General features: G+C 44.3%; 1 pseudogene; it reads left to right on the top strand.

Annotated features, from left to right (window-relative positions):
- The first annotated feature begins 21,572 nt into the window (after positions 1–21,572).
- Positions 21,573–168,786, top strand: LOC148513904 (alpha-2,8-sialyltransferase 8E-like; annotated as a pseudogene).
- The last annotated feature ends 56,450 nt before the right edge of the window (positions 168,787–225,236 follow it).

Here is a 225,236-nt window from a genome sequence, read left to right as displayed (position 1 = left end):
CCACGCAGTCTTACCGCCAGTATGTATGGTAGCCGTACCCTCTGCTCCAAACTTCAGGAGCTAAGATCCAGGGAAACTGACAGCACTGTGAGCCAATCCCTTGTTGGGGACTCTTGCAGGTCTTATCCTGCTTCCTCCCGGGGGTCGTGGATGTGTCTCGGCTGGCCTTGAAGCCTCAGTGGCATCCTCTTCTAACGATGCTGCAGGAGCTCACTAAAACACATCCCCCCTGGAGGAATGCCCACCGGATCTCTTATCCATTATATATATATTTAATTATTCTCACTGAGGTGATCACTGATGGTAAACACACTTCTCTCTATAATAGTACTGAGTATAATAGTGATAATACTGATGTGAACACTCTGTATAATAGTACAGATATTGCACAGTGTATAGTGAAAACACTGAGGTGACCACACTGCTCTGTATAATAGTACTGAGTATACACAGTGTATATGATAACACTGAGGTGAGCACTCTGTATATAGTACAGATTATACACAGTGTACACGCTGCTCTGTATAATAGTACTGATTATGCACAGTGTATATGATAACACTGAGGTGAGCACTCTGTATATAGTACAGATTATACACAGTGTACACGCTGCTCTGTATAATAGTACTGATTATGCACAGTGTATATGATAACACTGAGGTGAGCACACCGCTCTGTATAATAGTACTGAGTATACACAGTGTATATGATAACACTGAGGTGAGCACACCGCTCTGTATAATAGTACTGATTATGCACAGTGTATATGATAACACTGAGGTGAGCACACCGCTCTGTATAATAGTACTGAGTATACACAGTGTATATGATAACACTGAGGTGAGCACTCTGTATATAGTACAGATTATACACAGTGTATATGATAACACTGAGGTGAGCACTCTGTATATAGTACAGATTATACACAGTGTACACGCTGCTCTGTATAATAGTACTGATTATGCACAGTGTATATGATAACACTGAGGTGAGCACTCTGTATATAGTACAGATTATACACAGTGTACACGCTGCTCTGTATAATAGTACTGATTATGCACAGTGTATATGATAACACTGAGGTGAGCACACCGCTCTGTATAATAGTACTGAGTATACACAGTGTATATGATAACACTGAGGTGAGCACACCGCTCTGTATAATAGTACTGAGTATACACAGTGTATATGATAACACTGAGGTGAGCACACCGCTCTGTATAATAGTACTGATTATGCACAGTGTATATGATAACACTGAGGTGAGCACACCGCTCTGTATAATAGTACTGAGTATACACAGTGTATATGATAACACTGAGGTGGGCACACCGCTCTGTATAATAGTACTGAGTATACACAGTGTATATGATAACACTGAGGTGAGCACACCGCTCTGTATAATAGTACTGAGTATACACAGTGTATATGATAACACTGAGGTGAGCACACCGCTCTGTATAATAGTACTGAGTATACACAGTGTATATGATAACACTGAGGTGAGCACACCGCTCTGTATAATAGTACTGAGTATGCACAGTGTATATGATAACACTGAGGTGAGCACACCGCTCTGTATAATAGTACTGAGTATACACAGTGTATATGATAACACTGAGGTGAGCACACCGCTCTGTATAATAGTACTGAGTATACACAGTGTATATGATAACACTGAGGTGAGCACACCGCTCTGTATAATAGTACTGAGTATACACAGTGTATATGATAACACTGAGGTGAGCACACCGCTCTGTATAATAGTACTGAGTATACACAGTGTATATGATAACACTGAGGTGAGCACACCGCTCTGTATAATAGTACTGAGTATACACAGTGTATATGATAACACTGAGGTGAGCACACCGCTCTGTATAATAGCACTGAGTATACACAGTGTATATGATAACACTGAGGTGAGCACACCGCTCTGTATAATAGCACTGAGTATACACAGTGTATATGATAACACTGAGGTGAGCACACCGCTCTGTATAATAGTACTGAGTATACACAGTGTATATGATAACACTGAGGTGAGCACACCGCTCTGTATAATAGTACTGAGTATACACAGTGTATATGATAACACTGAGGTGAGCACACCGCTCTGTATAATAGTACTGAGTATACACAGTGTATATGATAACACTGAGGTGAGCACACCGCTCTGTATAATAGCACTGAGTATACACAGTGTATATGATAACACTGAGGTGAGCACACCGCTCTGTATAATAGCACTGAGTATACACAGTGTATATGATAACACTGAGGTGAGCACACCGCTCTGTATAATAGTACTGAGTATACACAGTGTATATGATAACACTGAGGTGAGCACACCGCTCTGTATAATAGTACTGAGTATACACAGTGTATATGATAACACTGAGGTGAGCACACCGCTCTGTATAATAGTACTGAGTATACACAGTGTATATGATAACACTGAGGTGAGCACACCGCTCTGTATAATAGCACTGAGTATACACAGTGTATATGATAACACTGAGGTGAGCACACCGCTCTGTATAATAGCACTGAGTATACACAGTGTATATGATAACACTGAGGTGAGCACACCGCTCTGTATAATAGTACTGAGTATACACAGTGTATATGATAACACTGAGGTGAGCACACCGCTCTGTATAATAGTACTGAGTATACACAGTGTATATGATAACACTGAGGTGAGCACACCGCTCTGTATAATAGTACTGAGTATACACAGTGTATATGATAACACTGAGGTGAGCACACCGCTCTGTATAATAGTACTGAGTATACACAGTGTATATGATAACACTGAGGTGAGCACACCGCTCTGTATAATAGTACTGAGTATACACAGTGTATATGATAACACTGAGGTGAGCACACCGCTCTGTATAATAGTACTGAGTATACACAGTGTATATGATAACACTGAGGTGAGCACACCGCTCTGTATAATAGTACTGAGTATACACAGTGTATATGATAACACTGAGGTGAGCACACCGCTCTGTATAATAGTACTGAGTATACACAGTGTATATGATAACACTGAGGTGAGCACACTGCTCTGTATATACCACACTGTGTAATAATACTCAGTATGCACAGTTTATAGTTATAACACAGAGGTGAACACTGATGGTGAGCACACCACTCTGTTTAGTAATAATGAGTATACATGGATAATGGTCATACCCAGGGCTATTTATTATTATTATTATTATTATTATTATTATTATTATTATTATTATTATTATTATAATTATTATCCTTTAATTATATGGTGCCACAAGTGTTCCGCAGCACCTTACATAGTACATAGAACTAATAGGTGAAGAAGAAACAAGTAACTTACAGTACATTACAGCGCAGGATAAGGACACGACTTATATACATTGCTGCAATAGCGATTATTACACTCACAATAAGCAGCAGGGAGTTGGCAGTCACGTGTTAGGTGCCCTAATGGGGAGTAAGGAGTAGAAAAAAATGTAAAGAGAAGCACATGAGGGAAGAGGTCCCTGCTCGTGAGAGCTTACATTCTAAGGGGAGGGGCAGACAGACAGGCGTGACACAGAAGGGGAGGGGCAGACAGACAGGTGTGACACAGAAGGGGAGGGGCAGACAGACAGGGGTGACACAGAAGGGGAGGGGCAGACAGACAGGTGTGACACAGAAGGGGAGGGGCAGACAGACAGGGGTGACACAGAAGGGGAGGGGCAGACAGACAGGGGTGACACAGAAGGGGAAGATAGGGAGGAAAGAGCATGAGGTGGGTTAGGATGAGAGCTGGAAGGCCTTGATGAAGTAGTGGGTCTTGAGAGCCAGTTTGAAGATTTGTAGAGAGGTGGAGAGTCTGATAGGGAGAGGGAGAGAGTTCCAAAGGCCAGGAGCAGCATGGGCAAAATCTTGGATGCGGGAGTGGGAGGAAGTAATCAGTTGCAAAGAGAGTTGGCAGGAACAAGCAGAAACTCAGACCCTCATTCAGAGCCGTACGCTCTGAGCAGAGCGCACGCTCTGAATGAGGGCCGCCCTCCATAATTATGGAGCGTCCTCCTGGATGCTCGTATAGCTGTGGGTCACCACCCACAGCCTATACGAGTGTGCAGTTTGATGGCCGCGAAGGTCGTGACCATCGCGACCATCGAAACTGCTAGCCGGAGCCTGCGGTTGAGGTTTTCAACCTCAAGGCCCGGAGTGATTTTGGCTCTATCAGAGCCAAAATCACTCCCACTGACATCACTAGTGATGTCAGTGGGTCGGCTTCTGACGGTAGGCGTTCCCTTGGGAACGCCCCCATCAGGGAGGCACGCCCCCGGCACGCCCACCAAAGGGGGCGTGCTGTCAATCAACATCGACAGCATGCCCCCTTTGATCAGACACAACGAGCGAAGGAAAGTCCTTCGCTCATCGCGTCTGGCGCATGCGCACGATGGAGATCTCTCCATCGTGCGCATGCTCAGTGCAGACCATCGACTCACTTGCGAGCAGACAGCTGCTCGCGAGTGGGTCTGAATCAGGCCCTCAGTTCCTGAACCTCTCATTAACTATAATGTACAAGATAATAAAGTCACTTTTGAGTGCCTTCTCTTCTAGATACTGTTTGTGTATATGGTATGTATGTGGATATGTGTGTATATATATATATATATATATATTGTGATAGAAGCACTGGAGAAGTGTGGAATGGCTGCTATATATGTCCCAGATTCCTGTCTTATGTCTTTTAAAACCCTTATAAATGTAGGGAAGGGAAAGGAGGGAAAGTATCTGCACACTAGTGATTGGAATGTTGAGCCCCTTTATCATCAAAGTTAAACACTTCATAAATAGCGGGGGTGCAGCCCTAGTCAGCCAGATTAGATCATACAATTGGGGGGAAAGAGGAAGGAGCTGTTTTGGTGGGTGCACAAAAAAGAAAGAATAGTCGATAAAATAAAATATAACTTTGATTAATTATTGAGTTAAAATATATCCCAATTTGTGGGAGATATACAGTGAAATATAAGGAATTAAAAATTGTTATTAGACAGAACAAACATAAATTATAAAATGGTAGGTCGACTAATGAATTGTTAGTAATGTAGGGTAATTCTGTACCTATTGGAAGTAGGAGTATATTTGTTTATAGATGCTGAAAATATTCAGGCAACAGACACGATAGTGTTACATTCTATTGGTGTCAGAAAGTTGACTGTTACTGGCTAGTGCTGCCTGGTTATCTCAGTAGTATACTTTTACCTCCAATCCACTGTAAATATTGTATATAAATGGTGGCCAGAAATTAAATCTGTGTCAATGGGGTACCAATTATTGTAGGAGGTGTTATTCACATACCTTAAATAAAAGTATATTCAAAAGCTGTATCTGAGTATTACTACTTTGTAGTTCACACACTTTAGATGTAGATATAAATCTATTATATATAAATATCACTCCATCAACATAGTAATATACATGGATCGTGGCCGAAGAAGGCAAAGACAGGGTAGTGGAGGATAGTGGGCATTTGGAGAGAGGTCCTTCTGTATCCAAAAGTGATGCTGTCATTGCTGAATCATTTATAGAGGATGCTGGTGGCCAGGAGTCAGATGATATACCTGTTTTGCAACCTGCTCAAACAAAATCAGGGATAAATTTTAATTTTAGTTATGCACAAAATTATGCATTACTGGATGCTTTGCTTCCAAATTATCATTTATTATTAGGTAGGAGTGCCATAAAAACTTCTGCATGGAAGCGTGCCATGTGGCAAATTACAGTTGATGCAGTTGGTCCTATCAAACACACAAAAGTACATTGTCTAAAAAGATTCTCAGACATTCTGTGCTTAGTAAATCCAAAAATGGAAGATGAAAGAAAAAGTGCCATTGCCACTGGTGGGGGCTCATCTCAAGATATCTCCTTTAATGAGTATGTGAAAAAGTTAACAGCATAATCCCTCAGGAACTTGTTGCAGGGGTGAATGTGCATGACACAGATGCCTCACCACTTCAGCATGGGCCTGGTGAGTATCTATATATCAAATATGTGGTGTTTTTGTTTTGTTTTTTGTGTTTGCACCAATTTTTTGGGGGGGAGGGGTTTTTTGGTCGAAAAGCAATTAATTTCAATTAGAGCGGATCCGCGATACTTTTCCACCTCCCGGACTTTTCACCTACATCACGGCTTTTGTAGGTGGAAAAGTATCGCGTCCGTGTACCCCATCTTCAATATGGAAGTACGTGAAAACGGGACCCGGCGAAACTTGAACAATCAGAAAGTACTGTCAGATTTGGGGAAATCAGCCTGACACCCCCCAAAAGATGCTCTGACATGGGGGTTAGGTATGGTACCCCCCAATTTGCCTTGCTGAAGGTATTTGGTGTTTTTAAACGGCCTGAATAGCTGCTAAATAGCGTTTTTGTATAAGTGATGCAGAATAGTATTCAAGAGGTTTTTTTGCAGAAAATAAGTTATCCCAGCAAATTTGGGGTACTTAAAAATGGGGACCAGCATATTTAAAAGTTGCTAAAGTTCATTTGAAAAAATCTGGAAAAAAACACCTTCCGCAAGCACCTGCACTGAAAAAAACACTTGGGGCAAACTTGGGGACCCCCCCAGAGTCAAGTTCGCTAGATTTTTCCTTTATCCCCCAAATTTTTTTTTTTGCCCCCAAATTCAAAGTGTTTTTTTTCGGTTGTCCTTAAGTGTTTTTTTATTTTTTTGGACAGTTTACCTTTGGGGGACTGTCTGAAGGCTGCATGGGGGTTCCCGCAATATTGCACCCCAAAACCCCAATTCTGTACTTTTTTCCTAGGCGAAACTTTTTCGCCTATTACATTGCATTGACTTTCCGCCAAGGCGGAAAGTCTTCCAAATTGAATACGGAGTCAAATCAAAACAGGTGAAAATGATGTAATCGGCGAAATGTTTTTCGCCAAAAACACGCAAAACCGGCATTTTGCTTCTAATTGAATATGGGCCCTGGTATGTATTAATGTTTTTTTTAACAGTTAAAAAGTTAAATGTTACTGTTTTAATGCAGCACAAAGGAAATCTGCACCTGAACATTCCCAAGATCCTCAACTAGATGATGATTTGGCAGGTAATTGTGTTTCCCAAAATTTAAGTACTAATAACAAATCAAATAACTGTCCTTTGTTCTGAAGTTTAATTATAACCAATGTTTTAATTTACTATTATTAATTAAAGAAACAGTGTATGTAATTGTATAGCATTAACCATGTTTATTGTTTTATTTTGGTACCACACTTGATTTTGACAAGTGTAAATGTTTTTGTATCTACAAAACTAGTGTTTTGAAATTAAAGTAACAAATTGTTTTCAAAATCAATTAAGGGCCATCATCACAATGGACTCAGCTGGACTCGCAAATGATCCAGCTGATGTTGATCAGAGTCCCACACCTCTTTTGGAAACATCTTCGGATCCTGTCCTTGATGGATGGTTCTTTAAAACTAAAAATGAACAAAATTAAAAAAGATTTTGTCCTGGTTCTTAGTTACTCCCTGTTTTTGTGGTAATTACATTTTAACGTGGCATTTTCACCAGTGTGTGGTTGTTTTCTAATTTTTATTTAATTACTCTAGATTTGGGAACCACACTTTTGCAACAAACCAGGGACCAGCCAAGTGACGAAGATCCGAATTTGGCAATGTTTACTCTTGATTTGCAGGCAATATCACCCACTACACCACTTGTGGAATCTCTAAACTCACAACCTGAACAACCAACACCACCCCTGGAAAATCAAATGGGCAGAGATTTCCTATCAGCCATTTCTGCTTTTGAAGAAACCCAAGTTGAATTTATGTCCACTCAAATGAGGCAAAATGCTGTAAATAATATGCTCCTGCGAAAAGTAACAAATGCATTAACCAATATTAATGAAACACTACAGAAAAGTAATTCTAATATGCACATTATGGCCTCATCCCTTGAAAATATAACTAAAACAAACATAACACAACAGCAAGCATTATTGAGTGGTTTTCACACCACACAACAAAACATGATTACAAATATCACTACCATACAACAGACACACACAAATGCTATTGTTGATTTCAGTAACAATATAAGTTCAGTAGCTGCGAGACTGGTAGAGGGATTTGCGGATTCATTACCTGCCACATCCAGTAGCTTTATCCCAAAGACCAGCCAAGAAACAATAACACAAACTCGATCAGGCAGCAGAACCAGAGGAGGGTTAACTGGCAGGAATGAGGATATTCCACCAGCTGGAAAAAATACTAAAATAAAGCGTTAAATGAGAATTATTTTTGGGTTGTATGACTGTGTGTTCATTTGTGCTTTGTGGCAGGGTACAATATTCGTGCATAATGTTTTTTTTTTTTTTAGGTATACATTTTATTGTTTCCTGAACCGTGAAAAAAATATATTTGCAGTTCTAATTTTGGCACCAAAAGTTGCAAAGCGTTAATTTCTTATTAAAAAAACATATTATTATGTAAGTAAGTTGTTTGTTTTGTGTATTTTTAAAAAAGTTAAAAGACATTTGATGGTCTGTTTTTATTCCTAAAAGTATCGCTAATGAATTTCTTCATTTAATTTGTTTGGATTAGTCTACAAATGGTATTGTGTTTAATGTTCTAATGTTAATTGGCAAAAAATATTAATGTGCTGATACTTTCCATCTGTGTGGGCGAAAAAGTTTTGCGTGGTTACACTTTTCGGCTAGGTGGAAAGTAAACGTGTACTTGCAAGGGAGGCGAAAAAGTTTTGCCTGGTTAAACTTTTTGCCTAGGCGGAAAAAGAAAAGACAGTAAGTGGATACAATGTTTAATGTTACAATGTCTTGTGTGTTTCCTATTTGCAACAGAAACGGTATCCACAACATGTCTGCAGGTTCCAAACACATTTTGGCCAAGCAAAAACAAGATAGTTTTCTTGGTTTGTAATGTACAAATTTTTAATAAAAAAACTACTCTAAGCTTGTTAAAAATAACCACAATAAAACTTGGTTAGTTAAGGCAAAACATGTGGTCAGGTTAAATGTGGATAAGTGTTTACAAAGTAAGGATTTTTAACAAAAACACTTATATTAATGATTCTAGCCTATGGTTCATTATCTAAAATTGATGCAAAAAATACTTACACCTGAAATAGCTTGAAATTAGGGAAGCCCTAATCTGCCTTTTACTTTCTGAACTCAGAGTCATTCGAGGGTAACAACGCACCTGCTTGCTCACTGTCTATTGCATAATCAGGGGGTAGTGGCTGATTTAAAGCCAAATTATGCAACAGGCAGCAGCTGAGCACAATATCTGACACTTTAACTGGATTATATAATAAAATGCCTCCCGATTTATCAACACACCTGAACCTAGTTTTTAATAGTCAAAAGGTGCGATCTATCATGGATGGAGTGGATATATGTGCCTCATTATACTTATGCTCAGCTGGAGTATGCGGATACGACAGTGGAGTCAGAAGCTATGAAGTACAGGGATAGCCTAAATCACCTGAAAAAATGTTTTTAAGAGTGTATAAATGAAAAAAAAAGGCATTTGACCATTCTCAAATTTGGCATAGAGGGATGACATTCTGAGAATGTAGGCATCATGACAGGAACCAGGGTAGCCAGATACAACACTCATGATTTTAAGTTTTGCATCACAGACCACCCTCACATTCATAGAATAGTTATGATGGCGATTTATGTACAGGTGTGCAGTATTCCTGGGTGGTCTCAGCCCAATGTGTGTGCAATCTATAGCTCCAAGGACATTAGGCATGCTAACCAAACTATAGAAGGCTGCTTCATAGCTAGGAAAACAGATGTACAGTAGGTGGAACAGAGGGGGTCATTGCAGCCATGACTCGGCCAAGGTGCCTACTAAATGTAGGCTGCAAAATTCCAAGAACTCGGCAAGACACTGGCTGAAAGGAGCCATTAGCAAAAAAATACAGAGCACACAGCAGCTTGTGCAGGCCTGATACGGCACGAGACCGTGCAGTGTCTGGCTCAAGCTGAGTCTTGACGAGGTCATACAGCATCATAATGTTTGAACGTGTCAGGTAAAACATCTGTATAACCTCGCCAGCAGATAATGCACTTCAGGCTCCTGGGTCCTCTGAGTCAGGTGGTGATTGGCATACCGCAGGTAAGCTCCCAACATTGCATAGCCAGTATTCACCATTATAAGACAGGTCACAGTGCAGCTGATGCTTGTGTACACTTTTATAATGAGACCAATTTAGAAACAACCAATAAAATGAGTTTTCCAACATCAAATCGACATGATGGAGTAAGTCTATTATTTGGGTGGTTTGTAATGCGATTTTATATTCGATTTGGTGTGTGATTTGAAATCGAATCATAGTAAATAAGGTTGCTCTGTGTTGTTCAATGAGAAAGTACCAATGTTTTGACGATGTTCGAATTAGAGTCGGTTTGTTGTGAAATTCGGTTTGGTGTGCGAATCAGCAGTCAATTTATGATTTAGTAAATACTCAAACAAAATTGCAGGCAAATCGCACCTCAAATCACTCAAAGTGCCTAATCAACCTTTAGTAAATTTACCCCCCATGTATCCCTCTCAGGAATTCTCTATGGAAAAATCTTTTTTATTCGATTCAGCCTTAATATAAGCTTCAAGCATTGGAAGTTAAGTAAAATGCATGTGTCTAAATATTTCAACCATGGATTTTAAGCCTATAGTGAACTATATATTAGGGATGTGTGCCAACCCCCGTGTTTTGGATTTGGTTTTGGATCTATATCTCCTTTCGTGTATTGGATCTGGATTTGGTTTTGCCAAAACCACCCTTGAGTGTTTTGGTTTTGGATCTGTATATTTTTTTAAAAATATATAAAAACTGCTAACATCACAATTTAGGCTGTTTTTGTTCCTACAGTATTAACCTCAATAACATCAATTTCCACAAATATTCAGTAAATTTTGACCACCTCACAGCTCACCATGTTATTTTCATCCAGTTTAGGCAAGAGATGTGCACCAGCCCCCGTGTTTTTTTTTTGGTTTTGGATCTGTATCGCCTTGTGTTTTGAATCTGGATCTAGTTTTGACACTTTTTCCATTGTGTTTTGTTTTTAGGTTTTGAATCTGTATTTTTTCAAAAAAATTATATAAACAGCTAAAACCACATAATTTGGGCCTGTTTTGTTCCTACAGTATTAACCTTAACAGCAATTATTTTCAGGCATTTCCAACCACCTCACAGCTCACAATATTGATTTAACTACTTTTTAGCAATATAGGCCAAAGGCTGCAGCGAGCTGGCTAAAGTAAGCAACAGACCAGCGGCACAAACGCACGGCAGTATAAAAAAATATAGGACATCTATGAAACATTGCCACACAGCCATGGCAGACAGGATGGCAGTTTAATAAACTATAATAATGTCAGTTGGCAATGCCCCAAATTGTGCCAAATGTAAAGGAAAGAGGCGCAAGATGGAATTGTCCCTCCCACCCACTCTTATGTGGGATATTAAAAAGGACATGCACAGTTTAACAAACCGAGCACTTAAGCCACTAGGACTGACACTTTCATGGCTGAACTCCTTGGTTTGTATGGGCCCCCACAAAACATTTTTTGGGAAGGACTACCTTCAATTATTAAGGAGGAGGTTGATGATGAGGGTGTTGGTGGTGGAGATTGCATGTTATGGTCCAAACTGCTGGTAGCTGATACTGGACTGTTGTTATTAATTTACACATTATTATAATTTTGTTAAACAAATTGCATGAACTCACTGCAAATGATGTAACAGGGAGGAGGTGCCTAGATGCTTAAACTACCATCCTCTGCTAACTTTGGCTTTACAAATGGAACAGATGCCTTCACAACTTTTGTAAGAATTTAGATTAAAATAATTCCACACCCAAGACGTGGCTTATCTGGTTTTCTTTTTATCATGAGCAAGAACTGCTGCCACTGGTGGCTGATTTATGCACACAACATCCTTATCCACGTCAGATAGGATACAAATGTCCCCTTATCCTCCTTTTGCACTTCCTCCACACTATCATCATCATTTTCTATTATTTCACCATCTAATACTAGCACAGCCATCATGGCGTCAGTGATCCGCTGTGAAACTGGGTGATAGCTGTAATACTTCCTTCCTCTATCAAACAACTGTTTAATAGTCAATTGTTTTTTTAAATTACTACAAGTAGTAGTATTCTTGGTCCCATTCTAGGATGACGATCCACCCCCAGCAGCAGCAACAGCACTCAAGGATCCTTCTGAGGAATCACAGATAGGAGAGGAGTTAGCCATGCTTATGAAATTGGATGCAGGACTACTTCTGATCATGAATGAGGATGTTGATGATGATGCAGGTGTTGGTAGTGGAGATTGCAGGTGCTTTGATCCAGATAGAAGGGAGCAGCTAGGTGACACTGGACTGATTGTTGTACGTTTTTTTATCCCCAAAGTTTCAGAATTTGAAATACCCTTTACAATTTTTATGAATGCGCTGCAAGGGATGTAACAGGGACGAGGTTCCTAGATGGTTAAGGTCTTTACCTCTACTCACTGTTACATGGCAATGGTTACAAATGGCTTGGCATTTGAATTTGGGTGGAAACAATTCCACACATGAGATTTGGATTTTTTGGTCCTTTGCCCAGGGATGGCAACAATTGGATTTTTCACACCATAGGCAACAACTGTTGCCTGATTTACAGTTTTTACACAAACATCCTTGTCATCAACATCCTCATCATCCTTGTTGTTATTGCCAACTACGTAAATATCCTCCTCATCCTCCTGGTGCAATTCCACAGAAGCATCCTTGATTTCTACTTATGCATGTTGACTTGTGCTGCTCATCCCCACATTTGCAGAGGGAACATAAATGGTGGAAGGAGGATCCTCTTCAAGTACAGTATTAGAAAAATGTACAATAACTGCCAATGAATCTAAAATATGTTGGTAGATAATGGTGCAAGTGTTACTGAAGTCAATAATTATTGATTGAATGACAGTAGGTGCAAACCAAATGAAATAAAAATATGAAAATGGAATTTAAAAAAAATATATATATATTTTTTTTTTCTAAATGAAAAAAAATAAAAAAAATCCCCTTTTAAATGAAAAAAAAAGAAAAAAAGAAAAATTGAAAATAAAATGAAAGTTCAGCAATAAATGATTAATAAAAACAATGAGAAAAGAAAGAAGGAAAGGAAGAAGGAGTCAAGAATAGAGATTGGCATACAATTTTTAAAATAATGTTAAAATAATGTTTATAGTCTTAATAGACTATTTGGAGGTGTGCCAGTTCTGTAAGTAGCCCAGTTGGATCCGCTATGATGCAATCCTAGTGCCACCTAACTCACCCTGACTACCTTTGTGTTATAGTAGACTTCAGCTGCGGACTACTGTCTGAACCGCGACCACGTGACACGCCGGGTTGGTGTTGCTTGATGATGTAGCGTGCCGGTGGATGTTCTGTGGACTGGTAGCGGTGGCTGCAGTGTTGTTCTCTGGGCACTTCCTCAGACTCTCCAACATGTTTCAGACCTCCTAGTATCCTTGACAAAGGATAGGCAGTTATTGTACATTCTTACACCAGCGCTCATATACCCACCCAATTTCAATTTTTACCAATTTTGAGCTGTGGAAATTCAAGCGCAACTGAGAACCACTATATCTCTATCACAGTATTAGAAAGGTCAGGCTCACACTTGGCAACTGCGGACACACTTGGACTCTCCTCAGGGACTTGTGTTTTTTCGGAGCACACAGTTGGTTCCGATGTCTTACTCGTCTTAACAATTTACATTTTTTTTGTCCCTCTCCTACAAACAGAAGGGAATAAATCATCAATAGAACCATCAGTCATAAATAAAGACCAAGGCCTTATCCTTTCCATGCCACTTCGTGTATTGAATGGCATATTGCACATTTTTTGTTTCTCTAAAGCTAACTTTGCTTTATAGTTTATCTTCTTTAACAGGGTAAAAGTTGATTATTTTTTTACATGCCCTGACTTAAGCCCTGGTGCATCGGTCTTCATAGATGATGTTGATGGCCTTGCATCATCATCATGACTGCTGCCGGCAGCTACAAGACTGGTATGTGGATCCTGCTCTCCTGTCATGTGACTGTCTTCCATACTCACTGCGGTCTTACAGCAGTGTCACTAAGCAATTAATGTGCAGCTAAGTTGTGGGTAACGCACACAACCACACACAGAAAAAAATATATATTTTTTCACACTGGGGGTGAAGAGCACCCCTGAAAGAGGCAGCAGCCCCTTGATAAATGAGACACAGGCAGCACAGCACACCTGCACATGCACACCTACGTTGCTGATAAGTGTGGCTAACATGCACACACAAATAATTGTTTTTATTTTTTTCACACTGGGGGTGTGGCTAACACACACACAACAAAATTGTTTTTATTTTTTTCACACTGGGGGAAAGCACCCCTAAACGAGGCAGCAGCCCCTTGATAAAATAGGCACATGTAGAACAGCACCCCTGTGCACCTACGTTGTTGATAAGTGTGGCTAACACAAACACACATACAGAAAAAAAAAATTCACACTGGGGGTGAAGAGAACCCCAGATGGACAGAGCACCCCCTGTACAACACTGCAGCACAGCTAGACAGCCCACATGGACAACAGCCAGCCAGCCCATATGGACAGGACAACAACCAGCCAGCCCATATATGGACAACAGCCAGCACCTATGGAAAACAGACAGCCAGCACCTATGGATTGGACAGGACAACAGCCAGCCCATATATATGAACAACATCCAGCTATGGACATAAGCAGCCAGCCCCTGAGTGACAATGACAACAGTAGCCAGCCCCTATGCACAGTGTCAGCAACAGCACATTCACAATTTCACAGTCCCCTCTTCCTTCACTCTCCACAGCCGGAATGAAAAATGGTGGGGATAGCGGGACCTTTTATACAATCCAAAACCCACGAGAATCCAACAGCAGGATGATGACATTTTGCCTCGTTTTGAGATCTGAGTCAGGTGGTAAAAACCCAAGCCAGCTCGGATCTGACTCGGATCCCCTAAGTTTGGGTGGATTCTGATCTCTGGAATCCAAACCCAGTCATCTCTAGTTTAGGCCCAAAACTGTACCAAGCTAGCTGGCTGACTAAGCTAACCGGCAGCAGTGGGCAGCACAAACACGTGGCAGTTAATCTTCCAACATGGCACATAAGGAAACATGTTTTCATTAATAAAGAGGCCAGAGGGAGATGGAGTATGTATGTATGTATAAACTAGTATCACAGATATCTCCTGCTTACCTTTCTCTCGCGTAATGTCCCGCTGTCCCCATACACTAGTATCACAGATATCTCCTGCTTACCTTTCTCTCCCAGAATGGCTCACTTTCCCTTTTCACATATCTCCTGCTTACCTTTCTCTCCCGGAATGGCTCGCTGTCCCCATACACATATCTCCTGTTTATCTTTCTCTCCCGGAATTGCCCCCTGTCCCCATACACTTGTATCACAGATATCTCCTGCTTACCTTTCTCTTGCAGAATGGCCCACTGTCCCCATACACGAGTATAACAGATATCTCCTACTTACTTTTCTCTCCTGGAATGGCCCACAATCCCCATACACTAGTATCACAGATATCTCCGGCTTACCATGATCTGCCGGAATGGCCCGCTGTCCCCATACACTAGTATCAGAGATATCTCCTATTTACCTTCCTCTCCCGGAATGGCCTGCTGTCCCCATACACTAGTATCACAGATATCTCCTGCTTACCTTTCTCTACCGGAATGGCCCGCTGTCCCCATACACTAGTATCACAGATATCTCCTGCTTACCTTTCTCTCCTGCAACGGCCTGTTGTCTCCATACTCTAGTATCACAGATATCTCCTGCATACCTTTCTCTTGCGTACTGTCCCGCTGTCCCCATACACTAGTATCACAGATATCTCCTGCTTACCTTTCTCTCTCAGAATAGCCGCTGTGCTGATACAAAAGTATCAGAGTTATATACTGCTTATCTTTCTCTCCTGGAATGGCCCGTTGTCCCCATACAATAGAGATAAAGATATCTCCTGCACTCCTTTCTCTCCTGGAATGTCCTGCTGTTCCTATACACTAGTATAACTGAAAATTCCTGCTTACATTTTATTTGCAGGATGGGTCCACTGTCCCTGTACACTAGTATCACAGATATCTCCTGCTTAACTTTCTCTCCCAGAATGTCCCGCTGTCCCCATACACTAGTATCACAGATATCTCCTGCTTACCTTCCTCTCCCGGAATGTCCCGCTGTCCCCATACATGAGTATCACAGATATCTCCTGCTTACCTTTCTCTCCGGGAATGTCCCGCTGTCCCCATACACTAGTATCACAGATATCTCCTGCTTACCTTCCTCTCCCGGAATGTCCCGCTGTCCCCATACACTATCACAAATATCTCCTGCTTACCTTTCTCTCCCAGAATGTCCCACTGTCCCCATAAACTACTCTCACAGATATCTCCTGCTTACCTTTCTCTCCCAGAATGTCCCGCTGTCCCCATACACTAGTATCACAGATATCTCCTGCTTACCTTTCTCTCCCGGAATGGCTCGCTGACCCCATACACTAGTATCACAAACATCTCCTGCTTATCTTTCTCTCCCGGAATTGCCCCCTGTCCCCATACACTTGTATCACAGATATCTCCTGCTTACCTTTCTCTCCCAGAATGGCCCACTGTCCCCATACACTAGAATAACAGATATCTCCTACTTACTTTTCTCTCCTTGAATGGCCCACAATCCCCACACACTAGTATCACAGATATCTCCGGCTTACCTTCCTCGGCCGGAATGGCCCGCTGTCCCCATACACTAGTATCAGAGATATCTCCTATTTACATTCCTCTCCCGGAATGGCCTGCTGTCCCCATAAACTAGTATCACAGATATCTCCTGCTTACCTTTCTCTCCCGGAATGGCCCGCTGTCCCCATACACTAGAATCACAGATATCTCCTACTTACCTTTCTCTCCAGGAATGGCCTTTTGTCTCCATACACTAGTATCACAGATATCTCCTGCATACCTTTCTCTTGCGTACTGTCCCGCTGTCCCCATACACTAGTATCACAGATATCTCCTGGTTACCTTTCTCTCTCAGAATGGCCGCTGTGCTGATACAAAAGTATCAGAGTAATATACTGCTTATCTTTCTCTCCCAGAATGGCCCGCTGTCCCCATACACTAGTATCACAGATATTCCCTGCTTACCTTTCTCTCCCGGAATGGCCTGCTGTTCCCATACACTAGTATCACAGATATCTCCTGCTTACCTTCCTCTCCCAGAATGTCTCGCTGTCCCCAAACACTAGTATCACAGATATCTCCTGCTTACCTTCCTCTCCAAGAATGTCCCGCTGTCCCCATAAACTAGTATCACAGATATCTCCTGCTTACTTTTCTCTCCTGGAATGGCCGCTGTCCCCATACACTAGTATCACAGATATCTCCTGCTTACCTTTCTCTCCAGGAATGGCTCACTTTCCCTATTCAGATATCTCCTGCTTACCTTTCTCTCGCGTAATGTCCCGCTGTCCCCATAAACTAGTATCACAGATATCTCCTGCATACCTTTCTCTCGCGTAATGTCCCGCTGTCCCCATACACTAGTATCACAGATATCTCCTGCTTACCTTTCTCTACCAGAATGGCTCACTTTCCCTTTTCACATATCTCCTGCTTACCTTTCTCTCCCGGAATGGCTCGCTGTCCCCATACACATAACTCCTGTTTATCTTTCTCTCCCGGAATTGCCCCCTGTCCCCATACACTTGTATCACAGATATCTCCTGCTTACCTTTCTCTTGCAGAATGGCCCACTGTCCCCATACACTAGTATAACAGATATCTCCTACTTACTTTTCTCTCCTGGAATGGCCCACAATCCCCATACACTAGTATCACAGATATCTCCGGCTTACCATGATCTGCCGGAATGGCCCGCTGTCCCCATATACTAGTATCAGAGATATCTCCTATTTACCTTCCTCTCCCGGAATGGCCTGCTGTCCCCATACACTAGTATCACAGATATCTCCTGCTTACCTTTCTCTACCTGAATGGTACGCTGTCCCCATACACTAGTATCACAGATAAGTCCTGCTTACCTTTCTCTCCTGCAACGGCCTGTTGTCTCCATACACTAGTATCACAGATATCTCCTGCATACCTTTCTCTTGCGTACTGTCCCGCTGTCCCCATACACTAGTATCACAGATATCTCCGGCATACCTTTCTCTCTCAGAATAGCCGCTGTGCTGATACAAAAGTATCAGAGTTATATACTGCTTATCTTTCTCTCCTGGAATGGCCCGTTGTCCCCATACACTAGTATCACAGATATTACCTGCTTACCTTTCTCTCCCGGAATGGCCTGCTGTCCCCATACACTAGTATCACAGATATCTCCTGCTTACCTTCCTCTCCCAGAATGTCCCGCTGTCCCCATACACTAGTATCACAGATATCTTCTGCTTACCTTCCTCTCCCAGAATGTCCCGCTGTCCCCAAAAACTAGTATTAGAGATATCTCCTGCTTACTTTTCTCTCCTGGAATGGCCGCTGTCCCCATACACTAGTATCACAGATATCTCCTGCTTACCTTTCTCTCCTGGAATGTCCCACTGTCCCCATACACTAGTATTACTGATATCTCCTACTTACCTTTCTCTCCCAGAATGGCTAACTTTCCCTATTCACATATCTCCTGCTTACCATTCTCTCCCGGAATGGCTCCCTGTCCCCATACAGATATCTCCTGCTTATCTTTCTCTCCCAGAATTGCCCTCTGTCCCCATACACTTGTATCACAGATATCTCCTGCTTACCTTTCTCTTTCAGAATGGCCCACTGTCCCCATACACTAGTATAACAGATATCTCCTACTTACTTTTCTCTCCTGGAATGGCCCACAATCCCCATACACTAGTATCACAGATATCTCCTCCTTACCTTCCTCTCCCAGAATGGCCGCTGTCCTCATACACTAGTATAACAGATATCATCTACTTACATTTCTCTCCTGGAATGGCTTGTTGTCTCCATACACTAGTATCACAGATATCTCCTGCTTAACTTTCTCTCGTGTAATGTCCCGCTGTCCCCATTCACTAGTATCACAGATATCTCCTGCTTATCTTTCTCTCCTGGAATGGCCCGCTGTCCCCATACACTAGTATCACAGATATTCCCTGCTTACCTTTCTCTACCAGAATGGCCCGCTGTCCCCATTCACTAGTATCACAGATATCTCCTGCTTACCTTTCTCTTGCAGAATGGCCTGCTGTCCCCATACACTAGTATCACAGATATCTCCTGCTTACCTTTCTCTCCCAGAATGGCCCGCTGTCCCCATACACTAGTATCACAGATATCTCCAGCTTACCTTTCTCTCCCAGAATGTCCCTCTATCCCCATACACTAGTATCACAGATATCTCCTACTTACCTTCCTCTCCCGGAATGGCTCACATTCCCCATACAGATATTCCCTGCTTACCTTTCTCTCCCGGAATGGCCCGCTGTCCCATTACACTAGTATCACAGATATCTCCTGCTTACCTTTCTCTCCCGGAATGGCCCGCTGTCCCCATACACTAGTATCACATATCTCCTGCTTACCTTCCTCTCCCGGAATGGCCCGCTGTCCCCATACACTAGTATCACGGATATCTCCTGCTTACCTTCCTCTCCAGGAATGACCGCTGTCCCCTTACACATATCTCCTGCTTATCTTTCTCTCCCAGAATTGCCCCCTGTCTCCATACACTTGTATCACAGATATCTCCTGCTTACCTTTCTCTTGCAGAATGGCCCACTGTCCCCATACACTAGTATAACAGATATCTCCTACTTACTTTTCTCTCCTGGAATGGCACACAATCCCCATACACTAGTAGCACAGATATCTCCTGCTTACCTTCCTCTGCAGGAATGGCTCGCTGTACCCATACACTAGTATCACAGATTTCTCCTGCTTACATTCCTCTCCGAGAATGGCCTGCTGTCCCCATACACTAGTATCAGAGATATCTCCTATTTACCTTCCTCTCCCAGAATGGCCGCTGTCCTCATACACTAATATCACAGATATCTTCTACTTACCTTTCTCTCGCGTAATGTCCCGCTGCCCCATACACTAGTATCACAGATATCTCCTGCTTATCTTTCTCTCGCGTAATGTCCCGCTGCCCCCATACACTAGTATCACAGATATCTCCTGCTTATCTTTCTCTCCTGGAATGTCTCGCTGTCCCCATACACTAGTATCACAGATATCTCCAGCTTACCTTTCTCTTGCAGAATGGCACGCTGTCCCCATACACTAGTATCACAGATATCTCCTGCTTACCTTCCTCTTGCAGAATGGCACGCTGTCCCCATACACTAGTATCACAGATATCTCCTGCTTACCTTACTCTCCCGGAATGGCCGGCTGTCCCCATACACTAGTATCACAGATATCTCCTGCTTACCTTTCTCTTGCAGAATGGCCTGCTGTCCCCATACACTAGTATCACAGATATCTCCTGCTTACCTTTCTCTCCCAGAATGTCCCTCTATCCCCTTACACTAGTATCACAGATATCTCCTACTTACCTTCCTCTCCCGGAATGGCTCACTTTCCCCATACAGATATCCCCTGCTTACCTTTCTCTCCCGGAATGGTCCGCTGTCCCCATACACTAGTATTTTAGATATCTCCTGCTTTCCTTTCTCTTGCAGAATGGCCCGCTGTCCCCATACACTAGTATCACGGATATCTCCTGCTTACCTTCCTCTCCAGGAATGGCCGCTGTCCCCTTACACTAGTATCATAGATTTCTCCTGCTTACCTTTCTCTCCTGGAATGGCCCACTATCCCCATACACTAGTATGAGGACAGAATTAATCCAGCTTCGAAAATTGTGGGAGCATTTGCCATCTTCATATGGCATTTGCTTATGCAGTCGCTGCTTATTTTTCTCCTTCCCCTGGTTGCGAAGAGGGATCCTTCAGGATCCCTCTGCCCCTGTCCAGCTCCTTTTGATGGACGTCGGGGCTTTTTGTGTGCATGCGTGAACTGCAGGTGACGCAGCTGCACTAGTGTCAATGCTCCGAAAGCGGATCGGGAGACAGCTGATTTTTGGATCAGCTGTCTCCACATTGGAGCAATGTTGAACTGCTCTGTGTCTCACATGGAGTAAGTATGTTAATTATCGGACCCAGATAATTAACATAATGAATAAGGAAAACACTGAATATTTGTATTAAATTGATTTTAAATGGCAATTTTCATTTATATTTGTGTCTGTGTTTAGCTGTATTTTTGTGGCAAATGCACCTTCATTACTGTACTGTATTGTGTGCTAATTGAAACAGAATAGGAGATAAGCAGTACTAATTAGTTACTGAGGTCACAGTCAGAGTGTGTCACCTGGACAGATGGGACACACCTTCATCAGCTATGTCAGGGGCATAAACAAAATGTAATCAGTTACTCAGACCTGGAGATACAGGACACAGCTACACACAGGGAGGTGTCATGTAATATTATGTAATGTTGCGCTGCATGAAGTTCATCCTGACCCTGATCACTGTGCTGGCATGCTATGGGATTTACCACAGTCTACAGGTCCACAGAAAGGAGCATCACAGGTACATTCTACGATTTCAGAGGTAGAGAAATTATAATAGAGAGTGGAGGAGAGACAGGGTGAGATGGAGAGACAGTGGAACCAATACTTAGGAAGGAACGAAGGAACAGAGAGAGAGACAGAGAGATAGATGGGAAGATGTAAGGTGGGATGGAGAGAGATGATGGCACTTAGGGGGAGATGTACTAAGCTCTGAAAAGTGATAAACTGGAGAGTGATAAACCAACAGCCACTCAGATCCCAACTGTCATGTTACAGGCTCAATTTGAAACATGACAATTAGCAGCTGATTGGCTAGTTGTTTATCACTCTCCAGTTTATCATTATTCAGAGCTTAGTAAATCTGGCCCTAAGTAAGAAAGAGAGAGGAGTGATAGAGAGACAGAGAAATATTGTTTTTTATTTATCAATATTATTTTTTGTAAAAGAAATGTGGATGTTTTCACAAACTCTTAACATTATTTTAGTATCACATACATTTATTAAAAGGCATTTGGAGCAGTTTTCATGAAAAACTAATCCAAGCCCTTCAATTGGCATATTTTTAGTAATAAGATCGTATTTCCCATATGTGTAATGGGAAATGTGATCTGCTCAGATTTACTAAAGATGTATTGTGAAAAAATACCGGGGAAAACCCTGTGATAATAACGCCATCTTCAGATGGCGTTACCAGGGCTTTCTCCCCAAGTCCCCTGACAGGCAGAATGGAGTCGGGAGCCGGCTCCTGTGATCCGCTGTGTGGTCTAGATAAACAACAAGCTGATCGCTGTAAAAGAATACAAGGAAAGGATAGATGGAAGGAAAGTAGCCCATAGGCTTCTATTGGGTAACGCCACCTCAAGATGGCATTACCCACTGCGACGAAGCACATCGCATTCCTGTGCCTTGTATATATGGGGTATGCAGTAAAACCCCCTGAAAACTGAGTTTTTGGGTGTTTTACCACATTTCCTCATTTAGTACATCCCACCCACTGTGAGATGAAGAGAAAGTAGAAACATTACTTAGAAAGGAACACAGAAGAGGAATGACAGAGAGTAGAAGGGAGAGACAGAGGTATACACTGTATACTAATGTGCTGGTTTTGAGAAGTGGAGATGTTGCCCATAGCAACCAATCAGATTCTAGAGAGATTCTGTAGAGAGATAGGACACAGAGAAACAAAGCCATGTTCCTTCTACACAAACTTATATTATATATTATATAAGGTCCTTCTCTGTTTACTGTTAAAGGACGAGGAAACCACAGATCACCACGTCAGAGCCTGAATGTATGAACCTGAAATCTTCTATATTAAGTTCTACAATGAAAATGTGAGTTATATCTCTTATTTACTCAGTATATGGCTGGGATTGAAATACTAAATAATAACATACTGCAGCCTTCATTATTGTTACACAGTAGTCTTATTATTATCAGTGTATACAGAGTATTATACAGAGAAGTGTGACCATTATTAGTGTATACTCAGTATTATTATACAGAGCGGTGTGACCATTATCAGTGTATACTCAGTATTATTATACAGAGCGGTGTGAACATTATCAGTGTATACTCAGTATTATTATACAGAGCAGTGTGACCATTATCAGTGTATACTCGGTATTATTATACAGAGCGGTGTGACCATTATCAGTATATACTCAGTATTATTATACAGAGCGGTTTGACCATTATCAGTTTATACTCAGTATTATTATACAGAGCGGTGTGACTATTATCAGCGTATACTCAGTATTATTATACAGAGCGGTGTGACCATTATCAGTGTATACTCAGTATTATTATACAGAGCAGTGTGACCATTTTCAGTGTATACTCAGTATTATTATACAGAGCGGTGTGACCATTTTCAGTGTATACTCAGTATTATTATACAGAGCGGTGTGACCATTATCAGTGTATACTCAGTATTATTATACAGAGCGGTGTGACCATTATCAGTGTATACTCAGTATTATTATACAGAGCGGTGTGACCATTATCAGCGTATACTCAGTATTATTATACAGAGCGGTGTGACCATTATCAGTGTATAGTCAGTATTATTATACAGAGCGGAGTGACCATTATCAGTATATACTCAGTATTATTATACAGAGCGGTGTGACCATTATCAGCGTATACTCAGTATTATTATACAGAGCAGTGTGACCATTATCAGCGTATACTCAGTATTATTATACAGAGCGGTGTGACCATTATCAGCGTATATTCAGTATTATTATACAGAGCGGTGTGACCATTATCAGTGTATACTCAGTATTATTATACAGACCAGTGTGACCATTATCAGTGTATACTCAGTATTATTATACAGAGTGGTGTGACCATTATCAGTTTATAGTCAGTATTATTATACAGAGTGGTGTGAGCATTATCAGCGTATAGTCAGTATTATTATACAGAGCGGTGTGACCATTATCAGTTTATAGTCAGTATTATTATACAGAGTGGTGTGAGCATTATCAGCGTATAGTCAGTATTATTATACAGAGCAGTGTGATCATTATCAGTGTATACTCAGTATTATTATACAGAGCGGTGTGATCATTATCAGCATATACTCAGTATTATTATACAGTGTAATGTGACCATTATCAGCGTATACTCAGTATTATTATACAGAGCGGTGTGACCATTATCAGTGTATACTCAGTATTATTATACAGTGTAATGTGACCATTATCCGTGTATACTCAGTACATAGTTGCCTACCATTTTTTTTCTCTTTCTGGGAGAAGCACGGGTAAGAGAAGCAGGAGGGTGGCGATGGGGGGCGTGGCCTGATTATTCACATCATTAAGCCCCACCCACTGGTGGTAAATTGCTGCGATTTGCTCGAATTTAAGTAGGGGCAGGACCAATTGATGCGATTCATGAAGAATCGGATCACTAAACCCCACCCCCTACATGGAGACCCACGATCGCCACAGAAATTCACCCCAATCTGTCCACTTCACTAGGAAGTGGACAGTACAGCGGGAGAAATGCCTACCCTTCTGGGGGTGCGGGGGGTTACCCAAAAATGTGGGAGGGTAGACATGTATGATTTCCACCCAACACCGGAAGAGGAGGAGGATTGTTACCCGCATGCACCTGGGAATTGCAGTTTGGTGTAGGCTTAGGAGATTATTGCTACATTGCACTGAATCTTTCTCTAAGACTACAGAGACCATCATGCAACGCAAGTCCGCAGTGAGAACGAGTCGCAGGACCCTACAAGCACCTAATAGGATGGACAGTGTTATAAAAGAAAATGATCACTTCAACCAGCGCTACAGAAATATTTCACAATACGGTAGATTACTCTGGAGGATAGATCTTATTCTGATAGAACAGTGTTTGCAATTGAATACAGAGATAAATTTTTCGCAGATTCCGACTTTCCACGGCTAATTGAAAACGGGCATTAGTTGGTATCACAGAGATCCGCTGACATACATTCAATCAATTAATGAGATAACATACCGGTAGATCTTCAAAACCACCCTGTCCTTGGCTCGATGACTCCCAAGTGTCAACAAAAAATTTCAATGCCTTAGCAAAATATGAACTGTTTTAGCTTTTACTTGTGTGAGAAGATGAATGCGGGAGGCTGGGGATCCATATCGCTTATCCAACAGTCTCCCACACATTTACTTGAAAAAATAATACATTATTTCAAATGATTGTAAAAGTTTATGAGGAGGCAATTCATTCCAGTAAAAGGACCTTTGGCTTGGTTACCCATTAGTGTCAAATGTTCTAAAAATATTGAAATCTTTAAATCACCATCAATTTTTTTTATATGCTGTAACTTCACATTAAGAAAAAAAGTAAAAAATATACAGTGGTTAATTAGGTATTTCAGAATGGCTGCTCTTTTTTTCATTTCTAGAATTGGAGGAGAGTTTTTTAAGATGATTACTGCACTTCAGGGATGTCCTTGGACAGAAAACAGGACGGAGCACAACCTGCTACGGTGAGTATAAAAGCATTAGCGCACATATATTTATTTCCGAGTAGTACACAGTGTTGATGCCGCACGCTGTTGGCTGATGTATTAGTCATGTGTCCCAGTCGCACATTGTGTGTGTCCCGATTGTTAGCGTTCAGACGGCCTGATTCCGAGATGCACATTAATGCTGTCGCTGCCGCATCTTTGTTTGAAACTGCTGTGCGCAAATATGCAAATCTCACAGCAGCTGGGATATGTATTGAGATGCCCACTGGTGGCTTCGTAAATCCAAAGGCCTGTGTACAAAAATGCAGTATTGGTTGCAGATCCTTTAATAATTGAGCATCAGAGTAACCCTATGGTCATGCAGAATGACGGCGTATTCTGAGACGCTTCAGTCTTGTTATCTGTATAGTGAATAGCAGATGCAGTTAGCATCATGCTCCTAAAACAGTTGCAACATGCCTGTGTTTATGCCACCCGTCCCCGTTACCTCCAACAAATGCTCCCAGACTGGTAATCACAGTGCTGCGAGCGACTACAATAATCTAACTTAATGGATGCTAAATAGATATAGGCTACTATTATATACATTGTTGGCATATTATCCATATAAGTCCATTAGGTTGTGAGATATAATATTTTTACGGAAAACCTCAATTTTCTAGTAGGGCAGGGTAGAATTGTCTGGTTATCACAGGTGATCACTAGACAATAGCTACTAGTGTGACACATTAGGGCCATAAATAGGGGTGTGAAAGCAGTGCGGCCACGCAGACCCCTGTGGACGGCATCAACGCTTACCCACGGCTCCTGTAACTGGCTAGCAGGGTGCTAGAATGGTACCTTGCAGCCAGAATCTATACAGCAGTACTGCCTGGAGTGTTCCTAAGATGCTCCAGGCGTGTACATCACTTCTCTAACAGCCTCATTGCTGTAATACCCGTTGTTTGTAACCCCACCCCTTCCACGTGACATCACATGGAGGTGGCGTGGCCTGCAGAGCGAGCCGTAGTTACAGCTCTGGGCCACATCATTTGAAAGAGTGAATGATGAGTTTTAAGGTATATGTGGAGGATCAGCCCACTCATTCTCCAGAGCGGAACAGGTAAAAGATAATAATACATTTTTTGAGGAAACATAGATAAGCAAACTCAAGTAGGCAGCTAAACAATACCCCAAACGTAGTGACGATACAAACAATATACTATATGTACTGCACCAGACAACCAGTGAACCTAAACAAAACTGAAGAAAGAGGGTGAGAACTGAATCAGAAAAGATTTGTCACCAAATAAGTCTTTCTTAAGTCATCTAAAAATTATCTTTCTAACCAATCAACTTGTTGGCTGGTTGGAACGAAAATCCAGTAATGTGTAAAAGGAAATGACAAGTGGACATTTGCTCCCAAATGTCGAAAAACAGACAAATAAGATCATTCTGACAAGTTGGTTAAATCCGATTGATTTATTGAATTTGTCTGAGTGATTTTTTTGTCAACCATTTTCCAGCATTTGGGAGAAATGGCTGATAGTCATTTGCTCCCTTACTTTACCAGATTTTCCTTCCAGCCAGCAACTACAGATGTGCCCAGCTACACTGAGGTTGATCACGCCACTAACGTGCGCACGCATCGTGCCATGCTATTCCCCGCGCCCACATTTGCACTGCAATCGCACCATGCTTTCCGATGGAGATGCATCGTGTATGCAGTGCGGGCATCCGCTCGCGGGTGTGTATCTCACGCTATGCGTGGTGCGATTCACCGTACCAACAGCAGCAGCATTGCTGGGCATATCTCTAGTTGCCTGGTTGGAAAGATAATCTTTAGATGTGTGGCCAGATTTATATAAACAATTAACTCCCACCCCTCCCAGATATCGCCAATCAGACATCGGTCCCCTATACACTGTCAATCACAAAATTACTCAACTAACTTTATACACTATGGGACCTATTCAAGATGTTAATTATCAGGGTCCAAATGGACCCCAATAATTAACATTCTAACTCGCTGCTGCTGTTGGAGCAATTCATCATTGCACCGGCGCGGTGACAGCTGATGCGAAATCAGCTGCCCCCGCGAGCGGCTAAACTGCTCCTTTTCAGAGCAGTGACGGGACTGCATATGCATGACCTACAGGTCTCACATGCACACACAAGCTCCACGACGTCTGGCGGAAAGAGCCAGACAGGGGCGGAGGGATCCTAAAGGATCCCTCTTCACAACCCGGACCTCCTTCCCATAAAGGAGACGTGGGTTGCGAGTCTGGAGCAGGAGCATTCGTCCACAGTCAAGCTCCGAAAATATTATATTTTCAGAGCTTGATGAATACTGTCCCCATACTAGTGTATGGGGACAGTGGGCCATACTGCAAGATGAAGGTAAGTAGGAGATATCTGTGATACTAGTGTATGGGGACAGCGGGCCATTCCACAAGGGGATGGTAAGCAGGAGATATATGTGGTACTAGTGTATGGGGACAGCAGGCCATTCCGCAAGAGGAAGGTAAGCAGGAGATATCTGTGATACTAGTTTATGGGGACAGCAGGCCATTCCAGAAGGAGAAAGGTAAGCAGGAGATATCTGCGATACTAGTGTATGGGGACAGCGGGCCATTCCACAAGGGGATGGTAAGCAGGAGATATAAGTGATACTAGTGTATGGGGACAGCGGGCCATTCCGGGAGAGAAAGGTAAGTAGGAGATATCTGTGATACTAGTGTATGGGGACAGCGGGCCATTCTGGGAGAAAAAGGTAAGTAGGAGATATATGTGATACTAGTGTATGGGGACAGCGGGCCATTCCGCAAGTGGAACGTAAGTAGGAGATATCTGTGATACTAGTGTATGGGGACAGCAGGCCATTCTGCAAGAGGAAGGTGAGTAGGAGATATCTGTGATACTAGTGTATGGGGACAGCGGGCCATTCCGGGAGAGGAAGGTAAGTAGGAGATATCTGTGATACTAGTGTATGGGGACAGCAGGCCATTCCGGGAGAGGAAGGTTAAGGAGGAGATATCTGTGATACTACTGTATGGGGACAGTGGGCCATTCCGGGAGAGGAAGGTAAGCCGGAGATATCTGTGTTATCACCTACTTTACCTTCTTGATGAATGGCCTGAAAACTTTAAGTGATGATGAATAGGCCCTTATGACACAGAGTTATCCTGACTCAAAATGGCCACAATTTACCGTGTCCTCTGGTTTTTAACTTTCAGGCTTAATTTCGACCTCCAGTTATAGCTCACATCTAAAAGTGTCCAAAGTGGTATTCTGCTGTAATGTCTGTGGGATCAAACAACAAATATATGTGCTCACATCAGACCCAAATCTAACATATCTGCATGTGCACCAATGACAGATTTCCGTTATTGATTAAGACTATGTGAACTTACAGTACTTATATTTAAAGTATATGCAGAGTATTAATATTACAGTGTGAATGTGCTGTGAATGTGAAAGGGATTTCAATATAGTAACATATTTACATTAGAGTAATTAAATATAAAGACATCTATTTGGGATATAATTTACAGTGATTTAGTAAGTTATAAGTATTTAATATATACTGTAAGTGCCTTAGGAGTGATTTGGAATGTTGAGAGGTTATGACTTAGATAAATGATTTCAGGACTTACCCATACAAAGATATTATCAGCTGGAAAAGGGAATCTCAAGTGTTATTCCTTAGTGATTAAATGTTTGTTTTATGAGTACATTTTCTAAAGGTCAATTTTAATCTATTTAAAATTGATGAAAATAGATCAGCATCGATGTTGTGTTTCTGGGGCTAAATCACACATTTAGTAATACTTATAAAAATAAATCAACAATTGTCTGTTAGTAAATGTGTGATTTTGCCTCAGAAACACAACATCAATGTTTTTGGCCTTTAGTAAATATATACACCTGGGTATAGATATTTCTAGAGGAAGTGGTACAATCATTTAGGAGAGTGTGAGTTTGTTTCTCTATATTATCTTTGTTATACAGAGATTGGAGTGTTATGCCAGAGTTGGTTAAAAATTAGAGATGTGCGCCGTCCTCCTTGTTTTGGTTTTGGTTTGCAAAACCTTTGAATCTAGATCTCCCCTGGTTTTGGATCTGGATTGGTTTTGCCAAAACCTCACCTCCGTGTTTTGTTTTTGTGTTTTGGTTTTAGATCTGGATTTTAATTAAAAAAATAAAAAAAAACAGCTAAAATCACATAAAATGGGATTTTTTTCCCTACAGTATTAATAACCTCAATAACATTTATTTCCACTCATTTCTTAGTCAATTTTGACCACCTCACAGCTCACAATATTGATTTTTTCATCTGGTTAAAGGGCCAAAAGGTTGCATCCAGCTTGCTGGCTCAAAATTAATTGATATAATTATTTATAGAGTTGGGGACTCTGCAAAGATGATGGTTGGGATACCCTTGAGGATTGAAGAATTGATAGTTGATAGTTGGTGCAGATAATAACTTAATTAAAAAACAATTCATTTGTGCAGCCCGGGCAGAATAATTAATAATAATTTAATTCAAAAAGTAAAAAACAATTCATTGGGTGCAGCCCCTGGCTGTATAATTAATAAAAATAAATTCATAGGTGCAGCCCCTGTCTGTAAAATTGATAATACATTAATTAAAAAACAATTCATTGGTGCAGCCCTGGGCTGAATAATTAGTAATAATTTAATTAAAAAAGTAAAAAATAATTCATTGGGTGCAGTCCCTGGCTGTATAATTAATAAAAATAAATTCATAGGTGCGGCCCCTGTCTGTAAAATTGATAATAAATTAATTAAAAAACAATTCATTGGTGCAGCCCCAGGCTGAATAATTAATAATAATTTAATTTAAAAAGTAATAAACAATTAATTGGGTGCAGCCCCAGGCTAAATAATTAATAAAAAAATTAATTAGTGAATCCCCTGGCTGTAAAATTGATAATGAATTATTTTAAAACAAATCATTGGTTCCTAAACCAACCATAACATTAATTTAAAATGTCAGGCAGCAATGCCCCAACCAGCATATAATGGAAAGGAAAAAGATGCAAGATGGAATAGTCCTTGGGCCCTCCCACCCACCCTTATGTTGAATATGAAATAGGACATTCGTAGTTTAACAATCCAATCATTTCAGCAACAAGGACTGCCAACTGTGGCTGAAATTATTGGTTTGGTTTGTTTGGACCCCCATAAAATAAACTGCCAATGTGCATTGGACATGGAAATGAAAATGATCCTATACACAAACTGGCTTTACATTTCAAGTTGTCATCGTCTGCGTCCTCCACATCAGTGTGTACATCCTCTTCTTCACACAATATTAATTCATCCCTGCTGGAATCCACCATAGGCACCTCTGTAATTTTTTGATGTCATTGTTGGTAGAGGTCTTCCTCGTGGAATTTGTAATTCATTTTAATGAACATCATCTTTTCCACATTTTGAGGAAGTAACCTCCTACGCCAATCACAGACAAGGTTGCCAGCTGCACTGAAAACTCTTTCGGTGTACACACTGTAGGGTGGGCAACTTAGGTATTGCAAAGCCAGTTTGTGTATGGGACTCCAAATTGCCTCTTTTTCCTGCAAGTACTGAAAGGGACTGTCTGACATGCCTATTAGGATGTTATCTCTGAAATAGTCCTCCACCATTCTGTGAATGGAGATGATATCACACATAGTCATGGTAGAAGACATGTCACTAGTAGGCAGTACTCTCAGGCCGAACCAGATGTCATTTTGTGGTGAATGATCTGCATGACCAGCAGGCATTCTGTAAGGAAAATTTTGTTTTTTCATGGCAGCTACAGAAACTGAAGGAGGAGATGATGGTGTTTCACGTGCGGCTACAGCTGACAATTTTTTACCAACAACTCTTTCCATAGTTTTAGATTGTTGGAAAAAGCTCACAAGGTAGGACCTAAACCTAGGCTCTAGAATGGTCGCCAAAATATATTTTTCAGATTTCAATAGATTGACGACTCTTGGATCCTGGTGAAGTGAATCAAGGGATCAGTCTGACAAACTTTGTGCAATCGCTCCGTTTCAGTTCCTCCTTCAGTTTCTCCAGTTGTTTTGCAAAATTCTGATGAGGGGAATGACCCGACTCAAGCTGGCAGTGTCTGAACTAACTTCATGTGTGGCAAGTTCAAATGGTTTGAGAACCTTGCACAACACATAAATTATTCTCCACTGCGCTTGAGTAAGGTGCCTTTCCCCTCCACGGCCTATGTCATAGGCCGCTGTATAGCCCTGGATGGCCTTTTGCTGTTCCTCCATCTCCTGAAGCATATAGAGGATAGAATTCCACTGAGTTACTACCTCTTCAGCTGATGTCAGGGCAAATTTAACAGTACCTGCTGGTCATGCAATCTTCGACAAGCGTTTGCCGAATGTCTAAAATGTCCAGATATTTTGCGGCCATGGAGAGCATCTCCTGCACGCCCCTGTCATTTAAAAAAAAAATGTTGTACCACCAATGTGTTGGAATTCGCCAACATGTAATGCTCAAAATTGGTGGCATTGTCCGAAATCACAAATCCTGAGGAGAGTCCAAGTGGGATAAGCCATTTAGCAATGATTTCCCTGAGTTTTTCTAAGAGGTTCTCAGCGGTATGACTCTTAATGAATCCAGTTATACAAAGAGTAGCCTGCCTCTGTATCAGCTGTCTTATGGTAGATGTTGCTGCTGATGTTGCTGTTGTATGTAATACACCTACCCAGTGGGCTGACACAGTCATGTAATCATTAGTTTGCCTTGTCCCACTTGTCCACATATCAGTGGTCAAGTGGACAGTGGGTACAATGGCATTTCTGAGGACATTAATAAAGTTTTTTTTAATGTCCTTGTACTTATGGTAGATGTTGCTGCTGATGTTGCTGTTGTATGTAATACACCTACCCAGTGGGCTGACACAGTCATGTAATCATTAGTTTGCCTTGTCCCACTTGTCCACATATCAGTGGTCAAGTGGACAGTGGGTACAATGGCATTTCTGAGGACATTAATAAAGTTTTTTTTAATGTCCTTGTACAGACTTGGAATTGCTGTTCTAGCAAAGCGGAATCTAGAAGGGACCTGGTAGCGAGGGCACAGGACCTTAATTAACTGTTGAAAACCCACTGCAGTAATGGTGGATACTGGATGCACATCTAATACCAGCATAGTTGTTATGGCATCAGTAATCTGCTGTGAAAATGGGTGATTGCTGTCATACTTGTTTGCCCTTGCAAACGATTGTTTGACAGTTAATTGTTTTTTAGAGGATACATTACAAGTAGTCTTCCTCTTGGTCCCCTTCTGGGATGAAGATCCACTCACAGCAACAGCAGCAGCAACAGGCGTAGTCATCAAGGATCCTTCTGAGGAATCACGGATAGGAGAGGAGTCAATAATGCTTCGAACAACATTGGATGATGCAGGACTATTCCCGCTGATGAATGAGGATGTTGATGATGCAGGTGTTGGTGTTGGAGATCGAAGGCACTTTGATCCCACAGAGAGGGAGCAGGTAGGTGACACTGGACTTGTTACGTTTTGAGTTTTGGAACTTGGTGACATACACTTTGATATTTTGATGAATGTGCTCCAAGTGATGTAACAAGGAGGAAGTTCCTAGGTGGTTTAGGTCCCTCCCTCTACTCACTCTTGTATGGCAAAGGGCACATATGGCTTGACAACTGTTGTCCGGATTGGTGTGGAAATAATTCCACACATGAGAAGTGGATTTTTTTATCTTTTACCCTGGCATGACAACAATGGGCTTTGGCTTTTTCAATCCATGGGCAACAGCTGTTTCCTTACTTACACAAATTACATCCTCAGCATCAACATCCTCATCACCAACATCTTCATCATCAACATCCTCATCATCCTTAGCGCCTTCAACTACCAAAATATCCTCCTCCATGTGCAGTTCCACAGAAGCTGTGAGGATCTGCGGTTTAGGAGATCTTAGTGTTTGCAGTTCCTGCCTGAGGCTTTGCATTAATCACTGCCTGTCTGTGTGCAATGCCAGGTGCATGCTAATTAATTCTCCTGTTTGTGTTCAGCACAGCTGCATCTTTAAGGGATGATTTCTGCTTGGGGCCTGTTCTTGATAAAACCCAGCCAGCCCTGCATTCCATGCCGATGATAGTAGTTTTTTAGTACTTCCGGTTCCCAGTCTCCTGCGTGTCAGTTGAGCTCCTGAGTCAGTCTAGCTGTGTTTCGTGTGTGATGTCTATTCCATCCAGGCAGCTGCACTTACATCCCTTCCACACATGCTGTTTGTACCTTCTGGGCAGCACTGAGCACTTCCTACCCCAGAAGTGTCTGTCACCATCCGGTGCCAGTGTCATCCCGGCGACACTGGTAGCAACGCTGCATTCTAGGGGTGCAAATCAGCACACCGTCTCCAGTGTCATCCCGGCGGTGCTGGTAGCAGCTCTGCATTCCAGGTGTGCGATCAAGCACACCGTCGCCAGTGTCATCCCAACAGCACTGGTAGCAACTCTGCGTTCCAGGTGTGCTATTAGGCACACCGTCACCAGTGTCATCTTGGCGTCTCATCAGCCCAAAGGCTGCAATGGTCCTGGGGCCCCTGGTCACAATCAACCCTCAAGGTTACTTCCATACCCAAAGGCTGCTACACACCATTAGTCCCTTGGCCATGACTATAAAGGCCACAATCAGCCCTTATGCTGCTCCAAAGGCTGCTTCACATCACCAGTCCCTAGACCACGACTATAAAGGCCACAATCAGCCCTTATGCTGCTCCAAAGGCTGCTTCACATCACCAGTCCCTAGACCACGACTATAAAGGCCACAAACAGACCTCAAACCTGCTTCACTAGTCCAAAGGCTGCATCTAAAACTTACCCCACTGGCCACCACTAGTCCAGGCGAATCAGCCCTCAAGGCCATCACGAGACTCTGTTCAGACTTAATTACCCTCATATTCCTAACAGAAGCATCCTCACTGACTATGTCTGCAAGATGTTGACTGCCCTTCCTCACATTTATAGAGGGCACACAAATGTTGGAACTTGGAGGATCCTCCAGTACACTAATATTAAGGTCTGGCTCACACATGGCAACCACGGACACACTTGCACTCTACTCAGGGATTTGTAATTTCGATTTCTCAGGGCACACAGTTCTTGTTTCCGGAGCTGTCTTACTCATCTTAACAACTTATTATTATTATTATTATTATTATTATTATTATTATTATTATTATATATTTATATGGCGCCACAAAGGTTCCACAGCACCTCACAAAGTACATTAACAAATGAGCAAACTCGTAAAACAGCGACTTACAGTACAAGACAATACAGAATAAGAACATGGTTTATAAACATTGCTGCAGCAATAATAACACGCAAAAAAGCAGTAAGGCATCAGCTACCAAGTGTTAAGTGCTGTTGTGGAGAGTTTTGAGTAGATAATCGTATGAATGAGTGAAGGAAAAGCACATAAGGGAAGAGGGAACAACTTAAAAATGTTTTATGGTACAACCACCACTATTACAAAGGGGGCGAGTTGTCAATGTTGAGTGACAGCTTGCCCCCTTTGGTGGGCAGGCCAGGAGAGTGGCTGCCCAAACGTAGGCATTCCCATGTGAATGCCTCCATTTGGGGGTGTCCCCACTGACATCACGAGTGATGTCAGTGGGAGAGATTTCGGCACTGTTAGAGCTGAAATCTCTCTGGGGCTTGCGGCAACGAGACCCTCCCACAAGGGAGGGTCTCATAGCAAGCCCGATGGTCGTGATGGTCTTGACCATCGCGACCATCTTCCTGGCCGCTCGCTATATCTGTGGGTGGTCACCCACAGCTATGCGAGCGGCCAGGAGGCCGTTCACAAAAAAAGTTGCCCGGCCCTAAATCAGAGCGAGCGTTCTATCAGAGCGTCCTGTTCTGAATCAGGGCCTGTGTTCCCTTCCTCACCCAATAGCATAACACAAAGACACATTTTAAAAACAATATACATAACCCAATGTAAATGTAGGATTTTTGTTTACAATAATAAATGTAAATAGGGACTGAGGACCTGATTCAGAGACGGACACTCTGACAGAGCGCTTGCTCTGAATCAGGGCCGTCCCTGCTCCTTTTTGGAGCGGCCTCCTGGCCACTCGCATAGCTGTGGGTGACCACCCACAGCTATAGCGAGCGCCAAAATGATGGTCGCGATGGTCAAGACCATCACAACCATCTGGCTTGCGACAAGACCCTGTGGTAGGGTCTCGCTTCCACAAACCCAGGAGTGCTTTTGGCTCTATCAGAGCCCAAAGCACTCCCACTGACATCACTAGTGATGTCAGTGGGGCCGGACCCAGACTGTAGGTGTTCCCATGGGAATGCCTCCATCTGGGCAGCCACGTCCCCGGCACGCCCACCAAAGGGGGCGTGCTGTCAATCACCATCGACAGCACGCCCCCTTTGGTGCAAGACCCTTTGGCCGTCGTTATTCGGGTCTCGTGCATGCGCACGACAGAGGCGCCTCCGTCGTGCGCATGCTCACTTGGGCAACATCGACCCGCTTGCGAGCGCTCAGAGCTCGCAAACGGGTCTGAATCAGGCCCTGAATCAATATAAGGGCTACAAATAAATAGCTACCAGCATACCAGTTTTCACTTAGATGTGTATTTTTAATAGGGGTGTGCACCGGCCACGTATTTTGTGTTTTGGTTTTGGATCTTTCTTCGTGTTTTGGATCTGGATTGGTTTTGCCAAAACCACCCTTCCATGTTTTGGGTTCTGGCTTTTGTGTTTTTGATCTGTATTTTTTTTAAAAAAAGCATAAAAACAGCTGAAATCACAGAATGTGTTGGTTTTTCTGCTCCTATGCTATTATTAACCTCAATAACCTTAATTTCCACTCATTTCCAGTCTATTCTGAACACCTCACACCTCACAATAGTGTTTTTATGTCCAAAAGGTTGCACCGAGGTAGCTGGATGACTATGCTAAGAGATACGAGTGGGCGGCACAAACACTTGGCCCATCTAGGAGTGGCACTGCAGTGGCAGACAGGATGGCAGTTTGAAAAACTAGGCCCCAAACAGTACATAATGCAAAGAAAAAAAAGAGGTGCAAGATGGAATTGTCCTTGGGCCCTCCCACCCACCCTGATGTTGTATAAACAGGACATACACACTTTAACAACCAATCATTTCAGCGCCAGAGTCTGCCACACGACTGTGGCTGAAATGATTAGTTCGTTTGGGCCCCCACAAAACAAGCTGGCAATTAATCTGTTGCTGCACAAACTGGCTCTACGGAGCGAAGATGTCGTCCTCATCCTCCTCATCCACCGATTCCTCACCCTCTTCAGTGTTGTGTACATCCTCATAGAGTATTAATTCGTCCCCGCTGGAATCCACCACCATAGGTCCCTCTGTACGTTCTGGAGGCTGGTCTCCCTGGAAGAGTTGATAATTTATTTTTCTGAACATCATCTTCTCCATGGAAGCAACGTCCTACGCCTTTAGCTGACAAGGTTCCCGGCTGCACTAAACACTCTTTCGGAGTCCACACTGGATGGGGGGCAACTCAGGTAAAATAGAGCCAGTTTGTACAGGGACCTCCAAATTGCCTCTTTTTCCTGCCAGTACAGGTATGGACTGTCTGACATGTCTACTTGGATGCTGTCACCGATGCAATCCTCCACCATTCTGTCAATGGTGACAGTATCATATGCAGTGACAGTAGACATGTCAGAAATTGTTGGCAGGTCCTTCAGTCCGGACCAGATGCCAAAACTTGGTCCTGCCTGCCCTGCATCACTGCCAGCGGGTTGCTTAGGTTACCTAAGTTTTTTCCTGGCAGCCCCAGTTGCGGGAGAAAATGAAAAAGGAGCTGTTGACGTGTCACGTTCCGCTTCAGCTGACAGTGTTTTCACCAGCAGGTCTTTGCACCTCTGCAGGCTTGTGTCGGCCGGAAAGATATATAGGCTGTAAACCTAGGATCGAGCACGGTGGCCAAAATGTAGTGGTCTGATTTCAACAGATTGACCACCCTGGAATCCTGGCAAAGCAAATGAAGGGCTTCATCCACAAGTCCCACATACCGAGCAGAATCACTCTGTCTTAGCTCCTCCTTCACTTTTTCCAGCTGCTTCTGCAAAAGCCTGATGAGGGGAATGACCTGACTCAAGCTGGCAGTGTCTGAACTGACTTCACTTTCGGCAAGTTCGAAGGGCTGGAGAACCTTGCACAACATGGAAATCATTCTCCACTGCGCTTGAGTCAGGTGCATACCCCCTCCTTTGCCTATGTCATAGGTGGATGTATAGGCTTGAATGGCCTTTTGCTGCTCCTCCATCCTCTGAAGCATATAGAGGGTTGAGTTCCACCATGTCACCACCTCTTGCTTCAGGTGATGGCAGGGCAGGTTCAAGAGTGTTTGCTGGCACTCAAGTCTTCGGCACGCAGTCGCTAAATGGCGAAAGTGGGCAGAAATTTTTCGGGCCACCCAAAGCGTCTCCTGCACGCCCCTGTCGCTTTTCAGAAAATTCTGCACCACCAAGTTTATTGTGTGAGCAAGACATGGGACGTGCTGGAATTTGCCCAGATGTAATGCCTGCACAATATTGATGGCGTTGTCAGATATTACAAATCCCAAGGAGAGTCTAAGTGGGGTAAGCCACAAGGCGATGATTTCCCTCAGTTTCTCTAAGAGGTTGTCGGCGGTATGCCTCTTACTGAAACCGGTGATACACAGAGTAGTCTGCCTTGGAACGAGCTGGCATTTCTGAGATGCTGCTACTGGTGATGCTGCTGTTGTTTCTGAGTAAGGTGATACATCTACTCAGTGGGCTGTCACAGTCATAAAGTCCTTAGTCTGCCCTGTTCCACTTGTCCACATGTCAGTGGTTAAGTGGACATTGGGTACAACCGCATTTTTCAGGACACTGAGGACACTTTTTCTGACGTTTCTCTACAGTCTCGGTATCTCCTGCCTAGTGAAGTGGAATCTAGACGGGATTTGGAACCGGGGACACACTACCTCCATCAATTGTCTAAATCCCACTACACTAATGGCAGATACCGGACGCATGTCTAACACCAACATAGCAGTCAAGGCCTCAGTTATACGTTTTGCTTCAGGATGACTGCTGTCATACTTCATCCTCCTCGCTAAGGACTGTTGGAGGGTCAATTGTTTAGTAAAAGTAGTGGTGTTCCTACTTCCTCTCTGGGATGATGAATGACTCCCAGCAGCAACAGCAGCAGCGGCAGCAGTAGGCATAGCAATGCACGATCCTCCTGAGGAATTCCGGATAGGAGAGTCAGTCATGCCAGTGACATGGCCTGCAGGACTACTTCCGATCCTGACTAAGGAGGAAATTGACGAGGAGGGAGTTGACAGTGTGGTTTGCAGGCGCTTGGATACAACAGGACAACGGGATTTAGGTGTCCCTGGACTGCTTATGGTCTTAGCCAAAGTTTCTGAACTTGACAGTAACTTTTTAAGAACGCGCTGCAGGTGCCGTATAAGGGAGGATGTTCCTAGGTGGTTAACATCCCTACCCCTACTTATTTCACCTTAAATATGGTACATATGGCAAGACAGTTGTTGTCCGGATTTGGATAGAAATATTGCCAGACCAAAGAGGTGGAATGTTTGGTCTTCTGCACAGGCATGACGGTGATGGGCTTTTTCATCCCACAGACAACAACTGTCTCCCCCAGAGCCTGATTTAAACAAACCACATCACCATCAGAATCCTCATCGCCAACTTCCTCCTCAGTGCCAGCTATACCAGTATCCTCATCCTGTTGTACTTCAACAGTGACATCTTCAATTTGCATATCAGCAAGTGGACTGTGGGTGCTCCTTTCAGCACTTGTAGGGGCGTGCAAATGGTGGAAAGAGCCACCTCTTCCCGTCCAGTGCTGGGAAGGTCAGGCATTGCAACCGCCACCACACTTGGACTCTCCTTGGGGATTTGTGATATCATCTTAGAACGCACAGTTCTTCGCAGTGCTTTTGCCAGCTTAACTCGATTGATTTTTTTAGCGGGAGGAGGGCTTCCATTGTCATGTGAAGCTGAACAACTAGTCATGAACATAGGGAAAGACCTTAGCCGTTCCTTGCCACTCCGTGTCATAAATGGCATATTGGCAAGTTTATGTTTCTCCTCAGATGATTTAAATGTATTTTTTAAGGTAATTTTCCTGAACTTTGTCATTTGGGATTGTATGTGCCCTCTACTATGACATTGGGCATCGGCCTTGGCTGACAACGTTGATGGCATGTTATCGTCTATATCATGACTAGTGGCAGCAGCTTCAGCACTAGGAAGAAGTGGTTCTTGATCTTTCCCTATTTTATTTTTATCGGAGAAAGTTTGGTCCTCCATTTATGTTATATTGATATATAAGTGCAGCTAAGGCGCACACAAACACAGAAAATTATTTCTTATTTTTGTTGGAGACTAGTGCACTTTGTGGGTTACACCACCCTTTAAGAAATGAGCCAGCCGGCTCTTTTCTTTATGGGACACAGGTGCACACTTGGCGCTGCTCCTTTGTTGATGCACGTGCAGCTACAGTGCACACAATTCACAAAGACAGAAAAAAAAGAAGAATTTTTTATTTTTTGTGGAGCGCACTTTGAGGGTTACACCACCCTATAACAGACAGGCACATGCTTGGCGCTGCTGCTTTGAGGATGCACGTACAGTGCAGACAATTCACAAACACAGAAGAAAATATTTTATTTTTGTTGGAGTGCACTTTGGGGGTTACACCACCCTTTAACAGACAGACGTACGCTTGTCGCTGCTGCTTTGAGGATGCATGTACAGTGCACACAATTCACAAACACAGAAGAAAATGTTTTATTTTTGTTGGAGTGCACTTTGGGGGTTACACCACCCTTTAACAGACAGACACACTTTTGGCGCTGCTGCTTTGAGGATGCAGGTGCGGCTACTGCGCATACATTTAACACACAAACACAGAAAAATAGAAGATTATTTTATTTTGGTTGGAGCGCACGTTGGGGGTTACACCACCCTTTAAAAGACAGACGCACGCTTGTAGCTGCTGCTTTGAGGACACAGGTGCGGCTACAGCCCACACAATTCACAAAGACAGAAAAAAAAGGAGAATTTTTTATTTTTTGTGGAGCGCACTTTGAGGGTTACACCTCCCTTTAACGGACAAGCCAGCCGGCCCTTTACTTATGACACAGGTGTACGCTTGGTGCTACTTTGTTGATGCACGTGTTGCTTCTGCGCACACAATTCACAAACACAGAAAAAATATTTATTTTTTTTGCACTTGGGGGGAGCACCCCTGATGGACAGAGCACCCCAGATGGACAGAGCACCCCCTGGACAACACTACAGCACCCCTTTTGGACTGGGACACTGCACAGGACTTTGGAGAGGACACAGCCCCTATGGACAACTGACTGCACAACACAGTCCAGCCAGCACCTTTGGACTTTGGAGGAGTGGACACAGCCCCTATGGACAACAGCAGCACAGTGCAGCACAGCACAGCACAACACTACACTGCACTACACTACACTACACAGCCCAGCCAGCCCTAACTCCCACCCTCTCTCTTCACTTGCCACAGCCGAGTGAGAAAATGGCGCCGACGCGGGTATTTTATATAGAATCCAAAACCCGCGAGACCCGGAAGGCGGGATGATGAAGTTTTGCCTCGATTTCATATCCGAGTCAGGCGGGAAAAGTCGAGCCTGACTCGGATCGGCGTCAGATCGGTGGGGCTCGGGGGGGTTCGGATTTCAGAAATCCGAACCCGCTCAACCCTTATTTTTAATAGAGATGAGCGGGTTTGGATCTCAGAGATCTGAACCTACCCGAATTTTGAGATCTGGGGCAACAACCGAACGTGTGTTTGGTTCCCCCGCCGGCCCTGGATCTCAAACCGAGGCAGAACCATAGAGACAAAACATTGTGGCTCACGAGCTTTCGTCTCTATGATATATGTTGTATATAAGGGACCATGCGGCGGACGCCATTTCACTCTGGCTGTGGAGACTGAACAGGGAGGGAGGGTAATGTAGGGCTGGGAGAGGTGCTGGTGCTGTGCTGTCTTCTGTGTCCAGGGCTGGTACTGATCTATTCTGGGTTGGTACTGTGCTGTCTGCTGTGTCCATCTGGGCTGTTGCAGATCCATCTTGGCTGGTCCTGTGCTATCTGCTGTGTCCATCTGGGCTGGTGCTGATCCATCTGGGCTGGTGCTGTGCTGTCTGTTGTGTCCTGGGCTGGTGCTGATACATTCTGGGATGGTGCTGATCCATCTGGGCTGCTGCTGTGCTGTCTGCTGCATCCATCTGGGCTGGTGCTGATCCATCTGGGCTGGTGCTGTGCTGTCTGTTGTGTCCTGGGCTGGTGCTGATCCATCTGGGCTGGTGCTGAGCTGTCTGCTGCGTCCATCTGGGCTGGTGCTGATCCATCTGGGCTGGTGCTGTGCTGTCTGCTGCATCCATCTGGGCTGGTGCTGATCCATCTGGGCAGGTTCTGTGCTCTCTGCTGCATCCATCTGGGCCCAAGTTCTGGAGCCCCCCCAAAAATATATATATATTGTCAATTTATTTTCTGTGAGTGTGTGCATGTTAGGCTTAGCTGCACAAGATACAGCAAGTTTCAACCTAGTGCTGCCCAACTCCGGTCGTCATCAATCGGTGCACGTTCGGTTCTCACCCTGGATCTCAACATTCGGGTGGGTTCGGATCTCTGAGATCCGAACCCGCTCATCTCTCTTAAAAATACACATCTAAGGGACAACTGGTATGGTGGTATTTATTTATTTGTAGCCCTTATATTGATTCAGTCCCTATTTACATTTATTATTGTAAACGAAAATCCTACATTTACATTGGGTTATGTATATTGTTTTTAAAAAGTGTCTTTGTGTTATGCTATTAGGTGAGGGAGGGAACACAGTCCACCACAACTACACATTAGGCCAGTGGTCTTCAACATTAATTGAGGTGTGAGCTACTTTAGAAAAATGAAACCTCCTGAAGAGCTACTAAAATCGTAGAAAAATAAATCTGGCTAATAACCAAACAATGTGGAAATAGGGGTCCTAGACTGCACACCCTGAAAATATATATAATGGGGAGGTGCTACCTGTGGAGACTATTGTTGCAAAAATACAAAAAAGAATTACAGATGCACAACTCCAACATTATTCGTTATATATTAATAATACAGTTTGCAATAGAATTTTGCAAATTATAAAAGAGGTTTTGGCATAATCATGGCCATGGTTATGGGCCTAACCACGCCCCAAAAATAAACCTGGGCACGGTGGGTAGGCCCATAACCATGGCCATGATTATGCCAAAACCTCTTATTATTTGCAAAATTCTATTGCAAAATGTATTATTAATATATAATGAATAATGTTGGAGTTGTGCATCTGTAATTCTTTTTTGTATTTTTGCAACAATAGTCTCCATAGGTAGCACCTCCCCATTATATATATTTTCAGGGTGTGCAGTCTAGGGCCCTATTTCCACATATTCTAATCAATGTGTTCTTATGCACACCTGAAGGTATGAGACACCTTCAATCTACGCTAGCATCCCTTCCCACCTGTCCCTAATTGGTTTTAAGCAGGGATCTGGCATTTTGACTGCACTTTAACAAGAAGCACAGTCTACGTAAGTCCTAAAAATGTTTATACTGTAGTGCAGCTATGGGTTGATTTTTGGGGCGTGGGTCCCCTGGATTGATTTGGTTGGGCTGCTTCAGGGCATCACATTATATACACATTTTCCTTTCTTGCACTTTTAGCACTTTAATTGTTTAATATATATGTATTATTTTCACATCTTTATTTCTCACCTCCCTACATGCAGCAGCTGCTGCTCTTATCTATCCTACACCTTTTTACACTTCACCTTTCCTTATTGGAGTGATGCCCTGGGGTGACTCAGCTGGGCTGGTTTGGGGGTGTCCTGCACTCTGGATTTCAACCCCAGTGTGTTAGGGACCTACCCTCAGAAGTTACCTGGGCATGGTGGGTAGGCCCATAACCATGGCCATCATTATGCAACAACCTCTTTTATTATTTGCAAAATTATATTGTAAAATGTATTATTAATATATAATGAATAATGTACGAGTTGTGCATATGTAATTCTTTTTTGTATGGTAATAACCGAACAATTGCAGGTAATTTAATAAAAATTAAAAAAAATGTTTAATAGAAAATAAAAATGTATTTAATGATTACAGTGATATTGTTGTAGTTTGTATATAAAATGTAAGCACAGTCACATTTTACTGTTAATTACCAGCTCCAAAGAGGTATGTGCAGTAGAGGAGCAAAAGATATAGGCAGGGCTGCCGTGTGATTTTCCGACATGGCTGGGTGGGAGTCACTTGCTCCACCGTAGCGTAGACACCGTGGGTGGAAGCACGGGGAAGAATGTCAGTTGATTGCTGTAGAGGCTGCAATAAATCACCTGATGTGCTTCCCTGTGGCTCCACCCATGGCATTGATGCCAAGGGGGAGCACATTTCAGAGTTCACTTCCTCCTAGTTGACTCGGCAGTACTGCAGCTAGGTGAGCTACCGAAATTGAGACCATGAGCTTACCAATAGCTCGCAAGCTACAGGTTGGAGATAACTGCATCAGGACATTAGGGCTTCCTGATCCTTCAGTGGAGGCCCCAACAAAAATGATCACTCCTCTACCCTCCTCCCACTCACTTTTTACCTCTGTCTCTCTCTTGCCCCCACTCTCACCCCACATCTCTCTCTTTGTCTCTCCTCATCTTCCCCTGATATCCCTTCCTTCTTCCTATATCTCACCCTCTCCTTCTCCCCATCTCTTTCCCTACTTCAATGCTCCCCATCTATCATCTTTTCCTTATTCTCCCCATTTCTCTCCCTCCCCCTCTTATCCCCATCTCTCTCCCCCTCTTCTTCCGATCCAACAACCTCTATTTCTCCCATCTCTCTCCCTCCCCCTCTTCTCCCCATCTCTCTTCCTCCCCCTTTACTTCCCATCCGTCAACCTCTACTTCTTCTCCCCAACTCTCTCACTACCCCTTTTCTCACCATCTCTCACCCTCTACTTCTTCTCCCCATCTCGCTCCCTTCCCTTCTTCTCCCCATCTCTAGCTCTCTCCCCCTCTTCTCCCCATCTCTCTCCCTCCTCCTCTTTTACCCATCTCTCTCTCTTCCCCTCTTCTCCCCATCTCTCTCCTCCCCCTCTTTTCCCCATCTCTCTCCCTTCCCCTCTTATCCCCATCTCTCTCCCTCCCCCTTTTTTCCCCATCTATCTCCCTCCCCCTCTTATCCCCATCTCTCTACCTTCCCCTCTTTTTCCCATCTCTCTCCCTCCCCCTCTTTTCCCCATCTCTCTCCCTCCCCCTCTTTTCCCCATCTCTCTCCCTCCCCTCTTTTCCCAATCTCTCTCCCTTCCCCTCTTATCACCATCTCTCTCTCTCCCTCCCCCTATTTTCCCCATCTCTATCCCTCCCCCTCTTCTCCCCATCTCTATCCCTCCCCCTCTTCTCCCCATCTATCTCCCTCCCCCTCTTCTCCCCATCTCTCTCCCTCCCCCTCTTCACCCCATATCTCAAACTATGCTCCTTCTCCCCATCTCTCCCCCTCCCACTCTGTTCCCCATCTCTATCTCTCCCCCTTTCCCATCTCTATCTCTCCTAACCATCTATCTCATCCCTTTCATCTCTCTGTGTATCCTCTATTGATTCCTACCTATCTATACACTCTAAATGTCGCCATTTTAGTGTAACCTGTCACACAATAAATAATTGCTTTCCAGACTTTGATTGTGGTTCCAAAGCACAAAAAGATATTATTCATCAAAAAGCAGATAGTTACACACCTTGATCTAAAATACAATTGGTGCAAAAGATTATACATAAACAGGGTACAATCAATACATTACGCAGGCGCTCTGGATCCAGATTTCTGGCACCAAAGGTGAAGCCTCCGTCAACAGAAATAATATGATGACCAACTAACAGGCCCAGGGTGCTTGCATATAAACCTTTACAGAGATTAGGCAATACAATAGAAATGAGTTGTCATAATCCTATTGGTCCTTCTTGGTTCTTCTGTCATAGGTCAGTTGGTACAATGGTAGTTCAGCCCTCCAATGGCTCTTTGTGTGTGTTTTAACCAATCAATAGACACTACATACAAAGTACATTCTGACACATAATTCTCTATAATCCATAACTTGCAGATGCATGTTACGATCTCCTTGCCGATGGAACCAGAGATCTGCAAATAAAATGTGGTTTAGAATAGCACCAAACATGATATGGCTACTACATACTAAACCTTATATATCAAATACATGCATTTTATAACATTATACAATAACGAATAAACCTTATAATATTAGCCTTTATACTAAGGAACCTTTTAGGAAATTTGTGTATGTGTAAGTGTAAGAGAATCTTGCATAATGTTGCTAATATGCGTGGTGCGTTTATGTGTAGAGTGCTTATGATAAAGTCTATGTGTGTGTGTTATGCAATTCAGTGTATTTATGATGGATTAATATTTATTTTTTATCCCTTTCTAACATATTTTAAAACTACAGTGAAAGGTGTTACAAGCAGCTAGGTTCACTTTCAAGCAGAGTAGAGACCCCCAGCTGACTGCCGTTGCCTCTTAATATGATAGCTAATTCAAAGGTTTTCCTCTGCCTATTTAGAATACACTTGTCAGTACTTCTTAAGCAAACCCCCGACCATTGTTTCTAACTTCTCATTCAGACAAATTCAATTGTGCATATCAGTGTCTGGATTATATTTCAATTGCCACAGCCATACTTGTCTGTATGCAGGGCTTCTCAATTTATCCTGGTATATATATTTTTTAATTACTTTTCTCAGACATGTATACAGAAGCTATTTCTCATTACTAACTAAACCCTGCATGAATATTGTGTTTGTCAGTGTGAAAGTGTTGTATATAATGCGCTATTTAGTGTTGTGCGAATGTGTGGATACGTGCGCACACTGGGTGCTTGCACACGCAATGGTGCATCATGGATTGTACCAAGATAAATCGGAGAGCGGATGACCAAATCGTCTGATAACAGTTGAATTGCGGTTGCATGCAATTATTCGACTTCAACACATCTATCAGTGTGTACACCCAATGTCTATCATATATATCTATCAATGTGTACACTCAATGTCTATCATAGATATCTATCAGTGTGTACACCCAATGTCTATCATATATATCTATCAGTGTGTACACCCAATGTCTATCATACTTATCTATCAGTGTGTACACCCAATGTCTATCATAGATATCTATCAGTGTGTATACCCAATGTCTATAAAAGATACCTATCAGTGTGTACACCCAATATCTATCATAGATATCTATCAGTGTGTACACCCAATGTCTATTATAGATATCTATCAGTGTGTACACCCAATGTCTATCATATATATCTGTCAGTGTGTACACGCAATGTCTATCATAGATATATATATCAGTATGTACACCCAATGTCTATCATATATATCTGTCAGTGTGTTCACTTGCACCTACAATCCCCAAAACACCTGTCTCATCCATACAGCCCCCCAAAATACTTATCCCAGTACTGTACACCAAATTTCCCATACTTTTTACATTTTTACCCCAAAAATGACATCACTATTAGCCAAATGAAGCAAATTAAAATAAATATTTTTGCCTAATTAGTCATTAAGGGGGTTGTGCATGGGGTTCTCAACCAAGTCCCGACATTTTTACCCACATACAGGGATTTTGCACAACTTATCACCTGCCCTGAGATGGTGAAAATATTTTGAAGACTTTTTTTTCGAGGATTTCACACCTCCGAAAATCTGCAGCTAATAGGATTGCACGAAATGCACGATAAGCCACTTTTGTGTGCAAAGTTATCACACTAACGCGCCTTATCGCGGATAATTGAATCCAGCCCTGTGTCTATTATGAAATATCTGAACTACACTATAATGGGGTTAAATGACAGTAAGTCTATGTACTGTACAGTGTGCCAAGTTAAAGCACCTGCAATTTTCCATACATAACAAAATAGATAAAGCAGATTCGTGATCAGCATATATCACACTGTATCCTCACAATACTCCATGTCCCTAACTTTATCACCCTGCTCCACCCTCTGCATAACCACATGCAACAAAGGACCTCATGTACATAGTCCTATAGTATCTATAGTATCTGGGGATCCAAAGTTTTCTGACCTCTGCTGCAGGGTTATGGCCGTTTGTAAATTATTCATGAAATCATTTACGGAAACAAACAGTACAATAAATTGATTTGGCTGGGACTTGTAGTTCTACAACAGCAAGAGAACCACAGGTTGCCCTTGATTCTGATAATGGAATACAACATGTATATTTTTCATGAGGAATTACTAATAATCATGATGCGAGATAATGCACTTTTTTACATATACAGTACTTAAAAAAAGTCAGAATGACTACCACAATTATAAGGGACGTACTTAAAACACCGGCGGACGAGATTCTGGTCGACAATATACCGACGCTGGAATCCTGGTGGGGGGGGAATTAGGATTAGGCACCTCGCGGGGATTTAGTGTTAGGCAACCCCCAGGGAGGGTTAGGGTTAGGGTGTGGGCATGGGGGATTAGGTTTAGGCACCATCGATGGGAGGCTAGGGTAAGGCACCCTCCAGGGAGATTAGGGTTAGGCACCACTAAGGGAGGGTTAGGGTAGGGATAGGGGGATGGTTAGTGTACTTACCTCTCCTGTCAGGATCTTCACAGTCCGGGCTTCCTGCAACGGTATATCATACCCATTCCCAATTATAATACAGGTTGAGTCTCCCATATCCAAATGTTCCGAAATACGGAATATTTTTGGCATGACAGAGATAATGAAACCTTTGATTTTTGATGGTTGAATGTGCACAAACTTTGTCTAAGGCACAAATTATTGAAAATGTTGTATAAAATGACCTGCAGGCTGTGTATAAGGTGTATATAACACATAAATGCATTCTGTGTGTATATTTGGGTCCCATTCCCAAGATATCTCATTATGATATGCAATTATTCCAAAATACAGAATATTCCGTTATCCAAAATATCCCTGATCCCAAGCATTATGGATATGGGAGACTTAACCTGTAGTAATATTATAGCAAAACTGTATGAGGCTGGGAAAATAATATTTTAAGGTAAAAGATTTTACAACACCTATGACTTACATCTCAGAAAACATTAAGGCCCGTATTCAATTTGAGCCGAGCTGCGTTAACTTTACGCGGCCCGGACTTAATGCTGCCTTTGCCTGTTTTCCAGGCATTAAAGTATCACGCGCGTGCCCGCTTATCCCCGTATTCAATTTGAAACTAGGCATAAACGGGACCTGGCGATACTTGGATTGGCGGTAAAAACAGGAATTTTCTGGAAATATTCCAGGGACCCCCCTAAAGATGTGTAGACATGGGGGAATAACTATGGGTACCCCCATTTTTAACTACTGAAGGAAGTCAGGGTTTCTAATAGCCGCGGCCGGTGCATAAATGCGGCTTTGAATAAGGTGATGCAGAAGAGCATTTAGACGTTTTATTAGGGCAAAACAACTATGGCCATCAAATTTTGGGTACTTGAAAATGGGGTTCAGCATATTTTAAAGTTGCTAAAGTGACTTGGGGACCCCCCCCAGAGTCAAGTTCGCTATTTTTTAAGTTTGTACCCCAACTTTTTTTTCACCCCCTTTTTCAAAGTAAATTTTTGGGGTGCCCTTAATTTTTTTTACTTTTTTTGACACAGATTACCTTTGGGAGACTGTCTGAAGGCTGCACGGGGGTTCCTGAAATGTTGCACCCCAAACCCCAATTCTGCACTTTTTAACGCCTGCCATTCATAGGCGGTACTTTACCGCCTATTACATTGCATTGACTTAACGCCTAGGCGGAAAGTCTTTCAAATTGAATACGGGGTAAAACTAAAACAGGCGATAATGACGTCATCAGCGGTAAATCACCGCGAATCCGGACTTAACGCCTCAAATTGAATACGGCCCTAAATTGTTTGCAAGGAAATTGTCAGCTAGAAGTTATTGCACAGAAATGGAAGACAACTTGGTGGTTGTAGCATGCATTTCAGAGAAATGAATGACACTAAATATAGCTACATAGCCATATATTAGATATAACAAATAAATACTCTCTGAAGGCGCTGTGAGTTTTCATTACTGAGGAAAAATCTTCATACTACAAAATACATGAAAGACGTCCTATAGCTATACACAGATCAATGCAACTCAGCTCCCTATATTACACTTATTTATACTGATTTCAGCTCTGTTGGCTTCCACACCAGTGCTTAAAGTGGTCCTAGAGAAGTGGTGCACCCCCCACCCCCCTCGGTGCTTTTTCAATAAATGGACAAAAAAGGGGCGTGGTCTCAAAATAAAAGGTGCATGGTCACGCAATAGTATTCCCAATTCAGATCACGCAGCACAGTTGCACAATCTTATCCACATTACACCGCACAAAGGGGGCGATTCAGACCCGCTTGCTAGACTGCGTTCGCTCGCAGCTGGCTGATTTTTGCAAACTGCACATGCGTATAAATTGCAGTGCGCATGCACAAGCCAGTCACTGAGATCGGGAAGCAATTGCACGCCAGCCTTATTCTGGACGTTAGGTTGAGTGACAGATAGCGCCGTCTGTGGGTGGTGACAGGGGCTAGTCTTTGAAAATGGGGGAGTGGATGTGCGTTCTAACATGCGTTTTATGGGCGTACATAATTAGCATGGAAGCGTCATTGTACAAGTCACCCGGTTGTATTTCAGCCAGCAGTGATCGCAGTGCTTACGGCATAGTAGGGTCTACCTCAAGCATTGCGTGCAGCTCCGATGGCTCTTGATGTTACTGATTAATCACACACTTCCTGGAGATGGCGTGTGCTAAAAAAGAAAGGTGGGCATCATTACACCGGCTCAGAGGTTAGAAGAAAATAAAGGACGACGGGGGAGCTGCTGACCATAAGTCTTTGCGGAGCTGGGGCCGTCATTCACCACTGATGGCGGCTCCGCCTCCAGCCCCCTGCCTCCAGCCTCCGACCTACAGAGATATCATCACACTACACACAGACAGTGCGCAGACTGCCCTACTACCACACCCCACCTCTCCTTCCCCAGAGACCTAAACTACCTGCCTTACTACCATACCCCACCTCTCCCTGGCCCCAGGGACATACACTACCTGCCCTACTACCACACCCCACCTCTCCCTGACCCCAGAGACATATACTACCTGCCCTACTACCACACCCCAACTCTCCCTGGCCCAAGAGACATACACTACCTGCCCTACTACCACACCCCACCTCTCCTTCCCCAGAGACATACATTACCTGCCCTACTACCACACCCCACCTCTCCTTCCCCAGAGACTTACACTACCTGCCCTACTACCACACCCCACCTCTCCCTGGCCCCAGAGACATACACTACCTGCCCTACTACCACACCCCACCTCTCCTTCCCCAGGGACATACACTACCTGCCCTACTACCACACCCCACCTCTCCTTCCCCAGGGACATACACTACCTGCCCTACTACCACACCCCACCTCTCCTTCCCAGGGACATACACTACCCCCCTGCCCTCTAGACACTGTTCCCCCCAACCCAGTTTACATACAATAGTACTGCTGCCAGCCTGTGCACCACAGTGATCACAATAAACTCCAGCGCCCAACAGCTCTTGTACAAAGGACCCAGCGAGGTCTGAAACGCGTTGGAGCAGGACCCAGCGTTGACAAGGAACCCAGCGAGGTCCGAAACGCATTGGAGCAGGAGAGTCTGGAGTCACGTGGAACAGTCCTCACCGCTAGAGCCTGCTAGATACCCGGAGTCGTGATCCGGAGTGAGAAGGCACCCCGTGCAAGGGAGAAGATCGCCGCTATCATCCGGACACTCTGAGGTATAGTAAGAGACAGTTAGGAGAGGAACGGGCATACGGACTACCACTCACAGCAACGCTGATACGACACCAGCAAGCTGCAACTCTCATTAGTCACAAAAGAGTATAAACATATATGTGTTATTTGTACATTTGTTTTGTTTGTCCGCTCAAATCACCACAAGCGCTTAAACATTTTTTCACAAATTCTTAATATATCTGAATTATAATATTCAATTATTATTGGGGGTGCTGCCTGATGACATTAGAAAGCACTAAGAGATATACAGAAAAAAGAATGTCTTGTTTCAAGCGCACAAAATTTAAAACATAACTTTTAATTCATCTACAATAAATATATATAACATGAAATAAAACAGCAAAATATTAAAAAGAAACAGAGTGTTTCAGGACTATGAACAAACATATATAGTGTAGACTATACCATAGAAAAAGTGATAATAAAAACTCTATGTCCCGCTGTGTGATTGATATAGAAATAATAGAGTGATTCGGAATAGATAATATGAGAGACTGAGAATGAGATTCTATGTACTTATCAATAATTGCAACATTATAATCATATATCAACCTCCCAAATGGTAAATGTTACAAAGTGAATGCCTCAATGTAATAGTCTGAATTGGCTATAGCCAAAATATTGTTCAAGAAATGGTTGTGTTATTTAATCTGTATAGTTCCATTAAACTCAAATCCACTATAAAGACTATAAAGTGGATTAGCACTGTCGAAGCTGGTTTAGTGGCTGAGACAGAATTAGTGTAAAATTAACTTTGAGCAATGCCATCTTGCGAATGGCAACCAGACCCCATCTTAAAAATAAGTATCTGCAAGACGCCATTTTGCGAAAGGCCATCCAGCTCCATTTTAGAGAAACTCACACTTAAGTACATACGGCGATGCTATTATTAGCATCATGCGATCGCATATTATTAGCATTATGCGAACGCATATCTCCCCATATCCCATATGTACATTAAATACACACTAGGGGTGCGCACCGGCCACTTTTCGTGTTTTGTGTTTTGGTTTTGGATCTGGATCTTTCTTCGTGTTTTGGATCTGGATTGGTTTTGCCAAAACCACCCTTCCGTGTTTTGGGTTCTGGGTTTTGTGTTTTGGATCTGTATTTTTTTTAAAAAAACAGCATAAAAACAGCTAAAATCACAGAATTTGTGTGTTTTTCTGCTCCTATGCTATTATTATCCTCAATAACCTTAATTTCCACTCATTTCCAGTCTATTCTGAACACCTCACACCTCACAATAGTGTTTTTATATCCAAAAGGTTGCACTGAGGTAGCTGGATGACTATGCTAAGAGATACGAGTGGGCGGCACAAACACGTGGTCCATCTACGAGTGACACTGCAGTGGCAGACAGGATGGCAGTTTGAAAAACTAGGCCCCAAACAGTACATAATTCAATGAAAAAAAGAGCTGCAAGATGGAATTGTCCTTGGGCCCTCCCACCCACCCTTATGTTGTATAAACAGGACATGCACACTTTAACAAACCAAACATTTCAGCGCCAGGGTCTGCCACACGACTGTGGCTGAAATGATTGGTTCGTTTGGGCCCCCACAAAACAAGCTGGCAATTAATCTGTCCCTGCACAAACTGGCTCTACGGAGGCAAGATGTCGTCCTCATCCTCCTCATCCACCGATTCCTCACCCTCTTCAGTGTTGTGTACATCCTCATCCTCACAGAGTATTAATTCGTCCCCACTTGAATCCACAACCACAGGTCCCTCTGTACGTTCAGGAGGCTGGTCTCCCTGGAAGAGTTGGTAATTCATTTTATGAACATCATCTTCTCCACATTTTGTGGAAGCAACCTCCTACGCCTTTCGCTGACAAGGTACCCGGCTGCACTAAACACTCTTTCGGAGTACACACTGGAGGGGGGGCAACTCAGGTAAAATAGAGCCAGTTTGTACAGGGACCTCCAAATTGCTTCTTTTTCCTGCCAGTACAGGTACGGACTGTCTGACATGCCTACTTGGATGTTGTCACCAATGTAATCATTTAACAGATAGACGCACGCTTGTCGCTGCTGCTTTAAGGATGCAGGTGCGGCTACAGCCCACACATTTCACAAAGACAGAAAAAAAAAGAAGAATATTTTATTTTTTGTGGAGCGCACTTTGAGGGTTACACCACCCTTTAACAGACAGACGCACGCTTGTCGCTCCTGCTTTGAGGACAGTATCATATGCAGTGACAGTAGACTTGTCAGAAATTGTTGGCACGTCCTTCAGTCCGGACCAGATGTCCAAACCGGCCCTTGACTTATGACACAGGCACACGCTTGATGCTGCTACTGTGTTGATGCACGTGCGGCTACATCGCACACAAGTCACAAACACATAAAAAAAATAGTTTTTTATTTTTGGGAGCACTTTGAGGGTTACACCACCCTTTAACAGACAGACACACGCTTGTCGCTGCTGCTTTGAGGACAGTATCATATGCAGTGACAGTAGACTTGTCAGAAATTGTTGGCACGTCCTTCAGTCCGGACCAGATGTCCAAACCGGCCCTTGACTTATGACACAGGCGCACGCTTGACGCTGCTACTGTGTTGATGCACGTGCGGCTACATCGCACACAAGTCACAAACACATAAAAAAAAATGTTTTTTATTTTTGGGAGCACTTTGAGGGTTACACCACCCTTTAACAGACAGATGCACGCTTGTCGCTGCTGCTTTGAGGAAGCAAGTGCGGCTACAGCTGACACAATTCACAAAGACAGAAAAAAAAGAAGAATATTTTTATTGTTTGTGGAGCGCACTTTGAGGGTTACACCACCCTTTAACAGACAGAAGCACGCTTGTCGCTGCTGCTTTAAGGATGCAGATGCGGCTATAGCCAACACATTTCACAAAGACAGAAAAAAAAAGAAGAATATTTTTATTGTTTGTGGAGTGCACTTTGAGGGTTACACCACCCTTTAACAGACAGACGCACGCTTGTCGCTGCTGCTTTGAGGATGCAAGTGCGGCTACAGCCCACACAATTCACAAAGAAAGAAAAAAAAGAAGAATATTTTTATTGTTTGTGGAGCGCACTTTGAGGGTTATGCCACCCTTTAACAGACAGAAGCACGCTTGTCGCTGCTACTTTAAGGATGCAGATGCGGCTGCAGCCCACACATTTCACAAAGACAGAAAAAAAAGAAGAATATTTTTATTGTTTGTGGAGTGCATTTGAGGGTTATGCCACCCTTTAACAGACAGAAGCACGCTTGTCGCTGCTGCTTTGAGGATGCAAGTGCGGCTACAGCCCACACAATTCACAAAGACAGAAAAAAAAAGAATTTTTTTATTGTTTGTGGAGCGCACTTTGAGGGTTACACCACCCTTTAACAGACAGACGCATGCTTGTCACTGCTGCTTTGAGGATGCAAGTGCGGCTACAGCCCACACAATTCACAAAGAGAGAAAAAAAAGAAGAATTTTTTTATTGTTTGTGGAGCGCACTTTGAGGGTTACACCACCCTTTAACAGACAGACGCACGCTTGTCGCTGCTGCTTTGAGGATGCAGGTGGAATCTAGACGGGATTTGGAACACTCACACTACCGACACACTACCTCCATCAATTGTCTAAATCCCACTGCAATAATGGTGGATACCGGACGCACGTCTACCAACAACATAGCAGTCAAGGCCTCAGTTATACATTTTGCTTCAGAATGACTGCTGTCGTACTTCATCCTCATTGCTAGGGACTCTTGGAGGGTCAATTGTTTAGTAAAAGTAGTGGTGTTCCTACTTCCTCTCTGGGATGATGAACAACTCCCAGCAGCAGCAACAGCACTAGGAGGAAGTGGTTCTTGATCTTTCCCTATTTTATTTTTATCGGAGAAAGTTTGGTCCTCCATTTATGTTATATTGATATATACGTGCGGCTAAGGCACACAGAAACACAGAAAACATTTTTTTATTTGGTTTGGAGTGTACTTTGGGGTTTACAGCACCCATTAACGGTCAAGCCTGCCGGCCCTTTACTTATGACACAGGCGCACGCTTGGCACTACTTTGTTGATGCACGTGCGGCTACTGCGCACACAATTCACAAACACAGAAAAAATATTTTGTTTTTTGGTTTGGAGTGTACTTTGGGGGTTACAGCGCCCTTTAATGGTCAAGCCAGCCGGCCCTTTACTTATGACACAGGCGCACGCTTGGCACTACTTTGTTGATGCACGTGCGGCTACTGCGCACACAATTCACAAACACAGAAAAAAATATTTTGTTATTTGGTTTGGAGTGTACTTTGGGGGTTACAGCACCCTTTAACGGTCAAGCCAGCTGGCCCTTTACTTATGACACAGGCGCACGCTTGGCACTACTTTGTTGATGCACGTGCGGCTACTGTGCACACAATTCACAAACACAGAAAATATTTTTTTTCTGGTTTGGACTGGAGTGTACTTTGGGGATTACAGAACCCTTTAAAGGTCAAGCCAGCCGGCCCTTTACTTATGACACAGGCGCACACTTGGCACAACTTTGTTGATGCACGTGCGGCTACTGCGCACACAATTCACAAACACAGAAAAAATATTATTTTTTTAGCACTTGGGGGGAGCACCCCTGATGGACAGAGCACCCCCTGGACAACACTACAGCACCCCTTTAGGACTGGGACACTGCACAGGACTTTGGAGTGGACATAGCCCCTATGGAGAACTGACTGCACAACACAGTCCAGCCAGCCCCTATGGTCTTTGAAGTAGTGGACACAGCCCCTATGGACAACAGCAACACAGCACAACACAGCCAGCCCCTATGGACTTTGAAGTAGTGGACACAGCCCCTATTAACAACAGCAGCACAGCACAACACAGCCAGCCCAAATAGACTTTGAAGTAGTGGACACAGCCCCTATGAACAACTGCAGCACAGCGCAGCACAGCACAGCACAACACTACTCTGCACTACACTACACTACACTACACAGCCCAGCCAGCCCTAACTCCCACCCTCCCTCTTCACTGTCCACAGCCGAGTGAGAAAATGGCGCCGATGCGGGTACCTTATATAGGATCCAAAACCCGCGAGACACGGAAGGCGGGATGATGACGTTTTGCCTCGATTTCAGATCTGAGTCAGGCGGGAAAAGTCGAGCCTGACTCGAATCTGCCTCGGATCGGGGGGGCTCGGGGGGGTTCAGATTTCAGAAATCCGAACCCGCTCACCCCTAATACACACATTAGCAAATGGATAATATCCTGCATGCGAACGCTGTTTATTAGCTGCATGCATACACATCTGCGCAAGTTAAAAGTCCTCACTACATAAATCTAACTAGCGTCTTTTCCCAAACCCCTAATACTTACACACTGCACACTCACATAAAAGGTTCCATAGCTTCGAAGTGAAATATTCAAGGTTTATTCAGTTATTACTAATGTTGTGAAATAAAGATTATTTGATATCTAAGGTTTAGTACATGATAAGCCAACCATGTTTGGTGTTGTACTGATCTACTCTGTCTCAACAGCTTTCAGGTGTCATCGGTGAGAAGATCGCAACATGCATTCTCAATTTATGGACTCTAGAGAGTTAAAGCACTAAAATGTACTTTGTAAATGTTAGCAGCTTAGATGTGCATGCAGCAGGAAAAAGGAGACAATAGGCCGTTGGGGGCTGACCTGTGTCCATTTGAATCAACCTGTTAAATGTCCTGTAACAGAAGCACCGTGACGGAGAACCAATGGAATCATGTCAAAATTACCTATTATGTTGCTTATCCCTGTAAGGGTATAAATGTGCGTGCAGAATCTAATCTGGAGTCTTCATGCTGATGCTGTTGATGGAGGCTTCTTATGGATGCCGGTAACTGGTCCCAGTGCGTGTGCGTATGTATAACTGTACCTTGGGTCTGTATAATTTCTTTGCGCTAAATTGTCTTTAGATCACAGCGTGTAACCTACTGTTTTTATGTTGAACAATATACTTTGTGCATTGGAAACACATTTTCAAGGTCTGAAGGCTTTTATTTTACTGTATGGCTGCGTACACAAATAGCGTCAATTTTAGAAGGTATAAGCAGGACTTAGAAGGTATAGGAAGGATTGTACGAAGGTCAAATTATGTTATAACAGATGGGGACTCATAGTGAGGTCACTTACCAATTCACACGATAAACATACAGTTATCGATCTCTCATCAAAGGGTGGAGTGGCCACATGCAGTTTACCTGCAACCACTTGATGCTGAGAGATCACTAGCCGTTATCGTGTGAGTCAAGGTACGCTGACTAGAATCCAGGGACAAGAAAGGAAAAAGTTTGTTTTCCTTTGTTGATAGAATTGCATGCTAAAAGGGGTGCCACAGTATTGCGTACACGGCTGGGTCACTTTTTTTGCGTACGCTGCAGAGATGCATTTTTGCATATCCAGCTAAGGGTAATACGGTTGTGTAGTAGTTGCATTATTGTGTATGCGACTAGTCGCACAATAGTGTATACATATTTCCGGTCTTGCTGCCACATGTTTTAAAACAAAGCCGTTGAGATTACTTTATCAATTGTTGCCAATAACTTGATTAACATGTATTATAAGAGTGTGTAACTGAGTATTTGTTGGTTTAGGGTGTAACACGGTTCCTAAAATGTTAAGGGTATTGTATGATCCTTAATCCTAGGTGCAGGAGTTAGCCTAGCTGCTCGGTAGTAGCTAACGTTCTATACACATCAGCAGGTGTACATGTTGTCTTTGTTGCATGGACCGGCTCTCAGTGTGATTGCAGTGTTTAGTATTTAGGTTGGGTTATTTGAGCATTGTAATTGAGCCGTACAGGAAACTTGTGATTGTGAACTGAGAGATAATAGGTGAGTGGAGGCAAATAGAAATAACTTTCATAGGTGAGTGGAAGCAACTAGAAATTTCTTCCATAAGTGAGTGTAAGCATCTAGAAATAACTTTCCTAGGTGACTGGAGGCATCTAGAAATTTCTTCCATAGGTAAGTGAGAGTATCTAGAGTGTCTTTCACCAGTTTAAATCTTTATTGAAAATGTAACAAGTAATTTGTACCCTCTCTTAAGTAACCATAAGGAAAATGTTTATGATGTGGATGATGAGCCTATTGTAATGTCTGCCATTTCCCATGCTGTACACATGTTAGATGCTCCACCACGACAATCACAAGTGATGCCGCCATCTCCATCAGTGATAGTACAAGAAGTGATAACATCCACCGCACCTGTAGAGGAAGTTGTTAACCCTATACGTAGCAGTAACAGACTAAACCTCCAGCCAGGAAATAAGGTCAAAAGTTGCAGTGCGGCCGGTCTGCATCCCATCCGGACAATAACTGTTCCGAATGGGAATGCGGATGCGAACGGATTAGTGCACACAAGGGAAGTAGTAATGCATTGTCCTTGGACAAGAGAGGAGCTAAATTCCATAATGAATGATTTCCCTGATCCCAAAAAGGAATTAGCCAAATGTCAAAGATTTTTGAGAAATTTAGGTAGTTCTCACAAGCCAACCAACAAAGATTGGCGAGTTGAGTTAAGGGCCTGTCTACCATGCAATACCGACGGGACAAAATTTATCACGGATTGTGTATCGGATGGAGATGTTCCCTTAACAGATGAAATTAATCAAGGTAACATTTCCCGCATTGTAACTCAATTAGGGGTATATTTTCCAGTAGTAGTTAACTGGAACAAAATTTTCCCCATAAAACAAAAAGAGAGTGAATCTGCAGAAGATTATTGTGACTGGGCTCTGCAGGCTATCACCCAGTACACTGGGTTAGAAGATATTAAAGATAGCACTCACCACAGGGGAATGATTGTCACTATACTTATGGATGGTCTTAAAGAAAACTTAAAGACCCGGGTTCAGACCTCACAGCCTGGCTGGAGGGGAGTCACAATAGACACCCTCATAGAATCCGCAATTGAACATGACAAGAACATCTCTAAAAAGAGAGAGACCCAGAGCGAGAAACTAATGGCTGTGGGTGTGGCCTTGCGGAAAGGGGTGTAGCTGCATTTTAAATGCTTTGCCTGCAAGCTACTCCCCTTATTTTCATCATGTTGGGGCATGCCCACTGCCCCGGGAGCTGATGGATATGCCCCCAATCCCACTGCACAATGAATAATCACAGAATGTGAATAAATAATTTCTTACCTATATGATTTCTTTGCAAAAGGGAACCTGGACAGGCAGCGTCTTGAGTCAGGATTCACTATTCATGCTGGAGATCACATGATCCGGAAGCCACCTGTTAGCGTAAGAATAAAGTAAAAGTCATCAACATGCAACAGAGGTTCTCATCAGTACCATCCCCCTGTATCTCACCAGCACCATCCCCCTGTCACTCTCCAATACCATCCACCTGGGTCTCTCAAATACATCCCACTGTCCAGCTCCAGCTCCTTTTTGCCCCAGCTCCATCTCCTCTGTGCCCCCAACAAAACCCTCTGCCCTCACAGAACTCAACACAGCCCCCTTCAGCACAGTCTCCCTCATATGACAGCCCCCTTAACATCACAGTGCCTCACAGCACAGATTCCCTCAACACAGTCCCTTGCAACACAGCCCTCCTCAGCACAATCTCCCTCATATGACAGCCCCTTCACTGCTCAGCTCCTCACAGCACAGCTCTCTCGAGACTCCATCTCCCTATGATCAGCCCAGCCCGACCTGTCATTTCATGTCACCTGACAGCATGCATGCAGTGCATGGTCTCCCAGTCCTCCAAGCAGCCAGCCCTGCCCCATTGGCAATGGCTAATGCCATTGTTCTTCCCCAGCCAAATAAACCCCTGACCTCTGGTGGCTAGCCCCTTCCACAGTGTCCCCAAGTAGCAGCCACCTTACACAGTGTCCCAAGGTAGCAGCCCCCTTCCACAGTGTCACCAAGTAGCAGCCCCCTTACACAGTGTTCCCAGGTAGCAGCCCCCTTCCACAGTGTCCCCAGGTAGCAGCCCCCTTACACGGTGTCCCCAGGATGCAGCCCCCTTCCACAGTGTCCCCAAGTAGCAGCCCCCTTATACAGTGTCCCCAGGTAGAAGCCCCCTTACACAGTGTCCCCAGGTAGCAGCCCCCTTACATAGTGTCCCCAAGTAGCAGCCCTCTTATACAGTGTCCCCAGGTAGAAGCCCCCTTACACAGTGTACCCAAGTAGCAGCCCCCTTATACAGTGTCCCCAGGTAGCAGCCCCCATATACAGAGTCCCCATGGAGCAGCCCCCTTACACAGTGTCCCCAGGTAGCAGCCCCATTACAGAATATCCCCAAGTAGCAGCCCCCTTATACAGTGTCCCCAGGTAGCAGACCCCTTACACAGTGTCCCCAGGTAGCAGCCCCCTTACACAGTGTCCCCAGGTAGCAGCCACCTTACACAGTGTCCCCAGGTAGCAGCCCCATTACACAGTGTCCCCAAGTAGCAGCCCCCTTACACAGTGTCCCCTGGTAGCAGCTCCCTTACACAGTGTCCCCAGGTAGCAGCCCCCTTATACAGTGTCCCCAGGTAGAAGCCCCCTTCCACAGTGTCCCCAAGTAGCAGCCCCCTTATACAGTGTCCCCAGGTAGAAGCCCCCTTACACAGTGTCCCCAGGTAGCAGCCCCTTATACAGTGTCCCCAGGGAGCAGCCTCCTTACACAGTGTCCCCTGGTAGCAGCCCCCTTACACACTGTCCCCAGGTAGTAGCCCCCTTACACAGTGTCCCCTGGTAGCAGCCCCCTTACACAGTGTCCCCAAGTCGAAGCCCCCTTACACAGTGTCCCCAAGTAGCAGCCCCCTTACACAGTGTTCCCTGGTAGCAGCCCCCTTACACAGTGTCCCCTGGTAGCAGACCCCTTACACAGGGTCCCCTGGTAGCAGCCCCTTACATAGTGTCCCCAAGTAGCAGCCCTCTTATACAGTGTCCCCAGGTAGAAGCCCCCTTACACAGTGTACCCAAGTAGCAGCCCCCTTATACAGTGTCCCCAGGTAGCAGCCCCCATATACAGAGTCCCCATGGAGCAGCCCCCTTACACAGTGTCCCCAGGTAGCAGCCCCATTACAGAATATCCCCAAGTAGCAGCCCCCTTATACAGTGTCCCCAGGTAGCAGACCCCTTAAACAGTGTCCCCAGGTAGCAGCCACCTTACACAGTGTCCCCAGGTAGCAGCCACCTTACACAGTGTACCCAGGTAGCAGCCCCCTTACACAGTGTCCCCAAGTAGCACCCCCTTACACAGTGTCCCCTGGTAGCAGCTCCCTTATACAGTGTCCCCAGGAAGCAGCCCCCTTATACAGTGTCCCCAGGTAGCAGCCCCCTTCCAGAGTGTCCCCAAGTAGCAGCCCCCTTATACAGTGTCCCCAGGTAGAAGGCCCCTTACACAGTGTCCCCAGGTAGCAGCCCCTTATACAGTGTCCCCAGGGAGCAGCCTCCTTACACAGTGTCCCCTGGTACCAGCCCCCTTACACAGTGTCCCCAGGTAGCATCCCCCTTACACAGTGTCCCCTGGTAGCAGCCCCCTTACACAGTGTCCCCAAGTCGAAGCCCCCTTACACAGTGTCCCCAAGTAGCAGCCCCCTTTCACAGTGTTCCCTGGTAGCAGCCCCCTTACACAGTGTCCCCTGGTAGCAGACCCCTTACACAGGGTCCCCTGGTAGCAGCCCCCTTACACAGTGTCCCCTGGTAGCAGCCCCCTTACACAGAGTCCCCAGGTAGCAGCCCCTTATACAGTGTCCCCAGGTAGCAGCCCCTTATACAGTGTCCCCAGGGAGAAGCCTCCTAACACAGTGTCCCCAGGTAGCTGCCCCTTATACAGTGTCCCAAGGTAGAAGTCCCCTTTCACAGTGTCCCCTGGTAGCAGCCCCCTTACACAGTGTCCCCAAGTAGCAGCCCCCTTATACAGAGTCCCCAGGTTGCAGCCCCTTATACAGTGTCCCCAGGTAGAAGTCCCCTTAAACAGTGTCCCCAGTTAGCAGCCCCCTTACACAGTGTCCCCAAGTAGCAGCCCCCTTACACAGTGTCCCCAAGTAACAACCCCGTGTTAAATTGTCAGTAAACCTTTTAATACATTCCTTCCTATAAACCTGTAAGATTCACCTGCCTAGAACCTCTAAGACAAAACCCTGCCTAAAACCTCTAAACAGAACTCTAAATGCATACGCAGTTTAACCGCAAATAAAGACAGGAGTGGAATCTGTGTTTCCAACGTACAACTATTATTCAATTAAAAGTACAGTCAGTTACACGCAATCTATACATACATAATTTAGGTGTAAAAAGGAAATAATACAGACCAAGTACGGTTATACATATGCTGCACCTCCAGACCCAGAGATAGACTTCTGACTAGATATCCTCAGTTCACCCAAAATTCAGCATGAACTGGCAAACCAGTGTTTGGACACATGTATTTATTCCCCCCCAGACTGAAACAGGACAAAGGGGAAACTTCCTGCTGATCTCATTGGTTCCCAGAGGAGCAGCATATGTAACGACACATTTAACACATTGTTTCAAATAGACTTTCCCTGCCTCTAACAGCCGGGGTCTTTCTGGTAACGCCTCCTGTAACATTCCATCAACTAAAACATTTTGTTGCTTATAAGTTCTGCGATCCGTAACTTGAGTTTGCATGATGCGATCTCTCCACCGATAACACCGGGATTCTGTAAAAAGCGTAAGCATCAGAACGAGACCAAACATACCTTTCTTATCATGTATAATACATTTGATATCAAAAACCTCTATTTCTTAGCATTTAAACTAACAACCAACTTGAATCATACATTTTGATGCTTATGGAACCTTATGTGCGAATATGTACTTTGTGGGTATTCGGGGTTGATATAAGGACGCTAGTTATTAATGGGTAAGATTTAAGTGCATAATCTCTCATACACAAAGTGAACATCCAGCAGTGTGGATGGCTGAGGGTTGTAATTCTACATGCCCTCTGTCAGCAGGCCCCCACCTGCTGTGTTCAAAGGAAAACAAAACCTCTTTTGTTCTCACAGACTCTTGTGTGAAGTGCAAATGTATTATCACCTCAAATTGTGAGATTTGGAGGCATCTTGTCTAGGATTCAGGCAAATCCAATTGTGTAGATATTATATTACAATTGCCACAACTATACTTTATCTGCATCCAGGGATTCACAATTTGTATGTAAAAATACCCATTGTCTCTTCTTATTTACTTCTACTTAGAAAGCTGGTTTTTCCCGTTGCCCTTTGTAGGTTAACAAAAACATTGCCATCTGTTCTTAGCTCCTGGGTTATAACTTGAATTAATGCTGACCACACAAAATGGTGCCTTGCGATCTCATTTCCAAAATGGAGTCTTGCGGCCATTCGCAAGATGGCGTCGCTGCGATTAAATTTTAAACTGAACTTGTCTCACTCAATTATTCAACTTCGACAGTCCACCCTTTGATAGCAAACAACATGCTATCACAATCTGCTATTTGAATCTGTTTAGCCATGCATGGGAATATACCGTTCAATGTTATTATGGTATGACACAGTATGGTCATTTGAACCATTCAGATAATGCGTCTCCGGGAGGGACATAAAACTGCCCTTATACGCACACCGCGGATCCTTAAGGGATCATGGGAAAGATTTTCGGATGCACCTATCCTATAAGGAGAGCCTTGGAAGGGGTTGGGACTGCATTACCTAAGATGACTTAAAACAACATAAATGTTATATCCATGCACGACCACTCAAACTCAGGCTACATTGTTATACACTACGTCATAACTCAGGATTGAAATACAGTTCTTCATTATTATTATTATTCACATTTTCACAACAATTTACTGTACTGAAATTGGACCGGCACTCCCCTGATTTGGTATAGCACTCCTCCTCCTGACTCCACTCCATCAGCTCCGCCATCAGCTCACATCTCCTTTATTGGTCCCCCATCACAGACACCGAGCATCCCCAAACAGATCATCATGACAAAAATAAATAAAACTCTGGAAAAAAAAAAAAATAGGATGACCACATCAGACCACTCCATTGCTTGAAGCACTGATCTACACATTTCTTTAGCTCAGATATCTCACCATCACCTTTTTAATCCTTCCGGCACAAGCTCGCAATCGACAGGTCCACGTTATTGGCTTTGTCTCTGCCTTGTATCTCCACCGGTTGGTTAACCTCCCTATAGTGAGCGGAATGGATCCACGTATCTTCCCTGGCCACCCTTTGAGGATGCTGTATCATCAGATACGGACCTTTCCACCGATCAGTCAAACAACCAGAGCTAAAAAAAATTTGGATCATAACAAATTCTTCCAGATTTGACATCATGACAGGTTGCATTAGACATGTTAGTTAATAACACTTCCAATTTTGGTTATTCTCATTCATCTTCGTGAGACCCTGCACAGTAACCTCATTATCAATTTTTCACATGAGGCTGTCTGTTTGGACAGTATCTCAAAGGGGGGCAAATAAAGGAAAAGACAGTCTGCGATAATCTTAGTGTTGTTACCCATTATCTTACGCATGTTCTTGAAAACGTCACCTGTAAAATAAGTCCCCCTATCACTTTTAATAACTCTAGGGATATAGTATCTGCATACAGGTTCTTGCAATTAAATCTTGTTATTAATAGCTACTGCTCTAAATAATGCCTGTGCCGCTGGGTTGTATAGTTTTCCGAGTAGTTGACCTCAGCCTGGCATGGCTGCCGTTTATCCTTAGCAACCTTGTGTCCTATGAGTGGGAGATAAAGCACAACAGTTTAATATCATTTAAACATGACCCAAAATACAACAATAAATCATCCACATTTTACATTAGAACAGATCCATTGATAGGTTGAAAAAAATTATAAACAGTTATATAAGGCCTGGGAGAAGATACTGGGGTTACCTATGAACTCATGGGAAACTCGTGTTCCTGTGTGGTGTTCATCACTTTGCAGTACTTACTTACGTGTCCCACTTGGTGACAGTTAAAACATAATTTTGAACGGGGTGGATGAAAAGATTGTCGTGGGATTTGAGCAAGAGGGAAAGGTGGTGGGTATGGGTAAGGATAGGGAGGGTAAGGATATTGCGGGGGATATGAGTATGGGACCTGTGGTTGTATATGATATGTGGGGTAAGGATGTGTTTGCTGTGGTGTGGGATTGGTGAGGATGTGTAATTGTTCAGGTGCAGGTGTGTGTGTGGGTGCAGGTGTGTTGGTTGGCTGTGATGTTATTGTCATTCCTTCCAGAGCTTGTATACTGACAGCCATTAGTTTTTCGCTCTGGGTCTCTCTCTTTTTGGAGATGTTTATATCATTTTCTATGGCAGACTCTATGAGGTTATCTATTGTAAGTCCCCTCCAGCCAGGTTGTGAGGTCTGAACCCGAATCTTTAAATCGTCTTTCAGACCATCCATGAGTACCGTGACTATCATTCCCCTGTGGTGAGTGCTATCTTTAATATCTTCTATCCCAGTGTACTGGTTGATAGCCTGCAGAGCCCGGTCGCAATAGTCTTCTGCAGTTTCACTCTCCTTTTGCTTAATTGTGAAGATTTTGTTCCAGTTAACTACTACTGGAAAATATACACCCAATTGAGTCACAATGCGGGAAATGTTACCTTGGTTTACTTGGTCTGTTAATGGAACGTCTCCATCCAATACACAGTCCGTGATAAATTTTGTCACGTCGGTATTGTGCGGCAGGCAGGCCCTTAACACTACACGCCAATCTTTATTAGTGGGCTCATGAGAACTACCCAAATTTCTCAAAAATCTTTGACATTTGGCTAGTTCCTTTTTGGGATTGGGGAAATCATTTATGATGGAATTCAGTTCTGCTCTTGTCCATGGACAATGCATTACTACTTCCCTCGTGGGCACTACACCGTTGGCATCTGCATTTCCATAAGGAACAGTTATTGTCCGAATGGGATGCAGACCAGCAGCGTTGCTACCTCTGACCTGGTTACCTGGCTGGGGGTTTAATCTGCTGCTGCTACATATGGTATTAACAACTTCCTCTATGGGTGCAGAGTGTGTTAACACTTCCCTTGCTGTTACCGATGGAGATGGCGGCACCACCCGTGATTGTGGTGATGCAGCATCTATCATTTGCACAGCATGGGAAATGGCAGACATTACAATAGGCTAATCATCCATATCATAAACACTTTCTTTATGGTTGCTTAAGAGAGGGTACAAGTTGCTTGTTACATTTTTATTGGTATTTTTGGTAACCGTACTTGCACCTCCATCCACATAAGGTGGGGGAGGTGAGCGTGAACTGCTGGAAATACTCTCCACGACACTACTTTGCCGCACGTGCGCACCAATTTGCGGCTCGCCCGTATTGCATCTCAGCGTCGTGGATGTATTTTCTGGCAATGCGTTCGCAACGCTAGTTTGCGTCGTTTGCACATTTTTAAGCCAAGCATCCCCTTCATGCTGCCATATTTTTAAACATTCAAAATACTTAATCTTTTTCTCTCGGGATCGTACCATACTGATGTGATCCTGGACATTGTCTAACACATTTTTATCAAAACTACCAAGTCTGGGAAACGGTCTAACACTCTTTCTCGTCATATTAAACCATATATCACAATACCTTATTGCATAAGTACCGTACTTAGTATGCATAATACGACAGGCTGATCCAATTGGAGTCTCCATTAGCAGCACATCATTGCTTAACATTTCTACCGTTTGCGTGGCTCCCATTTTGAGACAACTCCTACGCTTTTCAATAAAAATTTAAACTGGTGAAAGACAATCAAAATACTTTCACATACCTACGGACGAAATTTCTAGATGCGCCATGCTCACCTACGGACAAAATTTCTAGATGCGCCACGCTCACCTATTATCTCTCAGCTCACAATCACACCTAGTACGGCTCAACTACAATGCTCAAATATTATTGAACACTGCAGTCACACTGAGAGCCGGTCCCTAACAAAAATAACAAACCATACACCTGCTCTGTGTACTGAACGGTAAGCTGCTTACCGAGCGGCTAGGCTAACCCTTGCACCTAGCCCTTAAGGATCATACGATACCCTTAACTGTCCAACACATACTCACTGTTACACACTTTTTCTCTGCGCAGAAAATAAACGTTTAACCCAGATATTGGTAGATAGAAAAAAATTTAAACCTTAATGGCTTTGTTCAAACACGTGGCAGCAGAACCGGAAGTGCGTATAGGCTTATTGTGCGACCGGCCGCATACACAATTATGCGATTACCACACAAGCGTATAATGACTTTTTTACTGCGTACGCAAAAATGCATCTCAGCCGCATACTCAATACTGCGGCACCCCTCTAAACGCAAGGTTCTATCAACAGAGGAAAACAAACTTTTTCCTCTCTTGTCCCTGGATTCTAATCAGCGCTTCCTCTACACAATAACCGGCAGTACGCTCTCAGGAACACTGTGGTAATGAAAGACTAATGCGTCTTTCAAAAGGCGCCTCCACCATTTTGCTGACAGAGGACTGACGGAGAGTTATCGTGTATCAGATAGTGTGATAAACCGATGAGCCCCCACTGTTAAATTGTCAGTAAACCTTTTAATACAATCCTTCCTATAAACCTCTAAGATTCACCTGCCTAGAACCTCTAAGACAAAACCCTGCCTAAAACCTCTAAACAGAACGCTAATTGCATATGCAGTTTAACCGCAGATAAAGACAGGAGTGGAATCTGTGTTTCCAATGCACAAGTATTATTCAGGTAAAAGTACATTCAGTTACACGCAATCTATACATACATAATTTAGGCGTAAAAAGGAAATAATACAGACCAAGTACGGTTATACATACGCTGCGCCTCCGGACCCAGAGATAGACTTCTGACTAGATATCCTCAGTTCACCCAAAATTCAGCATGAACTGGCAAACCAGTGTTTGGACACATGTATTTATTCCCCCCCCAGATTGAAACAGGACAAAGGGGAAACTTCCTGCTGATCTCATTGGTTCCCAGAGGAGGAGCATATGTAACGACACATTTAACAGGTTGTTTCAAATAGACTTTCCCTGCCTCTAACAGCCGGGGTCTTTCTGGTAACGCCTCCTGTAACATTCCATCAACTAAAACATTTTGTTGCTTATAAGTTCTGCGATCCGTAACTTGAGTTTGCATGATGCGATCTCTCCACCGATAACACCGGGATTCTGTAAAAATCGTACGCATCAGAACGAGACCAAACATACCTTTCTTATCATGTATAATACCTTAGATATCAAAAACCTCTATTTCTTAGCACTTAAACTAACTTAACCAACTTGAATCATACATTTTGATGCTTATGGAACCTTATGTGCGAATATGTAGTTTGTGGGTATTCGGGGTTTGCTATAAGGACGTTTGTTATTAATGGGTGAGATTTAAGTGCATAATCTCTCATACACGAAGTGAACATCCAGCAGTGTGGATGGCTGATGGTTGTAATTCTACATGCCCTCTGTCAGCAGGCCCCCACCTGCTGTGTTCAAAGGAAAACAAAACCTCTTTTGTTCTCACAGACTCTTGTGTGAAGTGCAAATGTATTATCACCTCAAATTGTGAGATTTGGAGCCATCTTGTCTAGGATTCAGGCAAATCCAATTGTGTAGATATTATATTACAATTGCCACAACTATACTTTATCTGCATCCAGGGATTCACAATTTGTATGTAAAAATACCCATTGTCTCTTCTTATTTACTTCTACTTAGAAAGCTGGTTTTTCCCGTTGCCCTTTGTAGGTTAACAAAAACATTGCCATCTGTTCTTAGCTCCTGGGTTATAACTTGAATTAATGCTGACCACACAAAATGGTGCCTTGCGATCTCATTTCCAAAATGGAGTCTTGCGGCCATTCGCAAGATGGCGTCGCTGCGATTAAATTTTAAACTGAACTTGTCTCACTCAATTATTCAACTTCGACAGTCCACCCATTGATAGCAAACAACATGCTATCACAATCTGCTATTTGAATCTGTTTAGCCATGCATGGGAATATACCGTTCAATGTTATTATGGTATGACACAGTATGGTCATTTGAACCATTCAGATAATGCGTCTCCGGGAGGGACATAAAACTGCCCTTATACGCACACCGCGGATCCTTAAGGGATCATGGGAAAGATTTTCGGATGCACCTATCCTATAAGGAGAGCCTTGGAAGGGGTTGGGACTGCATTACCTAAGATGACTTAAAACAACATAAATGTTATATCCATGCACGACCACTCAAACTCAGGCTACATTGTTATACACTACGTCATAACTCAGGATTGAAATACAGTTCTTCATTATTATTATTATTCACATTTTCACAACAATTTACTGTACTGAAATTGGACCGGCACTCCCCTGATTTGGTATAGCACTCCTCCTCCTGACTCCACTCCATCAGCTCCGCCATCAGCTCACATCTCCTTTATTGGTCCCCCATCACAGACACCGAGCATCCCCAAACAGATCATCATGACAAAAATAAATAAAACTCTGGAAAAAAAAAGAACTAGGATGACCATATCAGACCACTCCATTGCTTGAAGCACTGATCTACACATTTCTTTAGCTCAGATATCTCACCATCACCTTTTTAATCCTTCCGGCACAAGCTCGCAATCGACAGGTCCACGTTATTGGCTTTGTCTCTGCCTTGTATCTCCACCGGTTGGTTAACCTCCCTATAGTGAGCGGAATGGATCCACGTATCTTCCCTGGCCACCCTTTGAGGATGCTGTATCATCAGATACGGACCTTTCCACCGATCAGTCAAACAACCAGAGCTAAAAAAAATTTGGATCATAACAAATTCTTCCAGATTTGACATCATGACAGGTTGCATTAGACATGTTAGTTAATAACACTTCCAATTTTGGTTATTCTCATTCATCTTCGTGAGACCCTGCACAGTAACCTCATTATCAATTTTTCACATGAGGCTGTCTGTTTGGACAGTATCTCAAAGGGGGGCAAATAAAGGAAAAGACAGTCTGCGATAATCTTAGTGTTATTACCCATCATCTTACGCATGTTCTTGAAAACGTCACCTGTAAAATAAGTCCCCCTATCACTTTTAATAACTCTAGGGATATAGTATCTGCATACAGGTTCTTGCAATTAAATCTTGTTATTAATAGCTACTGCTCTAAATAATGCCTGTGCCGATGGGTTGTATAGTTTTCCAAGTAGTTGACCTCAGCCTGGCATGGCTGCCGTTTATCCTTAGCAACCTTGTGTCCTATGAGTGGGAGATAAAGCACAACAGTTTAATATCATTTAAACATGACCCAAAATACAACAATAAATCATCCACATTTTACATTAGAACAGATCCATTGATAGGTTGAAAAAAATTATAAACAGTTATATAAGGCCTGGGAGAAGATACTGGGGTTACCTATGAACTCATGGGAAACTCGTGTTCCTGTGTGGTGTTCATCGCTTTGCAGTACTTACTTACGTGTCCCACTTGGTGACAGTTAAAACATAATTTTGAACGGGGTGGATGAAAAGATTGTCGTGGGATTTGAGCAAGAGGGAAAGGTGGTGGGTATGGGTAAGGATAGGGAGGGTAAGGATATTGCGGGGGATATGAGTATGGGACCTGTGGTTGTATATGATATGTGGGGTAAGGATGTGTTTGCTGTGGTGTGGGATTGGTGAGGATGTGTAATTGTTCAGGTGCAGGTGTGTGTGTGGGTGCAGGTGTGTTGGTTGGCTGTGATGTTATTGTCATTCCTTCCAGAGCTTGTATACTGACAGCCATTAGTTTTTCGCTCTGGGTCTCTCTCTTTTTGGAGATGTTTATATCATTTTCTATGGCAGACTCTATGAGGTTATCTATTGTAAGTCCCCTCCAGCCAGGTTGTGAGGTCTGAACCCAAATCTTTAAATCGTCTTTCAGACCGTCCATGAGTACCGTGACTATCATTCCCCTGTGGTGAGTGCTATCTTTAATATCTTCTATCCCAGTGTACTGGTTGATAGCCTGCAGAGCCCGGTCGCAATAGTCTTCTGCAGTTTCACTCTCCTTTTGCTTAATTGTGAAGATTTTGTTCCAGTTAACTACTACTGGAAAATATACACCCAATTGAGTCACAATGCGGGAAATGTTACCTTGGTTTACTTGGTCTGTTAATGGAACGTCTCCATCCAATACACAGTCCGTGATAAATTTTGTCACGTCGGTATTGTGCGGCAGGCAGGCCCTTAACACTACACGCCAATCTTTATTAGTGGGCTCATGAGAACTACCCAAATTTCTCAAAAATCTTTGACATTTGGCTAGTTCCTTTTTGGGATTGGGGAAATCATTTATGATGGAATTCAGTTCTGCTCTTGTCCATGGACAATGCATTACTACTTCCCTCGTGGGCACTATACCGTTGGCATCTGCATTTCCATTCGGAACAGTTATTGTCCGAATGGGATGCAGACCAGCAGCGTTGCTACCTCTGACCTGGTTACCTGGCTGGGGGTTTAATCTGCTGCTGCTACATATGGTATTAACAACTTCCTCTATGGGTGCAGAGTGTGTTAACACTTCCCTTGCTGTTACCGATGGAGATGGCGGCACCACCCGTGATTGTGGTGATGCAGCATCTATCATTTGCACAGCATGGGAAATGGCAGACATTACAATAGGCTAATCATCCATATCATAAACACTTTCTTTATGGTTGCTTAAGAGAGGGTACAAGTTGCTTGTTACATTTTTATTGGTATTTTTGGTAACCGTACTTGCACCTCCATCCACATAAGGTGGGGGAGGTGAGCGTGAACTGCTGGAAATACTCTCCACGACACTACTTTGCCGCACGTGCGCACCAATTTGCGGCTCGCCCGTATTGCATCTCAGCGTCGTGGATGTATTTTCTGGCAATGCTTTCGCAACGCTAGTTTGCGTCGTTTGCACATTTTTAAGCCAAGCATCCCCTTCATGCTGCCATATTTTTAAACATTCAAAATACTTAATCTTTTTCTCTCGGGATCGTACCATACTGATGTGATCCTGGACATTGTCTAACACATTTTTATCAAAACTACCAAGTCTGGGAAACGGTCTAACACTCTTTCTCGTCATATTAAACCATATATCACAATACCTTATTGCATAAGTACCGTACTTAGTATGCATAATACGACAGGCTGATCCAATTGGAGTCTCCATTAGCAGCACATCATTGCTTAACATTTCTACCGTTTGCGTGGCTCCCATTTTGAGACAACTCCTACGCTTTTCAATAAAAATTTAAACTGGTGAAAGACAATCAAGATACTTTCACATACCTACGGACGAAATTTCTAGATGCGCCACGCTCACCTACGGACGAAATTTCTAGATGCGCCACGCTCACCTATTATCTCTCAGCTCACAATCACACCTAGTACGGCTCAACTACAATGCTCAAATATTATTGAACACTGCAGTCACACTGAGAGCCGGTCCCTAACAAAAATAACAAACCATACACCTGCTCTGTGTACTGAACGGTAAGCTGCTTACCGAGCGGCTAGGCTAACCCTTGCACCTAGCCCTTAAGGATCATACGATACCCTTAACTGTCCAACACATACTCACTGTTACACACTTTTTCTCTGCGCAGAAAATAAACGTTTAACCCAGATATTGGTAGATAGAAAAAAATTTAAACCTTAATGGCTTTGTTCAAACACGTGGCAGCAGAACCGGAAGTGCGTATAGGCTTATTGTGCGACCAGCCGCATACACAATTATGCGATTACCACACAAGCGTATAATGACTTTTTTACTGCGTACGCAAAAATGCATCTCAGCCACATACTCAATACTGCGGCACCCCTCTAAACGCAAGGTTCTATCAACAGAGGAAAACAAACTTTTTCCTCTCTTGTCCCTGGATTCTAATCAGCGCTTCCTCTACACAATAACCGGCAGTACGCTCTCAGGAACACTGTGGTAATGAAAGACTAATGCGTCTTTCAAAAGGCGCCTCCACCATTTTGCTGACAGAGGACTGACGGAGAGTTATCGTGTATCAGATAGTGTGATAAACCGATGAGCCCCCACTGTTAAATTGTCAGTAAACCTTTTAATACAATCCTTCCTATAAACCTCTAAGATTCACCTGCCTAGAACCTCTAAGACAAAACCCTGCCTAAAACCTCTAAACAGAACGCTAATTGCATATGCAGTTTAACCGCAAATAAAGACAGGAGTGGAATCTGTGTTTCCAATGCACAAGTATTATTCAGGTAAAAGTACAGTCAGTTACACGCAATCTATACATACATAATTTAGGCGTAAAAAGGAAATAATACAGACCAAGTACGGTTATACATACGCTGCGGCTCCTGACCCAGAGATAGACTTCTGACTAGATATCCTCAGTTCACCCAAAATTCAGCATGAACTGGCAAACCAGTGTTTGGACACATGTATTTATTCCCCCCCCAGACTGAAACAGGACAAAGGGGAAACTTCCTGCTGATCTCATTGGTTCCCAGAGGAGGAGCATATGTAACGACACATTTAACAGGTTGTTTCAAATAGACTTTCCCTGCCTCTAACAGCCGGGGTCTTTCTGGTAACGCCTCCTGTAACATTCCATCAACTAAAACATTTTGTTGCTTATAAGTTCTGCGATCCGTAACTTGAGTTTGCATGATGCGATCTCTCCACCGATAACACCGGGATTCTGTAAAAATCGTACGCATCAGAACGAGACCAAACATACCTTTCTTATCATGTATAATACCTTAGGTATCAAAAACCTCTATTTCTTAGCACTTAAACTAACTTAACCAACTTGAATCATACATTTTGATGCTTATGGAACCTTATGTGCGAATATGTAGTTTGTGGGTATTCGGGGTTTGATATAAGGACGTTTGTTATTAATGGGTGAGATTTAAGTGCATAATCTCTCATACACGAAGTGAACATCCAGCAGTGTGGATGGCTGAGGGTTGTAATTCTACATGCCCTCTGTCCGCAGGCCCCCACCTGCTGTGTTCAAAGGAAAACAAAACCTCTTTTGTTCTCACAGACTCTTGTGTGAAGTGCAAATGTATTATCTCCTCAAATTGTGAGATTTGGAGCCATCTTGTCTAGGATTCAGGCAAATCCAATTGTGTAGATATTATATTACAATTGCCACAACTATACTTTATCTGCATCCAGGGATTCACAATTTGTATGTAAAAATACCCATTGTCTCTTCTTATTTACTTCTACTTAGAAAGCTGGTTTTTCCCGTTGCCCTTTGTAGGTTAACAAAAACATTGCCATCTGTTCTTAGCTCCTGGGTTATAACTTGAATTAATGCTGACCACACAAAATGGTGCCTTGCGATCTCATTTCCAAAATGGAGTCTTGCGGCCATTCGCAAGATGGCGTCGCTGCGATTAAATTTTAAACTGAACTTGTCTCACTCAATTATTCAACTTCGACAGTCCACCCTTTGATAGCAAACAACATGCTATCACAATCTGCTATTTGAATCTGTTTAGCCATGCATGGGAATATACCGTTCAATGTTATTATGGTATGACACAGTATGGTCATTTGAACCATTCAGATAATGCGTCTCCGGGAGGGACATAAAACTGCCCTTATACGCACACCGCGGATCCTTAAGGGATCATGGGAAAGATTTTCGGATGCACCTATCCTATAAGGAGAGCCTTGGAAGGGGTTGGGACTGCATTACCTAAGATGACTTAAAACAACATAAATGTTATATCCATGCACGACCACTCAAACTCAGGCTACATTGTTATACACTACGTCATAACTCAGGATTGAAATACAGTTCTTCATTATTATTATTATTCACATTTTCACAACAATTTACTGTACTGAAATTGGACCGGCACTCCCCTGATTTGGTATAGCACTCCTCCTCCTGACTCCACTCCATCAGCTCCGCCATCAGCTCACATCTCCTTTATTGGTCCCCCATCACAGACACCGAGCATCCCCAAACAGATCATCATGACAAAAATAAATAAAACTCTGGAAAAAAAAAGAACTAGGATGACCATATCAGACCACTCCATTGCTTGAAGCACTGATCTACACATTTCTTTAGCTCAGATATCTCACCATCACCTTTTTAATCCTTCCGGCACAAGCTCGCAATCGACAGGTCCACGTTATTGGCTTTGTCTCTGCCTTGTATCTCCACCGGTTGGTTAACCTCCCTATAGTGAGCGGAATGGATCCACGTATCTTCCCTGGCCACCCTTTGAGGATGCTGTATCATCAGATACGGACCTTTCCACCGATCAGTCAAACAACCAGAGCTAAAAAAAATTTGGATCATAACAAATTCTTCCAGATTTGACATCATGACAGGTTGCATTAGACATGTTAGTTAATAACACTTCCAATTTTGGTTATTCTCATTCATCTTCGTGAGACCCTTCACAGTAACCTCATTATCAATTTTTCACATGAGGCTGTCTGTTTGGACAGTATCTCAAAGGGGGGCAAATAAAGGAAAAGACAGTCTGCGATAATCTTAGTGTTATTACCCATCATCTTACGCATGTTCTTGAAAACGTCACCTGTAAAATAAGTCCCCCTATCACTTTTAATAACTCTAGGGATATAGTATCTGCATACAGGTTCTTGCAATTAAATCTTGTTATTAATAGCTACTGCTCTAAATAATGCCTGTGCCGATGGGTTGTATAGTTTTCCGAGTAGTTGACCTCAGCCTGGCATGGCTGCCGTTTATCCTTAGCAACCTTGTGTCCTATGAGTGGGAGATAAAGCACAACAGTTTAATATCATTTAAACATGACCCAAAATACAACAATAAATCATCCACATTTTACATTAGAACAGATCCATTGATAGGTTGAAAAAAATTATAAACAGTTATATAAGGCCTGGGAGAAGATACTGGGGTTACCTATGAACTCATGGGAAACTCGTGTTCCTGTGTGGTGTTCATCGCTTTGCAGTACTTACTTACGTGTCCCACTTGGTGACAGTTAAAACATAATTTTGAACGGGGTGGATGAAAAGATTGTCGTGGGATTTGAGCAAGAGGGAAAGGTGGTGGGTATGGGTAAGGATAGGGAGGGTAAGGATATTGCGGGGGATATGAGTATGGGACCTGTGGTTGTATATGATATGTGGGGTAAGGATGTGTTTGCTGTGGTGTGGGATTGGTGAGGATGTGTAATTGTTCAGGTGCAGGCGTGTGTGTGGGTGCAGGTGTGTTGGTTGGCTGTGATGTTATTGTCATTCCTTCCAGAGCTTGTATACTGACAGCCATTAGTTTTTCGCTCTGGGTCTCTCTCTTTTTGGAGATGTTTATATCATTTTCTATGGCAGACTCTATGAGGTTATCTATTGTAAGTCCCCTCCAGCCAGGTTGTGAGGTCTGAACCCGAATCTTTAAATCATCTTTCAGACCGTCCATGAGTACCGTGACTATCATTCCCCTGTGGTGAGTGCTATCTTTAATATCTTCTATCCCAGTGTACTGGTTGATAGCCTGCAGAGCCCGGTCGCAATAGTCTTCTGCAGTTTCACTCTCCTTTTGCTTAATTGTGAAGATTTTGTTCCAGTTAACTACTACTGGAAAATATACACCCAATTGAGTCACAATGCGGGAAATGTTACCTTGGTTTACTTGGTCTGTTAATGGAACGTCTCCATCCAATACACAGTCCGTGATAAATTTTGTCACGTCGGTATTGTGCGGCAGGCAGGCCCTTAACACTACACGCCAATCTTTATTAGTGGGCTCATGAGAACTACCCAAATTTCTCAAAAATCTTTGACATTTGGCTAGTTCCTTTTTGGGATTGGGGAAATCATTTATGATGGAATTCAGTTCTGCTCTTGTCCATGGACAATGCATTACTACTTCCATCGTGGGCACTACACCGTTGGCATCTGCATTTCCATTCGGAACAGTTATTGTCCGAATGGGATGCAGACCAGCAGCGTTGCTACCTCTGACCTGGTTACCTGGCTGGGGGTTTAATCTGCTGCTGCTACATATGGTATTAACAACTTCCTCTATGGGTGCAGAGTGTGTTAACACTTCCCTTGCTGTTACCGATGGAGATGGCGGCACCACCCGTGATTGTGGTGATGCAGCATCTATCATTTGCACAGCATGGGAAATGGCAGACATTACAATAGGCTAATCATCCATATCATAAACACTTTCTTTATGGTTGCTTAAGAGAGGGTACAAGTTGCTTGTTACATTTTTATTGGTATTTTTGGTAACCGTACTTGCACCTCCATCCACATAAGGTGGGGGAGGTGAGCGTGAACTGCTGGAAATACTCTCCACGACACTACTTTGCCGCACGTGCGCACCAATTTGCGGCTCGCCCGTATTGCATCTCAGCGTCGTGGATGTATTTTCTGGCAATGCGTTCGCAACGCTAGTTTGCGTTGTTTGCACATTTTTAAGCCAAGCATCCACTTCATGCTGCCATATTTTTAAACATTCAAAATACTTAATCTTTTTCTCTCGGGATCGTACCATACTGATGTGATCCTGGACATTGTCTAACACATTTTTATCAAAACTACCAAGTCTGGGAAACGGTCTAACACTCTTTCTCGTCATATTAAACCATATATCACAATACCTTATTGCATAAGTACCGTACTTAGTATGCATAATACGACAGGCTGATCCAATTGGAGTCTCCATTAGCAGCACATCATTGCTTAACATTTCTACCGTTTGCGTGGCTCCCATTTTGAGACAACTCCTACGCTTTTCAATAAAAATTTAAACTGGTGAAAGACAATCAAGATACTTTCACATACCTACGGACAAAATTTCTAGATGCGCCACGCTCACCTACGGACGAAATTTCTAGATGCGCCACGCTCACCTATTATCTCTCAGCTCACAATCACACCTAGTACGGCTCAACTACAATGCTCAAATATTATTGAACACTGCAGTCACACTGAGAGCCGGTCCCTAACAAAAATAACAAACCATACACCTGCTCTGTGTACTGAACGGTAAGCTGCTTACCGAGCGGCTAGGCTAACCCTTGCACCTAGCCCTTAAGGATCATACGATACCCTTAACTGTCCAACACATACTCACTGTTACACACTTTTTCTCTGCGCAGAAAATAAACGTTTAACCCAGATATTGGTAGATAGAAAAAAATTTAAACCTTAATGGCTTTGTTCAAACATGTGGCAGCAGAACCGGAAGTGCGTATAGGCTTATTGTGCGACCGGCCGCATACACAATTATGCGATTACCACACAAGCGTATAATGACTTTTTTACTGCGTACGCAAAAATGCATCTCAGCCGCATACTCAATACTGCGGCACCCCTCTAAACGCAAGGTTCTATCAACAGAGGAAAACAAACTTTTTCCTCTCTTGTCCCTGGATTCTAATCAGCGCTTCCTCTACACAATAACCGGCAGTACGCTCTCAGCAACACTGTGGTAATGAAAGACTAATGCGTCTTTCAAAAGGCGCCTCCACCATTTTGCTGACAGAGGACTGACGGAGAGTTATCGTGTATCAGATAGTGTGATAAACCGATGAGCCCCCACTGTTAAATTGTCAGTAAACCTTTTAATACAATCCTTCCTATAAACCTCTAAGATTCACCTGCCTAGAACCTCTAAGACAAAACCCTGCCTAAAACCTCTAAACAGAACGCTAATTGCATATGCAGTTTAACCGCAAATAAAGACAGGAGTGGAATCTGTGTTTCCAATGCACAAGTATTATTCAGGTAAAAGTACAGTCAGTTACACGCAATCTATACATACATAATTTAGGCGTAAAAAGGAAATAATACAGACCAAGTACGGTTATACATACGCTGCGCCTCCGGACCCAGAGATAGACTTCTGACTAGATATCCTCAGTTCACCCAAAATTCAGCATGAACTGGCAAACCAGTGTTTGGACACATGTATTTATTCCCCCCCAGACTGAAACAGGACAAAGGGGAAACTTCCTGCTGATCTCATTGGTTCCCAGAGGAGGAGCATATGTAATGACACATTTAACAGGTTGTTTCAAATAGACTTTCCCTGCCTCTAACAGCCGGGGTCTTTCTGGTAACGCCTCCTGTAACATTCCATCAACTAAAACATTTTGTTGCTTATAAGTTCTGCTCTCCGTAACTTGAGTTTGCATGATGCGATCTCTCCACCGATAACACCGGGATTCTGTAAAAAGCGTACGCATCAGAACGAGACCAAACATACCTTTCTTATCATGTATAATACCTTAGATATCAAAAACCTCTATTTCTTAGCATTTAAACTAACTTAACCAACTTGAATCATACATTTTGATGCTTATGGAACCTTATGTGCGAATATGTAGTGTGTGGGTATTCGGGGTTTGATATAAGGACGCTAGTTATTAATGGGTGAGATTTAAGTGCATAATCTCTCATACACGAAGTGAACATCCAGCAGTGTGGATGGCTGAGGGTTGTAATTCTACATGCCCTCTGTCAGCAGGCCCCCACCTGCTGTGTTCAAAGGAAAACAAAACCTCTTTTGTTCTCACAGACTCTTGTGTGAAGTGCAAATGTATTATCACCTCAAATTGTGGGATTTGGAGCCATCTTGTCTAGGATTCAGGCAAATCCAATTGTGTAGATATTATATTACAATTGCCACAACTATACTTTATCTACATCCAGGGATTCCCAATTTGAATGTAAAAATACCCATTGTCTCTTCTTATTTACTTCTACTTAGAAAGCTGGTTTTTCCTATTGCCCTTGGTAGGTTAACAAAAACATTGCCATCTGTTCTTAGCTCCTGGGTTATAACTTGAATTAATGCTGACCACACAAAATGGTGCCTTGCGATCTCATTTCCAAAATGGAGTCTTGCTGCCATTCGCAAGATGGCGTCGCTGCGATTAAATTTTAAACTGAACTTGTCTCACTCAATTATTCAACTTCGCTACCCGTTATACAGTGTCCCCAGGTAGCAGCCCCCATATACAGTTCCCCCACGTAGAAGCCCCCTTACACAGTGTCCCCAAGTAGTAGCCCCTTATACAGTGTCCCCAGGGAGCAGGCTCCTTACACAGTGTCCCCAGGTAGCAGCCCCCTTACACAGTGTTCCTAAGTAGCAGCCCCCTTACACAGTGTCCCCAAGTAGCAGACCCCTTACACAGTGTCCCCAAGTAACTGCCCCATTATACAGTGTCCCCAGGTAGCAGCCACCATACACAGTGTCCCTAAGTAGCAGCCCCCTTACACAGTGTCCCCAGGTAGCAGCCCCCTTACTCAGTGTCCCCAAGTAGCAGCACCCTTATACAGTGTCCCCAGGTAGCAGCCCCCTTACACAGTGTCCCTAAGTAGCAGCCCCCTTACACAGTGTCCCTTGGTAGCAGCCCCCTTACTCAGTGTCCCCAAGTAGCAGCACCCTTATACAGTGTCCCCAGGTAGAAGCCCCCTTACACAGTGTAGCCAGGTAGCAGCCCCCTTACACAGTGTCCCCAGGTAGCAGCCCCCTTACACAGTGTAGCCAGGTAGCAGCCCCCTTACACAGAGTAGCCAGGTAGCAGCCCTCTTACACAGTGTCCCCAGGTAGAAGCCCCTTTACTCAGTGTCTCCAAGTAGCAGCCCCCTTACACAGTGTCCCCAGGTAGCAGACCCCTTACACAGTGTCCCCAAGTAGCAGCCCCCTTATACAGTGTCCACAGATAGAAGCCCCCTTACACAGTGTCCCCAAGTAGCAGCCCCCTTACACAGTGTCCCCTGGTAGCAGCCCCATTACACAGTGTCCCCAGGTAGCAGCCACCTTATACAGTGTCCCCAGGTAGCAGCCCCTTATACAGTGTCCCCAGGGAGAAGCCTCCTTACACAGTGTCCCCAGGTAGCAGCCCCTTATACAGTGTCCCAAGGTAGAAGTTCCCTTACACAGTGTCCCCTGGTAGCAGCCCCCTTACACAGTGTCCCCAAGTAGCAGCCCCATTATACAGAGTCCCCAGGTAGCAGCCACTTTTACAGTGTTCCCAGGTAGAAGTCCCCTTACACAGTGTCCCCAGGTAGCAGCCCCCTTACACAGTGTCCCCAAGTAGCAGCCCCCTTACACAGTGTCCCCAAGTAACAACCCCGTGTTAAATTGTCAGTAAACCTTTTAATAAATTCCTTCCTATAAATCTCTAAGATTCACCTGCCTAGAACCTCTAAGACAAAACCCTGCCTAAAACCTCTAAACAGAACGCTAATTGCGTACGCAAATTAACTGCAAATAAAGACAGGAGTGGAATCTGTGTTTCCAATGCGCAAGTATTATTCAGGTAAAAGTACAGTCAGTTACATGCAATCTATACATACATAATTTAGTTGTAAAAAGGAAATAATACAGACCAAGTACGGTTATACATACGCTGCGCCTTCGGACCCAGAGATAGACTTCTGACTAGATATCCTCAGTTCACCCAAAATTCAGCATGACCTGGCAAACCAATGTTGGACACATGTATTTATTCCCCCCGAGACTGAAACAGGACAAAGGGGAAACTTCCTGCTGATCTCATTGGTTCCCAGAGGAGGAGCATATGTAACGACACATTTAACAGGTTGTTTCAAATAGACTTTCCCTGCCTCTAACAGCCGGGGTCTTTCTGGTAACGCCTCCTGTAACATTCCATCAACTAAAACATTTTGTTGCTTATAAGTTCTGCGATCCATAACTTGAGTTTGCATGATGCGATCTCTCCACCGATAACACCGGAATTCTGTAAAAAGCGTATGCATCAGAACGAGACCAAACATACCTTGCTTATCATGTATAATACCTTAGATATCAAAAACCTCTATTTCTTAGCATTTAAACTAACTTAACCAACTTGAATCATACATTTTGATGCTTATGGAACCTTATGTGCGAATATGTAGTGTGTGGGTATTCGGGGTTTGATATAAGGACGCTAGTTATTAATGGGTGAGATTTAAGTGCATAATCTCTCATACACGAAGTGAACATCCAGCAGTGTGGATGGCTGAGGGCTGTAATTCTACATGCCCTCTGTCAGCAGGCCCCCACCTGCTGTGTTCAAAGGAAAACAAAACCTCTTTTGTTCTCACAGACTCTTGTGTGAAGTGCAAATGTATTAACACCTCAAATTGTGGGATTTGGAGCCATCTTGTCTAGGATTCAGGCAAATCCAATTGTGTAGATATTATATTACAATTGCCACAACTATACTTTATCTGCATCCAGGGATTCCCAATTTGAATATAAAAATACCCATTGTCTCTTCTTATTTACTTCTACTTAGAAAGCTGGTTTTTCCTATTGCCCTTGGTAGGTTAACAAAAACATTGCCATCTGTTCTTAGCTCCTGGGTTATAACTTGAATTAATGCTGACCACACAAAATGGTGCCTTGCGATCTCATTTCCAAAATGGAGTCTTGCGGCCATTCGCAAGATGGCGTCGCTGCGATTAAATTTTAAACTGAACTTGTCTCACTCAATTATTCAACTTCGCTACCCGTTATACAGTGTCCCCAGGTAGCAGCCCCCATATACAGTTCCCCCACGTAGAAGCCCCCTTACACAGTGTCCCCAAGTAGTAGCCCCCTTATACAGTGTCCCCAGGGAGCAGCCTCCTTACACAGTGTCCCCAGGTAGCAGCCCCCTTACACAGTGTTCCTAAGTAGCAGCCCCCTTACACAGTGTCCCCAAGTAGCAGACCCCTTACACAGTGTCCCCAAGTAACTGCCCCATTATACAGTGTCCCCAGGTAGCAGCCCCCATATACAGTGCCCACAGGTAGCAGCCCCCTTTATACAGTGTCCCCAGGTAGCAGCCCCCTTATACAGTGATCCCAAGTAGCAGCCCCCTTACACAGTGTCCCCAAGTAGCAGCCCCCTTATACAGTGTCCCCATGTAGCAGCCCCTTTATACAGTGCCCCCAGGTAGCTGCACACAATAAGTGGGCGGGGACTTTTGGCAATTGGGCCTGTGCATACAGGGGCCGGGGCGGCGATCGCCCTTATTGCCCCCCCCTTGGATCCGCCGGTGCTGACGCCGCTGTCACCCACAGCCCCAATTTCCGCCCCTGGCCACTGCTGCAGCTAGCCAGACTGTCTCCTCTCCTCTCTGCCCTCTCCCCAGGCTGTGAAATTAAACTTTACACTTCACAGCCTGGGGAATGAAGAGTGGAGAGGAGACGATCAGGCTAACAGACTGCCTGAGAAGCCCCCAACTCCGCCGCAGCTTACCTCCCTTGATGTCCTGCCACTGGCCGCAGGTCCACGCCACCTTCCTCTTGAATCCTCCGTGGCGTGTGACACCAACAGCATGTTGGGCGGGGTTTAAATAGACTGCCGCTGGCTTCTCTTCTCGCAAGAGACAGAGAGAGACTAAGGCAGGGGACAGACAAAGCTGACAGGCAGCCGGGTGCCTATGAAAGTCTGTGAAAGCCTGGCGGGTGACATAAATAAGGGGGCAGTGCCATACAGAAAAGCGGCCCCATGACCATTCGGCCCACCGGGATTCTTCCCGCAAAAAATACCTTCCTATCCGCCCCTGACAACGTCTCACTAAATATAATTAATCCTGATTAATCCAGTGCAGCATATGATTAATGTATGAAATTTAGAACTATGTACTATATGTGATAGCTGTGTAGTGTCAGGACGTATATATAGGAGTATCCTATGAGACAACGCTAGCAGCACACTCATACTGACTGAATCTCTGGTGCAATCTATTCTGTGGTGCATGTGAAACACATTACTGAGAATTTTGTGGTATGAGGAAGTATAATATTAACAGTACTGAAAGTATATAGCTGCTTGTTATCTTTATAATATTGACCCTCATGATAGAGGTAATACACGATTGCAGTGCACGCATGCTGTGAAACGCTGAGACAGGGATAGCATATCACTAAGTATAACTAATCCTGAACAACTCACTACAGCAATGTATGAAAATTAGAACTACACACTGCATATGATAATCGTGTAGTGTCAGGATGCGCTTATAATAGTATTATGTGAAATAACACTAGCAGCATACTCATATTGATTATAATTCCGATGCGATCTATTGTATGGTGCATGTCAAGCACACTATTGGCTGTCTGCTTATTAAATCCTGAGAACATTGATGTCAAACATTAAGAGAGGGACAGCGTTCAGGGGCGGATTGGGAATTGAAAGTGGCCCTGGAAAAAATCCGGAAAGTGGCCCTATGCACGCGCCAAAGGCGCATGCCTGAAAAAGTGGGTGTGGCCTTGCGGAAAGGAGTGTAGCTGCATGTTAAATGCTATACCTGCAAGCTACTCCCCTTATTTTCATCATGCTGTGGGCATGCCCACTGCCCCGGGAGCTGATGGATATGCCCCCAATCCCACTGCCAATGAATAATCACAGCATGTGAATAAATATTGTCTTACCTATACGATTTCTCTGCAACAGGGATCCTGGACAGGCAGCGTCTTGAGTCAGTATTCACTATTCATGCTGGAGATCACATGATCCGGAAGCCGCCTGTTAGCGTAAGAATAAAGCCAATGTCATCAACATGCAACAGAGGTTCTCATCAGTACCATCCCCCTGTATCTCACCAGTACCATCCCCTTGTATCTCACCAGCACCATTCCCCTGTCACTCTCTAATACCATCCACCTGGGTCTCACCAATACATCCCACTGTCCAGCTCCAGCTCCTTTTTGCCACAGCACCATCTCCTCTGTGCCCCCAGCAAAACCCTCTGCCCTCACAGCACTCCACACAGCCCCCTTCAGCACAGTCTCCCTCATATCACAGCCCCCTTAACATCACAGTGCCTCACAGCACAGCTTCCCACTACACAGCTCCTTGCAACACAGCCCTCCTCAGCACAATCTCCCTCATATGACAGCCACCTTCACTGCTCAGCTCCTCACAGCACAGCTCTCTCAAGACTCCATCTCCTTATGATCAGCCCAGCCCGACCTGTCATGTTATGTCACCTGACAGCATGCATGCAGTGCATGGTCTCCCAGTCCTCCCAGCAGCCAGCCCAGTAGACATTGTTCTTCCCCAGCCAAATAAACCCCTGACCTCTGGTGGATAGCCCCCTTACACGGTGTCCCCAGGTAGCAGCCCCCTTCCACAGTGTCCCCAGGTAGCAGCCCCCTTACACAGTGTCCCCAGGTTGCAGCCCCCTTCCACAGTGTCCCCAAGTAGCAGCCCCCTTATACAGTGTCCCCAGATAGAAGCCCCCTTACACAGTGTCCCCAGGTAGCAGCACCCTTACATAGTGTCCCCAAGTAACAGCCCTCTTATACAGTGTCCCCAGGTAGAAGCCCCCTTACACAGTGTACCCAAGAAGCAGCCCCCTTATACAGTGTCCCCAGGTAGCAGCCCCCATATACAGAGTCCCCATGGAGCAGCCCCCTTACACAGTGTCCCCAGGTAGCAGCCCCATTACAGAATATCACCAAGTAGCAGCACCCTTATACAGTGTCCCCAGGTAGCAGACCCCTTACACAGTGTCCCCAGGTAGCAGCCCCCTTACACAGTGTCCCCAGGTAGCAGCCACCTTACACAGTGTCCCCAGGTAGCAGCCCCCTTACACAGTGTCCCCAAGTAGCAGCCCACTTACACAGTGTCCCCTGGTAGCAGCTCCCTTACACAGTGTCCCCAGGTAGCAGCCCCCTTATACAGTGTCCCCAGGTAGCAGCCCCCTTCCACAGTGTCCCCAAGTAGCAGCCCCCTTATACAGTGTCCCCAGGTAGAAGCCCCCTTACACAGTGTCCCCAGGTAGCAGCCCCCTTATACAGTGTCCCTAGGGAGCAGCCTCCTAACACAGTGTCCCCTGGTAGCAGCCCCCTTACACAGTGTCCCCAGGTAGCAGCCCCCTTACACAGTGTCCCCTGGTAGCAGCCCCCTTACACAGTGTCCCCAGGTAGCAGCCACCTTACACAGTGTCCCCAGGTAGCAGCCCCCTTTCACAGTGTCCCCAAGTAGCAGCCCCCTTACACAGTGTCCCCTGGTAGCAGCCCCCTTACACAGTGTCCCCAGGTAGCAGCCCCCTTATACAGTGTCCCCAGGTAGCAGCCAATTATACAGTGTCCCCAGGGAGAAGCCTCCTAACACAGTGTCCGCAGGTATCTGCCCCTTATACAGTGTCCCAAGGTAGAAGTCCCCTTACACAGTGTCCCCTGATAGCAGCCCCTTTACACAGTGTCCCCAAGTAGCAGCCCCCTTATACAGAGTCCCCAGGTAGCAGCCCCTTATACAGTGTCCCCAGGTAGAAGTCCCCTTACACAGTGTCCCCAGGTAGCAGCCCTCTTACACAGTGTCCCCAAGTAGCAGCCCCCTTACACAGTGTCCCCAAGTAACAACCCCATGTTAAATTGTCAGTAAACCTTTTAATACATTCCTTCCTATAAACCTCTAAGATTCACCTGCCTAGAACCTCTAAGACAAAACCCTGCCTAAAACCTCTAAACAGAACGCTAATTGCATACGCAGTTTAACCGCAAATAAAGACAGGAGTGGAATCTGTGTTTCCAACGTACAACTATTATTCAATTAAAAGTACAGTCAGTTACACGCAATCTATACATACATAATTTAGGTTTAAAAAGGAAATAATACAGACCAAGTACGGTTATACATATGCTGCACCTCCGGACCCAGAGATAGACTTCTGACTAGATATCCTCAGTACACCCAAAATTCAGCATGAACTGGCAAACCAGTGTTTGGACACATGTATTTATTCCCCCCCAGACTGAAACAGGACAAAGGGGAAACTTCCTGCTGATCTCATTGGTTCCCAGAGGAGCAGCATATGTAACGACACATTTAACAGGTTGTTTCAAATAGACTTTCCCTGCCTCTAACAGCCGGGGTCTTTCTGGTAACGCCTCCTGTAACATTCCATCAACTAAAACATTTTGTTGCTTATAAGTTCTGCGATCCGTAACTTGAGTTTGCATGATGCGATCTCTCCACCGATAACACCGGGATTCTGTAAAAATCGTAAGCATCAGAATGAGACCAAACATACATTTCTTATCATGTATAATACCTTAGATATCAAAAACCTCTATTTCTTAGCATTTAAACTAACTTAACCAACTTGAATCATACATTTTGATGCTTATGGAACCTTATGTGCGAATATGTACTTTGTGGCTATTCGGGGTTTGATATAAGGACGCTAGTTATTAATGGGTGAGATTTAAGTGCATAATCTCTCATACACGAAATGAACATCCAGCAGTGTGGATGGCTGAGGGTTGTAATTCTACATGCCCTCTGTCAGCAGGCCCCCACCTGCTGTGTTCAAAGGAAAACAAACCCTCTTTTGTTCTCACAGACTCTTGTGTGAAGTGCAAATGTATTATCACCTCAAATTGTGAGATTTGGAGCCATCTTGTCTAGGATTCAGGCAAATCCAATTGTGTAGATATTATATTACAATTGCCACAACTATACTTTATCTGCATCCAGGGATTCACAATTTGTATGTAAAAATACCCATTGTCTCTTCTTATTTACTTCTACTTAGAAAGCTGGTTTTTCCCGTTGCCCTTGGTAGGTTAACAAAAACATTGCCATCTGTTCTTAGCTCCTGGGTTATAACTTGAATTAATGCTGACCACACAAAATGGTGCCTTGCGATCTCATTTCCAAAATGGAGTATTGCGGCCATTCGCAAGATGGCGTCGCTGCGTTTAAATTTTAAACTGAACTTGTCTCACTCAATTATTCAACTTCGACAGTCCACCCTTTGATAGCAAACAACATGCTATCACAATCTGCTATTTGAATCTGTTTAGCCATGCATGGGAATATACCGTTCAATGTTATTATGGTATGACACAGTATGGTCATTTGAACCATTCAGATAATGCGTCTCCGGGAGGGACATAAAACTGCCCTTATACGCACACCGCGGATCCTTAAGGGATCATGGGAAAGATTTTTGGATGCACCTATCCTATAAGGAGAGCCTTGGAAGGGGTTGGGACTGCATTACCTAAGATGACTTAAAACAACATAAATGTTATATCCATGCACGACCACTCAAACTCAGGCTACATTGTTATACACTACGTCATAACTCAGGATTGAAATACAGTTCTTCATTATTATTATTATTCACATTTTCACAACAATTTACTGTACTGAAATTGGACCGGCACTCCCCTGATTTGGTATAGCACTCCTCCTCCTGACTCCACTCCATCAGCTCTGCCATCAGCTCACATCTCCTTTATTGGTCCCCCATCACAGACACCGAGCATCCCCAAACAGATCATCATGACAAAAATAAATAAAACTCTGGAAAAAAAAAGAACTAGGATGACCACAGCAGACCACTCCATTGCTTGAAGCACTGATCTACACATTTCATTAGCTCAGATATCTCACCATCACCTTTTTAATCCTTCCGGCACAAGCTCGCAATCGACAGGTCCACGTTATTGGCTTTGTCTCTGCCTTGTATCTCCACCGGTTGGTTAACCTCCCTATAGTGAGCGGAATGGATCCACGTATCTTCCCTGGCCACCCTTTGAGGATGCTGTATCATCAGATACGGACCTTTCCACCGATCAGTCAAACAACCAGAGCTAAAAAAAATTTGGATCATAACAAATTCTTCCAGATTTGACATCATGACAGGTTGCATTAGACATGTTAGTTAATAACACTTCCAATTTCGGTTATTCTCATTCATCTTCGTGAGACCCTGCACAGTAACCTCATTATCAATTTTTCACATGAGACTGCCTGTTTGGACAGTATCTCAAAGGGGGGCAAATAAAGGAAAAGACAGTCTGCGATAATCTTAGTGTTGTTACCCATCATCTTACGCATGTTCTTGAAAACGTCACCTGTAAAATAAGTCCCCCTATCACTTTTAATAATTCTAGGGATATAGTATCTGCATACAGGTTCTTGCAATTAAATCTTGTTATTAATAGCTACTGCTCTAAATAATGCCTGTGCCGCTGGGTTGTATAGTTTTCCGAGTAGTTGACCTCAGCCTGGCATGGCTGCCGTTTATCCTTAGCAACCTTGTGTCCTATGAGTGGGAGATAAAGCACAACAGTTTAATATCATTTAAACATGACCCAAAATACAACAATAAATCATCCACATTTTACATTAGAACAGATCCATTGATAGGTTGAAAAAAATTATAAACAGTTATATAAGGCCTGGGAGAAGATACTGGGGTTACCTATGAACTCATGGGAAACTCGTGTTCCTGTGTGGTGTTCATCGCTTTGCAGTACTTACTTACGTGTCCCACTTGGTGACAGTTAAAACATAATTTTGAACGGGGTGGATGAAAAGATTGTTGTGGGATTTGAGCAAGAGGGAAAGGTGGTGGGTATGGGTAAGGATAGGGAGGGTAAGGATATTGCGGGGGATATGAGTATGGGACCTGTGGTTGTATATGATATGTGGGGTAAGGATGTGTTTGCTGTGGTGTGGGATTGGTGAGGATGTGTAATTGTTCAGGTGCAGGTGTGTGTGTGGGTGCAGGTGTGTTGGTTGGCTGTGATGTTATTGTCATTCCTTCCAGAGCTTGTATACTGACAGCCATTAGTTTTTCGCTCTGGGTCTCTCTCTTTTTGGAGATGTTTATATCATTTTCTATGGCAGACTCTATGAGGTTATCTATTGTAAGTCCCCTCCAGCCAGGTTGTGAGGTCTGAACCCGAATCTTTAAATCGTCTTTCAGACCGTCCATGAGTACCGTAACTATCATTCCCCTGTGGTGAGTGCTATCTTTAATATCTTCTATCCCAGTGTACTGGGTGATAGCCTGCAGAGCCCGGTCGCAATAGTCTTCTGCAGTTTCACTCTCCTTTTGCTTAATTGTGAAGATTTTGTTCCAGTTAACTACTACTGGAAAATATACACCCAATTGAGTCACAATGCGGGAAATGTTACCTTGGTTTACTTGGTCTGTTAATGGAACGTCTCCATCCAATACACAATCCGTGATAAATTTTGTCACGTCGGTATTGTGCGGCAGGCAGGCCCTTAACACTAAATGCCAATCTTTATTAGTGGGCTCATGAGAACTACCCAAATTTCTCAAAAATCTTTGACATTTGGCTAGTTCCTTTTTGGGATTGGGGAAATCATTTATGATGGAATTCAGTTCTGCTCTTGTCCATGGACAATGCATTACTACTTCCCTCGTGGGCACTACACCGTTTGCATCTGCATTTCCATTCGGAACAGTTATTGTCCGAATGGGATGCAGACCAGCAGCGTTGCTACCTCTGACCTGGTTACCTGGCTGGGGGTTTAATCTGCTGCTGCTACATATGGTATTAACAACTTCCTCTATGGGTGCAGAGTGTGTTAACACTTCCCTTGCTGTTACCGATGGAGATGGCGGCACCACCCGTGATTGTGGTGATGCAGCATCTATCATTTGCACAGCATGGGAAATGGCAGACATTACAATAGGCTAATCATCCATATCATAAACACTTTCTTTATGGTTGCTTAAGAGAGGGTACAAGTTGCTTGTTACATTTTTATTGGTATTTTTGGTAACCGTACTTGCACCTCCATCCACATAAGGTGGGGGAGGTGAGCGTGAACTGCTGGAAATACTCTCCACGACACTACTTTGCCGCACGTGCGCGCCAATTTGCGGCTCGCCCGTATTGCATCTCAGCGTCGTGGATGTATTTTCTGGCAATGCGTTCGCAACGCTAGTTTGCGTCGTTTGCACATTTTTAAGCCAAGCATCCCCTTCATGCTGCCATATTTTTAAACATTCAAAATACTTAATCTTTTTCTCTCGGGATCGCACCATACTGATGTGATCCTGGACATTGTCTAACACATTTTTATCAAAACTACCAAGTCTGGGAAACGGTCTAACACTCTTTCTCGTCATATTAAACCATATATCACAATACCTTATTGCATAAGTACCGTACTTAGTATGCATAATACGACAGGCTGATCCAATTGGAGTCTCCATTAGCAGCACATCATTGCTTAACATTTCTACCGTTTGCGTGGCTCCCATTTTGAGACAACTCCTACGCTTTTCAATAAAAATTTAAACTGGTGAAAGACAATCAAGATACTTTCACATACCTACGGACAAAATTTCTAGATGCGCCACGCTCACCTACGGATGAAATTTCTAGATGCGCCACGCTCACCTATTATCTCTCAGCTCACAATCACACCTAGTACGGCTCAACTACAATGCTCAAATTTTATTGAACACTGCAGTCACACTGAGAGCCGGTCCCTAACAAAAATAACAAACCATACACCTGCTCTGTGTACTGAATGGTAAGCTGCTTACCGAGCAGCTAGGCTAACCCTTGCACCTAGCCCTTAAGGATCATACGATACCCTTAACTGTCCAACACATACTCACTGTTACACACTTTTTCTCTGCGCAGAAAATAAACGTTTAACCCAGATATTGGTAGATAGAAAAAAATTTAAACCTTAATGGCTTTGTTCAAACACGTGGCAGCAGAACCGGAAGTGCGTATACGCTTATTGTGCGACCGGCCGCATACACAATTAGGCGATTACCACACAAGCGTATAATGACATTTTTACTGCGTACGCAAAAATGCATCTCAGCCGCATACTCAATACAGCGGCACCCCTCTAAACGCAAGGTTCTATCAACAGAGGAAAACAAACTTTTTCCTCTCTTGTCCCTGGATTCTAATCAGCGCTTCCTCTACACAATAACCGGCAGTACGCTCTCAGCAACACTGTGGTAATGAAAGACTAATGCGTCTTTCAAAAGGCGCCTCCACCATTTTGCTGACAGAGGACTGACGGAGTGTTATCGTGTATCAGATAGTGTGATAAACCGATGAGCCCCCACTGTTAAATTGTCAGTAAACCTTTTAATACAATCCTTCCTATAAACCTCTAAGATTCACCTGCCTAGAACCTCTAAGACAAAACCCTGCATAAAACCTCTAAACAGAACGCTAATTGCATATGCAGTTTAACCGCAAATAAAGACAGGAGTGGAATCTGTGTTTCCAACGCACAAGTATTATTCAGGTAAAAGTACAGTCAGTTACACGCAATCTATACATACATAATTTAGGCGTAAAAAGGAAATAATACAGACAAAGTACGGTTATACATACGCTGCGCCTCCGGACCCTGAGATAGACTTCTGACTAGATATCCTCAGTTCACCCAAAATTCAGCATGACCTGGCAAACCAGTGTTTGGACACATGTATTTATTCCCCCCCTGACTGAAACAGGACAAAGGGGAAACTTCCTGCTGATCTCATTGGTTCCCAGAGGAGGAGCATATGTAACGACACATTTAACAGGTTGTTTCAAATACACTTTCCCTGCCTCTCACAGCCGGGGTCTTTCTGGTAACGCCTCCTGTAACATTCCATCAACTAAACCATTTTGTTGTTTATAAGTTCTGCGATCCGTAACTTGAGTTTGCATGATGCGATCTCTCCACCGATAACACCGGGATTCTGTAAAAATCGTACGCATCAGAACGAGACCAAACATACCTTTCTTATCATGTATATTACCTTAGATATCAAAAACCTCTATTTCTTAGCACTTAAACTAACTTAACCAACTTGAATCATACATTTTGATGCTTATGGAACCTTATGTGCGAATATGTAGTTTGTGGGTATTCGGGGTTTGATATAAGGACGTTTGTTATTAATGGGTGAGATTTAAGTGCATAATCTCTCATACACGAAGTGAACATCCAGCAGTGTGGATGGCTGAGGGTTGTAATTCTACATGCCCTCTGTCAGCAGGCCCCCACCTGCTGTGTTCAAAGGAAAACAAAACCTCTTTTGTTCTCACAGACTCTTGTGTGAAGTGCAAATGTATTATCACCTCAAATTGTGGGATTTGGAGCCATCTTGTCTAGGATTCAGGCAAATCCAATTGTGTAGATATTATATTACAATTGCCACAACTATACTTTATCTGCATCCAAGGATTCCCAATTTGTATGTAAAAATACCCATTGTCTCTTCTTATTTACTTCTACTTAGAAAGCTGGTTTTTCCCGTTGCCCTTGGTAGGTTAACAAAAACATTGCCATCTGTTCTTAGCTCCTGGGTTATAACTTGAATTAATGCTGACCACACAAAATGGTGCCTTGCGATCTCATTTCCAAAATGGAGTCTTGCGGCCATTCGCAAGATGGCGTCGCTGCGATTAAATTTTAAACTGAACTTGTCTCACTCAATTATTCAACTTCGCTACCCGTTATACAGTGTCCCCAGGTAGCAGCCCCCATATACAGTTCCCCCAGGTAGAAGCCCCCTTACACAGTGTCCCCAAGTAGTAGCCCCCTTATACAGTGTCCCCAGGGAGCAGCCTCCTTACACAGTGTCCCCAGGTAGCAGCCCCCTTACACAGTGTTCCTAAGTAGCAGCCCCCTTACACAGTGTCCCCAAGTAGCAGACCCCTTACACAGTGTCCCCAAGTAACTGCCCCCTTATACAGTGTCCACAGGTAGCAGCACCCATATACAGTTCCCCCAGGTAGAAGCCCCCTTACACAGTGTCCCCAAGTAGTAGCCCCCTTATACAGTGTCCCCAGGGAGCAGCCTCCTTACACAGTGTCCCCAGGTAGCAGCCCCCTTACACAGTGTTCCTAAGTAGCAGCCCCCTTACACAGTGTCCCCAAGTAGCAGACCCCTTACACAGTGTCTCCAAGAAACTGCCCCCTTATACAGTGTCCCCAGGTAGCAGCACCCATATACAGTGCCCCCAGGTAGAAGCCCCCTTACACAGTGTCCCCAAGTAGCAGCCCCCTTATACAGTGTCCCCAGGGAGAAGCCTCCTTACACAGTGTCCCCATGTAGCAGCCCCCATACACACTGTCCCCTGGTAGCATCCCCCTTACTCAGTGTCCCCAAGTAGCAGCCCCCGTACACAGTGTCCCTAGGTAGAAGCCCCCTTACTCAGTGTCTCCAAGTAGCAGCCCCCTTACACAGTGTCCCCAGGTAGCAGCCCCCTTACACAGTGTCCCCAAGTAGCAGCCCCCTTACACAGTGTCTGCAGGTAGAAGCCCCCTTACACAGTGTCCCCAAGTAGCAGCCCCCTTACACAGTGTCCCCTGGTAGCAGCCCCCTTACGCAGTGTCCCGAAGTAGCAGCCCCCTTACGCAGTGTCCCCAGGTAGCAGCCCCCTTACGCAGTGTCCCCAGGTATCAGCCCCCTTATACAGTGTCCCCAGGTAGCAGCCCCTTATACAGTGTCCCCAAGTAGCAGCCCCCTTATACAGTGTCCCCAAGTAGCAGCCCCTTTTACAGTGTCCCCAAGTAGCAGCCCCTCTATACAGTGACCCCAGGTAGCAGCCCCCATACACAGTGTCCCCGGGTAGCAGCCCCCATATACAGTGTCCCCAAGTAGCAGCCCCCTTATACAGTGTCCACAAGTAGCAGCCCCCTTACTCAGTGTCTCCAAGTAGCAGCCCCCTTACACAGTGTCCCCAGGTAGCAGCCCCCTTACACAGTGTCCCCAAGTAGCAGCCCCCTTACACAGTGTCCGCAGGTAGAAGCCCCCTTACACAGTGTCCCCAAGTAGCAGCCCCCTTACACAGTGTCCCCAGGTAGAAGCCCCCTTACACAGTGTCCCCAAGTAGCAGCCCCCTTACACAGTGTCCCCAAGTAGCAGCCCCCTTACGCAGTGTCCCCAAGTAGCAGCCCCCTTACGCAGTGTCCCCAGGTATCAGCCCCCTTATAAAGTGTCCCCAGGTAGCAGCCCCTTATACAGTGTCCCCAAGTAGTAGCCCCCTTATACAGTGTCCCCAAGTAGCAGCCCCTTATACAGTGTCCCCAAGTAGCAGCCCCTCTATACAGTGACCCCAGGTAGCAGCCCCCATACACAGTGTCCCCGGGTAGCAGCCCCCATATACAGTGTCCCCAAGTAGCAGCCCCCTTATACAGTGTCCACAAGTAGCAGCCCCCTTATACTGTGTCCCCAAGTAGCAGCCCCCTTATACAGTGTCCCCAGGTAGCAGCTGACAGGCAGCAGCACACAATAAGTGGGCAGGACTTTTGGCAATTGGGCTTGTATGTACATGGGCCGGGGCGGCGATCGCCCTCATTGCCGCCCCCTTGGATCCGCCGGTGCTGATGCTGCTATCACCCACAGCCCCATTGCCCGCCCCTGGCCACTGCTGTATCTAGCCTGATTGTCTCCTCTCCACTCTGCCCTCTCCCCAGGCAGTGAAATTAAACTTTACACTTCACAGCCTGGGGAGGGAAGAGTGGAGAGGAGACGATCAGGCTAACAGACTGCCTTAGAAGCCCCCTACTCCGCCACAGCTTACCTCCCTTGATGTCCTGCTGCTGGCCGCGGGTCCATGCCACCTTCCTCTTGAATCCTCCATGGCGTGTGACACCGACAGCATGTTGGGCGGGGTTTAAATAGGCTGCCGCTGGCCTCTCTTCTCGCAAGAGAGAGAGAGAGGCTAAGGCAGGGGCCAGACAAAGCTGACAGGCAGCCAGGTGCCTGTGAAAGTCTGTGAAAGCCTGGCGGGTGACATAAATAAGGGGGCAGGGCCATACAGAAAAGCGGCCCCACGACCATTGAACCCACCGGTTTAGTCTCTCTAAATATAATTAATCCTGATTAATCCACTGCAACATATGATTAATGTATGAAATTTAGAACTATGGCCCTGATTCAGAGCCGGACGCTCTGACCAGAGCGCTCGCCCTGAATCAGGGCCCACCTCCATTAAATTGGAGCATCCTCCTGGATGCTCGTATAGCTGTGGGTCACCACCCACAGCATATACGAGCGTGCAAAATGATGGTCGCCATGGTCTTGACCATCGCGACCATCGGAACTGCGAGTACAAGCCTGCGGTTGGGTTTTTCAACCACATGGCCAGGAGTGATTTTGGCTCTATCAGAGCCAAAATCACTCCCACTGACATCACTAGTGATGTCAGTGGGGCCGGCTTCAGACGGTAGGCGTTCCCTTGGGAACGCCTCCGTCTGGCAGGCACACCCCCGGCACGCCCACCAAAGGGGGCGTGCTGTCAGTCACCATCGAAAGCACGCCCCCTTTGAAGAGACACTCCGAGCGAAGGAAAGTCCTTCGCTCGTCGGGTCTCGCGCATGCGCACGACGGAGCTCCCTCCGTCGTGCGCATGCGCAGTGGGGACCTTCGACCCACTTGCGAGCGGACAGCCGCTCGCGAGTGGGTCTGAATGAGGGCCAATGTACTATATGTGATAACTGTGTAGTGTCAGGACGTACCAATAGGAAAATCCTATGAGACAACACTATCAGCACACTCATACTGATTAAAACTCCAATGCAATCTAATCTGTGGTGCATGTGAAACACATTACTGAGAATTTTGTGGTATGAGGAAGTATAATATTAACAGTACTGAAAGTATATAGCTGCTTGTTATCTTTATAATATTGACCCTCATGATAGAGGTAATACACGATTGCAGCGCACGCATGTTGTAAAACGTCGAGACAGGGATAGCATATCACTAAGTATAACTAATCCTGAACAACTAGCTAGCAGCATACTCTTATTAATTATAACTCTGATGTAATCTATTTTATGGTGCATGTCAAAAGATACATAATGGATATACTGAATATTGGGCGGCTTAGTTCTTAGATAATATTGTATTCAATACTATTCATTCCAATTTCAATGATTAAAGAGCCGTCTTATCTCAGGGGTTCTGAGATTAAAGGAGCAAAATTATTTCTAATCATAACTCCTTATTAGGATAATTTCATTGAACCTAGCAATTTCCGTGCTCCACTATATTATTTATACCATTATATGATATTGTGCTAATCCACTTCATAGACTTTATAGTGGATTTGAGTTTAATGGAATTATACTGATTAAATAACACAACCATTTCTTGCACAATATTTTGGCTATAGGCAATGCAGACTATTACATTGAGACATTCACTTTGTAACATTTACCATTTGGGAGGTTGATATATGATTATAATGTTGCAATTATTGATAAGTACATAGAATCTCATTCACAGTCTCTCATATTATCTATTCCGAATCACTCTATTATTTCTATATCAATTACACAGCGGGACGAGTTTTTATTATCACTGTTTCTATGGTCTAGTCTACACTATATATGTTTGTTCATAGTCCTGAAACACTCTGTTTCTTTTTAATATTTCGCTGTTTTATTTTATGTTATATATATATTGTAGATGAATTAAAAGTTATGTTTTAAATTTTGTGCACTTTTCTGTATATCTCTTTGTGTTTTTTTTATGTTGGCGGCCAATGTGTTTTATTTTTTTGTTGTGGGTGCCAGTGTGTTTTTTTTTTCCTGTGAGTGCCAATGTGATTGCTTTTGCCAATGCAACAGCGGCAAAGACGTAAGGAAGGCCACTACTGTGTCCAACTCAGAATCAGGCACTTGAGGGATCCCACCCCCCTCAACAGACCACACCCCCTCAACAGACTCCACCCCACTCAGGGCTGCTTCAATTAAATTTCCTGGGCTGGTTTTCCATCCCAATCCGCCCCTGCCATAGACTCAGTGTGCACACTGTCTAATTTTCTAGATAAGTACTTGTTTATACAGCCACATATATGCACTGTTTTAATGATGTATATTGTTACCCTGTATTATATTAATTAGGTTAATTAAACATTTATTATGCCGCATATAAAGAATTTTTAGAGTATATCCATTTCATTATACCTACTAAGCGCTGTTTTCTTTATTATATTTATCACATACACTGCCATGTCTATTTGCAGTTCTATCATGGGGTTGGGTATGGGAGACCAGCAATCAGGATGCTGGCCATCAAAGACCGACAGCGGCATCCCAATGCTCAGAATCCCAACAGGGGCTACATAAGTTTTCTAACCCTCCCCCCTTGACCTCCTAACCCTCCCTTCCTACATTCTAACCCCAACCCTCCCTGTTAGTGCCTAAACCTAACCCTCCCCCCTTGGTGCTTATTCCTAACACCCCCAGTGGTGCCTAAACCTGAACCCCCTGTCCACAGCCTAACTCTAACCTCCCCCTTCATGCAGCCTAACCCTAACCCCACATGGTGCCTAAACCTAACCCCCCCAATGGCTAACAGCTAACCCAGATGGCTATACTTACAGTCAGGTGCATAAATATTGGGACATTGACAGAATTTTCATATTTTGGCCACTATTCACCACCACAATGGCTTTGAAATGAAAAAAACAAGATATGCTTTAACTGCAGACTTTCAGATTTAATTTGAGGGTAATTACATCCAAATCAGGTGAACCATGTAGGAATTACAATGGTTTCTATATGTGCCTCCCACTTTTTAAGGGTACCAAAAGTAAAGGGACTATCAACTCAAAAGCTATTTCATGGACAGGTGTGGGCTTTTCCCTCATTATTTCATTATCAATTAAGCAGGTAAAAGGTCTGGAGTTGATTCTAGGTGTGACATTTGCATTTGGAATCAGTTGCTGTCGACTCTCAATATGAGATCCTAAGAGCTGTCACTATCAGTGAAGCAAGCCATCATTAGGCTGAAAAATCAAAACAAACCCATCAGAGAGATAGCAAAAACATTAGGTGTGGCCAAATCAACTGTTTGGAACATTCTTAAAAAGAAAGAATGCACCAGAGAGCTCAGCAACACCACAAGACCTGGAAGACCACGGAAAACTACTGTGGTGGATGACACAAGAATTATTTCCCTGGTGAAGAAACACCCCTTCACAACAGTTGGCCAAATCAAGAACACTCTCCAGGAGGTAGATGTATATGTGTCAAAGTCAACAATCAAGAGAAGATTTCACAAGAGTGAATATAGAGGGTTCACCACAAAATGTAAACCATTGGTGAGCCACAAAAACAGGAAGACCAGATTAGAGTTTGCCAAATAACATCTAAAAAAGCCATTACAGTTCTTGAACAACATCCTATGGACAGATGAGACAAAGATCAACTTGTACCAGAGTGATGGGAAGAGAAGAGTATGGAGAAGGAAAGGAACTGCTCATGATCCAAAACATACCACCTCATCAGTGAAGCATGGTGGTGGTAGTGTCATGGCGTAGGCAGGTATGGCTGCCAATGGAACTGGTTCCCTTGTATTTATTGATGATGTGACAAGCTGACAAAAGCAGCAGAATGAATTCTGAAGTGTTTCGGGCAATATTATATGCTCATATTCAGTCAAATGCTTCAGAAGTCATTGGACGGCGCTTCACAGTGCAGATGGACAATGACCCGAAGCATACTGCAAAAGCAACCAAAGAGATTTTTTAAGGCTAAAAAGTGGAATGTTATGCAATGGCCAAGTCAATCCCCTGACCTGAATCCGATTGAGCATGCATTTTACTTGATGAAGACAAACCTGAAGGGAAAATGCCCCAAGAACAAGCAGGAACTGAAGACATTTGCAGTAGAAGCCTGGCAGAGCATCACCAGGGATGAAACCCAGCGTCTGGTGATGTCTATGCGTTCCAGACTTCAGGCTGTAATTGCCTGCAAAGGATTTGCATCAAAGTATTAAAAAGTGAAAGTTTGATTTAGGATTGTTTAGTTTGTCCCTTTACTTTTGGCCCCTTAAAAAGTGGGAGGCACATATAGAAACCGTTGTAATTCCTACACTGTTCACCCGATTTGGATGTAATTACCCTCAAATTAAATCTGAAAGTCTGCAGGTAAATCACATCTTGTTTGTTTAATTTCAAAGCCATTGTGGTGGTGAATTGAGGCCAAAATATGAAAATTCTGTCAATGTCCCAATATTTATGCACCTGACTGTACGTTTGAGGTGCTGGCTGTCAGGATTCCGGTGTCGACATCTCAACTGATGTTGGGATTACGGCACCAGTGTTCCCATGCGGAGGTTAATTAACTACATCCCCTCTCCTAGTCAGTCACTATTACTTATTAATCATTTGTTCAGCACTTGTCTGAGCTGTCGGCACAAGAGTGAATTCAAATTTTCTTGTCTTTTCTCTTTTTTTCACACAAAGTAGAAATTATTATAATTCTTACTCATCACAATTTATTTTTCGATCTTGGGGTGGCAATATACTGTATATTTTTTTGTTTTATTTTTCTAGTATTATTTATGTTTATTAAATTACTGTAGAGACTATTACATTATAGTAAATTTCACTTATTTTTCACATTAATAGGATATTTCATTTTAGGTGGTTCACTTAATTAATAATCCTTTATTTACACCATATTACACACTCAAGAATATGTTTTCACTTTTTATACTTTTCCATATTGCACCAAGGGGACACACTACAGTATATAAGAGGGATCTTACATCTTATATCTCAAATTAAAACATTATTTGGTGAATCAGACTAAAAGAGGATAATAAAATCAGTGAATCTATTTTATTGAATTACAAAGTTTATTCATATACCGTACAATCATTCCTTTTCCCCACACCCTCCTCTCCTTCCACCCAATAGATTAAAATTACCCTGAGATTAAAAAAAATATTAGACTAAAAGGCGGCATATTTTTCAGATATAACCAATTTCTAATAAAGTCCACTCCTACGGGAGTAATATAAGAGATATAGACATTTACTTTTCATTTACAAATAAACATTAAATAAGCAATCAAATATCAGAAAATAAATACAAAAATATGGATGAAAGTTACATAGAAAATAAATAAAACAAGTAATCAAAATGTGGGAAAGCCCTTTAAGGAAACCCTCCAATGACAAATAATAGATGACAAAAAAGTAGCTAGTTACAGCTACAGGGTGCTCTTTGTATTGCATCAATGTGCACTGTAAGCTTGGTGAATTCTTTCATTTGTCACAGCTATTTAAGATTACATTTAAATATCAGAAAATAAATATAAAAATAAAAATTAAAAAATATGCTAATGTAAAAAAGACAGGGAGGGGGTAAAAAAGGATGGGGGGATTTCAGATAACAAAGAGAAATAAACGACAGAGCACTAACCATCCATGTAGACATACAGCAAGTGATTACTTTGATAAATTCACTTCTGACTTTGTATCTTACCAGATAATATTGTGACATCATCACTCATAACATTCTTCTACTTTTCCATTTCCCTATATACACTAAATTACTAGAACATCTGCTTTATATCCTGATATGGCTACGTTCATGTATTTACCTCACTTGACATGATTCCCTTTAGAATAGCGAAAATTGTTCATATGCGACTATATTTAAAGTGTAGTTATTTACGTAGGTTTAAAAATTGTTTTTTATTTCATTTTTGTTTATTTCTAAACATGCTATTGCTAAGCAACATGTACTCAAAGGGTTAAATTGGACATAAATTGGATTACTCAGTATTACACAAATATAGGAGCGTAACATTGAAAAGAGCAGAGGATAATGGTTTTCAACCACTGTAAAGTGTGAATACTGAGCACATAAATTTAATTGCAGCTACATTTTATTACAAACATGATACATATGGACATTTTGGATTTAGTATATTGATACATTGAAGCTCATTGAACATGCTGCAACATTGATACTTATAGACTGTGCAGCTCTGACAATAGGATTGGAAGCACTGTCCATCAAAGATACGAAGACGTGATTGGCTTAATACGGGAACTAGTAGATGCCTGGAATGGGGAGTGCATAGGATAGAGCTTATTTTGCCTACGCGCTAGGGACCTGGAAGTGATGTGAGTGAGGGCAGAAGTGCATTTCCATGCCTATAAAGGCCACCTAAAGAACAAAGTTGTCCCCTCGCGGGCTCGCTATGCTCGCCATAAGATTATATTCCCCCTCTGTGCCCACATGGATGGTAGGGAATGATGTTGGACAGTAACTGATTACATCAGGGTCCTGTCTGCGAAGGGAATCTAGACACTACTGAATACATAGGCTGCTCTGTGACCAAAAGGAGATAGAGGGTGGGTGCTTCAATAATGTTACGATGACATGGAGCTAAGACCAGCTCACCGGGAAGGGGTGGCTGACCCCTGTAGAGACTAGTGCAAAAAAACAAAGAGAACTGGGAGCTGTGACCAAGCTTGTTAGTGAAATGTACGTCAGACCCACCTATTGGGTTACATGGGGAGCACACATGATCCTCTTCAGTCATCTTCCTATCCTTCACAACAGGAACTGACCAGCTGGTACAAATATGTCTGACTCCCTGCTCCATGAAACAATTGAGAAGACTGCGGCAACATATTACATGTCTCTCTCCTTGTCCATCAGGTTGAATCACCTTACGCGTCAGCAGTTTGACCCCTCTGCACTGCTGTCAGCAACAGAGCAGATGGTTCACTGCCGGGTTCCTCCTCTCTCTCATCCCCTGTCCGATACATTTAGACATGACAGGTGACAGCAGAAGAGGTGTGAATTCTAGGAGGTGAGTTCTCTGCACCTTTCTTATAATTTTTTTGGATTCAAAGAATTCTATCGAAACAAACAATTATCATCTACTGTATGTGACTACTGTACTGTAATGAAAGAAGGGGAGTTTATGCTATATTATTATTATTATTATTATTATTATTATCCTTAATTTATATGGCACCACAAAGGTTCCACAGCGCTTTACACAGTACATAAATGAGCACACAAGAAAAACAGTTATTAGCCGTACAATACAATGCAGGACAAGGTCACGGTTTATTCACATAGCTGCATAACACAAGCAGCGGGGCCTCAGCAACCAAGTGTTAGGTGCCAATTGGGGAGTTAGGAGTAAATTATAGTATAAGTAGGGTAAGGGGAAGCACATGAGGGATGAGGGCCCTGATTGTGAGATCTTACATTCTAAAAGGGAGGCGCAGACAGACAGGGGCGACACAGATGGGGTAGATAGTGAGGAAGAAGCATGGAGCAGTGGGTTAGGATAGATGTTGGGGAATGTGTTAAACTTTAGTTCTTCATTCATCTATCTCTGTAAAAAAAAGATTTTATGTATGTGTTATTTACATAAGAAATGTACAAAATAAAGTTGTTGCACTTTCATTTTAGTCTGGTTCATTATAGAATCTAAATACATCCAGCTTAAGATGCAGCTATTATGGGACTGTCCTGCCATCCTAATAGTGAATATTTGTGTCCCAGCTGCTGGGTGTTATGCCATGCTCCTGTGAGTGGGTACTTCTAACATGCTAGAACCACCCACAAAGAGGTGCAGCCATGCAGGATGTTGCTGTACACGGGCCCAGGATTTCTATTGGAAGCCCTGGAGGTGACAGGGAAAGACAGGGGGCAATGGGGCTTAGTGGTGGGGTAACAAGGTCATGGAGGGAGGAAGGTGGTTGAGAGTGGAGGAACAGGGAAGAGATGTAGAGGGTTGAAAAGCAGACTGAGGAGAAAAGAAATGGGGAACTGCAAGTGGAGGAGACTAGAGGGGGAGGATAGAGTTGGAAAAAGTAGGTAAAGTAGAAGATTACGTGGGCACTGAATAAGGGGGGAGGTTGAATATTACCTGACATTGGTTATAAAGTACCACTCGATCACGAACTTTCCAACAAGGAGCTGGTTTAGAAGTCGACAATGTACATTTGCAGAGATAAAAAACCTCTGAGTACTAATATTGTATTATACGCAGTGCTGCATTTATTCACAATAGGGGAATACAGGGAGGATATACTGTATATCATTATTGAGATCTCTGCCAGGTGTTCTGTTTATTTATGCCTAACTGTGTAAACAGTATATACTCAGAATAATAATGTTTCCTGCATTGATGAACATTTGATATGGTATCTTTATTGCTTGATGATGGATACAAAGTATGGCTGGATACTGATTACATTAAGCTTCTGTTAATTATTGAAATGAGTCGTTATATATTCACTTTAGTTAAAAGATTTTTTTGCTGAATGACACATGCCTATTGAGTTATTAATATTGCACCATTAAACCTAAGCTCTGGGACTATAAAAGCATATATTTGCCAGAGGTCGCTTATCCATTTTGTCTGTATGATTATATGAGATCTTACATGCTCAGATTTGGAATTTGAATTGAAGGAACATTAATTTGTTATAACCTGCTTTCTCTATTTAGATGTATCTAAGCATACATGAGGGTATATTTTCATTTGTTCTATATCACTGATTCTATACTGAATTGTCCCAAAAGAAAAGTGCTTACTGCAGCTAATGGGAGGATTTTAAACCTTTTTCACACTATAATTACGTTGGAAGACTTTCCCCGCAATCTATTGAAGCCATGTCTATCTTAGGAACCTTAATAAAGTGTGCACTTGGGCAGCTAGAAGTAATGCTGCATGATCGGTTATAAACTTTATGGTTCTTTCATGATATATGCAGGTATAACTGGCATTGCCCACTGCATAGACGTGGGTGTAGAACATGAGACAAGAATAGTTTGAGCAGGGTACAGTATGTTTGTCTTTTTAACCAATATACAGCACTATGATTTAAAACTCTATAAAGGTTTTTATATACACTCAATAAAATCTAAATATAAATATTTTTTAGGTTTCCCTTTAATTATATTTAATAAAGGTTAAGTATTAATTTATTGCCAATACATATTGGAATGGATTTATCCTATATGTTTCTCTCTAAGTGTGCCCCATTTTTTTTCTAGGTTATCCTATATCTCCTTCACCATGTCCCTGCTCTACTTCTCACAGTCAAAGCTCTCCTTCACCATGTCCCTATTCTACTTCTCACATTCATTGGTGTCCTTTTGTCTGTCCCTATACTACTTCTCACAGTCATAGCTCTCCTTCACCATCTCCCTACTCTGCTTCGCACAGTCATCGCTCTCCTTCACCATCTCCCAACTCTGCTTCTCACAGTCATAGATCTCCTTCACCATCTCCCTACTCTGCTTCTCACAGTCATAGCTCTCCTTCACCATCTCCCTACTCTGCTTCTCACAGTCATAGCTCTCCTTCACCATCTCCCTACTCTGCTTCTCACAGTCATAGCTCTCCTTCACCATCTCCCTACTCTGCTTCTCACAGTCATAGCTCTCCTTCACCATCTCCTTACTCTGCTTCTCACAGTCATAGCTCTCCTTCACCATCTCCCTACTCTGTTTCTCACAGTCATAGCTCTCCTTCACCATCTCCCTACTCTGCTTCTCACAGTCATAGCTCTCCTTCACCATCTCCCTACTCTGCTTCTCACAGTCATTGCTCATCTTCACTATGTCCCTACTCTGCTTCTCACAGTCAAAGCTCTCCTTCACCATCTCCCTACTCTGCTTCTCACAGTCATAGCTCTCCTTCACCATGCCCCTACTCTACTTCTCACAGTCATTGCTCATCTTCACTATGTCCCTACACTAATTCTCACAGTCATTGCTCTCATTCTCCCAGCCCCAACTCTACTTCTCAGTCATTGCTTTCCTTCTGCCTACTAAGTCCCTACTCTACTTCTCAAAGTCATTGATCATCTTCATTATGTCCCTACTCTACTTCTCATAGTCATTGATCATCTTCACTATGTCCCTACTCTACTTCTCACACTCATTGTTCTCCTTCACCATTTCCCTACTCTACTTCTCACAGTCATTGCTCTCCTTCTCTCTATTCCTTCTGTCCTCCTTTACCCCCATCTCCAACTTAATTACCATGGGCACTGTTTGGGTTGATTTTGCATATAAAATGTGATAGCCCAAACACCCTGTTGGGTACCTACATTGACTTGCTTGTCTATCTCTTTGAGAAATCTCATCCTTGACACATCTGTTTACTAGATTCACAAAATTGGCTTTTACCATGGGCAGACATCCATGTGACTCAGAGTCAGTCCTTTATTCACAATAGAACTGCAGTTTGGCTCATTGTAACAGGTTTCTAAAAGCTTTTCTCCAATAATGTCTGCCATCTTCATAATGTGTTAGTGTGTTATTTCCAATGAATAGATCTATAGGGGTATGAAGAGAGTTCATTGTTATGGATACATTATTCTGATCATTGTCAACCTACCTCAAAATCAGGCTAGTTGCTTCATAAGTTGGAAGCTAGTGTAAAGTACAGTATTTACAGTAGATCACAGGTTCTCAAACTCTGGACCTCATTCAGTCCCGGCTCTTCCACTGCACTATTGGAGAGACATCAGCGTCATGATGTCTCTCTCATCATCACACGCTGTGGGGGGAGCCAGAAGGCGGAGCTCATGAGTGAGCTCCAACCGGCTCCCTCCGTTGGTGCAGCAGCCTATGAGAGTCTGTCTGACTCTCATCAGCTGCTTTAACAAACACACAGCTGCCGCCGCCGGCTGTGTGTTTGTCACTGTGTAGTGTGGACCGCGCTCACTGCGGTCTACACTACACTAGCGGAGGGGACACTAGCGGCGGGTGCAGGCTGCACCGCTGCTAGTGGGGGCCCCTCCATGTATGGGGGCCCAGGGATGACCGCCCCTGTCGCCACCCCCTTAATCCATCCCTGTTGTGCTGCCTTAATTATAGTCTTTGGCAAATCTGCAGTAGCTTTCTTGCTGCTTCAGGTTTAAATGATCTGCCTTTCCTTGAAGGTGCAAAAAGAGATCTTTGGGTCTGACTCAGCATGGATTGGAACTGCTAAATCATATGTAGATGGCCGATTGTTGTAGTTGCGTACTCAGAATTAACTTTATTGACAAACTATACAGCAGTATACAAGGAATTTAGCTCCGGTTTACTGCACGCCAAGAACTCACATAAATAACAACTCACATTCCAGTCATAAAACATAAAACAATACATAGATAATAACAGACAATAAAATTAAAAAAAATCCTATTCTTAAATCACTGCTACAAGTCTAAGCAGACCCTACCATCAATTGTTCAACAGGCGAATGGCCTACGGGAATAAATTATTTTGATGTCTGGAAGTTTTTGCATGCAGTGCTCTTTAGCGCCTGCCTGATGGAAGCAGTTGAAACAGAGAACAACCAGGATCCGACTGATCCCTAACAATATTAATTGCCTGCTTCCTCACCCTGGACAAGTAAAACTCCTGAACTGGAAGGAGACCTACCCCAAAAATCCTTTCCACTGTTCTCACAACCCTTTGAAGCCTAAGCTTATCTCTCTTGCTTGCTGAGCCAAACCAAACTATAACTGAAGAACATAAGTGTCTAAATTATGGCAGAGTAAAAAAGAATCAGCAACTCTTGTGGAATATTAAACTTTTTAAGGTTCTGTTCTTGTACCTCTCCTATTTTCCCTTTATATATCTTCTTTAGGTGAACTCATCAGCTCTTTTGGCCTCCAATATAATCTCTATGCTGATGATACTCAGATCCAACTGCCTCTCTGCTATCTCTTCCTGGATGTCCCAGCGCTTTCTTAAACTTAACATGTCTAAGACTGAGCTGATCTTCTTCCCACCCTCCTGCATCACCCCACTTCCCACAATTTAATTATCTATTAACAGCACAACTATCTCCTCTAGCCCCCAAGTGTCCTCTCTTGGAGTTATCCTTGACTCTTCTCTCTCCTTCAAACCATCATTCAGTACCTCTCACAGTCCTGCCGCTTCCATCTCAGATATATTCCCAGGATCAGACCCTTTCTCACCCTGGAGGCAACTAAGGCCCTCATACACTCACTGGTCATCTCCAGATTGGACTACTGTAACCTCCTCTTATCTGGCCTCCCTGACTCCCACCTCTCTCCACTCCAATCTGTCCTCAATGCTGCTTCTCGGCTCATCTTCCTCTCCAAACGTTCTACATCTGCCTCCCCTCTCCTACAAGCGCTACACTAGCTCCCCTTCCCCTTCACAACCCAATTCAAGGTTCTTACACTCACCTACAAAGCCCTAACCCCATCCTCTCCCATTTACATCTCTGATCTCATCTCACTTCACACTCCTGCCCACCCACTTTGCTTTACAAATGCATGCCACCTATCTTGTCAACTGATTACTTCCTCCCACTCTCGCCTCCAATATTTTGCCCATGCTGCTCCCTACCTCTGGAACTCTCTCCCTCTCCCACTCTCCACCTCTCTACAAATCTTCAAATGGGCTCTCTCAAGACCCACTACTTCATCAAAGCCTTCCAGTTCTCAACCTAACCTGCTGCTCCATGCTTCTTCCTGTGTACCCCATCTTTGTCACCCCTGCCTGTCTGCCCTGCCCCTTTAGAATGTAAGCTCACATGAGCAGGGCCCTCTTCCCTCATATGCTTCTCTTTCCCTCATTCATACGATCATCTACTCCACACTCCCCACAAGGGCACCTAACACTTGGTAGCTGACACCCTGCTGCTGTTTTTGTGTGTGTTATGACTGCTATTGCAGAAATGTGTATAAACTATGTCCTTGTCCTGCATTGTTTTGTACTGTAAGTTGCTGTTTTTGTGTTTGCTCATTTTTTTATGTACATTGTGAGGCACTACAGAACCCTTGTAGTGCCATATAAATAAAGGATAATAATAATAATAAAAATAATAATAATAATAATAATAATAATAATAATAATAAACTGCAGCAAAAAATATAATCTTTGCTTGGCTTTATTGACAATAGCATCAATATGGGCCCTCACTTAAGGTCTCGCAAAATTGTATCCCCCCAAAATTTAAAGGAGTCTACTATGAATACAACATTGCCATCTATATTGTTCCTGCAGCACCACCGGGCCAACTGGTCCACCCGTTTTCTGTATGCGGACTTGTCCCCATCCTTAATCAAACCAATAAAAGTAGAGTCATCCACAAATTTCAAGAATTTCATGGATTGCTCACCAGCATAAGTTATTGGCAGTGCGCGTGCACATAGGCATCACTGCGATCACACTGCAATCATGCAGACCACGGAGGCCATCGCAATTTGATTGACTTGCAGTGAGCATTTGGGGGTGGTCGGCAAAACGCAGACGTGCCTACCTGTTTGAATGCCGTTCCATGGGCGTGCATACATTTTTCACTGAGACGGCATACACAGCTTGAGTACTCACTGCGTACAACGAGGTTAGTAATTTCTAAATAAGGTCAGACCTGCTGTAATTCTGCGTCAGGGGGGCAATGTTACTCGATGTTACCAATGTATACGCAGGACTGCAAGGTATTACGGACGTGAGATAGTGGTAGTGGGTATCTCTATGTTGGCTGTGCGACTGAATTGCAATAGCATTCATTAGCATATTTTCACAGCGGGGCCACGTTATCGCAGCTGTGATCGCTATAGCGATCCGTAGTGAATCAGGCCCTTTGTTAATTAATTTAAAACTGTTATGAAATGGACACTGGGCCTGATTCAGCAAGGAACGCAGATACTAATACGCACGCAATCGGTCGATGTTTGTGCTCTGCGCATGCGCAAAATGCGATGGGAACTGTAATTTCTGAGGCTGCGCAGACCCAGAGCAGAGTGATTGACAGGAAGTGCCGTTTGTGGGTGGTGACGGGGGGGTGGTCGGGTGAACGCATAGCGCTGATACCGTGCGTGGCTGGTAACAATTTATGAATAAGATCAGGGCTTGTGCAAGTGTGCAAATGGGTCCGATGTCACCGATGGTTTCGCTATGTTCCCCTGGTATACGGGTGTGAGTGAGGGGAAGTGGGTGTCCTTATGTCAGGCTGCGATCGCAATGTGAATTCAAACATTTAAGTAGCACCGCTGATATTAGCAACTGCGCTGCGTGCGTATAAGCAGAATAGCGATCCGTACTGAATCTGGCCCACTGTGGGTAATATCTCATTTATGCAGAGTTAGTACCCCTATTAAATTATGCTTTTATATCCATGTAAGGAAAAGTAGCTTTTTATATTGTGTAGCCATAGGGGGGGTATCCAATTAGCTCTGAAAAATTTTTGGACGTAAAAAAAAAGTTTGGTTTTTTTACGATGTTCGGTTCTTTTTCGCTTAATTTTTTTTTTTGTGCTATGCAATTAAACCCCGTTTATAACACCCGGAAATTTTCTGTTTTTCTCACTGAGAATACATAGGATCTGCGAAAAGTAGCGGATCTATGTATTTTCTCTGCCGCAACCGGGAGAAAAACAGCTTCTGATCAGGGATTTGGTTTCGCCTACCGGCTTCAGGGCTAATTGGATAGCTTCAGACGAAGTCATTTACCGCGGCTGATTGGATACCCCCTTAATTGTAGTCTTTTCAAAATCTGCAGTAGCTTTCTTGTTGCTGCAAGTTTGAATGATCTGCCTTTCCTTAACCACATAACTGATGATTTTTCCAGCAAAACCGATCAGAAATTGCCTGGACGTCCATTGTGCACATGTGTGGAACAAATTTCCTCTTCAAACACACAGCGGGGTGGTGCGGTGGCACCTTGTCAGCTGAAGCACAGCTGGCTCCGTTTGCATCCTATACAATCATGTCAGTTAAGTGGTTAAAGGTGTAAAAATATATCTTTATTCATTTAAAAAAAAATATATATAAAAAAAAGATAGAGACACCGTTCACTTCTAAAGATTCATGTTGCAAAGTGCTGTCTTTTGTACTTGGCTTATCGGTGTATGGAAGCATAAGGTACCTTGTGCAAAATCTGGTCAAACAGTAGACTCCAGGTTTGGGCTCAGGGCCTGATTCAGACCCGCTCGCGAGTGCTATGCGCTCGCAAGCGGATTGATGGTGGCCCACTGCGCATGCGCACGATGGAGCCGGTTCCATCGTGCACATGTGCGAGAACCGGATAGCGACGGGCACTCCGTCGCTCCGGGTCTCGTACCAAAGGGGGCGTGCTGTCGATGTTGAGTGACATCATGCCCCCTTTGGTGGGCAGGCCGGGGGCGTGGCAGCCCAGATGGAGGCGTTCCCATGGTAACGCCTACCATCTGGGGCCAGCCCCACTGACATCACCAGTGATGTCAGTGGGATTGCTTTCGGCTCAGTTACAGCCGAAAGCACTCTGGGGCTTGTGGCAACGAGACCCTACCACAAGGGTCTCATTGCAAGTCAGATGGTCGCGATGGTCTTGACCATCGGGACCATCTTCCTGGCCACTCGCTATAGCTGTGGGTGGTCACCCACAGCTATGCGAGCGGCCAGGAGGCCGCTCACAAAAAAAAAGGAGGGCACTGATTCAGAGCGAGAGCTCTGTCAGAGCGTCCGGCTCTGAATCAGGCCCTCAGCTTGGTGATCCATGGTGCTCCATGACCAGCTGTCTGTGCTTCCTCTCTTTCCTTTCTTTAGCCGGGCGCCATCGGTGAGGTGGGATGCGGAGGTGTGCTGCAGCTGCTGGCGACTACCGGATTGCACTTCTTCTGTGTTCCAGCCTGTGTGTGCTTCTCTGACCAACTGGTTTCTCCCCTTCAAAGGGCTGCCTCAGGGTCATACCTGCAGAGTTATCCCCTTATGTGGACCATACACGGTGCAATAAAGCAGCCGATCCAATGGATTGGTATGATATGGCTGCTATTTCACCGTGTATGGGCTGATGTCGGACCGAGCACACCCATGGGGTTGTACATCACACCCCCTGATCTTACTGCAGGATCAGTTGATCAGGGGAAGCGTTGTGTGCTCTTATGCAGCACTATGCAGCTAGGGGAGGTGGGAGCCAGCATATAGGGCATAACAAAGGAGACCATACATTCAACCAGCAAGACTTAAGCTCTTTCCACAAAAGATTCTTCTCTAAAGTGAATCTTGTCATAAGTCTTTGTGAAACAGCTTTGAATCATGTCGAAGCCAGATAATTGGCTGAGACAGAATCTGTTAAAAGTAAAATCTGCACGGAGCTATTTTGCGAATGGCCGCAAGACGCCATTTTGCGAATGGCCGCTCAGCGCCATTTTAGCGAATCTCACACATTATAAGTACATACGGCGATGCTATTATTTAACGTTGTGCGATTCCCACGCAATAGAAAGATGTTAAATGTCCTCAGTATATAAATACAGACAGTTACTAAAACATTATATGACCAAATCCAGCAAACACGTACCATGGTGTACTCCACAAACACGTAGTCGCACAACGCTAACTAGCATTAAGGTTAATATTTAAGGTTTTGTTCATTATCAGTTATGTTGTGAAATACATGTTATTTGATATCTAAGGTTTAGTGCATGATAAGCAGACCGTGTGTGGTGTCATTCTAAACCACTGTGTCTTTGCAGATTTCCGGTTCCATCGGTGAAGAAATCGCAACATGTGTCTGCAAATTATGGATCATAGAGAGCTAGGCATTAAAATGTACTCTGTAATGCATCCAGTTTAGATTTGTTATGCAGTGGGAAAATGGGCACAAAGAGCTGTTGTAGGCTGGACTGTGACCATACGAACTGACCTATGAACTGTACTGTAACAGAAGAACCAGGAAGAAGAACCAATGGAATCATGCCAACCTGTTCTATTGTATTGCCTATCTCTGTAAGAGTATATATGCAGGCTCTCTGAAACTAGATGCTAGTCATCTTTCTTTGCTGTTAACGGAGGTTTCATCTTTGCTGCCCGGGATCTGATTCCAGAGCACGTGCGTATGTAACGACTGTACCTTGTGACTGTATAATTTGTTTGCACTAATTGTATTTAGATCAGCATGTAACCATCTGCTTTTTGGTGAATAATATCTTTTTGTGCTTTGGAACCACAATCAAAGTCTGAAAGCAATTATTTCTTGTGCTACTCATAACGCTAAATAGCGACATTATTAGAGTGTATAGGTAGGTAGGAATCGATAATCAGTATGGGGTTTAAAAAAGTTATGACAAATTCATCTTGTTCATAGAGAGAAAGTCTCCGTGTGCCTTTTTGGAAGAGGCTGCATTTCTGGGAGGAGAACAATAACTGTCCTGAGCAGTATATCACATGGTGGGAAAAGAGCTTTGCCACAATTTTCCTAATAGAATTGAGAAGAACAAAATGGCACCTATAGTATTTTCAGTTCTAGTTGTAATATAGAGCACTAAAAAAGATACTGAATTCATTTTACAGAGGTTCACAATGTCAACTATTTAGAAAAATGTAAGCTGGTCCTGGTGTTTCATTGTAGACAAACTATATATTGCCATCAACAGTAGATCTCATTGTTATCCTGTCAACCAGACCATCAAGATAAAAATCTTAGCTATTGGTACTGGGGTATTCATAACAAAGTTATTTATCTTGATTCCAGTTTTGAACCTCTCAATACATTAATTTTAATGTGAGGGAATCCTTCTTTATAATATAATAACACCCCAAATTTATTTTGATTTGATTTTCATACTTCAGATTTCTACAACTCTAGAAGGGAACTGGAGAGAGGTCAGTTGCATAATCCCTCTCTAGAACTGTATAAGTATTTGGTTATCTCCACCTGCAGACCCTTTGCCATAGATATTTCTCAATGATGTTTCTTCATATGATACAGTGGTCTGATTCTGACTTAGAAGTAGGGATGAGCAGGTTCGGATTTATGAAATCTGAGCCCCCCCGATCCAAGCCGGGAACCGAGTCCGGCTCGGGTTTTCCAGCCTGACTCTGATCTGAAATCGAGGCAAAACATCATCATCCCGCTGTCGGATCTCGCGGGTTTTGGATTCTATAAAAGATCCCCGCGTCGGTGCCATTTTTCACTCCGGCTGTAGACAGTGAAGAGGGAGGGTGGGAGTTAGGGCTGGTTGGCTGTGTTGTGCTACTGTTGTCCATAGGGGCTGTGCCCACTCCTCCAAAGTCCATAGGGGCTGGCTGTGCTGTGCTGCTGTTGTCCATAAGAGCTGGCTGGGCTGTGTTGTGCTGCTGTTGTCCATAGGGGCTGTGTCCACTCCAAAGTTCATAGGGGCTGGCTGGGCTGTGTTGTGCAGTGTCCCATAAAGGCTGTAGTCCTAAAGGGGTGCTGTATTGTTGTCCAGGGGGTGATCTCTCTATCAGGGGTGCTCCCCCTAAGTGCAAAAAAAATATATTTTTTTCTGTGTTTGTGAATTGTGTGCACAGTAGCCGCACATGCATCAACAAAGAAGCAGCACCAAGCGTTCGCCTGTGTCATAAGTAAAGGGCCGGCTGGCTCGTCTGTTGAAGGGTAGTGTAACCCCCAAAGTGCGCTCCAAAAAAAAAATATTTTTTTTTCTGTGTTTGTGAATTGTGTGCACAGTAGCCGCACATGCATCAACAAAGTAGCAGCACCAAGCGTGCGCCTGTGTCATAAATCAAGGGCCAGCTGGCTCATCTGTTGAAGGGTGGTGTAACCCCCATAGTGTGCTCCATCCCCCAAAAAATAAAAAAATATTTTTCTGTGTTTGTGTTCGCCTTAGCCACACCTATATATCAATATCACATAAATGGAGAACAAATATTTGTCCAATAAAAATAAAATAGGGAAAGCTCAAGAACCACTTCCTCCAAGTGCTGAAGCTGCTGCCACTAGTCATGACATAGATGATAAAATGCCATGAACGTTGTCTGCCAAGGCCGATGCCCAATGTCATAATAGAGGGCATATAAAATCCCAAATGACAAAGTTCAGGAAAATGACCTTAAAAATACATTTAAATCATCTGAGGAGAAAAGTAAACTTGCCAATATGCCATTTACGACACAGAGTGGCAAGGAATGACAAAGGTCTTTCCCTATGTTCATGACTAGTGGTTCAGCTTCACATGACGATGGAAGCCCTCCTCCCGCTACAAAAATCAAACGAGTTAAGCTGGCAAAAGCACAGCAAAGAACTGTGAATTCTAAGAAGATATCACAAATCCCCAAGGAGAGTCCAAGTGTGGTGGCGGTTCCAATGCCTGACCTTCCCAACACTGGATGGGAAGAGGTGGCTCTTTCCACCATTTGCACGCCCTCTGCAAGTGCTGGAAGGAGCACCCACAGTTCAGTTGCTGATATTCAAATTGAAGATGTCACTGTTGAAGTACAACAGGATGAGGATATTGGTGTAGCTGGCGCTGAGGATTAAGTTAATGAGAAGGATTCTGATGGTGAGGTGGTTTGTTTAAATCAGGCACCAGGGGAGACAGTTGTTGTCCATGGGATGAAAAAGCCCATCACGGTCATGCCTGAGCAGAAGACCAAACATTCCACCTCTTTGGTCTGGAAATATTTCTATCCAAATCCGGACAAATACTGTCTTGCCATATGTACCATATGTAAAGGCGGAATAAGTAGGGGTAGGGACGTTAACCACCTAGGAACATCCTCCCTTATACGTCACCTGCAACGCATTCATAAGTTACTGTCAAGTTCAGAAACTTTGGCTAAGACCGTAAGCAGTCCTGGGACACCTAAATCCCTTTGTCCTGTTGTATCCAAGCGCCTGGAATCCACACCGTCAACTCCCTCCTCGTCAATTTCTTCCTCAGTCAGGATCGGAAGTAGTCCTGCAGGCCATGTCACTGGCATGACTGACTCCTCTCCTATCCAGGATTCCTCCGGAGAATCCTGCATTGCTACGCCTACTGCTGACGCTGCTGCTGTTGCTGCTGGGAGTCGTTCATCATCCCAGAGAGGAAGTAGGAACACCACTACTTCTTTTACTAAGCAATTGACCCTCCAACAGTCCATAGCGAGGAGAATGAAGTACGTCATCGGTCATCCTGAAGCAAAGCGGATAACTGTGGCCTTGACAGCTATGTTGGTATTAGACGTGCATCCAGTATCCGCCATTTGTGCAGTGGGATTTAGACAATTGATGGAGGTAGTGTGTCCCTGGTTCCAAATCCCATCTAGATTCCACTTCACTAGGCAGGCGATACCGAGACTGTACAGAAACGTCAGAAAAAGTGTCCTAAAACATGCGGTTGTACCCAATGTCCAATTAACCACGGACATGTGTACAAGTGGAACAGGGCAGACTAAGGACTATATGACTGTGACAGCCCACTGGGTAGATGTATCACCTTATGCAGCAACAGCAGCAGCATCACCAGTAGAAGCAGCTCTGAAATGCCAGCTCATTCCAAGGCAGGCTATGCTGTGTATTAACATTTTCAGTAAGAGGCACACCGCCGACAACCTCTTAGAGAAACTGAGGGATATCATCACCCAATGCCTTAACCCACATAGACTCTCCTGGGGATTTTTGATATCTGAAAACGCCACCAATATTGTGCGGGCATTACATCTGGACAAATTCCAGCATATCCCATGTTTTGCTCACACAATAAATTTGGTGGTGCAGAATTTTCTGAAACACAACAAGGACATGCAGGAGACGCTTTGGGTTGCCCGAAAAATTTCTGCCCACTTTTGCCATTCAGCGACTGCATGCCAAAGACTGGAGTGCAAGCAAATAATCTTGAACCTGCCTTGCCATCAACCGGACGCAAGAGGTTGTGACGCGGTGGAACTCAACCCTCTATATGCTTCAGAGGATGGAGGAGCAGCAAAGGGCGTTCAAGCCTATACATCCACCTATGACATAAGCAAATAAGGGGGTATGCACCTGCCTCAAGCACAGTGGAGAATGATTTCCAGCCCTTCAAACTTGCCACACGAGAAGTCAGTTCAGACACAGCCAGCTTGAGTCAGGTCATTCCCCTCATCAGGCTTTTGCAAAAGCAGCTGGAGAAAGTGAAGGAGGAGCTAAGACAGAGCAATTCCGCTCAGCATGTGGGACTTGTGGATGAAGCCCTTCATTCATTTTGCCAGGATTCAAGGGTGGTCAATCTGTTGATCAGACCACTACATTTTGGCCACCGTGCTCGATCCTAGGTTTAAAACCTATGTGGTCTCTCTTTCCGGCCGACACAAGCCTGCAGAAGTACAAAGACCTGCTGGTGAAAACACTGTCAGCTGAAGCAAAACGTGACACTTCAACAGTTCCTTCTTCATTTTCTCCAGCAACTGGACTGCCAGGAAACAACTTAGGTATCCTAGGCAAACCGCTGGCGATGATGCAGGGAAGGCAGGACCAAGTTTGGACATCTAGTCCGGGCTGAAGGACCTGCCAACAATTTCTGACATGTCTACTGCCTCTGCATATGATACTGTCACCATTGATAGAATGGTGGAGAATTACATTTAATGACAGCATCCATGTAGGCATGTCAGACAGTCCATACCTGTACTGGCAGAAAAAAGAGCAATTTGGAGGCCCCTGTACAAACTGGCTCTATTTTATCTAAGTTGCCCCCCTCCAGTGTGTACTCCGAAAGAGTGTTTAGTGCAGCCGGGTACCTTGTCAGTGAAAGGCGTAGGAGGTTGCTTCCACAAAATGTGGAGAAGATGATGTTCATCAAAATGAATTATCAATTCTTCCAGGGAGACCAGACTCCAGAACGTACAGAGGGACCTATGGTCTCCCTACAGCGGGGACGAATTAATATTCTGTGAAGATGAGGATGTACACAACACTGAAGAGGGTGAGGAATCGGTGGATGAGGAGGATGAGGACAACATCTTGCCTCCGTAGAGCCAGTTTGTGCAGGGACAGATTAATTACCAGCAAACTCAATATAAAAAATATAAAAAATACACTGCGCTCTGGTAATTATGTTGGAACATATGAGTAACACATTTGTATATTAAAACACAATTTAATATCTATAAAGGAATTATATGAAATATAATATGACACACATAGAATATACATATAAAAAACACACAGTAATAACATTTATTCAGCTAGTTAAGCCATAAAAGAAGTGGACAATAAAGGAAACATAAAAAATTAGTACAAATATAAGGAGATGATCAGGCTCCGATATTAGTATCTCAAACCCCTATTGTGCAAAAATATATAATATAAAAAATCTGTGCCAAAAGCGGTCCCGGATGATGCAGCTGAGGAACCTAGTTTGGGTGTACTTAGTGATGAATATATAAACGGGGCACAATGGCACAATAGCTAAATGGTAGCTCTCCCCATCAATGAACATGAATGTTAGGATCTATTAGGTTATTAAGTCCAGCATGTGTAGCAAAGGCCCGGCAATAAAACGATAATGTAAAGTGCTGAGCATAAAAACCACAGGTGAATCTGTATCAAAGTATAATTGTTGATTCGTGTAATATGTTGCAGGACACAAAATAAATATTTGGGAACTTTCATAGTGGTAAGAGCCAGAGGTATACCTGTGGATGATTCTGCACAGTCCCTGAATAATCAGAACACAGGACCTGGTATGGCTCAGCGTGGTTCAGCAAAGCCGGTCAGGGAATTGGTGTCCAGCAGAGGTGGATGCGCTGCAGCGCACCATGACTTTAGGTTGTTGTCAGTCTCCGTCTGTATGCTGACGTCCACCGGGACCTCCAACTAGCGGTGATGGTGTTTCGGCACCCATACTCTATTGGCATGGTGTGAAATGTGGACAGAAATCCGGTGTACACCCGCACTCTCGCAGGTGTTAACTCCCGCCTCTGGTTCAACCGCGGGTTAGCAGTGAATGCAGGTCTCGTGGGAGGAGGATGTAAAACAGCTCTCAAACAATCAGCCACAGGAATCTTGATAGGGGAGCAGCTCCAGTAGCTATTAAAGAGAACAGCAACGCATTTTGGCTACTGCTGTAGCCTTTTTCAAGCTGAAATGCTCTCTTTAAGTTATGAGTTCGTATATATAGTATCCAAGTAGAGACCAGTGGATAATTGAATAATTGTTTTTATCTCTTTACCATCTGTTTCAACAAAAATATATAAATATATTTCTCTCTCTGTGTCATTTTTCTTTAACTTTCTGGAGTATCAACTCTACTCATGGTATAAACGAAAAATAGCAATTTATACATAAACATATAATAAATAAAATGTTCAAAATATAATAAAAATATTAAAAATAAAAATTAGTAAATTATTAAATTTTATGTTTTTACATTTAAATTTAAATAAAAATCAAAATAACTTGCATTAATATATATAACAGCATATAGGACAATTGATAATGCACATATGCGCAAATACATAAATACACATACATATGTGCACATATATACACAAATGCACGTTCAAGTGTTTATACATGTACAAACATGCGCGCGCACGCACCCATAAATAATACTTAAAAACACAATGTCCCAGCAAAAAACATGACGGTGCAGTATGGATCAATAATAATAAAAAGTATATCATACATTTCATTATAATAAATGGATTCATTAAGCAATATAGGATATTTAGAACACTGCCTTATCCAATATCAACCGTAATAGCATTAATTAAATATATAGCTACAGATGCTATAAGGAGATTAGAGGTATAAAAGAACTTATTAATGTGAATAAATAATTGATAAAAAATAATAAATAATAAATAAATGAAAATACAAGAAATAAAGCCCTAGTGAAATAAAGATACTAATAAATATATTATAAACCATGATGGTCATACTAGTGGAATAGTGATATTACTATCAATAGTGACATCATTAAATATATAAATGTGTAGACTAAATACCATATTCTAATTGTGAAAATCATAGGAGATACACCTATCAAATAAAAATCATGTTTAAAAGGACCTAAAGAAAAAAGGGAGGGGGAGGGGGAAGGGAAGTACTAACTTTAAATAATCCAAATGAATCCTAGACTAGAAAGGGAAAGAGAAGTATTGTATTATGTACTAATATAAATGGCCCAAACTAACTCAGGCAAATGACAAAATAACCCCAGCAAGGTGAATAATATTACCATAATTAAAAAGGTTATAACATGCAGCCCATACAAGATGATGAGCATATGTATGTAAATTAGAGTACAAACCCACAGTACTGCCTAGTAATATACATAGGGACATGTCACAATATAATATCACAAATTCAATTATTGAGTCATATTTAATCATATCTGAGAAAAAAAACACACAACTGCAGATGGATGATGTATAGAAGCCAGGATAAAAAATTGACAAAGAATACCCCAGGAAGCCAGAGTGAACCCAATGCCAAACCAACTAAGTGGAGGAGGGGTTGGCAGTGACCGGTCCATTGACCGCACAGTACATACGGACCGGTAGCAGCCCACTCCTCATCCCTATACAGGTATCTAATCACAAAACTCCAGTGCCTCATTGAGGCCATCTGGAGATAGTTATTGAAGCCTAAAAATCCATTTGGATCAGCTTCACATAACTGTTTGTACTGTACCTATCACCTCCTCTAATAGTTTTCTTAATAATCTCTACCCCCATGACTCTAAGACAGTCAGGATTATTTTGATGCACCTCGGACAAGTGTCTAGGGACACTATGTGTCTCCTTGCCTTTTAGGATATTTTGTTTATGCTTATGAAACTGTTCCTTCAGAGTGCGTGTACTACGGCCCACATATTGAAAAGAACAATTGCAATTAAGTACATATATGACATAAGTTGACTCGCAACTAATGAAAGAATTGATTTCAAATGTAACACCTGTTTTAGCAGATGATATTTGTTTACTTTTATTAGCAATGTATCTAAATGTCAAACACCTTGTATGGTTACAGGTATAACAACCTAATGGTTTCTTGGGTATCCAAGTATCAGTCTGCCCAGATGTAATCTTATTGCTACTAACGGTGCTTGGTGCAAGAAAACTTTTGAGGTTTCTATTTTTCTTGAGAACTATACTCGGTTTAGGTGCAATAAATGTGGAAAGTATTGGATCAAAATGTAGGATCTTACAATTTCTGTTAATTATGGAACTAATTCGTCTGGATTCATTATTGAATTGATAGATAAATAATAAAGAAGTGTCTTTCTTAGTAGTATTTTTATTTATTTTTTTAATATTTTTATTTTCCCTGGGTCAATTAATGAGTTCAGCTGATTTTTCTTGTAATATCTCACTAGATTCAACCATAATATTCCCTCTATATAAATCAGTACTCTGTGTAAGTTTATTTTTATAAATTGTTTCAGCATGGGTTTTAGCACTCTCTATCAACCCCAGAGGGTAAACCCTATCTAGAAAGTTTTCCTTCAATTTATTTGCATGTAATTCAAAATCAGCATCTCTAGTGCAACTGCGTCTGATTCTACCCATTTGGAATATTTTGAACCCAGGGGCGGTGATGGCTACTGGTAAAATACAGATATGAGCTACAGTCCACATTTTTCGTATACAAAGTCGAAATTATTTTATCATCAGCAACTGAAAGCATGACGTCCAAAAAATCAATAGAAAGGTGACTAAAATGTGAAGTGAATTTTAAATTCATTGTGTTAGTGTTCAAATAATTAGTGAAGTGAAGATCCGAATCAGCATCCCCATCCCAAATAAAGAAAAGGTCATCTATGTAACAGCCATAGAACACCAGACTCGCTCCGGCTGGTCCATCCCATACATATAGATCTTCAAACTCGCCCATATATGTTGGCAAAGCTCGGAGCGAATCTGGTGCCCATGGCCGTACCGTGAATTTGTAAGTAGTGGGTGGAGTCAAAAATGAAATTATTACATGTCAAAATATATCGAATACAATTCACCAAAAATTCACGCTCAGAGGTATCCACATCAGTGTCCAATGTCTTCCTAACTGCAGAAATACCTGCTTCATGTGGAATATTGGTATAAAGCGCATGGACATCAAGAGTCAAAAAACCATAACTAGGATGCCAGGTGATAGTCTTAAGTTTTTCTAACAAATCAGTTGTATCCCAAATATGTGACCTCTGAGAAACAGTGTGACCCTGTAAAAAGTGATCAACGTAAAAAGACAAATTAGAAGTGAGTGAATCAATGCCAGAAATAATCGGACTCCCCGATGGTGCAACTAAAGATTTGTGGATTTTGGATAAATAATAAAAAATATTGCCATCCTGTCTGCCACCGCAGTGTCACTACTAGATGGGCCACGTGTTTGTGACCCTCAATTGTGTCACTTAGCATAGTCATCCAGCTACCTCGGTGCAACCTTTTGGACATAAAAACACTATTGTGAGGTGTGAGGTGTTCAGAATAGACTGGAAATGAGTGGAAATTAATGTTATTGAGGTTAATAATAGCATAGGAGCAGAAAAACCCACAAATTCTGTAATTTTAGCAGTTTTTATGCTTTTTTCCAAAAAAATACAGATCCTAAACCCAAAACCCAGAACCCAAAACACGGAAGGGTGGTTTTGGCAAAACCAATCCAGATCCAAAACTCGAAGAAAGATTCAGATCCAAAACCAAAACACGAAAAGTGGCCGGTGCACACTCCTACTTAGAAGTAAGATTAAAAAAAAGGTGAAACCTTGTAGCATGGCTGGTAGGGTAGATTTAAAATGTGCAGAGAGATTTAGATTTGAGAAGGGTATTTTAAGATCCAGTGTAAAAACAATGCTGTCCAGCATTTCTGAGCTTCCTACAAAAGGAGCCAGTATTTTCCAAGCATGCAAAAAAATTAAAGCATTTGCACTCTTTGCATTACAACATGGTTTATTCCAGGAGCAAATTGCTCCAATACCCAATTTTCTCCTAACAGTAATACATACCCTGCTGTTTTCTTTTTCTTTTCAGATCTGTTACACTTTTTATCAATATTCATCACATCAATTTACTGTTGTAATACATTTTTCTGGAATACCTGTAACCAGTTAATAGGACATATGTTGTAGTCTGGGCTATAACTAGGCTTGTGCTATCAGTGCCACTGCCAAGGGGTCAACACTCTCACTTTTCCAGGTCACCTGCATTTGACTTGGAATTTGAAATTTATCCTAGAACAGAAGTTTATAGAGTCACTGGAATGTCCATAAAATAATCCAAGCACTCACCTTGCAGCTTGTAAAGCCACCTGAAGAGCATCCTTTGGATGCTTCGGCAATAGTCTTCTTGCTGGTCTTTGTCCACCTTAACATGATGTAAGTATGTCACATGTTCAGAGGGCAAGGCACATGGTGTGAGTACCTTGTATGAAGTTCTAAATATGAATTTTAATATGCATTTTAACGTATTGAGTGGCACTATGTACACTATTAAAACTTCATTATCATACTGCAACTGGCTCCAATACCTCTCTGTATTCTGTTTTATAGTTAAAATAGCAAAAAAATCTAATTTAGGATAAATAAGGATTTAACCATGGTTAAGAGACTTTTTCTACCTAACCTCATCATAAATGCTAATCAATTAAGTCTCTGTCCCTCCACTAAAGTATCATATATCATGCATCTGTCAATCTTTAACTCTTTAAATCTTATTACTGTTTTTTTTTTTTAACTTTTAAAATTTGGACTGGAATTACCGTATTCATGTTTCAGTTCAAAAGTCAAATTTGCCATTTGCATTTAACACCATGAAAAAAATACAATGTAATCCTTTAAACTTAAACAAGTAAAACATGTTCAAATCACCTTCACATGCTCAAACCTATTTACCTAGGTTGAGTCTTCAATATCCAAATATTCCAAAATACAGAATATTTTTAGCATGACTGAGATAATGAAACCATTGATTTCTGATGGTTCAATGTACAAAAACTTTGTTTAAAGCACAAAATTATAAAAAATAAAGTATAAAATTACCTATATATGAAACCTAAATAAATTTCATGTATGTACACAAACTTTGTTTGAGCCACACAATTATTGAAAATATTGTACAAAATTACCTTCAGGCTGAGTGTATAAGGTGTATATGACTCATAAATGCATTCTGTGCTTAGATTTGGGCCCTATTCCTAAAACATTTCAATATGGTGTACAAATATTCCAAACTACGGAAGATTCCGATATCCAAAATACCCATGGTCCCAAGCATTTTGGATATGGGAGACTCAACCTGTATCAGAATTAACACTAGTAAATTAATCTAATGGGCTAACGCTCAAAAACCTGTCACAACTACAGTATAAAACTGGATCAACTAACCAGTTGAAGAATTACTTTGAAAGAGCCTGACAACCTGGGGCATTATAGGTTCTTCACAATTATCTTCCTTGCTATTTAATCATTTTTATTCTTTTATAAATCTAATTCATCACTCTTTTTAATTTTTTTTACAAAAAAATAAATTTTTGTAATTGATTTCACAACTTTCGATTTTATTTTTACAAGTTGATTCTAAAATTACATAAAAGTTGGAATGGAGGTCAGGGTTCAGTATATAAAAGGAAATATAAAAGGAAACATTTGATGTATCTTTATATAATACAGTGGACGAGATATATCAAACTAATCTACAAGTAAAATGTCAGAAAACTTTACAAGGTTTTACAATATAACTCTATAATACCAATATGTATATTAGAGCCTACAGCAGAAATCAGATATATCTCCTGCGGTCCTACAGCAGTATTCATCAGTTTCTAAGAGGCTGCAATCTGGCGCATGTATCAAGCTCCAGAAAATGTTACTTTCCGGATATTTAGATCTTTAGATGGCATTAGCTATTGTAGCCTTTTGGTTACAATATTGCAAAGTGGATCAGAGAGGGATCACAAGGATCACTCCCTCAGGGGCATATCCAATTGACTGTGAGGTTTTCTCTGCAAAAATTAATGCTGGGATCGCAGCCAATTTTTTATTACTGCAGGTATGCACACTCCTGATACCTGTAGAATCCAATAGAAAAATATCTGTTGCAAAATGGTATAAATAAAAAAAAATATTGGGTAACAGAAAAAAATGGTTATGACTGCCCCAAAGAAAAATTTATTATTTTTAACAATGCCATAAATTGCTGATTTGTTAAACTAAAAACAAAATTATAAAAACCAATTTATTTTTGTTTTATTACAAACAATGAAAAATGTGGAAAAAAGGATAGAAAACAAATTGATATTGGGGTCATTTGAGGCCAAATCAAAAATGTACTATTTTTCATTTAAATAAAATGATTACATTTTGGGTGCAAAAATTTACACAAATTTTTAATTTGACATAGTTTGAGGCCATTTTTGTTTTAACAACCAATAATGACATGTAATTATTGGACTAATTAGGCTACTTAAATTTTTTCAATTATCTAATTAGTAATTTGAAGGTTGTCCAAGGGGTTCCGAAGGGGTCCCAAACATCTTTCGCTTAAAATAGGTATTTTTATTTTTTTTGGCCTGCTTTGGGGCTGCATGAAAATAGCTGCGGTAATTCCTATAGAAATTACCTTGACTGATTTTCTACCTGGCAGTTGAATAGGAAAAACCTTGCGTGCTGTGGGTTTTTTTTTAAATTTTGTCTGCATTTGGAAATGCCCCTGAAAGTGGCCACTAGAGCATTTCTAGGACGATGGCTGAGCATGCACAAAAAAATATCAACTGGACCAAAACCAGTAGTGATGACATCATCAAAACAGCTGGATGTCATGGAGCTGTCCCACCATGTTTTTGATGAAGTTTTCTCAGAGATCTAAGAACATGTAAATAGCTGATGATGTACATTAATGGTTGAATTATAAATGTAATCATTAATAATTATATCACACAATGTGAGCAGAAAAAAATAAAAAGTACTTAAAAATACTGTAATTACTTCTTTTTTAATAATATACTTCAAACTTGAATAAATTACTTCTACATATGAGTGAATCTCTTGTGATGCAGTTCACCAAATGATTTGTGTTAATGGACCAGAAATTTTATTTTAACTAATCTAGTCGCAATTCATTTTTGTTGCTTCCAAACAAAAAGATGTCAGCTTCCCGACTGTCAAATCCCGGCAAGGTACTAGTGACAGGTGTCGAAATCCCGATGCCTGTCATTAGACCTACATTGGGAGTCCGAATGAAGGTAAGCTGGGTGCAGGGTGCGGACAGTCTGGGGGGGGGGGTTAAGTATTAAGGATCCTGGGGGACTTAGGGTTTTGCTCTCCCTTCCTGAAGGGTTAGGTTTAGGCTAGGGGAAGGGGGTTAGGCTTAGGCACCCTCAGGGGGGGGGTTGGGGTTAGGCACCCCCCCTCTGGGAGACTTATGTTTAGGCTGCAGGGAAGGGGGGGTTAGGTTTAGGCACCAGGGGGGAAGTTAGGGTTAGGCACCCCTAAAGGAGGGTTATGGTTAGGGGTGGAATAGGGTTTGTAAATACCTTCTGAAGCTGTTGGGATCTTCACTGCTGCCGGTCTTCCGGCATCGGGATTTGAATGGCCAGACATAGGTCCAGCGGTATTTCATACCGATCCTGTTTCATATAAAACATATCTTTACTCTGCATTTGGCTAATTTTAAATGACAATTTTGTTCAGAATTTGTTTCTTTATGTGAAAGAGATATTACAGACTGAATTGTCTGCCGTAAAAAAGATTTAATTCATCATTAGAGAAACTTGACAAAAAGTTTAACTGATTTCCATATAAAAGCTTGTCACAATTTCCTGCTTTTTATTTAAAATCTCTAATGCTTTGTTCACACATCAAATACACAAATATTCACCCATGTGCTCCCCATAGTACCACACTTAGCAGATCAAGTAGAGTTTGTTGCACTAAATGGCATACCATGGCTCACTTTTCAATGGTAAATATGTGCTGTCTTTGTGAATATTTAAATGTTTAATAAATCAGGATATCTGAGTTAAATGCAGTTAACATTGTGAGCCATGATTTATAATACACTACAATAAACACTCATCCCATCTATAATATATGTCTTTCCTCCCTTCTTTCCTCTCTATCTTCCCCTTCTGTGTCACGCCTGTCTGTCTGCCCCTCCCCTTCTGTGTCACCCCTGTCTGTCTGCCCCTCCCCTTTAGAATGTAAGCTCTCACGAGCAGGGACCTCTTCCCTCATGTGCTTCTCTTTACATTTTCTTCTACTCCTTACTCCCCATTAGGGCACCTAACACATGACTGCCAACTCCCGGCTGCTTATTGTGAGTGTAATAATCGCTATTGCAGCAATGTATATAAGTCGTGTCCTTATCCTGCGCTGTAATGTACTGTAAGTTACTTGTTTCTTCTTCACCTATTAGTTCTATGTACTATGTAAGGTGCTGCAGAACACTTGTGGCGCCATATAAATAAAGGATAATAATAATAATAATAATAATAATAATAATAATAATAATAATAGTGTAATATTGAAATCTAGTAATTATCTCATCATTGGGAACAATTGTCTTTCCTGTTTAGGCTTCTAGTATAACTGGGCTATTTACAACAACTTTGGAAATATCATTGTTTAGTCTTTACTAACTTCTGTAGAATTATGTAGTCTATTGCTTCATCAACCACTCAATGGGAAATTAATATTGACTCATTTTGCATATCAAGATATCCTGCAAGTTGGGTTGTGTGGATTATAGAAAATTTAGTGAAGCTAATGTACACCAAAGTCCCTATCATATGCAGTATAGCTACATCACAGTTATATCAACCTCACTATTTTCATTCCTCTCCAAAAGCCTCAATCTTAGAATGAATGATTTTGTCCATCAAAACTTAGGAACATTGGGTAGGAGGTAGGAGGAGTAGGAGACAGCTCAACAAACACTTTTAAACATCTTAGGGCCTCATTCAGACCCACTTGCAAGCGGCTGTCCGCTCGCAAGTGGGTCGATGGTGTGCACTGCTCATGCGCACGACGGAGGGAGCTCGGTCATGCGCATGCGCCAGACGCGACGAGCAAAGGACTTTCCTTCGCTCGTTGTGTGTGATCAAAGGGGGCGTGCTGTCGATGTTGATTGACAGCACGCCCCCTTTGGTGGGCGTGCCGGGGGCGTGCCTGCCAGACGGAGGCGGACCCAAGGGAACGCCTACCGTCAGAAGCCGGCCCCACTGACATCGCTAGTGATGTCAGTGGGAGTGATTTTGGCTCTGATAGAGCCAAAATCACTCCAGAGCTTGTGGTCAAAAACCCCGACCACAGGCTTCTGGTTGCACTGGCGATGGTCGCGATGGTCACGACCATCGCGACCATCATCCTGCACGCTCGTATGTGCTGTGGGTGGTGACCCACAGCTATACGAGCGTCCAGGAGGACGCTCCATTTTTATGGAGGACGGCCCTCATTCAGAGCGAGCGCTCTGCTCAGAGCGTCCGGCTCTGAATGAGGGCCTTAGACACTGTGCTCTGCACTGAGTAGTTGAAGAAATAAAATAATTCATCCTAGTTTCTTCTTGCGGTTTGGCTTGAGCTCTCTATTCTGACTCCAAGATTCCATCTTCTGCTTCATCTTTCTTAGGGAAAGGTTCCGCCACTGTCCCAATATGACTTTGCCAGTGGTCCATTAATTAAACAACAAAACCTAAGCCAATTCAGTCTTCCACTAATTTAAGCATCTTTTATTAGCAGCAAATTTAGCATAGGTGTATGAGGAAATAATCTGTACTTACAACTGCTGTTAATTTAAGTTTATTTTAAAATCCAGGGAGCAGCTGAAAAAATGTTGCAATGCATCCTACTCAATGATTGTGACTCAGGAGAATAGTCCAGTCGGACATGCAATTCACCATGATGCAGATAAGACAGTGCAAAATGTCACAGAGAGTCTATATGATATGTTCCCGAAGGTAAGTTTATAAAGTTGCAACAGTTATTGCTGACTTCTGTTTCAATGTCAGGATAGAACAATTATCCATGCACTCATCCTCTCCCACATTGGCTACTGTAATCTCCTCATCACTGGCCTCCCCTATTCTCTCCTTTATCCTCTTCAATCAATCCTGAACACTGCTGTTCATCTCACTTTCTAAACACTCAGGGCGGGATGTACTAACCTTGCGAAGTACATCCCGCCATGCCTCGCATTCCTACTGATCACATATGTACTAATATATGCGATCAGTAGCGCAAAGGACAGCTATTCTGATAAGAGCTGTACTTTGCGATCTGCTCTCTGCCGTGGACTTCTGGGTTTATGCCCCGGAAGTCCATCTACGCATGTGCAGTGTGACGCGGCGGACGTGGGGCATGCTGGGAGGGATCCAATCGGATCCCTCATAGCAGCGCGATGCGGCAGAAGCAGGCGTAACCCTCCGCATCGGAGACCCGGCTGCCAGCTGATAATACATGAGAAAAATGCGGTAAAACCCCGAAACGAGGTTTTTACCGCATTTTCCGTTTAGTACATCCCGCCCTCAGTGTCAGACTCTCCTCTCTGCAACCGGTTTATCTAGTTCCCTACCCCCTTAGAGTTCAGAACAAACTCCTCACCCTTGCATTTAAAGTCTTTAATCACTCTTCTCCCTTCTATACCTCCAAGTTAAGTTCTATTCACAACCCTTCCCACAGCCTGCACTCTTCTACTGACCTCTGCCTCATCTCCACCCTGTTAGCTCCTCTTATGTCCACCTCCAAGACTGCTCCTGCTCTGTCACCTTCCTCTGGAACTCACTGCCTGTACCAGTCAGACTTTCTACCAGTCTCACCAGCTTCAAATCAGTGGCAGATCTAGACTTTCACTTAGGGAGGGGGGGCGGTTTAGTGATAATAACCCTGACTCCTCCTCTCTTCTATTCTGTCAACACCCCTTTTTAGTCCCAACTGCTCCCTTTGGTGACTCCTACTGTGCCTTACACACAGCCAGACGCCAACCCCTTCACGCTGTGTAGCCAAGGGGCAAATGCAGGTTTCATAGGAGGGGGTTTCTGTGTGTGTGTATATATATATATATATATATATATATGTGTGTGTGTGTATATATATATATATATATATATATACACACACACACGCAAGACGGTACTCAGAGTCCATACAAAAGGTGAAGGAAACTGCTGTGATTTATTCAATCATTCATAAGTCTCATCGATGTTTTGGGGCCACAAGGGGGCATGTGGCCCTGAAACGTCGATGAAAGTTTTGATTGATTGACTAAATCACAGAACTTTCCATCACCTTTTGTATGGACTCTGAGTGCCGCCTCGCGTGCAGGGCCGGATTAACAATGGGGCGGGTGGAGCTTCGGCTCCAAGCCGCCAATCAAAATAGGCCCACAGATTGCAGCTCTACTGCTGTAGACAGGAATTCTTTTTCCTGTTACAGCAGCCTGACAGTGGCCTCCCTAGGCCCCGCCATCCTCCCCTCCTCCCCCCTCAACCGCAGGTCGCGACCATCCCACCCCATGGCCACAGGGGATCAAACACCAGCATCTTCTTCTAATACACACACAGTTTGACAGGCATGGTGGAAGGCTTCTGTAGTCCTCCCTGCACCACTTATGCACTGTGTGTCTTGCCACCTCCTCCGCGCCGAGTGACGTCATAATGCATGACATCACTTAGGTACCACCTCTTTACCAGTCCGCGCTGAGAAGAAGCAGTTGCCCTTCTCCAAAGAGACCACTCAGAGTCCTGCCAGGCTGCTGCTGATCAGCACAATGTGGCTGGCTGATCACATATGTGTATTGAAAATAAATATGCATGTGTATATTCATAGATGTGTGAGTGTATATGTGAATATATGTATACAGTATATGAATATATAATTTATATAGATATAGATATAGATATATAGATATAGATAGATATATTGATAAAAAATAGAACTGTGGCGCTTGATCCTAATTCCGGTTTCGTATTCCCAAAAAATTAGTATTTCACACTAGAATCCTTCTTATCAGAAGTGTCAGCTCAGTCCTGGTCACCGTTAGGTTAGGCGGTATAATCTAGGGATAAAGTAAAAAAGAAGAAAGGACAAGCGCCCAATAGTGTGGTATCTCGTGATACAATTGGATAAAATAGAAAACAATTGGCTTTTGCCCGTACCCTATGTACGCTTGTTATATAAGCGTATAATTCAGAATCCCATTACTTGATACGATCTTTTATAAATTAGATCTTTTTATAAATTATATTTTTGGCTGGTTTGGATTCAAGTATAGCTTCTATTTGCACATTAATGTAGGATATATATATATATATATATAAATATATATATATATATATGTTTATGCATTATTATGTATGAATTCTCTATTTATTAATCTCCATGTAAATGTTTTTATTTTCACTTTGTGGCTGTGGCAACGGGTCGCGCTGGTGACGTCATGTGTGGGCGTGGTGGAGTGGTGGTGGTATAAGTAAGTGTTTGTTTGTGTCATTAGTTATCTTGATGATGATGGAATAACATTGAAACGTTGATCACAATCCACCTGCAGTCCTAGTCGTTTTTACACAGAGTGCCGCCGGTCTGTATATATAGTGCCACCCATATGGACATGTGTGTGCTATATATATATATATATATATATATATATATTAGGGGTGTGCACCGGCCACTTTTCGTGTTTTGTGTTTTGGTTTTGGATCTGGATCTTTCTTCGTGTTTTAGATCTGGATTGGTTTTGCCAAAACCACCCTTCCGTGTTTTGGGTTCTGGGTTTTGTGTTTTGGATCTGTATTTTTTTTTTAAAAAGCATAAAAACAGCTAAAATCACAGAATTTGTTGGTTTCTCTGCTCCTATGCTATTATTAACCTCAATAACCTTAATTTCCACTCATTTCCAGTCTATTCTGAACACCTCACACCTCACAATAGTGTTTTCATGTCCAAAAGGTTGCACCGAGGTAGCTGGATGACTATGCTAAGCGACACGAGTGGGCGGCACAAACACGTGACCCATCTAGGAGTGACACTGCAGTGGCAGACAGGATGGCAGTTAGAAAAACTAGGCCCCAAACTGTACATAATGCAAAGAAAAAAAAGAAGTGCAAGATGGAATTGTCCTTGGGCCCTCCCACCCACCCTTATGTTGTATAAACAGGACATGCACACTTTAACAAATCAATCATTTCAGCGCCAGGGTCTGCCACACAACTGTGGCTGAAATGATTGGTTCGTTTGGGCCCCCACAAAACAAGCTGGCAATTAATGTGTCCCTGCACAAACTGGCTCTACGGAGGCAAGATGTCATCCTCATCCTCCTCATCCACCGATTCCTCACCCTCTTCAGTGTGTACATCCTCATCCTCACAAAGTATTAACTCGTCCCCACTTGAATCCACCACCACAGGTCCCTCTGTACCTTCTGGAGGCTGGTCTCCCTGGAAGAGCTGATAATTCATTTTGATGAACATCATCTTCTCCACATTCTGTGGAAGCAACCTCCTACGCCTTTCGCTGACAAGGTTCCCGGCTGCACTAAACACTCTTTCGGAGTACACACTGGAGGGGGGGCAACTCAGGTAAAATAGAGCCAGCTTGTACAGGGGCCTCCAAATTGCCTCTTTTTCCTGCCAGTACAGGTATGGACTGTCTGACATGCCTACTTGGATGCTGTCACCGATGTAATCCTCCACCATTCTGTCAATGGTGATAGTATCATATGCAGTGACAGTAGACATGTCAGAAATTGTTGCCAGGTCCTTCAGTCCGGACCAGATGTCCAAACTTGGTCCTGCCTGCCCTGCATCACCGCCAGCGGGTTGCTTAGGATACCTAAGTTTTTTCCTGGCAGCCCCAGTTGCGGGAGAAAATGAAGAAGGAGCCGTTGACGTGTCACGTTCTGCTTCAGCTGACAGTGTGTTCACCAGCAGGTCTTTGCACCTCTGCAGGCTTGTGTCGGCCAGAAAGAGAGACACCACATAGGCTTTAAACCTAGGATCAAGCACGGTGGCCAAAATGTAGTGGTCTGATTTCAACAGATTGACCACCCTGGAATCCTGGCAAAGCGAATGAAGGGCTTCATCCACAAGTCCCACATGCCGAGCGGAATCGCTCCGTCTTAGCTCCTCCTTCACTTTCTCCAGCTGCTTCTGCAAAAGCCTGATGAGGGGAATGACCTGACTCAAGCTGGCTGTGTCTGAACTGACTTCACGTGTGGCAAGTTCGAAGGGCTGGAGAACCTTGCACAACACGGAAATCATTCTCCACTGCGCTTGAGTCAGGTGCATACCCCCTCCTTTGCCTATGTCATAGGTGGATGTATAGGCTTGTATGGCCTTTTGCTGCTCCTCCATCCTCTGAAGCATATAGAGGGTTGAGTTCCACCGCGTCACAACCTCTTGCTTCAGGTGATGGCGGGGCAGGTTCAAGAGTGTTTGCTGGCGCTCCAGTCTTCGGCACGCAGTCGCTGAATGGCGAAAGTGGCCAGAAATTTTTCGGGCCACCCAAAGCATCTCCTGCACGCCCCTGTCGCTTTTCAGAAAATTCTGCACCACCAAGTTTATTGTGTGAGCAAAACATGGGACGTGCTGGAATTTGCCCAGATGTAATGCCCGCACAATATTGGTGGCGTTGTCAGATATCACAAATCCCCAGGAGAGTCTAAGTGGGGTAAGCCACTGGGCGATGATTTCCCTCAGTTTCTCTAAGAGGTTGTCGGCGGTGTGCCTCTTACTGAAACCGGTGATACACAGCGTAGCCTGCCTTGTAACGAGCTGGCGTTTCTGAGATGCTGCTACTGGTGACGCTGCTGCTGTTGCTGCATAAGGTGATACATCTACCCAGTGGGCTGTCACAGTCATATAGTCCTTAGTCTGCCCTGTTCCACTTGTCCACATGTCCGTGGTTAAGTGGACATTGTGTACAACGGCATTTTTCAGGACACTGAGTACACTTTTTCTGACGTTTCTGTACAGTCTCGGTATCGCCTGCCTAGTGAAGTGGAATCTAGACGGGATTTGGAACCGGGGACACACTACCTCCATCAATTGTCTAAATCCCACTGCACTAATTAATGGCGGATACCGGACGCACGTCTAACACCAACATAGCAGTCAAGGCCTCAGTTATACGTTTTGCTTCAGGATGACTGCTGTCGTACTTCATCCTCCTCGCTAAGGACTGTTGGAGGGTCAATTGTTTAGTAAAAGTAGTGGTGTTCCTACTTCCTCTCTGGGATGATGAACGACTCCCAGCAGCAGCAACAGCAGCAGCGGCAGCAGTAGGCGTAGCAATGCAGGATCCTCCAGAGGAATCCCGGGTAGGAGAGTCAGTCATGCCAGTGACATGGCCTGCAGGACTACTTCCGATCCTGACTAAGGAGGAAATTGACGAGGAGGGAGTTGACGGTGTGGTTTGCAGGCGCTTGGATACAACAGGACAACGGGATTTAGGTGTCCCTGGACTGCTTACGGTCTTAGCCAAAGTTTCTGAACTTGACAGTAACTTTTTATGAACGCGCTGCAGGTGCCGTATAAGGGAGGATGTTCCTAGGTGGTTGACGTCCCTACCCCTACTTATTTCACCTTTACATATGGTACATATGGCAAGACAGTTGTTGTCCGGATTTGGATACAAATATTGCCAGACCAAAGAGGTGGAATTTTTGGTCTTCTGCCCAGGCATGACCGTGATGGGCTTTTTCATCCCATGGACAACAACTGTCTCCCACGGAGCCTGATTTAAACAAACCACATCACCATCAGAATCCTCCTCGCCAACTTCCTCCTCAGCGCCAGCTACACTAGTATCCTCATCCTGTTGTACTTCAACAGTGACATCTTCAATTTGCATATCAGCAAGTGGACTGTGGGTGCTCCTTTCAGCACTTGCAGGGGGCGTGCAAATGGTGGAAAGAGCCACCTCTTCCCGTCCAGTGCTGGGAAGGTCAGGCATCGCAACCACCACCACACTTGGACTCTCCTTGGGGATTTGTGATATCTTCTTAGAAAGCACAGTTCTTCGCTGTGCTTTTGCCAGCTTAACTCTTTTGATTTTTTTAGTGGGAGGAGGGCTTCCATCGTCTTGTGAAGCTGAACCACTAGTCATGAACATACTAGGGATCGAACTTAGCCGTTCCTTGCCACTCCGTGTCGTAAATGGCATATTGGCAAGTTTACGTTTCTCTTCAGCTGATTTAAATGTCTTTTTCAAGGTCATTTTCCTGAACTTTGCCATTTGGGATTGTATGTGCCCTCTACTATGACATTGGGCATCGGCCTTGGCAGACGACGTTGATGGCATGTTATCGTCTATGTCATGACTAGTGGCAGCAGCTTCAGCACTAGGAGGAAGTGGTTCTTGATCTTTCTCTATTTTATTTTTATCGGAGAAAGTTTGGTCCTCCATTTATGTTATATCGATTTGATATATACGTGCGGCTAAACACAGAAAATAATTTTTTTTTTGGTTTGGACTGGAGTGTACTTTGTGGGTTACAGCACCCTTTAACGGTCAAGCCAGCCGGCCCTTTACTTATGACACAGGCGCACTCTTGGCACTACTTTGTTGATGCACGTGCGGCTACTGCGCACACAATTCACAAACACAGAAAATAATTTTTTTTTGGTTTGGACTGGAGTGTACTTTCGGGGGTTACAGCACCCTTAACGGTCAAGCCAGCCGGCCCTTTACTTATGACACAGGCGCACGCTTGGCACTACTTTGTTGATGCACGTGCGGCTACTGCGCACACAATTCACAAACACAGAAAATAATTTTTTTTTGGTTTGGACTGGAGTGTACTTTCGGGGGTTACAGCACCCTTTAACGGTCAAGCCAGCCGGCCCTTTACTTATGACACAGGCGCACGCTTGGCACTACTTTGTTGATGCACGTGCGGCTACTGCGCACACAATTCACAAACACAGAAAATAATTTTTTTTTGGTTTGGACTGGAGTGTACTTTCGGGGGTTACAGCACCCTTTAACGGTCAAGCCAGCCAGCCCTTTACTTATGACACAGGCGCACGCTTGGCACTACTTTGTTGATGCACGTGCGGCTACTGCGCACACAATTCACAAACACAGAAAATAATTTTTTTTTTGGTTTTGACTGGAGTGTACTTTGGGGGTTACAGCACCCTTTAACGGTCAAGCCAGCCGGCCCTTTACTTATGACACAGGCGCACGCTTGGCACTACTTTGTTGATGCACGTGCGGCTACTGCGCACACAATTCACAAACACAGAAAATAATATTTTTTTTGGTTTGGACTGGAGTGTACTTTGGGGGTTACAGCACCCTTTAACGGTCAAGCCAGCCGGCCCTTCACTTATGACACAGGCGCACGCTTGGCACTACTTTGTTGATGCACGTGCGGCTACTGCGCACACAATTCACAAACACAGAAAATATTTTTTTTTTTGATTTGGACTTGAGTGTACTTTCGGGGGTTACAGCACCCTTTAACGGTCAAGCCAGCCGGCCCTTTACTTATGACACAGGCGCACGCTTGGCACTACTTTGTTGATGCACGTGCGGCTACTGCGCACACAATTCACAAACACAGAAAATAATTTTTTTTTGGTTTGGACTGGAGTGTACTTTCGGGGGTTACAGCACCCTTTAACGGTCAAGCCAGCCGGCCCTTTACTTATGACACAGGCGCACGCTTGGCACTACTTTGTTGATGCACGTGCGGCTACTGCGCACACAATTCACAAACACAGAAAATAATTTTTTTTTGGTTTGGACTGGAGTGTACTTTCGGGGGTTACAGCACCCTTTAACGGTCAAGCCAGCCGGCCCTTTACTTATGACACAGGCGCACGCTTGGCACTACTTTGTTGATGCACGTGCGGCTACTGCGCACACAATTCACAAACACAGAAAATAAATTTTTTTTTGGTTTGGACTGGAGTGTACTTTGGGGGTTACAGCACTCTTTAACGGTCAAGCCAGCCGGCCCTTTACTTATGACACAGGCGCACGCTTGGCACTACTTTGTTGATGCACGTGCGGCTACTGCGCACACAATTCACAAACACAGAAAATAATTTTTTTTTGGTTTGGACTGGAGTGTACTTTCGGGGGTTACAGCACCCTTTAACGGTCAAGCCAGCCGGCCCTTTACTTATGACACAGGCGCACGCTTGGCACTACTTTGTTGATGCACGTGCGGCTACTGCGCACACAATTCACAAACACAGAAAATAATTTTTTTTTGGTTTGGACTGGAGTGTACTTTCGGGGGTTACAGCACCCTTTAACGGTCAAGCCAGCCGGCCCTTTACTTATGACACAGGCGCACGCTTGGCACTAATTTGTTGATGCACGTGCGGCTACTGCGCACACAATTCACAAACACAGAAAATAATTTTTTTTTTTGTTTGGACTGGAGTGTACTTTGGGGGTTACAGCACCCTTTAACGGTCAAGCCAGCCGGCCCTTTACTTATGACACAGGCGCACGCTTGGCACTACTTTGTTGATGCACGTGCGGCTACTGCGCACACAATTCACAAACACAGAAAATAATTTTTTTTTTGGTTTGGACTGGAGTGTACTTTCGGGGGTTACAGCACCCTTAACGGTCAAGCCAGCCGGCCCTTTACTTATGACACAGGCGCACGCTTGGCACTACTTTGTTGATGCACGTGCGGCTACTGCGCACACAATTCACAAACACAGAAAATAATTTTTTTTTTGGTTTGGACTGGAGTGTACTTTGGGGGTTACAGCACCCTTTAACGGTCAAGCCAGCCGGCCCTTTACTTATGACACAGGCGCACGCTTGGCACTACTTTGTTGATGCACGTGCGGCTACTGCGCACACAATTCACAAACACAGAAAATATATTATTTTTTTAGCACTTGGGGGGAGCACCCCTGATGGACAGAGCACCCCCTGGACAACACTACAGCACTCCTTTAGGACTGGGACACTGCACAGGACTTTGGAGTGGACACAGCCCCTATGGAGAACTGACTGCACAACACAGTCCAGCCAGCCCCTATGGACTTTGAAGTAGTGGACACAGCCCCTATTAACAACAGCAGCACAGCACAACACAGCCAGCCCCTATGGACTTTGAAGTAGTGGACAACAGCAGCACTACACTACACTACACTACACCGCCCTAACTCCCACCCTCCCTCTTCACTGTCCACAGCCGAGTGAGAAAATGGCGCCGACGCGGGTACCTTATATAGGATCCAAAACCCGCGAGACTCGGAAGGCGGGATGATGACGTTTTGCCTCGATTTCAGATCCGAGTCAGGCGGGAAAAGTCGAGCCTGACTCGGATCGGACTCGGATCGGGGTGGCTCGGGGGGGTTCGGATTTCAGAAATCCGAACCCGGTCACCCCTAATATATATATATAATATATATATATATATATAGCACACACATATTACATAGGAACTACACACACACACACACATATACATATATATATATATATATATATATATATATATATATATATATATATTACATAGGAACAAACACAAATGCACATACACACACAAATATATATTATTATTATTATTACCAGTTATTTATATAGCGCACACATATTCCACAGCGCTTTACATCTCTGGCCATTCACATCAGTCCCTGCCCCAGTGGAGCTAACAATCTATATTCCCTAACACATGCTCACACACAAACACACTAGGGTTATTTTTTCTTTGCTGCGAGCCAATTAACCTACCAGTGTATTTTTTTGGAGTGTGGGAGGACACCGGAGCACCTGGGGGAAACCCACGCAAGCACAGGGAGAATATACAAACTCCGCACAGTTAGGGCCGTGGTGGGAATTGAACCCACGACCTCAGTGCTGTGAGGCAGTAACGCTAACCATTACACCGTCTGTAGCACACATACGTACATGCATATATATATTAGGGGTGTGCACCAGCCACTTTTCGTGTTTTGTGTTTTGGTTTTGAATCTGGATCTTTCTTCGTGTTTTGGATCTGGATTGGTTTTGCCAAAACCACCCTTCCGTGTTTTGGGTTCTGAGTTTTGTGTTTTGGATCTGTATTTTTTTGAAAAAAAGCATAAAAACAGCTAAAATCACAGAATTTGTAGGTTTTTCTGCTCCTATGCTATTATTAACCTCAATAACCTTCATTTCCACTCATTTCCAGTCTATTCTGAACACCTCACACCTCACAATAGTGTTTTTATATCCAAAAGGTTGCACCGAGGTAGCTGGATGACTATGCTAAGCGACACGAGTGGGCGGCACAAACATGTGACCCATCTAGGCGTGATACTGCGGTGGCAGACAGGATGGCAGTTTGAAAAACTAGGCCCCAAACTGTACATAATGCAAAGAAAAAAAAGAGGTGCAAGATGGAATTGTCCTTGGGCCCTCCCACCCACCCTTATGTTGTATAAACAGGACATGCACACTTTAACAAACCAATCATTTCAGCGCCAGGGTCTGCCACACAACTGTGGCTGAAATGATTGGTTCGTTTGGGCCCCCACAAAACAAGCTGGCAATTAAGGTGTCCCTGCACAAACTGGCTCTACGGAGGCAAGATGTCATCCTCATCCTCCTCATCCACCGATTCCTCACCCTCTTCAGTGTGTACATCCTCATCCTCACAAAGTATTAACTCGTCCCCACTTGAATCCACCACCACAGGTCCCTCTGTACGTTCTGGAGGCTGGTCTCCCTGGAAGAGTTGATAATTCATTTTGATGAACATCATCTTCTCCACATTCTGTGGAAGCAACCTCCTACGCCTTTCGCTGACAAGGTTCCCGGCTGCACTAAACACTCTTTCGGAGTACACACTGGAGGGGGGACAACTCGGGTAAAATAGAGCCAGTTTGTACCGGGGCCTCCAAATTGCCTCTTTTTCCTACCAGTACAGGTATGGACTGTCTGACATGCCTACTTGGATGCTGTCACCGATGTAATCCTCCACCATTCTGTCAATGGTGACAGTATCATATGCAGTGACAGTAGACATGTGAGAAATTGTTGCCAGGTCCTTCAGTCCGGACCAGATGTCCAAACTTGGTCCTGCCTGCCCTGCATCACTGCCAGCGGGTTGCTTAGGATACCTAAGTTTTTTCCTAGCAGCCCCAGTTGCGGGAGAAAATGAAGAAGGAGCTGTTGACGTGTCACGTTCTGCTTCAGCTGACAGTGTGTTCACCAGCAGGTCTTTGCACCTCTGCAGGCTTGTGTCGGCTGGAAAGAGAGACACCACATAGGCTTTAAACCTAGGATCGAGCACGGTGGCCAAAATTTGGTGGTCTGATTTCAACAGATTGACCACCCTGGAATCCTGGCAAAGCAAATGAAGGGCTTCATCCACAAGTCCCACATGCCGAGCGGAATCGCTCCGTCTTAGCTCCTCCTTCACTTTCTCCAGCTGCTTCTGCAAAAGCCTGATGAGGGGAATGACCTGACTCAAGCTGGCAGTGTCTGAACTGACTTCACGTGTGGCAAGTTCGAAGGGCTGGAGAACCTTGCACAACATGGAAATCATTCTCCACTGCGCTTGAGTCAGGTGCATACCCCCTCCTTTGCCTATGTCATAGGTGGATGTATAGGCTTGAATGGCCTTTTGCTGCTCCTCCATCCTCTGAAGCATATAGAGGGTTGAGTTCCACCGCGCCACAACCTCTTGCTTCATGTGATGGCGGGGCAGGTTCAAGAGTGTTTGCTGGCGCTCCAGTCTTCGGCACGCAGTCGCTGAATGGCGAAAGTGGCCAGAAATTTTTCGGGCCACCCAAAGCATCTCCTGCACGCCCCTGTCGCTTTTCAGAAAATTCTGCACCACCAAGTTTATTGTGTGAGCAAAACATGGGACGTGCTGGAATTTGCCCAGATGTAATGCCCGCACAATATTGGTGGCGTTGTCAGATATCACAAATCCCCAGGAGAGTCTAAGTGGGGAAAGCCACTGGGCGATGATTTTCCTCAGTTTCTCTAAGAGGTTGTTGGCGGTGTGCCTCTTACTGAAACCGGTGATACACAGCATAGCCTGCCTTGGAACGAGCTGGCGTTTCTGAGATGCTGCTACTGGTGACGCTGCTGCTGTTGCTGCGTAAGGTGATATATCTACCCAGTGGGCTGTCACAGTCATATAGTCCTTTGTCTGCCCTGTTCCACTTGTCCACATGTCCGTGGTTAAGTGGACATTGGGTACAATGGCATTTTTCAGTACACTGAGGACACTTTTCCTGACGTTTCTGTACAGTCTCGGTATCGCCTGCCTAGTGAAGTGGAATCTAGACGGGATTTGGAACCAGGGACACACTACCTCCAGCAATTGTCTAAATCCCACTGCACTAATGGCGGATACCGGATGCATGTCTAACACCAACATAGCAGTCAAGGCCTCAGTTATACGTTTTGCTTCAGGATGACTGCTGTCGTACTTCATCCTCCTCGCTAAGGACTGTTGGAGGGTCAATTGTTTAGTAAAAGTAGTGGTGTTCCTACTTCCTCTCTGGGATGATGAACGACTCCCAGCAGCAGCAACAGCAGCAGCGGCAGCAGGAGGCGTAGCAATGCAGGATCCTCCGGAGGAATCCCGGATAGGAGAGTCAGTCATGCCAGTGACATGGCCTGCAGGACTACTTCCGATCCTGACTAAGGAGGAAATTGACAAGGAGGGAGTTGACGGTGTGGTTTGCAGGCACTTGGATACAACAGGACAATGGGATTTAGGTGTCCCTGGACTGCTTACGGTCTTAGCCAAAGTTTATGAACTTGACAGTAACTTATTATGAATGCGCTGCAGGTGCCGTATAAGGGAGGATGTTCCTAGGTGGTTATCGTCCCTACCCCTACTTATTCCACCTTTACATAAGGTACATATGGCAAGACAGTTGTTGTCCGGATTTGGATAGAAATATTGCCAGACCAAAGAGGTGGAATGTTTGGTCTTCTGCCCAGGCATGACCGTGATGGGCTTTTTCATCCCACGGACAACAACTGTCTCCCCCGGAGCCTGATTTAAACAAACCACATCACCATCAGAATCCTCCTCGCCAACTTCCTCCTCAGCGCCAGCTACACCAGTATCCTCATCCTGTTGTACTTCAACAGTGACATCTTCAATTTGCATATCAGTAAGTCGACTGTGGGTGCTCCTTTCAGCACTTGCAGGGGGTGTGCAAATGGTGGAAAGAGCCACCTCTTCCCATCCAGTGCTGGGAAGGTCAGGCATCGCAACCACCACCACACTTGGACTCTCCTTGGGGATTTGTGATATCTTCTTAGAAAGCACAGTTCTTCGCTGTGCTTTTGCCAGCTTAACTCTTTTGATTTTTTTAGTGGGAGGAGGGCTTCCATCGTCATGTGAAGCTGAACCACTAGTCATGAACATACTAGGGATCGACCTTAGCCGTTCCTTGCCACTCTGTGTCGTAAATGACATATTGGCAAGTTTACGATTCTCTTCAGATGATTTAAAAGTTTTTTTCAAGGTCATTTTCCTGAACTTTGTCATTTGGGATTGTATGTGCCCTCTATTATGACATTGGGCATCGGCCTTGGCAGACGACGTTGATGGCATGTTATCGTCTATGTCATGACTAGTGGCAGCAGCTTCAGCACTAGGAGGAAGTGGTTCTTGATCTTTCTCTATTTTATTTTTATCGGAGAAAGTTTGGTCCTCCATTTATGTTATATCGATTTGATATATACGTGCGGCTAAACACAGAAAATATTTTTTATTTTTGCTGGAGAGTAGTGCACTTTGTGGGATACACCAGCCTTTAAGAAATGAGCCAGCTGGCCCTTTACTTATGACACAGGCGCACACTTGGTACTACTTTGCTGATGCACGTGTGGCTACTGCGCACACAATTCACAAACACAGAAAATAATTTTTTTTTTGGTTTGGAATGGAGTGTATTTTGGGGGTTACAGCACCCTTTAACGGTCAAGCCAGCCGGCCCTTTACTTATGACACTGGCGCACGCTTGGCACTACTTTGTTGATGCACGTGCGGCTACTGCGCACACAATTCACAAACACAGAAAATATATATTTTTTGGTTTGGAGAGTACTTTGGGGGTAACAGCACCCTTTAACGATCAAGCCAACCGGCCCTTTACTTATGACACAGGCGCACGCTTGGCACTACTTTGTTGATGCACGTGCGGCTACTGCGCACACAATTCACAAACACAGAAAATAACTTTTTTTGGTTTGGACTGGAGTGTACTTTGGGGGTTACAGCACCCTTTAACGGTCAAGCCAGCCGGCCCTTTACTTATGACACAGGCGCACGCTTGGCACTACTTTGTTGATGCACGTGCAGCGACTGCGCACACAATTCACAAACACAGAAAATATATTTTTTTTTGGTTTGGACTGGAGTGTACTTTGGGGTTTACAGCACCCTTTAACGGTCAAGCCAGCCGGCCCTTTTAGTTATGACACAGGCGCACGCTTGGCACTACTTTGTTGATGCACGTGCGGCTACTGCGCACACAATTCACAAACACAGAAAATAATTTTTTTTTGGTTTGGACTGGAGTGTACTTTGGGGGTTACAGCACCCTTTAACGGTCAAGCCAGCCGGCCCTTTACTTATGACACAGGCGCACGCTTGGCACTACTTTGTTGATGCACGTGCGGCTACTGCGCACACAATTCACAAACACAGAAAATTATTTTTTTTTGGTTTGGACTGGAGTGTACTTTGGGGGTTACAGCACCCTTTAACGGTCAAGCCAGCTGGCCCTTTACTTAAGACACAGGCGCACGCTTGGCACTACTTTGTTGATGCACGTGCGGCTACTGCGCACACAATTCACAAACACAGAAAATATATATTTTTTGGTTTGGAGAGTACTTTGGGGGTTACAGCACCCTTTAACGATCAAGCCAGCCGGCCCTTTACTTATGACACATGCGCACGCTTGGCACTACTTTGTTGATGCACTTGCGGCTACTGCTCACTCAATTCACAAACACAGAAAATATTTTTTTTTTTGGTTTGGACTGGAATGTACTTTGGGGGTTACAGCACCCTTTAATGGTCAAGCCAGCCGGCCCTTTACTTATGACACAGGCGCACGCTTGGCACTACTTTGTTGATGCACGTGCGGCTACTGCGCACACAATTCACAAACACAGAAAATAATTTTTTTTTTGGTTTGGACTGGAGTGTACTTTGGGGGTTACAGCACCCTTTAACGGTCAAGCCAGCCGGCCCTTTACTTATGACACAGGCGCACGCTTGGCACTACTTTGTTGATGCACGTGCGGCTACTGCGCACACAATTCACAAACACAGAAAATAATTTTTTTTTTGGTTTGGACTGGAGTGTACTTTGGGGGTTACAGCACCCTTTAACGGTCAAGCCAGCCGGCCCTTTACTTATGACACAGGCGCACGCTTGGCACTACTTTGTTGATGCACGTGCGGCTACTGCGCACACAATTCACAAACACAGAAAATAATTTTTTTTTGGTTTGGACTGGAGTGTACTTTGGGGGTTACAGCACCCTTTAACGGTGAAGCCAACCGGCCCTTTACTTATGACACAGGCGCACGCTTGGCACTACTTTGTTGATGCACGTGCGGCTACTGCGCACACAATTCACAAACACAGAAAATATATATTTTCTGGTTTGGAGAGTACTTTGGGGGTTACAGCACCCTTTAACGATCAAGCCAGCCGGCCCTTTACTTATGACACATGCGCACGCTTGGCATTACTTTGTTGATGCACTTGCGGCTACTGCTCACTCAATTCACAAACACAGAAAATATATTTTTTTTTGGTTTGGACTGGAGTGTACTTTGGGGGTTACAGCACCCTTTAACGGTCAAGCCAGCCGGCCCTTTACTTATGACACAGGCGCACGCTTGGCACTACTTTGTTGATGCACGTGCGGCTACTGCGCACACAATTCACAAACACAGAAAATATATTATTTTTAACACTTGGGGGGAGCACCCCTGATGGACAGAGCACCCCCTGGACAACACTACAGCACCCCTTTAGGACTGGGACACTGCACAGGACTTTGGAGTGGGCACAGCCCCTATGGAGAACTGACTGCACAACACAGTCCAGCCAGCCCCTATGGACTTTGAAGTAGTGGACACAGCCCCTATTAACAACAGCAGCACAGCACAACACAGCCAGCCCCTATGGACTTTGAAGTAGTGGACAACAGCAGCACTACACTACACTACACTACACTGCCCAGCCAGCCCTAACTCCCTCCCTCCCTCTTCACTGTCCACAGCCGAGTGAGAAAATGGCGCCGACGCGGGTACCTTATATAGGATCCAAAACCCGCGAGACTCGGAAGGCGGGATGATGAAGTTTTGCCTCGATTTCAGATCTGAGTCAGGCGGGAAAAGTCGAGCCTGACTCGGATCGGACTCGGATCGGGGGGGCTCGGGGGGGTTCGGATTTCAGAAATCCGAACCCGCTCAACCCTAATATATATATATATATATATATATATATTCACAGAAACACTTTCACTGCAGCAGGATGTTGATGGGGGTGGGGCAAGGCAGCTTGCATCAGTAGGCTCCACCCCCTCTCTATAGACCCGTGAATTGCGGCATTATAACATTTGTAAAAAAAAAAAACACATTTGTTTTTTCAGGGTGAGGGATTCTGAGTACTCGTCAGTGAGATACATGCAGCCTGCACACAACAGTGATATCCATGCAGGCTGCACACATCAGTGACATACATGCAGGTTGCACACATCAGTGATATCCATGCAGGCTGCACACATCAGTGATATCCATGCAGGCTGCACACATCAGTAATATCCATGCAGGCTGCACACATCAGTGATATACATGCAGGCTGCAGACCTCAGTGATATACATGCAGGTTGCACACATCAGTGAGATACATGCAGGCTGCACCATACTTGCCGACAATCTGGCTGCCCCTTCCGGGAGGGAGCAGCCACATCGGCATGACTGGGGGGCGTGGCCAACAAATGAGGGCGGGGCCGGCCAGTGGATGAGAGTTTGCAGGAGGGGCGGGGGGCGGTGCAACGCAATTACGTCATTTTGGCCCCGCCCCCTCTACACACTGCCTATATTACAGGCAGAGTGAAGCAGGGGGCGGGGCCAATACGACGCGATTCCACGTGAATCGCGTCACCGCCGTCCCCCGCTGCTGGGGCTTTACATGTAAGTACGGGGAGATAGGAGGGGTCGATGGCAGCCGGGAGGATTGCCTGCCTTCCCGGGAGGTCGGGAGCGGCACCCGATTTTCGTGAGGCTCCCGACCAAATCGGGAGGGTAGGCAAGTAGGGGCTGCACACATCAGTGATATACATGCAGGCTGCACACATCAGTGATATACATGCAGGCTGCACACCTCAGTGATTTACATGCAGGTTGCACACATCAGTGAGATACATTCATGCTGCACACATCAGTGATATACATGCAGGCTGCACACATCAGTGATATACATGCAGCCTGCACTCATCAGTGATATACATGCAGGCTGCACACATCAGTGATATACACGGAGGCTGCGCACATCAGTGAGATACACGCAGCCTGCACACATCAGTGATATACATGCAGCCTGCACACATCAGTGAGATACACGCAGGCTGCACACATCAGTGATAGACACGCAGGCTGCACACATCAGTCATATACATGCAGGCTGCACACCTCAGTGATATACATGCAGGTTGCACACATCAGTGATATATATGCAGGCTGCACACCTCAGTTATATACATGCAGGTTGCACACATCAGTGACATATACGCAGGCTGCACACATCAGTGATATACATGCAGGCTGCACACATCAGTGACATACACGCAGGCTGCACACATCAGTGATATACATGCAGCCTGCACACATCAGTGATATACACGTAGCCTGCACACATCAGTGACATACATGCAGGTTGCACACATCAGTGATATCCATGCAGGCTGCACACATCAGTGATATACATGCAGGTTGCACACATCAGTGATATCCATGCAGGCTGCACACATCAGTGAGATACATGCAGGCGGCACACATCAGTGATATACATGCAGGTTGCACACATCAGTGATATACATGCAGGCTGCACACATCAGTGAAATACATGCAGGCTGCACACATCAGTGATATACATGCAGGCTGCACACATCAGTGATATACATGCAGGCTGCACACATCAGTGAGATACATGCAGGGTGCACACATCAGTGAGATACATGCAGCCTGCACACATCAGTGATATACATGCAGGCTGCACACATCAGTGAGATACATGCAGGCTGCACACATCAGTGAGATACATGCAGGCTGCACACATCAGTGAGATACACGCAGCCTGCACACATCAGTGATATCCACGCAGGCTGCACACATCAGTGATATACACGCAGGCTGCACACATCAGTTAGATACATGCAGGCTGCACATATCAGTTAGATACATTCAGGCTGCACACATCAGTGATATACATGCATGCTGCACATATCAGTGATATACATGCAGGATGCACACATCAGTGATATACATGCAGGGTGCACATATCAGTTAGATACATGCCGGCTGCACACACATCAGTGATTTACATGCAGGCTGCACACATCAGTGATATACATGCAGGATGCACACATCAGTGATATACATGCAGGCTGCACACACATCAGTGAGATACATGCAGGCTGCACACATCAGTGAGATACATGCAGGCTGCACACATCAGTGAGATACATGCAGGCTGCACACACATCAGTGAGATACATGCAGGCTGCACACACATCAGTGATATACATGCAGGCTGCACACATCAGTGATATACATGCAGGATGCACACATCAGTGATATACATGCAGGATGCATACATCAGTGATATACATGCAGGATTCACAACTCAGTGATATACAAGCAGGTTGCACACATCAGTGATATACATGCAGGCTGCACACATCAGTGATATACACGGAGGCTGAGCACATCAGTGAGATACACGCAGCCTGCGCACATCAGTGAGATACATGCAGCCTTCGCACATCAGTGAGATACATGCAGGCTGCACACATCAGTGATATACATGCAGGCTGCACACCTCAGTGATATACATGCAGGTTGCACACATCAGTGATATACATGCAGGCTGCACACCTCAGTGATATACATGCAGGTTGCACACATCAGTGACATATACGCAGACTGCACACATCAGTGATATACATGCAGGCTGCACACATCAGTGACATACACGTAGGCTGCACACATCAGTGATATACATGCAGCCTGCACACATCAGTGATATACACATAGCCTGCACACATCAGTGATATCCACGCAGGCTGCACACATCAGTGATATACATGCAGGCTGCACACATCAGTGATATAAATGCAGGATGCACACATCAGTGATATACATGCAGGATGCACACATCAGTGATATACATGCAGGCTGCACACACATCAGTGATATACATGCAGGCTGCACACATCAGTGATATACATGCAGGATGCACACATCAGTGATATACATGCAGGCTGCACACACATCAGTGAGATACATGCAGGCTGCACACATCAGTGAGATGCATGCAGGCTGCACACACATCAGTGAGATACATGCAGGCTGCACACACATCAGTGATATACATGCAGGCTGCACACATCAGTGATATACATGCAGGATGCACACATCAGTGATATACATGCAGGATGCATACATCAGTGATATACATGCAGGATTCACAACTCAGTGATATACAAGCAGGTTGCACACATCAGTGATATACATGCAGGCTGCACACATCAGTGATATACACGGAGGCTGAGCACATCAGTGAGATACACGCAGCCTGCGCACATCAGTGAGATACATGCAGCCTGCGCACATCAGTGAGGTACATGCAGGCTGCACACATCAGTGATATACACGCAGGCTGCACACATCAGTGATATACATGCAGGCTGCACACCTCAGTGATATACATGCAGGTTGCACACATCAGTGATATACATGCAGGCTGCACACATCAGTGATATACATGCAGGCTGCACATATCAGTTAGATACATTCAGGCTGCACACATCAGTGATATACATGCAGGCTGCACATATCAGTGATATACATGCAGGATGCACACATCAGTGATATATATGCAGGGTGCACATATCAGTTAGATACATGCCGGCTGCACACACATCAGTGATTTACATGCAGGCTGCACACATCACTGATATACATGCAGGCTGCACACATCAGTGAGATACACGCAGGCTGCACACACATCAGTGATATACACGCAGGCTGCACACACATCAGTGAGATACATGCAGGCTGCACACATCAGTGATATAAATGCAGGATGCACACATCAGTGATATACATGCAGGTTGCACACATCAGTGATATACATGCAGGCTACACACACATCAGTGATATACATACAGGCTGCACACATCAGTGATATACATGCAGGATGCACACATCAGTGATTTACATGCAGGCTGCACACACATCAGTGAGATACATGCAGGCTGCACACATCAGTGAGATACATGCAGGCTGCACACATCAGTGAGATACATGCAGGCTGCACACACATCAGTGATATACATGCAGGCTGCACACATCAGTGATATACATGCAGGATGCACACCTCAGTGATATACAAGCAGGTTGCACACATCAGTGATATACACGCAGGCTGCGCACATCAGTGATATACACGCAGCCTGCGCACATCAGTGAGATACACGCAGCCTGCGCACATGAGTGAGATACACGCAGGCTGCACACATCAGTGATATACACGCAGGCTGCACACATCAGTGATATACACGCAGGCTGCACACCTCAGTGATATACATGCAGGTTGCACACCTCAGTGATATACATGCAGGCTGCACACCTCAGTGATATACATGCAGGTTGCACACCTCAGTGATATACATGCAGGCTGCACACCTCAGTGATATACATGCAGGTTGCACACATCAGTGACATATACGCAGGCTGCACACATCAGTGATATACACGCAGCCTGCACACATCAGTGATATACACGTAGCCTGCACACATCAGAGACATACATGCAGGTTGCACACATCAGTGATATCCATGCAGGCTGCACACATCAGTGATATAAATGCAGGTTGCACACATCAGTGATATCCATGCAGGCTGCACACATCAGTGAGATACATGCAGGCTGCACACATCAGTGATATACATGCAGGTTGCACACATCAGTGATATACATGCAGGCTGCACACATCAGTGATATACATGCAGGCTGCACACATCAGTGATATACATGTAGGCTGCACACATCAGTGATATACATGCAGGCTGCACACATCAGTGATATACATGCAGGCTGCACACATCAGTGATATACATGCAGGCTGCACACATCAGTGAGATACATGCAGGCTGCACACATCAGTGAGATACATGCAGGCTGCACACATCAGTGAGATACATGCAGCCTGCACACATCAGTGATATCCACGCAGGCTGCACACATCAGTGATATACACGCAGGCTGCACACATCAGTGATATACATGCAGGCTGCACATATCAGTTAGATACATTCAGGCTGCACACATCAGTGATATACATGCAGGCTGCACATATCAGTGATATACACGCAGGATGCACACATCAGTGATATACACGCAGGCTGCACACATCAGTGATATACACGCAGGCTGCACACATCAGTGAGATACACGCAGGCTGCACACACATCAGTGAGATACATGCAGGCTGCACACACATCAGTGAGATACACGCCGGCTGCACACACATCAGTGATTTACACGCAGGCTGCACACATCAGTGATATACACGCAGGCTGCACACATCAGTGAGATACTCGCAGGCTGCACACACATCAGTGATATACACGCAGGCTGCACACACATCAGTGAGATACATGCAGGCTGCACACATCAGTGAGATACATGCAGCCTGCACACATCAGTGATATCCACGCAGGCTGCACACATCAGTGATATACACGCAGGCTGCACACATCAGTGATATACATGCAGGCTGCACACATCAGTTAGATACATTCAGGCTGCACACATCAGTGATATACACGCAGGCTGCACACATCAGTGATATACACGCAGGATGCACACATCAGTGATATACACGCAGGATGCACACATCAGTGATATACACGCAGGCTGCACACATCAGTGAGATACACGCAGGCTGCACACACATCAGTGAGATACACGCAGGCTGCACACACATCAGTGATATACACGCCGGCTGCACACACATCAGTGATTTACACGCAGGCTGCACACATCAGTGATATACACGCAGGCTGCACACATCAGTGAGATACTCGCAGGCTGCACACACATCAGTGATATACACGCAGGCTGCACACACATCAGTGAGATACATGCAGGCTGCACACATCAGTGAGATACATGCAGGATGCACACATCAGTGATATACATGCAGGATGCACACATCAGTGATATACATGCAGGCTGCACACACATCAGTGATATACATGCAGGCTGCACACATCAGTGATATACATGCAGGATGCACACATCAGTGATATACATGCAGGCTGCACACATCAGTGAGATACATGCAGGCTGCACACATCAGTGAGATACATGCAGGCTGCACACATCAGTGAGATACATGCAGGCTGCACACACATCAGTGAGATACATGCAGGCTGCACACACATCAGTGATATACATGCAGGCTGCACACATCAGTGATATACATGCAGGATGCACACATCAGTGATATACATGCAGGATGCACACATCAGTGATATACTTGCAGGATGCACACATCAGTGATATACATGCAGGATGCACACATCAGTGATATACATGCAGGCTGCACACACATCAGTGATATACATGCAGGCTGCACACACATCAGTGATATACATGCAGGCTGCACTCATCAGTGATATACATGCAGGCTGCACACACACATCAGTGAGATACATGTAGGCTGCACACATCAGTGAGATACATGCAGGCTGCACACATCAGTGAGATACATGCAGGCTGCACACACATCATTGATATACATGCAGGCTGCACACATCAGTGATATACATGCAGGATGCACACATCAGTGATATACATGCAGGATGCACACATCAGTGATATACATGCAGGCTGCACACACATCAGTGAGATACATGCAGGCTGCACACATCAGTGAGATACATGCAGGCTGCACACATCAGTGAGATACATGCAGGCTGCACACACATCAGTGAGATACATGCAGGCTGCACACACATCAGTGATATACATGCAGGCTGCACACATCAGTGATATACATGCAGGATGCTCACATCAGTGATATACATGCAGGATGCACACATCAGTGATATACATGCAGGATGCACACATCAGTGATATACATGCAGGATGCACACATCAGTGATATACATGCAGGCTGCACACACATCAGTGATATACATGCAGGCTGCACACACATCAGTGATATACATGCAGGCTGCACACATCAGTGATATACATGCAGGCTGCACACATCAGTGATATACATGCAGGCTGCACACACACATCAGTGAGATACATGCAGGCTGCACACATCAGTGAGATACATGCAGGCTGCACACACATCAGTGAGATACATGCAGGCTGCACACACATCAGTGATATACATGCAGGCTGCACACATCAGTGATATACATGCAGGATGCATACATCAGTGATATACATGCAGGATTCACAACTCAATGATATACAAGCAGGTTGCACACATCAGTGATATACATGCAGGCTGAACACATCAGTGATATACACGGAGGCTGAGCACATCAGTGAGATACACGCAGCCTGCGCACATCAGTGAGATACATGCAGCCTGCGCACATCAGTGAGGTACATGCAGGCTGCACACATCAGTGATATACACGCAGGCTGCACACATCAGTGATATACATGCAGGCTGCACACCTCAGTGATATACATGCAGGTTGCACACATCAGTGATATACATGCAGGCTGCACACATCAGTGACATATACGCAGACTGCACACATCAGTGATATACATGCAGGCTGCACACATCAGTGACATACACGTAGGCAGCACACATCAGTGATATACACGCAGCCTGCACACATCAGTGATATACACGTAGCCTGCACACATCAGTGATATCCACGCAGGCTGCACACATCAGTGATATACATGCAGGCTGCACACATCAGTGACGCAGCCTGCGCACATGAGTGAGATACACGCAGGCTGCGCACATCAGTGATATACACGCAGGCTGCGCACCTCAGTGATATACACGCAGGCTGCACACCTCAGTGATATACATGCAGGTTGCACACCTCAGTGATATACATGCAGGCTGCACACCTCAGTGATATACATGCAGGTTGCACACATCAGTGACATATACGCAGACTGCACACATCAGTGATATACATGCAGGCTGCACACATCAGTAACATACACGTAGGCTGCACACATCAGTGATATACACGCAGCCTGCACACATCAGTGATATACACGTAGCCTGCACACATCAGAGACATACATGCAGATTGCACACATCAGTGATATCCATGCAGGCTGCACACATCAGTGATATAAATGCAGGTTGCACACATCAGTGACATCCATGCAGGCTGCACACATCAGTGAGATACATGCAGGCTGCACACATCAGTGATATACATGCAGGCTGCACACATCAGTGATATACATGCAGGCTGCACACATCAGTGATATACATGTAGGCTGCACACAACAGTGATATACATGCAGGCTGCACACATCAGTGATATACATGCAGGCTGCACACATCAGTGATATACATGCAGGGTGCACACATCAGTGATATACATGCAGGCTGCACACATCAGTGAGATACATGCAGGCTGCACACATCAGTGAGATACATGCAGGCTGCACACATCAGTGAGATCCATGCAGCCTGCACACATCAGTGATATCCATGCAGGCTGCACACATCAGTGATATACACGCAGGCTGCACACATCAGTGATATACATGCAGGCTGCACATATCAGTTAGATACATTCAGGCTGCACACATCAGTGATATACATGCAGGCTGCACATATCAGTGATATACACGCAGGATGCACACATCAGTGATATACACGCAGGCTGCACACATCAGTGATATACACGCAGGCTGCACACATCAGTGAGATACACGCAGGCTGCACACACATCAGTGAGATACACGCAGGCTGCACACACATCAGTGAGATACACGCCGGCTGCACACACATCAGTGATTTACACGCAGGCTGCACACATCAGTGATATACTCGCAGGCTGCACACATCAGTGAGATACTCGCAGGCTGCACACACATCAGTGATATACACGCAGGCTGCACACACATCAGTGAGATACATGCAGGCTGCACACATCAGTGAGATACATGCAGCCTGCACACATCAGTGATATCCATGCAGGCTGCACACATCAGTGATATACACGCAGGCTGCACACATCAGTGATATACATGCAGGCTGCACATATCAGTTAGATACACTCAGGCTGCACACATCAGTGATATACACGCAGGCTGCACACATCAGTGATATACACGCAGGATGCACACATCAGTGATATACACGCAGGCTGCACACATCAGTGATATACACGCAGGCTGCACACATCAGTGAGATACACGCAGGCTGCACACACATCAGTGAGATACACGCAGGCTGCACACACATCAGTGAGATACACGCAGGCTGCACACACATCAGTGAGATACACGCCGGCTGCACACACATCAGTGATTTACACGCAGGCTGCACACATCAGTGATATACACGCAGGCTGCACACATCAGTGAGATACTCGCAGGCTGCACACACATCAATGATATACACGCAGGCTGCACACACATCAATGAGATACATGCAGGCTGCACACATCAGTGAGATACATGCAGGATGCACACATCAGTGATATACATGCAGGATGCACACATCAGTGATATACATGCAGGCTGCACACACATCAGTGATATACATGCAGGCTGCACACATCAGTGATATACATGCAGGATGCACACATCAGTGATATACATGCAGGCTGCACACATCAGTGAGATACATGCAGGCTGCACACATCAGTGAGATACATGCAGGCTGCACACATCAGTGAGATACATGCAGGCTGCACACACATCAGTGAGATACATGCAGGCTGCACACACATCAGTGATATACATGCAGGCTGCACACATCAGTGATATACATGCAGGATGCACACATCAGTGATATACATGCAGGATGCACACATCAGTGATATACTTGCAGGATGCACACATCAGTGATATACATGCAGGATGCACACATCAGTGATATACATGCAGGCTGCACACACATCAGTGATATACATGCAGGCTGCACACACATCAGTGATATACATGCAGGCTGCACTCATCAGTGATATACATGCAGGCTGCACACACACATCAGTGAGATACATGTAGGCTGCACACATCAGTGAGATACATGCAGGCTGCACACATCAGTGAGATACATGCAGGCTGCACACACATCAGTGATATACATGCAGGCTGCACACATCAGTGATATACATGCAGGATGCACACATCAGTGATATACATGCAGGATGCACACATCAGTGATATACATGCAGGCTGCACACACATCAGTGAGATACATGCAGGCTGCACACATCAGTGAGATACATGCAGGCTGCACACATCAGTGAGATACATGCAGGCTGCACACACATCAGTGAGATACATGCAGGCTGCACACACATCAGTGATATACATGCAGGCTGCACACATCAGTGATATACATGCAGGATGCTCACATCAGTGATATACATGCAGGATGCACACATCAGTGATATACATGCAGGATGCACACATCAGTGATATACATGCAGGATGCACACATCAGTTATATAGATGCAGGCTGCACACACATCAGTGATATACATGCAGGCTGCACACACATCAGTGATATACATGCAGGCTGCACACATCAGTGATATACATGCAGGCTGCACACACACATCAGTGATATACATGCAGGCTGCACACACACATCAGTGAGATACATGTAGGCTGCACACATCAGTGAGATACATGCAGGCTGCACACATCAGTGATATACACACAGCCTGCACACATCAGTGACATACATGCAGGTTGCACACATCAGTGATATACATGCAGGCTGCACACATCAGTGATATACATGCAGGATGCACACATCAGTGAGATACATGCAGGCTGCACACATCTGTGAGATACATGCAGGCTGCACACATCAGTGATATCCATGCAGGCTGCATGTTTTGCATATTGTGAAGCATATAAAGTGTTAAACAAAAAAAAATGGCGCGGGGTCCCCCCCATTGATAACCAGCACTATGCTATTTTAGCTGGCGCTGTTCTGCAAAACACGTAGGACAAAAAAACTTAGGAGTCTCCCGTATTTCATGAACCAGCACTGGGCTCTTGGTACCAATTCTGGTAGCAAAATTACAGGGAAAAATGGTGTGGGGGTCCCCTGTAATTTTACTGATAGCACCGGGCTCCACTGGTCTGGGTGTACTTCCACAGGCAGGGGACCTTTCATTGGGTCCCCCGGCCAAAGCACTAACAACCCAAACTTATATATGAATATCCTCCTTCTCATCTCGCTTTAGTTTTTTTTCTTTTTATATTTTCTCTATCTCTTACTTGATGTATCTCTCTCACTCCATTCTCAACTTTTTACTCTTCAGTTTTTTTCTCTTCCATCCATGTTTCTGTCCCCTCTTTTTATATCTCTTTCCCTTTTTATTGCTCTCTGCTTCCTGCTTTCTATACATTTGATTGTCTCTGATTTTTTCTATCAAGGGAACCCTATTTTTACCATTTCTGTCTACTGACTCTTCCTTCTGACTCTTTACCAATATATCCCTTTCTTACATTCCAGAATTCCCCATTCCAGAAGTCTATTAGAAGCTGTTCTGTGGTTGGAAATGGGGGCATTTTAAAAAACAGCTTCTGTGGTGCGGAGATTGACCTGGCTGACTTTGTGTTCAGGTAAGGAGAGAGAGATCCATAAAACACCTGTTAGTACATAGCCCTGTCATCACACAAGGTGTATCAAAGTGCACCAACAGTACAGGTCTAGTAAATATTAGGAATGCACTTTCATGCTCTTCTGTGCACTAATGGTCACTGATTACTCCACATTCATAGTCCAGAGCAGCACAAATTACTCACCACCTAGTATCCCCCCATTTATTTTTTTCAGGATGAATTTACCTCCATTGAATTTCACAGATGACGTTGGCACAAAGACAGATCTTGTTTCTGCAAACCCAAGTATCGTACTAAAAAAGTAAGTGTGCTAAGTGACTTCTTATAAATACATTGGGGGGAATTCAATTGAACGCACTATTGAATAGTGACGGGAGGGACTCCCGAAGCTATTCAATAAACTGCGCAGTGTGGTCGGAGAATTGCCATTAACGCGCCTATCGTGCCTTAACAAGGGTGTTAAGGCGCATTAACCGGCATTCTCTGACCAAAGTGCCGGGCGCGCGGTTGTTAGCACAGCGCTATGCAGAAAAACTGCTGTGCGCCCGGCACTTTGGTTGGATTTCTCCTCGCATAGCCAGGGGGGTGCGAGAAGAAATCCTTAGCGTGCCCAAACAGCTACTGGAGTAATTCCAGAGGACATCAGTAGTAGGGAAATTGATGGAAACACTCTTAAAAGAAAGAGTCATAGATTATCTCAAATCCAACAATTTGCAGGACCCCAAACAGCATGGATTTACTGGGGGGAGATCATGTCAAACAAATCTTATTGCCTTTTTTGACTGGGTGACTAAAGAAATAAATAAAGGAGGGGCATAGATATAGCTTATCTAGACTTTAGTAAGGCTTTAGACACTGTTCCACATCGCAGACTGTTAAATAAACTAGAAGCATGGGATTGGATTCAAAGATAGTTGAATGGATAAGATCATGGCTGCAGGATAGGAAACAGAGAATTGTAGTAAACAGAGTGCAGTCTCAAGAGGGAAATGTTACCAGTGGAGAACCTCAGGGATCTGCACTTGGACCAGTGCTTTTTAATATCTTTTTTTGTGACCTTGCAAATGGTATTGAAGGGAAACTATGACTTTTTGCAGATGAGACAAAGGTATGCAACATGGTAGACACACCAGGAGGGGTAAAACAAATGATTGATGATCTGGGTAGACTAATGGTCAAGAACGTGGCAACTACATTTTAATGCCAAAAAATGCAAAATCATGCACTTGGGTCTCAAAAATCCAAAGACTAAATATAGTATTAATGGCACTATACTGGTAACTACTGAAGAGGAAAGGGATCTAGGAGTCACTATTCAGGTGACTTAATGGCAAACAAACATTGTAACAAAGCAATGAGGAAGGCAAGTCAGATACTTGGCTGCATAGGGAAAGGAATCAGTATCAGAAAGAAAGAAGTGATAATACCACTATATAGGTCATTGGTACGTCCTCATCTCGAATACTGTGTTCAGTTCTGGAGGCCATATCTCCAGAAGGATATTAATACATTAGAGACTGTACAAAGAAGGGCAACTAAAATGGTGCAAGGTCTACACCACAAAACGTACCAGGAAAGACTAAAATATCGTAATATGTATAGTTTGGAGCAGAGAAGGGAAAGGGGGGACATGATAGAAACATTCAAATATATAAAGGGTTTTAACTAGGGGTGTGCACCGGCCACTTTTCATGTTTTGTGTTTTGGTTTTGGATCTGGATCTTTCTTCCTGTTTTGGATCAGGATTGGTTTTGCCAAAACCACCCTTCGGTGTTTTGGGTTCTGGGTTTTGTGTTTTGGATCTGTATTTTTTTTTTTAAAAAGCATAAAAACAGCTAAAATCACAGAATTTGTGGGTTTTTCTGCTCCTATGCTATTATTAACCTCAATAACCTTAATTCCCACTCATTTCCAGTCTATTCTGAACACCTCACACCTCACAATATTGTTTTTATGTCCAAAAGGTTGCACCGAGGTAGCTGGATGACTATGCACAAACACGTGGCCATCACAAACACGTGGCCCATCTAGGAGTGACACTGCGGTGGCAGACAGGATGGCAGTTTGAAAAACTAGGCCCCAAACAGTACATAATGCAAAGAAAAAAAAGAGGTGCAAGAATGGAATTGTCCTTGGGCCCTCCCACCCACCCTTATGTTGTATAAATAGGACATGCACACTTTAACAAACCAATCATTTCAGCGCCAGGGTCTGCCACACGACTGTGGCTGAAATGATTGGTTCGTTTGGGCCCCCACAAAACAAGATGGCAATAAATCTGTCCCTGCACAAACTGGCTCTACGGAGGCAAGATGTCGTCCTCATCCTCCTCATCCACCAATTCCTCACCCTCTTCAGTGTTGTGTACATCCTCATCCTCACAGAGTATTAACTCATCCCCGCTGGAATCCACCACCACAGGTCCCTCTGTACGTTCTGGAGGCTGGTCTCCCTGGAAGAGTTGATAATTCATTTTTATGAACATCATCTTCTCCACATTTTGTGGAAGCAACCTCCTATGCCTTTCGCTGACAAGGTTCCCGGCTGCACTAAACACTCTTTCGGAGTACACACTGGAGGGGGGCAACTCAGGTAAAATAGAGCCAGTTTGTACAGGGGCCTTCAAATTGCCTTTTTTTACTGCCAGTACAGGTACGGACTGTCTGACATGCCTACTTGGATGCTGTCACTGATGTAATCCTTTAACAGACAGATGCACGCTTGTCGCTGCTGCTTTAAGGATGCAGGTGCGGCTACAGCCCACACAATTCACAAAGGCAGAAAAAAAAAGAATAATTTTTTTATTGTTTGTGGAGCGCACTTTGAGGGTTACACCACCCTTTAACAGACAGACGCACGCTTGTTGCTGCTGCTTTGAGGATGCAGGTGCGGCTACAGCCCACACATTTCACAAAGACAGAAAACAAAGAAGAATTTTTTATTTTGTTTGGAGTGCACTTTAGGGGTTACAGCACCCTTTAACGGACAAGCCAGCCGGCCCTTTACTTATGACACAGGCACACGCAGTCGCTGAATGGCAAAAGTAGGCAGAAATTTTTCGGGCCACCCAAAGCGTCTCCTGCACGCCCTGTCACTTTACAGAAAATTCTGTACCACCAAGTTTATTGTGTGAGCAAAACATGGGATGTGCTGGAATTTGCCCAGATGTAATGCCTGCACAATATTGGTGGCATTGTCAGATATCACAAATCCCCAGGAGAGTGTAAGTGGGGTAAGCCACTGGGCGATGATTTCCCTCAGTTTCTCTAAGAGGTTGTTGGTGGTGTGCCTCTTACTGAAACCGGTGATACACAGCATAGCCTGCCTTGGAATGAGCTGGCGTTTCTGAGATGCTGCTACTGGTGACACTGGTGTTGTTGCTGCGTAAGGTGATACATTTACTCAGTGGGCTGTCACAGTCAAATAGTCCTTAGTCTGCCCTGTTCCACTTGTCCACATGTCCGTGGTTAAGTGGACATTGGGTACAACTGCATTTTTCAGGACACTGAGGACACTTTTTCTGATGTTTCTGTACAGTCTCGGTATCGCCTGCCTAGTGAAGTGGAATCTAGACGGGATTTGGAACCGGGGACACACTACCTCCATCAATTGTCTAAATCCCACTGCACTAATGGCGGATACCGGACGCACGTCTAACACCAACATAGCAGTCAAGGCCTCAGTTATACATTTTGCTTCAGGATGACTGCTGTCGTACTTCATCCTCCTTGCTAAGGACTGTTGGAGGGTCCATTGTTTAGCAAAAATAGTGGTGTTCCTACTTCCTCTCAGGGATGATGAACAACTTGATCTTTCTCTATTTTATTTTTATAGGAGTAAGTTTGGTCCTCCATTTATGTTATATCGATATATACGTTCGGCTAAGGCACACACAAACACAGAAAATATTTTTTTATTTTTGTTGGAGACTAGTGCACTTTGTGGGTTACACCACCCTTTAAGAAATGAGCCAGCCGGCCCTTTACTTATGGGACACAGGCGCACGCTTGGCGCTGCTCCTTTGTTGATGCACGTGCAGCCACAGTGCACACAATTCACAAACACAGAAAATATTTTTTTATTTTGTTTGGAGTGTACTTTGGGGGTTACAGCACCCTTTAACGGTCAAGATAGCCGGCCCTTTTACTTATGACACAGGCACACGCTTGGCACTACTTTGTTGATGCACATGCGGCTACTGCGCACACAATTCACAAACACAGAAATTTTTTTTTATTTTGTTTGGAGTGTACTGTGGGGGATACAGCACCGCTTAACGGTCAAGCCAGCCGGCCCTTTACTTATGTCACAGGCGCACGCTTGGCCCTACTTTGTTGATGCACGTGCGGCTACTGCGCACACAATTCACAAACACAGAAAATATTTTTTTATTTTGTTTGAAGTGTACTTTGGGGGTTACAGCACCCTTTAACGGACAAGCCAGCCGGCCCTTTACTTATGGGACACAGGCGCACGCTTGGCGCTGCTCCTTTGTTGATGCACGTGCAGCCACAGTGCACACAATTCACAAACACAGAAATTTTTTTTTTATTTTGTTTGGAGTGTACTGTGGGGGATACAGCACCGCTTAACGGTCAAGCCAGCCGGCCCTTTACTTATGTCACAGGCGCACACTTGGCCCTACTTTGTTGATGCACGTGCGGCTACTGCGCACACAATTCACAAACACAGAAAATATTTTTTTATTTTGTTTGGAGTGTACTTTGGGGGTTACAGCACCCTTTAACGGACAAGCCAGCCAGCCCTTTACTTATGGGACACAGGCGCACGCTTGGCGCTGCTCCTTTGTTGATGCACGTGCATCCACAGTGCACACAATTCACAAACACAGAAAAAATATATATTTTTTTTGCACTTGGGGGGAGCTCCCCTGATGGACAGAGCACCCCCAGGACAACACTACAGCACCCCTTTAGGACTGGGACACTGCACAGGACTTTGGAGTGGACACAGCCCCTATGGAGAACTGTCTGCACAACACAGTCCAGCCTGCCCCTATGGACTTTGAAGGAGTGGACACAGCCCCTATGGACAACAGCAGCCCAGCGCAGCACAGCACAACACTACACTGCACTACACTACACTACACAGCCCAGCCAGCCCTAACTCCCACCCTCCCTCTTCACTGTCCACAGCCGAGTGAGAAAATGGCGCCAACGCGGGTACCTTATATAGGATCCTAAACCCGCGAGACCCGGAAGGCGGGATGATGAAATTTTGCCTCGATTTCAGATCCGAGTCAGGCGGGAAAAGTCGAGCCTGACTCGGATCAGCCTCAGATCGGGGGGACTTGGGGGGGTTCGGATTTCACAAATCTGAACCTGCACACCCGTAGTTTTAACAAGGTAAAGGAAGGAGACATTCTTCAAAGAAAGAGAAGTATAGAACAAGAGGACATGTTCTAAAACTGGAGGGTGGTAGGTTCAGGGGAAATTTCAGGAAAACTTACTTCACAGAAAGGGTAGTGGACAAGTGGGATAGCTCCCATCAGAGGTGGTAGAGGCAAAGACAGTAGAGCAATTTATACATGCATGGGATAGACATAAGGATATACTTCAGAAGAAGTAAGGATCAATAAGGGTTGAGGTAACAATAGGTTTAAAAATGGGGCAGACTAGATTGGCCAAGTGGTTCTTATCTGCCGTCAAATTCGATGTTTCTATGAGTCCCCCCCGTCACTATTCAATAGCGCATTCAATTGAATTCCCCCCAATGTACTGTACAAACTTGTATTTAATCATCAGTTAATGTTCTGTTTTATGCATGAGAAATATTTTCAGATAGGTGAAGATATTGTTGAATTGCGTCACCTCAGGGTCTGTATCATCTGTTTGGTTGAGCATTCTGGGAATTATAGTTCAACAGCTGGAGAGCCACAGATTGCCTCAACCAGACCTAAATATTTATCACCGATTTCCCTTTGCAAGACATAACAATTACTTACATTAAGATCTATGCAGTAGGGCCCTCATTCAGAGCCGTACGCTCTGAGCAGAGCGCACGCTCTGAATGAGGGCCGGGCTCCATTTTCATGGAGCGTCCTCCTGGACACTCGTATAGCTGTGGGTCGAGACCATCGCGACCATCGAAATTGCGAGCCGGAGCCTGCGGTTGAGGTTTTCAACCGCAAGCTTCGGAGTGATTTTGGCTCTATCAGAGCCAAAATCACTCCCACTGACATCACTAGTGATGTCAGTGGGCCGGCTTCTGACGGGAGGCGTTCCCGTGGGAACGACCCCGTCAGGGAGGCACGCCCCCGGCACGCCCACCAAAGGGGGTGTGCTGTCAATCAACATTGACAGCACGCCCCCTTTGATCGGACACAACGAGCGAAGGAAAGTCCTTCGCTCGTCGCGTCTGGCGCATGCGCACGACGGAGCTCCCTCCATCGTGCGCATGCTCAGTGCATAACATCGACCCACTTGCGAGCGGACAGCCGCTCGCGAGTGGGTCTGAATCAGGCCCTAAATGCAATCTTATGGTGCATACACACGGTCAGATGTGTCAAATGAACGATTGAACGATCTGAACGATTTGATGAATGATTTGACCAACGATTTGAAAGATTTGAATGATTTGAACTATGAACGATTTTTGACTGCATTAAAATGAATGGAATCGTCCAAATCTGACTGCAAACACATCAGATGTCAGATATCGTTATCTGACCATCGGGAACGCTCATCATTCAGACATGTCAGATATGTCAGATTTTCCTTCAGATATGAACGATTGAACGATTTTTTAAATCGTTATCGTTCAGATCTGAAGAAAAATCTGACCGTGTGTATGCACCATTAGACATGACTGTCATTTCATAAGTGTTCTGCATTTGATAAAGCATTTGGCAATACTGGTTAAAAAAAAACCCTCTGCCCAAAAGCTGACATGCTGGAGCAAAATCTGTGTATGGAGCCCATCGATGCACTCTTTCACCCCTGATCAGATAACATAGTCACCTTTAGTAATACCTGGGATCACCAACTATGACACATAGGACATGTCAGGAGTACAGTGCCTAGCATGCTGGAAGATGGGTTAGGCCAGTATTACAGAAGTGTGACAATCTGGGATAATTTAGCTCGGTAGAGAGGGGGTCAATGGTGCAGTATCTAGGTGCACAATAATATAACGGAGGTTTGGGCTAGAACCGATGGCACATAAACTTCAAGTCAGGGATAGAGGGGGTTAATAAAGTTAAAGATGTTTGTTTGACAGCAGGTAGGCAGATGTGATAGGATGAGAGGTTAGGGGGTGTGGTTATATGAGAGGGTGTAGGGAATCTACTGTTGAAAATCTGCCTCTTTGAATTTGATCTCCCTCCCTCCCTCCTCTATTGTGTCTTGTGTCGGCTTTATTTCATTAGGAGGGAAAGACCGGCAATATTGAAGCATCCATCTTGCAGCAGTAATAGCGGTGCACACCCCTTCAATGCACTGATAGGCTGATTTCATCCTATTGGGGTCAGCGGCACCTCTCGACCGAGCAGGATGTATAGTGCATTGGCATGGCCGCATCACTTGCTCTGAAAGGGATAGTTGGCCCTTGCAAGTTTTAAGATCACCCTACCCTTGTCTGGGATAGTTGGCCCTCACAAGTTGTGATATACTTCCGGCCTAAGACAAGTGGGCGCTGGCTATTTGCCGTTCTTTCTCCTGCCACCATACCTACCATGTAACTAAATAAAGCTGACCAATTAATTTCAACGGCATAACTTGGTCTCATGTCTTTATTTTGGTTAAGTTTAGTTTAAGTTTATGGGTAACATCTATCATCTGACGATAGAAAGTTTAAGGGTCCACACAAAGCTTTACAGGTTAAATAAACAAAATGGAGCTTTACTGTTAGCATTCAGGAAGAATAAAAAAAACCTAGACCCCATTCACGGCACTAACTCACTGCTTGACCCCTAATAGGTAGCTAGTATGCAAACATAACCAGTCTCTTATAGTCCTGATTCTCACAGGTATAGACATGGCCTACTGGCCTGGCTTGGCTGCCACAAAGTCTGTCTGTTCTCAAGTGGTATGTACACTGGCCTCCTGGCCTGTAGTTTGGCTGCTATAGCTTCACAATAACAGTCTCTGAGATTTGTGGTCCTCCCTGCCTTGCAGGTCCGGACACTGGCCTCTAGCCACACTGGGCTCTATACAGTGGCGGAACTCCCGGAGACAATGGAGTCATTTGCCGCCGGGCGTCAGCCCTGAAGGGGGCACCTGGCTCCATTGTCCCTGGGAGCTGCATGGAGAAGGAGTGCCGCTGATCGGTGCTCCACCTCCATTGGCGTAACTACGGAGGGTCTAAGGGGTGCGGTCGCACCCCTGCACCCTCCATTTGCCGGGCGCCCGCTGAGTGTGTTACCAGCGGGCGCCCGGCTCCTATCCTCCTGGCGGTAGCCGGAGGATGTCACTCCCATAGTGCCGAGTAGCAGACACCAGGGATGGACGGCAGCAGCACTGGAGCGGGGATAAAGGTAAGTGTTTGTTTGTTTTTTTTGTGTGTGTGTGCGCGCGGTGGGGGCCATCACTACTGGGGGCAACTACAGGGGCCTACTACTGGGGTCAATTACAGGGGCCTACTACTGGGGGCAACTACAGGGGCCTACTACTGGGGGCAACTACAGGGGCCTGCTACTGGGGGCAACTACAGGGGCCTGCTACTGGGGGCAACTGCAGGGGCCTGCTACTGGGGGCAACTGCAGGGGCCTACTACTGGGGGCAACTACAGGGGCCTACTACTGGGGGCAACTACAGGGGCCTACTACTGGGGTCAACTACAGGGGCCTACTACTGGGGGCAACTACAGGGGCCTACTACTGGGGAAAACTACAGGGGCTTACTACTTGGGGCAACTACAGGGGCCTACTACTGGGGGTAACTACAGGGGCCTACTACAGGGGGCAACTACAGGGGCCTACTACTGGGGGCAACTACAGGGGCTCACTACTGGGGGCAACTACAAGGGACTCACTACCTGGGCAACTACAGGGGCCTCACTACTGGGGCAACTACAGGGGCCTCACTACTGGGGGCAACTACAGGGGCCTCACTACTGGGGGTAACTACAGGGGCCTCACTACTGGGGGCAACTACAGGGTGCTCACTACTGGGGCAACTACAGGGGCCTCACTACTGGGGGCAACTACAAGGGGCCTCACTACTGGGGGCAACTACAAGGGGCCTCACTACTGGGGGCAACTACAGGGGGCTCACTACTGGGGGCAACTACAAGGGGCCTTACTACTGGGGGCAACTACCGGGGGCTCACTACTGGGGGCAACTACAAGGGGTCTCACTACTGGGGGCAACTACCGTGGGCTCACTACTGGATGTACTGCATAGGGGGACCATTACTGGGGAGCACTACATAGGCGGACCACTACTGGGGGCATTATATAAAAGGAACTGCATAAGGGGGGCGGCGGCAGCTGGGGCTGGCATAGGTGCTGGGGGGTGGTACATTTTAGTTTGGGGGGGGCACCAACATTTATCTTGCCTCCGGGCACCTGGGATGAAGTTACGCCACTGGCTCTATAGCTACCAAAGTCCCACTTAGGGGCATATACAATTGGGCACAAGGTTTAGTGAGGCAAAAACCTTGCGCCCCTCACGCCCAATTTAGGAATACTGCGGGTATATGTGCTCCCAATACCCATGGTATCCAATTAAAAAAATAGTGATCGCTGGGTTTTCAGTTCTGAAAACCCAGTGCCACATAAAAAAATCAAAAATTCTTCACCTACCTAGCTGGGGGTCTCCTCAGCTCCCGGTGGCTTCCCCTCTCTCTTCTTACTGGAGAGGGGACTGCTGGGAATCCCTGGGGCTCCTGGGAGGCTCCAGGGGCTGGTGGGAGGGGCTGGGAGATTTAGTTCTCCCAGCTCCCCTTCTGGGGGCCTCATGGACACTGGAGGGGCACACTGGCAGTGGGGCTCTCACACACACACACTCATAGACACACACTCACTCATACTCACTTACAAACACCAAACACACTGACATACTCACTCTGCAGCAGAGGACCCGGCTCCTGACGCTGGATGAATAAGACAGCACTGCTGAAGGTAAGTAAATAAGGATTAATTAAGCTAATTGGAAACTTCCAATTGCTTAATTAGTCCTAAGGGGGGTGCCGCCGGGGGCCCAGAGCAACTCCCACTGATTTTTCCTAAAATTAACGATTTTAGGAAAAATTACGTTTTCTCTGGAGGTGAGAGGGTAAAAACCTCCCGACGCGCAAAAAAAAAAAACCTACCTAATTAAATAGCAAAAAACCCGCACCTGCAGGAAAAACCCTGCAGGTGTGGGTTTTTGCTATTCCCGCACCCAATTGAATATGCCCTTTAGTGTGTCTCCTCTGGCAGCCTCATTGGTCTAACCACCCCCCCCTGGGCTCTGTATAGAAGGCAACACTTACTGTAGGTGTAGTCACGCTTCCTTTTTCTTCTCTGTGTGGGCAGATCCTCCCAGTCCCACACAAAATCTGTGGCTCACTATAACCACTGGATCAGCTGGTCGTGATGCTGCCGCACCTCAGTCACTTACCAAAATAAGCCATTTCTACTGCCACCATGGAGTCTTTCCATTTTTCGAACAATTATTAATAAATGACCTTCAGTTACACACAGGTATGTAGCATGGGCCTCACATGCTCGCGAGCTCAATAAGAATCATGGAGATTATGCTACATTAAATGTGTTTAATCCAAAAATATTTTCAAGGCTTAGTCACAAAAATTATTAATAAAAATGATACAGATTATATATGGAATTAATTTCAGAAAATACATAAAATGGAGGAATCAGAGAATAAGAACTTACAAGTAAGACATAAATCTCTGAGTGCAGGAGATCACGGAGTTAGTTTCAGGTGCACCTCAACCCCAGAGGGCTGCTTCCTGGAAATGTACAAGCTGGGGAGCGAGAGTTGTACTCTTATTCTGCAGAGGGGCCCTCCTAGCCCCCAACTTTCTGGTTAACTCTCCCAGTGGCAGATGTTGATAATTCTGTGACTTACACATTCTTCTGTTAAAATGACACAGGACAGCTTTTCACATTTTACTAAGATGGTCAAATGGTCCCATAACTGTCTGTATAGAAGATAAGACATAGTTATATAAACATTTCTCAAATTACAAAAATGGACATTGATGGTTATCTAATCCTCTTTTCTGGCCTGGCTGGTTTTGAAGGACTCAGGGGTCATAAACCTTTGTTTACCCATCAGCTAATGCAGTACAGTGCATACAGTGATGTCTTGGGATCTCACATTTATTAAATCCTGAGCAGGACCTAATAGTCAATTTTTGATACCTGAGCAGCATGCTGTATGTCTTTTGGAATCTTAGGGATATATTTACTAAAGTGTGTGTTCATAGAAGTGAAGGTGTTGCCCATAGCAACCAATAAGGTTCTATCTATTATATTCTAGAAGGTGCTAGATAAATGATAAGTAGAATCTGATTGGTTGCTATGGGCAACAGCTCCAATACTATAAACCTGCACTTTAGTAAATGTACCCCTCAATATTATTATGTACAGTAAAATAATATTCATTATCTTCTTTAGGTTTGGCAGTCTACGAGAGAAGAGGAAGCCATTTATAAACAAGATGAGAACTTATGGCTCTGCACTTGTTCTCCTGCCAGCTTTCTCATATACACAAAACACTGCTGTCTCCATTAGGACACTCTACACTCTAGAAGACTTTGATATGAGCAGCAGAGTTGTGTTCTTCAATCCACAATATCTTGCCAACCTGAGTCTACACTGGAAAAAAAAGAAGCTCAAGTTCAAACGGATGTCATCTGGGCTCATGATGGTGAGCGCTGCCATTGAAGTATGCGAGAGAGTGACGCTCTATGGATTCTGGCCATTTTCTCAAGATCTTAATGGAACCGTCATCCCTCACCACTACTATGATAATGCTCTTCCTTTGCCCGGCTTCCACTCTATGTCTGATGAGTTTACCAGTACTTACAGATGCACAGTAAAGGATCTCTGCAACTCATCCTGGGGCCATGTTAAAGCCTTTTGTAATTATGTGTCATGAAGTTAGATGACAACATTCTGGGTCACAGGAAGAAAAATTTATTATATATTTTAATTTAAAGGACTACTAAATCCCAAACACTTTAATGTGCAGATATGATGGTAAATCACATTGTTCTATTTCCCCAACATCCCTCTGTACCTATGGTAAATAATAAAGTGTCAACTCGCCACTCTTCTAGAGACAGCTGAAGCCCCTGCCACATATGTCCTAATGCACAGTGCACCGTGTCCAGGTGGGATATCATCAATAGATGAAGACCAGTACATTATAGTATACCATACTGACCTTTTTCCTACTGCATGGATGTATTCAATTCTACTTAGTTACATTTTCCATATTGTCACTACTAAATTTCCATGTTGAGAAAAATAATATCTGACCTGAGGTTACTATATAGGCACACAATTGTATTACTAAAACAATTTTTTGAACAAAAGGTTATCAATGTAATATAACTGCATAGAAATAAAAAATAATATAAGTGAAGACATTAATTGACTGTTTGTTGACAATTAATGTAAATCCTTTCTCTAATGGGTTATATCTATTTGAAACAAAAGTGTCTCGTTTCTTAAGTTTTCTTGTTGTATGTCTCCATGGACATCTTGGCATTTGCCAGGTGTTGTGATTGGGTGGTCTGTAGGTTCTTCTTCCATGAATTTGGGAATTGAATGATTGTGGTTCCTCTTTTCTTCTTCATCAAAAAGTTATTCAAGGTAGGCATATTGTAAATATTGGTATTTGTTCTAAATATTGGTATTTTGTATTTTTTCTGAGGTAGAATTAATAACTTCAAGGAATGGACGATGAAGTCTATCAACAGAGTTTATTCTCATTTTTAAAGTTGAGAAAATATGCGCGACAAAATGGAATCCAAATCCTTGGCCACAATTATAGAGAATAACATCCCATCCCCGCGATCACCGGTAGTTGCTGAGGACATATTTCTGGTGACACACACTCTGGCCGGGCAATTCGTGATTACTAGAAGTTGCACAGGACACACTTCCGGAAACACATGTGGTCCATGTGGCTCACGCTGGACTGGAAGTCACGAGAGGGAGGATTCTTTGTTACATGTTTAAAAGACTTTAGAAGGAGGTATAAATTGCAGACTCACAGCAGCACTGTTACAGTTCTCGCACGGTTGTGTAAGACCTTTAGAGCCAGGGAGAGGATCTTCCACCAGTAACAGTCACCCGCTGATCCCTTAGTGATTTATTTACACACCGATACTTAAGTGGCAGCCTGGATTTACGCCTCCAGCAGTAGAGGCTTACACAACCGATGAGAGACCACACGACTGCTGACTAGAAACACGGCTGATGAGTGGCAGTCCTTCCTCTACTGGTACTAGCTGGAGTGAAGCTGCAGGTAATAAGGGCAGGAACAGATGTGAGTGACAGGATACTCTAGCAGCAGCAGATGATGGGTCTCAGGGATGTCTAGGGACAATGGTGCAGCTGGGTAGTCAGGCAAGAAGCGAGAGGACAAACTAAGCAGGCTGCACAGCAGGAATGACCAGGACTGTGATACTGCAGGATATCAGACAAGGACTGGAGAAGCAAGATACAGTCAAGAACTAGACAGACAAAACAATAGTTAAGACTTGACAGACAATGAACAATGAAGTGGCTGGACCAGTGGCTGAAGCAACAAAGTACAAGGTGCGGCCTTGAGGGCCGGGGTGCAAGTGGAACCTAAACAATGCGGCCTTGCAGGCCGTGGTGTGGCTATGACAGCCAAGATGAAATGCAAGCTATGATGTGGCCTTGCAGGCCATGGTGTGGCTATGACAGCTGAGATGCGGCTTGATAGCTGAGATGACATGGAGGCTGAGGTGTGTCTGGAGCAATATGGCAGACAGGTGAACTCTGACACAACAGGAACATAGGCAGGAAGCAGACTGACATGGCTTAGCAGGACTCTGGTATGAAAATGCCATAGGCAGCAGGATATATTTCACAGGCTAATACAAAACAGACAGACAGGTGCAGGACACTGGAAGAATAGCTCAGCATACAGGAACTGTGGAACAAGGTAAGACTGGCAAAGATTCAGACAGTATAACCGGCATGGAGTGAAGGGCTGGCTGAAATTTAACAGAAGCAGGGTCCAATCAGAACCAATTCCTGGAGAGAGCAATTCCTAATCAAAGGCATGAGTGCACCTGCTCTGCACACAGACAGCTAGGTGATTAGTGAGCACATGATACAAACACAGAGACAGACATGAATGACAGTCTATGATCTAAACACAATACAGGATTTCCAGCTACCTGCAAAAAGCCAGAACAATGACAGGACATGATGCAGTATCCCAGTAACAACTATGACTGGGAACTGCCACCAAGATGATTTGCTAACCCGCAAAGCATAACAAGCACATGTCCATACCTTGATAAAGAGCTCCAGAGAAACTTGTTGGACTGTTCATGCTGTTATACTACTTGGAAGTACTTCTCTATCTATATTTATCCTGGACAAAAATTATTGGAGCCTATGCAAGGTAGTCCAGACCCATCCTGCATGTTAGACCTGTGGCTCCATATTTCCAGCTGGGTAGGATCCTCCATTAAATTGATTATTCAGCTTACCATCTGTTAAAAAAACTCCAATTCTTGTTTTATTTATATGTTCTTTTATTTTATTTATTATGTGATTTTTATTATGTCTTATTTACCGAATGGTTATTAAATGCTTTTAAATTGCATTTTCTGAATAAGGCTTGTTTGATATATTTGAGCGGCAAGAAGTCATCAGCACTGTTTTTATTACTATTTCTGTTCCAGAGTTTAGGGACACTCTCAGGTGTTTGACCACTAGGAAAACTATTGACATATTTTGCACTTATAGGGGTTTCTATACTTATTTATTATTATCCAAAATAGTTCATATACAGAAATAATCCCACTAATAAAGAGACATTTAGCCGATTCAGTGGTACTGCATCATAAATTCCCTGGTGATTCCAGCTCAGGAGTGTATAAAGGCACCCAGTGATCACTGTAAGTGACACACACATATGTCCTCTTGCATCCTTGCCACTTATGCGGAAAATCACGCCATGCATGGCGCCAGTCACAAATGGGTACTTGCACTGTGTGTGCACCCGCGACTCCTTAGGATTGTATGGTGCGAACACAGCATGTGGCTTGGCGTAAAGTGGCGCATGTGGCCACGGCTGATCACATGGTGCCATGCATATGCACGTTTGCCACGAGAGCAGCAAAGATGCACATGACACATCTGTAAGGTTATGGTGCACAGATCTTTCTCCTTCTCCTAATGGGCCTGATTCTCAGTAGCATGAAAACTCATAAGCCACACCATGCATCCGCACCTTGAGGGAGGTTCTGTGTATCCATGACATGGTCATTTTCTGTGTGTTAACAGTGCGGCTGACTTCTATAAACATGTAAGACTTTAGATTCATGGGAGCATCATAGAATGGGATGTAGTTAATATCCCTACAATGAGGATGCTGGCTGCCGAAATCCCAATCACAGAGAAAAACACCAGAATCACGACATGACTGGGGGTGCCGTCATCAGAATCCCAGCAGCCGGCATCCTGATCATAAAGAGACTGGGGCAAGGTACTGTAAGTATCAGCTATGGGGGGAGGGTTAGGTTTAGGCACCTCAGTGGGATTTAGGATTAGGCTGCAGGATGGGGGAGGTTAGGGTTAGGCTGCAGGATGGGGGAGGTTAGGGTTAGGCTGCAGGATGGGGGAGGTTAGGGTTAGGCTGCAGGATGGGGGAGGTTAGGGTTAGGCTGCAGGATGGGGGATGGGGGAGGTTAGGGTTAGGCTGCAGAATGGGGGAGGTTAGGGTTAGGCTGCAGAATGGGGGAGGTTAGGGTTAGACTGCAGGATGGGGGAGGTTAGGGTTAGGCTGCAGTATGGGGGATGGGGGAGGTTAGGGTTAGGCTGCAGGATGGGGGAGGTTAGGGTTAGGCTGCAGGATGGGTGAGGTTAGGGTTAGGCTGCAGGATGGGGGAGTTTAGGGTTATGCTGCTGGATGGGGGAGGTTAGGGTTAGGCTCCTGACAGGGGGAGTTAGATTTAGGCATTACCGGGGTGTGGTTAGGGTTAGTCACTAAGGGAGGAGGGCTAGGTTTAGGCACTTACCGGGAGGGTTAGAATGAGGGAACAAAAAAAGAGGGTTGGGGAGTAAGGGGGCCATTCAGACCCGCTCATGAGTGTCAGGACGCTTGCAAGCAGTTCAATGTTCCCCACTGCGCATGCGCACGACGGAGGGAGCTCCGTCGTGCGCATGCGCGAGACCCGGGGAGCGACGGGCTTACCATCGCTCCGGGTATCGCACCAAAGGGTGCCGGGGGCATGCCTGCCAGATGGAGGCATTCCCATGGGAACGCCTACCGTCTGAAGCCGGCCCGACTGACATCACTAGTCATCACTAGATAGAGCCAAAATCACTCCAGGGCTTGTGGCAGGGAGACCCTACCGCAGGATCTCCTTCGCAAGTCCGATGGTCGCGATGGTCAAGACCATCGCGGCCATCTTTTTGGCCGCTCGCATATGCTGTGGGTGGTCACCCACAGCTATACAAGCGGCCAGGAGGCCCTAAATACGACAGGGGAACAGTACTCACCATTACTCTGTCGCGATTTGAACCATTGGGATGCCGCTGTCAGTGTACTGACAGCTGGCATGCCCTCCGTCTGTATATTTTATACCGATTACCATACAGTAGACGTGTTGTAGCCATGCTATTATGAGGCATGAGTATGACAAAGTTCAGATAGATATTTTGCACCTAGCATGGAGTAGGTGCAGGTGACAATACTAATACTAATGATGATGGTTGCAGTTGTGGACTAGCAAATAGTGGCTGGTGTGACTACTGTATATGCATGTAGCCATGTGGATTCTCACATTGGCATATTGTAATGTAGTAAGTCTGGCTGCCGTGGATCTCCGCACTTGTTGCCTCTTTGCGGGCAACTCAGGATTGTCCTGACATTTATCTTCTGTTTGCCTGACCTCAGCCTAATTTCTGGTTTACCTTCTGCCTGGCTGCTTGCTCCGAACTTTGACAGCTCGTCAATTAATCTACCTTGTCCAATCCTTGAAATTTGACTGTAATTTGACTATTCCTGCTGCCACCTGCCCAATCCTTCACCAGTCTATACTCTGCTCTACAAGCTGCCCACTAACATTCTGGTGCCTCATCAAACTTATCCTGTTACATCAAGTGCTTACCAGGGGGGCAGTGGCGCTGAGAGGGCAGGGGGGAGTGGGTACAAATTACCCAGGCCCGGGCTTGCTGGAGGGGCCCGGTGGGGGCCCGGGTCCAGCACCACTCCCCCCCTCTTACATCATACAGCAGTTTCCTGTGCCTGTGGGGGGAGCTATCAAGCTGATCTCGCCCCTCACTGGTTATGCACGCGGCTGAGGGGCTCACTGCGCCCCCCTCGCCAGCGCTGAAAAAGGTTGTTGTTTTTTTACCTAAGGGGGCGTGGCCATGCCTCCCACGATTAGACCATGCCCTCTTTTTTACCGGGGCCTGGCGCAGCTCTTGACGGGCCTGCCAGGGGGACCATTACCAGTGTGGCATAGCAGCTAAGCCAATATCCCCTTGCAGGAGTCACTGGTGAAAACCTCTGATATGTTACACATGGTAACTTTGGGATAAGTGATATCAAACTAGACTTATAAGTTTGCAGAACAATCTACCAGGTTAGTGGTTTGAATCCTTGACACAGAATTGAACACATCACAGTTTACTGAGCTTATTGTTGAGGAAAGGTAAACGAGCAAACGCACATGTGGCAATAAAGAGTCTTACACAGTTGTCAATTTATATGACCAAAGTGATGGAACTGAGGGCCTGATTCAGACCCGGATGCTATTTGCGGACGGTCGTTCTGGAAAAGGGGCTGGCTATTTAAAGTAAGCGCTCGCTCTTTGCGCTCTGTGGATGCCTCTATGTCTGAGCGAGCATCTGAAAAATGCGCTCGCTCTTTTCTAAAGATGCCCCTTTTCCGTTCGCATCATACGTCATCTCCGCTATTTATTAGATTAATCGGGAACATCGAAAGGCGTCTGAACTGCTCGCAGTGCTTGTGGTAGGATTTACTTGCCGCTATCACTGCGAGCAGTTCAGGCTAAAAGACAACCAAGTGACTTGGTCGATGACTCTGCTTTGTTAATTATGCACACCCATAAAACGCCATTTTGACCGTTTGACACGCCTGCGTTCGGATCTCCACTCCCCGTTTTCAAGCACCTTCCCCTGTTACCACCCACAAACGCCTCATTCTGTCACTCAAATTAGCAGCCCCTCGCTGTTTTACGAGCGCACGATTTCTGACCACAATGACTGGTTAGTGCATGCGCATTGCGACCAATACGCATGCGCAGTTGGGCGAACATCGCTCGGAGCGAATGAGCGGCCGCTTACGAGCGGCTCTGAATCAGGCCCTGAGGTGGGAAGATGCTCTCACATAGGCAATGACCCACAATTGGGGGCTATGCAGACTGCAAATATTGCAAATTTGCCTTCTGTGAGCTGTATCTTTTGCACCTTCTACAATACAGGGAGGTGAGTACACACTGATGATGAGGTGTGAGTACACACTGGTGATGAGGTGTGAGTACACACTGGTGATGAGGTGTGAGTACACACTGGTGATGAGGTGTGAGTACACACTGGTGATGAGGTGTGAGTACACACTGGTGATGAGGTGTGAGTACACACTGGTGATGAGGTCTGAGTATACACTGGTGATGAGGTCTGAGTATACTCTGGTGATGAGGTCTGAGTATACTCTGGTAATGAGGTATGAGTACACACTGGTGATGAGGTGTGAGTACACACTGGTGTTGAGGTGTGAGTACACACTGGTGATGAGGTGTGAGTACACACTGGTGATGAGGTGTGAGTACACACTGGTGATGAGGTGTGAGTACACACTGGTGATGAGGTGTGAGTACACACTGATGATGAGGTGTGAGTACACACTGATGATGAGGTGTGAGTACACACTGGTGATGAGGTGTGAGTACACACTGGTGATGAGGATTTGTTCAAATGTAGTCACATTGCTGCTTATGTGGTGGGAGTGTATTTTGGATGTATGTGAGGAAATATCGGCTTCAGAAGCTCTTTTCATAAATAGTATATAGAAAATATTTAAAAAAAATTTTTTTTGGGGGGGGAGGGGGATTATTTAAAAATTATTTCAAAGGACAGAAACAAATGTAAGTATAAAAAATTAAGTATAATACTGTACAATAAAATCTATACTCTATAATTATAAATAATATCAAAGAAGAAACTATATGGTGCTCATGATTATTTAACCACATCCAGGAATATGCTTTTAAAATACTGTACTTCAAAATAGAGAGAATTGCATTCAATATTAGTTACATACCCTACAGTTGGAACATAACTGAAATAAATTATGATACATAACTAGACTTTCAAATTACATCCAAAATTATGTGTGAATTGAATAATAATTTAAATAATGAAAAGTGATCTAATATGTATCAATAATAATTTTCCATTTAAGGAACTACTGCACACCCCTATTGGTAATCAGATACAAGAACAATTAATGCCCACATAGAATTCTGAAATATACACTAAATGAAAAATGATATGAAATCTCACTGTTGCATTCACAATGAGCTCAAGTCTGCAGAATTTCTCATCACACACAGAATATACATATCAGTAGTGTATTTCTTAGGTCTACAGTATCTGTATATATTATTACAGTCTGGTACATTTCATCTGTAACTGGGGACTCTCTGTTAAGGCCCCCACACATCAGCAATTGATTGCAGCAATCGTGCAATTTGCAATCGATTGTGTATAAAAATCTTTTCTTTCTCAATCGATTGTTGCAATTCTGCAATCTGCAGTCGATTGAAAAAGAAAAGATTTTTATAAACAATCGATTGCAAATTGCACGATTGCTGCAATCAATTGCTGATGTATGGGGGCCTTTACACAATGGTCTGTTTCCACATCACTCAGCTAGTCATCAAGTCACTGATTTTAGTTATCGAACATCTGAAAGCACAAGCCAGCACAATGTCACTTTACTTTTAGTCTGGTCCTGTTACAGTATATCTGTCCGCCAGGTGCCTTATTTGCTTTCATAATGGACAGAATGATAGCACAGTGGATAGAGTTGCTGTCTCACAGTACGAGGGTTATGAATTCAATTCCCAACCAAAGCCCTGCTGTGTGGAAGTTATATGTGTCTCCCCCTCTTTGCAAGTGTTTCCTCCAGGCACTTCTTTTCCTTCTATGCTTTAAAACATAAAACATACTATTACTGTATGTTTACTGGATTTAGACAAGTCTGTGTATATATACTTAAATGTAATGGCTGTAAGCTCCAATCAGCATGGACTGATGTAAAGTCACATATTCTCAGTACAACGCTGGGTTACATTGTGGCACTATATTAATGTAGTGTAATAATAACAATGAGGGTACTGCTGTTACAATATACTGCAAACACGGAGAGGAGCTATTTACGGGATGTGGATAATATCCCAACAAACGGGATGACAGCTGCCGAAAACTCGGTGCAGAATCCCGATCACCAAGAAAAGCCCAGCGACGGAATCCCGACGGCACTGCCGATGCCAGAATCCCTGCAGCTGGCATCCCGATTGTTAGGACACCAAGGACAGGTAAGTAGTAGCTGCGGGTGGGAGGATTAGGTTTAGGCGCCCCCTGGGTGGACTTAGGGTTAGGCACCCCCCTGGGAATGTTAGGGTTAGGCTGTGGGGAGGTAGGGTTAGGGTTAGGCACCATCGGTGGGAGGTTAGGTTTAGGCACCCCCCGTGAGTTTTAGGTTTAGGGTGCAGGGAAGGAGGGTTAGGTTTGGGCACCCCCCAGGGAACTTAGGGTTAGGCACCCCCTGGGACTGTTAGAATTAGGCACCCCCTTGGGAGTGTTAGGGTTAGGCACCACCAAGAGAGGGTTAGGAGGTAGACAGGGGTAGGGTTAGACTACTTACCTTCTCCTGTCAGGATCTCTCCTCATCGGGATTCCAGCATTTGGATTTCTCTAATGGGCACATACTGAGTTTCCTGTGTCTCTGCATAAACAGTCCCATGTCCATGAAGGATGTGGCCTGGCTGCCATTTGATGTCAGTTCAATGTGTGATAGTAGAACAAACCTCTATGCCAAAGGTTCCCAAACGTGATCCTCAAGTCACCCAAACAGTTCAGGTTTTTGAGATATCCAAGTTTGAGCACATGTGGTTAAATCAACTTGAATGAGGTACTAATTAAGTTGCTGTTAGTGTTGTCTGTTTTTGCAATCATCCTTGTGTATGCTTTCTCACCAGTAGGGGTCACCAGGCCCTTCAGAAATGAACTGCAGTTCTGGTCCGTGCCAGAGGTGCTGCTCTCTGGACATTTCTTTATCAAGTTTCCTGGTGAATCATTGCTAATTAGTATCATGAACTACACCTGTTTACTAGCCTTATAGGCTGCTTGGAACCAGCATAGAGTGCTGGTCATTGTTTCTTATTCTAGCATTCAATTTAGCCTGTGTTCCAGTTCTGCCTGTCTACTCATTGGAATCTTCCTGTCTGCAAGGCTAAGGTATCCCTGCAAGTTCTCGGTGTTCCCAGCACATGGATGTTTCTGGACTTTTGTAAATGTGAACCATTATATCAGTCAAGAATTAGGAACCTGTATCTACTGTATTTACCAGTCTGTTGTCTAATATTCATGCAAGTCTGTGTTCCCAGCACATGGATGTTTCTGGACTTCTGTACATGTGAACCATAATATCAGTGAAGATTTAGGACCTTGTATCTACTTATTAGTCTGCCATTTATACCTCTGTATATCTCAGAGCTAAGTGTACCTGCTCATTTCCAAACCTTAATAAACATTTTGTATTGTACTGTTCTATTTTATGACCTTGTGATTCTGCTGCACTCCAGGGGTTTTCATAACAGTTGCCTGTGGTCAACCATGGATATCCTTAACCTGTACTGTTAGGACTGACTTTGGGATCCTCTTCTCTACTCATTTCGTATGACTTTATAATCATGAGGTCTCCTACTGTACCTTCCTCACCTACATTGTAGACCTTGCATACGTACATTGTAAATATCTGCCTTCCTTTTTTGAACATATAGTACTGCTCTAATGCTGAGAGAAAGCTGTCCATAACCTGAAAGTGGTTACACCCTGAGGGCTTTAAATGGGTTGAGTCTAATGACATAGGGTTCAGTAATAATTAGGGCCAATAGAAGTCCAGTGGAGAAGAAATATAGTGAATTGTGCTTTATATTGGCAAGTTTCACAAAGATCAATCTCTTTATTTCATCTGATTTTCAGAGGGCAAGGAATTGGCCATCTTTTCTGGTGTTATTACTGTATATATGTTTATACACTACTAGTTGATATACACAACATTGCCCGGGTTTAAAGCTTCAAGTAATTAAGTTTTATTATGTGGTGATATAAAGATATAAAAACAGCGCTATATTTGGTATAAGTAAATGCATGTAATGGAATGGATTTAAATATAAATTGGTTTAATGAATAATATTAATATCTAAATATAAAATTAACATGTATGGATTCCTACCTATCTACACACTCTAAAGTTGCAGTTTAGTGTTGCACACAATAATAATTGCAGACCAGCCCAATTGTGCTTCCAAAGCGCAAATAGTTATATTATTCAACAAAAATAAATAATATGTGCTTTGATCTAGACACTGAGTGTAAATACAATTATAATACAAGGTTACAGCCAAATACATACGCTTGTGCTCCGGTACCAGGTCCCAGCTGATCAATCCAGACATCTGTGGTCATCAAACAGGTGATGACTACTGGCCTAGCCTATTGCGCAAACATATATTCTCTTACAAGATGTATCAACACAATGGAGACATACAAACACTGTTTCATTGGCTCTTGTTCCAGCTTGATCTTCTCATTGGACAGTTCATATGGTGTCATTAGGGGCATGGCTTGGTCTTGTAGCTGTTTCTTTGTGTAGTCTTCCCGCTGCATAGCTAATCTAAACTAGCCACTATATTGCATACAACATTTCCAAATCTAACCATAATCTCTCTATGATCCATATTTCGGGAACACACGATGCGTCTTCCTCGTTGTCAGAACCGGAAGCCTGCAAAGAAACAGAGCATCAGTTTGATACTAAACATGGTGTGTTTACATTGTTCTATAACTTAGATATCAAATACATGCATTTCATATTATAACTTATATCTTTAATATAAACCATATTGTGCAGGAACCTTTTATAAGTGTAAATATATGAATATGATTGTGGTCGCTAATGTCTTTCTGTATTTAAGTTTAAGTGAATGCTCAACAATGTGTATATACCTCAGTAAGCTCACGTGCGTCCATGGGTACTTAAATAAGTATATATACAATTATCAATGTGTGTATATTTATGATTATATGTAAATGTGTCTATGTTTGTACGTTTATGTAATTCAGTGTATTTTGTGATGAATTAATATATTTTATCCATTTCTGACATATTTTAAAACTACAGTGCGAGGTGAAAATAGGAGTCCACTTCTTATTTCTAAAAAGGGGGAAAGAGAGAGCCACGGCTGCTTGAAGGTGCCACATTCTAATTAAATAATTCACTGGTTTTCCTCTACCTATTCAGTCTAAATGCCAGTTCTTGGACCAGACTAGTACTGAACAAAGAGGCACAGAATTGCCAATGACTTGAAGGCTCTTGACAATAACCCTTCATTTTACATTTAGATTGCTTACTTTGAGCATATTGGTTTCTGTACATTTTTAATTAATTTTGTTACAGGCAAATTGTATTAGTATGTGAAGTTTCTACAAACACCCACAGACACAAAGACCTGTTTCCAGGCTCTGATCAAACCCTATAGCAATACCAACATATTTATGCATATCACAATTGCGCTGACACAGAATCGTCAGATAAAAATTACAAGCGATCATATCCAATTATTTGGTTTCGACACATGATAAAAACATTAATAATGATTAATATGCATAAGGGACAATTGACTGGAATGGAAGAGTGAAAAACACCTGTTCCTATAATAGCCTCTTAGGATGCTTAGTTTAGTGGATGAGTCACTTTATTGTATGGATACAGTCTCGTATATTTACCACTTTGGTCCAATTGTGGGTAATTTTAGCGGAAAAATCCTGCATGCTGGTGGTCCCAGATGGAAATGGACCGTCTTGTGGATAAGAGTGGCTGAATAAGTGACAAATGTCCACTGTGATGGTGTCCAGTTGAAGTTAGTTGATCCAGAGCTTGGTCCAGGTGTTTCACAATATGCAGTGTCCCAATGCAGAGTAAAATCAAGTACAAATGCTTCCTGATGCGTTTCCCTGTGTGTCCCACTGCTTTTTCAAAGGATGAAAATTGCACAGTGGTAACAATTAGCCTGGTTTCCGATACCCTGCCTGTCTATGTGTGCTCTCTGATGTTTTGAATGTTGATATTAACAATTAGCCCATGTGCTTGTTTTATACAATACACACTGGGCTCGTGATTTTGTGTTTGATATCTGTGATATGATTTCCATTTTTAAGTCTTCATTGTTTGTTTGTTTTATATGTGTTAGATTTTTTTGGTGATGGATGCACTATATTGTTCCATATAGTCATATTTTGTTTCTTTATATATACCTACTACTTTTCTAGACTCCCTGCTTTATGCAATGTTTGGGGACATCTTTTGGTATACCCATTGGATATACTTTTGCTAGACTTTGCTTTTAAATCTGATAGATAAAATATCATTATCGAATGATCCCTTTAATTTTGTAGCCAGTGGTGACGTGATGTAGTGGTTACCATAGCTACGGATTTGACAGGTTTCCTAATGCTAGTGAAGAGTGTTTACCAATAGGAGGTGATGTATTAGCCACTTCCACCTTTGTTTGTTCCTCTGAGGTTACCATGGCTGCCAGAGTAACAGCCTACACATGGAAGCCAACAACTGTACATAAACAGGAAGTGTTGTGGTGAACACTTCTGGTTCGGAGAAGCTGGCTGCCTCTTAGTAACAGCTGATGATGGACTCTGTAAGTATGAGGCTTAGTCGCCCTATTCCATTGTCTCCAGTGGTGGTTTGGGTATAATTGCACCACTAGTTACGTTTGTTTTTGTTCCCCATCAGTTTTACTGACTGAACGGACCCCCAGTGATGTCATATCCCGCGATACACGTGTGTGTCCTTATGTGTGAGTGGAGTGGGTATAAAGAGTAGCAGATAGGCACTGTGGTGATTTTTTCAGTCTGTTGATTCTTTGCCTCTACCTGAGGAAGGTCTCCTGTAGACCAAAATGTCATACTACTTCTTTATGGACATCATGTAAATATTGAATAAATTGCTTCTTGTTTTTTCTACAAAAATCTCGTGAGTGCACTCCTTTTTTTCCTACTAATATTTATGCATGGAGCCCTTATTGTGGGTGAACACTGAGAAGCACCCCAGTGGTTGGATTAAATATTTGTGTGTGAGTGCAGATCTCATAATTGACTACAGTGTATATATACTCCAAAAAGAATGTGAACTTATCTACAACTTTGGGACATTGAGTCCAGCAGGATTGAATGAGGAGTTATGTTTCAATGCTTTCTTATAGTTGGACACCATAAAAGATAGTCTTCTTTACAAGAACACGGCCATGCAGGAATTTTTGATTAGATCTTTAGTAATGAAAAAATATGTGGCATTGACTGCTTTGATTATTAATATGCTTTTTTGATATTTAATTAGTTTGCTGGTAGAATTTTTTGATTACTTGGGTTGCAGTTATATATTTTTTTCCTAAAAATATTTTTTTTCTTATTGTCTTTTTCCTTCTTTTTGTTTAAAAAATATTTTTTTGCAGATATTCTTTATTTTTATGTGAGTTCATTAGTTTTCCAATATCCAGATCTTCGTTGTGTTCATATGATAGGATTGAATAGGGCCTGATAGACAAGGTCAGGTTACTCACTCTGAGTTTTTTCTAATGTTATATTAGCACTATATAGGGTGCTTACAGTGGCGTCACAAGGGGGGTGCGCGCCGCACCGGATGTCACCCTCCAAGGGGGTGACACCAAAAGCCACACACTCCTGCCCGCACCCCCCTGCATGCGTTGCCGCCACCACACTAATGCAGCTGCCTGCATCCCACAGTCTGCTCCCCGCTACTGGACAGAGAGGGGGGCCCGCAGCGCGGAGTAATGAGCCAGTGGCGCCCGGGATCCCAGTGCATGCCGTCAGTGGCAGTGGAGATCCGCAGAGTCGGGCAGCAGCTCACTGTCACGGAAGCAGCTAGATCCCTCGCTGCCACACTGACTGTAGCTGTACTTCCTGGTGGCTGACCCCTCCCCCGGACCAGCCACCTTACAAGGAGCTCAGAGCAGGGGGGGATGGGCACACAATGACAGAGAGGGGAATGTCTGTGGGGGTCTCACTCACAGAGGGGAATGTGGGGGGGAGCTCAACTGTAGGGAATGTCTGGGGAGGGGAGCTCATTGACAGAAAGAGAATGTGTGCGGGGAGGGGGGCTTACTCATGGAGGGAAGTGCATGTGTGGAGAGGGGGGCTCACTGTCAGAGGAATGAGTGTGAGGAGGGGGGCTTATTGACTGAGGGGAATGTGTGTATGTGGGGACCGGGGCTCACTCACGGAGGGGAATTTGTGTATGTGGGGACGGGGGCTCACTCACGGAGGGGAATGTGTGGGTGTGTGGAGGGAGGAGGGCTCATTGACAGAGGGGAATGAGTGTGGAGAGGGGGGCTCACTGACTGAGGGGAATGTGTGTGAGTGGGGAAGGGGGCTTACTGACAGAGAGAAATGTGTGTGGGGAAGGGGGCTTACTGACTGAGGGGAATGTGTATGTGTGTGGGGAAGGGGGCTTACTGACAGAGGGGAATGTGTGTATGTGTGTGGGGAAGGGGGCTTACTGACAGAGAGAAATGTGTGTGTGTGGGGAAGGGGGCTTACTGACAGAGAGAAATGTGTGTGTGTGGGGAAGGGGGCTTACTGACAGAGAGAAATGTGTGTGTGTGGGGAAGGGGGCTTACTGACAGAGAGAAATGTGTGTGTGTGGGGAAGGGGGCTTACTGACAGAGAGAAATGTGTGTGAAAATCACAGAGAGAAAGAGGGGAATGTGTCTGTGTATGTGGGGGGGAATCAGTGACACAAAAAGGGCACAAAGTAGAACGTGGGAAGATTGCAGAGAGAGAGGGGAATGTGGGGGGATCGCTGAGAGAGAGAGAGAGAAGAAGTGTTTGTGGGGGATTGCGGCTGCCTGATACAATAAAGTTTTTTTTTTATTTGAGCTTAGGCGCTAAAGACGTCATGATATCACGTATGCTGCACCACTGACAGGATCCAGCCATAGCGTGAAGAGGAGTAGCCAGAAAACATAGGAGAAGGTAAGTGTCTGTGGTATGTTAGGGCTGTATGTGAGTGCTGCCTTGAGACAGAAGGGGTGCTGGCCGGGGAGACAGAAGGGGTGCTGGCCGGGGAGACAGAAGGGGTGCTGGCCGGGGAGACAGAAGGGGTGCTGACCGGGGAGACGCTGCGGAACTGGAGTTGCAGAAACACGGTGAGTGGGGGACCCTGCCTATATTGCCAGTCCTGGTCCCAACCATTTCTGATGGCTGCCCTGCACTTTGGTCCCAATTTTTTTTTGGTGGAGGAGGAGGGGGGGATGTCACCGTGCGTTACAGCACCCGGTGACACCAACCCTAGTGATGCCTCTGGGTGCTTACAGTATCTAGTGTGGACACAGTGGCAAGATAGCACTCTTACTGGTGGTGGATGAGACCGAGTGTCTCATTTCTAGGATAACAGCATGTTTTGTCCAACCTATTTGTATCTAGCTGATCGTTGCCAGGAGATGCAGCTATGTTGTGCATCCATTGGCTACGAACAAGGCAGAGCGGCCTGTCTCCAAGGTATCCAATCCAGAAGCCGGCTGCCAAAATACCAACAGCTGGCTTCCTGGATGCTTTATCACGGCGTGGGAGCGGACAGCAGCTGGAGGGAGGGTTAGGTTTAGGGCACCCGGGGGGAACTTAGGGTTAGGCACAGACCCGGGAGGGTTAGGGTTAGGCTAGGGGGAGGGAGGGTTAGGGTTAGGCACCCCCGGGGGGTTCTTAGGGTTCTGCACACCCCCGGGGGACTTAGGTTTAGGCAGCGGGGAAGGGGGGGAAAGGGTTAGGCACTTAGAGGGGGGGCTAGGGTTAGGCACCCTAAAGGAGGGTTAGGGTTAGGGGGTTAGTTAGGTTAGTTTATACCTACCTTTTAGACGATCAGGATTTTTGGCGCTGTCGGGCTTCCGCTGCCGGGCTCTGCTGTTTTGTCGGGCTTCCGCTGCCGGGTCTCAAACTCCCGGCCATGCGGCAGCCGGGATTTCATACTGATTCTGTCTCCAGGATGACTGTGTTCTTCTCTCATTCCTTCTACATTAGACGACGCGTCCGAGTGGATGCAGCTAACGTGATAGGCTTGGTAGCACTGTGACGGGGCTTGGCAGGAGGGACCGGTGTTTATGTTGTCTCTCGGTTGAGACACTTCTGGGTTCCATATGCTGGCTTCAAGTCCAGCATGTATCAGGTGAGTTCAATTGATCAGGTTCTATCTGGTGCCATTCTCCCTATTTATACGGAGACCAGGTTTACTATCCCTATGCTCTTGATGAAGGTGATTCACCACCGAAACGGCCATCTGGCCAGGGGCCAGCTTCAATGGTTGCATTGCTGGCATTAACCATTTATGATAAGCATCATGCTGCAAAAAAGATTGTTTTGTGACCATTGTCATTTTATCTAAGGAGATCATGGCTCTGTAATTAATCATGCTTTTCAACTAAATACTTGTTTTTTTTTATAAACATCAATGCCAATATCTTGTCGATAAAACATAATTCCAGCTGAGGTCCCTCTGCTTGTCATTGGTAGATCTACATTACAAAATTATTGACTCTATAACATAATCTGTTCATTTATGTTACAAATTGAAATGTGTGTGTATATAGACATGTCTTGATAAAGTAGCTAATACTCCAAAATGTTGATTGAATAACGCTAGTCCAAGCATGTCTTTTTCAATATTTGACATTTTAGCCACGAGTGCCATCCATCTACCTCTAAGTTTTGTGTATGTACTATTGCCAGGAAGGGCACCGGGTACAGTTGTTGATTAACACAGGAGTGCCAAGCATCCGTATTATATGTGTGTGTATATATATATATATATATATATATATATATATATACATATATACTGTGTGTGTGTGTATATATATATACTGTGTGTGTGTGTGTGTGTGTATATATATATACCGTGTGTGTGTATGTGTATATATATATATATATATATATATATATTAGTGTGTGTGTGTATGTATATATGTATATATATATATATATATATGTATGTATGTATATATATATATATATATATATATTTATATTTCTCAGAAGAGAGAGAAGGAGAAGAGGGAGAGAGAAGGTGAGGACAGAGGATAGGAAGAAAGAGAGAGAAGGAGAAGAGAGAGATGAAGAAGAGTGAGATTGAGGGTGAGGACAGAGAGGGAAGGAATAGAGAGGAAAAGAGAGAGAAGAATAAGTGAGGATATACAATCGGGAAGCCGGCTGCTGGAATCCCGACAGCTGGCTACCCGACTGCTTTATCACGACGTGGGATAAATGACCGTTGTCTAATTCATTTTCCCAACGCCGGGAGACCAGTGCCCGGCATTCCAATCGAAGGGATGCCGTGTGCCACGAACGGACAGCCATGGGGGGAGGGTTAGGTTTAGGGCACCCGGGGGGACTTAGGGTTAGGCCCCCCCCCGGGAGGGTTAGGGTTAGGCTAGGGGGAGGGAGGTTTAGGATTAGGCACCCCTGGGGGGGACTTAGAGTTAGGCACCCCCCTGGGGGACTTAGGTTTAGGCAGCGGGGAAGGGGGAGTTAGGGTTATGCACTTAGAGGGGGGGTTAGGGTTAGGCACTTGGGGGGGAGGTTAGGGTTAGGGGGTTAGATTAGTATAGTACATACTTACCTTACAGACGATCGGGATTTCCAGCGCTGTCGGGCTTCCGCTGCCGGGCTCTGCTGTTTTGTCAGGCTGCCGCTGCCGGGAATCAAACTCCCGGCCATGCGGCAGCCAGGATTTCATACCGATTCCAAAGAGAGAGATAAGGGAAAGAAAAAGGGAGATTGAGGGTGAGGACAGGAGGGAAGGAAGAGAGAGAGAGGAGAAGAGAGAGAGATAAGGAGAAGAGAGAGAGAGAGAGAGAGAAGGGAAATACAGAGGTAGAGAGAAGATGAGAACAGAGAGGGAAGGAAGAGATAGAAAGGAGAAGAGAGATAGAAGGGAAAGAAAGAGGGAGAGAGAAGGTGAGGACAGAGAGTGAAGGATGAAAGAAAGAGAAGAGAGAGAAGCAGAAGAGAGACATAAGGGAAAGAAAGATGGAGATTGATGGTGAGTACAGAGAGGGAAGGAAGAGAGAGATAAGGAGAAAAGAGAGAAGAAGAGAGAGAGCAGGGAAAGAGGGAGAGTTGAATCTTCTCTGGCTGGATGTCTTTTTTTTCTGCTCTGTGTTTTTGAACCTAAATATTTAAATAAAATAACTATTATATTGAGACAGAAACATGCTCTGGCACAGATTCCATGAAAATCTTACACAAACAATACTATCCTACAAACACGCTCACTTCTACAAAACGCACATACAACTGCACATGCCACCACTACACACAGACAACAAGCACTCATACTATAGCATACTGTATCTATGCACAAACACAACCACACACAACCAGCACACCAGCATACAAAAGCCACCACACACACACACACACACACACATCAAAATACCAATGATATCAAACATAACAAAACGACAACACAATACAGACAAAACAAACACTCTACACATACCTACCAAAAAAAAATTAGGATAAATACATTTTACAACACATGCTATTGACATATACCAAAAAACCCACCAGGTTCTAAAATGACAAATTAAATAGAAACAACGGGTACTACAGGCATCCTCATGAAGATGGTATCACTCGGGCTTGTTGGGAGTTCTTCTACAAAATTATATAAATATTATTAAAAATATATATTTACAAGCATCATTAAAATTATACTTACATATATATATCATACTTAAATTTTTTAAAAATGTATTAACATTTACCAGTGATGTTCGTGGTGGGTGTACTCATTGAATCCACTGTCCCGGGAACACCTACAACCATTTGGGGAGCAAGTTTCTCACGCATCTTCTCCTCCCAGTCCAACCACTTTACCTTCTTCGCTGGTCTGCCACCGGTTCCATGTGCATATCTCACTTCCTTTGCCATCTTATCCTTTGCTTTCTGCTTGCAATCACGGTACCTTTTCTTGCAATTTTCTACAGTTCTTGGTGTATGCCCTTATGCGCTTACTTTGGATGCAATGTCATTCCAGATTGCTGACTTCTCTCTTGGAGCTGTGTTCTGGGCCTTCTTTCCGATGATTTGATCATAGGGATTAAGAACTTCCTCCACCAGACACAGGTTCTCATGACTACTGAACCTCAGTCTTCCCTCTACCTTGTGATGTTGGTTCATCTGATAATTCATCATCCTCCTCCTGTTGGGCCATAACTCTGACAGTTTTTTTTATGCTGAGATTTCTTCCAAACTTCTTTCTTCTTCTTTTTTCTCTGCTCTTCCAGTTCTTGGGTGGGGCTGTAGTTATCTTGGGATCCCTCACTTGCAGAACAATTACTAGATGGCTGTTGGCTTGCCATTTCTATTAAATAGAGTGGGGGGGAGAAAGAAAACAAACACACCAAAAACACAGTAGGATCGAAACAAATCAATGTCTTATACTATTGGAAAAAAAATTCAAAATAAAAAATAAAGAAAAATAACAAAAGGAAAAACAAATAAAAAAACAAGATTAATATAAAAAATATATAGTTTGGTTTTGTGTTTGTGGGTTTAGTTATGAATGTGTGTTTATATTAATGAGTGTGTATTTATAGTACTGAGGAGGGGGAAAGGGGAGGGAGGGGGATTATTTGGGGAAATGGGGGGAGAGGGGGGAATGGGGGAAAATTAACAGTGATAGTATACGAAAGCAAGGGAGGACTATGAGGTGGTGTTGGTGTTCTCTAGAAAGAGATGTATGGCTGTGTTTTGTAGAATGAGATGAGTAGTCAGTTAGGTGGGGTTGCATTTGTGATAAGTTTATCAGAGTGTTCTAAATGCAGATGTCGGGTGGATGTGGTGTTGTGAAAAAGGTTTTTGCTATGTGGATGTAGAGTAGTGAAAAAGGATTGTGCTATAGATGGGTCTATTGTGCAATAGATGTGGTATTTAGTAAAATATCACCAAACAGCAATCCATATCCTTCACTTCTTTCCTCATCTCCTCACCAGCGTCTACCAAAATGGCTGCTAAAATCATGCGAGGCAAAATATTTATGACACGCGCAGACATTTTAGTCAGCCCCTCTTGCGTTCCAATGCAAATTATGCGCGAGAGTTTTTAGTAATTGAACAGCGCTCAAAACGGGAGCACGCATGACAGAAATTGGACGCAAGGTGGTACAAAATTTAAATGGTAGAAAATATTAAAATTCCCACTCCTAATTGAATTTTCCCCTTAGACACATACAGTATGTATACACAATAGCTTTCGTGGAAACCTGGAGACTCTGTGCCAATCATTAATCCTAAATATGGGGGTTTCCTGTACAGTATGTATCTAATTGGGTGGGTAACGAGCAGCCCTCCAGTTGTTGTTGAATTACAAATCCCAGCATGCCTTGCAACAGTTTTAGCATGGCCAAATATCAAAACTGTGGCAGGGCATGATGGAATTGTAGTTCTCCAACAGCTGGGGGGCTGATAATTGCCCATATTGCATCAAATGCTGCAGTTTAGCCCCCTCTAGTGGACATATTATGCATTATTTATTCTTTTCACTGTAGATTTAAAATCCAAAGGGCATCAAATAAAAAATCAGTTTCATAATAGATAAACGTTCAGCAGTGCCTTTATTTTAATGTAGATATAACGTTTCTGTCACCATGTAAAACACATATATTAAAGTGTGAAGAGATCCATACCTAAGAGAAATAACTGATTGATGGAGTTATACCACAGTATGTATTGTATATTGTTAGATCACATTGTCTACTGTGATTATATATAGTGCTTATGTTGTGTTTAGTAGATGTAGAGGGGTATTCAATATGAAACGTTAACTTCACTGTCGAAGTTAACGTTTCATATCGGAGTTTTTACCTGCGTTAAAGTATTGGGCGCTCGCCCGCTTATCCCCCGTATTCAATATAAAATTAACGAAAACGGGAGTCTCCGAAGTTGGATTTGCGTAAAGTTACGAATTTTTCCTTAAAAAAATTGTAAGACACCCCTAAAATTGTAAAAACATGGAGGATCACTATGGGTACCCCCATTTTAGCCTTTAAATGAAAATCGGGGATTTAAATAGCCGCAGCAGGTGTTTTTTCCCGACATTGAAGAAGTGATGCAGAAGAGCACTTAGGTTATTTTTTTCATTTTTCTTAAGTGTTCCCATCAAATTTGGGGTACATGAAAATGGGTACTAGCATATTTTTAAGTCCCTAAAGTAAGTTTTTAAAAATTCTGCAATTGTGCACCTGCCGCTATAAATCTATTCTAGAAAACACCTGCCGCATACATACAGAATAGACCTGAACCTATTTCCCTATTGTTAATCAATTTTTTCCCATTTTTTTTTTCACCCCAATTTTTTATTAATTTTTTTTGGGTGTCCCTATTTTTTTTTTTGACACAGTTCTTTTTTAAATGTCATTCCCAGGGGTGCAGGCTATTTTTTTTTAAGCCTGCACCCCTAAACCCCAATTCTGCACTTTTTTTCAACACCTATGCAATGGTGAAAAGTTATCCCCATTTTTTATCAAAGACTTTTCAAAACTGCGAAAAGTCTTTGAAATTGAATACGGAGTAAAAGTACTTTATCTCTGAATATACATACATTTAGTATTTGCATAGCAACAGCACATTGCACTTTGTATGGTATAATGACTACATTCATGGTCTGGTGTTACTGGGTAGTTCCATGCAGAAAAAAAAAGATACTGCAGGTACAAAATCTGGGCATGATTCACCAAGGATCGCATTTACAAAGCTGCATGCAGGTTATAGATATACTTTATGATGTATGCATGCAGGCTATAGATATACTGTATGATGTATGCATGCAGGCTATAGATATATGATAATACTTTATTTATTAAAACTTGCAACATAAAATACAAAAATATTATACTATTTATTATATTATATATAAACATAACCACAACAAAACTTAAATACACACAATATTACTTCATATTGTGCTCCCCAAACAAATATTACTTAACTTACTTATACATCAACTAACCCCTACAAAGGAAAACTAAGCAAGGATTTAAAACACAAAACACCAATTTTATATCACACAATAAACTTAGCAAACTCAATACTTCCAACCACCATTACCTACCATCTCCAGGCAGATGTATGCAAAACCTTCTCATAAAAACTAACAACAACAAAATCTATTAAGAAGAAAATATTCCCAGCTGAGCAAGAAGAGGCTAACCACCACCCACTCAAGGGGGCTTCAGCTGACCCCACCGACGGAACCAACTGACAGCGTCCAGCCTCCCCCTATCCAGATCCTTCATCCTCTTAACCTCTTGATGGATTGAACCCACCACCACTTCAGAGGAAGACCTTTCTCCATATGGAGACATGACACCGTGTGCCCCAAGTGTGGTACCTTACCGCTAAACTAACTAAAAAAATTGTGATCAAATCCACCGTACCTTCTGACTACCCCATAAACCCACACAGGGTAACTAAGACCCAAAAGGCACAGGATTTCAATGGCCCTTGATACCTCTTCATAAACTTTTACGTTAAAGGGACACTCAAGCAGGAAGTGGTCCATCATCTCCTCCACCCCTGGACATTCCTCCCATAGACAACCACGTTCACTGGCGCTTGTCCACTTGAGGTTGCCTCCAACATAAAGCTTTCCATGAAAAGAGAGACAAGCAATATCTTTGAACTTTGGCGGTATCCTCTGTGAATTTAACAGAGCTAACCCGTCCGAAGCGGTGCTACCCGGGCAGTCCCTTAGTGACAGCGGGACATGAAAGTGAGTCCGCAAAATTCTGCTCCACAACTCCCTCCTGGAGCAGTTTTTGACTTCAACACCCCCACACCATATCTCTTTATCACCTTCAAGCTCTGGATGACATAGATTGGAAGGTAACCATGGCGAATCTGAAAATTCTTCACTTGACCTCCATCTATCCATAGACTAAGGAAAGGAGACACCCATGGTCTGAATCCCTCTACCCACTGAAGGGGAGCATCCAAAAACATGCTCCCAATATTGAATTTTATAAAGGCTGTTACAAAAAAAACCCACTGGGTTTACCATACCTAAACCCCCATCTTTCCTCTGTTTGTAGGTAAAACACCTCTTGACTATGTTGGTCCTATTCCCCCACAACAGCAAAAAGAATAAGGAATTCAACATAGCCCACATGGATTGAGGCAAAAAGCACACATAACTGACATACAAAAATATAGGGACCAGGTAAGTTTTGCACAGGTCAACATTTTCCCTAAAAGATACCTTCCATCTTTTCCAACACTCTACCTTCTTGGCAGCATCTTCCAATCTTTTAACCCAGTTTAAAGTGGCATAATCACCATTATCGAATTTGATGCCTAGGAATTTAATCTGATCACTGACCTGAGGGAAGCTGTCCAGAAGGGAAAATTCCTCACCTTCCTCCTCCATACAAAAAAACTTCACACTTTTCCCAGTTTACCCTAGAGCACGAGGCCTCAGAATATTCACAGATAAGATGTTCCATGTCACTAGCCTCTGCTTGAGAAGACCAAACCACAGTGACATCTGCGTAGGCTACTACCTTCAAGGGACACTCCGGACTCAGCTGCACCCCTCCCACAGTTTCTCTCTCTACCCTTCTGATAAAGGGGTCAATTGCAAAAACATATAAGAGGGGGCTCAGTGGACAACCCTGACGAACTCCAGATCATACCTCAAAGACAGGGCCCACCCAACTGTTCACAAGTGGGAAACTTTTGGCCAGCTGATAAAGAGTCTGTAACCAATTAACCAACCGCCCTGTAAGACCATACCATTCCAAAGCCCAAAGGTACTTGTGGTTTACCCGGTCAAAAGGCTTAGACTGATCCAAAGCCAGTAGGTACTTTCCACACTTCTCCACCATACACCGCTCAATGGTCTCCCAAACACCAAGGACAGCACTAAAAGTGCTTCAACCCTTCACAGGACAGTGCTGATAAGGTGAAAGCCGAGACTCTGAAAATTCTGAAAGCCTATTAAAGAGTACTTTTGCCAAAATCTTTCTATCTGTATTAAGTAGGACTACAGGGCGCCAATTTCTCTTTGGATAGCTAAATAAGTGCAGATAACCTCATGGAAGGAGGGAGAATTCCCTCATCCAGGCTCACATTAAATACTTCCACTGGGTGGGGAATTAGGAGGTCTGAAAAGATCTTCTAAAATTCAGATGTTAAACCATCTGGTCCTGGAGATTTTTTCGGGGTTCAACCCCATTATCGCTTTCCTAACCTCCTCTGTCGTTATATCACAAGCCAAAGAGTCAAGAGAAGTACCTTGAGAACTCAGACCAGGGGTCTCCCTCAGAAATGTCTCCATCCTCTCTCTAATAAGTGGCTGCTCAGACAACCTATCCGAATAGTAGGACACCACTATGTCCAAAATGCCCTTCCTATCACTATGAAGAGCACCCTGTCTGTCAACCAGTCCTCTAACATGTTTAGCATTGACCGACACCCTGCAGTTCTGGTAAGGATCTGGCGAGTGGTATGAACCATAATCCCTCTCCATAACCAAAGACATCAATCGGTTATATTGAAATTCTCTCATCTGAGCCTTCACTCGGGAGATTTCCCCACAATCTCCCTCAGAGATCAAGAGATCTAATTTCCTTCTTAAACTATAGTAGATATTTTTCTTTATTAACTTACAGATTCTCTTTTTAATTACCTCCCACCACTCCGACCTACTCCAACCAGCCCCCAGAAGCGTCTCCTGAGATTGAAAGAAGACCCTAAATGACTGCCCAACTCCTTCTTCTAGAAGCTCCAAGTTCAATCGCCAAAGACCCCGCCCTTTCTGAGGGGTTTCTGAGGTATTCAGTGTTACTGAAAGAAAACCGTGATCAGAGAACTCTACCAACCTCACCCCAAGGGATGAAGTTACTGAAGTCTCCTTAACAAAAAACCTATATATTCTAGACCTATGGCTGCCACTAAAGAAAGTGAAACCCGTGAGGTCTGGGGAGTGACAAATATGCACATCCACCAGACCTGCCTGTCTAGCCATACTAACTAAAAAATTAGAGTCATAGCCCAGAGGTCTCCTTGAGCCTCCTCTGTCCTTTGGCCTAGTTATGGTATTAAAATCACCACCAAAGATAACCTGCTGGGCCATAAAACAATAAGGTTTTATCTCCATGAAGAGACATTTCCTCTCCCATTGTGAATGAGGACCATGTATATTAATTAACCTAAGATCCTGTCCCTTCATGTTGACATCCAAAATCATACATCTGCCTGCTAGTAATTCTATAACCTTGTGTACAGTTACCATATCAGTAAAAAGAACTGCCACCCCACCGTATGGCTCGATCGCAAGAGACCAGTAAGAAGGACCTCCCCTCCACTCCTGCTTCGCTCTGTGGAGGAGATCCAACTTACTAATCCTAGTCTCCTGAAAAAATAAAAAATAAACCTCAAGCGTGCTGAAAAAATCAAAGGCCATCTTACGAGCACATTCGGAAATCACGGAAGCCATATTAATCGTGGCACATCGTATAGGATGGGGATCCATGTTTTTAGGTTATAAAAAAAAAAAACAAGACCTTGCTTGCTTTTCCTTTTTTCAAAAATACACCCACAAATCCAAAAATACATAACAAAAACTTAACCCTACAAACCGACCCCCTGCGGGCCAGCTGTCACTCCTACCCCCCCATCCCTCCCAGGGACAGAACGCCCACCACTAAAGGTTTAGGATCAGGGGGCTCCACTGTACATTTACTATTCTGATGTTCAGTTCCAAACACCACCACACCCCTAACATCACTACGGCCTTCTGCTAAATTTCGAGGAGAAACCACACGCCCTTCCTCCAATTCTTCCATCTGGGTCTCCTCTACTATATCTATCTCTTCCTCTTAATCCTCTAAAATCTCTTTACTGTTTATCAAATCTGCCTCCTCTAGGCCAAAAGGGAGTTTACTGCATTATCCACAATAAACACTTGCGCCCCCCCCTTCCTTTCTCTTTTTCCCTTGATCATCATTCTGCATATCTCCTAATTTGGCTCTCCTAATTGCATTCCTTCTATGTTTACCTGAAACTTGCATTAGCTCACTTCCCACTCTAAACACCTCCCCCTCATCATCTGAGGAAAAAACATCAAACTTATTGGACAAGACCACCTGTTCCTCAATTTTCTTATTTTTCTTTTTCCTCTTCCCCGTCACTACTTGAAAAGGTTCCTCTTCCGTATTTACCTTACTCACCCTACTTCCAACACTGTCCTGTTTTCCCTCTACTACCACCTTAACAATTTCTATTGGATTTTCATCCCCACTTGCTTCCGCCTCCTCTTGCCCAGACATCCTGGATTCTGTATTATGGTTAGCCTTAGGACACCTGCTATACGGATGTCCTTCTTCACTACATAAATTGCACATTACCATGTTACATGACCTTGATACATGCCCGATCTTCCTGCATAAGGAGCATTTAGTCACATCACAGTCTCTGCTAAGGTGGCAAAAATCCCGGGATTTGAAACACGTCCTCGGCTGCCCAGGGTAAAGCATTGAACTCTATTACGACCAATATAGGCAGCCGAGGGAACATGCACAATACCAGACTCGGACAACCGCAATTTAACCATGACCTCCCAAGCTCCTCCCCATAACCCTAATGTATGTCCAGACTTCACCAGATTTGATTGCAATTCGCAATACCTTGACAGCGAAAAGGATATATCCTCTGGCGGTAAGAACTCATTCCAACACCGTAATTTTCACTCTATCTTGGATAGTAACCAAACTTTCAACAAAGTTCTTATAAGGGCTCCTATTTCTGTACGCCTGCCATACCTCCCAAAAAGCTTGTAAACCTTGATATGATAGGAAGCTTAGATCATAATCCGGGGATCTTACTGGATGTATACATGCGTACAGATCACCAGACACAAACCCCATGCCAAAAAACATCTTCAAAAAACCCTCTGTATTCGGGCTCTCCGCTTCTCCCACCCACTTAAACTGGATAAGATTCCGCCTCTTACCCAAATTCCCAGACCCCACATTCACAATTGGTTGCACATTAATATTTTTCCTAGACACCATGTTGGCATAGGATATCCCACTTGGTTTATTAACTGAAGTAATAGCCGATCTCAGTGTCCTGGATGCAATGTCTTTCACAATTATTTCTGCTGCCTTCTTCACCCTTATTGGGACAGACATCTTGTCACCATATATAGTCTCTATAACAGTTTTTTCAGCCACAGGGACCTCGTCCAAATTTAACGCCGGCATACCTTGCACCCTTCTCTCTGTACCCATCAACCTCTGACCTACAATGATAGCACCCTGATGTCTCCCCAGCTGCCTGCAAATTACAAACAGCGGCTGACTTATCTTTGGGGCCCCCCTCCATGCTACTCTCCGCTAGTACAACCGCCTGTACTAGCTCCATGTCTGTGGCCTCTATTTGCCCTTTAGAACTGGCACCCACCTATTTTTCCTATGCCACCTGCCTTTCCTGCCTGTGGGACTGATTCACATGCGGCCTCAAAGATAACAGATGAAGCACCTATACCCTTCACCTTCCGAGCACCCCATGCATCATCACTCACCAGACAGTCGGCACTACGAACGCCGTTTCCACCGTACACCATCTTCTGCTCCATTTTCTGGGACTCCGACACCATAACTGCTGGTCCTGCTTTCTCCGGCAATATCACAGATTCACCACCAGATGCTGTACTTGACTCAATATTTTGTAATTGTTCCACCTTCTTTTTCCCCTTCCTTCCATCAACTAGGAGCAGACTTTTCCCTTCAGTCTCCTTTTTAATTTCTCTTAGTAGAACCAATTTCTTCTTTGCATTTTCCAACACATCATTTAAAGCTGCAATCTCATCTTTCAGAACATCCCGTGCCCATTTGAAGCAGGAATTTTTCTTCTTCTTTTTCTTATTGTTTATCTTTGAATTTATCCTCCTTATTTCTTTCTCCATTTCTTCAATGCTATATGATGCATAGATATCACTTTCACCTCCTTCAGAGGTCTGCTTCCCACTCTCTTCTATCTCCAATAACAGGCTTTCCTCCTCTACACCTCCTGTGGAACCAGCACCTCTTCCACAATTACATCCAGTGATTCTCTCACCTGCAGACCTGAGAGACTTACTTCATCCTAGTCACCAGCCACCAGTACTGTCACTGCGGGGACGTCTGACCTCTGACCCTCCAGGACCTCTGGGCCATCCACAAAAGGTTCCACCAGAACCTCCCCAGCCTGATCGGATTCTGATCGGGCAGGAGACCTTGGGACTTGAAAATCCTGCCCAGCGCCTTCCGGACATTGTCCCCCCCCAGCAGCCACTGGGGCCACCTCGCCCGCGGCATCTACCACCAGGAGCAAGGACGCTGAAGCTGGGGTCACCTGACCGGCATCTTCCGGCCTGCGCACTTCCTCCCCATCCACCGCCGGGTTACATGTGGCCAGGGAACCCTCTGCTGGATCCTTCTCAGTCGTTACCTCTTCTTCCATACACTTATACATATGATGTATGATGTATGCACGCAGGCTATAGATATATGATGTATGCACGCAGGCTATAGATATATGATGTATGCACGTAGGCAGCTTTGCAATAATGCAAATGCAGCAGGAGGTGTATGACACCCCCTGCTGCATTTGTGATCCCAGCACTGCGATGAAGGTAGCAGGCTGGGATCACCATCGCGACAATCGGTGGTTGATGGTTGCGATGGTGGATGCCACCGAGCGGCCGGCCAGCTGAGTAAGCTTCAGCCTACTCAGGTTGGCCAGCTTGCGAGCCCGGAACACTACATACGTCCACACAGTCCCTGGGCTGGCCACTCCTGGAAAACAGGGCAGACACGCCCCATTTCCGGGAACACCGGCCACCCCAGCCCCTGCAACATCCCTTAAATGCCTCTGCCTGTCAATCAGGCAAAGGCATTCATGGGCTTGCGTGCATCTTAGCAGGACCCATTCAGCACACTGAATCAGGCCCTCTAAGCATTAAGAATATAGATAATCAAAATATTTATACTACACTGTAGCAATTAACATGGAGTTTTAAATAAGGTTCTACTTACTACCTGTTTGGCCAAAAATATTACCTCTATCAGGGGCATAACTAAAACTTTGTGGGGCCCATAGCAACATTTTTAAGAGCCCCCCTTATCTCAAGTCACAACTATAGTGTGTGTGTGTGTATGTGTATGTATATGTGTGTGTGTATATATATATATATATATATATATATATATATATACACACACATACTGTACATTCTTACATATACTGCATGTATATATGTCATACAGACTTGTATACTCTACAGTACACTAACAAAAATATAGAACTATAATCTTTTGTCACTGCCTGCATACCTTTCTCAGACACACTGTGTTTGGCTTAGGCTGAAGAGAAGGGCACTCTCTCAGTGGTCAGCACCAGCAGCTGCCAGAGGGAACTGACACCTGGACAGCTGCCATCCATCACTGCAGGACTTCCAACTGTCACCCACCCAGGCCCCCTTCAGAGCTGAGCTCTTCCTCTTTGGCTGCTTTTGAGCGCATTGGTGGGGCTGTGGCAGCACATGTGTGATATCACACACTGTTATGTCACATGGCTGCTATTTCTAGTGTTTTAACTGGTGGCAGCATGGGGGGAGTTGGGTGTGTGTCAGCCCCCCCAGAGTTTGAGCCGGAGTGGGTGTCAGCCTGCCAGGGTTCCAGGGAGGCAGTGGACAGCCATGGCGCTGGCAGACAGCACCGCAGCAGGGGTTAGCAGGCAAGGACATCTTAAGAGAGGATGGGGGCCTGTGTGCATTCCCCATCAGGAGCCCCCTCCTCTCACCCCGGTGGCCGGCAGCTGACTGACGTGTCTGGCCAGCCACCGCATCATCAATAGACTCTGGGCACTAGACTGTGCCCAGAGTCCACTGCGCATGCGCAGATAACCGGGCAAATGGCGCAGATGCCATTTTCCCAGCAATTTCCTCACAGCTCATGTGAAAAACGCTGGAAAAATGGCTGTGGCTGCCATTTTCCAGCGTTTTGAGCAGCGCTGAGAGACCCGACGTGGGACTTCGGAGAGAAAAGTTTTAGATAATATGGGTGCAGGGTGTAAGGCGCGGACCTCCCCTGGACCCAGGGGCCCGTGTGCACCATACACCCTGCACCCATTATAGATACACCCCTGTCAACAGGATGTCCACCTGCCCCATTGTTAATCCGGCCGTGGGTGCAGGGGGTTGCTTGCTGGGCTGGCGGGCCCCTTAATCCGCCGGGTTCCATAGAAAGTGCACCCCTTGCACCCTCTATAATTACGACACTGCTTTTAATACAGTGAGACAAAGGCCCTGATTCAGACCCACTCGCAAGCGGCTGTCCGCTCGCAAGTGGGTCGATGGTCTGCACTGAGCATGCGCACTACGGAGGGTGCTCCGTCGTGCACATGCGCCAGATGCGACGAGCGAAGGAAAGTCCTTCGCTCATTGTGTCTGATCAAAGGTGGGCGTGCCGGGGGTGTGCCTCCCTGACGGGGGCGTTCCCAAGGGAACGCCTACCGTCAGAAGCCGGCCCACTGACATCACTAGTGATGTCAGTGGGAGTGATTTTGGCTCTGATAGAGCCAAAATCACTCCGGGCCTTGCGGTTGAAAACCTCAACCGCAGGCTTCGGCTCGCAGTTTCGATGGTCGCGATGGTCACGACCATCGCGGCCATCAAACTGCACGCTCGTATAGGCTGTGGGTGGTGACCCACAGCTATACGAGCGTCCAGGAGGATGCTCCATTTTTATGGAGGACGTCCCTCGTTCAGAGCGTGCGCTCTGCTCAGAGCGTACGGCTCTGAATGAGGGCCAAAGAGCATGAGGTGCCTGCAAGACCTGATTAGCTACATTACAGCTGGGAGTGAAACTGCATAGAATGTAACTTGTACTTACAGTACCCTGTGCCTGGAGAGGTAGAGCGGAGCCATGCAGGAGATAGTTACTTATAGTAAAGCTGCATCTTCAGTTACTCCATTTAGGAGGTGTTTATGTTGTGGCTTTCTTAGGCCATGTGTAAAGATATATATAAGCTAATGATGACGAGTTATGTGGATACATAAAAGAGTGAACAATTTCCTTGAAAAAAAGTCATGGGGTCTAGAGCTAGAACAAGTAATGGGCTGTGAAACTATGTTTGTCAATGCATATGGCAATATGATGGATCATGGTGGTGTACGTTATAGCTGGGAATGTTGCTGACTAGTAGAGGACACTCAAGGAGGGCACTACTTTCCAATGTAGTGTTTGTGGTGTTGTTGGCAGCAATGCCTAAATGACTGAATATAGAAGTTTGCCCCTATATTGCTCAGGCTTGTCATGGACTTCATCCCAATCTGCATCTACCAAACTTTCACTATGTGATGATAGTCAACCACATTCAGCCATCAGTCTGTCCACGTTCAGCCATCAGTCTGTCCACGTTCAGCCATCAGTCTGTCCATGTTCTTCCATCACTCTGTCCACGTTCTGCCATCACTCTGTCCACGTTCTGCCATCACTCTGTCCACATTCTGCCATCACTCTGTTCACGTTCTGCCATCACTCTGTCCACGTTCTGCCATCACTCTGTCCACGTTCTGCCATCAGTCTGTACTTTATGTCCTGTAACAAATGAGGACAATGGTAAAAATCTGTATATAAATTAGCACACAGATTATATTAACCTGTGATGTGTCAAAGTCTCTAATTTTGCTAATCTCTTATTATTCTTACAAGCTTCACCTGCCAAACTTCCTGGCTGTCTACGCCCATGCTGATTTATGTCACGCTTGGCATTGTGGAGTCCCCTACTGAGGAGCAGAAAGTTGTGGTCCTGGGTTACTGAAGAAAGCAGGGGCGAGGGGCCTGGATGTTCGTTCTCCTCATCCACAAGCATCGGATATTGGCGAGACCTGACCAAAGGTGCTGAGTCTAACCTGCTGGGAGGTGTTTGCCAGTGACCCCTCCAAGCGGGGTATGGGCTTCAGCTGCACCTGGGAAGCAGGTCACAGTCCCCTGGTCAGGGATCCGATGTGATTGGGAATAGAAAAAGACACCGCTATGACCCACTGGTAAAATAATCTCTGTACAACTAGTACAAAGAAGCACACTGGAAAAGCTTCCTGAAGAGGCAGTGAAAGAGACCAGAGAAAGAGAATCCACTGAGGAGTAGGCTATGCAGCTAACACTGGAGGAAAGTGAGGATATGCTGTTGTCACTGAAGGAGAATGGTGATTGCACCAGTTTGGATGTTGTGGTGTCTGTACACTGAGTTGAGTACACAATACACAACGTGCACCTTCTGACGCACCAGTGCACCAAGAGGTGGCACTTGGGGTTGCACACAGACAAGGCGTACTAACGCACTGCTGCACCAAGAGGTGGCTCTTGGAAAAGGAATTCTGTCGTACTGATGCACAAAAAATTGACATTTGTAAATAGCACACAGGCAAGCTGTTCTGTTGCACTGATGCACAAGGATATGACACTGGTAACTAGCACACAGGCAACAGTGTTCTGTCACACTGATGTGTGATGTTCTGACTGGTGCACCACTAGCACTGGGTTCAGGTGTGTTTAGAAATGTTTAGGTGGCCGAGTTCTTCGTAGCTTATGTAGGACTGTGACCGGACGCCTTTCGCCTAGGCCGTCCCTGGTCAAGGGTTAGCGCTTTTGGACTCCCACTCACTGTCAGTGACCGCCTGTCACTAACTCCGCCCACTGTGCCGTGGGCGTTTAACGATGCTGCCACCACCAAACTCTACCATCGGCGTTTGGAACCGCTTACTAGGTACACTCAGGCTCCTGCCTTGGAACCTGGAACCGCTTCTGCTGCGTATGCGTTTGACTAACTGCAGACACACCTCCTGATTGGTGTTGGCTGTTCCCACCTGATCCCTCACAATGGACCAGGTCTGCACGGTAGCTGGCAGAGGGCTTGAACTTGGAGACACGGAGCTCTTACCCAGAACAGCAGGAGAACGGAATAGCGTTTTTGCGCAATTCTGTTGGTCGCAAGATTGAGGCAATTGGTAAAGACAAACGGTGTTTATTTGCTCAATGTCTTAAAGAAGACCCTCCCTTCCCTCTGAAGGGGAATATCACACAGAATCAAACAGCAATTCTCCACACAGGATTTACAAGGATGTACCACATACAGGAATCTTATCAGCAGCTCTTCTCCTCATAGAAGTTACAGGGTTGTACACATACAGAGCTCACAGTCCCTCTTTTTATGTCATTCTAACACACAACATCACAGGGGGGCAAATCCACCCTTTGCTCCTTCTAGCCAATCAGGCTCTCTCAGAAAACATAAATTAACAACATATTACATTTCAAAGGAGTCTCTCAATATCCTCCTTCCTAATCCACCAACACAAACTGAATTATCATACATTATAGTGGCCCTCATTCAGAGCCGCTCGTTAGCGGCAGTACGCTCGTTCCGAGCGATGTTTGCACATCTGCGCATGCGTACGCTTTTTAGTACGCATGCGCGAACCAGTCAGTGCGGCCGAAAATCCTTTGTACGCTATATAGCGAGTGCCTGCTATTTTGAGTGACAGAATGAGGCGTATGTGGGTGGTAACAGGGGAAGGTGCTTGAAAATGGGGAGTGGAGATCCGAACGCAGGCGTGCGTAAAGGTCAAAACGGGCGTTTTATGGGTGTGTATATTTAAAACAGCAGCGTCATTGACCACGTCACTGGGTTATTTTATAGCCAGAACTGCTCGCAAATTTGTGGTAGCAAACACCAACCACAAGAATAGCGAGCAGTTCATACGCTGGTCGATGTACTCGATTAATCTAATAAATAGCGGACATGACGTAGGATGCGTGAGGCCAGGGGGCGTTTTTAACAAATAAACGAGCGTATGTTTTGCTCGTTCGTTCAGACTTAGAGGTGTGAACAGACTGCAATGTGCGTACGGATCATTTGAATAGCCACCCCTTGTTTTTAAACGAACGACCGCAAATAGCGAACGGCTCTGAATGAGGGCCACTGTCTCCTAAAATGTTGGTATAACATGTCACAGGAAATAGTAAATGACATTCATCCTTATCAGTTTGGCATTTCCAACCTTAACACATTCAGCTTTTAGAAGTGGCATCCAAAAGGATCTCCTTAAAAACAAATTGTCTTTTCAAAAAGAAGTTCTGTATGTGAAGTGTTTGGCTATATGACACCAGTCACACCTTCACACAGTAACCTTCCAGCCAGAGGTCACTTGGAATGCACTTCAAAGAAAGCTTAGTTACACAATGGCTCTGGCCACTATCATACTGTAGGTCAGGATGATTAACATATCACTTCCTATGTCAGGAGGTGAGAAGGTCTCATAACCATTTCACTTATAGCTACAGCCTTCTAACACAACTTATACATTCCTTATAAGTGCATTTTCTCTACAAAATATACATGTAAACCATATAGAGCATAGCCTATTAAATATACGTTGCTTCATGCACTAATGCATTGCAGCAATACATATATACTTTAATACAGTTTATTATAAACCATGTGCAGTGTGCTTTTACACTGTCCTTTTAAAAATGACGGCACAGCACCGGGGTTAACCCTTTCAGTGCTGTGGCAGCCATTAACCCCGTGTGGCCTGCCTCCGGCCACAAGGACACACCGTGACAGAGAGGCAAGTTTGCTAATGTTCCCTTTTGTTTTTGCAGACACAGTGACCAGACCGAAAGGAAGGTACAACACAATTTTATTGTACCCAATCAAAGATTAACACTTGGCACAGGAAATGTTTTCCATTCACAGATTAAATTAAATAACTTACACTTTTTAATATCAAGATCTTTGCTTATTACCTCCCTGTCCTCTACCGGTGACCCCAGTTGGCACGCGAGTGTAAACTACAAGAACCACAGTATCTGCAAACTTTACTTTAACTCCAAGCAAAAGAAAGAACCGTACTTGAAACCTGCAGGTCGAGTTTGTGTCAGTAACGCACCAGCAGGCTATAGCTGTGATATACAGTCCGTGCTAATGCTTCAACTTTTGCAATAAATAAATGGGAAAACACATGCAGGCCAAGCTTGAACTTGTAGTTCTCCAGCTGAAAACGGCAAACAGTTTATGCAGATAGCAGTAATTCACCGGTGACTTTACAATAATTGAACACAGTCCTTGAGCCTTGAGAAAATAGGGATCACACTGAGGCTATGCTGGTAGCAGTAGTTCACCGGCAGCAATAATGTAACACAGTTTTTGGGCTTTGAGAAAAATAAGGACAAAACTGAGGCTATGCTGAAAGCAGTAGTTCACCGGCAGCAATAATGTAACACAGTTTTTGGGCTTTGAGAAAAATAAGGACAACACTGAGGCTATGCTGATAGCAGTAGTTCACCGGCAGCAATAATGTAACACAGTTCACCGGCAGCAATAATGTAACACAGTTTTTGGGCCTTGAGAAAAATAAGGACAACACTGAGGTTATGCTGATAGCAGTAGTTCACCGGCAGCAATAATGTAACACAGTTTTTGGGCTTTGAGAAAAATAAGGACAAAACTGAGGCTATGCTGATAGCAGTAGTTCACCGGCAGCAATAATGTAACACAGTGTTTGGGCCTCGAGAAAAATATAAGGACAATAGTCTTCATAAATGCCTATGCCACAAATTACTATCACCAGAATTGCCAGCCGGGGTTACACAGGGCTAAATAAACAAGTATTGTACATTACACCACAGAAATTGACAAGGTAACAGATTCACAGTAAACATACATCTTTTGCTAATGAGATGACAGCACAAGTAATATAAATTACAGCAGCGTGAATGGACTTTGAAATGGATACCGGGCCAAACAGTGTATAAGAGAGAATTTACATTAACACCAATACCAGTAAATATTCAAACATTTCATGCAAGCAAAATATTAATCAGCATTGACAATAATAACACAGCGAGCAGTGAACAGCTTTACAGAGTGCTATAACAGATAAAGGGCCACGGAGGGCCACTATCAACCACTTTAGCTAACACACGAGTCAAACAGTAAACAGAGCCAAATACATATCACATGGCATTACATTTACTTTAAAGCTAGACATAAAATCCTTTATACATCACCCACAGTGGCATTGGACATGAGCCGACACCCATAAGGCAGGTCCCCTCCTGGACATGAGCCAGAGGTTCACACCAATGTAAATGACCACCAATGCAACTCTTGGGGAAAAGAGGTGATGACCTATCTTTTACTTCCCCCCTATTTCATCACTACACACACACTTTACCTAATTTAAAACACTATGACCCCTTTCTATACCCAGTTGAGTGGGAGACTAACTCTCGGTCGCAGCTTTTACACAAAAACTAGTCTCCCAGCCTAATCATGGTTATCCACAAGGTAAAGGATAATGCAATAGACCCAGGGGACCCAGATAGTATAGGTGTACAGAGGGGCAGGGCCTTAATGGAGGGAAGATAGGAGCTGTGGAGGGACAGAGTATAGGGAGGTTCTGGTATGATCTCACCCCTGGAAGTGGCTATTCAGCCTCCTCCGATGTCCAGGGCAACTCAGGGATGCACAGCACCGCACCAGAGCTCCCAGCTGCAGACCTCCGGGATGCACAGCACCGCACCAGAGCTCCCAGCTGCAGACCTCCAGCAGGTATTTTACAAGGAGCAACAGGTGCAAAATCCTTTTCCACAGGGGCTCTGTCCAGCAAACACACACAACAGCAGGAGGGGTCCTGAAGCACTCTTCCTCTGGGGCTGTCTTTTCTTCTGCCCATGCGGTTGCCAGCAGGGTTTTCGTCACTGGCGTGACCTTTTCCTCAGCTGGGGCTTCATCTGTGATGATGGAGCGATGAGACCTCCTTCCCAGACAGCTCCTCTTCTCTCCCAGCATGCGCAGACTTCCTCATGTGGCTCCTCCTGATAACAGGCACTTAGGGAGGCAGTCCTTTATTTAGAGGGGGCTTCTTCCAAAGCAGGGTGGTCTATGCAAATCCCCAGGCAAGCTTCCTCCAGGGACTCACATCCAGCATCAGAGCACCTCTCCTGGCAGGTTGGATAGGTAGTCTTCCGGCTAATGTGAAGTCTGGTAATTGTAATCCAGGGCAAACATAAAAGTTATAGCATCCTTATTTTTACAGCTCCAAGGGCACTCCACTGAAACTCCTTACAGCCAGCACCAGGTGCAGTATTTGTAATCCAGGGTGACACTCTCCCCTATTTTTACAGATCCAAGGGCACTCCACAGCAACTCCTCCCTGACTCCTTTTACAAAAATTCCTCCCAGACTCAGCACTGACAGCCCTGGGGATGGTATTTATAAGCTCTCCCATTTCTCCTCCCTGTCAGTCTGGCATCTATGAGTGGACAGGGAGACCCAGCAAAAGGCAGCCTACAGGGATCTCTGCCTGGACACTAGGGCTGCTTATCAATGGGGCAGGATTTTCCCTCCAAAAATGGGTTGCTGACCAAGGGGCACTTTCTACCTCCCTGTCAGTAAGGTCCGAGGGAGAAAGGTCAGCAAAATTTCACTGTATTATCCTATGGGACAAATGGTGCGATATGATCTTATTAAAAAAAAACTGTCAGGGGCTTGCAGGGAAACTATGGCCCTCATTCAGAGCCGTACGCTCTGAGCAGAGCGCACGCTCTGAATGAGGGCCGGGCTCCATTTTCATGGAGCGTCCTCCTGGATGCTCGTATAGCTGTGGGTCACCACCCACAGGCTATACGAGCGTGCTTTGTGATGGCCGCGATGGTCGAGACCATCGCAACCATCGAAATTGCGAGCCGGAGCCTGCGGTTGAGGTTTTCAACCGCATGCTCCGGAGTGATTTTGGCTCTATCAGAGCCAAAATCACTCCCACTGACATCACTAGTGATGTCAGTGGGCCGGCTTCTGACGGGAGGCGTTCCCGTGGGAACGCCCCCGTCAGGGAGGCACGCCCCCGGCACGCCCACCAAAGGGGGCGTGCTGTCAATCAACATTGACAGCACGCCCCCTTTGATCGGACACAACGAGCGAAGGACTTTCCTTCGCTCGTCGCGTCTGGCGCATGCGCACGACGGAGCTCCCTCCGTCGTGCGCATGCTCAGTGCATAACATCGACCCACTTGCGAGCGGACAGCCGCTCGCGAGTGGGTCTGAATCAGGCCCTATATCCCCTAACTAGTTAAAGGGGTAACTCCATAACTATGGGGGTACCACAGATGCACAAGGATATGACTCTGGTAAATAGCAAACAGGCAAGGTGTTCTGTCGCACTGATGCACAAGGATATGACACTGGTGAATAGCAAACAGGTAAGGCGTTCTGTCACACTGATGCACAAGGATATGACACTGGTAAATAGCAAACAGGCAAGGTATTCTGTTACACTGATGCACAAGGATATGACACTGGTAAATAGCAAACAGGCAAGGTGTTCTGTCGCACTGATGCACAAGGATATGACACTAGTAAATAGCAAACAGGCAAGGTGTTCTGTCACACTGATGCACAAGGATATGACACTGGTAAATAGCAAACAGGCAAGGCGTTCTGTCGCACTGATGCACAAGGATATGACACTGGTAAATAGCAAACAGGCAAGGTGTTCTGTCGCACTGATGCACAAGGATATGACACTGGTAAATAGCAAACAGGCAAGGTGTTCTGTCACACTGATGCACAAGGATATGACACTAGTAAATAGCAAACAGGCAAGGCGTTCTGTCGCACTGATGCACAAGGATATGACACTGGTAAATAGCAAACAGGCAAGGTGTTCTGTCGCACTGATGCACAAGGATATGACACTGGGAAATAGCAAACAGGCAAGGTATTCTGGGCCTGATTCAGAGCCGGACACTCATTCAGAAAAAGGGGCCGGATATTTAAATTGAGCGCTCGCTCTTTGCGGTCTGTGGACGCCTCTATGTCTGAGCAAGCGTCCGAAACATGAGCTATCTATTTTGTAAAGACGCCCCTTGGCCGTTCACATCATACGTCATCTCCGCTATTTATTAGATTAATCAAATACATCGAAAGGCGTCTGAACTGCTCGTAGTGCTTGTGGTAGGATTTACTTGCCGGTATCACTGCAAGCAGTTCAGGCTAAAAGACAACCAAGTGACATGGTCGATGACGCTGCTTTGTTAATTATGCACACCCATTAAACGCCAGTTTTGACCGATTGGCACGCCTGCGTTTGGATCTCCACTCCACGTTTTCAAGCACCTACCCCTGTTACCACCCACAAACGCCTCATTCTGTCACTCAAATTAGCAGCCCATCGCTATTTTACGAGCGCACGATTTCCGACCGCAATGACTGGTTGGCGCATGCGCATTACGACCCATGCGCAGATGTGCGAACATCGCTCGGAGCGAATGAGCGGCCGCTTACGAGCGGCTCTGAATCAGGCCCTCTGTCGCACTGATGCACAAGAATATGACATGGTAAATAGCAAACAGGCAAGGTGTTCTGTCGCACTGATGCACAAGGATAAAGTTCTTGTAAAAATCACTAAAGCTGCATACACACACAACGATTTTTTTAACGATTATCATTAAAAGATATCGTTTAACGATAATCGTTTGAAAAAATCGTTCACTTTCTGAGTCAAACTATGAACGATCATCGTTCATGCTCATTCACGTTTGTAGTTTGTAGTTCAGTCAGACTTGTCAACTCAACTATTTTCATTGTTAATATGCAAAAATCGTTTGTAGTTCAAAAAAATTGTTCATTACACTTTAAAAAATCTGACAGATAATCTGACAGAAAATTGTTCATAAAATTGTTGGTAACAAAATTGTTGTGTGTGTGTATGCAGCTTAAGAATTAGGACCTCATTCAGAGCCGCTCGTAAGCGGCCGCTCGTTTGCTCCGAGCGATGTTCGCAAATCTGCGCATGTGTATGGGTTGTAATGCGCATGCGGCAACCAGTCAGTGCGGTCGGAAATCGTGTGCTCGCAAAATAGCGAATGCCTGCTAATTTGAGTGACAGGATGAGGCGTTTGTGGTTGGTAACAGGGGAAGGTGCTTGAAAACGGGGAGTGGAGATCCGAACGCCGGCGTGCAAAACGGTCAAAACGGGCGTTTTAAGGGTGTGCATAATTACCAAAGTAGCGTCATCGACCACGTCACTTGGTTGTCTTTTAGCCTGAACTGCTCGCATGATTGCGGTAGGAAAATGCTACCGCAAGAATTGCAAGCAGTTCATACGCCTTTCGATGTACTCAACTAATCAAATAAATAGCGGAGATGACGTATGATGCGAGCGGCCAGGGGGCGTCTTTACAAAATAGTGAGCGCATGTTTCGGATGCTCGCTCAGACATAGAGGCTTCAACAGACTGCAAAGAGCGAGCGCTCAATTTAAATAGCCAGCCCCTTTTTCTGAACGAGCGTCCGCAAATAGCGTCCGGCTCTGAATGAGGTCCTCAGTACATAGGAGATGTACAGAGTATGCACAGGAAGTACCACTTGGAAGAGTCTGTGGATTATTGCATGTGAAGCCTGGAATGAAGCAAACAGCAACCATCTGGGATTAATGAAAGTTGATCAGAAGATCTCCTGTTCACCTGGAGTCCTGTTTATACCCCAGGTAGCTGTCCATTGGATGAGCAGGTCAGCTGAGAACTGACATAGCTACCACTGGATAAGGATCTATCAGATGAATCAGCCAAGATGGCTGCACCCATGACCATCACCGCAGGAACTCCGATATGGAGGATTGCATGACAGTCACCTGGGCCCCGGGGGGAATACTCAGCAAGTCACCTACTGCTGCACCTGATGTCTCACTGCTCCCGCTAATGAGGGGAAGCCGGCACTGCGGTAAGTAACAGCCGATCCCTGACAATTTAATTGTAAGAGCTTGTGCCAAATTTGTCCATTTAAACTTACGGAAGGCTGGACAAACACAATGCAATTGCAGTATTGTTGGCTTTGCGTATTAGCATTGTATTTATTTACATGAAAGCACCAATTTATTTATCCAAGTAACATAATTTTATTCAATGAATTCAACAAAATGGTGAAAATTTTCTAATAGGTGGTTATTAATTTGTCATTTTTTTTGGCTTTAGGTGTCAAATTTATTCATTAAAATGGCAAAAAGTTACACAAATAAGTACAAAAAAAATTCAAGGAAAACATCGTAGACATATAGGTTAATGTACAATAAATCTGGTTGAAATTGCGCCTCAACCGTACGCAGTCAGAGATGCATTTGTTACATTTGTATGACATGGGGTAAAAGTGTGTTTACAATTACCCCACAGACAGAAGTATGGTCGAACAGTGTTATTAGTAATTACCCAATTTGTGCATCACATAATAATGTAATGAGGTTTCAAGTGCACAAGACATAATAGTTACATAAATACAAATGACATAAATTCTTCTTTAACAATTAAAATGAAGATCTTCTATCTCACCATAGTCCAAATGGAAATAACTTCATATTCCAGATTGTGAGGGAGGATTAGGGGGACAGGTCTAATGGTTAGTGTGGACCAGTGACAGATGGAAATGTCAGAGATTAAGGAGTCTATTTACTAAGCCTTGGATGGAGACAAAGTGAACTGAGATAAAGTACCAGCCAATCAGCTCCTAACAGCCATGTCATAGGCTGTGTTTGAAAATTGACAGTTAGGTGCTGGTTGGCTGGGACTTTATCTCCGTCCACTTTATCTCCTCCCAATGGTTAGTAAATAGACCAATCAGTTCCTGGAGCATATTAACTGCCACCCACAGCTTTTCTTAACCTTGCATCCACTTGGTTTTCCATAGTGACGGTGGACAGAGCACCAGCTGCCGGTTACTGTGTGGTGTAAATTACCATAAAGAGGAGGCATCTTTTCCCCAATCTACTTGGCACAGCCACACACCGCAAAAGTTCCCCAACTATTGGCCAAGGCCTGAGGGGAGCAAGGAAAATACTAAACAGAAAGATGGATTGTTCTCTACACATGTCAAACTTTATTTTCTGTTCTAATTTCAGCAACAGCATTAGGCTGCACGGTCTATAGGAGCTCTGGAAGCCAAGTTGCAGATAGCATGTATGATGATAGGTTCATGGTTACACCAACTTAGGAGATATGGCTGCACCTTTTCAGCAGCTCGGCCCCCTGGACAGGCCCAGGTAGATTGTACGCATTTAGCCCTTCTCCCAGCATCCCTGTGTGTATAAAAATGAGGTTGGAGATGTAGGTGGAGAACAGTCATTGATGGTTTTGTAATTGAGCAAGAATAGTTTTAAGTCCAAACTTGAAACTTTATAGGACTGAGAGCTAGTGGAGTATCTGACAGAGGGGGACAGAAGAGGGAGAGAGTGGACAGGGGTCTTGAGTCAGAGGTGGATTCTAATCAAGTTGCTGCTTCGTAGACAATGGATCTGAGAAGATAACCAAATGCTGCAGCCGCCGTCTTGTCTACAGAGACGCTCATCGATAGCATCTCAGATCCACCGATTGCGTACCAAGACTCAGCATCAGAACAATTGGTCTGTTGCAACTAAGCTCTCGGGGCCAGTCACACTGCTTCCAAAGACTGAGGCGCTGGCTGAAACATGCCCCATAAATACTTGAAACACACCTGTGTTTTTTGTAGCCCCCCCAGTTACCTTCCCCTAGCAGCCATTGTCTGGCAATCACTCTGCGCCATAATGCACATTATGACCGCCATCACAAGACCATCATGGCACATGCGCAGATGCACAGTAGTTAAAACATTGGCTATTTGCAAAAACACCATCATTGCACTCGTCCCTGAAGCAGGCCCGGCGGATGGTTACATTGACAGAAGTGTTGATGATAGTTTGCGAGGGGTGAGGCAGGAATGTGTCACGCTTAATGTAACTAGCTGAGGCTCACCTTGGTAATATACCAAAACTTTTTCAAAAAGAAAGATAATCAGTTTCCATTGGTGCACTCACATCCTCTCATAACATATATTTAAAAAACAATTTTTATTAGGTATACCTTTAAAAAGACCAATATCCTGTGGTCTCAATATATTCAAAGTGCCAAAATCCCACTCTATTATTATTATTATATGAAAATAAATATATTTTTTATTTTTATACAAGTTGTATATCCTTAAATAAGGTTTAACAAGCAAACTATAATCTTAAAATCATAGAGATATAGGGAGTTAAAGAAAATAAATTTTATAGTGAATAAAGAGTTATTAAAACCAATGCTGTGCGCTGTCTTTATATATGAATTTGTTATAATGGAGTCACTGTGTGTTTTCAAAATATGTATCTCTTTTAGAATTAGAAACATTCACTGCATAGTTTAAAAGATACAAAGGTGTCAATTAGAGGCTGTTAGCCAGAGATATAGGTAATTTAAGACTTGAAGGGGTATTCAATACACGGACTTTTCGCTCCACATCGGATAATTTTCAGGGATAAAGTATCGGGCGCGCGCCCGCTTTATCCCCATATTCAATATAAAATCTCTGAAAACGGGACCTGGCGAAGTGAGATTTGTGTAAAAAAACAAAATTTTCCTGGAAAAAATTGTAGGACCCCCCTAAAGCTGTAAAAACATGGGGGATCACTATGGGTACCCCCGTTTTAGCATGCAAATGAAAGTCGGGGATTTAAACAGCTGCGGCAGGTGCTTTTTTTAATTTTTTTAAGTGGTCCCATCAAATTTGGGGTACATGAAAATGGGTACTAGCATATTTTTAAGTCCCTAAAGTAATTTTTTTTTAATTCAGCAATTGTGCACCTGCCGCTATAATTCTATTCTAGAAAACAACTGCCGCATACTTGCAGAATAGCCCTGAACCTATTTCCCTATTGTTAAACAATTTTTTCCCATTTTTTTTTTCACCCCAATTTTTTTATACATTTTTTGGGGTGTCCCTATTTTTTTTTTTTACTTTTTTTGACACAGTTATTTTTAAAATGACATTCCCAGTTATCCCCATTTTTTATCAAAGACTTTTCGAACCTGTGAAAAGTCTTTGAAATTGAATACGGTGTAAAACCAAAACCTGCGATAATGACATCATAGTTGCGAAATTAACGCAAAACAGAGTTTTTGCTCCATATTGAATTCCCTTATTGGTCATTGTTATTCAGTCAGGGATGCATACTTGTGCATTATGCTGTAAAAGGGAGATTTCTTTTTAGAATTATAAATGATTTATATTTCTTCTTTAATATTAAAGCAAGTAAAAGCAGCTTCATGTGTGAGCTCTGCTGCTATTAGTGCTATTAATTATTTACATGTATCAGTCATAAACAGGGAGGGGTTTAAAGATAACAGCCCTCCGTAGCAGCAAATGCTGGGAGCTTTTAATTTAACATCTGAATAGTTTGTTCATATACTGTATATGTCCAGTATATAGTGCCTGCCAGGTGAAGATGCCAAAAGCCCTGGTGGGTTAGCACCTGCCAGGTAGATATGCCGGAAGCCGTGGTGAGTTGGCGCACACCAGGCGATGAAGCCAAAAGCCCTGGAGAGGTAACGGCCCCCCAGGTGAAGATGGCATGGAAGTCCTGGGGGAGGCACAGCCATGTAAAAGAGCTTAAAGGCTGCCGTCCCCCAGGTGAAGGTTCAGCAAAATAAATTATTAAATCATTTGGTGTAATGGTTTTATTTTAAGATTTCTTTTACAGGTGTACTATAGGTACTAACCGGCACTTAATACCCCACTTGCTGGTACTTGTGGTTCTCCAAGTACCCGCATGCGGGAACAGCTTGCTGGGACCTGTAGTTAACCTGTAAAAGACAATATTTTAACTCTTTATTTAAACTACACAATCAACCCGGCAGTAACAAACCAGGGGTGCTGGGGATAGCCCCGGGCTATGAGCCTAGGCCTGGGATGCCCTGGAGAGGGGGACCCCTTTTTTGAGGGGGTCCCAAGCTCTCCAGGCCTGGGATGATTAGTGGCTAGGGGTAATGCTTTGGCTGGGGATCCCGGTGAAAAGGTTCCCCTGGCTGTGGCATTACCCCACCTCTAGAAAGAGCTTGGTGCTGGTTATGGATAATACAGTGAACTCCTATTCTTTTTTTCGCCTGTATTTCCAAAACCAGGACCAGCTCAGCTGAGCCCAGTGTTGGTTGTGCTAAATACAGGGGACCCCTAAGCATTTTGTCCCCTGTATTTTGACAACCAGGGCTGGCTCTGAGAAGCCCTGTGCTTATTGTGCTAACTACAGGGGACCCCTATGCTTTTTGTCCCCTGTATTTCTATAACCAGGACCGGCAGTGAAAAGCCCAGGGCTAGTTGTATTTTGGAGGGTGGGCACTTCATTTTTTTCTTTTATTTAAATATATTCAAATTTTAACACAGATGCATGAATGGATCTCACTGATACGTCCATGCATCTGTGTCTTATTGATTTTTTTCTCAGATGCATGCACAGCGCCAGTGAGCCCCTCTGTCACCCACTGATGCCCCTGTGCACTGCCCCACTGCTCTGCACCTCCGCTGCTGCCATTGCCTCACACACCTGCAGCCTACCCCCACAGCAGTCTCTCCCTCTGCACCCACAAAACACCTCTTGTGTGCTGTCCCCTCCTCCACCCATGCTAGTGTACCATATTGTTGTCCTCCCCTGCTGGTGGCCCGGTTTGCTCCTCCAAACCCTAATGGTTAATAAATTATAAAAAAGCAATGAAATTCCATAGATAAAAAACCTTACGGTTTCACATGTCCCATTAAGGCTTCTTACACATGATCTGAAATTTCACAAACCCTACTGAATTTCTGAAACTCAAACTAAAAAAAAGTAATGAAATTCTGAACAGTAAGGCTTACGCCTTAATGAACGTGTTCTTTGCAGATTGTGGGGGGGTAGCGGCGGCTGGTCAGCGCATGCACGGGCACCTTGTCACTGTATTTTTTCCAAAAAATACAGTGATAAGGCTGCGGAGGGGATTCGCAGGGACAGAGCCTTATCGCAAGCTCTGTCCCAGCATGGAATTTCTAATAAATCCCTGTGATATCGGCTGAATTCGCAATTTGAATTCAGTCGGTAAGATCACACTACAATCTGCATTTTAATGCGGATTGTAGTAAATAGAGCCCAGAGTGAGATTGCCGTCACTCACACAATGGTGGAGCTGCTAATTCACAGAAATGTGAGCTCATTGGAATACACACATGCAGTCTGTGCAACTGAGGGCTGAGCCTTAATGATCGGAATTTCATTGCTTTTTATTGATTGAGTGGCAGAAATTCAGTAGGTTAGGTGAAATTTCAGATCATGTCTAAGACACCTTAATGGGACATTTGAAACCATAACGTTTTTTTGTCTATGGAATATAGAAATATAATATATATATATATATATATATATACCCATATACATATACATATATATACATACATATACACTCGCCAGATAGGGCAAGAGCATGGTTCACTAGAGCGAGCATAGAGTAAATCAAATCAAGCTTATTATATTGTTAGCATGATCGAGCTTTAATTTTCTTTATACATTCTTCAGAGTAACAGGGCATTTACATTTCCTATACAGTAACAAGGTACAGGGCATGTGATATGAATAGAGGCCCTGATTCAGAGCCGGACGCTCTTTGTGAGTGCTCACTCTGAATTAGGGTGGGCAGGATTTTTCTTACCGGCCTCCAGGCCACTCACGGTGGGCGGCCTGGCAATGGTCGTGACCATCGGGCTTGCAACGAGACCTTTGTGGTAGGGTCTAATCCACCGCAAGCCCCAGTGAACTTCCTGCTCTAACAGAGAAGGAAGTTCACTACTGAGATCACGAGTGATGTCAGTAAGGCCGCCTCCAAACGGCAGGCGTTCCTTCGGGAATGCCTCCATTTGTGCAACCTACAAAACGGGGCGATCTGTCGATCAACATCGACAGCTGCCCTGTTTTGCTGTAAGCCCCAAGAGAGTGAAGTTCTCACTCGCTCCGGGGCTTGCGTGCCCACTGCCTGGCCATCGACACACTTGCGAGCACTATGTGCTCGCGAGCGGGTCTGACTCAGGCCCAGAGTTCTACAGAATAATAGCTTCGGACATCTTATCATGTGTATCACTCCATGCTGTTCTCGCTAAGTTACAGGTGTGTCTGTATAGAAGGGTAATTACTGTAGGTGAGGACACATCTGTAAAAAAGTTGTCAATTATTGAGCAACTTGCATATCACTGACATATTACCAGGGTGAGCCTCAGCTAGTTACATTGGGTGTAATGCATTCCTGCCTCGCCCCTCACAAACTATCATCAACACTTCTGTCAATCTTACCGTTCACTGAGCCTGCTTCAGAGATGGGCGCTAAGCTGATCTTTTCGCAAATAGCCAATGTTTTGACTACTGTGCATGTGCCATGATGGTCTTGTGATGGCAGTCATAATGTGGATTAGGGTGCAGAGTGATTGCCAGACAGTGGCCGCTTGAGGGAGGGGGGGCGCTACAAAAACACAGATGTGGGGTGTCACAATCCTGACAAATTTTTTCCATATGCTCCCAAGTTTTACCTCTGCAGTGTAGTTCCTGCAAACGCTGAGGTCTGCTCGCGCTGTGACCGCACATCACTCCCAGATGACACAGAGGTCCACCTGCACTGCATATCGCATCCAGCTGGCTATGTGGTCTGTTCACACCGTTACTGCTCTGTGCTCTCAGGGCCTGATTCAGAGCCGGACGCTCTGACCAGAGCGCTTGCTCTGAATCAGGGCCGGGCTACATAAAATTGGAGCAGCCTCCTGGCCGCTCACATTGCTGTGGGTTGTCCACCCACAGCTTATGCGTGTGGCCAAAAAGATGGTCGCGATGGTCAAGACCATCACGACCATCAGGCTTGCGACGAGACCCTTGTGGTAGGGTCTCGTCTGCCGCAAGCCCGCAGTGCTTTTGGCTCTATCAGAGCCAAACGCACACCCACTGATATCACTAGTGATGTCAGTGGGGTCGGACCCAGACGGTAGGCGTTCCCATGGGAACGCCTCCATCTGGGCAGCCACACCCCCGGCACGCCCACCAAACGGGGCGTGCTGTCACTCACCATCGACAGCATGCCCCCTTTGGTGCGAGACCCTGAGCGACGGTATCCCCGTCGCTCGCTGGGTCTCGCTCATGTGCACGATGGAGCAGCCTCCGTCGTGTGCATGCGCATTTGGAAAACATCGACCCGCTTGCGAGCGTACAGTGCTCATGAGCGGGTCTGAATGAGACCCTCAGTGTGTTACTCAGCATGCTAGCACTCAGGCTGCACAAATGAGTTCCCTTCAAAACTCAGTATGGGTGCAGCCATGTTGGATTCATTCACCTGACTCTCTTGCAGCACTCTGAGTGCTGCTCCCAGACCAGCTGATCGCAGCATCCAATCCCTGAGGCTCCACCCCTATAAATTCCATTTCCTGACTGGCCTCCATTGCCAGTACAACGTCGCTTCTTCTGAAGTTACAGCTCTGTGCTGAGCTCCCAGGTACTCTGTATCTGAATGGTTCCAGTCCATATGAGTCCAGTTTCAATTCTGATTACTAGTATCCATTCCATCTGTGCTCCAGTCTGGGTTATACACTGAGACTTGCTCCTAACTCCAACCATCGGTCCCAGCCGATATATCCAACCATTGGTCCCAGCCAATATCGCCAACCATCGGTCCCAGCCGATACTTCTATCATCATTTTCAAACTGCCCCGGAACTGTAATTCATCATCGGTTCCAAACTGACCCAGTTCTGTAATTAATCATCATCGGTCCCAAACTGATCCAGTACTGCAATTCTTCATCATTGGTTCCAGACTGATCCAGAACTGCAGCTCATAAGCATCAGTCCCAAACCAATCCAGTACTGCAATTCATCAATATCGGACTCTTATCAAATAAGTTCCTCATATCATCAACATTGGTTACAACCGATCAAGTGTATCAATTCATTAACATCGATCCCAACCAAACAAGTGCATCAATTCTTCAACATCAGTCTCAAACCGATCAAGTTCATCAGTCCTACAACATCAGATGCAAATCCATCAATTTCTTCAAATCATCAACATCGGTCTCAAACCGATACAGCTCTCAAGTCAGCATCATCAGTTCCAATCTGATTCTGCTCAATCATTCAGTATTATCACCTTCAGGGCCTGATTCAGAACCGCTCGCGAGCGCACAGCACTCGCAAGCGGGTCGATGGTCCCTCACTGTGCATGCGCACGCTGGAGCCGGCTCTGGCATGCGCATGTGCGAGAAGCAGCTAGGGACGGGTGCTCCGTCGCTACGGTTCTCGCACCAAAAGGGGGCGGCTGTTGACTTTGATTGACAGCTCGCCCCGTTTTGGAGGCGGGCAGTGGGGGTGGCTACACAAACGAAGGAGTTCCCGAAGGAACACCTGCCATTTGTGGGAGGCACCACTGACATCACCAGTGATGTCAGTGGAGAGATTCCTGCTCTGTTAGAGCAGGAAACACTCTGGGGCTTGCGACGAATGAGACCCTACCACATGGGTCTCTTCGCAAGCCCCGATGGTCGCGACCATCACCTGGCCGCTTGCAAAAGCTGTGGGTGGTCACCCACAGCTTAGCGAGTGGCCAGGAGACCGCAAAAGAAAACAAAACACCCTGAATCAGAGCGAGCGCTCTTAAAGAGCGTCTGGCTCTGAATCAGGCCCTCAGTTCTCATCCCGACCTGCTGTTTAATAAAGACATTCTATTTCTGTCCTCGCCTTCAGCCACTGCCGTATCTTTGAACTCCCCTTCAGCCTCCCATGCCTGTTCCTACCTAAACCAATCCTCAGGCATGACATGGGGCATGTTGCAGCCAGCCCCTCAGTATTCAGAAGCAGTTTACTGGCCCCGGCAGCTTAGTTGCAACAGACCAATTATTCTGATGCTGAGACTTGGTACTCAGGACCTCAATCAGAGTCGGTCATTGCGGCCGCACAGTCGTAGGGGAAAGGGGCCGGATATGCAAATGAAGCGTTCACAAGTTGCGGTCCTAAGATGAGATCGTTAGCTGAACGACCGAGGGTAAGAAGCGGTCGTAAGACTACATCATACCCCCTTCTCGTTCACCACACACGTCATCTCCTGGGATATAAGGATTAATCGCGACCATCGGGAACCATCGGAGCTGGTCGTAGAGCTTAAGGTTGACCATACCCTCTCTTAAGCACTACGATCAAGTCAGTGTTCAAACCTCCCATGTCACGTGTGCCATGACACTACTTAGTTAATTATGCACTCCCATTAAACGCCATTCGCATTATTAGGCACTCCTGCGTTCGGATCTCCACTCCCCCGTTTTCAAGAACCTTCCCCTGTTACCACCCACAAACGGTTCATTCTGTAACTCAAACTACCGACCTGGCTGTGCTCAAGGAGAGAGAAATTTCTGATCGTAACAGCTAGTTTGCGCACGCGCATTGTGAACTTTACGCATGCGCAGTTTAGCGAACATCGGCTGTGTACAACCGTGCGGCCGCAACGACCGACTCTGAATGAGGTCCTCAATCTGTGGATCTGCGATGTCATCGATGAGAGTCTCTGTAGAAAAGACAGTGGCTTCAGCATTTGTATATCTTCTCAGATCCATTGTCTATGAAGCAGCAACTCTGACCCCTCTCCCCATCTTCTGTCCCCCTCTGTAAGATACTCCACTAGCTCTCAGTCCTATAAAGAATCAAGTTTGGACCATCAAAGACTGTTCTCCAGGAGAAGGGATAAATGGGTACAAGCTACCTGGGCCTGTCCAGGGGGCCGAGCTGCTGAAAAGGTGCAGCCGTATCTCCTAAGTTGGTGTAACCATGAACCTTTCATCATACATGCTATCTGCAACATGGCTTCCAGAGCTCCTATAGAGTGTGGTCACACAAGACCATGTACCCTAATGCTGATGCTGAAATTAGAACAGAAAATAAAGTTTGACATGTGTATAGAACAATCCATCTTTCTGTTTAGTATTTTCCTTGCTCCCCTCAGGCCTTGGCCAATACATTTGTGGTGTGTGGCTGTGCCAAGAAGATTGGGGAAAAGATGCCTCCTCTTTATGGTAATTTACACCACACAGTAACCAGCGGCTGGTGCTCTGTCCACCATCACTATGGAAAAGGAAGGGGATGCAAGGTTAAGTAAAGACATGGGTGGCAGTTAATATGCTTCAGGAACTGAGGGGTCTATTTACTAACCCTAGGATGGAGATAACATGGACGCAGATAAAGTCCCAGCTCCTAACTGTAAATTTTCAAACATAGCCTATGACATGGCTGTTAGGAGCTGATTGGCTAGTACTTTATATTGGTTCACATTATCTCTATCCAAGGCTTAGTAAATATACCCCTTAATCTCTGACATCTCCATCTGGCACTGGTCCACACTAACCATTAGACCTGTCCTCCGAATCCTCCCTCACAAACTGTTATTTGAAGTTATTTCCATTTGGACTATGGCGAGATAGAAGATTCCCATTTTATTGTTAAAGAAGAATTTAAAATATGTTTGTAATTTAATGTCATTTGTATTTATGTAACTATTATATCTTGTGCACTTGAGTAATTACTAATAACACTGTCACGCCATATGTTTGTTTGTGGGGTAATTGTAAATACACTTTTACCCCATGTCATACAAATGTAACAAATGCATCTCTGACTGCGTACGGTTGAGGCGCAATTTCAACCAGCTTTATTGTACATTAACCTATATGTCTACGATATGTTTTCCTTTACTAGTTTTTTATACTTATTTGTGTAACTTTTTGCCATTTTAATAATTAAATTTGACATCTGAAGCCCAAAAAAATGGCAAATTTATAACCACCTACAGTATAAGAAAATTTTCACCATTTTGTTTAATTCACAGAATAAAAATATGTTACTTAGATAATTAAATTGGTGCTTTCATGTAAATTAATACAATGTTAACATGCAAAGGCAACAATACTGCAATTCATTGTGTTTGTCCAGCCTTCCGTAAGTCTAAATGGAGACATTTGGCACAGGCTCTTCCTACAATTAAAATCAGCATGGGCATAGTCAGCTAGGAAGTTTGGCAGGTGAAGCCTGTAAGAATAATAAGAGATTGGCAAGATTAGAGACTTGGGGCCTGATTCAGAGCTGGACGCTCTGACAGAGTGCTCGCTCTGAATCAGGGCGTTTTTTCACAGCTATAGCGAGCGGCCATGATGATAGTCACGATGGTCAAGACCATCGCTACCATCGGGCTTGCGATGAGACCCTTGTGGTAGGGTCTCATGGCCGCAAGCCCCAGAGAGCTTTCGGCTCAAATTGAGCCGGAAGCTCTCCCACTGACATCACTTGTGATGTCAGTGGGGCCGCCCCCAAACAGTAGGTGTTCCTTCGGGAGCGCCCCCATTTGGCCGGCCATGCCCCCGGCCCGCTTACCAAAGGGGGCGAGCTGTCACTCACCATCGACAGCTCGCCCCCTTTGTTGCGAGACCTGGAGCGATGGAGTGTCCATCGCTATCCGGGTCTTGCGCAGTGGGCCACCATCGACCCGGTTGCCAGTGCTCAGCACTTGCGACCGGGTCTGAATCAGGCCCTTGGACACATCGCAGGTTAATATAATCTGTGTGCTAAACTATATACAGGGTTTTACCAACATCCTCTTTTGTTACAGGAGATAAAGTACAGAACTGATGGCAGAACAAGGACAGACTGATGGCTGAACGTGGACAGACTGATGGCTGAATGTGGACAGACTGATGGCTGAACGTGGACAGAGTGATGGCTGAACGTGGACAGAGTGATGGCTGAACGTGGACAGACTGATGGCTGAACGTGGACAGACTGATGGCTGAACGTGGACAGAGTGATGGCTGAACGTGGACAGAGTGATGGCTGAACGTGGACAGAGTGATGGCTGAACGTGGACAGAGTGATGGCTGAACGTGGACAGAGTGATGGCTGAACGTGGACAGAGTGATTGCTGAACGTGGACAGAGTGATGGCTGAACTGTGGTTGACTATCATCACACAGTGAAAGTTTGGTAGATGCAGATTGGGATGAAGTCCATGACAAGCCTGAGCAATATAAGGGCAAACTTCTTCTATATTCAGTCATTTAGGCATTGCTTTCAACAACACCACAAACACTACATTGGAAAGTAGTGCCCTCCTTGAATGTCCTCTACTAGTCAGCAACATTCCCAGCTGTAACATACACCACCATGACCCATATACATTGACCAATCATAGTTTCATGGCCCATTACTTGTTCTAGCTCTAGACCCCATGACTTTTTTTCAAGGAAATTGTTCACTCTTTTATGTATCCACATAACGCGTCATCATTAGCTTATATATATCTTTACACATGGCCTAAGAAAGCCACAACATAAACACCTCCTAAATGGAGTAACTGAAGATGCAGCTTTACTATAAGTAACTTTCTCCTGCATGGCTCCGCTCTACCTCTCCAGGCACAGGGTACTGTAAGTACAAGTTACATTCTATGCAGTTTCGCTCCCAGCTGTAATGTAGCTAATCAGGTCTTGCAGGCACCCCATGCTCTTTGTCTCACTGTATTAGAGGTAATATTTTTGGCCAAACATGTAGTAAGTAGAACCTTATTGCTACAGTTTCTTATAAATATTTTCATATTCTGTATTCTCAGTGCTTGGAGTCTGTACCTGCAGTTTATTTTTTTTCTGCATGGAACTACCCAGTAATACTACTGTAGATCATTGAATGTAGTCATTATACAAATCCATAGACACAAAACCTTATGTTTTCATAATGACCTGTCAAAGCTGGTTTAGTGGCTGAGACACAATCAGTGTAAAATTAGCTTGGAGCAACGCCATCTTGCGAATGGCAACCAGACTCCATCTTAAAAATAAGTATCTGTACGACGCCATTTTGCGAATGGCCGTCCAGCTCCATTTTAGAGAAACTCACACTTAAGTACATACGGCGATGCTATTATTAGCATCATGCGATCGCATATTATTAGCATTATGCGAACGCATATCTCCTCATATCCCATATGCACATTAAATACGCACATTAGCGAATGGATAATATCCTGCATGCAAACGCTGTTTATTAGCTGCATGCATACACATCTGCCCCAAGTTAGAAGTCCTCACTACATAAATCTAACTAGTGTCTTTTCCCAAACCCCTAATACTTACACACTGCTCACTCACATAAAAGGTTCCATAGCTTCGATGTGAAATATTCAAGGTTTATTCAGTTATTACTAATGTTGTGAAATAAAGATTATTTGATATCTAAGGTTTAGTACATGATAAGCCAACCATGTTTGGCAGCGTACTGATCTACTCTGTCTCAACAGCTTTCCGGTGTCATCGGTGAGAAGATCGCAACATGCATTCTCAACTTATGGACTCTAGAGAGTTAAAGCACTAAAATGTACTTTGTAATATTAGCAGCTTAGATTTGCATGCGGCAGGAAAAAGGAGACAATAGGCTGTCGGAGGCTGGTCTGTGTCCATTTGAATCAACCTGTTAAATGTCCTGTAGCAGAAGCACCGTGATGGAGAACCAATGGAATCATGCCAAACTTGCCTATTATGTTGCTTATCCCTGTAAGGGTATAAATGTGCGTGCAGACTCCAATCTGGAGTCTTCTTGCTGCTGCTGTAGATGGAGGTCTCTTGTTGATGCCGGTAACTAGTCCCAGTGTTCGTGCGTATGTAATAACTGTACCTTGGGTCTGTATGATTTCTTTGCTCTAAATTGTCTTTAGATCACAGCGTGTAATTTACTGTTTTATGTTGAATAATATACTTTGTGCGTTGGAAACACATTTTCAAGGTCTGAAGGCTTTTATTTTACTGTATGACTGCGTACGCAAATAGCGTAAATTTTAGAAGGTATAGACAGGAGCGTATAAAGGTTTAGAAAGTATAGGAAGGATTTTACCAGGGGTTAATTATGATATAACAGTCCCATTAAGGCTTCTTAGACATGATCTGAATTTTCACAAAACCTACTGAATTTCTGCCACTCAAACTCAAAAAAGCAATGAAATTCCGATCATTCAGGCTGATGCCTTAATGGACACATTCTTTGCACAATACAGATATGGTATGCCATCACACCATGTGGTTAACTGCAGATTCAGCACTCTCACAGAGTGAGATTGCTGTTACTCACAAAATGGTGGAGCTGCTAATTCACAGAATTACACATGTAGTCTATGCAACTGAGGTCTGAGCAGTTACAGTATGTGGCACACACATCCCAATCAGTGCCCACAATCTTCCCATTTGGTCACCACAACAATCCCATTAGGTTACAACATCCTTATCAATCCATACATCCTTCTCAATCAGAATACACATTCATCTCCCTGATTTCTAAAATCAACATACTCTGTCTATGCTTGTAAACTTTCTTCCCCTATACACCTCCATGCTGCTCTAACTTCCCCAATCCCTACTGCTGTGTGGTATCCCAAATGTGCTAGCTCTTTATACCCTCATTTCCACCAATCTTTCCACCATAACTGTGCCACGCTGTCGCTCCCCCCCACCTGCACCACTCTCTCTTTCCCATATCTGTACCAATCTGTCTTCCACAATCCCTACTGTTACATTTGTGCTAGTCTGTATTCCCTGATCTGCCCCAATCTGTCTTTAACCATATCCGCTGCTCTGTCTTTCTGCATCCATGTCACTCTGTACCCCCCATCCACTTTGCTCTGTCCCCCTAAAGTGTGTAACTCTGTTACTCCCCCAATCCACACTGCTGTCTCCCCCCCATCTGCATCACTTTGTCATCCTCCCCCATCCACACCACTGTTATTTCACCCTTCTGCAGCACTTGGCTCCCTCCATCTCCTGCCTTTTCTCTCCCAGAATGGCCCACTGTCCCCATACACTAGTATCACAGATATCTCCTGCTTACCTTCCTCTCCAGGAATAGCCCACTGTCCCCATACACTGGTATCACAGATATCTCCTGCTACCTTTCTCTCCCAGAATGGCCCACTGTCCCCATTCACTAGTATCACAGATATCTCCTGCTTCCCTTTCTCTCCCAGAATGG

Source organism: Taudactylus pleione, unplaced genomic scaffold (assembly GCF_031769625.1).
Source record: "Taudactylus pleione unplaced genomic scaffold, aTauple2 ptg000268l, whole genome shotgun sequence".
Lineage (NCBI taxonomy): Eukaryota > Metazoa > Chordata > Amphibia > Anura > Myobatrachidae > Taudactylus > Taudactylus pleione.
The sequence above is the reverse complement of the archived record's forward strand: the minus strand, read 5'-3'. Positions and strand labels throughout refer to the sequence as shown.